Source organism: Misgurnus anguillicaudatus, chromosome 21 (genome assembly GCF_027580225.2).
Source record: "Misgurnus anguillicaudatus chromosome 21, ASM2758022v2, whole genome shotgun sequence".
Taxonomy (NCBI): domain Eukaryota; kingdom Metazoa; phylum Chordata; class Actinopteri; order Cypriniformes; family Cobitidae; genus Misgurnus; species Misgurnus anguillicaudatus.
In genome coordinates, this window is record NC_073357.2 from 1,158,474 (window position 1) to 1,412,504 (window position 254,031).

Consider the following 254,031-nt stretch of genomic DNA (forward strand, 5'->3'; position numbering starts at 1 on the left):
AGCTAACTATAGTAGGCATAGCGTATGCTTTTAATTTCAGTCTTTCTGAAAATTCTGCGTCAAATTGTGGCTTATCCCTTTAACTGCCTCTCAACCAAATGGTTAAGCACATTTTTAAGCTGATTGAGCTATCTCTACCATTTGATTGAGGTATGTTATGCCAAACCATCCACTAGATGTCAGAGTGTCAATCAACAGCACAACACTTCTTAGATGGATGTCAGAGACAAAGAAATCACTCGTGAACTGTTCTTGGTAAAATTTTACAAGGAAAGCATATTTTTGACATATTACACTGTAAGAGCCCTAACTTTACAAAATGAAGTTACTTGGTGCCATGAAAAAACTTTAGTATGTTTTTAATAATTTTTGAGTAATACACCTAAAAACCATGGTTCACTTTACTTTTACCACACAATAAAACATGATTACTTTTCGTAAGGTAAGTTTTTTTATCCAGTCTGGAACTTTCTTAACTCTTTCCCCAACACCGTTTTTTTTTTTAAGTTGCAAGCCAGCGCCAGCATTTTTATGATTTTCTCAAAAGTTTAACGCCTTCCAGATAATGTTATTTTTTAAATATATACATACAATATATTAAATGAAATAACAGACCCTTTGCTTTAAACAACAACATGTATGAACCCAATGGAGTCATTTAGATTAATTTGATGATGCATCTTTGTGATGTTTGAAGCTTCTGCATTTTGAGTCTAGTATATAAAGACAACATATTAGCATTTTATATAAAATGATTCATTTATGTTCATCTGAAGAGTTGAACACTCATATACATGTGTGAAGGAGTGGACCTACAGTAGATTGAATTATAAATGATCCACTAAAGGAAGAGTGATTATACACTGATGCTGCAGGCTGATAGGTGATAGGTGATCTACTGTATGTGGTGTTAACACACAGGGTGACATATTTTATATTCAATATGTAATTGATGTTGATTTGTGTTAATATTTTCTAAGACATGAGGCATATGTGTGTGTGTGGTATATTGAGTATGTAATATGAGTTTCAGGAGGATCACTTCTCCTTCCTGTCATGTGATCCTCCGTGTCCAGCGATCATTGGATTTATATCATATTGTGGAGTACTCTCACTTTCTTCTCTTTCGGGAAGTACTTACCTTTAAGGATTTATTACATTGGGCTGGATAAAGGATCTCGGGATGACCCTTTATACTGCAGGGAGCCATCCGGCTCTACTTACACTCATTCTTCTACAACAACACAAAGTAGGGCTGTCCAAAGATTAATCGTGATTAATTGCATACAAAATAAAAGTTTGTGATTGTATAAAATATACTGTATGTGTGTATGTGTGTGTGTGTGTGTGTAAATGTTTCTCAAAAACTTTTATTTGGTATGCGATTAATCATGATTAATCTTTTGACAGCCCTAACACAAAGACTTTAATATACCAACAAACTGAGTCTGTATTATGTACATGATGATATTGTTATATATAATCAGTACTGTTGGCCTGATAAGAAAGATGTGAGGCGATAGAGGTTAATATAAAATGAATGGATGTAAGGCCATATGTGAAGTCACTAAATGCGTGGGCTTCTCTTCCATTCTTCCATTTCTTTCAGTCTGTCTGTGACCTTGCTTTTCATCTTCTATACCCTGAGCTTCCTCCCTCCCTCTTCATGTATTTCATGTCGTCTTTCAGACACGTTTCAGCCCAAACACAGATTCAGCTGCTTCATGAATGTCTCTTCCGCTGTTTTGCTTTTAAATAGGAAGGAAAAAATGGCAAGTAAACTGCAGTCCCTTCAGGCAGAGGAGGTGCATTAGAGAGTTATTACTGCTTTACTGCAAATATCCATCCTACACTAACCGACTGCAATCACATGCTCTTACAGAAACGTTGTGCCGATGTTGTAGAGACGTTGATAAGGGTTGGCAACATCTAACACTGACTCAGAGATCTCTCTTGTTTTCTCTACATTTTGGTCCTTTATTATCCTTTGCAGAAATAATCGACTTGAGAAATAATAGACTTGGGCTTTTTTGCTTTTGATGATTTATTCACCTCAATATTCATGTATAAATCAGTACATAAAGGGTCATTAAAACATAAGAAAATAAATAGGTTGTTTTTCCAGTCAAAACAACCATCATTTTGTAAATCAGCATTTTTATCAGACTCTTAGTGGATTTTGCCAACAAACTGTTATTTTTGAATGACCTGAAGCCAGGATTAAGCGGATTTGAAGTGAAAGTATTTGATAACGTATAATACGTACACTGTAAAAAAATTATTTCAATTTTTAAAAAATGACCTGGTTGCCTTTAAATTAAAAATATTTGTTCATTTTTACCCGACTTTTTTGAGTTAACTGATATTTTTAAATTAAAGGGGAAATATCATGGAAATCTGACTTTTTCAATGTTTTAAGTGCAATAATTGTGTCCCCAGTGCTTCTATGAACTTAGAAAATGTGAAAAAGATCAACTTAGTTTTGGTAAACCATTCACTGCAAGTATGTGAAAATGAGGTCATTGAAATTTGTCTCCCCTTGTGATGTCAGAAAGGGATCTTATTATTATAATACGACGCCTTAATCTGCACTATCCAACCACCAAAGCCATTTTGAGCTAAAAATGTATTCTGGGAACACCAAAGATTTATTTGACATCTTTAAAAGTCTTGTGAAATGTCCCCTTTAACAAACCAGATAACTTACTTTTTTAAGTTGGACCAACAAATCTTTTTTACGATGGTGCCAAGAGCATTCGGATAATATCTTAGTCTCATTCTTTACATAGGTGGCATTTAGCGGCTTTTGCATCTCCTCAATTGATGAGTAGTGTTACAGATGGAACATTTTCAGTGAAATGTAACTTTTACTACACTGTAAAAACTTCATTGTGTAACACCTAAAAAATTCAACTTAATTTTTTACTAATTAAAGTAATTTTCTTTAAGTAGATCCAACTTTCACTTTTTAAATGTAAAGTTAATATTCAAAGTATATTGAGCTGTTATATTTTTACAATTCTAAATCAGATACACATTAATCTTGACTCATTTAATCTAATTAATCTAAGTTTTTATTGTTAGTTTGCATTATAGACAAGACAAAGACAGTTTGGGAGAGGATATGCTTTGAAGGAGTAGAAATGTTTTGACATAAATTGATCAGCAAATAATCAGCATTATGGATCTTACAGCTCTCTATTGTGTCCAGTAGGTTTTGACCTAAATATTTAAATATTTTTACATATACAGAATGAACCAGACAGGTGAACAGGTGAAATATTAAAGCTCCCATAATGCACGCTGTTTCTGCTCGTCTCATGTTAATCTTGAGTACCTATAGAGTAGTATTACATTCTTCATATCTTCCAAGAGTCTTTAGTTTTATCAGATTCATAAAAGACTGAACAACTGTAACGATTGTTTCCGGAAAAGCACAAAATCTAAGAGGCATCCAGCGGGAGGAGTGAGTCACGAGCAAGCAACACACAAAACATTATCCCACTATCTCTGGATAACTCATGATTTAATACATGTTTATGTTGTTTACATTATATGCACTTACACGCCAATTACAAACAAAACACAGAGATTTGATGCAGTTTTACTTACCGCCTGCGACTCATGACCCGGCTGGGACCGCCCCATTTCAACAAAATCCAGCGTTAAACAAACACACACGCATAACTACTCTGCTACCCTGGATAAACAAACTATATCCAGCGTTTCCATAAGGCTGGCTTACTTGGAAAGATGAACAAGGCTTTCAGTCCCTCCAGAAAAATGTGATTATGCAAACGCATAATCAGCCAAAGTCTGCATATTTGTGTGAGGGTTGCATTTTTCAAATACGCTGCACTTTCGCAGCATAATTGCAGATTTCCATGCACAAAATATGCGGGGCTTGCATGATTTCATAATCCCCGCATTTTTGTCGCAAAAATCACATATATCTTAGCAGAAAAGTTGAAAAATGTTGCATTTACCTCACACAAGGGCAACCATGTCCCATATTGCCATGGGAACCTTATGAAGTGACGTGATTATGTGACGTGAACCTCATTGTAAGCTGCAAAAGTTCATGCAATTTTTGCAAGTTCCCGCAATTTCATCCCATACAATTGCATTAATATCCCGCATATTCCATCGTATTTTTTAAGAAAATGTGCCGCAAGATCAAGGATTTTTGCTCGCAACAATCACCCAAAAACTCTGGAAGGACTGTGCTTTCTTTTCCTTACATCTAAAAACACACTTTTTCTTTCATGCCATTTGTTGGGTCTTGATATAAAACAAAGTTGTCGCGTGCAGTGATGTCTGTGACTTTTACTGGAAGAACTAATGCTAATGAGCGTCCTCGCTCTCACTCTGATTGACGTGTGGGTGTGTTTTTCCGGGGAAGTGCCCATAAAAGGAATAAGAGGTCACTGATATGTAACGGGTACCCATGTTTGAAAAAAAAATTTTCCGAAACTTGGCAGAAGTTTTCCCTAAAAATACTTTTTGCTTTTTTAACACTTTGCATTTGTTTAGCATAAGGATTGCAACTCTTTAACAGTGTTAATGTCAGAATGCATGAAATAGCACTAACCCCCCCCCCCATTTAAAGGGACAGATTATGGCTTTCTTTCTTCTATACAAAGATGAATAGCTTTTATCTTTAAGTGTTTCATAGAAAGTTATATTGGTTTAAAAATATGAGGCTGAGCAAATGATCAAATGATTTGAATTTCTATATACAGTAATATTACTGTATCTGCTAAATCTGATTCTAGTAAGACAAGGTCAGACTGAGCCGAATCCAACTAAGATTTTAAACTACAGTAATTGAACACTTTGTCTCCTGGCTGCTGTTCTACTCCTTCATCTCTATAAATCTGCCTCATGCTTAAGTAGAAATGTTAACTCACAACAAAGTTTGCTGTCTCAGAGTAATGTACAGAGTTATTTTCCTAACGAAGATCAAGAGACAACTTGTGTGAACAGGATCTTCAAACACTGAGTCTGTAGGATGTAATGTTTTTGTCAGGGTTGGATCTGTCAGCATGAACACAGAGCCTCTGTAGATTTAGTTTGTTTGGTTATTGATTGTATGTAAAAATGTTCTGCAGGTCAGACGGCTTTATCCAACACAGACATTGTTTGCTCTTCACATCTCAAACAAATGTGTGTTAATCACCAGTGTTTAATCTCACCAGTCTCTCTCTCTTTCTCTCTCTCTCTCTCTCTCTCTCTCTCTCTCTCTCTCTCTCTCTCTCTCAGCGAGGACACACAGGGGAACCCAACAGCAGCCAAGCACCCTCCACAGACAACAAAGGTCCGTCGGCCTCTCCACATACTCTACTGTACTTCATCTCTCTATGAATCACTCACACCTACACTCACAGTATGAATTAGTTATGCCACACAGTCACACCAGACTTTCAGCATGCAAAATGTCTATGCAGACCCCCACCGGATTTGGCACTAAAGTGATGTTGTTTTTTACACATCATGGATTTTGACGTGCTTGCACCGGTAGTTTTTCCTTTTTATTATTATTTGGCTAAAAATAGTTTTGTGGAATACTGTTCTCCGTGAAGTATCCCCTCAAGCAATAGACGTCATTTCACCGTCTAGGTTAACTATCGACCCGATATAGTCCAGCTAAACACTTCTACCCAATATAAACTGGTTACATGTGGTTTTACCAAAATAACTTGAGATGAGATGTTTGATATTTCATCATGTAAGTCAACAGTGATTACATTCGGTTTGTGTTCATTAGGGCCCGAGCATCGAGGAGCAGGCCAGAATGGCCTGCACCGAAAGGTGCGAAGCCCTATTGTTTTTGCTCGAATTTATTATTTTTTTTTATTTATTTTTTTCAACACTTGTGCTAATTTGGGAGCCTTAACATACTCGAAAAGTCTTGAAATTTGGCACACACGTCAGAGTCGCGTGCCACTAGGCTCATGCAAAGGCTGGAATACGGGCGTGGCAAGGGAGCTCTGTAGCGCCCCCTGTAATTCAAAAACAAACATTGGGGCACAGATTGGTCAAAAATGTACGCACATGTACGAGAGTTGGTACACATATAGATCTCATCGACCCGAACAACTTTCGCCCTCTAACATTTAAGCTCCGCCCAACAGGAAGTCGGCTATTTCGGATTGTTTAAAAAATGCATGCAGTGAACTTTTGAATACTCCTTCTAGGGGATTCATGGGATTGACACCAAACGTGGTGATCATGATGTCGAGACATTGTTCTTGCTAAATTGCGAAGGGATTTTTGATATCTCGAACGGTTCTGCCATGGCGAAGCGACAAAGTCATGGCGAAATCAGAGAAACAGGAAGTGTCTAATATCTAAGGCAAAAAATGTCTTATTGTGATGACACGCGGGGCGTTTGTTCGTCTGAAGATTCCGATCGCATTGATGTGCCTATTGTGAGTCTCGGGTATAGCGCCACCACCAGGCGCCAGGAAGTGTGTCAGTCACAAAGGTGGATTTTTTTGACAGTTCCATCCGATGTTCTTTTAAATACTCCTTCTAGGATATTCATTCGATTGACACCAAAAGTGGTCAACATGATGCTGAGACATTGTAGATGATAAATTGCGAAGGGATTTTTGATATCTCGAACGCTGTTCCCATGGCAACGCGTCAAACTTTACTTTTATTTAAGACTTTTTTAAGGCTCTTGGCGTGTTTGGATTAACTTTAAATTTGGCACACACATCAGAGTTGTTGGCAGTTAAGTGTTGACAAAAAGGTCAGATAAAGGCGTGTCTATTTAGTGGCTGACTAGACCCCCCCCCTCCCCCCCGTTTGTCTAAAATGTGGGGTTTCTTTTACCTACAGTCCCCAAATGGGTCAGTAACAACATTAAATAGCCCACTGATATTTACCCACTTGAGGCCCTTGCCCACCGTGCATCGTTTTCTCGGACGCACCGTGTAGCGGAAAAATAACGTGCGAGGGCCCGCCATCGCTGCTTGCAGCTATATTTTATTTATTAATTTCATTTATTTTTGAGTTATTGTTCGGGCTTGTTTTAACCTAGACCTTGTGTCTGATGGATATTAGACATATTTTAAGACGTCGCAAAATTGATTGCTGGGATTGATTATAATGGGATATGAATGATTTCTTTTTCCATTAACATGCGTTTCCGGTCTGCCATATTCACAAACGTATGAATGGAGGTGGAACGAAAGGTCTATTATAACCATGGTATTAGTCATCTAGTAGTTGGATTTTTTTACTCATAATAGGGGTTATTTAGGGTGAGCATCACTATTACTCTTGGTCATCTACATTAGTAATTTTTAACACCACTTGTCCTACAATATTTGTGCTGTGGACATGAATGATAGCTTGAGCAGTGTTAAGATGCGTTGTGTTACCTTTCTAAGCAAACTTTTAACTAAAACACACACTACCACCGAGACAGAGCAGAGCGGTGTATAGAGACCATAGACTGTAAAAAGATGGACGTAGTGTCCGTGACGTCACCCATAGGTTTCTGAAGATCGTTTTTGAAGTTTAAAGTAGGTGTTGCCTGCCGTCGCCATCTTAGCCACGCATCACTCGCGGATATCCGAAAAAGTGTACAAAGGCGGGATGTGGGTGAAGCTAGGGTGGCTGGATGCTGAAACCACGCCTGCCTTGCTCGATTCTAGTGACAGCAGTGGCTGTTCAACCATCACTCAAGTGGCCACGCCCTTAATTATGCATAACTTTAAGGCTTAATATAATTTAAACAGATGAGTTACAAAAAATGTCACCCCCCTCACAGTTGTCATGAAGGGCAAAATTAGCTATACAGACCAAAAACACTTTGTAGCAGGCTGTAAACGTATTATTTTCTACTGTAAAGTTCATTTTAACATGGAGGTCTATGGGAATTGACTCCCGTTTTGGAGCCTCAAGCCGCCAGTCGATGAATTGCAGTTTAAATCACTTCCGTATTGGCTTCATCAGAGAGATCGGAATGTTGCCCATTGGTAGAGACCAACAGATTATAAAGATCTGAGGACTTGAGTAACCAAACATCCAAAACCCACACGGCAATGCCCTCTTCACGGGAGTGTCTGGGCTGGCAACTACTCAAACTCTCCAACACACTAGAACTAAAACATCTAAATAGTTAAGCCCAACTCACATCAGCCCAAAATTTCCAATTCAAGTGTAATTAATGAATGATATGGTTGACTCGTTTTTTGGTTTGCTCGCTGTGTTTTAGAGAAACCGACTGACACTGCAGGAAAACCCGAACAGGAGGAGGAGGTCGATATCGACCTGGAGGCTCCGGAGACAGAGAAGGCGGCCCTGGCCATCCAGAACCAGTTCAGACGCTTTCAAAAAAAGAAGAAATAGAGATACCTCAACGACTAGGACATCTTACACATGCTTTAGGATGAAATTGGGAGGGGTATCAATAGAGAAAGAAGTCGATAGGCATAACTTTTAATCAAGCATGAAATGTATGTAGTCTCCCCTCCGCTCAACCTAAAGCCTAAACATATCTACACCCGTAACCTCTCGCTTTATCTACAGACCGTATAAAAGCCATTCTGAGAAGATCTCAATCTCTCACACATAGAGGAAAGCACAGCACCGTGATAGAAAATAACACAGCATTCATTAGGAAAGCACATAGCAATGTTTCCAGTTTACATCTTCTCCTTTTGATCTCCTTTTTGTCTCTCTTTTCATTTCTGTTTCTCACTATGGGGTTTGGGGTTTATGAACCTGATTCTAAGGTTCTTTTAGAAAGCAGTGAGATTAGATGATGTTTCTCCCCAATGATCAGGATGCAATAAGAGATGAGACGTCTAAAAACAAACTCATGCCGTTTCCAATACTTGATTCCCTGAGTGACCAACAGGACATCATTTACCATAAGCACAATAAAGTAGTTCAGGCAGATGTCTGGGTTTAGTCAAAATAACCTTAACCGTAAAGGTGTGCAATTTCCATACCATAGTGAATTATTGATGCACCTGTGGTCAAACCTAAGAGAGGACAGGAAACACACCATCAATACAAACGTAATGGAAGTTATGTCTCAATAAAATGGAGTCGCTGGCAAGAAGCGATGCCCCCTCAGCTAAATATCGAAAACAGTCGATCTGATCAAAATAGTAGCTGTCGAGTCAGCGCTGAAATAAAATCACCCGACCGGATCACAGCACAGGTCTCTTCTGTTACAACGCTGGTAATGTGAGATTCACTTCACAGCCCACTGTGAACACCTGATCGGATATTTTTTTAAAGTAATCCATATAATCAATTTATTAATTCCGTTGTTTTCCATGCAACCCAGACAGCTGACAACTCCAGGCCGGATCCGTGCCAAAGTCAGCAGCTCCAGTGCAGGTCCGGTCCAGAGTCGTCTGCTATCTGGAAATGTACTGAAAGAATAATTGACATGAGAATTGTTTTAGTTTTTTAAGAATCCAGCAAATCAAGCAATTTTTTCTGATGTTTATGCTTAAAACAGAAAAGTAGCCTAAAGCTAACAAAAGGACACAAAAAAAGTATTGTTTTGCTTGGTATGAAAGAGAGACACCAGAGAGATCAAACTCTTGAGAAATTGGGGTAAGGAAACAAAAAACGCACAAGGTATAAATCAGATATAAATAGTAATCACAGATTTAGACACAGATTTTAGGCATTCAGATGTGGATTGAGTTCAGATCTCATCCCTGCCTGTGACACACTGACCTGCTCCGAAAAACCAACCCTTTATCTCAAACTAATTAACGCTTCATTACTTATTATTAGAAACTAACCTCTTTCTCTATTTAAAGAAAAAAATCTCATTGCAAAACTGTAGCATGAAAGTTTCCTTATAACTCATCAGTGTTGCCAGAAGTACAATAATTATTGTATTTGTACCATAATTTTGACCTCTGTATGATCAATAATGAACAAATTCCATAATGTGTGATAATTTCCAAATTTTGTGACACTTCAAATGGGCGTTGCAATCATAGGGCTTCTATACTTATTGATCTAGCTGTGGATCCTCATAATTGTGAGGAGAACGCGAATGCGTGTAACACATGTCTTCTATCTCTTGGTTTTGGCTAGAAGGGAAACAGCTACGCCTAAATCTCACGAGATGTTGGGTTTAGAGTTAGGTTTACAGTTATGATTAGTATGAAAACAGCAGCCCTGGCTAGATGGAGTAGATCTTCAGACTATATATTACGAGATGATTTAATCCTAAATCACAAGGGTTTAGGATTAGGTTTGGATTAGGATGAAAACAGCAGCCCTGGCTAGATGGAGTACAGCTATGGCCTAAATCCCGAAAATGTTGGGTTTAGGGTTGGTTTGGGGTTAGGATTAGGATAAAATAGTGACCCTGGCTAGATGGAGTACAGGTATGGCCTAAATCTTGTGAAATGTTGGGTTAAGGGTTAGGATGAAAAATAGTGATCCTTGCAAAATGGAGTACAGCTATGGCCTAAATCCCGAAAAATGTTGGGTTTAGGGTTAGATTTGGGGTTAGGATGAAAACAGCAGCCCTGGCTAGATGGAGTACAGCTACGGCGTAAATCCCATGAAATGTTGGGTTTAGGGTTAAATTTGGGGTTAGGATTAGGATGAAAACAGTGGCCCTGGCTAGATGGAGTACAGCTACGACCTAAATCCCAAAAAAATGTTAGATTTGGGGGTAGGATAAAACAGCGCTCATTCTGCAAGATTTCATGTGATTGTGGCTGTTGCTCTTTCCCTTCTAGCCACAACTCCTTCTCATGTTATGTCTTCTCGGCGAATCATCGTTGAGACAAACTCTATCTTTCATGAATTACCGGTCCTGCCATGGTGCTTAGGTCAGTAGTATACTTTTCTTCCAAATACCATAATTTTGAGCTTCTGGTACGATCCTTGGACATTTCCAATCTGGCAACAATGGAGCTCATTTACAATCAAAATTGTTATAATGCAAAACCTGTTCTGTGCCCTGTTCTCATCTAATCGAATTTATTAGTGTAATGCAACGCAAAAGAGTCATCAAACCCGTATCATCGGTTTTAGCCAATTTCAACCCCTTCCCCGAGACGGATCATTCATACTAACAATTTAAAGTCTCATTGTGTTTCATTTTCTCATTAACACGTTATACCCACTTTCACGTGTCCCTTTATGGCCCATTTAAAGCATGGCCTCATTTTCCCTTCCCTCGAGGCATTTCAATCCTCAATCTCTCTTGTGTGACATGTCAAATACATTGGGATTTCAAAACCTGTTTTAGACAGAGAAGCTGTGGTCCATACTGATGTCATAGATCTTGCATTATATATTTCAATATTCGAAACAACATGTATATCAGTGACTGACAGCATGTAGCTGTATATGTCACTATAAAACACTACTGCATATAATATTTCTCAGATGTCCGTGTTTTAAGAAACCATCCAACAGCCGGATTCTGTGATCGATATCATTCCTGCTCAGATTCTTTAGCTGTCTGCTTTACACTCATGCACTTCATCCGAAGTTAATCTGGTTAAGGTCTCATAAATACGCACAAAAAGAAGAACCTCATCATTCAGTAAGCCTGTAGTAGTACTACGTCCAGTTGTCTGAAAGCTGAGGGTTCTCGACGAGAAGATCAAAACTGCTGGAACATTTAGCAATAACGGCAATGCTTGGAGAAGATACGAGCATCTCCAAAGTGCCAGACACCGACAGACCTCCACATTCACTGCAGGGAATTCACTCATCGGAGAAGAAAGATGCATCCGTGACCCACAGCCTCTTCTCATCCACTCACATCTTTGAACAAACCAGGTTGCATTATAATCTGTCTCTCTTTTATTGTTTATGTGACACATCTAAACCTAAATTATTTTTGATCTTCAGACATGTACACACTGCAGAGCTGACCGAATGTCAAGTATATTATTGATCTTACTGTAGTTCTGTACAAGTACACAACACATAGACCTGATGTAAACTAAACCAAACAAGGGTTTACTATCAGAGGAAGAGTGACAATCGTACTTACTTTACTGTAGCTGCAGTGTGTGTGACCTTTCTTAAAGTTAAACTCTACAGTCACAATATACGTTTTTCTTCTCAAACATCTGTCTCGGCTTCACAGCCAGCCAGGTAGAACAAAGGTACAGATTGGGACTCATCTGCTTATGGGATTTATGTAGCTGGTTTTACTGTATGTCCTTGACTGGAGAATTAATGAAGGAAGTGTTTGTGATGTGTCTGTATGTGTAGAGGAGTGAGAGACAGCAGTCAAACTATTAAAACTTGTGCAACTTGCTTAAGAAATCCTCTGCCAAGTTTGTTTTGTCTCTGTTTCTTTGAATTATGCCTTAAAGCTCCACTGTCACAGCATCTAGCGGTGAGATGGTAAATTGCAACCAACGGCTCAGTCCACAGCTCACCCCTCCCTTTTGAAACGCATACAGAAGCTACGATAGCCGCCACATGAAAAGCATGTCATCGTCTGAGACAAAGTAGTGACAAAATGCACCATTCTGTATATGTCTTTTTCAGTCCAAACCGAGTCTGTGTGGGATGGACGTCCAGAGCGTGTCTATAAACCTATTGTTTTCTATCAGGATGCTGGTCATTTAGCCATCAAAACACATCAGAAAATACATAATTTTACACATTTCTACAAGACATGTTAAACATGGCACCTCATGGCAAAAAATTCTCTTGAATTTGATCATTAAAATGGTTGCTTTCCACAAAGATGGCCAAGCTATAAGAAGATCAGTAACAACCTGAAACTAAGTTACAGTTCAGTGGCCAGGAAGTAACAGAAGTAAATAAACAGCGACCTTTGTTGGAGTTTCAGCTAACTCACTCCTCAACTTGGCCCAACTTTGTTCTCACTATCGCAAATGGAAATACCTATGACGCAATTTTTTTTACCTGATGGAAGGGGTTCTAGTGGACCAATCCCAGCGTTTGTGGTTCGCATAAAACTGACGCTCTGTTAAACATTTGGCAAGGTTCACATGAGGCTACGGATAACCTACAGCGTAGACCTTACGCACGACTATAAAGGGCTCATTAGGGTGTACTTACTTTTGTTGCCACTTATTTTGACATTAATGGCTGTATGTTAAGTTATTTTCAAAGGGCAGTAAATCTATACTGCTATACAAACAGCACTTTGACTACTTTATAATATATACAAATTTAATTTCTATTATATTGTTCTGTGAAAAGAGTATCATTGGAAAACAATGCATTTTCTGCGTCTTGATGGCTGAATGAGCAGCATCTTGATACAAAACAATTGGTTTAAAGCGCACGCTGGACGTCCATCACTCACAGCCTCGGTTTGGAATCAAATAAGGCGAATAGAACAGTTTGCTCACTTCTGTAGAAACTTCCATGTAAGGAGACCAGCAGTGTATGTAGATTAAAACGACTCATTCTAAGGTAAAAACAATACATTTCATTATGTAAGGTCCACTGAAAATATATTCATGTAGATAATATTGTGTTTCTGTCAAGAGATCCTTCTGAAATTCACACAATGCACCTTTAAAGGTTTGAGTAAATATGTGTAGTAAAGTGCAAACTATCTATAAGTCAGGGGAAATTACATTTATTCCCCATCGTGCTTATATAGTACAATGTTGCCCTCATTAATCCGTCATGACGTCACTCTGCTCAAATGTTCCCTTCCGTTTCATCTCTTTTATTCGTTCTTTTCCCTCTGATCTGAGGCCAGTCTTCTGGTAGCATTTCTCAGTACTGTTTCTGATTTGAACTCGTTCCAGGATCAGTTCTGAACGAAGCAGTTTGTGTAGTTATTCCCAGATGAGTCTTGTTTCCGTCTCTTCATCCCCTGAGTGGGACTGTTTGGCTTCACAGCTGATGAGTGTAGACTTTAGCTTCATTAGACGAGCTCTCGAGAGCCCAACATCCCATCAGTGACCGTCACGACTCTCTCTCTCTCGACAACAGCACATAAGAAGAGAAAGAACAGTACTGGTTCACTGTGTAAAGAGGCAGGAAGCAGAAGGTAAACAGAGCCATTACAGTTAGGCTATAATTTCCTTAACGTGAACAGCAAACTAAATAAAACAATAAACCCTTGTCCTGAGGCCTTCTGACTTTCTTCTCTGAGGTCAGTCAGTGGAGAATGAACTAAATATTTTCTGTCTGTAGCTTTCAACAGCTCACAATTGCACACAAACAGAGGAGTTTTTCTTAAACACGTGTTTTACATTTTTCACGCAGCCCTAAAAGGGAAAAATATTTGTCACAATGATGATGTCATAAAATGAGCCACAACTGAAATCAAATGTGCTATAACACTTCATCGTGTGATGTTCAGAAACGTCCCTGGAGCTTTTCTCCTGCAACATCCAACGTCAAGAGAGATTACAACTGAAATGGAAATTTTATTAACTCAGTGCTATGATGCCCTGGTGAAGAACAGCCTTGAAGAACAGTACAGATGACAAGTTTCGATGAACTTGGTCCGTCTCCTGTTAAGATGCATTTTGGGTGTCGGAGCCGATTGGTGTATTGGACAGTGCTCCAACATATGGTACGGGTGCACTTCAGGCGACCTGAGTTCGAGTCCCAGCACGTGGTCCTTTGCTGATCCTGTACCCTTCTTTCAACCCTGTACTTTCCTGTCATCTCTTAATAACTGTCTATCAAATAAAGGCAAAATGGCCCCAAACATATGCATTTGGGTCATCTTAAGTGCTAAATACAGGCATAAGTGATCACAGAAGACAACAGGTGTGATCACCAGAAACTCATCTTACACTACACAAAAACATGAATGCAGACACTTCTAGTTTTGTAGTTGTGTTCAGACCACAGTTTACAGTATAATGCAATACACACGTTGGAATGAAAGCGCTGTTAGTGGACACTATAGTGGACATAAGTTTAGATTAGATCAGTGCTTCTCAAACTGGGGGTGGGGGGCTCAAGATGGTGCCAGGGGGCCCCCAGTTTTATGAAGTTTTATAAAAAATACATTAATTCATCATAAATTCTGTGTAATTAAACTTCAAAAAATGTATAGCTACCAACCAATGGCACTAAATTTTATCATTTAATATGTTTTGTTTGATTCAAATTCTAAGTATGAGGTTGTTTTATGTCATACATTTTCAAAGGGATGCGCCCTACAAAGGGGGGAGCAAAACGTTTGAGAAACACTGGTGTAGATTGACCAGGACTTTTTTTTATAATTTTCTTGCCATTCATCCTAAGTTTAAAGAGATCCTATGCCGTAGATAAAAACGTTATTTTGTGTATTTGGTGATATGCAATATCTTTGTGTTGTTCAAAAAACTACATATCGTACATTATTGTTGCTCCTTCAACAAAGTTCATCATTCTGTAAATCACTGTGTGCTCCGATTGGCCAGCTATCCAGCCGAATACCTCAAGCGCGTTCCGGAAATGCTCCTTACCATATTTGGAAGATAAGCTCCCAACAGGAGTTAATATCATCTCAATACGAGCTGAATCTGATTCAGAAAATGCAGATGACCAAGTTGATCGATCAACTTTACCAGGGCTACTTAACAGATTGGTAAGGTAAGGATACTAAAACATTAAAGGGATAGTTTGGCCACAAATGATAATTACCGCATGATTTACTGACCCTGAAGCCACCCGAGTTACCAACCCATTCTCACTCCCCAGGCGTCCAAATCTAAAAGCATGTTCAAACGCCTTCAGCGTCAGTATGAAGACACGAAGGGTGCCCCTATGCGTCACTATATCGACGAAATGGGAACTCAGTTGCTTTCATGCTAATCCCTCAGCGTTGGATATAGACGAAAGGGCATCCTGGAAGGTGATGCCGTCACGTTATGTCATGCAACGATCGGCAGGATCATGCCGCTTCTGGATGGTAACTACTTAATTTTGTTCCAATTTTTTTTATCATTGTCGCTTGGGCTTAGAACAACTTTCTGTTACATAAAATTACATCCAAACCCAACTCTAACCCCAAGCGACAATGGTTTAAAAATCAGAAGACAAAAAGTAGAAACCAATACAGACATCCTAACCCAAAACCCGAATTCTAACCCCAACCCCAAGCGACAATGGTTTAAAAATAGGAAAAAAATTAAGTAGTATTGTCCAGAAGCACCATGAACCTGCCGATCGTCGCATACGTTGACGTCGCATAATGTGACGGCATCACCTTCCGGGATGCCCTTTCGTCTATATCTGATGCTGAGGGATTACATGAAAGCGACGCATAGGGGCACCCTTCGCGTCTTCATACTGACGCTGAAGGCGTTTGAACATGCTTCGAGTTACATATGTCCATCCTTTTTCATATGAACACATTCAGATTTTTTTTTAAATATGTCCTAGTTCTTCTGATGGGGTCCGCTGCTTCAAGTCCAAAGAATGTGCATCCATCCTTCACAAAAGTAATCCACACGGCTCCAGGGGGATAATAAAGGCCTTTTAAGGCTAATCAATGCAATTTTGCAAGAAAAATATACAAATGTAAAACGTTACAAACGTCATCTTAGACTCCGCATTCAGGAGAAAGTATCAGCGCAGTATATGCACTTTTTGTAGTGACGAATGTGGAGCGTTGTTTTGCTCCCTGCTTTGTGCCGTCGCCCTCCCCATATGAAAAGTGCGTACACCACGCTGATACTCTCTCCTGAATGCATAGGAGTCTGAGATGGTGGCGTTATTGTGTTATTAAAGGAATAGTCTACTCATTTTCAATGTTGAAATATGTTATTACCTTAACTAAGAATTGTTGATACATCCCTCTATCATCTATATGCGTGCACGTAAGCACTGGAGCGCGCTGTGACGCTTCGATAGCATTTAGCTTAGCCCCATTCATTCAATGGTACCATTTAGAGATAAAGTTAGAAGTGACCAAACACATCAACGTTTTTCCTATTTAAGACGAGTAGTTATACGAGCAAGTTTGGTGGTACAAAATAAAACGTAGCGCTTTTCTAAGCGGATTTAAAAGAGGAACTATATTTTATGGCGTAATAGCACTTTTGGGAGTACTTCGACTCGGCGCAGTAACACCCTCCCTCTCCCATTATGAGAGTGAGAAGGGGAGCGGACTTTTCAGGCGAGTCGAAGTACTCCCAAAAGTGCTATTACGCCATAAAATATAGTTCCTCTTTTAAATCCGTTAGAAAAGCGCTACGTTTTATTTTGTACCACCAAACTTGCTCGTGCACGCACACAGATGATAGAGGGATGTATCAACAGTTCTTAGTTAAGGTAATAACATATTTTAATATTGAAAATGAGTAGACTATTCCTTTAATGGTAAAAGCTAATGGTTCCTATTGGTATTTTAATGGAAACCATTAGAATTTTCTGTAATGGTTTTATTGTTTTTTTCATTTAAATTTAAATCATTGTGTTTAATGTATTTGATCTCTGACAGTGAGCAGATGAAGAGTACAGACATCATCCTCATCACACACCTCAAGACATCTCATGATTTCAACCTGTAGGTTTTCTGTACGATTGCAAGCGTGCGAAATCTCAACTCTACTTTCATTCTTTTCTTAGCTGATAGTGGGGGTGAGCGGAAATGAGAGAGAAACAGACAGACAGACACACACACACACACACACACACACACACACACACACACACACACACACACACATATATATATATATAAAGAAAGAAAAATGAAATGAGGTGACATAATGGGTTGTAAGTGTACACCTACAGAACATCAGCACAGGATGTGAAAAGGGAAAATGTGTGTGCGGCACAGAGCTATTACACAGGAGAGAGAGAGAGAGAGAGAGAGAGAGAGAGAGAGAGAGAGAGAGAGAGAGAAAGAGAGAGAGAGTTTCTATTAATAACTCTGAGAGGGAACACAATGATTGAGGTAGAGAACACCGACAGAACAGGAAAAACAGAGACAAAGTGGAGAATGAAAGTAAGAGCGGATTGAAAAGCTCAGCTGTATTGACTTTAAATGGATATGGTAATAAAAATGTCTGAGGATGTAATAGCTGGAGAAGAAGGTTTGATGTGCTAATCTCTTGAAAGCATCAGACACTCAATGTTATCTCGCCTATTAATCACAAATAACTATAAAATCATATTTCTTTAAAAAGAATATATTACTGTAGCTCAATTGGTAGAGCATTGCATTTGCATTTACACATTTAATCCAGACGCTTTAATCCAGAGCATTACAAATTATACATTTTTAATCAGCGTGGGTTCAAATCCATGACCTTTACGCTGCTAACGCAGTGCTGTACCACTGAGCTATACAGGAGCACAGAACATAGGTCAGGGGTTCGACTCCTAGGAAACACATATATTGATCAAATGTATAGCTTGATTAAAGCATGCTGAATGCATAAAAGTAATGACACCTGTATCTTTCTGTATTGATTAATACATTAAAATACCTCTCAAAATAGGGGATCAGGGGGTGTTTCACATAAGAGCTGAGCATTTATTAGGTATAAACACTGATCTGAAATCTGAAATATGTGATAATGTGAGGCAGTAAAACAGAACTGCGGCAGTAATAAAGACAGCTAAATGCTGCCCTCGTGTGTTGTGATGGAGGTAAAACATCTTCACAGTTTTTAATCTTCAGTATTCAAGAAACTGCAAGTCAAATCGCTGGATTTTAAAACGGTACTCACAATCTGTCTGGTAAACTTATATAGGATATCCTATTTTAATTTCCCCAGTTTAACAAATTCCGTTTAACTTTCGATTTATTTTACAATTTTAAAAACTGTAAGCTGCATTTTTAAAAAATAAAGCGGAATTTTTAAGCTCGGTACTACCTTCATGGACGGCACACCAAACCCGTTTTTTATAAGCGTATTCCGGTAAAAAAGTAAATCATCAATCGTGACAGACTGACGAATCCTGGAGGAGGAGCTCCGTGCAGAATGTTGTAAACCTTGGGCGCATGCGCAGTAGTTGGAGCAACCTGGAAAAGGTGTTTTGTAGATCTCAAGAAACAGATTTTATGCTATTACGTTAGTTGATGTAAGACTTAATTATTATAATTATTACTTAATTATTATTAATACAAAACAGTGTGACAATCACGGTGTGAACCTCCGACCTCAGGTGCTGGACACGCCCACAACGAGAGAGAGAGAGAGAGAGAGAGAGAGAGAGAGGGAGAGAGAGAGAGAGAGAGAGAGAGATGTAAAACAGGTTAGTTTTTATTTTCACACACACACCCATCACAAACTGCGACAGCTTCGAGAGAGTACGACAGGATACTTCATTATGCAGTGTAAGTAAAAGCATTTTATTATTCGACATTCGGTGTTCTATCAAAGTCTATCATTTGAAATACACGCTGAAAATACTAACCAGTTAAGAGTTTGTTTAGTAAATCATTGATCGTTTTAGACGTGATCGATATGATATGATTCAGTTAGTCTAGTGTCTGCTGTTATTATATTTTCATTCACTCAATGAAGAAACAAGATTTTAATAAGATTTGAAGTTTGTTGGTAGAGATTTTTGCAGGTGGGTGCTGTACGGTGAAGTTAAAAACAGTCAAACAGTAACAGGTGGATGTTTGGATTTGAATGTTCGTCCTGTTTTACTGCATTCTTTGGATAACGTGATGACGTCAGCGTGCATGACCTTCACACGCCTGATAAAAAGCTTGAGCTCGTGTTGATTGAATTGTTGCGTGTCAGTGAATCTTTATGATGTGTTTAAACTTCCCTGCTGAAATAAAACAATCGCAGAAAATCTGTTGGTTTGGTTTCCAATACAATACTGTGGGATTTAATGATCCCACCCAACACATATAAGTAGAGACCATTATAGTTTACGTTACAACCAATAAAAGTCTCATTAAAGGGATGGTTCACCCAAAAATGAAAATTCTGTCCTCATTTACTCACTCGCATGTCGCCACAAACCCCCACAAATGTCTTTGTTCTGATGATCACGACTGAGGATGTTTTGACGAATGTTTGTAGCCGAACCGTTCGTGGACCCCATTCACTTCCATAGTATACTTTTTTCCTACTTTGGCAGTGAGTGGGGTCCACAAATGGTTCGGTTAAAAACATTTCTTAAAATATTTTCCTTTGTGTTCATCAGATTAAAGACATTTGTACGGGTTTGTGGCGGCATGGGGGTGAGTAAATGATGACAGAAGTTCGATTTTTGGGTGAACTGTCCCTTTAAATCTAATAGGGTTTTTTTAAAGCATGGTTAGAAGAACCTCCAGTATTCAATCATGTTAAATACAGATAATCCATCACCTTTACCTGCAGACTAAACATGATGTAATATTTATGTTAATAAAGACCACACATACTGAACAACACCTGCACTAAGGCCCTGTCCACACGTACACGGCTATTTATTTATTTTTTTACCTTTTTCTATTTGGTTTGGCAGTTCGTCCACACGCAGACGCAGTATCAGGTGACTGAAACGGAACTTTTATGAAAACCCCTGACAGGCTTAATATTTTTTAAAAACATTTAGTGAAACTTTTTGGCTTGTGATGTGCTAAGGGGGAACTCTGCAATGGCTTCTGATTGGCCAACATGGCTTTACAGTTAGGGATATATTGCCATCTCAGGCCGGTTTGGTATGCTCCTGACATCGCTGTGTGGAAAAACTCTGTTTATAAAAAATCCCGTGTACATCTGGTCTAGGCCTAACTCTGAATTAAAGGTGCTGTGTGTAAATTTTAGCGGCATCTAGTGGTGAGATTGTGAATTGCAACCAACAGCTCAGTCCACTGCTCACCCCTCACTTTTGAAAAGCATTAAAGCTACGGTAGCCGCCACCGGAAAACATGTCATCATTAGAGACAACTTAGTAAAAAAGTTTGTCCGTTAAGGGCTTCTTTAGAAAAATGGTGGCACAAAATTGTGACTTTAACGTAAGGGGACCCTCGGTGTATGTAGATAAAACCTCCCATTCTAAGGTAATAAAAACATAATAGTTCATTATAAAAGGTCTTTATACAACACTGATAATATAGTTTTGTATGTGCATAAGTGATCCTTCTAAATTCTCACATTATCTTCTAATCTGGTCATATTTGACAGACGATCTCTGTCTGTGTATCCTGGTGTGTCATGTATGTTTTAGTTTGTGCATGTGTTTAATGTGAATGCTAACATGCTATGCTATTCTTTTGTAAGCTGTCCTTTCGCCTGTGTCAATGTTGACTCTAAAACTTAAATAGTAGATGTTAAACATGAAAAGGCCTGATCAAATAAGTTATATAAGCAAGTTATTTATTTACTTGTTAGTGTATGAACTGACAGTATGACCTCTATGTTGGCATCTATACGCGAGAATGAGCACCTTGCTAAATGTTTTACTCTAAAATACATCATAATAAAGCCTCACAACTCGTTCGTTGTTTACAGCATGGCTTTTATGTCTCCTTTTCTTTCGCTATCCTGCCATTCCTCTACTCAATTTTCTGTCCATCTTACAGGCCCACAATCTCCAGGGCGTCTCCTGTCAGAGGAGCAGTTCTCCTGTTCCATCTGTCTGGATGTGTTCGTGGAGCCCGTCTCCACTCCTTGCGGTCACACCTTCTGTAAGGCCTGTCTGCAGGGCTTCTGGAACCACAGCAAGAAGATTCTTTGCCCCATGTGCAAGAAGACGTTCTCCAGAAAACCCGAGCTCAGCGTCAACTGCGTGCTGGCCGAGATCGCCCAACAGTTTCAGGGTCTGAGCACGGCGTCCCCCGCCGGAGTGCCCGGAGCCGATAGCGCGCCGGCTGCACAGAGAGACGACGACGGCGGAGACTTTGCCAAACCGGGAGAAGTACCCTGTGACGCCTGCATCGGGAGGAAGATGAAGGCCTTGAAGTCCTGTCTGAACTGCCCGGGTTCCTTCTGCGAAGCTCACCTGCGTCACCATAAGAAGGGAAAGGCTTTGACCGGACACAAGCTGGTGGACCCCATACACAACCTGGAGGACAAGATGTGCAAGAAACACGAACGCCTGCTGGACGCCTACTGTCGAAACGAACACGTGTGCGTCTGTAAGGAATGCGTGGAGACCTCGCACAAATCTCACAACGTCGTCTCCACTGATCGAGAGTGGAAGAAAATAATGGTAGGTGTTACATCACTGAAGTAGATCTTCTCTTCAATCAGGAGATGTTTCTTGATGTTTCCTGACATGTGACTGTTGTCTTCTCAGAGTCAGCTGGGGAAAAAACGCTCAGAACTGAAACTTATCATCAAGGAGCGAGAGAAGAAGCTGGAGGACATAAAGCACTCCACAAAAGTCCTGAAAGTAAGTCTACACAAGTCTGATGAACATCTAGATAGATCTGCTTATAACTCATCTGTCTCTATCATTTGATATTCATTTTTATGAATTACTGATGATGTGATATCACAGAATAACAGTGAAGGGAAAGTGACAGGAGACAGACCAACAGGTTAAATATTTACAGTTGACGATTTAGTTGTAAATAAAATGTGTAATTTATGATATATTTATTTACATACAGTTAGCTTCATATTAGAGTAATATTTGCTTTATACACCAAAATAAAAAACCTCTACAGCTGCTCATTTAATGATATTGCTTTTGTATTATTATTAATAATAATAATAAATAATTGAATGAATAAATAATAATAAATAACCATTTTATAAATGATAATAAATAATTTATTACATAATAATAGCAATAATAATAATAATTAAATAAATAATTTATAAAAATAATTTTCTGTCATAATTTACTTAACCTCTGGCCTTCAGTCTTGACCCAGGGTCATGAAATTTCTGGAAAATTATGGAATTTTTAAAGGTCTATTCCAGACATTGAAAGTCAGAAGTCATTTTATGTCCAGGTCTAGAAATATCATGGATTTTGTTTGTTGCTTTAAATTTTAGTTTCCATGTATCCAAATGTAATCAGCTTGTTAAGTTGTGACGTTGTAACGATCAGCCTTATCGGCAGAGTTACAAAAATTTAAAATGGGGTCAGATTTGACTGAGTGAGATTAAAAGAGTTGGATGAGACAGACAAAAGAAATTAATTACATATTTGTATTTACAATCACATTGAACGTAAAACAACATTAAAACTGTTAAAAGAAGGGAATATAAAAAACAAACCTAAAACAATCTTAAAGTCCCAAGTGTGTTAAAAGTCCAAATGTGCAAAGTGTCTACCATGTATATATAATCCAAGAAAAGTGATAATTTAAAATCCGGAATAGTAAATCCAATAAAAGAAACTCCACAATCCTTTGGATAAGATAAAACTAAGATATCCATGTGATCTTTGCTGCCTCCTTTAATAATGGCACTTCCTGTTTCGTGTCATGTAATCACACATATAAAATACATACACACAAATTAAGTAAGTAAGAGATAAAATGGTTCAAACTACATGTAAACCTATTTAATACTCAAATATACATAAAATCACAATATATATATTTAGCGATTAAAACAGTGTCACCACATAAGAAATGCAGTTTCTGGGTCCTAAGCTCCACTGATGTCAAGTAATACTACAGTCTAAACAACCACTTATTAGTGTTGTTTATTTATTTCATGCATTTAAGCTAATTTTTATTAAACTCACACTGTACACCATTATTAGGCTCACATCATCTCAGACATAGGTCATGAAAATTCAGCTTTTTAGTCAGTGAAAGTTGGTCAGGGAATTTGACATTTGTCTTTGAGTGGAAACCCTGGAGCACATTTCAATATGGAGGTTCAACCAACTCTGTGTTTATTTACCATGAGATGGGGAAACTCAGTTCAAGCAACCCTGAGTAAACCGACCGGTCCCTTACTGCTCAAATAAACAATAAAAACTTCACAAATATTATATTGGCTTCTTTTACATTAACCATTACAAAATGTCTTTTTGTAGAATGTTTTGGGACACATTCCAGTAGGATTTAATGCTCCCACCAATAGAACCCAACACATACCAGTAGAGACCCACAGAGACCATTATAGTTTCCATTACAACCAATACAATTCACATTTAAACCATTAAATCCAATAGAATTACTTTGATTGCTCCTATTGTTTTTTGTTTGTTTGTTTGTTTGTTTTTTAACCAAGCTATAATGGTTATAACCCTCTACAGACACACCGGCCATCTGTCAACCTTACACTTGATTATATCTGTTTACCACGTGATCTAATGCAGACAATAGGAGCACTGCAAATATTTGCCATATTTTATATGTTGTCACACCCACTTTAACTGAGAGAAGTTTCCAGCAAACACACAGAGTACTAAACAACACAATTATTCCAAGAACCAAGACAAAAGCCTTTTGTTTGGGGACATCTGAACAAATTAAAGTGTTGTGCTTATTCATTTTTCATTTTCAGGAATTTATTAGAAACCTTAACTGAGCTGAAGTTATAAAAAATGCAGAAAATTAAATAAAAAACCAATAGAAAGGTTCATTTCTGTGAAATTTTGTCAGTTTAGGCCACCAAGCAAGTTCACGTGTAAAAACAGTTTTTATCCTCAGGCCATTAGGTCACTGAACTCTTAAAATTCTTAAAGCATGTGCAATTGTAGTATACATTGTTTGTTTCTCTTTTATCTTTCTTTTATATTGATTCTATCATTTTTTTTAATATAATTGTTATGCACAGGCCGTAGATGCATTGCAATTCATTGTATACTAGATTTACAATGACAATGAAGATTCTAATTCTTAACGACATCTAATATCCGTCCAAACACATGTATGCTAGACAAGGTAAAATTTGGGTTGTCAGTGAAAATGTAATAGATATCTAACCGTAGGACAAAAATAAAGGTATTAGATGTGTTATATTGGCACAGGGAGTGTAAACATGTTGACTCTGTCGTTCAGCTGGTCTGTCCGGTCTCTGTCTGTGTGTGTGTGTTTGCGTGCGACAGCAACATTCCTCTTGATATGGTAATAGCCTCTCTCACAGACATTTCAGGTAAATTATCATAAATATACAAGAATGACTTTACCAGTAAAGACTGTATGTGTGAAAGTAATGAGAGTAGTGTGTTAGAGTGGATTAGTTACTGTATGAGTTTGTTCATGTGTTTTCAGGAGAACAGTCAGAAGGAGATCGAGGAGAGCTGGGCGGTTTACGCTGAGCTCCAACGAATCCTGGAGCAATCTCAGGCCGAGCTTTTGGACGCTATCACAGCCAGACAAAAACAAGCCGAACAACAATGCAGAGATCTCACCAGCAGCATGGAGCAAGAGCTGGAGGCGCTCAGAAAAAGATCCAGTGAGCTGGACGCGCTGGCACAGACTCAAGACAAAGTCATGTTCCTACAGGTACACACACACACACACACACACACACACACACACACACACACACACACACACACACACACACACACACACACACACACAGATGTTTATGAAGTGAGGTGCAGAGTCAGGCTTTGATCTCGAGTTTGTGTTACTTGCAGTTTCTTCCGTCTCTACCTCCGCCACCCGAGCCGTCCGATTGGTCAGCTGTGTCCGTGAACACAGATCCGCACATCCACACCATCAGGAAGTCCGTCTGCTCCCTAATGGAGAAATTCCAGCATGAGGTCAAACGAGTTTATGGGAAAGGTGAAGAGCCAATCATATCAAGCCAATTCCCTTCAAAACCATGTTTATCGTTTCCATTTCAAAATGCATGATGTGTAAAAACTTTCTGATTTATGTTTATCTCTGCAGAACTCAGAAAGCTGCAAAACTATGCAAGTAAGTGTGTTTTATCAATTGCAATTAAAATACAAACTAGTCCTGCAATAACGCATAATTTTATTGGTTTTAATAATAGGATGATCAGGGGCGTAGCAAACATTTTAAAGGTGGGGGACAGGAGTGTCAATTGAAAAAATATATATCTACAGTACTGTGCAAAAGTTTTAGGCCACCATCACCAGCTTTGTTTTAGCAAAGTTTTAATGTCCATCCATATTTATTTTTCACCCTTTTTTTAGATCCAAACAGGAAATATGTACTCAAAATTAAAAACTTTTTCTTTCAGAACTTAATGTCTTCTTCAGACGCTTGTCAGTGTTTAATGTGATCTCTCTTGGCATTAAACACATCTTGAGCTTTTTTGAGTACACTGAAGTCATTAGATTAAAAATATAAATAATGATTTAATTTAATTTAGATTTAAGAGATCCTGCAGGTTACTGCTATTGCTCAAGTTAAAGGGGAGTTTACCCTAAATACTTGACACTTCAGCTTATACTTTTATACAGTTTTAAATACTACATACACATTTTCTGTATTTTCTGCTTTTATTCTAATAGAGAGACTGAGAAATAATTATATTTTTTCAATATGCAATTGCAAAAACAACAAATCTAATGGTAGCATGGTGGCCCAGTACTGTATATGTATGTTGCAACCCATTGTCATGAAGTGTGTATAAATAGCACGCATATATATAGTCAAAAATGAATTATTTAATAATATGAATCTAATGCACATGCCATTCATACATATTATGCGGTTAGCAGAATCTGTAAAAACGCCACAATGATTTAGTACCAAAATCGTTTAAGTACAAGGATGGTGAATATATTATGATTTTAATTAAATTTTTGAGCCTTTTACTTTTTTTTTAGAAAGGACAGTTACGTTTTTAACTACAGAGACTTAATAAAATAATTATGAATTTTGCGTAGTCTTATAATGTATAAATTAAATATAGTGATCTTTAGAATTATTCCGATAATTCAATCAAATAGGTCTAGACAAATAAATGATTTCTTTTCTTTGTCCGTTGTTGACATTAAAAATAAACAGCATAATTGTAAGTGACCAGATCAAAGTTGCTTACATTTGCCTTAGGGGAATATTCCATTTTCTTAAAAGAAAAATCCAGATAATTTACTCACCACCATGTCGTCCAAGATGTTGATGTCTTTCTTTGTTCGGTCGAGGGGAAGTTGTGTTTTTTGGGGAAAACATTGCAGGATTTTTCTCATTTTGATGGACTTTAATAGAGCCCAACACTTGATGCTTGACTCAACACTTGGCAGTTTTTTTCAACGGAGTATCAAAGGACTATCTCAAACGAGGCATAAGGGTCTTGTCTGGCGAAACGATTGTCATTTTTGACAAGAAGGATGAAAAATATGTACTTTTAAACCACAACTTTTTGTCTAGGTCCGGTCCAGCGCGAGCTAACGTAAATGCGTGGTGACGTAGGGAGGTCACGTGTTACATATATAAAACGCACATTTGTGGACCATTGTAAACAATAAACTGACACAAAGACATTAATTAGTATCAGTTGACATACAACAACGTAGGAACGGTCCTCTTTCTCAACACTTGTAAACACTGGGGCGGAGTTTCGCGTTCGTCCTCTGTGACCTCTTGACGTCATGACGTATTGCGTGGGGTCAGCTGGCGCATCATGACCGGATCTAGACAAGAAGTTGTGCTTTAAAAGTGTATATTTGTTATTGTTCTTGTCAAAAATGACAATCGTTTCGCTAGATAAGATCCTTATGCCTCGTTTGGGATCGTTTAGAGTCCGTTGAAACTCCGTTGAAAAAAACTGTTAAGTCTTGAGTTAAGTATTAAATGTTGGGTTCTATTAAAGTCCATTAAAATGAGAAAAATCCTGCAATGTTTTCCTCAAAAAACATAATTTCTTCTCGACTGAACAAAGAAAGACATCAACATTTTGGATGACATGGTGGTGAGTAAATTATCTGGATTTTTCTTTTAAGAAAATGGAATATTCCTTTAAATATATGAGTGTTTATGAGGGAAATCTGGCAGTTTTAGATATTTACACAAAACTATGTATGTTTAAGTGCAAGAACAAGAAAACAAGAACTCGGATAGCATTCTGAAGCAAAGAGAAAAAGCGTGGGAGTAAACCTGTTTCACATCGTCTTGTGCTTAAATGTTAAGATTGTCAATGCCTGAAAGCATGTGAAATGGTCGTTTAGTGACAGGTCTGCAGTGTTCCTGAATTTGGAAGCTCAATCAGAGGTGTATCCACGAAATATCATCACTTCATAACTCTCACTTGTGATTGGGTATATGTATTGGGTATATGTTATATGCCCAGGAATGCTGGCAGTGATTTAAAAAGTGTGGGGGACATGTCCCCCCGTGTCCCCCACATATGCTACACCCACGAGGATGATATTTATTTAAATCATTTTGTGAAGTGAGTGATCATCTTTCATGTCTTCCTTACAATATTTTTGAAAAAAGTTAATTTAATTCTTCATAATGGACACTAGGTGGCATTCTTGTGTACTTTATTTCTACATTGTAATATTATTGTGTAGGTTTAAAACTGAATAATATTTGCTCTTATGCAATGACACTGTATACAAATATTTAATGTTTTTGTGTTCAGACAAGCATCATTATTACCACTAATTATATTTATAATGTTTTATATTGTGCCATGTTATAAATAAAAAACAAAGATATCAAAATAATTCCTTTTTCTGTAGGTGAGGTGATCATGGATCCTTCCACAGCCCAGCGTGATTTGTGTCTTTCTGAAGACGGACGTCAGGTGCGCTATGAAGAGCAGCGCAAGAGCTCCTCGCATTCGGACACGCCGCGACGCTTCAGCCCGGCTCTGTTCGTCCTGGGACGCGAGGGGCTGTCGTCGGGCAGACACTACTGGGAGGTGGACGTGGGTCATAAGACAGCATGGACACTGGGCGTCGCACGGGGTTCAGCGCGGCGCAAAGGAGACATCCGGCTCAATCCTGAAGGAGGCTTCTGGTGCTTATGGCTGAAAAACGGCGAGGTGAAGGCCCTCGCCGGCAACAGGGTTCCTGTGAACGTCTCCACGCTGCCCCAGAAGGTGGGCATCTTTCTGGACTGTGAAGCCGGTCAGGTGTCCTTTTACGACGTGAGGGCTCGCTCTCATCTTTACACGTTCAGCGATACTTTCACCGAGAGTTTGTACCCCATCTTTAGTCCCTGCATCAACCAGGATGGAAAAAACCCCGGACCACTGATCATCACGTCGTTCAAACACACCTGAGGAGGACCGGCACCTGGATCTCTCATCTTGGCATCAATAGCACTGCTATTGAATCTACATGACGCTACTGAGTCTCACGAGTTCATGAAGGACACAAATCTTACTATAACTTTGTGCTGCGTGGTTGCACACATAACATACAAACTTACCCAGCATGATCAATACAGAGCCGGTTCTTTGTAATGAATCAGTTTAACAACTAATTGACTCACTGAATCAATCATACAATCTTGATTCATTACTGTCATCATGAAGTTTTATTGTATTTTGGGCTTGTGTAACTTCTGTTTAGTTATTTACTAGTTTTCACATTCAGTACAGCTTTTAAATGTTGTTATATATTTAAAATATATATTATTATGTATGTAGGCCCAGTTATTTTTTAGTACCATTGCTTTCTTAAAAATATCTAAAGAATGATTAATAAACATGAATGGTGAAGTAAAATATTGTACTGTATGTACAACAACACTTCAAACTTTGCAAATAAATCCTGAACAAATTCAAAACTTTTAAATCACACTGCAGGTGCCTAAATGTGTTCAGGTAAAACAAAACTTAATTTCAATAATGATGGCAGTTAAACAAATCTTGTGGCACTATGTGATAGTTTGTTTCAGTAACAGTGATTATGGATGCTGAAAGGTTTTTTTTTCTTTATATACTGGATGAATTTTATATTGAATGTGTTGTTTATTATTATTATGTTGTTCAGGGTATCTTAATGTTTTTCAAGGTTTTGTATGAACATTTTAATAAAAGTAATTAATAACATTCATTTGTAACTTTTTCACTAACACACAGACATAAAATGACAGTGGACCACTAAAGAGGGGAAGATAGGATGATTCTAAGGGACCATGTACTTTTGGGGCCCCCAGAGATCATTTGGTAATAGTAATAGTTGTAATGTAATGAAGTGTATTTAACTAAGTTCGGGAGGAGCATGGTCATGTGATCCAACCAATCAGTGCAAGGTGCCTATAAATGGCAGTCCCTCACCTCTGTCCCGTGACAGATTTTTTGCAGCATCCCTCCTCCACCCCATCACCTCACTCTCATCTGAGTACTTTGGGTTCAGGCTAAAATTCCGAGCTCGGAGCCCTCTCCTCGGACAGCACGCCAAATATGCTTTATCTCATTCCTTATCGATTACATGTTAAGTTACCAATAAAACAAAGTTATGGCTTGTTTCTGCATTTCCAGCAAAAAAACAAAAAACATTTCTGTGGCAACAATTATGTTTTAAATATAGGATAAATACATACTAGTAAAGCTTAATTAAATATATTTTTGAATTTTAAAATATATTTAGTTTTAATCTTCAGCTATTAACATATATTTCAAAATGTATTTCAGGGGCAACAAATACATTTCTAATTTTACAGCACATACAACAAAAATATATTTTTCCTTGCCAAAATATATAAGTTTGTATAAAATGTATGTATATTTATAATCTGTAAATATATTCTGCAGTTGAAAATATATTTAATTTTAATCTTTTCAAGCCTGCTATGTCTACAGGTTTGTAACATACAAAGTTTATCTTCCAATGCGATGTGAATATAAATGCTTTAATATATATTTATTTTAAAAATATATTTCAAAATATACAAAAAAAGATATTGGTGAAAAATTTCAAAATATTTTAGCAAATATATTTTTGGCCATTTTTGTATATTTGGAAATAAATTAAAATAATATTTGAAAAAAAAAAAAAATATATATATATATATATATATATATATATATATATATATATTTATATATATTTTTTGCCGTATGGCCCATTCACCACATGGTTTTGTCCAGTCTTACCTAACCTCGGACAGTCAGTGAGTGAGATCAGATGGTAAAATGCCAAATTAGAGATGTCTTTTTCGTCAAAAAATGGTATACCCTCCCCGTCACATATTGACGAATGGTCAAGTGTCGTCAAATATTGACGACATGGGGTGAGGATGTGTTGGTCTGGACACAAAAAGAGAGGCTACAGAGGTCAGATAGTGTGAAAATGTGCTGAAAATTACTAAGTGTTTTTTAAAAGAAAGTTATATATAATTTTTTCATGGAGCTTCCTTCTGCCGTATTATTACCAACCTTTACCTAGTCAATTCAGTAGTCGTAAGGTTAGGTTTATCACCGCTGAAAAGGAGAAGGATGTCATTTTTGTCCAAATTTAGATCTTGAATTTGTGAAAACTTGTCAGCATTCTCCTGTTAGCAAACTATGCTAGTGGACTTTTTGCTTATTATCTTGCTAGCTTACACATGAGAGACTCTGCCTGTGAAAACAAGACTTAAATCTAAGTTTGAGATAAAGAGCATCACAGTTTGATTTAAAACATATATTTCACTGTGATTTTACTCAATATTAAAGATATCAAGTTTAAATGTTCACAGAATGTTCTTATGTAGGATGAGTTTTTCTAGAAAACAGTAAACCACAAATATATCCTTCAGCTGGGTTTTTAGAGGCAGGGCCACAATAATCTAGTGTATGAAGCTAAAGGGTTTTGGGTTAAGGTTCATGCACACCATCATGCATTTTCTCAAAATGTTTGATTACTGTAATGTATTTTTCTATTAAATTTATATTTGCACAATAAATCATCGTATAGCTACAAACATGGTAAGTCTCTGACTAAAGACTTAGGGTCAGTTAATGGTTAAATTTTTTTATCTGAGGTCATAAGGGACCCCAGTCTTTGGTGTTAAAGGCTAAGAGGGAGGGTGAGGGATTATTTTTAGGGTGACGGAGACATCAGCTGTGCTACATGTCACTGCTGTCCAGAGCAGACGGTCAGTGTGTTCAGTGTCATTCAGCTACAACAGACCACTGGTGAGTGTTAAATGAAAAACACTGTAATAATAACAGCATGAAAATTATCTGAACTTAGTGAAGGATTAAAGAACTGCATGCTCTGCTTCATTGCCAGTGTATGAATTATTAAGTTGTGGTTCTTAATCTGTGTGGTAACAGATATAGATTATCCAAGCAAAACAGTAAATCACTTCTTTACTGTTCCCTTATGTCTTTAAAATTTGGCCTTTTGTCCAGCCAGCATGTGTAAAGGTAATGAAAGCATGCAAAAACAAACAAGCTTATCTATCGCTGAACAATCATTCAAATGTAAATCACCCATAACCCTTCTTTTAATGACAAAAATCCCCATGCACGTGTCATTTGAAGCAAGAGTCTGGTAAGCCTACAGTGGTATTTTTGGTGAGATGATAATCTTATCTTCTATGAATAGCCAGGCTTTACATATTCCTGAAATGTCCCTGTATTAAAAGCCACTGCAGGCCAGACTCTTGGTATATTTAGCACACAGCAAGGCTGACAATTGTACTAGCAGATCTGGTTTGAGAGATTTTTCTGTTTGATAATGTGTTAAGACATTCAATTAATGTACCTATTTTGGATGGAATTGATTCATTTCTTACTGTTAGAGCAATTGAAACTAATAGTGACAATGTCATGGTATTGCGAGAATGCTGTCAGCTTACAAAACAACAATTAATGTTTTCCAGTAAAAATCCTTAAAAGTAGGATGCAGTTACTTGGGAAGCAACACTGTGCAAGACATTTCACATTTTATTCTGTCAGACTTTGTTTGTTTTTATCTAACTAGACTGGCACAAGAGCTATTTGGTGGATCCACGATTGTCCCTCTGTCCATACAGGAATGGCATCACCCACCAGTATGTTAGCTGAAGAGCAGGTGCACTGTTCAATCTGTTTAGAGATGTTTACCAACCCCGTCTCCATTCCCTGTGGACACAACTTCTGCATGGCTTGCATCGGCAGCTACTGGAAGTCCAGTGCTCTCTTCATGTGTCCGATGTGCAAAAAGACCTTTCTCAAGCAGCCCGACATCAGCATAAACACAGTGCTGCGAGAGATCACAGAGAAGTTCAAAGAGATGAAAGCCTACCCAGTCCAGAACCTCCAGAGAACAATGCAGCTCGATCCCGGACGAGCCCCCGAAGAGCTCCCTGCAGACTTGCCCGAGCTGATTCCACCCGACGGTCCACCGGCACAGGGGGTTCCCTGCGACGTTTGCACAGAACACAGGCAACGGGCCGTGAAGTCGTGTTTGGTTTGTTTGACGTCTTATTGCGAGGAGCATTTGAAGAGCCACACTGCTCGCTTTACCAAACACAAACTGATAGAGCCGGTGCGAAACCTGGAGGAGCGCATGTGCAAGAAACATGAGAGATTATTGGAGCTCTTCTGTAAGAAAGATCAGACCATTGTGTGTGTGCTGTGCACAGAGATGGACCACAGGGCCCATTACACTGTGCCGGTCGAACGAGAGTGGACCGAGAAAAAGGTAGAGAAATTTGCATTTAAATATTTACATTTCCAAAAGTGGGATATTTTGCAATTGCTTCACAATGACATAAACCACAAGTATGAACAATAATCAAATCCTATAGTAACAACTAAATAAGACTGGCATTAAGTATCCCTTCCTGAGAAGCTGTCAACTTCATGAATCCCCTCTAAAAGCATGTAAATGAATGTGCAAAGTGAAAAAGATTTTTAAAGCTGCTTGTAGAGCTATTAGAAAATATTGAAAATTCACTGTAAATGTGGTGATTGTCAGGCTCTGCTGCGTAAGACTGAAGCTGAAGTTCAACATATGATCCACGAGCGTCTGAAGAAAGTTAAGGATTTCAAACACTCAATAGAGCTAAACAAAGTAAGTTCAATATATCAGAAACATATCATTTCACATTTGCACTGAAGCCTTTTTCTGTTTCTTTGACTCTTTTAGGATCCTTTGACTGAATGGTTCTTTGAGGAACCAATATAGTTTCTTCTAATGTCATCTTTCTCACCAATGCAATTTAAATGCTGGTTCAGAGCCTAATTTTAAATCAGTTCGCATGCCCTGCTTGCCCCGTTTGCACGCCAATGTAGGTACATTATTCCGTGACCATTAATAATAATGCATCATCCAACATTGTTGATGGTGTGTTTGTGTTTGGCTCTGCCGTCTAACATTGTTGGGAAAGACGAGACGTATACATTGACATAAGACTTGGCTCTGTGGTGGCTCTCTCATGGAAAGGCAATCCGGTTCTTAGAAGACTCGCCAGTCAAACCAACTTTGAACTAGGCCTGGCAAACTCGATTTCTTGCAAGGATCCGGGTTATTGTGAGTCACTCACTAAAGTGAGCCGGGTTGTGTGAGTCACTTGAGTCAGTATTGCTAAATTGCCAAAGAAACTCAGTACAGCCCACTTGTAACCGGCTGATCTATGCGACTCGAGATTCTCAGAGCCGGAAACATTGCAGACTCGCAGACCATGGGACTCATGAGATTTCACTCGATCTACAGATACACTAACCAGCCGATTCGTGCGAACTGACTCGAGAATCTCACCCAGTGCCGGAAACATTGCAGTCTGCAGTCTCAATATTTCCGGCAGATCTGCAAATCTGCAGTGTTTCTGGCTCTGACTCGAGAGACAGTTCACGCGGATCAGCCGGTTACGAGTTGAGAGATTCTTGAATCAGAGCCGGAAAAATTGCAGATTCACATGTCTCTCGAGTCCGCAATGCTACCGGCTCTGAGTGAGAATATCAGGTCAGTTCAGCAGGTCTCTTGAGTTTACAATGTTTCCGGCAAGCGAAGTCTCATCAATAGAGACTCGCGACTCATGAGTAAATTTAAAGATCCGGGTGAAAGATCTGAGTGAGTCACGACTCAAACAGGTCTAGTTTAAACTAAGAACAGGACTAGCTCTGAACCAGCACCTAGTTCTTTCTGGTGGAAATAGGGTATAAGGGATCACTGTAAGGAACCTTTTGTAGCACCTTAATTTTAAACACCTGTACACTCTTAATAATAAAGGTGTCTTGCTTATCCTTTTAGTCTATAAAACCTTTTTTTTACAAACAACCGTTTGTGCAAGAGAAAGCTAGGACCTGTGGTTGTTAAAGGTGTTTTATGGAACCATAGAGCCAGACAAAGAATCTTATTGGGACCTTAATTTTAAAGAGTGTAGCATCACTGTTAGTTTCTCTTCAATAGGACTGCTTCACACATATGCTGCATAAAGTATTTTCATCTTTTTTCCAGGCCAGTGCTCAGAGAGAGATCGAGGACAGCATGCAGGTGTTCACAGATCTGATCCGAGCGGTCCAGAAACTCCAGGCTGAGCTGGTGCTGGATGTTGAGGAGAAACAGAGGAAGACGGAGAACTGGGCCAACGATCAAATAAAGGAACTTGAGAGAGAAATCGATGTGCTAAAGATGAGAAACACAGAGTTAGAGTATCTCGCTCACACCGAAGATCACATCCATTTCTTACAGGTGCACATCACCTCATACAACACTGATCTGTATTTTTACTATAGTTAAATTAGTTGTTTAAACAGTGTCTTTAACAGGGGGTCTGTGGTGGTATTACTGGGGGTCCTCCAAATATTGTTTGAATTCAAAATAATTTCTTTGGAAAAATGAAATTAGGCATCAAACAAAAAATGCATTAATGGGCTAAAAACAGAAATGATAAAAAATAAAACGAACATTCCCATATATAATAATATGAAAGGTGAAGGTTTCCGAGTTAATATATTAAGAAGAGGAGCAAGGTACTTCATTGTATATTTACATTTTCCTGAGTAGATTTGAAGTGATCCTTGACTTGAAAAAGGTTGAAGACTGGTATACATTAATGGTTTTACTACTTTTCATACTATTTCTGAATTTATGATAAGGTTTTAATGTTTTTACAAAAACAGCTCAGGCTACTTTAGGCCGACTAGATCACCTGTGAACAAAGTAAGCAGAAGAGACACAACTTTTGAGAATTTGTTCGCCATCAGGTGGTTGTAAAACTGCTCAGTGGTGGCAATGATCAAGTTTAACCTTTAACACATTAAACCACACCCCAACGCCCAAGAGGAGCTGGATTTCTTTATAGATGAAAGAGAAGAAGGATCACATGTTAATCCTTAATGTTTCTTTAATGTCTATCTCTTGCAGAACTTTACATCATTAATGTCTCATCCACACACTAAAGACTGGTCTGAGATCTGTGTGCCTGCAGAACAGTGTGTGGGAACCATCAGAAGAGCTGTGCTTAAACTGGACCAGACGCTAACTGAAGAAACAGATAAACTTGTTGAACTAGGTAAGCCTGTATTCAATACACAAAACAGCATCATATGCCTATAAGACATTGAGCAAGTCTCACACTCAAAAGTTAAACCATCAACACAATATGTCAAAATGACAGATAGCTTTCAGATTTTTCCATCAATGCTCATAAGAGTTAACCCAACCTCGTTTGTCAACTATTGTCAATTATCAGCAGAACTGTAATCCCTTGTTTAGTCAGATTTAAAAAAAAACATTAAGCGCTTTGCTGTGTTGTTGGACCCTGTCTGAAACTGTAGAGTTGTTTTTGTGTTTTCTTGACATTTTAATTATAATCATCTTTTTTTGTAAACAGAGCTAAGGAGGATTCAAAAATATTCAGGTAATATTGCCTTCCTTGTGGAACGATTCATTGTTTGAAATTATTTGTCATCTACGATTAGTCGCTTTGCATTTCCATTCATTTATTTAGCAGACACTGTTATCCAAATCAAGTGACCTGTTTGATCAACCTGAACTCTAACGATGGTCTCTCTTTTGCATCCCTGTTAAGTTGACATCACCTTTGACCCGGACACTGCCAACCCTTGGCTCCAGCTGTCCGAGGACGGGCATCAATTGCGTCACCTGGGGGCGTGGCAGGATTTGCCCGACACCCCCGAGCGCTTCGATACAGTGGTCATCGTTCTCGGGCGCGAAGGTTTCTCGTCCGGACGGCGATACTGGGAGGTTCAGGTGGGCGAGAAGGACGACTGGTACCTGGGTGTGGCCCGGGCATCCGTGAACAGAAAGGGGAGAATTTCAGTGAGCACACCTCACGGTTACTGGGCTTTAGCAATGAAGAAAAGTCAAGAGTATCGAGTTTCCTCCTCACCGCCCCTCCTGCTCTCTATTGAACCCAAGTTGAAAAGAGTCGGCGTGTACGTCGATTATGAAGAAGGACAGGTGTCGTTTTATGACGTACAAGCCAAAAGTCATATCTACACTTTTATTGACTCGTTCAAAGAGAAACTCTATCCATTTTTTTACCTGTACTGTTGTGATAAGGCCTCTGACACCATGACTATCTGTCCTGTAGAGGAGAAATCACATGTGAAAGAGTGTTGAATTACCTTTGACAGAATTTCCTTTTGTGATTGAAAATTGATGGAATTAAAGGTAAAATTGAGAGCACCACTCATGATTAGTTTCAGATTACATATAGAGGTGGTTACCCGGACTGGGATTATCTTATGCCAGGACTAGGCCTTAGTTTAATTAGGAAATATAATTTTTTTAACGAACATGCCTTACTAAAAAGATATGTCAGTGGGGCTGCACAGTGCCTTACAGCAAGAAGGTCCCCGGTTTGAGCCCTTGCTAGGTCAGTTGGCTTTTCTGTGTGAAGTTTGCATGTTCTCCCTGTGTCAGCATGGGTTTACTCTGGGTACATTGTTTTTTTTCCCCACATGCCAAAAACAGGCAAGTTAGGCAAATTGGAGATGCCAAACTGTCCCTCCCCCAACCTGTGTATGGATTAGCTGGTTCCTGCCATGAATATAGCCATAGATGCTGGAATGGTGTAAAGAAATAAAGAAACAAGATATGTCAGTGCAAATTGTTTTCAGTTTGGACAGCTCTTACAATCCCTGTCCGGGAAACTGCTCCATAGTGCTCAAATTTTTATTTATAGTCATATTTTGTCAGTTTGTTTAAATTGAAATTGTGACATTTTTATAATCATTCATAACTTTGTTATATCTTTGTTATTGTTGACAAAATTAAAAAGCTTCAGTTAACATTTTTGTCAGTGACACTGTGAATGAGTAGGTTACTAGATTAAAAATGACATTGTTGTTTAGTGGGCTTTGTGCCCAGCTGCACTGCTTCCTGGGCTTCAGCCAGCTCCTTGTTTCCTTCTGCCACTGTTGGACGGGCTGATTAATCCAGGTGTGCCTGACCTCAGTAGTCACAACAACAATAATCAGACACACCTGGATTGATCGGTTTGTCCAGTGGTGGAGGACGGGAGGCGGGGAGCTGGCTGAAGTTCAGGAAGTAGTGCAGCTGGGCATAAAGCCTATTGAGAACGAGTTGTGATCGTGAGCTAACATCAAGTAGGACATAGAAAGACTCACTGCATCTGAAACTGCCTACTTACATACTATATAGTAAAAAGCAGTAGGCGAGGGACTCCTGTAATCTTTGACACTGACTGTCACAGTACCCCATTTTGGATGCAGGGACTGTTGTCAGAGTTAGTTAGACATCCCTGTCCTTGCTTAATTCCTTCAGTGTGTGGCACACTTTCAGATGAAAATCTGATAGATTTGTTTCTAGTTGTCTAGTTTTAATGAAAATCAGAGAACCTTAACAGAGTGCCGCTGAGGTGAAGTATTTTTGTAGGTGAAATCCTGAAGCGAGTTTTAGCTTTTTAACACATCTGGTTCCATCATCCCGAAGTAAGTTGGTTTTTGCATGGGCTCTTGTCTTAATGCCGGAAATAAGTTGTGGTTAAATATTGTCACTTTTTTCTACAGCGTAAAACACACCTGTTTTAAAGCTTTAACGTGTCTTTAAAAAGCCAGTTGCTACTTGCTAACAAGTTTCTAACTGAACTAAAGACATTGTCAGGGACATTAAACATCATCAAGCTGAACTCACACTCACTATTCTGCATTTACAGTCTCACGTTTGTGCAATTTGTAGCTTTAGATGGCAGACCTGAAACCTCCAGACAGGTGTGCTGATACAAGTTGGAGATAATCTCTGCTAACATCTACTTGTGCTATTATATAACTGGTTTCACTGCACAACATGAATACACAGCAAAAAAAATGTATACTGTATTTTCAAATTTGATTTTAAATGTACTTCAAAATATAAAAATAATATCAATTAAAATATGTGTGCTGAAATAAATATAAAAAATATGTTTACAATATTTATTTTTCACCTATATATTTTTTGGCATTTATATTCACGTCACATTGGAAGAAAATCTTTGTATGTATTTTTTAAAAAGGTTGAAAAAGGTTGCATACTGTGGAGTTTTCTTCTGTAACCAACCAACCCAACCGACCCATTAAAATTTAGTCAACCAATCCTCTGCTCTTTGACAAACTACTGTGTGGGGGGGATATAAACACATTTCATACAAACATCAGGTTTATATTCCTTTATTTGTATATGTAGGTATATTTGGTTTGCAGTGAATGAGGTCATAAATCTTGAAACATGCAAACAACACAACAGTGCTCAGCGTAATAAATATGAGAAGAGTGCTGTTGTTAATTCCCGTCACCGCTAAATTAATTGCATGAAATATAAATAAAATATAAACCATAACCTTTTAAATAAAATAAACAAATAGATATAGATAGATGATAGATTAACTGGGTTAACAAGTGCAGGAACAAAGTTGTATATATATTGCATTGTTCTGAACTGTGGGACTATAAATCTTCATCCAGATGGATGCTAAAAATCACCAAACAGAAAAAGCTCAAATTCATTGTACACTCCCTTACAAAAATTAACCATGGTTTTATTGTTGTAAAAGTGTAGTAACCATGGTTTTTTGGTGCATTGATTACTATCAGCAAAACCATCGTTTAACTACACTAACCATGGTTTTTTTTTGTTTTAACTGTAGTAAAACCATGGTTAATTTTCGTAAGGGCTATACAGTTATCTGTAACTGTCTGGTGTTAAACTGTGATTTTCAAACAAAAACGCTAGAGAAAAAGCATATGAACAAAGTATATTAATATAAATGTTTTAAGGATATTCCTTCAAGTATATTTAGATGAGAAGTTCAGTGTTTCCAAACTTTTAAATAGTACTGTGTCTTTACTTTTTGGCAAAAGCTATTTTAAAATCAAATGTATAAATATATAAAATGCATAATACCCCATCCACTGTGATATTTGATACTAAATAATTGTCATTATGTATAGCCTGATCTCAAGAATTTCCGCGGCATAGTCACGGAGTTTTTGCTGATTTTTCCGTGGATTCTCGCGGATTGGTTGCTCAACTGTATTTTCCTATTTTCTTGCCATTGTCGCTTGGTTTAGGGTTAGATTTACATAAAATGGCATCCTTACCCAAACCCAACTCTAACCCCAATGCCAGGTGACAATTGATTAAAGTTTAGAAAATATAAAAGAATACATCAGAAAGAATAGTATAAACCAATACTTAAAGTAACATACTAACGCAAACACCAAATCTAACCCTAAACCGAAGCGACAATGGTTTACAAATAGGAAAAAGCAGTTGAGTAACCAATCCGTGAGAATGCCATGGAAAAGAAAGTCTGTGGCAGGGCCACGGAAAAATGCAGAGATACATGAGAATGCCACGGAAAAATTAGCAAAAATTCCGTGACTATCCCACGGAACTTTGTGAGATCATGTTGATATATATATATGTATGTGTGTGTGTGTAGTGGGGTGTTTACTGTATATGTTATATTGATGGATTAAAAGAAGAAACTATCATTGGATCTGAATTTTTGACATTTTTGTTGGGATGAGGGTTAAAATACGGACGGATCGTTTCATTGAATCTACACTGAGTGAATGTGTAAATGTGTGACTGATCGTCCATATTGTAGAAGGAGATGAGATCGTTCTCATAGTCGACAAACACTCCCACCTTCTTAGGTTTGTTGGAGAGATGCAGGTGAACGGGACGATCTTCAAAAGCTCCATACGTGTTTGGATCACAGAACACAATGACCCAATAACCCTCACTGGGTTTGTAGGAGACTTTTCCTCTCCTGTTTGCATTTTCTCTCACTACGCCCAGTTCCCAGCCCGTTGTCTGTCCCACCTCCACTAACCAGAATGCTTTTCCAGATGTGATCTGAAGGTTTCCCAGGACACCATCCAACAGATTGGGGCCACTCGGGATGTCATGAGCGTTTGCTTTGCCTCTTACAGCTTTGCAGTCTTGAGACACTTCCAGAGTTGGATGTGCAGTTTTTTTATCCAGCATCAAGTCCACTGTGGAAAGAGAAGAATCTCACTTAAAGAAAAGTTTGAGAGCTTCATAAATCAACATAATAATTCAGGAATTCATTTTTTATATTCTTACCTAAAAACCTCTGAATCCTTATCATTTCTGCAACAAAATGTTAAGAGATTTTATTCTTACAAGAACTGTGACAGTGATATGACACAGTGATGATAATAATAATGATACATTTATCAGATATAATATTAAACCCAAATATACATTTACATTTATTCATGTAGCAGATGCTTTAAAAAACTTTAGTGTGTGTGTGTGTGTGTGTGTGTGAGAATGATTTTTGATTAGTTCATTAATGATAATAAACCCACATTATACTCAAATTAACAGATTCATAGTACATTTATTTCATGCTTTAACAGTTGACTTCAACTGTACCTAACTTTTTTAAACATTTTAGCTAAGCAGCAATGAAACATTGTCACCTTATAAATGGCTATTAACAGCCTGCATTACTACAGTAAAAGTTTGATTTTGAGTTTGTTTGCACCCCCCCTCCAATTTTTTTAGCAAAAGCTGCACTAAGTAAACCGCACTGAATACATCACTACTGTCAATCATCATCATCTCTCACCATAGTAGCAAAGATTCTCCAGCTGAGTCCTTATAGAAGTCAAAACAGGTGCAGTTATATTTCTCATGGAGCTAAAGTTTAGTTTAGTGTCAATAGAAACTCTCAAATCATCTATGAATTCAGCAGGCACAGATGGATGTGACTGAAAGAGAAACAAAAACATTACAACATTACATGGATATGTTATAATTTTCAATATATATATTATTCTCACTGCAGTTGACAAGTCGGGCTTCCAGGAAAGCAAAACTTGGATGTACCAGCACAGAATCCTGCTGAGGCTCCTTTGACCCCTTCTCATATATGAGGGACCCATGACGATGGTGGAAGCAATCAGTCAGTTTCTCTGGAGGTGGTTAGGGCTCCCACGGTCTCTAAGTAACATCGCCCTATATGGCCATTCCACCAACTGCAGCTTACCATCAGCAGCTTGTCTGAGGAGTTCAAGGTCACACAAAGTCTCCACAGCTGGAATTGGCATTAAGGCAGGAAGGAAGTGGAGGGCTCGGGCATGGCATCTTGGTTGGCAGCGTGGCGAGGGGGCGTGTAGGCCTGGGCAGTTTTCCTTAGTTATGATATGACAAAGCAAGAGGGAGAGAGAAACGTCTTTTGGTCCAGGACGAGGTGTGGGCAGAAGGGGAGGAAGATCGCCTGCCAAGATGGCTGATATGAAACAGCAAGGCACCTGGACCAGGTGGGAGAATGGCGAGCAGTGCAAGGTCACCTGGGCAGAGTTGTGGAGCTCTGAACCATGGTGCATCAAGTTCCTCATAAGTTCAGTGTACGATCTTCTACCCAGCCCATGCAACCTTCATGACTGGGGCTTAGTAGATTCACCAGCATGCCAGTTGTGCCAAAGGAGCAGTCCACTGGAGAATATCCCCAGCTGCTGTCCAAAGGCTTTGGGGGAAGGACAGTTTCGCTGGCGACATGACCAGGTCCTCAGGACTCTGGCAAATACAATCACCACAGCGATTCAGAGCAGTAAGGGCCAGCATCCCTCCAAGCATACCATATCCTTTGAACTAACTTATTTATGTTCATGTACAGAGTAAAACAACTTCTTAAGGCCATTAGTCAATTGGCCAAAAGTCATCCCACCAGTCAACCAACCAGAGCACAAACTGGATATCAATCCACCCAGGTGGATTGAGGTAGAACAAACCGTGCATAGAGCAAGGGCCTCCAGGTTGCCAAAAAGGAGGGAACAGATCTTTACATGGTGTTCCTGGATCTTGCAAATGCCTTTGGCTCAGTCCCTCACAACCTCCTCTGGACAGCCTTTGACTACTTTAAAGTCCCAGCAGCTCTCACAACCCTTGACAAGGCCTCTTTCAAGGACGTCCAACTCTGTGTGACAACAGCAAAGTACACAACAGCTTGGCAAAACCTGCAAGTGGGAATCATGGCCAGCTGCACCATCTCCCCACTGGCATTCACTCTGGCAATGGAGGTCATTATTCTGGCCTCTAGATGGACATTTGGTGGCAGCAAATAAGAATAGGGCTGAGGCTGCCGCCAGTCAGAACCTACATAGATGACCTTACACTTCTCACCACGACCAAGGTTTGCACTGTACACCTATTAAGTAAGCTCCAGGAAAAAATTGAGTGGGCTTGCATGATGATCAGTCCAGAAGTATCTCCATCATCAAGGGGAAGCTATCAGACCACCGCTTCCACATTGGCGAGGAACCCATCCCAACTGTCTCCGTGAAGCCAGTGAAGAGCCTAGGTCATTGGTATGATGCCTTCCTTAAAGACAAAGAGCAAGTAGAGCAGCTTAGGAAGGAGGTAGCCAGTGGTCTGGAGAACATCGACAGAACCCTGCGTCCGGGCAAGCTGAAGCTCTGGTGCATGCAGTATGGACTACTTTCACGTCTCCTGTGGCCACTAACCCTCTATAAAAGAACACATAAGCCAATGAGAAACCTAAGCCAATGGTATGCCGAGGACCCTGCATGCCCTCTATACCCAGGTTTAGCAACACTAAGCAACATCTTAGTGGGATGCAAGATCAGCCTCACCAGGCACAACCAGGTGCTGAAGTGTCTTGCTGTAGTGATGGAAAGTCGACGGACAAGTGTGAATGCCCTTCCTCCCCATCATCCCAGTGGCAGCCAACACCATTTGTTCGGGAGGGTGAGGGTCAAGCCAACCTCACCACCATAAGATCAGACTCTGATCAACTGGGCAGAGCACTGTTGGCAGACTTGAACAAGAAACTCTGCTTCTCAGCTGAAATTGCAGCTACCGACCTGTGACCAGACCTTGTCATGTGGTCAGCCTTGCTCAAGCTTGTCTACATCATCAAGCTCACCGTGCCCTGGAAGGGTGCAGTGGAGGAGGCCTATGAATGGAAAAGGCTGAGGTAAATGGTAAATGGACTGCATTTATATTGCGCTTTTTAAAAGACCTATGGCCATCCAAAGCGCTTTACAATTTTGCCTCACATTCACCCATTCACTCACACATTCATACACTGACGGCGGTGTCAGCCATGCAAGGCGCCATCCAGCTCGTCGAGAGCAGCTGGGGTTAGGTGTCTTGCTCAACCTACATGAACCACTGAGCCACTGCTGCATTAACTGAATTTGCAACCGATGTGCAACAACAAGGCTGGAATGGGAAGGTACGCCCAATGAAAGTAGGTTGCAGAGGGTTTTGTAGCCACCTCAACACCTGTGTGGAAGAGGGAAGCTAGTGGCTGAAGAGAGAAGACTCCACCTGGGTCTTCAAGTGAGTTGATGGCACCTAGGGAGTGAACCTGGGATGCTGGGATTCACTGCCGAACCCTCTGGAGTTGTAGTGGGCCTATCAGCGAAACACCCAGGAAGAAGGGCGCCCACTTGTCAACCCTAAGGGTGCCATCACTCAATTGACCATCCCACGGAGTCTCAACGATGGCTCAGGTAAGTATTAAGGGATATCAAGATCAAGTCCTATACAATAGACCAGTGTTATTGGGTAATTGCGGTAGATAGTTTGCCACCGTTTGCCACTGAACCTGTATTACAGACGACAGTGGGGTCTCTGGCCTTAGTCAAACGGGTTGGCATGCATGGTTGGGTTGCGGTGAGATCTTGGCGTTTTCTTATGGTCTTGTGTATTGCGGCAAATAGTATGCCTTACAGAACCATTTGCCACTGAACCTGCATTAATGACGACAGTGGGGCTTCTGGCCTTAGTCAAAAGAGGTTGGCGTTTATGGTAGGGGAGTTACGAGAAAGGAGCAACATCAGGAGATGGAAGGGCTGAGGAATAGTGTGGCAGAGGGTCAATGAATTGACCATCCCACAGAGTCTCATCTGTGCCTCAAGTATTCATTAAGGGATGTCAACATCAAGTCCTATACAACAGATCTTAGATGACATGGGGTATACCCATGTCTAAATTCTAATAATTAAAGAGATAGTTCACCCAAAACGAAAAATTCTGTCATCATTTGCTCACTCTCATGTTGTTGCAAGCCTGTATGGATGTCTTTGTTCTGATGAACACGAGGGAGGATGTTTTGGGGAATGTTTGTAACCAAACCGATCATAAGCCCCAAATGAGTCAAAATTTGTCTCAAATGTAACTCTCTGTATATGAACTCAAAGCTGTTTTGTGAATGAAACTCATAATCAAGCTGTAGTATGAATCACTGTCCTAATATTCAGTATAACAGCACTCTCTAGTAGTTATATAATGATCATTCTGTCAAAATATGATTTATGACCCCCTGTCATGTTTTGACAGGCAGTCCCAACCCCTATCAATCAAAAACTGTACACGTTGGACAGTTTTGAGTGATGTTTTTATGTTTTTATGGTGTCAATCAAAGTGTGGTTTTCCTTTTTGTGTCTGTTAGTTGTCATGCAATTGTTTGTCCTTTTTATTGATGTGTCAAGTGTTTCAAAAACCTTGATGATTAAAATAAATGTAATTCTGTCCACCTGTGAATCACTTTACGAGCTCCGCAGATCTTTTTACGCGTCACGCTCTATTGTTCACGTGCATTAAAGATTGCACACGCTGGTAGTGACAAAGAATGTGTGTCGGGTGCGTGTTCATATCTGCCGTTTTAAAAGAAACTTGTGGCACAGTTTTATCTCATCTTCTGGTTTGGCTTCATTAATGTCTCCTAAACCCAACTGTGTGTTACACACAAAGCCCCATGATGTGTAAAATAAATATAATTCTGTCCGCTTTGACAGAAATAAAGGTTTATTTTAGATTTAGGTATCATTACACAGACCTCACTCAGATCGTGATTAAAACACGTCCATGCATGTTTGTAGGTGAAGCACCCATACATATTTTCATATTTGCAACTAAACTTTTGTTTGTAACAAGTTTCTTTTAAGTCAAAGTGTATAAACGGTTTGCGTGCGCGGCCCCTTTAAGACCGTGCGCATCCCCTTTAAGCCCGTGCGCGTCATGAAGAGACTCAGGTAATTGTGAAGGGAGCTGTGAGGAAGCGCTACGAGCCGTTTCAAGTTCAAGTGTGTGCGTACATCAAAGAAAGTGAGTTATTAACAATATAAATATTATACAGAGCATGTTTATGTTGCAGTTTTGCGGGATATCACCGTTAGGTGATTTAAACTTGAGTTATTGAGCTTGTTTATCGAGTGTTAATGTATGCGCGATCCTCCGTGCATTTCCCGCCATATCGAGTTTATTGTTTGATTTATATTGCTATTTTGCTAAGTTTTAACACATTGTTAGTTGCTGTTTATATTAGTATGTGTATTTGTATTGCATATGATTGTAATAGAAATGTTTAAGTTGAGCATTTAGATAAGATTTGATATATTTTACAGTTATTACTTCACCCCCATATTGTTAATGCTACTGTGTGGATAATATAATTTATTCCTAACTACATTTATAAGTACTGGGCTGTATTATTCTGTATTATTGTGTTTTGTATAATTTATCATATCTTATGTATATCTGTTTTGTGTTTTATTTGTACAGACCACACATATACAAACCCTCCTTTCTTCAGTAAAGTTTAATAAATATCTGAATGGTGCTTGACTCAATTCTTGGACTCTAATCGGTTCACCAGGATAAAGTGTACCTATCCAACAATCCTTAAGTCAGTTTAATTTCCAATCCAACACAAAGAATCCTGCATTTAGGGTTGTCTGTGTGTGTGTGTGTCTGGTAATTATCACGGTAAAGATAGGAATACCAGTATTTTTCTGTCCTTGTGGGGACATTTTGAGGTCCCCATGAGGAAACAAGCTTATAAATCAAACAGAATGATGTTTATTGAAAATGTGAAGTAGCAGAAAGTTTTTTGTGATGGTTGAGGTTAGGGGAAGGGGTTGCCAACCATTTGATTTCAGGGGTGCTAGTGTATTGTCTACCCATCCAAAAGTCTGAATGACATAACCCTATGTGTTAACCCTTTGGGGTCTGACCTTTTTGGGACACTGGCAGAGGCACTTACATGCTCTTACATTTGGTCTTTTTCATTTGCTTTAAACATATTAATGGCATGTGTCTCACAACACTGCATTCAGCACAAACTGGGCTACAATATTATATGAGCTACATGTATCTACTTGTTTGTATTTTTGAGAGAATAATGTTTATGCGTGGTTTTTAGAAAAAGCTGAATTAAGTCACTGATATAAGTTCACCAAACCCATACTAAACATGTTTTTACAAGACTTTTCTAAACAGAATCTGAGTCTAGAGTTTTTTCTTTAAAATTATGTGAAAATCATTCTGCCTACTCATTCACATAAAACAATATATTGACTTAGAAATTGTAAGACACTTTTTGTTTAGAGGGGCTGTATGCGAGAGGGTTGATTGTCAGCTGAGCAAACAAAAGAGTGCATAAAAGAGTCAGGTTCAGTTCAACAGCCTTGGACACAAAGCACTGTGAAAATGCTGATCTCCGGGAAGTACTTCGACTCGCCTGAAAAATTCGTTCCCCTTCTCCCTCTCATAATGGTTCAGTTGCAAATATGAAAATGCGTGTGGGTGCTTCACCTACAAACATGCATGGACGTGTTTAAATCACGATCTGTGTAAGGCTGTGTAATAATACCTAAATTATAAAATAAACCTTTATTTCTGTCAAAGCGGACAGAATTAAATTTATTTTACACATCATGGGGCTTAAGTAACACACAGTTGGGTTTAGGAGACATTAATGAAGCCAAACCAGAAGATGAGAGAAAAAATGTACGACAAGTTTCTTTTAAAACGGCAGATATGAGCACGCCCCCGACGCACTATTCTCTGTCAATCTTTAATGCGCGTGAACAATAGAGCGTGACACATAAAAAGACTTGCGGAGCTCGTGAAGCGATTCACAGGTGGACAGAATTAGATTTATTTTAACCATCAAGGTTTTTGAAACACATCCACTGAAAACCCCTGCTGAGAAGGAATGCGGGGCTGTGGAGGAGAGAGACATTGTCCATAAATATGACAACCAGAAAAAATCTCTGCACAAACACAAAAAGAAAAAACACACTTTGACACATCGTAAAATTACGGTCATCCAGACTGTCGGCTAAAAACCATAAAAACGTCACTCAAAACTGTCCAACGTGTACAGTTTTTGATTGATAGGGGTTGGGACTACCTGTCAATACATGATTGACAGCGGGTCATAAATCATATTTTGACAGAAAGATCCTTATACAACTACACTTTCTTATGTGTAAAAATACTTTAATATACAATATTAGTGTCTGACCTGGAGAAAGAGGATGTCATCTTCTTCATTCTGAGTTTGATTCAGATGGTTAATGGTTTCTCTGTGCCGTAAATTTTTTCTTTGTATCTGCTGTGTCTTCTCTTCCATCTCTCTCTCCAGTCTCCTTCTTGCATCCTCTAGAGGAGCAATCAGCTCATTCTCAGCTGTCTTTACAGCATCCATCACTGCAGCAAACACTTTGTTTATCTGTTTCTGCTCTTTGCTCATCTCAGCCTGTGAAGAGTAGAGGAACAACTGATGATTCTGTGTGACCTATACATTCAGAAAGTCACATTGGAAATCTGTTTCTAATCGCACAACTAGTTTTTATTCCCCAAGCAGCTTTAATGGACATTGTCAGATTTGCAAGCATCATTAAAAAACACATCTGTGTAGCTTTATGTACTGTAAAGATGGCTGACAGGGAAAGATGGTGGGATTCTTCTTCATTAGCATCTTCATACTGTACAGTGAGATACGAATGGGAGCGTGAGTGTCTTTCGAGAGAATATTGTACAACATACAATACAATGCAAAATGTATTAACCACCTTTGGCACAGATACAGATATGGTGGCAGCCATGTTGGTAACAGAGACAGGAATGGTGGCAGCGAGAGAATCTATATGCAAGGAAGTTTATTAAAATCCCAAAAGGGCAGGCAAACACATCCAAAAGGGTAATCCAAAAGCGTAATCCAAAATACAGGCAAAGGGTCAAAATCCTAAACATTTAACATGTATACAACAGGAAACAAAACAATGAAACAGAATGCTCGGTAATGCAGCTACAACTAACAAAACTTCACAAGGTGTGATGGTGAATGAACAGGCTTTATACTAACAAACAGGAAGTAAACAGTGAAGTGTGACATGACATGATTTCAAATATTAAAGAGCCAGTAAGATGACAATTTTAAGCATCCTATCACTCTTTATAAGTCCCGGACAACAGGTTTAAATGCATGCAAGGTCAAAAAACACTGTAATTTTCTCAAAATATAAATTTAAAATTACCCCATATTAACGACGGCAGTGGGGCCTCTGGCCTTAGTCAAACGAGTTCTGTTTCCGTTTCTAAAATCATCAACTATATGTAATACACTTAACCAACAATAGTTAGCCTGTCCGGAACCGAGCTGACTAAAACCACATTACTGTGTGACACTTGTTTTCTATGTGAACGGCCCCTACGCTAATAAGATTTTGTTTCTCTCTCCCTGTCTCGTCCTTGATCCCGAGGACGAGACAAACAGATCCAGTTCCAGTACATGTGAAAGTCGGCACACAACTGATCTACTAGCTGTTCTTCAACGTGATGTCCAGCTGATGCCTGTCCAAAGACCACCGGCAGAACCCGCTTAATCTCCGCTTAATCTCCGCTTAATCTCCGCTTAATCTCCTTCCGTTTCAATGTGTATATATATATAACTCCCAAGGGTTTTTTCCTCCTATGACTTTTTTTACTTCCCCGGCTAAAATTCCGGGTTTTTTTTCTCCTAGGGGGTTTTTCAACCCGGGGAGGCAGCCTTTTTGGGCTTAACTTCTATACGTTACATTAGTAATACGTTTGCTTATAATGTTGATTTATAGCCGTAGCTAATTTAACTGCTTGTGCTACCGTTTATTATGTTGTGCTATCTGTCGATTTTCTGTGTTTTTCACTGCATCTATTATGTAAAGCTGCTTTGATACAATTACCAAATTGTGAAAAGCGCTATATAAATAAAATTGAATTGAATTGAATTGAATTTCTCAGAGATCCCCAAACGATTCGTGTGAAGCCATTCAACGACTCAGCCTGCCTAAACCCCACCTTTCAGTAGCCTACTCTGCTCTGATTGGTCAACTGACAGAGTGTCTTTGCACACAATGCACAGATCACAGATCAGTCTCACAGACCACAGATCGGTGGCACAGACCAACAACAGTGCAACATGTATTGACCTCGTGCTAACATGATTTACTGAGAAGACATTGTCAACATCAATACACATCATTCATCATTAATCCAAGCAATAAAAACGACGATTGAAACTAACATTTTACACTAATTTAAGCATTTATCTAAACTAACCGGGTCATAGCAAAACCGTAAATAAGCATGCATTAGCCGTTTGCTAACGTTACTCTCTGACAGTAAATCAACAGTTTAAACACACAACATCCTTCATCATTAATCCAAACAATACAAACGACGATTGAAACTAACAATTTTACACTCATTTAAGCATTTATCTAAACTAACCGGGTCATAGCAAAATCCGTAAATGAGCATGCATTAGCTGTTTGCTAACGTGACTCTCTGACAGTAAATTAACAGTTTAAACACACACCATCATTCATCATTAATCCAAACAATACAAACGACGATTGAAACTAACAATTTTACACTCATTTAAGCATTTATCTAAACTAACCGGGTCATAGCAAAACCGTAAATAAGCATGCGTTAGCCGTTTGCTAACGTGACTCTCTGACAGTAAATTAACAGTTTAAACACACAACATCATTCATCATTAATCCAAACAATACAAACGACGATTGAAACTAACAATTTTACACTCATTTAAGCATTTATCTAAACTAACCGGGTCATAGCAAAACCGTAAATAAGCATGCATTAGCCGTTTGCTAACGTGACTCTCTGACAGTAAATTAACAGTTTAAACACACAACATCATTCATCATTAATCCAAACAATACAAACGACGATTGAAACTAACAATTTTACACTAATTTAAGCATTTATCTAAACTAACCGGGTCATAGCAAAACTGCTTGCTATCGTGGCTCTGACAGTATATAAGTTAGAGTTTAAACAACGATATCATTCATCATTAATCCAAGCAATAAAAACGCCTATAGACATTTTACACTCATTTAAGCAAGTATGTAGCTATAATCATACTTACAGGTTGTGGTTAGGAGACGCATGTTGTTCCAAATAAAGTGGGTACTGAACCATCTTTCATTGCCAAACGTCTAAATCCCTCCGTTAAAAATTACCACTGATTCTTCACAGCCAGACACGTTTATAATATCCCTCCTTGAAAAAGTCTCCTTTGGTAGTGAAAACAACACAAGCTGAAAACACAGCGTGAGCTGATGTTTACACTCACACACTAGCTAGCTGTGGGCGGGTCATAGTTTTCGTTTCTACCGCAGGCAAGGCTGTAGGCAGAGATTAGTATCTCATGTGACGTGGATAAGTTCGTGTGACGTGGATAATATCAGGAAGAAGACTCACTCCCTATAACGACTCGTTTCAGCGATTCAGAGTCGACTCCCTGCTTTAGAAGCCAATAACTTTATTAATCGTGCACTTTTTGGTTCAACTACTTTACACGTTGTTTACATTGATGGACAGCTACACGACACACTGCAATAAAGGTTAGTTTCGATTTTGGATCTGTGTGGCTCTTTAAAGACCAGAAACTAGAACATGACTTCAAAATAAAAGACCTATCAACAGAACCCAAGACAAAACCATGACAGTAAGTTTCTATTAACTTTAACTATTCACTTAATATTTTTTGTGATTTTTTTTACATTGTATTATTTGAGTAAATGTTGGCAAAAAATTGGCAGAGTAATGTTTTTTGATTACCAGCAGAGGAAACTGCCCGTCCGAATAATTGGTTTTGCTTGATTTATCATTCTTTAATTGGAAGCAACCAATCAATTTTGTCAAAAGTGTTTGGCAGATGCTAAGTGTTAGCTGTATGGCCTGCCTAAATCTTGTGTTTATCATTTTGTTTGTGTGTGTGTGTGTGTGTGTGTGTGTGTGTGTGTGTGTGTGTGTGTGTGTGTGTGTGTGTGTGTATGCAGTGGCAGTTCTAGACAAATTTCACTAGGGGGGCCAAGGAGGGGCCAGTGTTTTACCAGAGGGGCACATAAAAAAACGGCAAGAAATTATATTTAAAGATTATAGGGGCGGTTACAAGAATTAGTTTAAGACAGGACTAGGCCTTAGTTTAATTAGGAAATATAACTAGTTTTAACAAACATGCCTTACTAAATACATTACTTGTGTGCATTTTGAAGCAAAACAAAGGGCACTGGTGTATTTTAAGATATGGCATTGCAAGTGGTTTTCAGTTTGGACAGCTCTTACATTTATTTTAGTCTAGGACTAGTCTAATCCCTTTCCGGGAAACTGCCCTGTAAACTTTATCTTACTTTACAATCATATAAATCTTTATTTAATACAAGAGTGAGTGCAGGTGCAAAAGGGGAGCTGGGCTCTTTTCTTAAGCCCCCCAACCGAAAATCATGCAAGCCTACTCAATAAACTTTATGAAATGCAAACTTTTATAAAGACAAACGTTTGTTTTAGTTTACATATAAACACACATTGCTAGACAGTTAGGGACCACAATCTAATCAGTATTTAAAATAATATTTATTTTAAATTGTAAACATTTTTATATGACACATTTAATTATATTCCTCCAATTTTATGCACGTATATGTAAGAGCATAATTACAGCGCTTTTTACAATGTGTAAACTTTAAAAAGTTAGCGAGATGTTGGTTTTGCCGGTTGTTGATGAGTAACAGCTGTGAATGATCACCGCGCTTAAGCAGCCACGTCACAGGAGAACAAGTGAACAGTGTCCCAATGTCAAGTGAGTTAGAGTCCTTACCAGTGCCCAAACCTGCATACACATTCTCAACATCGGGAAATTGGGAACGAATTAGGGTTGCCACCCATGTCTGATAAAAAACCTGGACATATCGATGACCCGGCCAATTGGTTTGCTCGTGTAGTCTGGTGTAAAATGTGTCTTATATTTTCGCTTTTGGGGCAATCTCCCTCTGCCATGGCGCTCCTGTTTCTAGATACACTGATTATTTTGGTTCGGGAGAAGAGATAAAAGCCCGCCCACACTGACAATTGATTGGTTGATGTCCTGAAACAGGCCAATCAGGAAGCTCTCTGTCTTACATGGGCTAAATGAGGCAAACACACACACAGACGCAAGGTCTCCCTCTCTGCCGTGCGCGCGTTAAATTTCATATTCACATAGCGTTTCAAAAACCGGGACATTCAGGGGTGGCCAGGGACTTGTCTACAGAGGCACGGGCCACCCTTGGCCTCCATGTAGAACCGCCACTGTGTGTGTGTGTGTGTGTGTGTGTGTGTGTGTGTGTGTGTGTGTGTGTGCGTGTGTGTGTGTGTGTGCGTGTGTGTGTGTGTGTGTTATAGGAGTTGCAGGCCTTTGAGAGCAGGGCTGAAGTCTTTATTTTGATGGTGGTGTGGTTTCCTCAGAGTGCTGTGACTAGTTGTTTGCACTGGAGTTTTTGGCTGGTGTGAGTGTGCAGTGCAACTAGCAGCTCATTCACACAGCACTTTGGTCCCAGAAAATACCCATAAAATCGGCAGACAAGCTTCTGTGTAAAAACAAACACGTCCCGTAAATGTTCTGGGATTGCTCACGGAAAGAGGACTTAGTTACTTTGCCGTAATACACCCGGAAAGCCCTCAGTGTGAACAAGAAGCAGAAACAATGCCGTAAGCGGCGTTTCATAGTGAGGACGAGTGTCATGACAACATGAAGTTATGGTTCAGCTCTTTAAAATTAGGGGTTTACATGCAGATTAACATTCACAACAAAAAAGTCTGCAAACTGGATTGAAGCAGATACCAGGTAGCTTGTCACTCTCCGTGCTGAAGCATATTACCAGCATATAAGCATCTATATCACCAGCATATAAGAATAGCACATCACGCACTCATATGAGTTTATAATAAACAAAAATGCATGCGCGTCATCACAACAAGATATATTGTTCAGCCCTTTACAACAGGGTTTACTGTACATTAACAATCACGATGAGAAATATCTGCAAACTGGACTGAAGCAGATATCAGCTAGCTTGTCACTCTCCACGCTGAAGCGGAGATCATTCAGCAACGTGACTTTCTGTAATGTCTGTGTGAAAAAGGCTTGGAAGTAATGGCCAATAAAGCCAGTCATTTAGCCCAGGCTGCAGCTCCTTGTTACCATCTGTGTACCATCAACAATCTCTGGACCATCTGTGTATTTGTGGTCCCACTTTTGCAGTGAATGCATCTTAAATCTATTTAGTGTCATTAAAAGTGAAATAAACATTTTTCTACTTTTATACCAGTACCTTTGTTTCCATGGTTTATTTTGCCACAAAGTGCTGATCTGCTTTTAGGTTATGGTCAAACAAACTGTATGTACTTGACGGTGAGATGCAGAAACTAACATACCTAACATAAACTGTGATGAATGTAAACATATGGGTTACTTACTACAGTGTTTCTGACCGTATTCTTAAGGTCTATGATTTTTTTCTCTCCCTTTTCAATCACGCTCTCCAACTCCACACTAGTCATTTTCTGTTTGGCCTGTAGAAACACACACAATTTAAATAGTTGATTATGTATACGCTGCCACACAATACACAATAAAAGTGAACTAAACTAAAGAGATACTTTCTTTTGACACAGTATAATCTTTTATATATGTAAAGGTAATTAAAAATTAGAAGAATTGTGGGTAGTAATCTAATCCTAAACTACTTTGCCCAGTACATGGTATAATGTAGGTGGTTCAAGTAAATGGTAAATGTCCCTTGAAAATTAAATCCAGGGGCAAATATTACCCACCGTGTAATTGGCTATAAAAGTTTAATACCTCTCTCCTCTTTCTCTCTGTCTCCACAGGTATGACATCTACACCAGGTGTCACACATAAAGCACAGATGCAGCGTTCGTCTTGGGTGGAGTAGAGCTCCAGAGGTCTGCCGTGGACACTGCATGCTCTCTCTTCCAATCTCTTCACTGGTTTTACCAGTTTATGACCCCTCAGCCTCTCCATAGTCTGATGCGGCTTCAGATGACACTCACAATATGAGAGTAAACAGGTCAAGCAGGACTTCACAGCTATGAATGGACAGAGGTTGCAAGGAATCTCACCTTTATTACTAGTGTAAGGGAGACTCAGGTCATCCATCTGTGCCTGCAGAATAGCCTCATGGCACAGAGGACACTCCCGATCACCCCGATTGTCTACCTGCTGATACAGACAGGTGTTGCAAAAGGTATGTCCACAGCTCTCGGTGACTGAATCTTCTTTCAGTTTTTTGCACATGGAGCACTGAAGTTGGTTGACGATTTCTGCAGCTTTTGTGACTTTAGCAGACTTTAGCTTTTGTGACTGCAGCTTTTCTGTGTTAGCAGTTAAACCTGAGGCTAATTATAATAATAACAACAACATTATCATATAATTATCATTTTAATAAAAAACATATGTAATGTGCAGTAGCAAAGATTTTCTATGTGGTTGTTAGTGTGTTTCTAGAACTTCACAGCTATGAATGGATGAATTCCTTCACAGATGTCCCAAGGGATCTCACCTCTTTCATCTGTGTTAAAGTGACTCGGGTCATCCATCTCCACCCTCCTAGGAGCCTGAGGGCAGTTAGGACACTGAGGATCGCTCATCTTTACGAGCTGATCCAGACAGCTTCTGCAAAAGGTGTGTCCACAACTCAGAGTGACTAAATCTTCTGTCAGGTTTTCACACATGGAGCACTGAAGCTGGCTGGCAGTATCTGCGGCTGTAGCCATCGTGATTGTGTCAGAAGTTAAATCTGAGGTAAAAAAAAAACATAATACAAGGTAATAAGAATAAAAATATAAATTTAGGGGCTGTACACACGGAGACGCGTATCACTGTATACGTACAGTCTTGTTCAAAATAATAGCAGTACAATGTGACTAACCAGAATAATCAAGGTTTTTAGTCTTTTTTTTATTGCTACGTGGCAAACAAGTTACCAGTAGGTTCAGTAGATTTTCAGAAAACAAATGAGACCCAGCATTCATGATATGCACGCTCTTAAGGCTGTGCAAATGGGCAATTAGTTGAAAGGGGAGTGTTCAAAAAAATAGCAGTGTGGCATTCAATCACTGAGGTTATCAATTTTCTCAAGAAACAGGTGTGAATCAGGTGGCCCCTATTTAAGGATGAAGCCAACACTTGTTGAACATGCATTTGAAAGCTGAGGAAAATGGGTCGTTCAAGACATTGTTCAGAAGTTCAGAAGAACAGCGTACTTTGATTAAAAAGTTGATTGGAGAGGGGAAAACCTATAAAGAGGTGCAAAAAATGATAGGCTGTTCAGCTAAAATGATCTCCAATGCCTTAAAATGGAGAGCAAAACCAGAGAGACGTGGAAGAAAACGGAAGACAACCATCAAAATGGATAGAAGAATAACCAGAATGGCAAAGACTCAGCCAATGATCACCTCCAGGATGATCAAAGACAGTCTGGAGTTACATGTAAGTACTGTGACAGTTAGAAGACGTCTGTGTGAAGCTAATCTATTTTCAAGAATCCCCCGCAAAGTCCCTCTATTAAAAAAAGGCATGTGCAGAAGAGGTTACAATTTGCCAAAGAACACATCAACTGGCCTAAAGAGAAATGGAGGAACATTTTGTGGACTGATGAGAGTAAAATTATTCTTTTTGGGTCCAATGACCCAAAACACACTAGTAAACGGGCAAAGTCTTGGTTCCAAACCAACAAAATTAATGTTATAGAGTGGCCAGCCCAATCTCCAGACCTTAATCCAATTGAGAACTTGTGGGGTGATATCAAAAATGCTGTTTCTGAAGCAAAACCAAGAAATGTGAATGAATTGTGGAATGTTGTTAAAGAATCATGGAGTGGAATAACAGCTGAGAGGTGCCACAAGTTGGTTGACTCCATGCCACACAGATGTCAAGCAGTTTTAAAAAACTGTGGTCATACAACTAAATATTAGTTTAGTGATTCACAGGATTGCTAAATCCCAGAAAAAAAAAGTTTGTACAAAATAGTTTTGAGTTTGTACAGTCAAAGGTAGACACTGCTATTTTTTTGAACACACCCCTTTCAACTAATTGCCCAATTGCACAGCCTTAAGAGCGTGCATATCATGAATGCTGGGTCTTGTTTGTTTTCTGAGAATCTACTGAACCTACTGGTAACTTGTTTGTCACATAGCAATAAAAAATATACTAAAAACCTTGATTATTCTGGTTAGTCACATTGTACTGCTATTATTTTGAACAATACTGTATAAATTTGTTATCGTATTGGCGTTTCTTCCACATGGATCTGGCATTTTGGGAGACTGAATCCGCTATTTTTTTAAACCGGGTCCTAAAGTGGATAAATCTGAAACCGATACCCTTGCGGTTTCGTCTGTACAGCCAATCCGTTTATTTTGTGAAGCGAAAACGTCATCACATCACGTGTCGGAAGCGTCGCACGTAACAGCAACAACAATAACAGCGGACTATGTGATTGTGTTCTTGCTACAGAAGCTAATAAAGCCTACTAGCTTTATTACAGCAAAATCTATTGCTTCTATGCAATTGTGGTGACCAACAAGCGATAATGGACAACACCATACATTGGTTATGCGCATGCTCAAAGTCTTCTTCTCCGTGTATAGTGTATATCTGTGGCAGAATTACAGTGCCCCATACTGGTCCAGCATATATACTACACCGCTTTCAGTCAGTTTCAGTGGTTTCGTGTTCGGATAGGGAATGCACCGGCTTTGTGTGGACATAGCCTTAAAGGGGTCATGAACTGGGAAATTTAATTTCTTCAGAACTTTTTCCCCAACACCAAATGTACTGGACATCAAACTGCAAGGACACAATTTTTATTCTAACGTTTTATACATAAGTGTTATCTCTGTGGCTCACTGGTTTAGTCTACAAATATTCACCATTCCTGACTCTCGGTAATGTGTAAAAATTTCCATCACGATGAATTATAACAAAACTAGACTTAAAAGGCCAATCTGGTTATTGAATAAAAAAATTCAAAAGTGCAGTTTGTGTGGTTTCTGTTTTTATTCAGAAAATGTAGCATAGGGTGAGGAAATTAATGAGTGAGGGACATCCCAGACAAACTTTAGTTTTCTCCCAAGGTTTAATTAGTCACTTACTTTATAAACCACTCTGGTTTCAGTTGTATTTGTCACGTTGGGAACCAGGAAGGAGACTGGTAAGTAGAAAAGTTCTTTATTTAAACACACACGGAGATAGAGAGTAAACAGGTGAGTATAGATTATAGGCAGTTCATATGAGCACTTAGCTGAGTGGATAATAATGTCTTTATTGTAGGTGAAGCTGAGCAGACGGGATCGGAAGAAGAGCATGCGATATTCCAGGTAAGTGAGGCAGGTAAGTCTAGCATACTGTGATGAGACCAGACGAGGACTGAGTGTGAAGGTGAGATATTTAAAGGGGTATGGTGATTTCACACAATTGACTTATCTGTATAGCGCTGTCTTCACTGTTCTAAAAACAGTCTGATATCTTCCTTGTTCTATGAAGTCCCTCCTTCAGAAATACGTATCGAGTTCTGATTGTGTAGTTTGTTTAGTGTGTTGTGATTCAATAGCAGCTTAGCTTGCCGTTAGCTTAGCTGGCGACTGACGTGTTCCTGTGGGCGGAGTTTAGTCAAAAACTCTTTTATTGACGTCATTAAATCAGGAAGTAGAGGAATGTAGTCCAAACTGGCTGTTTGCTGTAGGCTTAGAAAAGAAACTTCTGTTAAAGAAAATATATCGCCTGGCCGTGAACTTTGAGTTTTATCATTTTACAAGTATTACTTATGCTTTAACAGCAACATTACACACTAACTAAAGTTTGAGAAATGGGATCAGGAAGAACGTGACCTTTAATGTTTCATCTTGTGAATGGGAGAGGCACGTTACATTCTATTGTGATGGTCATGACCCCTGTATGTACTTACATTAGTCTAATGTAACCACTATACATATATACTGTAGCCTGGTTATATAGGGTGATTACAGTGGTACGCACTCGTTTTCTGAGAGTAATCAATGAGATTTTCTAAGAAAAGTATCCATATTTCAGACTATATAAAATGTAATAACTAGCTTCCGGTAATGAGTTTTAGCGTAGTGAGCATCAGTTGCCATGGGAATGTTGCCCAATGACTCACGTGAAACATTTGAGGAAGCTAGTTACTATTATTTATAAAGTTTAAACTATTATAAAGTACTCCGTCAGAGCACTTCTTCAGAACAGCGGCGAGCAGCCAGCACTTTAATGCGCAGCTTATTAATACCAACAAATGTGAACAAGTTGTTATTTCTGGCCAGAAACATCGAAATTTAAACATGGTCTGTGTAACGTTATATATGTGTGTATATACATATATATCTCTCAAGGGTTTTTCCCTCCTAGGACTTTTTTTTATTTCCTCGGCTAAACAGCCCGGGGTTTTTTTCTCCTAGGGGTTTTTTTACTGCGGGGAGGCAGCCTTCTTGGGCTTAACTTAGCTTCCTCTTCTAGACGTTACATTAGTAATACGCTGCCTTATAATGTTGAGTCATAGCCGTAGCAAATTTGACTGCTTATGCTATTGTGTATTATGTTGTGCTATCTGTCGTTTTTCTGTGCTTTTACTGCTTCTATTAATGTAAAGCTGCTTTGAAACAATTAAGTATTGTGAAAAGCGCTATATAAATAAAGTAAAATTGAACGTTATGTAAATCCTGTGTCTCGGTCTGATTGTTGTTTCCTTTTTCTTGTTCTTGACCTTTCCTGAATTCTGGGTTTATATTTTAAACTGCTGCTTCAGTGCAGTATAGCCACAGATCTATTTAATAAAGAGCACAATCTCCTGAGACAATAATTCATTCATTTTTGTACAAAATTTTAAGTTTAATGTAGAGTCTTAAAACATGAAAAAACACAAGATTCTAACAATGTCAAGATCAGATGCCTGACAGGGTATTGTGTGTGTGTTTATTTCCAAAATATTTTCAAAATAAAGAAAAACAAGACAAAGCTGTGCAGTTTGTTTTTGTGTAAGTGTCACAAGCCAGGGGCTGGCTGCTCGTGGTTAAGCCACGCCCCTTCTCAACTTCCACCTCAAGGAGGTCCCCAAAACCAACCCAATGACCAGACAACAACGAGGACAGGTAAGTATAAAAAATATTCTTTCTTTATTTAAATAGTTAAAATGTACGGGGACTTGGGGAAAGGGGAATTAAAACTAAAATCAGGCTCTGCCCTCCAGGGGGCCACGGCCGAATGAATGACAGAGGGTAGGGGGGGGGGGTTTGCGTCTGGGAACTGGCTCCCGCCTCTGGTTCCCTCTGCCCGTGGCGCGCTCCTCTTCCTTCCTGGAGGCAGAATAAATCACAATCAGTGTTGGTATGGACTTTTCTTGTCCGTGTACCTGTAGACAGCGCACGGCGGTTCGCCGCCTATTTCCCACAGCTCCTTGCTCGTTGACTCACTCTCCTTCCCTGTTTTCTCTCTCTCCACAGACTACAGCTGGGACACGGGGACACGGTGGATCGGTCTCAACGGGCTCGCTCACCTCTTCACCGACTGCAGCCTCTTGGTACATATGGTTCTCCTTCCTAGCTCATTCCTTTAACACTCACACTTGTTCTCTCTATTCCTTCGCAGGTGACAGCTGGGACACAAAAGGCACAGTGCATCGACTTTCAATGGTTCTCTCACCTCGTCGCTGACTACAGCTTCGGGATAGGTATGACTCTCTTCACAGCTCGGTATCTTAGCGTTCATACTAGCTCTCTTTCCCTGCACAGACGACTCTGCGCTGGTTACAGCTTCAGGGTAGGTATGGCTCTCTTCACAGCTCAGTATCTCGGCGTTCACGCTGGCTCTCTTTCTCTCCACAGACGACTGCTGGGACACAGGGACACAGTGAATCGTTTTCAAGGTTTTCTCTCACCTCTGCGCTGGTTACAGCTTCTGGGTAGGTATGGCTCTCTTCACAGCTCAGTATCTCAGCGTTCACGCTGGCTCTCTTTCTCTCCACAGACGACTGCTGGGACACAGGGGCACAGTGAATCGATTTCAAAGGTTTCTCTCACCTCTGCGCTGGTTACAGCTTCTGGGTAGGTATGGCTCTCTTCACAGCTCTCACGACACACTCCTCTTCCCTGTTAATCAGCAGACATAACAGGTTATATGGTATTTTACAGGGTGGCGGGCTTACGCTGGCTGGCTACGCAATACGTTGACTGGACAGTGGTTTCAATGGGACGCCGGGGACCAAGACCATCTCGGCGAGCTCGTTGGTTTACAGAGGGGCGAGAACGTCACGCCGGCACACCGGGTCGAGCGCTACCCTTTCCTCGAGACCCGTTGGTCAATCGAAAACTGGACCGGGACGCCCTTTCGTCGAGACCTCGGGGCGGCGGATCTCTTTCGCCTCTAACTCTGTGATAATGGAAAAGACACAGGTAAGGTAACAATATTATGTGTGATACTCACACACACCGCCAACCGCACAGTTCTTCACCGCCACTCCAAAACACAAGTCCGCCAAGCGTTGGCTGCGAGGAGTACTTCGAGATGCCACACCGTGATTTTTAAGACTGAAACACACTACAGCATAATCATATACAGGTTTTATCTAGGGCCGCTTTCCTCTTCGTCGTCCCGAGACGAGTGACTGGAGGCGGGGTTACGTCTGACAAGACACAGCAATCTCACTGCAATACACAGCATTACACAGCACCACTTCAAGTGAAAATTTCTACATCCAAAGACTCACCCACCACGCTCAGTGCACACAATAGACACCCGTCTTCCTTCACTTCGCTCTGGGCGAGAATATGGAGATGGTAACACGGCCTAGTGTTTGTTTTTCGTCACTGTAGCTGCTTCAACACAAGGACCCTTCGGCTCACCCACCACGCTGGTTCAGGGGTAGGGCCACTCACTCTCTCTTGAAAACACTCAAAACGACATACAGGTCAAGTACATGCAAAACACCTCCTTCACGGGATCTTGTTACTCACAATTACTGTACTTCCTTCGTCCTAGGTTGACTTCACACTGCAATAACTCCAGATGCATAGACAGGGCGTTTTCCAGCCACCAACACCACTTTTCCACAGGTGTATACTCACAATGGTAAGTTTCCTCTTCCTTCGTTTCTCTCATCCAGCGCCAGTATCCGTCTAATATTTAACCTATAAGGTCTTCGATATCTTCATCAATGTAGATCTACGATCCAAACGAGAGAGAGAGCAAGTACAACAATCCAAATAGCGTATCCGGCGAGCCCAACTCAGCGCTACGATACACACCAACAAACAGGGATAACATCAGCGATTTCGGGGTGCTCCTTTTAAAAGATCCACGGCTTGCCTTCCTTTCGCCTCCTGTGGCTCTGTCCTCTTTCCGCTCGCTTCAGCGATCCCCGGATCAACAGAGCCTTCGGGCTCTTCAAAAGGTGCGTGTCTTTGTTTGCCTTTGGCAAAGGAGCTTCCCCCGTGTCAATCGCCTCTCGTGTACATCGCTCCTTTACTTGTGTTCCTTTAGAGCTATTTATGTGTCTCATCAACCCCCAGCCTCCAATCACAGTTTGCTTTATTGATGATTCACACCTGTGGCTCGTAAAGCCCTGATAGCATTGCCCTGGAAACCAGGAAGTAAACTGGTGCAAAAAAAATGTCCGTGCGGAACCTCTCCTCTCCATTTTTGGTTCCGCCCGAAGTCACCCTGTGACATAAGTTTATGAAAAAAGTGATTGGAACACAATTGTCTGTGATTCTAGAGCAGGGCTACTCAAATCTTACCCTGGAGGGCCATAGCACTGCATACTTTAGCTCAAACCCTGATCAAACACACCTGAGCAAGGTCACTAGACAATTCAATACTTCAGACAGGCTTTAAAAAACGCCAGATGTACCTATCTCAGCTATGCGGATGATACCCAGCTTTACATCTCCTCTCATCCTAGCGAAACTCACCAGTTCTGTAAACTAACAGACTCTATTAGCGATAGTGACTGGATGGCAAATAACTTCCTTATGCTAAACTGCAATAAGACAGAGATACTTATTATTGAACCTAATTGCTCCAAACATAATATGTCAGATTATAAGTTGCCCATAGATGGTTGCACTGTGGTGCCATCCTCCACAGTCAAGAACTTAGGTGTGATGTTCAACAGCAATCTATCTTTCGATAGTCATATCTCCAACGTCTGCCCCACAGCATTCTTCCGTCTTAGAAATATCTCAAAAATACACCATATGCTGTCTGCATCAGACGCAGAGAAGCTTATTCACTCTTTTATGACCTCAAGAATAGATTATTGTAACTCATTACTCGGGGGATGTCACGCAAATCGGATAAACAAGCTTCAGCTGGTTCAAAACGCAGCTGCAAGTGCTTACTCAATCTAAGAAGTATGACCACATAAGCCCAATTTTGGCATCTTTACATTGGTTACCAGTCAAATATCGCATACAATTTAAAATATTGCTGAACACACATAAAGCCTTAAATGAGCTAGCACATTCGTATCATAGAGAATTACTTTTCAATCAAAAGTGATTTATTTTTAAGGATGTTTATACTTTTTTACATTCAGGACAATGCCAGTGGTATTTTGGAAATAGTTTTTGGTAAGTGAAAAATGCATAGATGAAATTCTAAAAAGAAAGTTAAACTCTGTATTTTATGCTATGCAAATGAGTTCCTCACAGTGACGAAAGGTGGACCACATTCTGTGGGGTTCCTCTGACATCAACAGCCAATCACAGTCCCGCAACAGGAAAGTGCCAATATGCAAACTCCTTATCTGAAAATGATAAAGGTACCTTTTCGTGAACAGTACTGAGTGAAGTGAAAAATTGTCCTACCTTTAAAAAATGTATCACGCTATTGTACTATATAACTCTTTGAAACCCTTAGAGACATTAGTAACTTGTATTATGCTGTATAACCTTGAAAACTACTAGTAACCTGTACTTTATTTTTTTACTATGTACACCAAGTATTATATATGAAAAAAGCATTGTAACCCCTGAGTTTGAAAAATATATGCATGATAAATTACATATTGCATGTTTAAAAATTACAACTACACAATATTGTATTAACGATTTATTGAGAGAGAAAAACATGTATTGGAAAGAATAATGCATTTAACATGTAAAAGATGAACAGAAGAAGAAACAAAGGGCAAGTTACCATCAGATGGGATGTTTTGCAAACACATTGAAGAAGAGGGCAGACACAGAATAAAGAAATAAAGGCATATTTATAGATCTCTCTTCAAGGCCTCCCCTAAGGACTGTGACGTCACCAGCGGGGAATTTGAACCTGGCAACTTGTCTATAAAAGGATGAATTTTTGACGAGTCTGACAGAAACACGTCCGCCATTTCTCTAGTTTTCATAGTCTGCAGCTTGATTACTTTGAATTAGGGTGTTAGACTTTATACTTTTTTTTACCTAATTGGAAAAAACTATTTTTGTACTATCACTAAATTGTATTGATAAAACTTATTATCAATACAATAAGAAACTTAGCTGTAATGAACGACCAAAGGAGGATGTCTCCTGACCGATTGTTGTGAGTATAACTTATTACTATTAGAAACGAAAACATTTAGCCATAAATTCAACTCTTCTATTCTCTATTCTTTGCACTTTAGTTTTCACCTTTACTATCCTTTAGTATTTTAGTATCCATTAGTAGTGTTTCTAGTTATTCTTGTTTATCTTTATATAATAGATTTATCATAATACAGTAAAAGGCTTTACAGGTTAGCCAAAATCACACAAAATCCCTCAAATACATTAGTTGACAAACTCCCTCCAATTGACATATTTTTGTATTTGTTGAATGATATATTTAGATCATACGTATTGTTAAAGTAAAATTCCTTAGCTGGTGCCTCAAGGTAAAGGAGGGAGGGACACACACACACACACACACACACACACACACACACACACACATAACCACATTCAAGGTGAAAGTCACCTCTAATGTCCTGTGTATGGCATATTACCAAATTGGTGCCCCGTGTGAAAATCACTACATTAATTGGTGCCAGTGTTAAGATCACAACATCAACATTTAAATGTTACATGTTCCTTTAACTTAATGAGAATATTAAACAAGTTTAAGGGTGGTTCTTAGAACAAATTTTTGTTAGCTTGGTGATCTTTCAGAACACCATCTAGAAATATTTGACATGCTTGAAAGTCAACAAATGCATACTGATATCTTAACATTTTAATAAATATAAATATGTACATTTTAAGGATATCTTTAAATGTTTTTGGGCAAATCACTGACACATTTAGAATGCCACTAAAGTGTGAGATTAACTGCCGTATGTACCATATTTGTACTTTAGTAATAGTGATGCATAAATAAGTCATATTTACCTTTTCAAATGTGTGTGTTCTCCTCTATAGGCTATGCGGTGTCTGCTTTCTTTATGATTCCTTTAGGTTTCATTTCTTTGCAGTATCCGCCCTCTCTAGTTTTCTAAAGATGAAAGCCACACCCTAATATTCACAGTCAGGGATGGTTCTAGGGTCAATGTAAATCCGGGGCTTAGCCCAGAGTCATCCATGCATGTGTCAAAAATACACTTTTACTAAAACATGATAAACATGTTTGTAAATGGTATTGTTTTTGCAAGATTAATTTTTTTATTGTGCTTTTTGAAATAACAATGTTCCACTGAGTTAAACTGAGAACACTTTACACTGATATTAATGAAAATCTGTTACTCACCTTCTTGTTATTTTAAACCTGTATGACTTCTGCAGAACACAAAAGAGGATATTTTGGAGAAAAAAAATTGGTAACCCTAAAATTACTCCCTCATGACTTTGACTAAAGCAAGTCAAAGGGGGACCAACAGTTTTTAATGAAATATATTGGCTCTTCTTTCTCTCTCTGTTATGACCTAGTTTCTTTCTCTCTCTTTCTCTTCATTCTTTTACACACACACACACACATTCACTCACTCTTTAGCCGCTCTCATTACCTACAGCCGCAGCTGTTTCCACTCTCTCCTCTCTCCACCTGTCTCTCATCATCTCTCATTAACTTTGGCTTTATCTATCGTGCTCTGTCTTTGTCTCATTGTCAGATTGTTAATTCAGTGTGAACTTGTTTTACAAGTCGAGCAGTTACGCTAAATATTGTCTTCAGTCCTATCGTGTCGTGTCGTGTCCTGTCTGGAGTATTTTGTCATCTGTGTTTGCTGCCAATTCATCTGGAGTATTTCGTCTTCTGTGTTTGCTGCCAATTCATTGGTATTACCTTGCATCCTCTATCGTGTGCTATTACAGAACTCTGGCGAGTGTGGTGTTTAAGAGGTACCTGTGAGAGGTGCTCGTTTGCCTCCTGCCTCGCCTTCACCTGTACCGGCTGCCCTGTGAAGCCTTGCTGCCACTTTCATTGTTACTCTGCCACAGAGGACCTTATGTGACCCCTTTGCCAGCCATCTGGATATTTTTCTGTTCGTCTGAGTTTGTGTTGATGCCGTTATTTTGCCTGTGGTCAGCTCCATTAAACTGAGAACTATTATTCTGCTATTTCCTGCATTTGAGTCCTTCATTTCCATAACAGAACAATCTGACCAAGCATGGACTCAGCGGGTAGCAGCCCCTTCCAAGCAGCCGGTCCTTTTCAGGTAGCCGTCGAGCATCAGGGTGCCCTTCTAGGACGGCACGAGGAGGACATCACCGCTGCCAGACATGCGGTTGAGACGCTTGCTGCCCAGATGTCTGACCTCTCGCAGCAGGTCCATCATATCCGCCAGCCGCGGGTCTCTTCACCGGACGCTCATGTTCCGCCAGAGCCGCGTATAAACAACCCTCCTGTCTATTCGGGTGAGCCCACTCAGTGTCGTGCCTTCCTGACCCAGTGTGAGGTGGTTTTCTCTCTTCAGCCAGTGACTTATGCCAGGGAGCAAGCGAGGGTCGCCTATGTCATCTCTCTCCTCGCTGGCCGCGCTCGTGAATGGGGTACGGCTAACTGGCAGGCGGATTCGGATTGCGTCCTCAGCTTTGCTCAGTTCAAGGAGGAGATGATCCGGGTTTTTGACCGTTCTGCTCACGGCGCCGAGGCATCGCGTCAGCTGTCCGTTCTTCGTCAGGGCAGGAGCTCTGTTTCGGATTTCTCCATAGAGTTCCGCACTCTCTCTACTACCAGTGGCTGGAATGAGCCAGCTCTCATCGCCCGATTCCTGGAGGGTCTTAATCCTGAGATCAGGGAGGAGATTTTCATTCGGGAGGTTCCCGCTTCGCTCGATGACCTCATTGCCCTGGCTATTCGGGTCGAGAAACGTTTCGATCTACGACGCAGTGCCCGTCGCATGGAAACTACTTTCCCCTCTACTTCTTCTGTCAGAACTCTCCCCGTTACTGCTGGAGCTGAGCCCGAGCCCATGCAGTCGGGAGGTCTACGCATCTCTCCTAAGGAGCGAGAGAGAAGGATCACTAACCGTTTGTGTATGTACTGTGCAGCTGATAATCATTATGTTTCTACCTGCCCAGTAAAAGCCAGCGCTCGTCGGTAGGTGGAGGGTTACTGGCGAGCGCCATCACACGGAAAGCCCCTTCCAGGTCTTGCACGTCACTTCCAGTCATGCTTCATTGGTCCGCTTCATCGGTTGCCAGTTCTGCCTTAATCGACTCTGGGGCAGAGGGAAATTTTATTGATGAGGATTGGGCTCTACAACAAGGTATTCCCCTCATGCATTTAAGTGACAGTACTCCTTTATTTGCCTTAGATGGCAGTTCACTACCCAAGGTACAGAAGGAGACTGTTCCATTGACTCTTACCGTATCTGGTAACCATAGAGAGACAATTTCTTTTTTGATTTTTCGTTCTCCTTTTACCCCCATTGTCCTGGGTCATCCTTGGCTTAAACGCCATAGTCCTCATATTGATTGGTCTAAGGGTTCTGTTGTGTCTTGGGGATTGTCTTGTCATGTTGAGTGTTTAGTATCTGCTGTCCCTCCTGTCTCTTCTGTTTCTGTGTTTCAGGAAGAGCCTGGTGATTTGTCTGGAGTCCCGGAGGAATATCACGATCTGCGGGAGGTTTTCAGTCGTTCACGGGCCACCTCTCTCCCTCCTCATCGTCCATATGACTGCGCCATCGATCTCTTGCCGGGGACCACGCCCCCTAGGGGTAGGCTCTATTCTCTGTCGGCTCCTGAACGGGAGGCGCTAGAGAATTATCTTTCTGATTCACTTAGTGCGGGTACCATTGTTCCGTCGTCTTCTCCCGCTGGTGCGGGGTTTTTCTTCGTAAAGAAGAAAGACGGATCGCTCCGTCCCTGCATAGATTATCGAGGGCTGAATGACATCACTGTTAAGAATCGGTATCCTTTGCCATTGATGTCTTCAGCCTTCGAGATCCTGCAGGGAGCTAAGATTTTTACCAAGCTCGATCTCCGCAACGCATACCATTTGGTGCGTATTAAAGAGGGAGACGAGTGGAAGACCGCCTTTAACACGCCCCTCGGTCATTTTGAATATCGGGTCCTCCCTTTCGGTCTAGTCAACGCCCCCTCCGTGTTTCAGGCTCTTGTCAATGATGTTCTCCGTGACATGCTTAACATTTTTGTGTTTGTCTATATTGACGACATACTAATCTTCTCCCCGTCTCTCCAGGTTCATGTCCAGCATGTACGCCGCGTTCTTCAACGCTTACGTGAGAACCGACTATTTGTCAAAGCAGAGAAGTGTTCGTTTCACGTATCTTCGGTCACGTTTCTGGGTTCAGTAATCTCGGCAGAGGGGATTAGTATGGATCCTTCAAAGGTTCAAGCGGTGGTAGATTGGCCGGCTCCCGATTCTCGCGTCTCGTTACAACGCTTCATTGGTTTTGCAAATTTTTATCGCCGCTTTATCCGAAACTTTAGTCAGGTAGCCGCCCCTCTCACCGCTCTAACATCTGTCAAGTCACGCTTTGAATGGTCAGAATCCGCTCAAAGGGCTTTTGATCATTTAAAGTCTCTTTTCACCACCGCACCGATTCTTATTACGCCTGATGTCACTAGACAGTTCATAGTCGAGGTTGATGCGTCTGAGGTAGGGGTGGGTGCTGTTCTATCACAGCGATCTGCAGCTGATGGAAAGATCCACCCGTGCGCCTATTATTCCCATCGTCTTTCGCCTGCAGAACGTAATTACGATGTCGGCAACCGGGAGTTGCTCGCCATACGCTTAGCGCTCGGCGAGTGGCGACATTGGTTGGAGGGTTCTTCTATTCCCTTTATTGTTTGGACCGACCATCGTAATTTAGAATATATCCGCTCCGCTAAGAGATTAAATGCGCGTCAGGCTCGTTGGGCTTTATTTTTTACGCGCTTTGATTTCTCTATCTCTTACCGCCCCGGTTCCAAGAACGTTAAGCCGGATGCATTGTCTCGGCTCTTTGATTCCTCGACCCCCTCCACGTCACAGAGGGAAATTATTTCTCCAGGTCTCGTGGTGGGGGCCGCAGGATGGGGTATTGAAGGACAGGTTAAGCGCTCATTGTCTCGCGTTGCCGTGCCACGAAATTGCCCTAAGGGCTTACTCTTTGTTCCAGTGCCCACACGCTTGGCGGTCCTCCAATGGGGACACGCTTCTAAATTATCTGCTCATCCCGGTGTTCGGGGCACACTTGCGGCGATCCGCCAGCGTTTTTGGTGGCCTACCTTAGATCGCGATGCTCGCCGTTTTATTGCTTCGTGTACCGTTTGTGCTCAGACCAAGGCTGGTAATGCCCCACCTGCGGGTCTGCTTCGTCCGTTACCCGTACCCACTCGCCCATGGTCTCACATTGCGCTCGACTTTATCACCGGTCTTCCCCCGTCAGATGGTAACACGGTCATTTTGACGGTGGTTGATCGGTTTTCTAAGTCTGCACACTTTATACCGCTCACTAAACTCCCCTCTGCCAAGGAGACCGCCCAGATTGTTGTCAATCATGTATTCAAATTACATGGTCTACCCTCTGAAGTAGTTTCTGACAGAGGACCACAATTTTCCTCTCTATTCTGGAGAGAGTTTTGTCGCCTCATTGGTGCTACTGCCAATCTCTCGTCGGGCTTTCACCCCCAAACTTGTGGCCAAGCTGAACGAGCCAACCAGATCATAGGCCGGCTCTTACGTAGTCTCGCATTTCGTAACCCATCATCTTGGTCAGAGCAGCTCCCGTGGGCAGAGTATGCCCATAATTCGCTCCCATCCTCTGCCACGGGACTGTCTCCATTTCAGTGCTGCCTCGGGTACCAGCCTCCTTTATTCTCATCTCAAGAGGTTGATTCTAGATGCCCGAGCGTGGAGACATTTATTTCTCGCTGTAGACGAACCTGGAGAAAGGTGAGATCCGCTCTTTGTCGCTCACGTAGACGCATGTGCATTACAGCCAATAAACGTCGGATTAAAAGCCCCCGCTATTTGCCGGGTCAGAAAGTGTGGTTATCCACAGCTAATTTACCTCTCCAGTTTGAATCTCGTAAATTGGCTCCTCGATTTATTGGACCTTTCCCCATCACTAAGATTATTAATCCTGTCGCTGTCAAGCTCCGTCTCCCATCTAATCTTCGCCGGGTACACCCCGTTTTTCACGTCTCGTGCATTAAGCCTGCCACCCGTTCGTCCCCTCGCTCTGCGCTTTCCGCTATTCGTATCGAGGGGTCGCCCGTTTACAAGGTCCGCAAGATTTTGGACATGCGTCGTCGGGGGCGTGGGCATCAGTACTTGGTCGATTGGGAGGGATATGGTCCTGAGGAGAGGAGTTGGGTTTCCCCCCGGGACGTCTTGGATCCTTCGCTCATTGATGATTTCCTCCGGTCTCGTCGGGCTTCCCCCTTGGGAGCGCCAGGGGGCGCTCTTTAGTGGGGGGGCACTGTTATGACCTAGTTTCTTTCTCTCTCTTTCTCTTCATTCTTTTACACACACACACACACATTCACTCACTCTTTAGCCGCTCTCATTACCTACAGCCGCAGCTGTTTCCACTCTCTCCTCTCTCCACCTGTCTCTCATCATCTCTCATTAACTTTGGCTTTATCTATCGTGCTCTGTCTTTGTCTCATTGTCAGATTGTTAATTCAGTGTGAACTTGTTTTACAAGTCGAGCAGTTACGCTAAATATTGTCTTCAGTCCTATCGTGTCGTGTCGTGTCCTGTCTGGAGTATTTTGTCATCTGTGTTTGCTGCCAATTCATCTGGAGTATTTCGTCTTCTGTGTTTGCTGCCAATTCATTGGTATTACCTTGCATCCTCTATCGTGTGCTATTACAGAACTCTGGCGAGTGTGGTGTTTAAGAGGTACCTGTGAGAGGTGCTCGTTTGCCTCCTGCCTCGCCTTCACCTGTACCGGCTGCCCTGTGAAGCCTTGCTGCCACTTTCATTGTTACTCTGCCACAGAGGACCTTATGTGACCCCTTTGCCAGCCATCTGGATATTTTTCTGTTCGTCTGAGTTTGTGTTGATGCCGTTATTTTGCCTGTGGTCAGCTCCATTAAACTGAGAACTATTATTCTGCTATTTCCTGCATTTGAGTCCTTCATTTCCATAACACTCTCCACTTTTATTCATAGTCCCTTTATTTTATCCACATCTGTTCTCTATTTAATATACATCTTCATTTTTCATGTTGGATTTCTTTTAATGTCATCTTTTCTCCCCCTTTTACACTCATCTTTTAATTCATCCAAGATAAATAAAAATTTCATCCAGTATTTTTTTCTGGATTAATTTTTTTTATCAACCAATCAGGGGTGTGTTTTCCAAACAATGACGTAACTCGCTGCTGAACCAACATAGTACAATGCATAGTTAGAGAAACTAACTACCTTGTCACGACTGTTTCCCAAAAGCATAGTAACTCTGTCGCACATTCGTCGTTTGAACCATGTTGGTTTAACAACATAGTGGATGATGTCATGTGCGGTGAAGTACTACTTAATCTGTGCAAATCGATTTAATGTCAGATTACTTCAGTAAATAACATGTATTGCACTGATTTTGTTATTGTGATTTAGTTATGTGTTGTTTATTTTTAAGATATTTAATTCATACGCACGTTCTCTCTAACGTCACTCCTCTCTTAGGGATTCCCCAGGGTCTGAAAGCTCGTAGTTCTGCGTACATGGGCAGTTTACAAATGCAGCGCTTTAATTCTGTTTACAAACTTAAAGATGTAAAATAAAATTTTAATATATTTAGAATGATGGATATAGACTGAACTACATGTTTTTGCTTATGTTTTTTGTTCAAAAGCATGATCAATGTAAGTCTACATATTATAATAACAAGGAACGATGCTTCTAATGACAGGTGAAGAGCTGTCGTTCAAACTTTGCCATGCAGCTTGCGAATGTTCGATTGAACTATGGTTTAGGGAAACACAAAATCATTGAACTTTGTCAGTAACGACAGAAGTTGTCTAACAATGCTTTTGGGAAACGCACCCCAGATTTATTTAGGACTGGGTTAGGGGCTTGTTACCCGAGCAAAAAAAACATTGTTGGCCCTGCAATGTATGTTAGTCACGTAAGGAATAATTGACGATGGGCCGTTAAATTATGAGAAAATCATGCACACCCAAGGTTGTAATGTGGCATGATGTGAAGCGGTAAAATATACCACGGTTACCACAAACATCTGGTGTCTATTATTAAAACATTGACACTCAAACAGAAGAAAAGAAGAAAAAATGCCTTCTTTTGGATCCCAATCCACCTGCTGCTCAAACTGCCACAGACTTTTACAAAAGATTGCAGTTCTCGAAACAAAGTTACTTGTGATGCTGCAGACCCTGCCAGAACATACAGCAGAGCTTTATCGTGGTCCTTCTCAACATAAAGCTGGTGAGTCCTGTGAACCTAATGCTTTTAAACAGGTAGTGAGCTCAGAGAAACCTAAAGTAATTGAGGACACAAACCGATGGCATAAACAGGGTGCGAGACCCAAAAGTGCTCAAGACATTGTATTCTAGACCAGCTCATTCGAGTCCGAGTCAAGACAGAGTCCACATAAAGTTGGGTCTTAAGCCCGGAATACACTGCACGATTTTTGTCCTCTTATAAGATCTTATCACACTGTGCGACGTGTATCGTTTAAACTCGGGTACGAGAGGCGTGTAGACTGTACGATGATGACACGGAAGCTTCGGCGGCTGCGTCACACGTTGCGCAACGTCACCAGCATGCGCTCGTGGTAAACAAATACCGGTGCGCAGGTCGTAGCAGCAAACACACTGTGCGGTGATCATGCCGAATTTCTGACACTGTCAGAAAACTATTGTAGGCTATCTTTGGACGCAAGACCGGGAAAACGGCCGTCTTTGAACCTCTCTCACTGTACGACATAGGACCACCGATGGAGAGCCACGATCACAGAAATCGCGACGATAGTTTCATGATGGCAATCTTTCGTCTGGGACAGCCAATTATCGTGCAGTGGATCCCGGCCTTTAGAAAAGAGTTTGTGCTATGACATTTCTGATCTCACTCAATTCTTGTTTTGTTAAAAATGTCAAAGTCACCCTCAGTTTAATGATTTTGAAATCCGCTCTATAGTATTAGGTCCTACAATATAGACAGGTCCACTGTAACACAAACCACAGCATACAAATTTACAAAATAAATGTATTATTTGTGAAACAAAATTATAATTTAGTTAAATAAAGATAATTGCTATAAGCTACAGTACTGTGCTTAAAAACGCCTTAGGCCACCACCACCAGACTTGTTGTTTTAGAAGTTTTAATGTCCATTCATATATATTTTTCAATCTATTTTATTAAGATAAAAACAGAAAATACGTAAAAAAAAAATTTTCAGGACTAAATGTCATCTTTAGGCATCGTCAGTGTTTAGTGTGACCTCTCCTGGCACTAAACACATCTTGAGCTTTTTTAAGCAGAATGAAGTTAAAAGACTAACTTCTTGACACATCAGTTTATATTTTTATACGGTTTTTAATACTATATAAACATTTCCTGTATTTTCTTGATGTATTCTATTACAGAGACTCAGAAACAATTATATATGATCACTATAACATTGCAAAATCTAATCAATGAATCTAATTCTGGCATGGTGGCCTAAGACTTTGCACAATACTGATACTGTATATTTGAAATTTTAAATTAATAAATAAATGTTATTATGGTATTGTGTAAATGATTGTCACCAACCACATAATAATTTCTCTTCTAAGATATAAATCAAGAATAAAATATAAATAATATTGTATTTGGAAATAAAGATAAAACGCTCAAAGTTAACACATATCTTTACTCTAGGGGTCTAAAGACACAAAATAAAGTCATAAATCTTGGTGTAATTTTAGAGTCTGACCTTAATTTCAGTAGTGAAAGCGATAAGCAAAGCAGCTTACTACCATCTCAGAAACATTGCCAGAATTTGTTGTTTTGCCTCAAGACAGGACTTAGAGAAACTTGTTCATGCTTTCATCACCAGCAGGGTGGATTACTGCAATGGACTTCTTACTGGGATCCCCAAAAAGACCATTAGACAGCTGCAGCTCATACAGAACACTGCTGCCAGAATTCTGACCAGAACCAAAAAATCTGAGCACATTACTCCAGTCCTCAGGTCCTTACACTGGCTTCCTGTTACATTTAGAATAGATTTTAAAGTATTGTTACTCGTTTATAAATCACTTCATGGCTTAGGACCCAAATACATGACAGATATGCTAACTGAATATAAACCTAAACGATTACTCAGATCATTAGGATCAGGTCAGTTAGAAATACCAAGGGTTTACTCAAAACAAGGTGCGTCAGCATTTAGTTATTATGCCACCTCTAGCTGGAATCAGCTTCCAGAAGAGATCAGATGTGCTTCAACAGTAAACACTTTTAAATCTAGATTAAAAACTCTGCATTTACTGAATGAGCACTGTGCTGCTTCACACTGACTGCACTTTTAACTCAAGTCACTTTTACTCCTGTTTTATTCTTTTTAACATATTCAAACAAAAAAACAAAACTGTTTTTATTAAAATCACATTTATGTTCTTTAATTGTTATTTTAAATTCTCATGCATCTTTATTTTTTATTGTGATTTTTATTGTGTGTCTATTATTTTTAATTTTTTCTCTTTTACTCTTTTTCTCTTTTCACAACTTAGAAATTCTTAAAATAGAGTAAAATATCTCTGAAGTATATTCCCATTCATATTCACAATTTTGAGCAGCATGATTGTAAACATAAAATCATTCAGCTCTGGCTTCTTGTTTCACAGAAATATAAGATATTTTATATAAAGTATACAAAAATAAAAATCTCTTTATCATCCATCACAATGAGAAAAATCAAAGAGTATATTTCTGATGTGCAGCAAAAGATAATTGAGCTTCACAAAATTGGTAAAGTGGCTTTAAGAAAAGAACAGTGAAAATTCCCATTTCCATCAGGGCAATAATTAAGAATTTCCAACCAACAGAAAATGTTACAAAACTGCCTGGAAGAGGACATGTATGCCTATATGTGCGGTAAGAAGGAGAGTTTGAGAGAGTTTTGCTAAAGACTCTCCTATGGTCACAGAATTGCAGAAAACCTTTAAAAAGTTGTCAAACAGAACCTACATCAACACACGTTGTTTGGGATGGTTACAATAAAAATTCTTCTAGCTCATTCAAAAACAAACTAAAGCATATTCAGTTATCAGCCATGACTGGACTTTTAAATGGGAATGGCTTCTTTGATCAGATGAAACTACAAAAGATTTTAGCAGCAAACCTTCAAGATGGGTTTGGTGAACACAGAGAAAAAGTTCTCCATGAGTACAATGAAATATACTGCTGTATTTTTGATGTAGTGGGCTTATATTTTTGCTGGAGGTTCTGGACATCTTGTAAAGATACATGGCATCATGGATTCTATCAAATACCAACAGATAAAAAATCTGTAAGTGACTGACTCTGTTAAAAATCTTATAATGGGTTTGGATCTTCCAACTATACAAAACCTCAAAAACAACACAGAAATGGGTCACTGAGCTCAAAACCAAGCTTCTGCTATAGCCATTCCAGTCCTCTGACCTGAAACCTACAGAAAATGAGAGGAGTAAACTGAAGAGGAGAAGCTGGGAATCTGAAGGGTCTGGAGTAATTCTGGATGAAGGAATGGTCTCTGATCTTTTGTCAGGTGTTTTCTAACCTCATCAGAAAATTCAAAATATATTGAATAAAAGGGTGCCAATAATCTCTGTCTCCTGTGTCTCTCCCTGGACTGCCCCGGCCAAGAGGTCCTTGGACTTTGTATTTGATGAGTGTTGGGCTCCAGGAGTCGCCCTTAAGAGGGGGGGGGGGTTCTGTAAGGGTTTTGTCTTGTGTTTTGCTCTGTTTTTTACTTTAATTTTGACACCCTGATCTGTTCTGGCTTTTATTTTGAAACTCATCATGCCATGCTTCACTTGCCACTTCCTGTTTGTATTGTATTAAGCCACTACAGATCTGTTACATCACTGCTGATTATTACCTAGTATGTCCAGCCTGTTTAAATTGCCTGTTTGTTACCCGTTATCTGTGATCCTGCATTTTTTGTTCTTTGTCTGCCAGTTTTTGACCTGTGCCTGTTCATTTGGATATTGTTTGTTTTGCTGCCTGCCCTGACCTATTGCCTGTTATTGGATTACATTTTGAATTGCCCCTTACTGGATGTGTTTGTCTGCCCTTTTGGGATTTACTTCAATAAACCTTTTTTGCACATGGATTCAACTCTCCTTTGCTTTCTTTAAAGCACCCTACGTTACAAAAGGTTACAACTAAATATACTTTCAAATAATAAAATATATTCAATTAAGCTTTACATTCTACAAAATGTATTTAACATAAAAAAAAACATATTTTTGAGAATATAACACAAGAAATGTATTTTCTTGCTGAATGGGTATTATTTACACTTAAAAATCTGTGTCACGGGTTACGGAGTTTTCATCTGCGACCGACCAACCAATCCACCCATTAAAATTTTGTCGACCAATTCTCCTCTCTTCGACAAACTACTGGAGGGGGGACAGCACGAATAATATAAACACATTTCATACAAACATCAGGTTTATATTCCTTTATTTGTATCTGTAGGTATATTTGGTTTGCAGTGAATGAGGTCATAAATCTTGACACATATTTTGCAAACAACACCAACAGTGCTCAGCATAATAAATATGGAAGAGTGCTCTTAATTACCATCAACACTAAAACTAATGCATGAAATATAAATAAAATACAAACCACAACTAAAATAAAATAAAATAAAATAAAATAAGGAATTGTCAATAAAATAAACGAACAAAAGATATAGATTAACTAGGTTAACATTTGCAGAAACAAAACTGTATTTATATTGCATTGTTCTGAACTGTGGGACTATAAACCTTCATCCAGATACTAAAATTCACTATACAATTATCTGTAATGTTAAACTGTGATTTTCAAACAAAAACTCTGGAAAAAAAATGATATTAATTTACTTAAAGCATATGAACCAAGTATATCAATAGAATAGAAAAGTTTTAAGGATATTCATTCAAGTATATTTAGATGAAAAGTTTAGTGTTTTCAAACTTTTAAATAGTACTTATACTATAGTGTCTTTGTTTTAAAATCAAATGTATGAATATATAAAATGAACAAAACCCCGTCCGCCGTGATATTTGATATTATGATATAACATATTTGTCATATATTTATGTAGTGAGGTGTTTACTGTATATGTTACATGGATGGATTAACAGAAAAAATTATCATTGGATCTGAATTTTTGACATTTTTGTTGGGGTGAGGGTTAAAATACGGACGGATCGTTCCATTGAATCTACACTGAGTGAATGTGTAAATGTGTGACTGATCGTCCATATTGTAGAAAGAGATGACGTCGCTCTCATAGTCTACAAACACTCCCACCTTCTGAGGTTTGGTGGAGAGATGCATCTGAATGGGTTTTTCTTCAAAAGCTCCATACGTGTTTGGACCAGAGAACACAATGACCCAATAACCTTCACTGGGTTTGCAGAAGACCGTTCCTCTCCTGTTTGCATTTTCTCTCACTACACCCAGTTCCCAGCCCGTTATCTGTCCCACCTCCACTAACCAGAATGCTTTTCCAGACTTGATCTGAAGATTTCCCAGGACTCCAACCACCAGATCGGACTGCTTTGGGACGCCCTGACTGTCATGAGCGTTGGCTTTGCCTCTTACTGCTTTGCCATCTTGAGACACTTCAAGAGCTGGATGTGCGGTTTTTTTATCCAGAATCACATCCACTGAAAAAAATAATCTAATTTAAGAAACGTTTGAGAGCTTCATAAATCAACATAATGATTCAGGAATTCATTCGTTTTTATCCTTACCTAAAAATGTCTGAATTCTTCTCATTTCTGCAACAAAACATTTAAAGTTTATTCTTACAAGAACTGTGACAGTGATGATAATAATAATAATGCATTTATCAGATGTAATATTACACAGATATATACATTTACATTTAGTCATTTAGCAGACGCCTTTACAAAGTGACTTACAAATTAGGTAAACAATAAAAGCAATTAGAACAACAGAAGAAGAGCATTACATAAGTGCACAAACTAGTCTCATCAAGTCTAACACAGTATAACGCAGGATTCTTAAATCATTCCCTGCCAGGCTTTTTTTTAAAGTTGCACGCCATCATTTTTTGTAAATATCTGACAAAAGTTTTACAAAATGCCTACCAGGAAAATTTTCTTCTATAAATATATAAACCCTCTGTATGTTGTCTGTTGTGAGGAAACATGTGCTTGTGCTTCGCTATTGAAGCAAAAAGGAATGCACTGGCCTGTGATTTGGCAACTTTAGTGTGTCTGTGTGTGTCATGGCCCCTGGATTGCACATCTAGTGCACACCCGCACGACTTTCCAACAATAACTGCCAGCGTTAATGCAGGGAAGTCTATTTCGACATGGTTGACTTTTGGCGACTACTTTTGCCAGTGTATTTGGATCTTGTGTTCTTCGTAATGTCTTTCAGATCTAAATAAAAGCAATCAAATGTGTGTGCTTGCGTGCATTTGTGTCAGAGCTCCGTTAACCGAAAATGTTTTCGTCTTTGATAATATATTTTTTAGCAGGAAAGAGGACTAATGTGAAAGTCATTTTGACAGACAGCACTTACAACTTGTCTAAATGTAATTTCTAGTCATGGTATTCAGAGGTGGGTAGTAACGAATTACATTTACTTCGTTACATTTACTTGAGTACATTTTTCGGGTAACTAGTACTTTTAGAGTATATTTAAGGATGGGTACTTTTACTCTTACTCAAGTACATTTCTAGTGAAAAAAACTGTACTTTTACTTCGCTACATTCGGCGGCGTTTCTGCGCTACTGTCAAATGGTAATAATTAATGAATATATATTTTTTTTTTAAGTTTATAGGGCGTGTTCGAAAGTTGCGCGAAAAAGGCTGCGTCACCCTTTAGCGCGCGACCGCGAGGTCACCCGTTTAGCGCGCGCGGCCGCGTAGGGGATAGGAGAAGCAGATGAGGGCGCGTGTGCGTTGTGCGAGTTATCGGAGGCAGATCATGCGTGGCTTCAAGTTCGGTCTATGTTTTCACTCCAAGAGGTCAAAAAGAATAGTTTCATAATGTGATGCATGCTTTGTTCAATAAACGAGCTGACATCTCAGCGAACAGGAATTCAAAATCCAGCCTGAAGTAAGTGTCACAGTATTGTCTATTTGAACAGTATTAATGGTCATTTCACACACTGTCCGAGTTTTTTTGCCATATGCACTCTTGTGCAAGCGATTACAAATCCTAATGTAAGTTAAACCATTCAAACAGCACGTTCACATCTGCACATTTCCATATAATTTCCCCACAACTAAACAAACTTAACAGCATAATGTAATGACTGCATTTATACACAAATCCGGACACCTCACTAATGTGTAGAAAATACATTCAAATAAAAACGGGATTGTATTTTATTTAAATCCTTCCTAAAGAATGAATGAATAAAAATAAAAGAATAAAGATTGATTTGAAAGAAACATGTATTATAAATTATAATAAATGTAGAGATGATTTGCAAAAACAGATACTGTAAGTTCCATATGAAATTCTAAAATGATCATTTTTATTAAGCTCCTGTTTATGTTCAGTAATTGCACTTTAATGGCAATGAAAATAACCTATTCATATAAAAACATGATAACAAACAGACACACACGTTCTTATTTGTTTACTGTTTGCATGTTTAAAGGCAGACGCTGACAAGTTTGTGTTGTGAACATGAAAATAAATACAGAGTTAACCGTCAGAAAAACATATCTGTGTGTGTTTGTGTGTGTGTGCGTGCGTGTGCATGTGTGCGTGTGTGTGTGTGTGTGTGTGTGTGTGTGTGTGTGTGTGTGTGTGTTTGAGATTTTTTCTCAAACGACACATTATGTGATGTCAATGTACCCATTGCAGGACTGAGATAGGCTGCTTACTTGTATATAAGCAGAACAATGAGACTCTTAAGGAGAGGTTTGTGAAAACCCTCCAAGTAGTCTGAAATTCAGTGCTTTTGCGCTACTTCTCTATCAGATCAGAAGTAACGAGTAACTAACTACTTGAGTAGTTTTTTCATCTAATACTTTTTTACTCTTACTCAAGTAAATAATTAGATTGATACTTTTACTTTTACTTGAGTACATTTTTGTATAAGTACTTGTACTTTTACTTGAGTACAGATTTTCGGTACTCTACCCACCTATTTGACCTAATGCAGATTATGCAGCACTGTGCAGCTGATTTAAGTGAAGTTCTGTGAGAGCTAAAATACTCAAGTACTCTCTAAACTCTCTCGAAATACTTTGATGTCATACGCTGATAGGTCTGCGCAGCGCTGCTGAAGTTAAATACTACAGTGTAATGTAGGAGTGCGAGATCAATCTCCAGAACAAAATTAAAACTGTAACAAGAGGTCGTCTGTCAGAGGAAAAACTGTCGCTAAATCTAATGACAAGAGTCTGCATTAATCTGCCTTCATTCATTTATTACACAAGATGGTTTCAGATGAGTTTAGTTCAATCAGATTTTTACACATTTATTGATATTTTAATAGCAATAGTATTTTGTGATTTGATTTCTTCATATTTGTCGGTTCAGCATAAAGTTTGCGTGTTTATCGCCTCCGCTGTCACTGTGAGAAAAAAACATTCATTAATCTGCTTCATGTCTTGTTAAACTTGTAAAGTGATGCCCGATCTCTGTTTATCTGTTCTCTTCACAAATAAGTAAACACATTTTGACTTGAATGCTCGCCTTGTAAGTTTATGATTAGAAATGGACATGTGAACGAAAACAATTATTATCATTAAAACATGAAATGACGGATAATAATTGACTATTACAGAATATTTACATCGCTGTTTGTCAAAATAAAGATATTGAAAAAGTCTAATGTGTCCTTTGGTGTGTGTGTGCGTGCGTGCGAAAGATTACCTTGATTTGTTCATAGCAGATTCATAGTATATTTATTTCATGCTTTAACAGTTGACTTCAACCGTAACTTGTTTAGCATTTTAGCTAAGCAGAAATGATACATTGTCATCTGATAAATGGCTATTAACAGTCCTGCATTACTACAGTAAAAGTTTGATTTTGAGTTTGTGTGCGCCCCCCAATTTTTTAGCAACAGCTGCAACTGAGTAAACCACTACTGTCAATCATCATCATCATTATTTCTCACCAAAAGAGCAAAGATTCTCCAGCTGAGTCCTTATAGAAGTCAAAACAAATGTGGTTATATTTCTCATCGAGCCAAAGTTTAGTTGAGTTTCAATAGAAACTCCCAGATCATCTCTGAATTCAGCAGGCACAGATGGATACGACTGAAAGAAGAACAAAAACATTACATGGATATGTTATAATTGTCATTATTTATGTTGTACCGAGTGTGAGGTTATGGTACACTCAAAGTGTGCTCATCATGGTCACTATGTGAAGTCATGGCACACTCATTGTGCACTCACACCATGAACTCAACATTCTGAATTCTCAATGAGCTCACACTGTGATTATCACAGTATGAGAATGGTGTGACGTCACTGTGATCCTCCAGTATCCCCCTTTTCCTAGTGACATTTTGAAATCACAATGAGCTCACATATAGCTCACACTGTGAATTATCACAGTATGAAATGGTGTGAATTCATTGTGATCTCGTGTGATCTCACGTGTTGACTGGCACTCCCAGGTGAAAAAGTAGTACACTTCCATTGTATACTTAAAGTGCTTTATTTTCGTACACTAATTTTGTACTTAATATACTAAAAATTCATCTTTAGTTTTTCTTAAGACAGGGGTGGCGAACGTCGGTCCTGGAGAGCCGCAGCCCTGCAAAGTTTAGCTCCAGCTCTAATCAAACACACCTGAACAGGTAATCAAGGTCTAAATAGTTACTAGAAACCTTCAGACAGGTGAGGTTTAATCAGGGTTGGAGCTAAAAACTGCAGGGCTGCAGCTCTTCAGGACCGACGTTCGCCACCCCTGTCTTAAGATGTTGTTAAGATCATCTAAGTGTACTTCACTGTGCTATTTTGAGACACCAAAAATATGAATTAAAATGTGTATTTAAACATGTATTTAGGTACCACTTGTAGTAAACTTGACCCTATCTTTGTAAGAAAGTTGAGTTCAAGTTTAATACAAGTGTTAACTAAATACATTTTTATACAGAGATAGTATTTTAAAAGTGCATTTTAGTTCATAGTGGAAGTGGATGGAAGTCCTGCCTACTCATCCCATGCCCCTACCTCACCAACTTCTTCAACCCTTGGTTCTGTCCCATCTGCCTTCAAAACTACTGCTATCACACCAATCCTAAAAAAACAGGCCTGAGCCCATCCTCCCTCAACAACTACTGCCCAATATCCAACCTCCCCTTTCTGTCCAAAACCTTGGATTGCATAGTTGCCTCACAACTTCAATACCATCTTCATGCCAATAACCAATTTGAACCCCTCCAATCTTGTTTTCGCCCCTTCCACAGCACAGAAACTGCTCCTGAAAGTCCTCAATGACCTCCTCACCTCGGCTGACACAGGTTTCCTAAACTGTCTCATCCTCCTCGATTTGAGTGCAGCTTTCGATACCGTGAACCATAACATCCTGCTCACTTGACTCAAAGACCTCAGTATCAAAGGTACTGCACTCAGCTGGCTCCACTTCTACCTTTCCAACAGATCCCACTTAATTTCTCTTCATAACTGCACCTCTGCCACCGCTTCAGTCACTCAAGGTGTTCCCCAAGGCCCCGTACTCGGCCCCCTTCTCTTCACTATCTACATCCTCCCCCTTGGTCAGCTACTCTGTCACTGCAACCTGGACTTCCACTGCTACGCTGATAACATGCATATCTACCTCAGCACCACAACCGCACACAATCCTCCCCTCTCCCACATCAACTCGTGTCTGTCGGCTATTAAAACTTGGATGCAACACATCTTCCTCAAACTCAACACAGATAAAACGGAATTTTTCCTCATAGGCTCCAAATCAACACTCAGCAAATCCAGTAACCCCACTCTCATCATAGACAGCACCACTGTCTTCCCTTCTTCCCGTGATTTTGGATCCCATCCTCTCCCTTGAGCTCCACACCCGCCATGTCTTCAAACCCTCCTTTTTTCACCTCTGCAACATCGCCAAAATTAGACCCTCTCTCACACCCCCCACTGCTGAAAGACTCATTCATGCCTTCATCTCCTCCCGACTGGATTACTGCAACTCACTTCTCATTGGCATCAGCTCCACCAACATCAACTGACTCCAACTGGTACAGAACGCGGCTGCTCAACTCATCACATGCTCCAAACGCAAGCGTCTCTTTTATCATAAACCCTTCAGAAGCGTCTGCAGTAGGCACTTATTTTGACAAGACACGTGATGCACATGGGTTCACTCGACGTGCCGAACACATATTTGAAATTACGAACCACACACATGATGTGCTACATACATGTTGTGACAAACTTTGCATTGTGTGCCTCGAAAAAAGAAGTCACCGGCCCCCACTGGAATAGGTTGGCCGATGTGTTGTCCTCTAAAAATAAATCAGTAAGCTTGGCACATTTGGCACCATCCTCCTCCAATGCCTTTCTTTTTTTCAACCGGACTTTTTCAGCCCCTCCTGGCCTCTTCCTCCCATCCTGCCTGGTATGGTAGGGCCGGCCCAGCTATCGGTAGGCGCCAGCAGTTGCCTACCTGAGAAAAGTTTCGGAAAAGATGGGCTATAGACCCAACCAACCCTATGGGAGGGGAGAACTCATTCACATGGTACAACCCATGCAGAGGCTGCGCGCTGCGGTGTCAGATTGCGGAACATATGTAGGGTTATTTAAGAGAAGATAGACTCACTAACGTAACAAATGTAAAAAAAAACTTGACCAGCCCAAAAGGAAGGCGGCCCACCAGGAATTCTCCTGGTTCTCCCGATTACCCACCTTGGGCCAACATGAGACAGAGAAAATGATGACAGAATTTTTAGTTTAGGTGAACTATTCCTTTAATAATATAAAATTCATCATGATCATTACACTGAGAAGTCAAGCAGCAAAGGTCAAGTAAAACACTGACCCATTTTGGAGTAAACTAAATATGCAAGACAGTCTACATGTCTCTGTTTATAACGAGTACTATAATGAGTATACTATAACGCTTTAATATACAGTATACAATATTAGTGTCTGACCTGGAGAAAGAGGATGCCGTCTTCTTCATTCTGAGTTTGATTCAGATGGTTAATGATGTTTTTATACTCTTCGAGGTCCTCCTGAATCTTCTGTGTCTTCTCTTCCATCTCTCTCTCCAGACTCCTTCTTCTATCCTCTAGAGGAGCAATCAGCTCTTCCTCAGCTCTCTTTACAGCATCCATCACTGCAGCAAACACCTTCTTTATCTCTGTCTGCTCTCGGTTTATCTCATCCTGTGAAGAGTAGAGGAACGACTGATCATTCTGTGTGACTTTATATCCAATCAAAAAGTCACACTGGAAATCTGTTTCCAATCGCACAACTAGTTTTAATTCCCCAATAAGCTTTAATGGACATTGTCAGATGTGCAAACATCATTAAAAACACATCTGTGTAGTTTTATGTACTGTAAACATGGCTGACAGGGTAAGACGGCAGGATTCTTCTTCATTAGCATCTTCATACTGTACAGTGAGATGCGGATGGGAGCATGAGTGTCTTCTGAGAGAATATTGTACAACATACAATAAAATGGCAAAATGTATTTATAAAGCACATTTAATAACAACAGAGATTGACAGAGTGCTGTGCAGAACAAAATGGACAGAATTGGTTAGTCAGGTATACAGCAGGTAAAATAAACATTGAACATGTCACCATTTTTCTCAGTCAACATATTTCTAAAGCTACTATTGACAAAATTTTCACCAGATGCAATCCACACATTCAAAGAAATCAAAGCACAGATGTCCATCTATTAAGTTATGTTTTCTTTTGTGTTAATTGTGTTTTCATATAAAATGACAAAGGACAAAGCATCGAACACGCTTACTGAAATGTATTTAATACTTTGTACCAAAGCCTGCTTGCATTGTGTGATTTTGACCCTCTCATTCTTCCACACAAACGTCTTCAAATCTTAAAGGTTCTGTCCCAGTCAAAACGTGAGATCACACCAGAACACAGTGACTTAACACCATTGTCATACTATGATAATCACTGTGTGAACTATATATGAGCTCATTGTGATTTCAAAATGTCGAGCAGCTTAAAAGGAGGCAATACAACACAAGGGGGGCATTCTACTTCTTATATCTCATTAGGAAAAAGTTGATACTGGAGGATCACAGTGCCGTTACACCATTCTCATACCATGATAATCACAGTGTGAGCTATATGTAAGCTCATTGTGAATTCAGAATGTTGAGTTCATGGTATGAGTGCACAACGAGTGTGCCATGACCTCACATAGTGACCATGATGAGCCAGGGGAGTATTTGGATCTTCATCTGGTTTTCTCTAAGTCTCGAGCCACGTATCTTCCTCATCATCGGCACTGTGCCATCGATCTCCTCCCAGGCATTTCTCCACCTAAGGGTTGTTTATTTTCCCTGTCTGGTCCTGAAAGAAAGGCTATGGAGAGATACATTCAAGAATCTCGACAGGCCCGCTGGGCACTCTTCTTTGCCTGGTTTACTGTTTCCCTCTCATACTGGCCGGGCCCCAAAAATGTTAAGCCTGATGCCCTCTCTTGTCTGTTTGAGCCTCTGGAGGGGGAGAGTCGAATTGGTTGGTTTAGAGGCATGTCAAAGAGGCTGGTCGAGAGGTTGATCATGTCGGTTGTTTGTGCCGGAGGTGCTGTGATCCAATTTCCTCTGGTGGAGTCATGAGTCCAAGCTGGCCTGTCACACAGGTGTTCGCAGGTTACGAGGTAACACTGACAATGGTGGATCATTTTTCCAAAGCAGTTAATTATATCCCACTTGCCAAACTCCCCACTGCTAAAGAGACTGCTGAAACCATTAATAACCATGTCTTCCGTATTCATTGTCTTCATGGTGACCTGGTTTAAAAAAGGGGTCCCCAGTTTGTCTCATGGTTTTGGAAGTTCTGTTGACAGATCGGTGTTGTCTCAAAGTCCGAACTCTTGGTGTCAACAGATACCCTGGATTGACTACGCCCACAACTCCTTACCTGTGGCGTTGATAGGTATGTCCCCATTTCAGACATCTTTAGGTTATCAACCTCCTCTGTTTCCTTCACTTCACAGGAACCCCAAAGCTGATGTCTGTTTGCCTTTGTCTTTGACCAAAGGTGTTGCCACACCTGGAGGAAGGCGGAGAAGGTCCTGGTCCAGACCTCAAGAATAAACAAAGCAGCTGCTGATAGACATCGGACCTAGCAACTCACCTATATATGTGTTCAATGAGTATGGCTTTCAACCAAGGACCTCCACCTCAGGGGCTAAGTTCATTGGGCCATACCGGGTCACTAAGGTGGTCAGTCCAGTGACTGTCAAGCTCAAGCTTCCTCCTGTTCTTGGTCAGGTTCACCCTGTTTTTCATGTGTCCAGGGTTAAACCTGTTTTGTCTTCTCCCCACAGCATTCCTATCTCTGCCCCTGCCCCTCCTCCCCCACTCATGGTGGATGGCTCTCTTGCCTATACTGTGTGGAGAATCCTGGATGTGTGACGTGGGCTTTCAGTACCGGTTGGAATGGGAGGGTTATGGTCCTGAGGAGAGGTCGTGGGTTCCAGGCCATGACATCTTGGACCAGTCTTTGATTGGGACTTCTGCCGGCATCATGGTGGCCCTCTTCCTGGGACGTCTGGTTGCCTCCCTGGGTGTATTGTTAGGAATTCAGTCAGTTCAGCTCAGTCATGAACCATGGCTGTGTGTTTTGTTGTTTGTGAAGCACATGGTCTTTGTTTTGACATGTGCTTGGTGTCTTGTTTGTTACCCTGCCCCTCCATTGATCTTAATTCCCTCACTCATTCACCACACCTGTTTCCAATAACAAAACCCCATTTATATACCCCTCATGTTTCCCTTTGTCAGACCGTGTTGTTCTCTTGTAACAGCATTGTTGATCTTTAAGTTAACTGTTTTCCAGTCCTATTGTTTTTTTTTCAGTTTAACCTTTTTCTTGTTACTTTGTTTTGGTTAGTTTAGTTTTATCCTTCAGATTCAAATTCACTTTATTAGCCATTTGTAGTGTAATTCACATTGGAAAAAAAGGTGGGTTCATTTAGACTCCTTGCCTTTTTGCTTTTGCTGTGCTTTTCTTCGTTTTAGTTTACCTACCAGTCTCATCCTCTCTCCTGTTCATCAGTCCAGTCGAGCCTCCATGCCTCTTCAGTCCAGTCAAGCCTCCCTGCCTCTTCAGTGCAGTCGAGCCTCTCTGCCTCTTCAGTCTCTCTCTTGTTGCTGACACTTTAATGATATCTACTAATTTTTTTTGGGACTTCAATAATCATGACTATTGCTTTTTATAGGATTTTTGATTACATCATCTCAATTTTACTTGTGACAGGTGTTGTGTTATTCAGGTTTTTTACCTTACCGGATTTCTTTTCTTAGATTAGAAAACACAGAACAGAATCTAACAATGTCTCTTGACAAAACACATATAGCACGAATAGTTACAAAACTAAACTTACTAAACTTCTGGTTTTTTTTTTATTTCTTTTGCCCCTTACTTACTTCCCAGCAAACATAGGTCGGACGGCAACGTCGTCTACCCGGCCAAAAGGGGTCGCCACAGGACAGTACAAATGTTGTACTATTGGCCCGAAATCAACGTCATCTCCCCATCCAAAATTAGTCGCGGCTGGACAGCACAAACGCACAACATGTCCTATAATGCATTTATATATGCTTGTATACATTTGTATATGTCTATATTTGTTTTCAGCCATGACGGGACGTTACGGAGGGATGTATTTTCAACGGTAATTGGACGTCCAAATGTTTGCTGGGTTTCTTTGCCTACTATGGCAGTTTAAGTTGTATAGTCTTTCAACCATATTGGCTTCCTTCTAGAATGTCCCTCTAATTGGTTTTTACCATCTCCATGTGGTGCAGTTAGAGTTGATTGTATAGAGTGTTCAGGAACCTGAGTGAATTCTGTGTGCAGTGGTGCCAACTGAGATGCGTGCCAAGTTCATCCATCACTCTGTTCAAAACTACGTGTCCCCTTAATTTTAACAATCTGCATAGGGTTGCTGAATTTTGATTTCCCTTTTCTCACATGCACAGGTTTCCTTGAGCCCCGGAATATTTGCTTTTGCTCTTGTATCCAGGTATGCTTTAATTTTCCTGTGGTTTTGCATTACTTTTGTTTTCAGCTTTTCAGAGCAGGATTCACATTAGACCTTGGAAGAACTGACAATTTTGTTCTTATTTTCCTTCCAAACATCAGCTTAAAAGGATAAATTCCAGTAGTAGCGTAAGGTGTGGCTCGCTAAGTTTGCAGAAAATCTGCAATAAACGATGTCCAAGGGCCTCTCTCTCTTTCTGAAGTCAGAATACCCTACTTCAGTACCCTATTCCAACACTCCACAGCTCCATTTCCTCCCGGGTGATATATAGAAGTATGGATGTGCTTTACATCTCTTTCTTGTAGAAATAGTTTGAACTCTGTTGACAGGAACTGAGGCCCATTGTCAGTAACAATCTCCAGAGGATTTGTTTTTTGGATGAACACTGACTTCAGAAAACAATTAATGGTAGACACAGTCACATGAGATGTAAAAGCATCCTCTGGTCATTTTGAATGGTATTTAATCAGTGTGATAGGGTATCTACAACTAACAGGACCAATGTCGAAAAGACTCACCACGTCGATGCCCAGTTTCTCCCATGGAGTAGTTTTGTCATTGAGTTGGCAGGTGATACAGGTTGCAATTGTGGAGTGTACCTGCAAATCCATCTTAGGCCACCAGTATAACTCCCTAAGCCCTGCAACTTTAGGTAGTTGATATGCCAATGCAGACGAGGGCCTGTTCACTGCCCCGACACTGCATTTCCACTGCACACCGCACCCCAGCCCAGTTGTCTGTGGTGACCAATGTACATCTTGAAACCCATTCCATAGGCACAACGGCCGTGAGGGACAAAGGCCCTTGCTGGGCGCTGAGAGTGCATTGGCCCCACAATGTCAAAAGAACACTGCAGATGCCTGTGCCACGCCCACCTTTTCTCTGTTTGCTTGCGAGGTGGGTGCCTTAAGAAAGTGAACCTTTTCTGCATTTCTCATCCACCAAAAGTTGAGCCAGAGATGTCTCTCTTGGACCAACATGGCGGACACCTCTTGACCCAGGGCTTGTGCTGTTGCCTTAGTTGCATGGAGAGCGTGGTCAGTGGCAGTGCAAAGTTCCTGCATTGCCTTGGATCGAACACACACTCGTGCAGATCATTTAACGCCTTGGCCTGGTGGACTTGCTGAATGGCCACAGCGTGCAGGGACGGAGGAAGCTTGGAAGGGAGCCTTGGTCAGTCCTGCCAGGTGGAAACTGTCTATATTTTTATTTAGTAACTAGTTACACCCAACACTGGTCATGACCGCAACGTTTTAAAAAGACGTGTGCTTTCAATGAGAATATGTCACCTCCACAATGTCACTTCAGCATGCTGGGACCCCAGACAGCCAAAAGAGCGATTGTTCTGCCAGCAGGGGAAAGAAACCTGCCACATACAAGAGCACAAAGACCATTCTTAAAAGGATTTTGTTCTGTGCAGAAATTGCTCTTTTAGACAAACTCGGCGCCCAAGGGATGGTGTTTGCAAGGCAAGTCCACTGCCCCACCATCATGCCAACAGTAAAGCTGATAAAACTTTGTGTTTACTGGAGAAAGAGAGATAGTCAAACCATTGAGCTCCAAAGAACAAAAGCTATTGAATGGTGCACTCTCCTTTTATCCCAGACCAGAAAGACTCTCAAGAGCACCCCCCTACTGTCGTCATCGACACAACGTCGAGTGGACAAGAGAAAGAGAACCAATTAAGAGTTTGGACTGTACCAGCTCTTAATAATTGCACTGACAAGGGACAGGATTGCTTTTTTATACTGACTGTCTTGGCTTTCCATGCATTTTATGACATCCTTTTCTTCAGTGGTCCAATACTTTTTCCTGTGTCATTTTACATGTTTACACATAACTTAATTTATGGACATTTATATTTGATTCTTTGTATGTGTGAATTGTATGGGATGTTACTTACATGTGTACAAGTTAATGCAAGTCTGTTAGGTAAAAGGAAATTACTATTTATGTTTTTAAATTTTAATTATTTATTTTTTTGCTGTTTGTGGAGCTGAGGAGAACGCTCATGCTCCTGGGAACAGTACAGATATATCAGACGCGTGCACAAAAGGAGCAGAAAACACTCACACGCACGCACGCACGCACACACACACACACACACACACATATATTTTATTTATTTTAGTGATACCTCTCATTTATGCTGTGATTTTGGCAAGGCGTACAATATAATTGCTGTAAAAATATATAAATGCTGCGGTGATCACCGTGTGTAATGCTGCATGATTTTAGGTTATGGTCAAACAAACAAAACTGTACTTACTTAACAGCGAGATGCAGAAACTAACATATCTAACATAAACTGTGATGAATGTAAACATATGGGTTACTTACTACAGTGTTTCTGACCGTATTCTTAAGGTCTATCATTTTTTTTTGTCCCTTTTCAATCACACTTTTCAACTTTACAATAGTCCTTTGATGTTCAGCCTGTAGAAACACACACGCACAAAATTTAAATAGTTGGTTATTTATACACTGCCACACAATACAGAATAAAAGTGAACTAAACTGAAGAGATATTTTCTTTTGACACAGTATCATCTTTTATATATGTAAAGGTAATTCACTGTGGTTGTTAAAAATCAGAGGAATCGTGGCTAGTAATCTAATCCTAAACTACTTTGCCCAGTACATGGTTTAATGTATGTGGTTCAAATAAATGTCCTTTGAAAATTAAATCCAGGGACCAAATATTCCCACTGTGTTATTTATTATGAAAGTTTAATACCTCTCTCCTCTTTCTCTCTGTCTCCACAGTTATGACATCTACACCAGGTGTCACACATAAAGCACAGATGCAGTGTTTGTCTTGGGTAGAGTAGAGATCCAGGGGTCTGCCATGGACACTGCATGCTCTCTCATGCAATTTCTCCACTGGTTTTACCAGCTTATGACCCTTCAGCCTCTCCATAGACTGATGCGGCTTCAGATGACGCTCACAGTATGAGAGTAAACAGGTCAAGCAAGACTTCACAGCTATGAATGGATGTATTCCCTCACAGATGTCGCAAGGGATCTCACCTCTTTCATCTGTGTTAAAGTGACTCAGATCATCCATCTCCACCCTCTTAGGAGCCTGGTGGCACTGAGGACACTGAGGATCGCTCATGTTTGCGACCTGATGCAGACAGCTTTCGCAAAAGGCGTGTCCACAACTCGTAGTGACTAAATCTTCTGCCAGGTTTTCACACTTGGAGCACTGAAGTTGGCTGGTGATATCTGCAGCTGTAGCCATCGTGATTGTGTCAGCAATTAAATCTGAGGCTAACAACAACAACAACATTATCATATCATTATCATTTTAATAAAAAAATATATGTGGTGTGCAATAGCAAAGATTTTCTGTGTGGTTGTTAGTGTGTTTCTAGGATTTCACAGCTATGAATTGCCGAATTCCCTCATAGATGTCGCAAGGGTTCTCACCTCTTTCATCTGTGTTAAAGTGAATCAGGTCATCCATCTCCACCCTCTTAGGAGCCTGGTGGCAGCGAGGACACTGAGGATCGCTCATGTTTGCGACCTGATGCAGACAGCTTTCGCAAAAGGCGAGTCCACAACTCGTAGTGACTAAATCTTCTGCCAGGTTTTTACACATGGAGCACTGAAGTTGGCTGGTGATATCTGCAGCTGTAGCCATCGTGATTGTGTCAGCAATTAAACCTGAGGCTTACAACAATGACAACATTATCATATCATTATCATTTTAATAAAAAAAGTGGTCTGAAATAGCAAAGATTTTCTGTGTGGTTGTTAGTGTGTTTCTAGAACTTCACAGCTATGAATGGATGAATTCCTTCACAGTTCACAAGTTCGCATTAACATGTAATCGATAGGGAATGAGATAAAGCATATATGGCGTGCTGTCCGAGGAGAGGGCTCCGAGTTTGGAATTTTAGCCCGAACCCAGAGTACTCCCCAAAATTGCCACATAAATGAAGGACAGCAGCCAGAGAAAACATCCCCAAAAAGTGTAAGCGAAAATACCTATAGAAAGCGGTGGGAAAACTAGTGGTTTGACTGGGAGGGCTCTCGCGGCATCCAACGGGGGCATTGTCTGAGATGCTCGCAACATTGAATGGGAAAGCCCCGCCGGCAGTCAAACGGGGAGCACATTTGTGAACTAGAAAACGAACTGCGGTATTAAACGAGTTAAGGCAAATTCACTGGGAGGCCACCGCAGTGTACAACGAGAGCTTTGGTTTAGATGATAGCAGCATCGAACGAGACGTCTCCACATGCAGTGGGGAAATGCTGGTGAGGACGGTCAGAAATTTAATAAGCAAAACAAGCAACATTCGAATTAAGCGTTTGACCGGGAAGATCCTCGCAGCATCTGACAGGGGCTTTGGCTGAGGTGCTCAAGGCATCAGACGGGTATGTCCTGCCAGCAATCAAACAGGAATGCTCGACGATAAAAAATTTAAATAAGCAAAATTAAGCGTCCAACCGGGAGGACCCTCGCAGCATCCGAAGGGAGCTTGAGCGAAGATGCTCGCTGCATCAGATGGGTAGGTCCCACTTGTAGTAAAAAAATGCTTGATATAAGGTTTAAAAATCTAAAATATTGGTGTCCGACCGGGAGGACCCTCGCAGCGTCCGAAGGGAGCTTTAACGGAGACGCTTGCAGCATCGGACGGGTAGGTCCCGCCTGCAGTCAAACAGGAAGGCTCTAGAATAGGGTTTAAAACAGTAGATTGAAACTGTGTAAAAAATACAGTGTACATACAGTCTATTCTCACAAGTATAAACGCATGCAGATAAATATACGTATAATGATTTATTCATTTTAATGAATGTGCAGGTGAAGTAAACAAAACAAAACTAGGGGTACGAGAGCTTTTCTGATATGCAAGTGGTTGAATCTAATGTAGGATTTGAATGATTCTGACAACCAGTGACTGAGGGCCTAAGTTTGTTGATTAGAGAGGCCTTTTGGAGCAGCAGTGGTTGCGGAACTGATGCTGAAGGAAAATTTAAATACTGGGATATCAGACTGTATTCAAATGGATTTAAAATATTTTTGGAACCAAAATCTCGTAGCCAATGGAATTCAGTTGTCGATGAAAGAGGATCGAAACAAGTTTTGACCAGGATAATCTGTACTGCAGGTACACAAGTAGTGAATTATATGATTGGATGGGGTTCGGTAAATTGAAAATAGACAAAGTGTCTCTTCTTAAATTTGAGAGTCTTACTTTGTTTGAAGAAAAACGATATTAAAACCTTGATACAAAACTTTTTAATCAGAAATTGTAGGGTAGATGATTGGAGTGAAATTTTAGATGAATGCAAATCCTGAACAGTGAAAAAAAGCAAAAATACAAAATGAACACTGCGTCCAGTGTGCGGGCAGTATGGATGGAATTGTAGAGGGAGTGCTGGCCGAGCCGAAAGGTGGAAAGGCACCTAGACATAAAGTCAATTGTAATGGGATGCGTGGAGTTTGGGCGAGTGGCCTTATTTATAAATATATAGTTTTGATGAGGGTGAGAGTTTTAGAGTTGTTTATAGATGAAGTTTTGCCGAAGATTAGTTTATAAAAATTAATGCCACTTAGGTAGCCTGAATGACTTAACTGTGTTGAATAAATGAGATGCCCAAAAAAGAAAAATCCGGAAACGGACCTGGAATGCCCATGGCATCGGAGAGGAAGGCCCCATATGCAGTCGAAAAAGAAACTTTGCATAGTTTCTGATTGGGGAAAACGTGCAGTAATGCAAATAGCAGAACTTAAAAAGAAAACTATCGTTATTAAATGACTGTGAAATTATGAGGTTTAGACAAGCAGCAAAAGCTGATAAAATTTACGTGAAATAAGAGCTGATATGCAAGCGCTGAGCAACTGGAAAAACACGATTGAATTGGCATGTACCTACTGGCGGCTTCATCACCACCAATGTAACATGAGAATGTGATTGGTAACAGTGGGAATGCTCAGGTGTTTGAAACGAGCAAATTAATTAGCTCCAGGTGTGGTTTCCTTAGAGATAAAAATAGTTCATGGTTAAATGATTTACAGTTGAATAATACCTTTGGAGGATAGGGCAAATGTCTCTGAGTATAAATCGAGGTATCTAGATTTTACCTGGCGGCTTAGGTACAAAACGGTTTTGTATGATGACTTACTAGGGATGGACTTGCTTCCAGTTCTGATGCCAGCTGGTTAACTACCGATGATGAGGGAAAAAATGATACGATTTTGTTGCCTGGCACATTTAAATGCGCGGCAGTTAAATTTGATTTCGCAGACCATGTTAAAAAGCATAGCGAGGGGGGCACAATGTTTCGTTGACAATTTTAGCAAATTTTAGCATTTATTTTATTTAGAATGCTACCAGAGCAGCATGTAGGGCAGAACAAAATTTAGATGAGAGAAGTTTACATTTAAAACAAAACTGGCTAAGGAGATTAAATGCGACAACCCTATATGACCGAAATAACAGCTTAAAACCCAGAAACCCAAAGGAGGTGGATGGGTCCCATGATTTGCACTCAGCGATGCCAAAATGCCAGGATCTTTTTGTACTGTGGGGAGATCTGCTGGAATAGCATCGGGTGATTAGATTGAGATAATTTTTTCAGCGAATAGAGGAATTCCATAGTTACATAATTAAAACCGAACACCCAACACGACACGAAATGTTGCGACTGATTTACCTCACAAGTTAAATAAACCAAGATGCGGAATTGAATGCGGTAGCCTTACGCCAGTGGGCGTTAAATAAATGCTGCGAATCAGGGTATTAGACTTAATGTCAACTTTGCCAGGTCTATACCTAGCAGGTTTTTTATTTTACGAGCTGGGTCGAAAAAAGATTAAGAGATTACCTGGTGTAGCATATGTTTTAGACAGCTCTGGATCTGCAGAAGCAGATAGGAATAAAATATTTCGAGTATGCAGGGATCCTGGGACAGAATTAAGCTTCAAAAAATTAATGATTAATGTCAGACATCAATTAAATGGTAAAATCAGTGTCATAGCTTCACCATTGACTAGAAAGAACGAATTGACTGGCAGGTGACGAATATTCTGCGTTAGATTTTGAAATAAATAATTAACCCCCTAACGTGAAGGAAACAAGCGGAGCGCGCTGCTGCGGGTGCTGAAAAACCCTGGTAATGCTGTATATCCATCAGTGTATGACGCAAACAGGGAACAGCTTTTAACGTCGGCGGCAAGGGATGGAGCTAGTTAGTGCACCTCTTAAGGAACAAACACCATCCTGTAGAAGGACATACGAGCCGACACTTTAAAACCGGGCACGATGGAGGCGCGGTGTCGGCAGTAAAAACATTAAAGTATGTTTGTATTGGGTGTCTGTGACGAGAAAACGCAATATATTCTAAAATAGTGTGTAATAAGCAAGTTAGGTCCGCCTAGTAGCGTATCACCAGCAGCTGGAGACGCTGCTTCTAGATAACATACAAAAATGGCAAATGTGAGATCGCGCGACTCAAATAACTACAGAACTGACTGATAGATTTATGATTTAAATTTATGATTCGGGCAGCTGGTGATAGCACAAAAGTCTGCCATTGTGATGAAAGCGTGAGCGGTTGCTTATAAGGTTTTCAACTAGAGGGAAAAGCAGAGCAAATTATTTCTGTACAGTAGCTAAATCAATACAAAACTCATCAAAACGAAGGATGTAAGTACAATACTTTTTAAGAACATGGAAAGAAAAATCAACACGGTCTACATTGAGATTGAGAAGTCTGAGTTGCGGAGGAAAATATCGATAAACGCGTAGCATATATTATGTCGATTCAAACCGATGACTGTTTTTGAGTCCCTGTGTTAATAATCCGTGCCTTTCAAAATGATTGCATGGGGATTGAATGAAAAAGAATCGGTGGTCTGCGGAGGCAATCCCCCGTTATATTTGGTGATATTACAACAGGTTGAACTAAAGACAGAGGAATATGAGAGATAATAGCATCAGGGTTTGAGCCCCTAGCGGAGGCAGCCTCACGCTAGGAAGCACCTGAAGTTAACATCCTAGTATGGACAATAATACAGATGAGGAAAACGGATCGCTACGCTGGCGGACATAATAGAAATATTTGGTGAAATGGAAGCGGGAGCCACTGTTATGCGGGCGAGGGAACTGATTGAAACCAGCGCTCTAGGACGCGGCCCGGACCTGCCGAGCGCCTGTCACCGGTGGTGAGAGGCATTAGGGAAAACCCGGCACTCTGCGGAGTAGGGTGGAAGCTGCAGGACGCAAAATTTGGGCCCGGTGGCCTTGCTTGCTCGATAAGGACTAGAGGCTCAATGGGAAATGGTTAGTAGACTGAAAGGAGAGATTTAGTCATTAAACCTGCGCGAAAGTTGTAGTTTAATAGTGATCAGTTTAAGCTTTTATCAGTCCCTGTTTGATGATTCGGCTCAATTGGGCCAGATAGGAACCGAGGCAAAAAATGGCGGATGTCTTGCCGGTGGGGGCGAAAGTAGGATTCGGCGTCCTTGCGTTAAGTGGAAAGTGTTGGTTAATATCCCCAAATTTTCAGGTAGAGAGAAATTAATCCTTGCTGGGTAAGTAGTGGCTGGCCGAGAAAGCGTGGTCAGGGCCAAATGCTGCAAAAAATCTGTCACGGGACATGGTGAGGGACTGCCATTTATAGGCACCTCTTTGCACTGATTGGTTGGATCACATGACCATGCTCCTCCCGAACTTAGTTAAATAAACTTCATATGTCGTAAGGGATCTCACCTCTTTCATCTGTGTTAAAGTGACTCAGGTCATCCATCTCCACCCTCCTAGGAGCCTGGTGGCACTGAGGACACTGAGGATCGCTCATGTTTACTAGCTGATCCAGACAGCTTCTGCAAAAGGTGTGTCCACAACTAATAGTGACTAAATCTTCTGTCAGGTTTTCACACATGGAGCACTGAAGTTGGCTGGCAGTATCTGCAGCTGTAGCCATTATGATTGTCACAGCAGTGAAATCTGAGGTAAAAAAAAACATAATACAAGGTAAAAAGAACAAAAATATTAATTTAAAGGGGTCATGAACTTGGAAATTGTATTTCTTCAGAACTTTTTCTCTAACACCAACCTGACCAATTGTACTGGACAACAAACTGCAAGTACACAATATTTACTCCAATGTTTTATACATTAATGTGATCTGTGGTTTAGTCTACAAATATTCTATTCCTGACTCTCAGTGATGTGTAAAAATTTCTGTCACGATGAATTATAACATATCTATACTTGAAAGGGCAAGCTGGTAATTGCACAAGCATTTCAAAAGTGCAGTTTGTGTGGTTTCTGTCTCTTTTTTGCAGTGGATGCTGGGATTTCTTTGTTATTCTAACTTGTCCTACTTGTTTGTATTTTTTTATTTAGAAAATTAAGCATAGGGAGAAGAAAATCAATTCTTGTGTCAATGTCTCAAGTCTGTTTTCTCCCAAGGTTTAATTTGTCACTTACTTTATATACACCACTGTAGTTTTAGTTGTATTTGAGTCAGTTTGACGTTAAACACTGCAGGACAGTGGCCTTAAGGGAGACTAGCTGATTTGTTCCTTAAACATTGCTAACATTTGCATTAAAATATGAAAACAATCAAAACGTCCAGTTTTTAATTCATTAACGTTTCATGTTGTGAATGGTATTGGCACATTACATTCTATTGTGACGGTCACGGCCCCTATATGTACTTACATTAGTCTAATGTAACCACTATACATATTTACCCCCATTATGCCCCATTCGACCTCCACGCCCGGCGGCAAGTTCTGTTCAAATACTCAATGGGCACTCAACCATACGTGTTTGAGTCTGTTCCATAAGGTGTGTTATGTAAGTTCCCTTTCAGTCGGTCACTACGACGTCACGTCGTGACCGACGAATTGGGAGCTCGCTTAGAGAGACCAATCTGCTTCGAATACTACTAAAACGCCAATGAACTTGGCATTGAGATATTTGCATAATGCTGGCGCCGCCCCGCCAGGTGCGTATATAAGGCGCACGTGCAAATAGGGAAATCAGCTTTTTATCGCTTCGAAAGCCGGCAGTATCTGCTACTGAGAAGCTACTTCACTCTGTTGGGATCGATTGCGGAAGTTGGTTGGACTGGTAGTACCACAGCGGACGCTTCGCAGTATTCCACAGGCTCTGCATCTTTTTTGTTTTGAGTTTAGTGTGTGCGTTGCCTTCCCTGTGCGCATCATCAACTGAGCATCTGAGTGAATTTCCCTAAAAGAGTGATACGAGAGAGCTTTGTGCCTTGTTAAAGGCAGCCACTCTCTCGTATATCCGGAGATTAGCGTCCTTTTCAGGATGGCTTTTCGTCCGTGCGATCTTGGATGCGGGAAGTATATGGGTCCGAAGGACGGTCACGAGCGTTGTCTTTCGTGCTTGGGCATCGAGCACGCTGAGGCAGCGTTCGCTGGGGGTAAGTGTTCTCACTGCGAGAACATGTCCCTTGTGGATTTGCGGAGACGGTTGTCTTTCCTCCGGGAAAAACGCAACCCACGTCCGACGAGCTCTGATCGCCGCCACGGTGCGGCTGTGAAGCTCTCGAAGGATGATCTCCGCATCACTGTGCTGAACCGGGCAGGGGATTCGTCCTCTGCCTCTCAGCCTCCTCATCCACAGCCGGTTGATGCGCCGATGGAAACTTCAGAGTCGTGTTCTACGATGTCTGTTGGATCTGTCGTGCCTCCCTCCGGGTCCACGGAGACCGCAGCATCCGAGGGTGGGCCCTCTACCTCTAAGGATCTGGATGTCCTCCCCCCTTCCGGACGGGTCGTGACGCCGGATTTCGATCCAGAGATGGTGGCCGTGCTCTCTCGAGCGGCGGAGACCGTCGGGTTGGAGTGGGTTCACCCCCCACAGCCCGAGCCGTCCCGCCTGGATGATTGGTTCTTTGGAGCTGCCCGGGTTTCACAACCCTCTCCGCCGGTACCTTTCTTCCCCGAGGTGCACGAGGAGCTGACCAGGACCTGGAGGTCGCCGTATTCTACCCGTTTACGGCCGTTTCAGCCCTCCCCCCTCACCTCCCTCACCGATGGAGCTGCTAAGGGCTATACGGGAATCCCCCCCGTGGAGCGGGCGGTTGTGATGCAATTGTGTCCGGCCACCGCTTCCACCTGGAAGGATCGCCCAGCCCTCCCCTCCCGTGCTTGCAGACAGTCTTCCGGTTTAACGGGGGCTGCCTATCATGCATGTGGAGAGGCGGCTTCAGCCCTGCACGCTATGGCGTTGCTGCAGGTCCACCAGGCCAAGGCCTTGAGAGATCTGCACGAGGGAGGACACGACTCGCCTGTGCTTTCGGAGCTCCGGGCCGCTACGGATCTGGCCCTCCGTGCTACGAAGGTCACGGCACAGGCGATCGGTTGTGCGATGTCCACGATGGTGGTCCAGGAACGCCATCTGTGGCTCTGTCTGGCTGACATGACGGATGCAGAAAAGAACAAGTTCTTGGATGCGCCCGTATCTCAGGCAGGCCTGTTCGGCGAGTCGGTGGAGTCGTTTGCCCAGCAGTTCTCCGCCGCCCAGAAGCAGACGGAAGCGATCGCTCAGATCATGCCCCGGCGCAAGCGACCTGCATCTCGCCCCCCAGCGCCGGCGGCCCCGTCTGCTCCTCGCCGAGGGCGCCCTCCGGCGGCTGCCTCCGCCCCCCCCGCTAGAACGTCTTCTAGACCTCGGAGAGGGTACAGCCGTCGGCAGCCCGCCCCGCCCGCACCTTCCGCTTCCCGTGGCAAACGGAAATCGAAGCGGCCCTGAGACGGGCGACCTGGAGTTGGATGGGATCACTCTACGGGAGACGGTGACGGCACCGCTCCTTCCACCGGTAGAGGGCCGGGTGGAAAATCTTTTGTTTCGTTTTGTTTCTGTTCCGCCGGCTTCTCAGCCGGCACCCACAAAACCACAAAAAGAGTGCATTCCTATTCCTTCTCCAGGTCTCCAGAGGATCGAGAGAGATGTGAGCGGGCAGTCAGATGCTCTTCCTCCCTCTCCTCTGTCGCCAGTGGGTGTTCTGAGGAGTTCGAGCTCTCCCCTTCGGAGACCGGACCACCAGCAACCCCTTCGGAGTCTGCGTCCTCAGCTGAGGAGACCGGACGACCGTTTACCTCAGCGGGCTCAGGTCAGTGTCACACACACACATACTGTAGATGCTTATGCTGTCACGGCAGACGCACCGGCAGTCCCGCCTGTCCCGCCTCGCTGCCCCGCCGCGGGTACACCGGTAGTGCCGTTAATTCCTCTCGTACGGTCCCTGGGGGCTTGGCTTCAGCTTCCCAGTCCGTCTCGTTGGGTTTTACGCACGATCCGCCTCGGTTACGAAATTCAATTCAATCGGCACACTCCCAAATTTGCGGGCATACGTTTCACCACGGTGAAAGCGTCCGTTGCACATGTACTGCGTGCAGAGGTCGAAGTCCTGCTGGCGAAGGACGCGATCGAGCCGATCCCTCTTACCGAGATGAGATCGGGTTTCTACAGCCCGTATTTCATAGTACCCAAGAAAGGCGGCGGGTTACGACCGATTTTGGATTTGCGTGTCCTGAACAAATCTCTTCAGAAGAGGTCTTTCAGGATGATTACACCGAAACAAATTTTCAGTGCAATACGCCCCCAAGATTGGTTTGCAGCGATAGACCTGAAAGACGCGTACTTTCATGTGTCCATTCTCCCTCGTCACCGACCGTTTCTCCGGTTTGCGTTCGAGGGGCGGGCATACCAATACAAAGTACTACCGTTCGGGCTGTCTCTCTCTCCCCGTGTGTTCACGAAAGTGGTAGAGGCGGCGTTAAAGCCCCTCAGAGAGAGCGGTGTTCGCATTCTGGCTTACCTCGACGATTGGCTTATAATAGCGCATTCTCGGCGGACGCTGTGCGAACACAGAGATCTAACACTTCAACATCTCGCCCGTTTGGGTCTTCGGGTCAACTGGGAAAAGAGCAAACTCTGCCCCACGCAGAGGATCTCTTTTCTCGGTATGGAACTGGACTCGATCGATTTATCGGCGCGTTTAACAGAAGAGCGCGTCCAATCAATTCTGACTTGCCTCGGTTCATTCCGAGGGAAGAATGCGGTCCCTCTGAAACAATTTCAGAGACTCCTGGGGCGTATGGCAGCAGCAGCGGCCGTGACACCGCTCGGGCTGCTCCATATGAGACCGCTTCAGCGTTGGCTTCACGATCGAGTCCCGAGGAGAGCGTGGCGCGCTGGCATTCATCGTGTAACCATTACACCTGCGTGTCGCCTAACATTCCCCCCGTGGTCAGACCCCGCGTTTCTCAGGGCCGGCGTGTCCATGAGACAGGTCTCCCGGCATGCTGTTGTGCACACAGATGCCTCCGACACGGGCTGGGGAGCCACGTACGACGAGCTCACGGCTTCGGGGGTGTGGACAGCACCCCAGTTGCATTGGCATATCAATTGCCGCGAGTTATGGGCAGTATATCTGGGACTCGTACGCTTCGCTCAGGAGCTGCGAGGGAAGGATGTACTAGTGCGCTCAGACAACACTGCGACCGTAGCGTATATCAACCGTCAAGGCGGTTTGCGCTCTCGTCACCTGTCGCATCTCGCTCGTCGTCTCCTCCTTTGGAGTCAGAAGCATCTGAGGTCCCTTCGTGCCAGTTACATACCGGGCTCGCTCAATACAGCGGCAGACGCGCTTTCCCGAGCGGCGCGCCCCGGCGAATGGCGACTCCACCCCCAGACGGTCCAGCTGATTTGGAGGAAATTCGGTCGAGCGCAGATAGACCTATTTGCGTCACCGAACAATACCCATTGTCGCCTGTTTTATTCACTAACCGAGGGCAGCCTCGGCGTGGATGCGTTGGCACACAGCTGGCCGCGGGGCATGCGCAAATATGCGTTCCCCCCAGTGAGTTTAATAGCACAGATACTGTGCAAAGTCAGGCAGGACGAGGAGAGCCTTTTAATGATCGCCCCATATTGGACGACCAGGAATTGGTTTCCGGAACTAATGCTCCTCGCGACAGCCCCTCCCTGGCGGATTCCCCTGAGGAAGGACCTTCTTTCTCAGGGAGGGGGCACATTATGGCACCCGCGCCCCGACCTGTGGAATCTCCACGTTTGGTCGTTGAGCGCGCGCAAGGTTTAAGTGATTTGCCCCAGGCGGTATCTAACACTATTGACGCGGCACGAGCTCCGTCCACGAGACGGGCTTACGCGTTAAAATGGAACCATTTCGTCACCTGGTGCTCTTCGCAACGCGAGGACCCCAGAGAATGCCCTATTAACATTGTGCTTTTATATCTTCAACAAAGGTTAGATGGTAGGCTGTCACCGTCCACTATTAAAGTTGATATCGCCGCTATATCTGCGCATCACTCACTTATTAACGGCAGATCAGTGGGCCAGCATGATTTGGTTATTAGATTCCTGAGAGGCGCTCGCAGGCTAAACCCCTCGCGCCCTCCTTCTATTCCTCCCTGGGACCTGTCCATGGTGCTGAAAGCGCTACAGAGTCCTCCGTTCGAGCCTTTGCAGTCTGCGAGTCTGAAGCTTCTATCCATGAAGGCTTTGACCCTACTAGCATTGGCCTCGGTGAAGAGAATAGGGGATTTACATGCATTCTCTGTTGACGATTCGTGCCTTCAGTTTGGTCCTTCTGTCTCGAGCGTGACCTTGAGACCCAGACCAGGCTACGTGCCCAAAGTTCCCACTACTCCCTTTAGAGATCAAGTGGTGAGCTTGCAAGCATTGCCTTTGGAGCAGGCAAACCCAACCGAGGCTTTGTTGTGCCCCGTACGTGCACTGCGATTCTACGTGGACCGCACGCAAAGCTTCAGGACCTCAGACCAGCTCTTTGTTTGTTATGGTGGCCAGCAGAAAGGGAAGCTGTCACTAAGCAGAGGATGTCTCATTGGATAGTTGATACTATCGCCCTGGCTTACAATTTGCAGGGCATTCCTTGCCCCTTTAATTTGAGAGCGCACTCCACTCGGAGTGTTGCCTCATCTTGGGCATTAGCTCGTGGTTCCTCGCTAACAGACATCTGTAGAGCTGCTGGTTATGCGACACCTAATACGTTCATTAGATTCTACAATGTTCGTATCGAGCCTGTATCCTCTCGTGTTCTGTCCTCACCAGGGAGGACACGGAGAGCAGACTCGCAAGTCGGCTTGCAGCCTCCGACTGAGGCTCCAAATTGAGTTTTCAGTATGGAAGGCTAACAGAGCAAAAATGCGTAATGGTTTGATTTGCTCTCTCCACTGCCTTAACAGCCTTTGTTGCGGAGCATTGGCTGTCAGCCTTTCACTAGTTGTATTCTTACGAACCTACGTGTTTGGCCAGGGCCCCACATTGTGTCCCAACGGGTTCCTTTGTGAGTATTATTCCGTGGGGTTAATCCTACCAGCCCACGTTTCCCTTAGCAGAGCACTGCTTTGCTTACACAGCCACGGCTGTCATTTATACCTCAACTACGGTTGACTTTCGTCCACCATTAGCCCTTAACGGGGCGGTGGCTTCCGCAGCGTCCCTATACCGCTCAGTTAGGGCGCTTCCCAGTCGCTGGCACTACTGTGGGGTTAAAGGAACATCTAGTGCCCGGCCTTCTGCCTTGAAACCTAATTCTCCTATCCTTTTAACCGACTGAAAGGGAACGTCTCGGTTACGGATGTAACCCTCGTTCCCTGAAGGAGGGAACGGAGACGTCACGTCCCGTCGCCACAGGTGCTGCCACCTGCTGTTTAGGCCGGTCACCTTCCGGCTTTCTCAGCGAACAGAAGCTGATTTCCCTATTTGCACGTGCGCCTTATATACGCACCTGGCGGGGCGGCGCCAGCATTATGCAAATATCTCAATGCCAAGTTCATTGGCGTTTTAGTAGTATTCGAAGCAGATTGGTCTCTCTAAGCGAGCTCCCAATTCGTCGGTCACGACGTGACGTCTCCGTTCCCTCCTTCAGGGAACGAGGGTTACATCCGTAACCGAGACGTTTTCTATTGTTTTGTTTATTTTAATTTGATGGGCTGTATACTTGTCATTAGTAGGTTTATTGATATTATGTTTGATGTCTTACATCTTTATTATTATTTGTGAGCCTGATTTCTTTATTGCATTGTTTGTAGTGACCAGAAAACCATCTTTACAATCCTGTGTATCCTAAGCATTCCGCTTATCCTGTGAAGTACTACATGTCCACTGAACCTTGGATACTTTTAAAATCTATTATCCAAGAACTCCCTAAAGTAGATGTTCTCAAACATACCACTGTACATCTGTTAACCTCCTGTGTTTGTGTCTCAGTGCAAGCCCTCACCGATTCCAGTTTAGCGGGCAACTTCATTTCAACACAACTCCTTCAAAAACGGAACATACGTAAGCTTTCCTGTCAACAGGATCTCCGAGTACAAACCATTCAAGGGAAACCGCTGGGTCGGGGTCGCATTCGTCCACCTGTCCAACACCAAGCGGAGATACCCACAGAGTACCGGGCTTTCCAGGATGTTTTTAATAACCAACTGGCTACGAAATAACCACCTCAACGGCCATGGGACTGCGCTATTGAGCTGTTACTTAGAGCCACACTACCCAAAGGTCGTATCTATCCTTTGTCCAAAATCACTTAATTTTTATGTTTTTTTTTTTCATAAAACAAGACAAAATTTCTCATCCCATTTTTCTTTTGCAGTTTAGTAAATGCATCTGCATTGCAAATTGTGTGACAGCTGTCCAGCTGTTATTAGAAGCACTAGAGCAGTGCCTGTTAATCTGTATTTGTGTGTGTTTTTAGTAATTGTTTAGTCATTGGTTTGGTGTGTTTTAAGTGCTCATTGTTACAATTACACTGCAAAAGTTCAGTGGCATTTTTATTTGTGCATGGTAGAAAGAAAATACTGATACTCGCATAATGACATATAATAAAAAAGGATAATTGAGCTACACGTTTACTTGTCTAAAAGAAAACATCCCATTTGCGTCCGAACATGCGGTACAGAAACTGCTGTGGTGTGTCATGATCATGCTGCATGGCATTCATAAGCTCCTGGAATAGTCGAGTACATTATTTACATCTGTGTGTGTGTGTGTGTGTGTGTGTGTGTGTGTGTACAGAGAGAGAGAGTGAGAGAGAGAGATAGATAGATAGTTTTATGACATGTAGACTGTCATTGATCATGCTTTAAAGAGCCAGTAAGATGACAATTTTAAGCATCCTATCACTATTTATAAGTCCCGGACAACAGGTTTAAATGCATGCAAGGTCAAAAAACACTGTAATTTTCTCAAAATATACATTTAAAATTACCCCATTTCTCAGATATCCCCAAACGATTCGTGTGAAGCCGTTCAACGACTCAGTCTGCCTAAACCCCACCTTTCAGTAGCCTACTCTGCTCTGATTGGTCAATTGACACAGTGTCTTTGCACAGATCACAGATCAGTCTCACAGACCACAGATCGGTGGCACAGACCAACAACAGTGCAACATGTATTGACCTCGTGCTAACATGATTTATTGAGAAGACATTATCAACATCAATACACATCATTAATCCAAGCAATAAAAACGACAATTGAAACTAACATTTTACACTCATTTAAGCATTTATCTAAACTAACCGGGTCATAGCAAAACCGCTTGCTATCGTGACTCTGACAGTATATAAGTTAGAGTTTAAACAACGATATCATTCATCATTAATCCAAGCAATAAAAACGAATATAGACATTTTACACTCATTTAAGCATTTATGTAAACTAACCGGGTCATAACAAAACCGTAAATGAGCATGCGTTAGCAGTTTACTAACGTGACTCTCTGACAGCAAATTAACAGTTTAAACACACAACATCATTCATCATTAATCCAAACAATACAAACGACGATTGAAGCTAACAATTTTACACTCATTTAAGCATTTATCTAAACTAACCGGGTCATAGCAAAACCGTAAATAAGCATGCGTTAGCAGTTTACTAACGTGACTCTCTGACAGCAAATTAACAGTTTAAACACACAACATCATTCATCATTAATCCAAACAATACAAACGACGATTGAAGCTAACAATTTTACACTCATTTAAGCATTTATGTAAACTAACCGGGTCATAGCAAAACCGCTTGCTATCGTGACTCTGACAGTATATAGCCTAAGTTAGAGTTTAAACAAAGATATCATTCATCATTAATCCAAGCAATAAAAACGAATATAGACATTTTACACTCTTTTAAGCAAGTATGTAGCTATAATCATACTTACAGTTTGTGGTTAGGAGACGCATGTTGTTCCAAATAAAGTGGGTACTGAACCATTTTCATTGCCAAACGTCTAAATCCCTCCGTTAAAAATTAATTTTAACCACTGATTCTTCACAGCCAGACAAGTTTAGTATATCCCTCCTTGAAAAAGTCTCCTTTGGTAGTGAAAACAACACAAGCTGAAACACAGCGTGAGCTGATGTTTACACTCACACACAAACTAGCTGTGGGTGGGTCATAGTTTTCGTTTCTCCCGGGCAAGGCTGTAGGCGGAGATTAGTATCTCATGTGACGTGGATAAGTTCGTGTGACGTGGATAATATCAGGAAGAAGACTCACTCCCTATAACGACTCGTTTCAGCGATTCAGAGTCGACTCCCTACTTTAGAAGACAATAACTTTATTAATCGTGCACTTTTTGGTTCAACTACTTTACACGTTGTTTACATTGATGGACAGCTACATGACACACTGCAATAAAGGTAAGTTTCGATTTTGGATCTGTGTGGCTTTTTAAAAAAAATAAACAAGCAACATGTAATGCATTCTATGTACGTCATTCTAAATATATACAAGTCCATTTTACATCTCTTAGTTTGAAACCGAATTAAAGCGCTGTTTTAGAAAAGTGCGCATGCAATACCTTACAGGCTTTCAGACCATGGGGAATCCCTGGCAGTGGTGGACTAGTGCTTGAATGAAATACCCAGATACAACAGAGAACACAGTGCACGAGACAGACCGAGTGGGTTCACTCCGCGCTGCATTAAACTCAACTTTTTTAATACTCAAAAATCTCTGTGTCGCGTGACACAACGAATCAATTATGAAATTCGTTGCCAACACTTTCAGTAATTGATTTTTAACGATTTAATCTATTCGTTGTTGCAGCCCTAAACACTTCCATCTATTTCTCTACGGTGCCGAATTCAACATGGTCACAGATCAAAAACCTCTTGAGTTAACCCCCTTGGGATCCAGAACTCGGCGCCGCGTTTTGACGTGTTTTCTCCTAATCATGGCAGAATCAACTTAAAATACTTCATCATTAATAATCATACACTTACATGTTTGACATCATTTAAAACTGTGAAGAGTCTTCTTTAATTTGTGTAAATTCACAATAACAACAAATCTTTGTGTTTTTGTCAAGCGTTTATCTTTAACGTTACCTAAGAAGAAGAACAATGGAAGACGCAATGGAGGAGGATATATTTCTGTAACAGTTAATTTATCCTCATTTATATTTGCTATCATGTAATATGCTTATGGCTTGTGCAGTCTAGCCTACATAAGCGACCTCAGCAGACTGCACACTTTGGATCAAAAAACGAGGACATGTGATCGTCACATAATGGCAGATGAGTGTTACATGTCGTACAGTGTTAGACACAGTTATTCACTTTCGTATCCTTTATGGCAACTTTGAGTAAGGCTGCACTGCAGGAAGTGTGTGCTGTAATATGACTCCATATATTGTTTACATGCAACGCAATTCCATAAATTGCACTTTACATGCGACACCATTTTTTTATGAGTGCCGCGTTGTTTACGCGGAGACGCGAGTACTCGCGCACATGACTGCCATAAGCGATGTGTTTTTAAAGTTCACATGCGCTTACAGAACAGCTGTTTATAACTCTCTTACAGGTCTGCATTCCTCTCATCAGTACAAAACTATGAAGCGGAAAAAACATATTCACACTTTTTGGACATTAAGTTATATGGTAACATGAGCCACATAGCTCTGTTGTGTATCAGTTTATACAAGTTAAGTTTTTAAATAGGGTTTGTTTCCAAATAAACTGAAAATGTCCCATTGACCTTCATTTCTATTTTGATTATATTGTTAACTTCTTAACACATTCACCGCCATTGACGAGTTATCTCGTCATTTATGAGTTCATATTTAACTAATAAATATGCCTTTTTGGACGAATTTAAAAGTGAAAGTGTAATACCGCTTTATCCACCAGATGGCGCCAAATCGAATTTATCAAAAACGGAAGTTAAAAAGAGATAATGATTTTTTTTAACTGCCTTTATGTTTGATAGTCATTCTGAGTCTGATCTCTAACATAAATTCCTTTAAAAAAACGCAAATATTTAAGCTTTTTGCTCAAAATGTTGTATTTTTGAAGAGAAATATCCATATTTCAGTGGTTAAATTAAGTAGAAAAAGTAAATATATAATGAAACGTTTTTTCCCCATTTTGTTTGTTTGTTTGTTGTTTGTTTGAAAGCAGAGGGTGTGTTCTTTAATTTGATATAATTTGTATGTTTATATATTTATAGAAAATGATTTTTCCTGCAAGGAATTTTGTGAAAATATTGTTAAAATCACAAAAATGCAGGTGGGCAACTTTTCTCAAAAAGGCTGGCGGTGAATGAGTTAATAAACCACAAACAAACATGTATATATTCCTTTGGTCCTCTACATTTTTTTACTGTAGTTCCCTCTCACATTCCTGCCTAGGCTCATTATGCAGCTCATTATGCAGCTCATTATGCAAGTCTTTTGTTGCTCTGCTGTCAATCAATCCTTCTTGCATACGGCCCCTCTAAACAAAAACTGTCTTACAATTTCTAAATCAATATATTGTTTTATGTGAATGAGTAGGCAGAATGATTTTCACATTATTTTAAAAAAATAACTCTAGACTACTAGATTCTGTTTAGAAAAGTCTTGTTAAAACATGTTTAGTATGGGTTTTGTGGACTTATATCAGTGACTTAAAAATCTAGCTTTTTTAAAGACCATGCATAACATTTTTCTCTCAAAAATACAAACAAGTACATACATGTAGCTCATATAATATTTAGCCCAGTTTGTGTTGAATGCAGTGTTATGAGACACTTGCCATTATTATGTTTAAAGCAACTGAAAACAGACCAAATGTAAGAGCATGTCAGAACCTCTGCCAGTGTCCCAAAATGGTTGGACCCCAGAGGGTTAATCTTCAACAACCCTAAGTCAAAACCCCCAGCAATAATTGAGAGATGGGTACTAAGATTACAACCCTACAAATACAAGATTATTTACAAAGCAGGAAAAACAAATCCGGCAGACTAAATGTCCCGTCATCCACAAAAACTGTACAAATCTACAATCACTGATGACATTGACACTAAGATACATGTCAAATTCATTGCTGACAATGTAGTCCCCAAAGCCATGACATTAGAAGAAGTTAAAGCAGAGACAGGTTTCTGTGGATTTTTGCGGTCCATTCCCATCGGGTGACCATCTTTTAATTATCTTGGATTAATACTCCAGATTTCCTTTTGTAGAGATAACACCATCAACAACAGCAAACAAAGTCATTCCATTGCTAGACAAAGTTTTCTGTATCGCAGGAATTCACAAAATTATGAAATCTGACAATGGCCCACCTTTTTTCAGCCAAGAAATGACTAACTTCACAACACACCTAGGTATACACCATCGCAAGATCACTTTGTACTGGCCTCAAGCCAATGGTAAAGTTGAAAGATTCATGAGAACGATAAAAAAGCCACATCAACAGCTTTTGCTGAAGAAAAACCTTGGAAACATGTACAAGTTTTTGAGGCACTACAGAGCAACCCAACATCAGATCACTGGAATATCCCCGGCCGAATTGTTATTCGGTAGATGTATAAACATAAAATTAACGACAGTGCACAGCCCAGTACATAATGATGCTTTAGGCAAGCTGATTGCCACAAAAAGGAGAAGATAAAACAATACTCGGACAAGAGGAAATGAGTTTCAACCTCTGAACTCAAAATAGGAAAACTCAAAACACCATATAATCCAAAACCATACAAAGTGATAAAAACTAAAGGCTCAATGATATCAGCACAAAGCGGACAACACATCATTACAAAAAAACACCTCATACTTTAAACCCCTGAGACAAAGAGTACATGTACCACTCAATGATCTCTCTGATGATGAAATGGATGAATTTGATTACGGAGACAGACCTCAAGAACAAAGAAGACCACCAAATATTTCTGAAAATCCCGAGCAACGAGAACGACGTTATCCTAGAAGAGAGAACAGGAAAAGACAGCGAAAGATAATGGATTACACTTGATGAACTAAAATTAAAGCACTCCCGTCTTCCAGTCTGACCAGCTAAGTCCAGCTAGATCAGCTTAAAAAGTGACCAAAACACAGCTTGACCAGCTTGCAATACCAGCTAAAACCAAGCTGGGAGACCAGCTAAAACCAGCTCACCAGCTTATGCTGGTCTTAGCTGGATTTTTCAGTAGGGCTACGAGGAACATTTATAGCATTTAAAAAGTAAGCTAATACGTTCTAAGTTTTAGATACAGTAAGTTATTGTGTTTAGAATGCTAAATTTAGACTACTATAATTGTTATTAAGGATTTAACATAATTTTGAGAAAATGCATTCCCAGTTCTCTCAAGTCTCATCAATAATATGTCCTAGGATAATGTGTTATTGTTGTCATGTTTTGGCATCTTTCTTCTAAAACAAAGGGAGGGATGTAGTGTTGCACTGCCTCTTTAAGAAATTACGTTTCCGTCATGCATTGCTGTTGTGTTTACGAACGGAGAGAGCATGTAGTGTTGCTATGTATGCAGTAAAAAAGCACACATTTCAGGTGTTGTCTCTGTCATTACAGTCACCTTATAAGGAAGAGAAAACATTCAACTCAGTCACTTCTATTCTTTATTCTTTGCACTTTAGTTTTCATCCTTACGATTGTTTAGTATTTTAGATTTATTTAGTGGTGTTTTAAGTCATTCTTGATTATCTTTGTATAATACACTAACCATAATACAGTAAAAGGTTCTTAAAAAGTCATATTTACCTTTCCAAATGTGTGTATTGTCCTCTATAGGCTATGCAGTATCTGCTCTGTCTCTCTTTATGATTCATTTAGGTTTCATTTGTTTGTAGTAACCACCCCGCTCTAGTTTTCCAAAAGCCACACCCTTATTATTTACAGTCGTGGTTCTAGGATCAGTGTAAATCCGGGGCTTAGCCCAGAGACATCCATGCATGTGTCAAAAAGACACTTTTAATAAAACATGATAAACATTTTCTAAGTAGTATTATTTTGCTAGATTATTTTTTAATTGTGCATTTTGAAATAACAATTTTCCACTGAGTTAAACTTTACACTGATATTAATGAAAATGTTGTCATCTGTTACTCAACTTCTTAACATCTTATTTTTAACATCTCTCAGATTTAATGCTGCTAATATTATACCCGACCCATGTCTGAGGCACACGTGAAACTTTAAAGGAATAGTCTACTCATTTTCAATATTAAAATATGTTATTACCTTAACTAAGAACTGTTGAATCATCCCTCTGTCATCTGTGTGTGTGCACGTAAGCGCTGGAGCGCGCTGCGACGCTACGATAGCATTTAGCTTAGCCCCATTCATTCAATGGTACCATTTAGAGATAAAGTTAGAAGTGACCAAACACATCAACGTTTTTCCTATTTAAGACGAGTAGTTATACGAGCAAGTTTGGTGGTACAAAATAAAACATAGCGCCCCTCCAAGCGGATTCAAAAGAGCAACTACACTCCATGGCGCAACAGCACCTTTGGGAGCACTTCGACTCGGCGCAGTAACACCCTCCCTCTCCCATTATGAGAGTGAGAAGGGGAGCAGACTTTTCAGGCGAGTCGAGGTACTCCCAAGAGTGCTGTTGCGCCGTGGGATATGGTTGCTCTTTTGAATCCGCTTGGAGGAGCGCTATGTTTTGTTTTGTACCACCAAACTTGCTCGTATAACTACTCGTCTTAAATAGGAAAAACGTTGATGTGTTTGGTCACTTCTAACTTTATCTCTAAATGGTACCATTGAATGAATGGGGCCAAGCCAAACGCCATCGCAGCGTCGCAGCGCGCTCCAGTGCCCACGCGCACACACACAGACGACAGAGGGACGACCCAACAGCTCCCAGTCAAGGCAACAACACACTTCAACATTGAAAATGAGTAGACTATTCCCTTAAGATCTGAACCCGGTCGTGTCAGACCTCTGGTTTTCAGATCTAAGTGGAAGAACTCTAAATTAAAGTTCTAGGACTGTTTTTGATGTTTACAAGAACTAAATGCTACTGTAAATATGTAATACAGCACCATTACTGTAAAAACTTGCCGTATACTACTTTAATTAATTTACTTTATTCATACATTCATTCATTTGTAAATTTAATACAGAATTCATTTTTATTTTAACCTAGAGAGGTACTGCTGGCTTGTTTAAGACATTTCAAGAAATTGTGTGGAAAATTACATTTAAAACATAGAATTTCTAAACTATTTGCAGTAATATATTTAAAATAACACAAAGCACATAAGCTTAAAATGCCGATGTTTTAAGTTTTTTAGACTGTGACCACCTCTCAGACTTCATAAGGATGCAAAAGCATTATAAAATAGCTCTACGTAGTAATACGTGCTTCAAGTGCCCTGAAGACATACAAATGGGTGTGGTGGTGAAAAAATTATTAAGTAAACAATTATACCTGTTGAATAGGCTGCTCGCAATCAAGTTTATTTTCAAGTCTGCAACAACCAGAATGTGCCTTATTCGCCTGTATATTGTAAAATTAGTTGTTGTCATAAAATATTGTATTGTTGCACTATATTTTCTTTACTTTAAAGACAAGTAAACATGCTTACAACATAAGAAATTAGCAATTAGCCAACAGGCTAATATCCAAAACGGATACTATGTACACAATGCACTACTCTCATCAAAAACAAGGTCATTGGCCCTTTAGCAATCTACATTCTCTGGGGTTCTTTGTCCTTTGGAAATTTGTAAAATGATGTATTTTCTGTGTTTTGGTGACAACATTCTGGTTCAAAACCATTGGCTTAAAGCTCTGGATGTCCATCCATCACAGTCTCGGTTTGAATCAACATGGTGGCGGACTGAATAATGTGTATACCAGCAAGATATACACACCACTATATGTCTTTAACATAGGTCAAGAACTTAATGGAGTGGATTATAAACACACCCACACATATACAGTATATGCCTTTAGAAAACTTAAAATATATGCCATAAGTTACATAGAGATATTGTCACAAGCCAAGGGCGGGCCGCTAATGTTTAGCCACGCCCCTTCTAAACTTCCACCTCGAGGAGGTCCCCAAAACCAACCCAATGACCAGACAACAACGAGGAACAGGTAAGTATAAAAATATTCTTTATTTAGTTAAATATTTAAAAAGTACTGGGGAATGGGGAAAAAGGGAAATTAAAACTAAAGTCCAGCTCTGCCCTCCAGGGGGCCACGAGCAAGTGAGTAACAGGGGGTGGGGGTTGCGTCGGGGAACGGGCTCCCGCCTCTAGTTCCCTCTGCCCGTGGCGCGCTCCTCTTCCTTCCTGGAGGCAGAAGAAATCAAAGTCAGTGTTTGTATGGACTTGTTCCTATTCCGTGTACCTGTAGCTCGCTCGAGGCGGTTCACCGCCTATCTCGTACAGCTCCTCGCTGGTCGACTCACTCTCCTTCCCTGTTCTCTCTTTCTCCACAGATGATTACTGGGACACCAAGACACAGTGAATCGGTTTCCAATGGTTTCTCTCACCTCGTCGCTGACTACAGCTTTGGGTAGGTATGGCTCTCTTCACAGTTCGTTATCTCGACCTTCACGCTGTCTCTCTCTTTCCACAGATGACTGCTGAGACACAAGGGCACAGTGAATCGGTTTCCAATGGTTTCTCTCACCTCGTCGCTGGCTACAGCTTTGGGTAGGTATGGCTCTCTTCACAGTTCGTTATCCCGACATTCACGCTGTCTCTCTCTTTCCACAGATGACTGCTGAGACACAAGGGCACAGTGAATCGGTTTCCAATGGTTTCTCTCACCTCGTCGCTGGCTACAGCTTTGGGTAGGTATAGCTCTCTTCACAGTTCGTTATCCCGACATTCACGCTGTCTCTCTCTTTCCACAGATGACTGCTGAGACACAAGGGCACAGTGAATCGGTTTCCAATGGTTTCTCTCACCTCGTCGCTGACTACAGCTTTGGGTAGGTATGGCTCTCTTCACAGTACGTTATCCCGACATCCACGCTGTCTCTCTCTTTCCACAGGTGACTGCTTGTCGCTGACTACAGCTTTGGGTAGGTATGGCTCTCTTCACAGTTCGTTATCTCGACATTCACGCTGTCTCTCTCTTTCCACAGATCTTCACGACACACTCCTCTTTCCTGTCGATCAGGCAGTTTTAACAGGTTATATTTCACTGAACAGGGGGGGGACTTACGGTGGCTGGTTATGCGGTGCGTCAACTAGACGGTGGTTTCCTAGGTGGCGCCGGGGGCCAAAACCCTCTCGGCGAGCTCGTTGGTCTATAGAGGGGCGAGAACCGTCACGCCGGCTCACCGGGTCGAGCGCTGCCCTTTCCTCGAGACCCGTTGGTCGATCGAAAACTGGACCGGGGCGCCCTTTCGTCGAGACCTCGGGCCGGCGGATCTCCTTCGCCTCAGGCTCTATGTTGATCAAAAAGACACAGGTAAGGGAACAATATCATGGATGATACTCACGCACCGTCAGTAGCACAGTTCTTCACCGCCACTCCTAAGCTCAAGTCCGCCGAGCGTTTAGCTGGGAAAATACTTTGAGACACACTCCGTGATTTGAAGACTGAAACACACTCACAGCATAATTATGTACAGGTCTTACTCTAGGACCGTTCTTTCCTCTTCGTCGTCTCAAGAGCGAGTGACTGGAGGCGGGGGTACGTCAGACAAGACAACAGCAATCCCACTGCAATACACAGCATTACACAGCACCACTTCAAGTGAAAATTTCTACATCCAAAACTCACCCACCACTCAGTGCACACATTAGACGCCCGTCTTCCTTGACTTTGCTCTGGACGAGAATGTAGCGATGGTGACACGGCCTAGTGTTGGTTTTCGTCGCTGGAGTTGGTTTCCTCACACAGACCCTTCGGCTCACCCACCACACTAGCTCAGGGGTAGGGCCTTCCACTCTCTTTCAGAAACACTCAGAGAAGCATACAGGTCACATATATATACAACACTCCCATAAGAAGGTTTCCGTTACTCGCAACTGCTGTAATTTCTCCGTCTTAGATTGCCTTCACACTGCAACAATTCCAGATACACAGACAGGGCGTTTTCCAGCCACCATCAACACTTTTCCGCAGACGTATACTCACAACGGTGCGTCTTGCCTTCGTTTCTTTCCTCCAAGACCAGCATTCGTTTAATCCTTTCACCTATAAGGTCTTCGGTATCTTCCTCAATGTAAGTCTAGAATCCAGACGAGAGAGAGAGAGCAATACAACAATCCAGCAGCGTACCCGGTGAGCCTAACTCAGCGCTCCATACACACCAACAGCGGGGATACTAAGCACACAAACTGTGGTTCAACCTGCTCTAAAATACTCTCCTGAGTGTCGTCCTCATCCAATCACCCGGCGCTACTCTCAATAACTCTCAGGTGTATGTAATTCAGCTGATTACAGCGTTCGCGGCGCTACCGGATGTCCGGTGTCTTCTCTTACCGGCCCGGGCGGAAACATCCGGGCGGAACCAAACTTGCCCAATTTTTGGTTCCGCCTAAAAGATCGTCACTCCTGTGACAATATAATGAGCTATAATGATTTGGTCTTATGCAATTTGCACTTTTCTTTTGAAGTTGGAAGTGGTCAAGGTCCAAAATCAGCATTATTGTTCTGGAGGTCAAACAAAGTCAAAATGGGTTTGAATGACATAAGGGTAAGTAAAATATTAAAATGACAATTTTCAGACAAATTAACAGTTTTCAGTACTTAAAATAGAACTGGTTTAAAATGAAACAATGACTGCCTGTGCTGACATCCATCTTTACATTTACATTTATGAAAAAAGGCAAACAATATAGAGACAGAGCGCAGTTATGCAAATTTGAAAACTACGCCCACCGGGGGGGAAGCAATTCAACCGTCTCCATTGACTTTGTATTGCGAGAAGCCGCCTCCTTTTCATTTCTGGCTTATAACAAAAAACTGAATAATGCCTAAAAGCTGCTTTGGGACAATATATACAGCTAACAAGCCAAATAACCCAGAAATAAGTTTTTATAAGCTGTCGAGCTGTAAAACCCAGTCTTTAAGGAGAATAAAGTGGATCGCCAACTACGTTTCCACCTAGTGGACGCAGTTCTACTAATAGAAGTACTATGAAAAGTTGCCTGTATCCATTTTTGTGTCTTTAAACGCTCGTTTTTTGGTGTCGAAAGCTTATAAAAACTTATTTACAGATTAAACTTAAAAACAGAATAATAACTAAAAGCTGCTGTGTGACAAGGTGTACATCTAACACGCCAAAAAATAAATAAATACGTTTTTATAAGCTGTCGACTTCAAAAAACGAGCGTTTAGACACAGACATGGAAACAGGCAACTTTTCATAGTAGTCCTATTAGTAACACTGCGTCCAATAGGGGGAAACGTAGTCGGCGATCCACTTTATTCTCCCTGGGTTTTACGGCTCGACAGCTTATAAAAACATATTTCTCGTTTCTTTGGCTTGTTAGCTGTACATATTGTCACAAAGCAGCTTTTAGGCATTATTCAGTTTTTTTGTTATAAGCCAGAAATGACAAGGAGGCGGCCTCTTGCAATACAAAGTCAATGGAGACCGTTGGATTGCTTTCCCCCCCCGGTGGGCGTGGTTTTCAGGTTATGACGCGCTGCGCTCTGTCTCTATACAGTGCAAACAAGTCAACCATGTTTAACAGCATGTGTAATCCCTGCTTCACTACATATTACGCTGCTAACACTATGATCTACCACTGAGCTATACAGGAGATATACTCTTTACCACTTACTTGCAGTAAATACACTTTAACAACTTATAGTACTAAATGCACATGAAATTAATTGTCATCAGAAATAACACAGTAGCTTAAAAAGAACATGCGTTCGGTATAAAATATTCAGTCTTGGTATAAAATAATCTTGTTACTCCTGTAGGTCCTAGCAAAAGAAAAACATGTTATGTTACCCATGTGTCTAACTGTTTTCAGCTGAAGTTACAATAATCAACTTTGTGAATATTTTTGTGTGGTGCTGTTGAACCTGAATGTGAAATACAGAGAGGTCTTTCTTTTCGGATTGTATTCAAAGTCTATATAAAAGAATATAAAAATCTCAACGAGGACCTCTGCTGGTGAAAGTTGGGGAAATAGTGTGTCTACAAATGTTTCATAAACATCTAAATAGCAGAAAATGTCTCTGTTCCATACTAAAGATTATTCATTGTGGATGTGAAAATTTTTCCTGTTTTTAACATATCAAGCACACATATAGAGGATGTAAACTGATATCTCGTGTGGTTCTGTGTGATTTGGACAACATCAAGTTACGTCCTGTTACGCCCCTGTCTTTCAGTCCGCAGACAGACTCATCTAGTTTTTTTTCAGCTGCGGCGGCAGGATGTGCCAAAGGTGTTTAAATGTACAGATTTTATTTTAAATGTACAAAATATAAAGTAACATGTATTTTATCATTTTCATGCTGTCATTCCTATATTTTCTTTTATGTGTACCTTATTGCTTATATATGTTCTAAAATGTATGTTCTAAAAAAATGTTTTATTACAGCTTCGTTTGCATCTTTTTCCATACAAACCTGAAAGAAAAACGAAGAAATGTAAATTAGGTGTGTTTTCATCAAGTTGTGAATGACAGTGGCATTGGTAATCAACAGTAAATAAAACAGTCCCCTCATCCCTAAGTAAGTGGGTTTTAAATGGGTTCTTGTTAAACCTGAAATGGGTGTGTTTTGGGCATAATGTGCAATAAACCAATGAGAGTCTCATCTTCCATCCCCTTTAAAAGCCAGTTGTGCTCACGCCATGCCAATTCATTACTTAAATAGGTTCTCATTTCGCCATATCCACACAGAGTCATTATATACAATAAATTCGTAGGGTAGCATTTAAAAAAACATTTAAAAGTAAATGCACTATTTGCATTTGTTTAAAGCAAAACATTCAATTACTTACCAGGCTACAGGTGAAGCAGCTCCTTACATCTTATAAATGGTCCTCATTTACGTCCAAGAGACTCAATCATAATCGTTTACATTTGAATCCTTTAATTTTTCATATTTAAAAAGTTTGTGCGCTGTCCATTTGTGTTATAAGCAGACGCACATTGTCTTCCCGTATAGGCTTATATTACTAACAAACTAAATAAATAACAAAAAACATATTGCGCTATTGACTTCAGACATTAGAGCAGGTTTTATTGATCAATGGCGTAGTCTATATTAGTTGCCTCAAAATAGCAACGCAACGTTTTCAGACCAGAACACCCATGAGCACAAAATTGGGCATAGATGCATTTTAAACAATGTGGCGTTAAACATGAAAATGATAATTGCGGCGGGTTGAAACTAGCAAGGGACACTTGCATTACACTGCATTGAGCCGATCGTATGATAGAGCCCATAATCTTTCTGTTCTTAAAGGGACACATACAATCAAAATGATCAGGAAATACCACAATATTTTTTTTCTAATTAAAACATTTGTTAATTTCTTAAGTGTATGTATAGATTGGAGTCAGAAACAAGGTCCGTGCTTGCCTTAAAGAGACAGTAACCTCAATTAACCTACTTAAGTGTGTCAAATCACTTCTGTAGCTCTAAATAAAATAATTAGATTTAATAAAGTGTTATTCATTTGATTCGATTTCGTGTTTAATGCTCATGATATGTCATTACCATATACAGAACTCTTATTATTCATCTATGCCTACATAAATACAGGTTTACATTCTACAGCACCTTTAAAATTAAGTTGACCAATCCTCTTCTCTTCAACAAATTTCTAGAGACAGCATAAATAATACAAATACATTTCAGACCCACATCAGGTTAGTTTTTCTTTATTTGTATCTGTAGGTATATAAGGTCATACATCTTGACACATATTTGGCAAACAACACAAACAGTGCTTAATTAGCATAATAAATAGAAGAGTGCTCTTAATTCCAATCACCACTAAAACAATTGAATTAACTAAAAATCAAATATAAACCTCAACCCCATTCATTAATAAAAGAAACAAATATATAAAGACAGATTATAGATTAACTGAGCAACAGGTGCAGGAACAAAGTTGTATTTATATTGCATTGTTCTGAAGTGTGGTACTATAAACCTTCACCAGATGGATGCTAAAATTCACCACACAGAAAGAGCTCAGATTCATCGTACACTACAAAATGATCTGTAACTTGTGTTAAACTGTGATTTTCAAATAAAAACTCTGGAGAAAAAGATAATATTAATTCACTAAAAGCATATGAACAAAGTATATCAATAATAGAAATGTTTTAGGGGTATTCCTTCAAGTATAAGAACTAAGAAATGCACCTACACTAGAATACATTCTAAAGCTATTACTACAAATATTACATACAGTGTTTCTTTGTTAAAAGTTTTTTAGTTGAAAGGCAAATGTTATTTTAAATCTAATGTAAATATATCAAATGGACAATACCCCGTTCACCATAATATAATGATATTTAAATTGTCATATATTCTGTATATATATATATAGTGAGATGTTTAATGTATGTTATATTGTTGGATTAAGAGTAGAAATTATCATTGGATCTGAATGATCTTTATTGAGAGGAGGATTAAAATATGGACGTATTGTTCCATTGAATCTACACTGAGTGAATGTGTAAATGTGTGACAGATCGTCCATATTATAGAAGGAGATGAGAGCGCTCTCATAGTCGACAAACACTCCTATCTTCTTAGGTTTGTTGGAGAGATGCAGCTGAACGGGACGATCTTCATTAGCTATGTATATGTTTGGATCACAGAACACAATGACCCAATAACCATCACTGGGTTTGTAGGAGACCGCTCCTGTCCTGTTTGCATTTTCTCTCACTACACCCAGTTTCCAGCCCGATTGTTGTCCCACCTCCACTAACCAGAATGCTTTTCCAGACTTGATCTGATACCTTCCCAGGACTCCATCTACCAGATTGGGGCCACTTGGGATGTCATGAGCGTTTCCTCTGACTCTTACTGCTTTGCCATCTTGAGACACTTCCAGAGCTGGATGTGCAGTTTCTTTATCCAGAATCACATCCACTGAAGAAAAGAATCTCTGTTAAGAAACTTTTGAGAGCTTCATAAATCAACATAAAGATTCAGGAATGTATTTGTTTTTATGTTCTTACCTAAACACCTCTGAATTCTTTTAATTTCTGCAACAAAACATTTAAAGAGTTTATTCTCTACACAGTAATGATAAATATGATGCATTTATCAGATTACACCAATATACTTTAATATTCTGATTTATACAACAGTTCTTTCTGGTTCTCGAATCTGATTGGCTAAGAGGCGTGCAATATTGTACTGATAACGGCACAGTAACCGCTTCACCTTTCGTATCATTCCGCCACATAGTGAATGGAGGTCCTATAAACAGGCTCCTCTCTGAATGGAAAAACTGCAGACACACACAACCGCGCTGTTTTGAATCACTCTCCGTGTGTCTCATTAGTTCACTAGCTCATAAATCAGTCTGTGAATTCCCAATCGGAAGTTATTATTCCGTCAAAGATCAGCGCTCTTGGATGTTACGTTAAAGTTAATGGGAGTAATGTCTTGTCACATCGTGTGGACGATTAACACTTGGAAAGAGGAATATAAACACTCATTTTTTTCTGGAGCTATATCTCTTATCAGAACGCGAAAACACCGTGGAACTGCAGGTAAGCACCGCAGCTTTTAAATGTGGACATTGATCATTTATTTAATCGCGACGTGACTATTAAAACATGTTATGAGATATCGCCACTGATATATTTATAAGCAGCATGCAAAAACATCTCTCTGACACTTATTAAAAACAGTTTTATATAGTACTGACAAGAACGAAGTCTAATAATAACCGAGTGCTCGTATCGCATTAAGATGAAATGGTAAACCAATAGTAACATTATAGAAGTATAGTTTAATTAACTTTTACCTAGCGCCAAAACAATAACAACACAAAAGACACTAAATATGAATAAAAAAAACAAGTAATAGTTTCATCATGACACCAAACACTGCTGATTTGATCTAATTTTTGACCATCAGGCCAACATGAGAGCCAGGGAATCCCTGTCAGAGATGTAGCCCAGAGAGGGCGGTGGTCAGCGGGGCGAGTGAACACTGACGTCCGCTCATGCTTTGGTTCTCATACGTACCGAATCTCACTAAGCAAACGTTCAAACACGCGCTATCTTTACTAATCGACTGTAGATTTAAATATAATACATATATATTCTCGACTGAACTAATCTTAAAACTACACTTTGTGACCAAGAAATTGTAATATTTAAAAACGGCTTTTCCGTCCATTGAGTTAATATGAGATTCAAAGCAGCCGAAAGTGTTACCTGTCATTCTGTCCGCCCTCAAATCCGTGGCGGAAGAAGTAGTTCTCAAACAAAGAGGCTTTTAAAATAACTCCGTTGTTGTTTTCTAGTTTTCGTTTTTCAAACGTGTGCCGTCGAACTGTTGTATAAAAGCAATATCGCTTAAATATACCACGACATGTAGTATGATGACTGTATTTACATACTATGGTACTTAAATGTTACTGCAAGTTACTTTGAAAAATGCCATGACCCCACTCAATACATCACTACTGTCAATCATCATCATCTCTCACCAAAAGAGCAAAGATTCTCCAGCTGAGTGTTAATAGAAGTCAAAACAGATGTGGTTATATTTCTCATGGAGCCAAAGTTTAGTTTAGTGTCAATAGAAACACTCGAATAATCTCTGAGTTCAGTAGGCACAGATGGATACGACTGAAAGAAAAACAAAAACATTACAACATAACATGTATGTTATATATGTATATTATGTATGTTTATGTATGGAGTATACCCTAACTTCTTTATTAGATGACATGAGGAATACCCACGTCTAAATTCTAAATATAAATAATACATTTCATAATGATCCTTATGCTGGAAGTCAAGCAGCCAAGGTCAAGTCAAAACACTGGCCCATTTTGGAGTGAACTAATTATGCAAGACTAGTCTTAAATGTTATAACACAGAGCGTTCAACCTAAGTTGGCACGCTTTAAAAATTGGGAGCACACATTAAGAGTATACCCACTTCTCCAGGTGACATGAAAACCTGATTGTTTGGAGCAAAAGGAAACCAACAGCACATTTTGTCTCAGATGTAACTCTCTGTATATGAATCTCATAATCAAGCTGTAGTATGAATCACTGTCCTGATATTCAGTATAACAGCACTCTCTCTTGTGTGAAAATACTTTAATATACAATATATAAGTTTATATTATAATATATTTCATATACATAATATTTTTAATCTACAATAATATTAATGTCTGACCTTGAGAAAGAGGATGTCGTCTTCTTCGTTCCGTGTTTGATTCAGATGATTGATGGTTTCTTTATGCTGTGCGTTGTTTCTTAGTATCTGCCGTGTCTTCTCTTCCTTCTCTGTCTCCAGACTTCTGTGTCCATTCTCTAGAGGAGCAAGCAGCTCCTTCTCAGCTCTCCTCACAGCATCAATCACTGCAGCAAACACCTTCTGTATCTCTGTTTCCTCTCTGTTTATATCAGCCTGTGAAGAGTAGAGGAACAACTGATCACTCTCTGTGACTTTATATACATTCAGAAAGTCACATTGGAAATCTGTTTCTTAAAGCACAACTAGTTGTATTCCCCCAGCAGCTTTAATTGACATTGTCAGCTTGTAATCATGTAAAATGACACAGGAAAAAGTATTGAACACGCTAAAACCTCATTCACTTTGGTCCCAGAACATTTCCGTTAAATTTGTCAGAGAGGTTTCTGTGTGAACACAAACACGTCCAGTAAATGTTCTGTGTGAACAAGAGGCAGAAACAATGTTGTAAGGGGTGTGCCTTCGCAACAAGAAGTTATGGTTCTGCTTTTTGACACAGGGACACGCAGATCAACATTCATGATGAGAAACGTCAGCAAACTGTACTGAAGCAGAAATCAGGGAGCTCGTCACTATCAGAGATCATTCACCAGCATGACAGAACAGCACATCACGATTAGGGAAAATCATTGGCAGTGTGAATAAACCAAAAAATCAAACAATCCTGGACAAATCCCGGACCCATTTCCGTGTATTTTCCGTAATCTCTGTTTGAAAAGGGCTTAACTGAAATGTATTTAATACTTTGTACAAAAGCCTGCATGCATTTCGCAGGTGTGATGCTAACCCTTTCATTTTTCCACACAAACACTCTTCAAATATTTTATTTTAGTTTTGGACAAAGGTGTCTGCTAAATGACACAATGTAGTTCTTTCCATAGATTTTAAAATGGATTTAAGTCAGGTGATTGACTGGGACATTCTAGCAGCCCTATTTCCTGTCTCTTCAACCAACTTAGAGTTTATCTGGCTGTGTGTTTGGGTTAGGATTTACCCATCATGAGATGTTTCTTACCTTGGTAATGAAACTTCATTTTATAGACAGAACCAGCTGTTAATATTTGCACTGACACTCACCAGCAGGATTGCTTTTTCATTACTGACTGTCTTGGCTTCCCATGCCTTTCACACCTTCAGGGGTCCAATACTTTTTCCCTGTTTCATATTACATGATAACACAGAACCTAATTTATGGACACCTAATGGTTGGATTTTTACTTATTTTACCCACTGTACAAAAATGTACAAATATTAAAATTTTAAAGTCAATTCCAAATTTGATAAATAAGCAGTGCAGTGCAGACTAAATATGAGTTGCCGGCTTAAAATACAATCATCTAAACGAAAGGGTTCACCATTTGGAAGGTAAAACAGTTTCACTTTAGAAAGTAGGCGAAGATAAAAAAGCAAGATTTTATAACAGTACTGAACTGTTTGTCAAATTTAAGTTATGGTCAAACAGACTGTATACATACTTGAAGAACTTAACATACCTAACATAAACTGTGATGAATGTAAACATATGGGTTACTTACTACATTGTTTCTGACTGTATTCTCAAGGTCTTTAATTTTGATTTCTCCCATTTCAATCACACCTTCCAACTCCACAATAGTCCTTTGCTGTTCGGCCTATAGAACACGCACACACGCACGCACGCACACGCGTTATTTGTGTGAGAAACAGTAACATATTTTATATATGTAAAGGTACTTCACCTCATTGCACAAACATGAGAGGAATTGTGAGTAGCAATCTATTCCTAAACTACTGTTGCCTAGTACATGGTTTAATGTATATGATTCAAATACAGTTTTTCTTGATTGCTTTGACCTGGTTAAAGAAACTAAGATCCACTCAGTTTTCGTCATCACTATCTCAGCAGAGCAGAAGACACGTCTTGCAAATGCGTTAATCCTTTCTTATTGGATTGACACATTTTTCCCACACTTTTGCAAAACAGTTAACACGGATGTCATTCAAACAGTCCAAACTCCATTGTTTTAGCCATGGCAAAGAACTTATATTGACAAGAAGTGAAAGTCAATAGAACGTTCCATTGCAACTCGGGAGTCAATTAGAAGTAATATCAATATCAACTACATTGTACATTAAAAGATCAAATTCAAACTGAATGATGATAACACAGAATAACATACAATCAGACCAGTGATCATTAATCCCTTTTTACACTGAGCATTTTGTATTTTGTTGTCCACTGTGTAATGATTGACTGAAAGAGCTCATATACTTGTGTGCAAGTTGTGTTTTTGGAAAGTAAATTTTGCTTTTGTTGCATATTTTAAATGTTTTTGCACCATTCGAGTCTTTTGCAAACAAAATGTGTCATTTCGACCATGAGTGCCACTGTTAAGATCTGTGTGTTAACTCTTTTGAAAATGTGGAGTTGGATTTGAAGACTGCATCAAAGCAATCAAGAAATCTGTAAATGTCTCCTGAAAATTAAATCCAGGGCCCATATATTACCCACTGTATTATTTCCTATGAAAGTTTAATACCTCTCTCATCTTTCTCTCCCTCTCCACAGGTATGACGTCTACTCCAGGTGTCACACATAAAGCACAGATGCAGCGTTTGTCTCGGGTAGAGTAGAGATCCAGGGGTCTGCCGTGAGAACTGCATGCTCTCTCATCCAATCTCTTCTCTGGTTTTACAAGTTTATGACCCCTTAGCCTCTCCACAGAGTAATGCGGCTTCAGATGATGTTCGCAGTAATGGAGTAAACAGGTCAAGCAGGACTTCACAGCATTTTCTTCACAGATGTTGCAAAGGATCTCATCACTTTCACTCAGGTTATCCACCTGTGCCCGCTGAAGAGCCTCATCCCACTCCCGATCATCCCGGTTGTCTACCAGTTGATCCTCAAAAGAGATGTGTCTCCTGCTCATGGTGACTGAATCTTCAGACAGGTTTTGACAGATGGAGCGGTGAAGTTGCTGGGAGATATCTGTGGCTGTTGCCGTTTTGATTGTGTCAGGAGTTAAACCTAGGGCTTATAATAATAACAACAACAACATTATCATGTAATTATCATCTTAATAAAAAATGTATGTGGTGTGCAGAAGCAAAGATTTTCTGTGTGGTGGTTAGTGTGTTTTTATGGCTTGCTTTGCAAAAACTTAGGATTTATTTAGTCAGATATTACATTTACACTACGATATACAATCCTTTATTCTCAGCGCAATATGAACAATAAGGTAATAAAAACAAATATTAATTTAAAGGGATCATGAACTAGTAAATAAATGTTTTTTCTGGACTTTCCCTTTAGACTAAGGGTGTTTTCACATATAGTTCATTTTAAAAGAACCAAACCCAATTGACCAAAGTGAACCAGAAAAGGAACTAGCCGAATGTGACACCAGTCCTTTTGGTGTTCACAATATAGTGGACTCAAAAGAGGACCCAGTTCTTTTTTGGTCATCTTCAGAACTGAAGTTATATCAGACCATTTCTTGTTCACATTAAACTTCAGGAGAACTCAGACCCCAGCTTTCTGTGCAGCAGTTGATTTTGATACAATGTCAAAACGAAACTCAAAGCAGACCGGGACCTCATTAATTTCACATATAAAAAAGAAATCGAACCACGAAAGAACCCAAAAGCAAACCGTACTCAGACCACCTACAGACCTGTACTGAGTTCGGGTTACTTTTGGGTCCTTTTAAGGGGGTCTGAGATCACTTGGTTTGTTCACATATACTCCATGCACTTTTCTGAGATCGTTTGGAGGGTTCATACGAACTTGGTGTGTAAACACCATAAAACAGCTTTTACACCACATTGACCAAATGTACTGAAAAACAAACTTCAAGATCACAATTTTGTTCTAATGTTTTATGATGTTTTATGATCTGTGTGGCCAGGCCCGATGCCACGAGGAGGCAAAAGGGGGCTTTGTCCTCTCACATCTAATTTGTGCCCCCTTTTTAAAGCGTTTAAAACGAGGCTTTACAAAAACATATAACTAATTAGAAATCTACTGTGTGATTACAAGACTAACTGAAAAAAAATAAAGACAATTTTTTAAGGTTTCATTATCTTCTATTTCTTTTAAACGTAACAGCGCTATGCGTCTCCGCCTGGCAATGAAGTATAGATGATTAATTATACTAAAAGATGATTGGAAAGGAAGAGATAAGCATGGATTTCTGTTGGCAGCATAACAATTTTTATTGGCTGCCTGTCGTGCTGGGTTCATCTCATGTAACGCAGCTCAGGCCATGTTTGCATTTATGTTTTAACTGACACGGGCAGCAATCAATGTAGTGATTTTCACACGGGGCAACAATTGGGTAGTATGCCATACACAGGATAATAGAAGTGAATTGCACCTCTAGTGCGTGTGTCAGATGACCCCTCCCTCATTTAACTCGGGGCACTTTAACAGTATAAGAATTATCTAAATAGATCATTTAACAAATAAGAAAATATGTAAATTGGAGGAAAGTTTTCATCTAATTTATCTGAAGGATTTTGTGAGATTCTGGCCAGCTTGTAGAACTTTTAATTGTATTATCAACACAAGGAAGACCCCATGGTAATACAATGGAATTTATTGACAAAAGATAAACAAGAATAACCAAAAACACTAGTAAATGATACTAACATACTAAAGAAAAGAAAAAGATGGAAAATAACATGCAAAGAATAGAGAGTAGAAGTGACTTAGTTGAATTTATGGCAGAATCTTCCCTTTCAGTCGGTCACTATGACGTCACATCGTGATGACGAATTGAGAACTCGCATAGAGAGACCAATCAGGTTCGTTTTGTTTGTAAGGAGCCAATAAATGTTGGCATGCAGTATTTGCATCTGCTGGCTCCACCCCGCCAGGTGTGTATAAATGCCAGCAGGTGAGCATCATTCGTTAGCTTTTCGCTTCGGACCCATCAGCACTGCTGTGTGTGTTAGAAGCAGCTTTTTGTAGGAACCTGTGCATGGATAGTTGGCATGATAGTGCTTGCAGTGACTTCCCTGCTTGTGTTCATTTATATTTTCTGGAGAGTGTGGTTACTATCTCCTGCGTGCTTCATTATCCATCTGCACAAAAAGAGTAGTTTCCTCACTAAAATAGCTACACATTATTAATCTGTATCTTTTTAAGACTACATTTCTCTATGTTTCACAGGTGGATTCACATCTTTCTAAATATGCTGTTCCGCCCGTGTGCTGCTGGATGCAGCAAATTTATGTGCCCCTCGGATGGTCACACTCACTGCCTCACGTGTCTGGGCATCTCACTTGCTGAGGCAGCACTTGTGGATGGTACATGTTCCTTCTTTGGGAAGATGACCATGGCAGATCTGAGGACTACTAAAGGGTACATGGCTGTCCCGATGGCGGAGCTGTCGGTTGCGATGCAGCTGTGTCCAGCCACCCCTGCCTTCTGGAGGGATAAGCCGTCCCTGCCCTCATGGGCTTGTAAGTACTCATCCGCACTGCTGGCCAGTGCTTATCGAGCCTGTGGGGAGGCAGCTTCAGCATTACATGCCATGTTGCTGCTACAGGTCCATCAGTCAAAAGCACTGAAGGATCTGCACAAGGGTGGTCACGACCAGACAGCCCTTAAGGAACTGCGTATGGCTACCGACCTGGAGCTGTGAACGACCAAGGTCACAGCGCAGGCTGTCGGAACGTGCCATGTCCACCTTGGTGGTCCAGGAGTGCCACCTCTGGCTGTGCCTGGCTGATATGAGCGAGGCGAACAAGACACGGTTCTTAAGCGCCCCTTATATTCTAGGCCGGCCTCTTTGGCGAGGGAGTCAAAAGCTTTGCCCAGCAGTTTTCGGCCGCCCAGAAGCAGACTGAGGCAATAAAACACATCCTCGCTGTTGATCTGCTGCTACCACCACTCTGTTGACGACAGTGTCTTAATTCCTTCCTGCCAAGGCAGTCTGCTGTCCAGCCTGACGCAAAGCATGGTGGAAAACACAAGAGTAAGCAGCCCTGAGACTGGCCACCTGGGGGTAGCGAGGACTGCTCTTTGAGAGACTGTGACTGCACCGCTCCCTTGCCCGCCGGAGGGCTGGGTGGAGAATCTTTTATTCCAGTTCATTTCTTTTCAGCCGGCTTTTCAGCCGGTAACCACAACCTCACCAAAAGAGCAGTTTCCTACTCCTTCTCCAGGTCTTCAGAGGATGGAGAACACAGTGGGCGGCTCAGAACCAGCCCACCTGCGTTCTCCTCTTTTGCCAGTGGACATGCACAGGCATCTGGGGAGTCTAACTCAACATCTTTTCGTACCGGCTGTTCGGTAGCAGAGCCGGGCCAACGTTCCCATATGATCACCTACCCCAGCTCGTGTGCTTACGCAATGCACTATGTAGGGCACATCTGCTTAGCCCAGATGGCCCACTGTGGGTACAACACCTTCAGTCCCGCTTGCACAATATCTGGGGGCCTGGATAGAGCTTCCCAGCCTGTCGCAATAGCTTTATGAGACTTGGCTACGTGATTCAGTTTGCCTGGCATTCCAAAAAGTTGGCAGGCGTCCTCTTCACTTCTGTGAGGGATGTAGATGCCCACATTTTGCGTTCAGAGAGCGCTGTCCTCCTGGCGAAGGATGTGATTGAGCAGTTTCCTCCAGCTGAGATGAGGTTGGGATTTTACAACCCTTACTTCATAGTACCCAAAAAAACCCACAACCAATCCTTGATCTGCACTCTTTGAATCATGCGCTTCAGAAGCTGCCATTCAAAACGCTTCAAAAGCATATCAGTACAAAGTCCCACCGTGTCTTCACAAAAGTCGCAGAGGGTGCCCTCATTCCCTTCAGGGAACACCGCGTTCATATCCTTGCTTACCTCGATGACTGGCTCATAGTAGCACAGTCTTGGGAGCAGCTTTGGGAACACAGGGACATGGTGCTCAGGCATCTCGTCCTTTTGGGTCTTTAGGTCAACTGGGACAAGAGCAAACTCCCCGTGCAGAGGATCTTGGTATGATATTGGATTCGGTCGAACATACGGCACGCCTCACAGAGGAGCGTGTAGAGTCAATGCTCAAATTCTTGAATTCGTTAGAACACAAGACGGCATTCCCACTGAAACTATTTCAGAGGCTCCTGAGGCATATGGCAGCAGCTGTAACACTGTTCGGACTGCTCCACATGAGAGCGCTTCAGCACCGGCGTCACGGCCGAATTCCAAGATGGGCATGGTGCAGCGGTATGCACCGGGTGCAAATCACACCGGTGTGCCGTTGTACCTTTCTCTTGTGGTCAGAACATTCCTTGCTCTGGGCAGACATGCTCTTGAAACAGGTCTCCAGACATACTGTTGTTTTCACAGATCCCTCGACCACGGGGGGGGGGGGGGGGGGGGCACGTACAATGGGTGTGCAGTTTCAGGGGTCTGGACGGGACCTCAACTGCACTGGCATGTCAACTGCCTCAAGTTCTGGACAGTATATCTTGCTCTTGTCCACCTCAAAGGCGAGTTGCAGGGCAAAAAGGTTCTAGTCCATACAGACAATACTGCGACCGTTGCTTAGATCAACCATCAGGGTGGTGTTTGCTCCCGTTGCATGTCACAATGTGCCACCATCTTCTCTTGTGGAGTTAGAAGCACCTGAGGTCCCTTCATGCCATTCACATCCTGGGCACACTCAATCGTGTGGCTGATGAGCTATCACAAGCAGTGACCCCCGGAAAGTGGCAACTTCACCCCCACACAGTTCGGATCCTCTGGATACAGTTCAGAGCAGCACAGGTGGACCTGTTAACATCTCCAGAGGTCTCTCATTGCGAGATATGCTTATGCTCTGAAGTGGAACCTGTTTGTTGAGTGGTGTTCCTCCCAGAGAGACAACCTCTGTGAGTGTCCGATCAGTGTAGTGCTTTTTATTTTACAAGACTGGTTGGAGAGGAGGCTGTCCCCCTCCACCATTAAGGTCTATGCTGCTGCTATCTCCACCCACCATGACCCCATAGCAGGGAAGTTGGTCGGACAGCACGACCTGATCATCAGGTTCCTTAGGGGAGCGGAGAGGCTAAATCCATCCCGTCCCCCCTCTATACCCTCTTGGGATCTGTCCATGGTGCATAATTGTCTCCAGGGCACCCCCTTTTGAGCTTCTGCAGTCAGTGCGCGTCAAGTTTCTTTCAATGAAAACTTTGACCCTGGTTGCATTGGCCTCAATCAGTTAGGTAGGGGACCTGCAAGCATTCTCTGTCGACAATTCGGGCCTACAGTTTGGACCTGGGGACTCCAGTGTTACACTGAGACCCAATCCCGGCTACGTGCCCAAGGTTCCCACCACTCCCTTTAGAGATTAGGTGGTGATCCTGCAAGTACTGCCCCCGGAGGAGCCAGACCCAGCCGTAGCTTTGCTTTGTCCCGTCAGCGCTTTGCGACTCTACTTGGACTGAACGGGAAGCTTTAGGACCTCAGACCAGCTCTTTGTCTGTTACAGAGGACAGCAGAAAGGCAAAGTTGTCTCCAAACTGAGAATGTCACACTGGATAGTGGACACCATTGCCTGGCGTATCAATTGCTAGGCCTCCTGTGCCTGCTCAGGTTACGGGTGCATGCCACTTGCCGCATTGCGTCTTCTTGGGCGTTGGCGCACGGCACCTCGCTGACAGACATTTGTAGGGCTGCGGGTCGGGCGACATCTAACATGTTCACAAGATTCTACAGTGTTCCTGTCGATCTGGTTTCCTTTCGTGTTCTCACCTCCAGCAGGTAGAAACACAGAGAGCCCCGGTCTCGTGTGTCGGCTTGCAGTGCCAGTATGGCGCTATATTGATACCATAAATCCCCTTTTTTGGTAGACTTTGGTACTTCCTCCAACGCCCGTGTCAGCTTTGCATCAGATGAATTCTTGAAATCCCATGTGTGCATTATCCGTAGTTAAAACTAGTCCTACGTTTTTTCCTCAGCAGACTAGCTCTAAGTGTAGTCTCACAGAGACCTCAATATGCAGAAAGCCCTTTATGGTTATTCCATATTGGATATGCCATCTAAGAAACTTTTATGGGGTGTGGCTTCCACACTGTTCTTTGCTACCGCCAGCGGGAACACTTCCCAGTGTTGCCTAGTGGTTACTGAGTGGGTTGGAACATTTCAGGGGCTGTGGCCTTCCAAGGTTGTATTTGAAGGCAAATTCACAGCCTTGGCTATCCCAAGATTCAATGCGCACCCATGACGTCTGAGAAAAATGGTGATGTCTTCAGTATTTACAATACAGTATGTGGATTAACAGATTAATCCAGGACTGCAATACACTACAGTATGTGATTTGAATGTTTTTGATCTGAAAACCAAGTTTGTATGTGATTTAAATATTTTTGATTAGAAAACTAAGGTTTTTGGGGTTACACTCTCAAGAACACTAACCTTTTTTTGGAGCTGCTTGGTTCCTTGAACATATGAAAGCATATTGGTAGTAATTTTCAATTTAGAATGTAATATGCAATATGGCAATGCATTTTTGTATTTAATTTTCCATGCTATATGTGCAATGTTTGGTGCAAAATTGTTGTTAACTACAATCCTTTTTGTAAATCCAGTTTTAATGCTTTGCAAGTTGCCAAATTAAATTGGAAATGTGTTATCTGAACTGATTAGATGTGTTTCATTTGGTCAAGCAAAACTGTAGCAAAATGATCATTTAAATGTAAATTTCCTTATGTCCATTTTTGTGCTTCACAACTAGATTTTTAAATAAATGTGATGATGCAATATGAGTTTAGGAGTTTACATTCTAATGTTTCTTAGAGACATAAGATTGTAGCTGTAGTATCACGACACACTTTTGATGAGTGGGTAAACAATGAGTCAAACTACAGATGATTTGACAAATCTCATTACCAGTCAATAACCAACATAACCTTATCACATTATCACTCAGCTTTTTTTGCTATAACAAATGTATTTTACAATCGTTCCACAGTGATTGTAAAATAAGGAGGCCATCTGAAGTAAACACTGAATATCATTATGGTGACTTTAAACAAAACAAGGAGTCAATGTCTAAACATTACGGGACAGTTTCCTGGACAGGGTTTAGATTAATCCAGGAGTAGGTCTTTGTTATATTACTATCAACTTGATCGTTTCGTGTGGTCATGAGCCGCAGGGTTTAATTTGGATTTGTCTGTGCATGTTCTTTTTCTCTATCAGAGTTTGTTACCATCAACTTTTATGACCGACAGTCTGAAACGGTTAGACTTTACATTTGTGTTATGTATTAGCACGGGTGCCAGATTAACACAGATAACTGTGAGGTATCTGAAAGTGTTGTCTAATTTTGATCAGTGTTCTTTTTCCAATATATGAATATATGCCTAAAACTATTTATAGCATGACATATGTATTTATATCTGTATGTCATATGTCACTCACTATATATGTGACATTAACTTTTAAGTTGTCATAGAGAGGGGAATATATTATAGTATTTCATTTTATATATATATTTTAAAATGTTTTAATGTTGTGTTTAAATGTAGTGTGTTATGGAAATGTGTTTTGGCAATGTTTTTGGAAACCCATGTTTAATAAATAACTTTTATAAACTCTAGTGATGGTCATTAATTATTAATTAATCATTAGCTAATGGTTTGCAAATATATCATTATGTTGTGACTTTACTTGTTGAGGCACATCATTATTAACTCATTATTTAGTAATTGTATTAATTACAACACTACTAATGCTGTAATTAATAATGTATTAATGCTATATTAGTTTACCTGTATTATAAGGCTTTGGCTCATTGTGGTAATTTACAAATTAACTTACACTATTAGTTAATAAAATAAGTGATGGTGGAATTAATCCACAATTACACATTTAATTAATAACAATTCATATATGAACTAATATATTAATCAGACATACTCTTCATTAGTTGCTAATGAGGCACTCATTAATGAATAGCTAATGAATAGCTTAGATAATCATTAATAATAAATTAATTCAGTATTATCTGTGCATTAATTAAGCATGAATTAATGCTTAGTAGTGCACCCTTATTGTAAAGTGTTACCACTTGGTTCAACTTAAAAAAATCTAATTTGGATAAATTCAACCTTCATTCATTTTACGGCAACCAGGTAACTTTTTAATTTGAATCAACAAATCAACAATATTAGTGTGCATCTCGACACAAAACAATGGCACTGATGTATAAAAAAGTGTTAGTGTATAATGTTTTTAAATTAAAGTATTTCAAACATGCATTTAAGTCAAGGACTAGGATAAACCCTGTCTGGGAAACTACCACAATATGTTCCTGTAATTTAATGAAAATATTAGCAATGTTTAAGCAACGTTCTTAAAACAAACTCTTTGTTAGCTGGGTGATCTTTCAAAACACCATCTTAAAATCAGTTTAAAAATTCTTTAGAGCAAATCAATGCATAGACCTATAGGAATTTGAATTGTGCTGAGTTATGCACATTTTGAGGATATTTTAATGTCATGTAAACAAAGCATTCAGAATGCCACTAAAGTGTTCAATCAATTTATTAAAGAGATTAACTGCAGTGCACAGGAAATCCAGACATATGTACCATATGTGTGTACTTAAGTAAAAGTGTTGCATTAATAATGATAAGTCATATTTACCTTTTTAAGGTGTGTATTCTCCTCCTCAGGCTTTGCAGTATCTGCTCTGGCTCTCTAAATGATTTGTTTAAGTTGTCATGTCTTTGCAGTACTTTTTTAACTTTCAATTTCAAAGAAAAAAGCCACACCTTTATTATTTGAATATATTTGTAAATGGTTTCTTTGCATTTTTATTGTTTGCTTGTGACCTCAATTGCTACAAGAAAGAATGTCAGGGTAAAGTAAATGTACTTATTGAATAAGATGCTTAATAAGAATAAGAACACATTGGCCGTGACATGAAATGTCAATGCATCGGCACAATGAACAATAGATACAGCTCATTTAAAGGTGCTGTAGAATGTAAAACTGTATTTACAAGGTATATATTGATAAATTGAGTTCTGTTTATGGTAATGACATATCATGAGCCTCAAACATGATTGTCTCCTTCTTCTTATGTAAACCTCATGCATGCAAAAGACCACTGGGAAACAGACCAATCTCAACATAACACTGGCTGTGACGTTGCAGTCCAGATGTAAGACCCCCAACATTAAATTAATTAAAATGTTTTAACAATGCTAAAAACAAATTTGTGACTGCTGAATTAGCGCTATATGCTAGTTAATGCTATATGCTATATGCTATATGCTCATGCTATATGCTAGCATTTAGCCTAAAGTTCTACTATTGCCGTTACAGTTTAGTTATGCAGGTCCATACTGAAAAAACACACCACTCAGAAACATCCATTAACAATCTCCAAACAATTGATTATTCCTCAAAATCTGTATCTTCATCTGATACAGACTCAAACATAAGATCTGTTTACACACAAACAGAGCTACTGAAGGAGAAACAGCCAATCAGAGCAGAGCTCAACATTATTATTCATGACCCTTTCAAATAAGATAATAATAGACCATTTCATTTTAAAGGTAAATCCTATAGTGTGTCATGACTTCTAGGTGATCGGTGGTTGTGGGTATGTGTTTGTTTATTTACCTGTTGGTGACGGTTTCTCATGTGTTCACTCTCCTCGCCCGCTCGTTCCGGTAATTGTTCACCGGTGGTGTCTCGTTAATGTTTCCCTTTATATAGCACGTCGTCCTGTCTCTCGTCGCACGCTCATTGTTTCTGGTCCCAGTCTTGCTGCCTTGCCTTGTCTTGTCAGAAGTTTCTGTGTTCTCTCTGTCATCTATCCCAGGATTGGTTTTCGGTGTCCAAAGGCTCGTCTTTGCCCGGAGTTCTCACGCTTACATGAACTTGAACTCTATTGAACTCAGACTGTTTCCCGAATCAGCTGGTTTGCCTCGCTTTTAGGCAGTACACCAGTTGAATCTGGGTTTCTACGACTACCATCATCTGCCGCGAGAGGATTTCTTCCCGGTCCGTGACCTGTGTGGATTATTTATTTTCCGTGAGTGGATTATTCCCGGTCTATGACCAAAGTGGATTATACATCTTCCAAGCCCACCTTTCGCCCACCTTCAGTCGAGTGTGAGTCATACCGTCTGTTGTGTGGTGTGATCGTGCTGTGTGCCATCGGCTGCGTTTGCAGATTACTCTCCCATCAAGATCAGAACGGATTACTTATCCTCAGTTTTCGGCTCACTCTTTCCTCCAGTTGTGTGTGCTTCATACCTGCTGGAGTGATACCATCTAGAGTCAGCTGGTGGTGGTCGTCGTGTGTGGTCTCCTGTGAACTGACTTTTTGCTCTGCCTTTTCTCCTCTCTCCAATTTTCTAAATAAACATTGTGAACTTGCAATTGACTCCGAGACTTTGTCTGACAGAATGAGCGTGCCACCTCATGGAGTCAGCGAGTTTGGAGGGTTCAGATCCGGTGCAGGACGTCCTCTATCAATAGGAGACGATCATTGAACAGCATTTTTCAATGTTGAAGATCAAATTTTATCTGTTAAAGGACTCGCAGTCGCCAGTCATTTCAGGACATGACTGGCTATCCAAACATAACCCTCACGTTGATTGGCAGAACAATGTTGTGTTATCTTGGAAGTCTTCGTGTTATGTTTCTTGTCTTGGTCCTGCTCCTTCTCCTGTCATTTGTTCTGTCTCTCAGGTTCCTGCTGCCGATCTCTCGGGGGTCCCGGCGGACTACTCTGATCTGCACCAGGTATTCAGTAAAGCTCGGGCCACTTCTCTGCCTCCTCACCGGTCATATGATTGTGAGATCAAACTCCTTCTTAACAATTCTCTGCCTAAGGGTCGTATTTTTTCCCTATCTAAACCAGAGAGAGAGGCTATGGATGAGTACATTAGTGAAGCTTTAAAAGCCGGTCTCATTTGCCGCTCCTCGTCTCCAGCTGGCACTGGATTTTTCTTTGTTAAAAAGAAAGACGGTCTCTTCGTCCGTGCATTGATTATCGAGGGCTGAATGACACTACGGTTAAAAACAAGTACCCCTTGCCTTTAATGTCATCAGCGTTTGAGTTGTTACAGGGAGCGAGCATTTTCACCAAGCTAGATCTGCGTAATGCTTATCACTTGGTACGTATTAGAGAGGGCGATGAGTGGAAGACAGCATTTAATACACCATCGGGACACTGGGAATATTCCGTTTTACTGTTCGGTCTTTGTAACGCTCCGGCTGTCTTCCAAACCATGGTTAATGAAGTGCTGGGTGACATGATTAACAAATTTGTCTTTGTGTATCTCGATGATATTCTCATCTTTTCTCCCTCCATGCAGATACACACTCAGCATGTTCACCTGGTTTTGCAACGGCTTTTAGAGAATCAGCTTTTCGTTAAGGCGGAGAGGTGTGAGTTCCACAAGGAGTCGGTTTCGTTTCTGGGTTTTGTTATTGCCGAGGGAGAGATTCGTCCCGATCCCGCTAAAGTTAAAACGGTTGCCGATTGGCCAGTACCCGACACTCGTAAGGAGCTTCAGCGATTTCTGGGTTTCGCTAATTTTTACCGGCGTTTCATCAGAAACTTTGGTCAGATCGCTAAACCTCTTACCGCTCTCACTTCCTCTAACGTGTGTTTCCATTGGAATAAGGAAGCTCAGGAAGCCTTTGATGATTTTAAGTCCCGTTTCATCTCTGCGCCTGTTCTTTCTATTCCCGATCCGGATAAACAATTTATAGTGGAGGTTAGGGCTGGGCGATTAATCGAAATCGAACCGCAATCGCGATGTGCAACGTTGCGGTTAGCAAATCGCGAAAGGATGCGATATGACGCGATTTGAGAAATATGCAGAGAGGCTTTGTGACAGTCTAACCAATTGAGCAAGTATGTCTGTGCTTTCTCCGTGAGAGACACGTCAACCAAAACAGCGCTTCTCCTAAAATGACGAAGGGTTTCAATTTAAAGCATGCGCGCAGCCTGTGTCTCTCAATGCTTGTTAAATACTCCCGCCTGTTTCCGCATTGCAAGACTTTGCGCGCACGTCTTCCACAACAGACAAGGTGTTTAAACTTGACGCACATGCGCAGCCTGTGTCTCTATGCTTATTAAATACTCACGCCTGTCTCCGCAAGTCCGCATCGCAAGACTTCACGCCCGCGTCTCTCAAAACGGATGATGTGTTTTACACACACACACGCCCAACAATGCTTACAAGCCTGGCTCCTTATTTAAAACAAACTGAAATACCATTTAACTTGGTTGCTAATGTCACTTGAATGAAATGACATGACATGCATTTGGATTTTATATTCATTTTAAAAATCCCGAATGTAGCTATTTAATATTTTGATAGTTATGAAGTTGAGTATTACAGTTCTTTGTTTACCAAAAAACAAACATGCATTCAAATCTTTCCAGTAAAACTCAGTCACCCATTTAAATATTTTAACTTGTTGTTAAAGTTGCAGCTATAGACCTTTTGCGAGTCGACGTCACAATTACGTCACGCGCGCATGTGGTGGCAGAAAAACAGTGGAAATGAATGAGGCACGAGTGAAACGAACAATATAACTCACTAGAAAATGTCTTGTTGTGCTGTTGAGTGTCAGAATAGGTATGCAAAAATAGATGACCTTCATTTTTATATTATACCGTCGTCGAAGACACCATTTGAAGATAAACGTAGGTGTTTATGGTTGCAATAAGCCCTCAACCGGACAAAGTGATGAAATCATCTGGAAATCTATTAATAATTAGAATAGAAAATAATAAGAGAAGATATCCGGTGTTTTGTCGAGGTCTGTTCCATCTATGTGTCTCTTATAGCGTTTTCAGCACGTTACGTGATTTAGAAAGATTAAAGATTTGAATGAGTTCATAATATAAATAATATTACCATTTATTAAAGTTTTCATACTTTTTCGTTTTCTATTACTTCTTTTTACCTTCTATCTTAGCCTATGTCTTCTTCCTGTTTGTTCTAAATTATGATGGTTACTAATAAATATATAAAACACACACACACACACACACACACACACACACACACACACACACACACACACACACGATGTAAAGTGTTAATAATATATAAACAGGCCTATACAAATTAATTTGTATGTAAACATAATATTTTTAGAACAAACACGTAGGCTATAAATATAAGGAAGAAATTGAAAACAGGAAATGATGAAATATTTAATAAATGATATTATACAGAATACATGATGGTATTGCTCTTATAAGTACTTCAGCGATTCATACTGTAAAAATAATTGATTTACCAATAAAGAACAATACATATACATTACATACATGCACACAATTAGTAGCCAAACCATTTAAACTTTTAATTTATTTAAAAAATAAACGTAACTTGGTGAAACGTTATAAGAAACATTACACTTAAGAGACATATAGGGGAAACAGACTTCTACAGAACACCGGAACCATAAAAATCACAGTTTAACGATAAAACACTTCACACAGCTATTGAGAAGCATTCACTTTCTGCCACCAGTTGGGCTCCGCCCACAAAAAACGTCATCCCTGTTTGCAAACACGCAAAAGGCCTATAATGAACCCACTTATTTAAATACTGTTACAGTGTTAGTCCAAGCTAAATACCATTTTACATTTCATACAATAAGAAGTGTTAATTATATTCTTAATTTCTTTGTTTTTGTTTCCTTATTTTCACAAAAAACAAACAAAACAAAAACAGAAGAATACAGTTAAATCACCAGACCCATAAGCACTATCAGTAAGATCTAACCATCTAAAGAGGCAGATGCACATTGCATCTGCTACAAAATTTAATCGCAAATCGAATCGCAATTCCTGGCAGAAAAAGCGCAATTAGATTTTTTCCCTGAATCGCACAGCCCTAGTGGAGGTGGATGCATCTGATGTCGGAGTAGGCGCCGTTTTATCTCAGCGATGGTCTGTTGATGGGAAAGTGCATCCATGCGCTTTTTTCTCTCACCGGTTAAATCCAGCTGAGCGAAATTACGACATAGGCAATCGGGAGCTGCTGGCGATTAGACTCGCACTGGGTGAGTGGCGTCACTGGCTGGAGGGAACCTCGGAACCCTTTCTGGTCTGGACGGATCATAAGAATCTGTTCGGCCAGAAGACTAACATCTAGACAGGCTCGTTGGGCACTTTTCTTTGATTGTTTTAACTTCACCCTCTCGTACCGGCCTGGCTCTAAGAATACGAAACCTGACGCTCTCTCCCATCTGTTCGAGAAATCTGAGTTGGAGCGGACCGAAACCATCCTTCCGGAGGGGAGGGTGGTCGGTGCCCTTGTGTGGGGAATCAAACAGCGGGTGAGAGAGGCCGGTCGGGAGGGGGAAGTTCCGGAGGGGTCTGTGGGTTCCTGAGCGGTTATGTTCCGATGTCATCCGGTGGGGTCACGAATCCAAATTTGTCGGCCATCCAGGAATTCGGAGAACGTTGGCTGCCGTCCGTCAACGCTTTTGGTGGTCTTCCATGACTACGGACATCAGACAGTTTGTATTAGCCTGTTCAGTCTGTGCTCGTAATAAAGCATCTAATTTGCCTCCCGCTGGTCTGCTTAAATCTTTGTCCGTGCCCTCCCGCCCCTGGTCTCATATAGCCCTTGATTTTGTCACCAGCTTACCGGCATCTAATGGTATCACTGTTATTCTGACTGTGGTGGATCGCTTCTCTAAAGCGGTTCATTTTATTCCCTTACCTAAACTTCCTTCTGCCCAAGAGATGGCTCAGGTGCTGATCAATCAGGTCTTTCGGTTACATGGTATTCCAACTGACGTAGTATCAGATAGGGGTCCTCAGTTCGTCTCTCCTTTTTGGCAGGAATTTTGTAGACAAATTGGTGCCACGGCCAGTTTGTCCTCTGGTTATCACCCGCAGACCAATGGGCAATGTGAACGGGCTAATCAGGATCTCGGTCGAACGCTTCGCTGTCTGTCGTCACAATATCCGAATTCTTGGTGTGAGCAGCTTCCGTGGGTTGAGTATTCTCATAATTCTCTTCCCGTAGCGTCTACTAATATGTCCCCGTTTGAATGATCTGTCGGTTATCAACCTCCTCTTTTCCCGTCACAGGAGCCCGATGCAGCGGTTCCGTCTGCTTTAGCTTTCGTGCGCAGGTGCAGACGCACTTGGAGGAGAGCTAAAACTCTGTTATTATCTAATTCCAGACGAACCAAAGCTGTGGCTGACCGTCACCTGTGACCTCCACCCCGTTATGTTTGTGAACAAAAGGTATGGCTTTCTACCAAGGATCTGTCTCTCCGTGAGCCCTCTCGTAAGCTGGCTCCGAGATTCATTGGGCCATACAGTATTTCTAAGGTCATTAATCCGGTAACGGTAAAGCTTAAGTTACCTCTGTCTCTTGGTCGGGTTCACCCTGTTTTTCATGTATCCAAGGTTAAGCCTGTGATTTTTGCCCGTAATAATTCCCCCGTCTCTGCCCCTAACCCCCCGCCCCTCGTCTAGTGGATGGTGCCCCTGTCTATACTGTTTGGAGGTTGCTAGACTCTCATCGCAGGGGCAGAGGTTTTCAGTATTTAGTGGATTGGGAAGGATACGGTCCGGATGAGAGGTGTTGGGTTCCGGCTCGGGAAATACTGGATCCTGGACTGATTGAGGACCTCCGTCGGCGACAGGGTGAGTCTCATGGTCTGTCTGGTGCCGGCCTTGGGGGGGAGGCTACTGTCATGACTACTGTCCCGGTCTATGACCAAAGTGGATTATACATCTTCCAAGCCTGCCTTTCGCCCACCTTCAGTCGTGTGTGAGTCATACCGTCTGTTGTGTGGTGTGATCGTGCTGTGTGCCATCGGCTGCGTTTGCGGATTACTCTCCCATCAAGATCAGAACGGATTACTTGTCCTCAGTTTTCGGCTCACTCTTTCCTCCAGTTGTGTGTGCTTCATACCTGCTGGAGTGATACCATCTAGAGTGAGCCGGCGGTGGTCTTTGTGTGTGGTCTCCTGTGAACTGACTTTTTGCTCTGCCTTTTCTCCTCTCTCCAATTTTCTAAATAAACATTGTGAACTTGCAATTGACTCCGAGACTTTGTCTGAAAGAGTGTTGTAAATGGACATGGAAAACTGACTCTGGATCATTTTTGCACTTAATAAAGACACAAACCTTCTGTGTAGATATCAGAGAACAATGTAACAGATTATTAACATGCATTCTTTGGCACCTTTGTAAGGGTGGATTCATTAAAGTGGTTCAGGCTGTAGGATATGGAGTAATTTTAGTCTCATGAATATTCATACGTACGACTAGCATAAAACATGCATAAAACCCAATTCACGTGCATAAATTGTATATATTCACAATGTGCATGACTTTTTGTTTAAATCAGAAATATATCATTCTGTCTGTAAATGAACATAGATTTATTATTTTATATTTTATATTTCATTTCAACTGCCAACCTTAACTATCTTCTAGAACTTGAGTTGCAGGCAAATCTTGACACAGATTTGTACATATTTGTTTACATTTGCACAGGGTACTTGACTTGTTTGTGTATGTGTTTTACAAAATTTGTGTACTCATGGCCGTAGCCATGTTCCAGGGTGGGGTGTTAAGAGTTAACAAATGCTATCCCAGGTGAAAAAAAGTGCACTTAAATAAAATACACTTTTTAAGTACACTTAGTAAATGTACTATTTTCGTGCACTCATTTTGTGGCTTAGCTATATATCACATTTGTTTTTGGTACTTCTTAAAATTAAGTTAAGAACATCTAAGTGTTATTTTGAGAGATCATTTATTTCAATAATTACCAATAATCTAGTTGGTACTGGTGTTTTTACTTTTTCAGGTAAACTGAAGTACTGCTCAAGTAGAACTTTACTTTTGATAAGTACATTTTAGCATAACTTACAAATGTACTTGCTAGTATTTAAGTGGTTTAAGATGGTTTACATTGAAGCATACTTTATTTTTACCTGGGATTTAAAATATTCTGTCTTAACCTTTTTACACTTCGGGTACACCCTCTCTGTTTTGGGGGATGGACTGAGACTGCTAGATTTATTTATTACTTTTTCATGCAAAAATGTTTATTTTTGTAATCATTTGAATAAGCAATATTATATTTATATAACAAAAACGTTACAAGATTTTAAACAAGAACTTGTTTAGTGCTCTTATTGTTTTCTGCATGACTTTGTTAAAGGTTAACTTCTAAATTAAATTAAATAACAGAATTCTTAATGCTTAAGTTTTGTTGAGATTAGCTTTACCGTTTTACGCTACGTGTTTTAACATATTCGACATATTTTATTTTAACCCAATTCTTCTTCATCTTTGTACCAGAGTTATTTTCTGTTTTTCGATAGTGTTGTTGATACAGTTGATACTCTTACAGACACAATTATGATGATTACTGCTTTTATCTTACCAAATGTAGTATCAGCTCGCGCTGAATGATGCGTCTTATTTGATAACTTTCAGTTTCCATGTTGCCAGATATTAGTACGAAAAACAAGCAAAAAACAAAGTTCGTCCAAACCTTGTATTTCAGAAATAAATCAGAGAAATTGCTAATACTAACCTACACCTAACAATCACTTTATATAATGTCAAAGTGTCACATTAATTGCTAAAACACTACGTCTAAAGAGGATTTTTAACAATGGGCAATCTGGCAACACTGCAAATTACCCGTGCCATCGCAGCTTAAGCCAATCTTCGTCATTTTACACTAAACTATACAGTAAACTGTCCAAACTTAATTATATATGCGGATTCGTTTTGAAAAACTAATTAGTCATTCAGAGAACTTCAAATTGTATTTTTTTATATGAACAAATTACAGAGGTCCAGACCTCTGTGACCTCATCGCTGGCTACGGCCATAAAGGCTCTCTACTATAGAGAGACAAAATTTCAGTTCAGCTGTATAATGACAAACGTCCCGTTTATAGGCGCATATTACTAATGCGCTCTTTAAATAACAAAACACATATTCTGCCATTGACTTTAGACTTTAGAGCAGGTTTAAGTTGGTCAATGGTGTAGTCTACTTTAGTTGCCTCAAAATAGCAATGCGCCAACAATGCGCCTGAACACACCTCGTTTTCAGACCAGAACGTCCATGGGCGCAAAAGGGGGTGCAAATGCATTTGCTATTTAAACAACGTGGCGCTAAACGTGAAAATGATAATTGTGCAGGGTGGAAACTAACAAAAGACACTTGCGTTGCGTCGGGTGTAAGATGCCCCTAAGTATGTTAATCCTGAAATGAGGGAAACTCTGGGTTTTCCGTTTCAGAATTGGAGGTATGTTAGTCCTCTGGGGCCGACCATTTTGGGACACTGGCAGAGGTTCTGACATGCTCTTACATTTGGTCTTTTTTCAGGTGCTTTGAACATATTAATGCCTTATATCACATAACACTGTATTCAGCACAAACTGTGCTAAAATAATATGCAAGTAACATGTGTGTACATGTTTGTAATGTAAGGATATTATTTTTATGCATGGTTAGTAAAAATAAAAACAATAAAAGTTGCTGAAATAAGGCCAAGGGACATATGCTAAACATTTGTTCATAAACAAAAAAGTACTGGATATTGTAGAGTTAAGAATTTGCTACAAAAAGATGTAAAAACATTTGACCCACTCAATACATTAATTTATCCTTTGTAAGACACTTTTTCTTGTATAAAGGCAATATGCAATGGAGGATCAATGGTCATTAAAATTGATGTCATTCACACCTGGATATAAAGATCCAACTCAATGAGTTGTACTAGAATGAATTTGAGGAGACTTAAAGAGAAAATGTTTTGTTTAGTTTTAGTTTAATTTTTATTTATATAGCACTATATTTCAACAGATGTTGACCATGGTGCTGAACATAGCCAATAAAAAAAATAAATACATAAAAAACCACACACAGAACATATAAAACATAACACCAAAAATTTACAAAGTCAGACAATAACACATTACGTGCTCATTGATTGTACGCTTTCTGTAGTAGGTATCGTTTTAGAGTTTTTTTAAAACAAGACACATGGGTAATTTCCCTTATATGTAGCGGTACACTGTTCCACAATTTGGGCCCGGCCACAGCAAAAGCTCGGTCTCCCTTTGTTTTTAGCCGCGTTCTGGGAACCCTCAACAGATTTAGGGTAGAAGATCTTAGGCATCTAGATGGTGCATTTATACATAAGAGCTCAGAGAGATATACAGGGGCTAGCCCATTAAGAGCTTTAAAGACAAAAAGCAAAACTTTGTACTCTATTCTGTATTTTACCGGTAACCAATTCAAGGAGAATAGGACAGGTGTAATGTTTTGCTTGTAGTTTAATAACCAAAAAGTGTACGATAAAATCTAAATAAGAAGTATCAAATGTAAAATTTTAGCAGACAACTTTGTGTCAGTTTGGAAACAGTTCCTGAAGAGTGAACATCACATGAGTAAGTAGGTAAGTTTATTTCTATAGCACCTTTCGAGAGCAGTGTCACAAAGTGCTTTACAGCATAAATACAGAAATATACACATACACAGTACCATTAGACTAAAACAAAAACAAACAACAACAACAAAAAAAAGGATAAAAAACCAAGCGATTACACGAATGCCACTTTAAATAGATATGTTTTTAACTGCATTTTAAAATTGACCACTGAATTTATTGATCTTAAGTCCAGCAGAAGAGTGTTCCATAGCTTAGGAGCCGCAACTTCAAATGCACAGTCACCTTTAGTCTTTAGTCTAGTACGTGGAACCGCTAGCCGGGCTGAATTGCTTGATCTCAGATTCCTGCTGGGAATATGAAGTTGCAACATGTCCTTTATATATGCAGGAGCTTGCCCATGTAAAGCCCTAAATACTAACACCAAGATTTTATATTGAATTTTGAACTTCACAGGGAGCCAGTGTAGCGTCATTAAAATTTGAGTTGCTGAAGACCTTTTCGGGGACTCTGTTAAGAGTCTAACAGCCGCATTTTGTACCCCTTGTAGATGTTTCAAGGATGAACTATTTAAACAAGTAAAAAGAAAGTTGCAATAGTCAATACGAGAGGAACTGAAAGTGTGAATAATTAATTCCAACTCCACAGTACCCAGCAAGCAATTTTGCGGCTAATAGACGTCTAGTAGGCGTCTAAACACCCCTCTGACGTCTACGCTAAAACAAGGCTAATTTTGGGCTGTCAGTGAAAATCTAGTAGACGTCTATCATAGCCCAAGAATAGACTAGTCATCAAATAGACGGCTACTAAACGTCTACATATATACGTCTAATAGACGGTGAATGTGGGTCTAGGCTAATAAAAGGCTAATTTTGGGCTGTCAGTGAAATTCTAATAGACGTCTATCATAGCCCAAGAATAGACTAGCCGTTAAATAGACGGCTATTAAATGACTACATGTGTGTGTCTAATAAACAGCAAAAGAATGGCTAAAGAATTATTTTTAATCCATTAAAAAAGGTTCTCATAAACATGCAATCATGCAATTTATTACAAAAAATATTGTTAATACAATAGAAATTCAGATAAGACAAAATGAAGAAAAACTACTGTTAACAAAAAGAATAAAAACAGTAACAAAATAAAAGCATATATAACAAAATACAATTTTAAAAATGAAATAACATCTAAACATTAACAAACTATCTTCAGTTCACTTCAACTTATTAATTGTACTAATTTCTATACACCACGTCCTCCCTGGTGCCTGTTTGAAATGCCCCCCATTGCATCCTTCACTTCCAGTTCTGTTGCTGGGACGTTGTTCAACACAGCATCTGCCAAATATGAAAAGAATGCATGAGACAAGTATTTTTGCTTTATGTTAAATGTGATCGTCATTCTCTTTTGAAAAAGTCATATATAAATATTGACAGCTCAACAGTAATCATACCATTATCATTACTACAAACACAAGTGCATGTTTCTCTGCGTGTGTTTAATTACATTTTGGAACTAGCAAAAGAGGCTTCAAGGCAGAGTATCTGATTTTGATCCAGAAACATTTTAGTTATGCTGGTTGAAAGTCTCCTCAAGTCTTGATAGCAATCACTATGTTAAGTATTTTTATATGTGTCATCTGTAAAAGGCGTAGGACCAAAAAACGTTTAACAAATTATTGAACCCCGACCGAATGCAATAATTGGGCGTGGGCATGGGCCAGTTACTGGTTTCAAGTTATACAGAGATTTTCAGAGTTAAGGTTTTAAAAACCACAAAAATTTTCTGTGATACCGTTTTCAATGTATGAACTGTGTTAACACAAAATGAATTAAATCATGTAATTGAATTCATGTTTACATTTACAATTGAAAGAATATTATCATTTAAAGGCTTTATTTTTACCTGGCATAAACGTTTTATGTTGGTTAAAAAATAAAATGTATTGTGTCCAGTTGAAAAGTTGATGTTTTAATACGCAGACATTTGAAAATAACACATTTCAGTGTCATAACGGCAATACCACAACACAGTGGTATTTTTGCTTACGGTTATCATACTGCCAGAATCTCATTCCGCCCCATGCCTAATTGGACGCATTAAATTTGTGCCCCTCTTCTTGTGAACGTGTTTTGCACCCTGTTCACGCTCTGTAAAAATAGGGAGAATCAAATAAAATTTCCTGCTGAATTGACACAGGAGCTACAAAACGAAAGACATTTTGAAACAACAAAAAAACATCTGGATGAGCAAAGAGCAAAAACCCAAATTAACATTGGTAACTTCACTGCTTTTCTGCAAGATGGAAACAGCTACAGGTCTGAAAGGGTCGTTGAAGTGTTTCTTTTGGAAAGGTAGGTATGCAGTGTGATTCTATTTTGATGGATTCAGATTGTATTTTAATGAAACGTGTTGCTTATGTAGTTTGTGTTCCTTTACGAATTAGTGTAATGATATTTATCTTTTCAAATTTCTAAACGTGCTGCATTTAATTCGAATTAAAACAGTTGTTCATGTTGGTTATTTTGGTAATGTTATTCACTTTGTCAGTCTTACTGGTGGTTAATGAGATAGGAGTGTGCTTCTGGTCGGTGCATGTAGGCTAAAGTTAGTATTTTTCAAAATCAAATACCCTGCCCTTTAAGATGCCAAGCATAAAATATTCACATTACAATCTTATGGACATAAAACCTGTCAAATGTCTAAAAATAAAACATCTAAACAATATCATATGGGTGAGTTAACTGTTGTATCGGCAAAGAGTAATTTAATCTGGGGCTTTTAATGATTAGAAAATATGAAGGCAGTACCGGACTGTCGTCAATTACTCCTCACATAGCCTAATGCCATATTAAAAGAATTATTTTGTGAAACACCATTCAGCCTAAAAACACATACAAACACACTTAAGGGCGATTTATAGTCGTGCGTAGGTCCTACGGCGTAGCAGCGACGGCGTAGGTTCCGCGTCGGTTTTCATTTATACTTGTATACGATGTGCAAACACACGCGAAACCGCTGGTTGGCAGTAATCACGCGTGTAACCACAGTAGCAGCAGAAGTCGTCACAGAAGAAGAAGCTAAGCAAGTAAACCCACAAACGAAGAAGAAATAGCAACTTGTTGTGTATAATTTGAGAAGACCAGCAATGATGGAAGTAAATAAACAGCGACTTATGTTTCAGTTTGAGTTAAATCACTCCTCAACTTGGCTCATCTTTGTTTTCACCGTCTCAAACGGAAATACCTACGACGCAGTTTTTTTACCTGACGGGAGGGGTTCTGGTGGACCAATCACAGTGCTTACGGTCCGCGTAGAGCCGACGCGCTGTTAGAAATTTTGTGAGGCCGTAGCTACGCCGTAGGACCTACGCACGATTATAAATCGCCCTTTACCTTTAATAACTGAGAACTGATGTTTTTTCAAATGCTTGCTTCTGCAGTGGAGTCGACCACCACCATTCATGTTGAACTTTGAAATTAATGAATTGTGAACTCTAAAATAGAAAAGATAATATTGTTAACAGTTGCACACTGACATATTTTCTGATTTTTTGTGACCACATGAAAGACTGTGTTGACACCACAATGTCTGATTAATATTGCATGTTTATAGAATTTACCTGTCCAGCATTCTTCCGGCACGGTCTCTCAAGTTTCTCCCTCCAGTTTCACACAGCTTTGACACCTGAGTAGCACATGCCTATGTCAGTAATTGTACAGTATTGTATGCTTCAGTGTACAAGTGTTTACCAACCTTAAAGCGTAACTAAACCCTAAACCAACTTTTTTTAGTTAATGACCTGTAAGAATGGGGCTTTATTAGTGCTGTTCATTGATTTTAGTAAGTTTTTTGACATTTTGATATAAAGTGTTTCAATACTGCAATATATGGGTTAAAAACGTCTGAGTGCTGCCCTCTTCAGGTTGCACGGTGGCTACTGCAGTTGAATTTTCCTATTGGATGGTGGGTCCAAAAAATGACTTGTGACGTAAGCAGGTTCAAGCTCACCACGCCCTTGTTACGATCTCACACCACACACTTAGTTCGTCCCCTATATCTCCTCAGCATCTGCCCACTTTTCTTGCATTTTTCAAATATTGCCAGTGGGTGGAGTCAGGCTCTGACCAGGGGTTTAGTTACGCTTTAAAGGTTAATGCCCGGTGACCTGCAAGTTTTCCCTCACTAACACAATAAAACTCTTTTTTCCAACAGACTGTAGGCCTGTAAGTTAAATCCATATGGAGAAATAGCTTTCCCCCACAATCTATCTCTGCATGCATAATTGTAAAGCGCAACTGCCTACATTACTATAGCAACACAGTAATAACTTAGCTAAGTTACTGCTGTTACTAAAAAGCAGCCTACAAATAACTCATGTTAATCTTCAGTGTAACGTTACATAGACTCATTTACCTCCACTTTATTACATTGTGTTCAGGTTGCACTGTTTAGGTTTTATAAAACATGGGTTACTTAATCCAATTTATAATCCAACAGTTATACTGTTAAGTTACCCGCAAGAATGTCACGATTCCTACAACAAATAAAGTAAATAAATTTTAAACACATGTAAAATAAAATAATCAAAACCACTTACAAGACCAAACGAGTATGGTAGATTGCTTTTCTCTTGGCTGCTCGCTGATGTTGTTGATTTTCAAACAGCGGAAATCTTTCTCGCGAGATTTGGCCTCGTGTTTGTGTACTGCTGCCATCTAGTTGTAACTGGATTTTGTTTATCTTTGAAATACGGTCAAATAATGAATGTTATGCGTGACAGCAGATATTCAGATAAGATAAATAAAACCAAACATCTTGAATTCACTGGTGTCTTTGCATGCCTGATGAAATATCATACATCTTGCAAGTTATTTTGGCAAATTTTTTTTATTACATTTCAAGGTTATTCTGGGCTAAACATGGTTTGTTCGTAGTCGGTCTATTTATGAGCTAAATAGTGGCTATGTACGACGGTGCATAAAACACTTTAAAGAAATTAAACAAACCTTGTAATCGCTGTTAACTTTGATTACACAATGAAATACCATACATCTCACAAGTTATTTGGCAAAAACCACATGTAATTAAATTAATGGTTATTTCTGGGCTAAACGTGGGTTATTCGTAGTCGGTCTATTTGTAAGCTAAATAGTGGCTAAGTACAGACGGTGCATAAAACACTTTAAAGAAATGAAACAAAATACCTTAATCGCTTTGAACTTTGTTTACATGATTAAATATCATACATCTCACAAATCATTTTGGCAAAACAACATGTAATTAAATTCATGGTTATTTCTGGGCTAAACGTGGTTTATTCGTAGTCGGTCTATTTATGAGCTAAATTGTGACTACGTACAGACGATGCATAAAACACTTTAAAGAAATGAAACAAAATACCTTGTAATCGCTGTTACTTGCTTACATGATGAAATAGCATACATCTCACAAATTATTTTGTCAAAAACCACATGTAACCAAATTAAAGTTTATTTGGGCTAGAAGTGGGCTAGGCACAGCCCGGCTATTTCCGGGTCGCGTGCACGCGCTGCAGATGTCAGTCAGTCAGCGTGAGGAGATCGCTTTTGAGTCTTGTCGCTCTTAATAACTCTTTAACATTAATCAGGTACCGAACTTTATCTCTCTTAATGACTCTTTTAACATCAAGCAAGTCCTGCAGTCTATTTTCTAAGTCATGCATAAAAGCGAAACCAAAATGAATTGAGACGCATTTTTGTATTAGATTAAGCATTAGGAGAACGGTAACGTTACACCTCTCAGACGTATAAATAAAGATAATTTCAGATGTCCAACGAGCATTTAGAGCATTGGATTTGCCAGACGTCCGATTTGCTTAATGTTCTTATTTCTATGAAAACCTTTTACTCATTTAGACAGGTTCACATTTGCCTGCGTCTCTGTTCATTCAACTATGGGCTGGACCAAGGGTCAAACAGAAATTGCGCGTTGCGTTAATCGCCGTTTATAAAATTAGTGGCGTTAAAATGAATTTGCGTTAACGCGTTATTAACCAATTTCCCGATACGATACGTATCTCGATACAAGAGTCCCAATACGATACGCATCACGATACAAGACTATTTTGAATTACATTTTTGTTCAGAATTTAGTAACATTGTTATTATTATTATTATTATCTGTTTATTGTACATTGAATAAGCAGTGTTGTAACAGTTCTGTTTTTGCCATTCATTTATTAGCTTTTGGGGTAACATAGAACATAGAGTTAGTGTTATGTTTTTTTAAAAGCAGTTTTATAAAGATAGTGCCTTACTCTAGGCATTATATTTGTCTCTCACTTAATTATTCTATATCTATGAATAATAATAGTTTGAAGTAGCTCTGTATCTCTTCTCTAGACGTACACTTTTCACATGCAAATCTTTGACGTGTATCTTCTCAAATGCGTTAGTACTGTTTTATAAGAGAGTGCTAATAATGCCCTTTGCAGTAGTATAGGCTAAGATATCTGCGCTTTCATACTGAAATCATTGATTTTAAATATACTAGCCGTGACATAACCCCTCCCTCTACGAGTGGCTACCAGACACTACACAGGAACAAACACGAAACAAAAATCTGGTAGGGAGGGTCCAAGGGAGGGATGGAGGGCTTGGGGACCCTGGCGAAGCCGGCAGCCGCCGTGACGAAACCAACGGGATGGTGGGCCGGAATGCGCCAGGAGGACCGGAGCGATCGCTCCAAGAACCGAGGCAGACGAATTACCCCCCTCCTGGGAATCGTCGAGGATCAGATGCCCCCCGGAAGTCATCTCCCATCCCCTCGCGGAAACGGAGACCCTCACTCGGTGGCCACCCCGGGGAAATGATCGGGCGTGGTCCGTTCCGGATCCCCCTACGAGCAGGACGGTGGACCTCCGAGGGACCGTCGACGACGACTCAACCATTGGGGGACCGCCTGGGCCGATCCTCCTCCCGCAGGAGTGAGCGATCGCTCACGGTGGTCCCCAAGAGACATCGGGGCTGATGGAGAATGAACCCCGATGTCACTACTCCCCCTCGACGAAATTCTTGGGGGAGCCGCCCTCCGCGAACTTGCTGCGTCCAATAGGGCCGGATTATTCTGTCATGACACAGTAGGAGAGACAGGACGCAAACGCAAAGTTCGAAAATAAATAACATTTAATGATAAAACACGAGGGATAACACGGTGAATACAGTGAACACAGGAACATCCAATACAGGGAACAGACAAGGTAGCAATGACAATAATCCGGCACAGGCTGACAGAACAAAGGCGTATAAATACAAACACAATCAAACATACAACAGGTGGGGTGTGTTGGTGTAATTAGTCCATGAGAGTCCAGGTGAAACGGATAAGTGCGACACACAAAACATGTCACGGACTAGCCGTGACAGAGAGAGAGAGAGGGAGAGAGAGAGAGTACGCGGCTCGTTATGCAGGCACGTGCGCCAGCGAGACAAACACGCAAAGTGAAAGTATACCCCGCTACCTTTAACTCTACGTACTCCACAGGACACATGCGTCCTTTCTATATGCATCACGGATCAACAGCGATTCGTCACGTTACTTTCAAAAGTGCATCCGAATCGATACGGAAGGTGCTGTATCGATGCGCGCATCGTCAGGCGTCCATGACGATGTATCGTCGTATCGATATTTTGAACACAGCACTAATATATATATATATATACACACAAAGTGCCCTGCATAAATATTGGGATATGTTATTATATATGTAAAAATGTATTTCAGTGTATTTCAGGTCCAAATGTAATGGGACAGTTAGCTTAAAAGCGGTTTTATGGACATGAATTGTGTAGATGATGTGTGTTCACAGCCACAGCGTCCAAATTATTTAACAAATACAAAATTAATGTCAATTACAGCTTTTAAATCAACTGTCCCATTACGTTTGGCCCATATAAACGACTGTAATTCCTAAATCCTAAAGACAAATTGGAATTTGTGAATACCCTCTAAATACAGCTCAGAGTATGCACTCTGTCCCAATATAAATGGAGGGATGTGAAAATCAAGACAGCATCTTTCATCCCTTCAAGGTCTGAACTGTCCGCCACGGGCGACTTGAACGCCAAGGTGGGTGTCGACAACACAGACAGGGAACTCATCATGGGCAGGCATGGCGTAGGTACCTGTAACGAGAACGGATATCTGCTTATAGACTTCTGCTCTTTCAACGACCTAGTAATAGGTGGCACTATTTACCCTCACAGAAGGATCCATAAGACCACTTGGACTTCACCTGATGGGAAGACAAAAAATCAGATTGACCACTTCACTATTGATCGAAAGTGGAGACGGAGTATGCTGGACGTCAGAGTAAGGCGCGGCGCTGACGCAGCCTCCGACCATCAGTTGCTGGTAGCAACATTGAGGACCAAGCTGAGATCCTTCCGCGACTCTGCAGGAAGAGCATTCTACAAGTTCAATATACAGCTTATAAAAGACAAAAAGATAGCGGAAGAGTTCAACTGTGAAGTCAGGAACAGGTTTGAGGTGCTGGCAGAGCTGGCCGAAGAGTCAGTAGAGAGTCACTGGACAGAGATAAAGAAGACCTGGAAAGATGCGTGCACCAAAGTTCTGGGGAAGAAAGTGAGGGAGCAGAAGGAGTGGATGTCGAAGGGAACATGGGAGAAGATAGAGAAGAGGAGGGAGCTGAAACAGAAAATCAACAGATGCTGTGATCAACAACAGAAGACAGACCTCAGAATACAGTATTGGGAGGTAAATGGGGAAGTGAAGAAGAGTGCAAGACAGGACAAAAGACAATTTGTACACAACTTGACAGAAGAGGCAGAAAGAGCAGTTAAGCAAAACAACATGAGGAGAGTATACGAAATTACCCGGGCTTTGTCAGGGAAGAGCTTCAACCTGAGCAAGTCAGTCAAAGACAAGCATGGGAGAACCATCACAAGTGATGAGGGGCAAAGAAAAAGATGGAAGGAACATTTTGAAGAAATTCTCAATAGACCACCACCGCAAATAGTTCCTGAAATACCACCAACAGAAGAACCCCTCTGTATCAACACAAATCCACCAACAAAGGGAGAGACCATCAAAGCCATCAAGTCCCTGAAGAATGGCAAGGCACCAGGCGCTGACGGCATCCCCCCAGAAGCCTTAAAGACAGATGCAGTGGCAGCAGCAGAAATGTTGCACCCCCTCCTGGTGAAGATTTGGGAACAGGAGCTAGTGCCGGCCGACTGGAAGCTCGGGTACTTGGTAAAGCTCCCCAAGAAAGGTGATCTTTCCCAGTGCTGCAACTGGCGAGGAATCATGCTGCTGTCCATCCCCAGTAAGGTGCTGACCAGAATCATCCTAGAGAGACTGAAGGAAGCTCTAGATAAGAGGCTCAGAGTAGAACAAGCAGGATTTAGACAAGATCGTTCATGTATAGACCATATCGCCACTTTGCGTATTATTATTGAGCAATCCATCGAATGGCAGACTCCTTTGTACATGACTTTCATAGACTTTGAGAAAGCTTTCGACAGTGTCGACAGGGAGACTATCTGGAAGTTGATGCAGCACTACGGAATCCCGCAAAAGCTCATAAACATCATTCAGCAGCTGTATGAGGACTCATCTTGCCAGATTATCCATAATGGGAGGTTGACAGACCCCTTCGCAGTAAAGACAGGAGTGAGAAAAGGTTGTATGCTCTCACCGACAATTTTTCTGATCGTCATAGATTGGATCATGAGAAGAACTACAGAGGGCAGCAACACCGGCATCCAGTGGACCTTTACCAAACATCTAGAGGACTTGGATTTTGTGGATGACATCGGCCTCCTGTCCCACAAACAGCTGCATGCACAGTCCAAGCTAACGCGGCTAGCGAACGAGGCAGAGAAGACTGGCCTGAAAATTAACATCAAGAAAACAATGGTGATGCGGATGAACAATCGATTACATCAGCCACTGCAACTACAGGGAGAAGCCCTGGTGGAGACCGATCGCTTAGTGTACTTAGGAAGCGTGGTCAACATTGATGGCGGAGCAGATGAAGATGTCAAGAGTCGGATAAGCAAAGCAAGAGTAGCGTTCAATATCCTGCGGCCCATCTGGAACTCCAAGGCCTAATCCCAGCGCAACAAAGTCCACATCTTTAACACCAACGTGAAAGCAGTCCTCCTCTATGGGTCTGAAACATGGCGGGTTTCAAACATCATCACCAACAAGATACAGACATTTGTCAATAAGTGCTTGCGCCACATCCTCAACATCAGGTGGTCTGAGAAGATTTCCAATACAGACCTATGGAACAGAACCAACCAGAACCCAGTCGGTAGGGACATCAAGGAAAGAAAATGGAGGTGGATAGGACACACACTTCGCAAACCAATAGATAACGTCACAAGGCAAGCACTAGACTGGAACCCACAAGGAAAAAGGAAAGTGGGACGGCCCAAACAGACGTGGAGAAGGTCAGTCGAGTGCGAAATAAAGGAGGCCGGGGGGTGACATGGACTCAGCTAAAGAAAACAGCCCAAAACAGAGTGCGTTGGCGTGGTGTTGTTGCAGCCCTATGCTCCATAAGGAGCCCACAGGAATAATGAATGACCTCAAATCAAATAAAAAATTAAGTTTACTTCAAACTCAAAAAGTCAAACTCAGCAACAAGAGAATCAGTTAAGGAGGTTTAGAGAAGTTAGAATGTGTAATGGAAAAACAGGCACACATGTGTACACCAACATTGCAGATGGACATGGGTGCACACTGCACACACACCAAATTCTGTAGTTTATACTGTGGGCTTGAAGTTTTATATGGACATACATTGTCATCTTTTTCTCAAGAGATGTGAAAATCAACACAGCATCTTGCATCCCTTCAAGGTCTGAACTGTCCGCCATCTCTTCAGCGTAATTTCAGTGCAAAGTGCTTTTATGTGGTGTTGCGTTAGATATTCTTTGTGCTGTATGTTTTGACTGCATAATGCCAACCATTTTTGACTAATTAATTACTTTTTTTTACACAAAATATGGACAATCCAATATGGTCGTCACTACCGAACATTTGATGTCACGACCGAAACAAATAATGTTCTGGAAAAATAAAATAGGTTTGGTTATCAGGAAAGATGACATAATTTTATTTAGTTAGATAAAAATTTAAACTAATGAATCCTTGAATTTGAAAACTGTATCAGTGCATGTATCGCAATTACAGAGAAATATTGCTTTCAAAATGCATTTAATTTGATGAACCACTCTTATAGTTTTGTTAAAATAATATTTCTAATCAATATAACCATGACACTGTCTTTAAAAAAAATTAAAAAATATATTTAGAAGGTTAATGTAAAGAAAATCAGAATAGGCTATTAAAAACCTAATTTTTATATCAAATGTTGTTGTGTTTCGGTAGTGACAAATTTTGGGAGAGAGAAAACATTTCGAAACTGTATAAAAACATGCTAGGAAACTAAAGTGTCCAATCAGTAGATTAGTGTTCTTTAGATGTTCTACTATGTTTATGACTACAAAGCTTGCAGGAAAAAACACACACACACACACACATATATATATATATATATATATATATATATATATATATATATATATATATATATATATATATATATATATATATATATATATATATATATATATGTATATATATATATATATATATATATATATAAAATTTTGTATAACAGGAAAATTTATCTTAAATAAAACTGCTCACATAAAACAGACAACACCCTGTTCACCCTGAAACTTTATATAATAATATAAAATTATTGTCATATATACGTAGTGAGGTATTTACTGTATATATTACACCTTTCACATTGTTGGATTAACAGAAGAAATTGTCATTGTATCTGAATTATTGATATCTCTGTTGACATGAGGATTAAAATATGGACGTATCGTTCCATTGAATCTACACTGAGTGAATGTGTAAATATGTGACAGATCGTCCATATTATAAAAGGAGATGAGATCACTCTCATAGTCGACAAACACTCCCACCTTCTGAGGTTTGGTGGAGAGACGCAGATGAACAGGTTTTTCTTCAAAAGCTCTATAAGTGTTTGGACCACAGAACGCAAGAACAAAGAAGACCACCAAATATTTCTGAAAATCCTGAGCAACGAGTATGACGTTATCCTAGAAGAGAGAACAGGAAAAGACAGCGAAAGATAATGGATTACACTTGATTAACTAAAATTAAAGCACTCCCTACCGAAAAATCCAGCTAAGACCAGCATAAGCTGGTAGCTGGTTTTTGCTGGTTTAAGGTGGCAGTAGCTGGTTTTAGCTGGTCCTCCCAGCTTGGCAAAGCTGGTCAAGCTGGAGAGTCAGCTGGTCTTCCAGTCTGACCAGGTAAGTCCAGCTAGACCAGCTTAAAAAGTGACCAAAACACAGCTTGACCAGCTTGCTACACCAGCAATACCAGCTAAAACCAAGCTGGGAGACTAGCTAAAACCAGCTCACCAGCTTATGCTGGTCTTAGCTGGATTTTTCAGTAGGGCTACGAGGAACATTTATAGCATTTAATAAAGTAAGCTAATACGTTCTAAGTTTTAGTTACAGTAAGTTAATGTGTTTAGAATGCTGCATTTAGACTACTATAATTGTTATTGAGGATTTAAGCTAACATAATTTTGAGAAAATGCATTCCCAGTTCTCTCAAGTCTCATCAATAATATGTCCTAGGATTAATCTAGGATAATGTGTTATTGTTGTCATGTTTTGGCATCTTTCTTCTAAAACAAAGGGAGGGATGTAGTGTTGCACTGAAAAGACAGAATGTGACTTTAGAGCACATTTGTATGAAAAACTACAACTCCCACTATGCACCACAATGCACAGCTCTGCAAGCCACTCCCATTAAACGGAACATCGCTCAGATATGCTATTGTGTACATAAATGCCACCACGTTAATAAAACAAAGAAAATAGCCACCACTGTGTCTGACAGACACCAATCATGATTTACTTTTAAGCGTGATGTTACACTGTGTTACACACAATAACACTCTGGCCTGGTGTGTAGCAAAGTCTTATTCGAACAGTAACGTGCGGTTTCAGATCCGCAGTACAAATGTCTTTCCAAGTACTTATAAAAGGGTATGCATATTAAATGTTTATTTAGTTTTACCAATTTTCTTTTTGTCTCTTGTTTACTGTAATTACATCTGCGTAATATCAGCCTCATTGCTTTCACAATATAGACATATAAAACACCGCTCAGATATCCTATTGTGTACATAAATGCCACCTTAGTATAACAAAGAAAATAGAAACACTCACTTTACAGTCAGACGTCCGTTTATCCCTGCATCCTCCACACAAACGCCTCCCCTGCACAATATCTCCACAGTCGCCCTGCCTTAGCTCTTGGAGCTTGTGCTCGTAAGCTGAAACACGTCTTTGAAACAAGCACGCGCCCAGAAACATTCACAAAACAAACGTTTATATCCTTATCTGAAATCAGAAATGTTAAACCGAAAGCACACAGCGAGAGTCCATCCAAGCTCATATACTCCGCAGCGCGTCTGCTCGTAAGCCGAAACACGTCTGTGAAATAAACCATGTCCAAACGCGCGCAAAGTTGCTCTCTTGCCTGAAAAACCTTCACCATACAAACGTCCATATCCTTATCTGATCCAGAAATGTTATAAAGCAAGCACACAGCGAGAGTACAGGCAGTAGTCTGTCCAAGCTTCTCTACGCAGCAGAGGCCGAGGGTTGCTGCGTCTTCCCCGGGCTCCTCTACTCAGCCGAAGCCCAGGCTCCGGCCTACTCCTCAGGCTTCTGTTCCTCCATCTGCCTCAACTCTTTGCTGTTTTGTGGCTCATAAAGGTGCAATGAACAGCGGATTACAACATTACGCTTGCGAAATCACCCTCTTCCATATCATATTGATTAACTTCCGCTGTTATTGTAACATGAAGTCTGGCTCGCTCCACAACTTCTGTTTAGCTTAGCTTAGCATAAAAATGGCGGCTGATCGTTTTTTTCCGTCTGTGTTTGTATATTTTCATAAGTCCCACCCAATGATCGGTAATAGGTCTTTAGCGTCAGTGGGTCCCACCCATAGCCCCCACCTTGGAAAAATGAGGAATGAGTGTCTTTCACCCTCAACAGAGATACAGGAATTCCTTCTTTCAATGACGCAAAATTACGATTTTTGCATCATTGAAAGAAGGAAGTGCCTCACTGAAATGAGTATTTCTCCCGTCTCAGGAGAAACTGAGGGAATGATGCAGTACTATTTAAAAAAACATGACTGGGATTCTAACGATACAAAGCTTAATGCAAATGGGTGAAGTTTCCCTTTAACAGCATGTGTAAACCCTGCTTCACTACATTTTACGCTGCTAACACTATGATCTACCACTGAGCTATACAGGAGATATCCTCTTTACCATTTACCTCAACAGTAAATACACTTAACAACTTAATACAGAGAGGTCTTTCTATTCGCCTTGAAGGATTCATATAAACAAAGTAGAAGAATATAAAACTCGATGAGGACCTCTGCTGGTGAAAGTTGGGGAAACACTGTGTCTACAAATGTTTCATAAACATCTTAATAGCAGAAAATGTATCTGTTCCATACTAAAGATTATTCATTGGTTGTTTGATTAGATAATTGCATTAATGAAAAATTGAAAAGGTGTTTCTAATAATCTTTTAGGTGAGTGTATATCATAATATTAGGGGCATTCCCCAGTAAATGTAAAATAAAAGGTGTTTCAAGGGGCCCTAGATATGATCAAAGAACTTGGACTTGAGACGTTGTCTATAAATTGATGCCGCTTGAGATCTTATTCTAAACTGGACGCCATATCTCCGTTGTCTGACAGCAGGGGCAGACTGGCAATCGGGAATGTCGGGAGCAATCCTGAACGCCTGGTCCATTTCAGGCCGAACCGGTGGTGGTCAAAAAGTTTTTTTACGATGCACTACCATACCGGACTGGCCGGCTGCTCACCCTGCTGTGTCTGTGTGTTTCAGATTGGGCCAAACCAATCTTACTTCCAATCTTGAGGGGGGATAAGAGTGGCCTCTCCCAACTTGGACTGATCCTCATTTTTCCTGACATCCGATTGGCTCAAAGGTACCGATCAAAGTTGACTTTTGGTTATGTTTGGTTTTGAGTAAATGCAACTGACAGTTAAAATAGCGAAAAAAGGAAAGAAGAAAAATAAATGGGTGGGGCCGAAAAAAAAGAATGAAAAAGAAAAATGTTGGCACAAGAGACAGCTAAATGTGCAAATTAACAGACCTTTTCTGCAGTCAAAAGTATGGTAAGCCAAACTCATCAAAAGAAGGACGAAACTGCGCCACTCGAGTGATCCGCGCTGCGCGAACCAATTATATGCGCGGCCCAATGGACAGAGCCGCACGACTGTCTGGATAGCGCAGAGATAAATTGTTTACTTGCGCCACCCGACGGATAGCGCAGCGCAGACCAGCTTCATCCGAGCAGCGCGGATCAATTTGGACAGCGCTGGTCGAACCACAAACCCACGACCCACTGGGAAGCGCAGCGCGACTCTGATGGAGTAATTTAACCACAAGTCTCTGCTAGTGGGACAAAACAGTGTTAGTGCTGTCAAAACATGATTAAATATTAAAGATTAAAAAATAAAAGTATCATTATTCGACTGTTTATTTATTGGCAGGCAACTTCTGCGAATTTCACTCCCCCTCTTATAGAAGCAACTTAAACCATTTTGCAAGATGTAAACAACGCTGGTCTAAAAAAACACTTCCTGTTTCAGTTTGAAACTGATTTCTTTATTTCACATATAGCTTAAAGATGTTTGTTTAACTTTTTTAATCAGTTCTATATGTTCTGTTGTATCTTATCCCAACGTTAGTGTTAAAAAACTGAAACATGAAGAGCTTCTGGACCAGTGTTGTTTACGACTTGCAAAATGGTCTATATAGCAGTGCTTGGTTATTGGAAACAGTTGAGATATTAACAAATACAGTTTCTGTCACTTTATTAGTGCGGGACTAACAAACCAAACTCACACACATTTCCTGATGTGTCAAGAAATGCAGCTGGCACTACCAGAAAAATATCTGCACAACAATTGCATAATGCTATAATGTAATTATTAAATAATTAAAAATTATTACAAAAACTAGAAAATGCACTTCCGGAGGAACCGCAAAAATGTGCTTGCTCTGGTGCGGTCACTAACGTGATTTGTGAAATGTAAAATTTTAGAATGTTTTTTATCTTGTGCATCCTCGCATTGGAGTCCCAAGTTCATGTACAAAGTTTGGTTTCAATACGTGAAAGCATTCCTGACACACACACACACACACACACACACACAGAAATGTATACAGGCTTGTAACCAGGGGTGCTTCCAGCATTTAAGGACATCCGGGGCTTAGCACAGACCATTTTATGTAAATACAGGGATAGCTAGCTAGCCTAGAACCAACTATAACGGCTGTGCTGCACATGTTCAGGGTTCGACATTAAGGCTTGTCCGCTTGTCCGGGACAAGTGGATTTTTTGTAGGACAAGTGTAAGAAAAAATTAGTTGTCCGACTCCTCTATGAAAAATCCCTTGCTCTGCCACTGATTAGCAAAACACAAAAAATACATTATATTATAAAACTTTACCCGGACAAGTGACTTTTGTGCATGGACAAGTGAAACACAAATTTACTTGTCCGAAGGACAAGTTCCTCAAAAAGTTAATGTCAAGCCCTCAGTGTTTTCTTATTAAATTTTTTTTAGAATTGTAATTTAAATAATTTTAATTTTTGAGTGAACAATCCCTTTAAAGTGCCCCATTTTCACACACTAGTTTTGTACATAATATACCAAAAATCCTTTAGTACTTAAGATAATCTTAAAAACATGAGACTTAAAGGTGCAGTGTGTAAATTTTAGCGGCATCTAGTGGTGAGGTTCCAAATTGCAACCAAAAGCTCAGTTCACAGCTCACCCCTCGCTTTTGAAATGCATTGAGAATCTACGGTAGGCACCACAGGACAAACCTGTCATGATTTTGTGCATTTAGTATGTAGAAACATGGTGGCACAAAATGCCGACTTCCATGTAAGGGGACCCTCTGTGTATGTAGATAAAAACTTCTAATTCTAAAGTAATAAAAACATAACGGCCATATAAGAGCCATATGAAAGGTCTTTATACACCCCTGATAATATAGTTTTGTATATTATTTTGCATTTCTGTCAAGAGATCCTTCTAAAAATTACACACTGCACCTTTAATGTAGGCCAGAGTTCACGTCACAAAAAGCAGCAGATATAAGCTGCATTTTATTGATCATAAGCTCATTTTTAAAATAAGCGATAGGAAAGAGCGACAGCAGCACTGATAGCCTAATATCGTTTCATTTCTTTACTATTTATGAATATGATTGTGTGTTGAGCGTCTACGACAGGGCTATTCAATTAGTTTGTCATGAGGGCCAGAGATATATCAGTGATGATGACGACATATACATTTAAACATACTCATGTTGTATTTTGAAACTGCATAACAACAAAATAAGTGCATTGTACAATATACTTTTTCTACAAACATGTATTTTCAAACTGCATACAACAAAACTTGTGCATTGTAATATGACCAAGTAGGCTTTATCTACATCCAGACATGTTTGTATTTTGTATTTTAAAACTGCATAACAACATAAGTGCATTGTAAGATACCCGAGTTCTATTCTTATTCTACATTTAAAGGTGTAAATAAGAGCCATATCTACTCACTTAAGTACACATAACCAAAAGTTTATAATATGGAACATAAAATTGTTTTATGCAGTTTTTTGTCAAAGCTTATTATTTCACAACCCTTTATTTAAACTACAACCGCCATCTTAATAACTGGCAAACATTAGGCTAGCTTCTAATAAGAGAAATTATACTTTTAGATTTCATCAGAGCAGTAAAATCACGTGTATGTTTGTCAGCGCGATATGCATACAGTGGTGCAGGACAGATGCTGGGCTGTGAGCGATGGCCGATTAACTTACTCGTTTAAATTGCATTCTTTTGTGAGAACGATGACTCGCATAATATTTGAGCCTTTGCTGTATGAGCAAGCACAGAGAAAACATTCGTTGTGGCGTTGACTAATGAATATGGATGATCTCTGTTCTTCTCTTCAATGGAGCGGGGCGTGGCTCTTTATAAATAATGCAGTAACATGAGAGACGGTACATCTCCCTCTTTTAATACAGTTAACAACGAAGTACAATATTTGTTTTCGATTTCACTTACACCATTTAAAAGCAGACATTCCAAGCATTATGTAGACATTTATCTTATGTTTCTATGAAAACAATTCGTTAAGTTACAGCTCATTTTTCTGACGTGTTTCTGAAAGGACGTCACTAAGAGAGAGAGCAAACCCGCATTATGTTTATTTTCTTAATTTTGCGAAAAGCACAACATTCTGTTTTTAATGGGAGTGGACAGAAAATACTAGACACTTTCAAGTTTTAAATGATGTATAAATCATATATGTAAGTCCAAAATCAGCAGAGTTATCTAAGTCTCTTTGCGGAGTGATTGAAAAATAAAGATTGTGCGGCGCCCGCGCCTCTGTCGACCCAGACTGTGAAATTAATGATAAAAGAAAATATTTCCCTCAGTGATTGACAGCATAATGCAATCAATCGTGTTCCCGTTCAACAGTAGCTAAGCATACGATTTAGATATATGTATCTTCTTACCTGAAGATCATGTAAATGGCATGTACGCAGTCTTCTGGCAAAAGCTGTGTTTTTAAATGTGTCATACATTTCTGAAAGTCATGACTGTTTAAATACACTTGGCGTCACATGCATGATTTAAGGTAAAGTGACACTTTTTCGCGTCAATTCACAATCATTTAAATCATGCAGCTGTCATAGAGCCGACGCCAAACGATCACGCGAGCGAGGACGCGATACTGACGCGAGCGAAACTAATACGTTTACAATGTATTACATTGATGAAAAAGGGAATTAAACTTGTCGTGCCATATATCACTGAAATAAAAGAAAGGGATTAAAATATGTCTGAATCATATAATTCCTACCTGTATGTGAAAATGCACGTTATCCAGAGAGCTCGCGTTGATTCAAGCATTCAGAATATAAAATCCATTTGCAGTTTTGCGTCCGAAACCGCATACTGTATAGTGAATAAGATGAAGTTTTAGGATTTTAAAAATATGTATCCAGGATTCCGCTGTCCATATACGATACGAAGCTTGGGTGCCAGCCGATGGTGCTGCGTGCCCCACGGGCTCTATGCAGCAGAGTCTCAGGCTGTGGCCTCTTCTCCGGGCTTCTCTGCTCTCCGTCTTTCTCAGCTCTTCGCTGTATTGTGGCTCTTAAAGGAACACTCGATTCTCTCAACAGCTCTTCTCTATTCCATTTTGCCATTTAAACCTTAAAACTACATCCCGCCATTGTTATTCAAACTTTTCCACGGAGCAATAGCCTGTTAGCTTAGCTTCTAAAGATGGCTGCCGCTATCTTTACATTCTGTCTAAAAAACACGTTTGAACGTAAAGGCTGCCCTCTACTGGTAAAGGCTAATGACATTTTTTATTTTTTACACAGGTTTTAATTGGACATTTTAAAGTGAAAATAACATAATATAGACATGTTACTGCAATGTTTTTTTATCTTGGGCATCTTCACATTGGAGTAAAGAGTTCATATAAAATTTTTGGTTAATAAATGTTACAGACATATTGAGATTTGAACTACTTCCTGTTTTGGCGGCGTTGACGCACATTTAGTTTGGGCTGTGGCGCGCAAACGCTTCCGAAAATCAAAAATCCTTCTAGTAACTTTTGTGAGGCTCGGTCCAAGGATCGCGTACGTGGAATTTCATGAAGTTTGGACAAAATTTGTGACCTGTGAAACTTTTTTAAGGTTTTGTGTTCTTTCCAATATGGCGGCCGAACGACATGGATCTGTGACTTCATCCTCTCAAGCAACTTACACCGGTACTGCCCGAACATTTTAAAGTTTGAACGGTGTCTCTGCGTCAAACGGTCTGGTCGCTAGAGCTGACACAAAAAATCTACCCGGGAATAATAATAATAATAATAATAATAACTAGAAAATGCACTTCCGGAGGAACCGCAAAAGTGTGCTTGCTCTGGTGCGGTCACTAACGTGATTTGTGAAATGTAAAATTTTAGAATGTTTTTTATCTTTTGCATCCTCGCATTGGAGTCCCAAGTTCATGTACAAAGTTTGGTTTCAATACGTGAAAGCATTCCTGACACACACACACACACACACACACACACACACACACACACACACACACACACACACACACACACACACACACACAGAAATGTATACAGGCTTGTAACCAGGGGTGTTTCCAGCATTTAAGGACATCCGGGGCTTAGCACAGACCATTTTATGTAAATACAGGGATCACAAGCCTAGAGAACCCGCTCTAGCTAGCCTAGAACCAACTATAACGGCTGTGCTGCACATGTTCAGGGTTCGACATTAAGGCTTGTCCGCTTGTCCGGGACAAGTGGATTTTTTGTAGGACAAGTGTAAGAAAAAATTAGTTGTCCGACTCCTCTATGAAAAATCCCTTGCTCTGCCACTGATTAGCAAAACACAAAAAATACATTATATTATAAAACTTTACCCGGACAAGTGACTTTTGTGCATGGACAAGTGAAACACAAATTTACTTGTCCGAAGGACAAGTTCCTCAAAAAGTTAATGTCAAGCCCTCAGTGTTTTCTTATTAATTTTTTTTTAGAATTGTAATTTAAATAATTTTAATTTTTAAGTGAACAATCCCTTTAAAGTGTCCTATTTTCACACACTAGTTTTGTACATAATATACCAAAAATCCTTTAGTACTTAAGATAATCTTAAAAACATGAGACTTAAAGGTGCAGTGTGTATATTTTAGCGGCATCTAGTGGTGAGGTTCCAAATTGCAACCAACAGCTCAGTTCACAGCTCACCCCTCGCTTTTGAAATGCATAGAGAAGCTACGGTAGCCACCACAGGACAAACATGTCATGATTGGAGACAACTTAATAAAAAAGTTTGTCCATTAAGAGCTTCTGTAGAAACATGGGAGCACAAAATGGCGACTTCCATGTAAGGGGACCCTCGGTGTATGTAGATAAAAACGTCTCATTCTAAAGTAATAAAAACATAACGGTTAATTATGAAAGGTGTTTATACACCACTGATAATATAGTTTTGTATATTATTTTGCATTTCTGTCAAGAGATCCTTCCAGAAATTACACACTGCACCTTTAATGTAGGCCAGAGTTCACGTCACCAAAAGCAGCAGATATAAGCTGCATTTTATTGATCATAAGCTCATTTTTAAAATAAGCGATAGGAGAGAGCGACAGCAGCACTGATAGCCTAATATCATTGCATTTCTTTACTATTTATGAATATGATTGTGTGTTGAGCATCTACGACAGGGCTATTCAATTAGTTTGTCATGAGGGCCAGAGATATATCAGTGATGATGACTACATATACATTTAAACATACTCATGTTGTATTTTGAAACTGCATAACAACAAAATCAGTGCATTGTACAATATACTTTTTCTACAAACATGTATTTTCAAACTGCATACAACAAAACTTGTGCATTGTAATATGACCAAGTAGGCTTTATCTACATCCAGACATGTTCGTATTTTGTATTTTAAAACTGCATAACAACATAAGTGCATTGTAAGATACCCGAGTAAGCTTTATTCTACATTTAAAGGGGTAAATAAGAGCCATATCACACTTATTGAGAATTTAACTTATTTACTCACTTAAGTACACATAACCAAAAGTTTATAATATGGAACATAACATTGTTTTATGCAGTTTTTTTGTCAATGCTAATTATTTCACGACCTCTATTTAAACTACAACCGCCATTTTAATAACTGGCAAACATTAGGCTAGCTTCTAATAAGAGAAATTATACTTTTAGATTTCGTCAGGGCAGTAAAATCAGGTGTATGTTTGTCAGCGCGATACGCATGCAGTGGTGCAGGTGCTGGGCTGTGAGCGATGGGCGATTAACTTACTATCTGTCTGATTATTTAGGCTTCAACGTGGCAAACTCAGCCTAGATTCATGAAGATTTTAACAGAGGTGGAAAGAGTAGCCAAAAACTTTACTTAAGTTAAAGTAAAAGTAACTAAATAAATAATTACTCAAGTAGAAGTAAAAAGTATGCAATGAAAATAATACTCAAGTAGCGAGTTACTAGTTACTCATGAAAAAATAAATCTAGATATATGCACACACACGCACACACACACACACGCACACACACAGTGCCCTCCATAAGTATCAGAACAATAAAGACAAGATTTTTCTGTTTGATGTGGAGACCAGAAATTGGTAAGATAAATATCAGTATACCAGAAGTTTAGAATGTCACATTTTATTAACCTTTGTTTATGTTTCAACACATACATGCTTTAACAACAAAGAACAACAGCATTAAATGCTGACTTATGTGTATTGTACACAAATGCACATAAGTGAATCAAACTGATCCTACATATTTTATGCTTTTCATGTGTAAACAATCAGGACACAGCTCAGTGCCCATTAAAAAAAATAATGCGACAGATTCTGTACTTTTGTCTCATGTTCATCTTTTAATGTTTAGACATTTCTTGACTCCACAGCAAACAGAAGAATACTTATGAAGGGCATTTCTACAGTATGTGTAAAACTGCAACATACACCAACAGTATACAGAAAAATGTAGCTTGTAGCTGAAATATCAGACAAGTAAACTGACAACAGTTTTGTTTTGTATATGTATAAAGTTGGAATCTCCTAAGATGGTCTGAGGACATTGACAGTTTACACTTAGACAAAACTCATGTTTTCTTACGTTGTCATGTCACGTGTGTTTTGTGAGAATCACTTACATCATACAGTACATTAAACAGCGAATCAGACGTCAATCATCGATGGATTTTCTTCAATCTGTGCTACAGTGTTTCTGGAGGTTGCACGCGTTTAACTGTGTCTGACGACGAACAGGTCGGCGGTCGCGCGTATGTAATGGCGGGTACATGTGTGAAGTTTTGCTTTTAGTTAAAAGATTGGTAAATACATTTCCACGTCACCCAACACTGGTTATATTCTGCGTGTTTCTACATAGGTTACGAGTAAAACAGCTTCGGACGATTCCGTGTTTGAAGCGATCTGAACAATTCATTCAAACTGATTCGCGAACCACTTTAAAACATTTGGCCCATTCGCTTTGTAAAGAGTCGACTCAAAAGACTCATTTATTTGCAACACTTTGTAATGAAAACGACTCAAATGAGTCATTAATCCGCGAATGCGCCAGAAACACAAGATAGCAATTTAAAAATAAAATACAAATTTCGTAATTAATTAAAATACCGATGCCAAACGATCACTGCTACCCGAGGACGCGAAACTGACGTCTTTACAAACTAATACGTTTACAATGTATTACATTGATGAAAAAGGGAATTAAACTTGTCGTGCCATATATCACTGAAATAAAAGAAAGGGATTAAAATATGTCTGAATCATATAATTCCTACCTGTATGTGAAAATGCACGTTCTCCAGAGAGCTCGCGTTGATTCAAGCATTCAGAATATAAAATCCATTTGCAGTTTTGCGTCCGAAACCGCATACTGTATAGTGAATAAGATGAAGTTTACGATTCTAAAAATATGTATCCAGGAATCTGTCCATATACGATACGAAGCTTGAGTGGCAGCCGAGGTTACTGAGTCCTCCACGGGCTCGCAGCAGAGTCTGAGGCTGTCGCCTCTTCCCCGGGCTTCTCTGCTTTCTCTTCCTCAGCTCTTCGCTGTATTGTGGCTCTTAAAGGAACACTCGATTCTCTCAAAAGCTCTTCTATATTCCATTTTGCCATTTAAACCTTAAAACTACATCCCGCCATTGTTATTCAAACTTTTCCACGGAGCAATAGCCTGTTAGCTTAGCTTCTAAAGATGGCTGCCGCTATCTTTACATTCTGTCTAAAAAACACGTTTGAACGTAAAGGCTGCCCTCTACTGGTAAAGGCTAATGACATTTTTTAATTTTACACAGGTTTTAATTGGACATTTTAAAGTGAAAATAACATAATATAGACATGTTTCTGCAATGTTTTTTTTATCTTGGGCATCTTCACATTGGAGTAAAGAGTTCATATAAACATTTTGGTTAATAAATGTTACAGACAAATTGAGATTTGAACTACTTCCTGTTTTGGCGGCGTTGACGCACATTTAGTTTGGGCTGTGGCGCGCATACGCTTCCGATAATCAAAAATCCTTCTGGTAACTTTTGTGAGGCTCGGTCCAAGGATCGCGTAGGTGGAATTTCATGATGTTTGGACAAAATTTGTGACCTGTGAAACTTTTTTAAGGTTTTGTGTTCTCTCCAATATGGCGGCCGAACGACATGGATCTGTGACTTCATCCTCTCAAGCAACTTGCACCGGTACTGCCCGAACATTTTAAAGTTTGAACGGTGTCTCTGCGTCAAACGGTCTGGTCGCTAGAGCTGGCCAAAAAAATCTACCCGGGAAAAATAATAATAACTAGAAAATGCACTTCCAGAGGAACCGCAAAAGTGTGCTTGCTCTGGTGCGGTCACTAACGTGATTTGTGAAATGTAAAATTTTAGAATGTTTTTTATCTTGTGCATCCTCGCATTGGAGTCCCAAGTTCATGTACAAAGTTTGGTTTCAATACGTGAAAGCATTCCTGACACACACACACACACACACACACACACACACACACACACACACACACACACACACACACACACACACACACACACACACACAGAAATGTATACAGGCTTGTAACCAGGGGTGTTTCCAGCATTTAAGGACATCCGGGGCTTAGCACAGACCATTTTATGTAAATACAGGGATCACAAGCCTAGAGAACCCGCTCTAGCTAGCCTAGAACCAACTATAACGGCTGTGCTGCACATGTTCAGGGTTCGACATTAAGGCTTGTCCGCTTGTCCGGGACAAGTAGATTTTTTGTAGGACAAGTGTAAGAAAAAATTAGTTGTCCGACTCCTCTATGAAAAATCCCTTGCTCTGCCACTGATTAGCAAAACACAAAAAATACATTATATTATAAAACTTTACCCGGACAAGTGACTTTTGTGCATGGACAAGTGAAACACAAATTTACTTGTCCGAAGGACAAGTTCCTCAAAAAGTTAATGTCAAGCCCTCAGTGTTTTCTTATTAATTTTTTTTTAGAATTGTAATTTAAATAATTTTAATTTTTGAGTGAACAATCCCTTTAAAGTGCCCTATTTTCACACACTAGTTTTGTACATAATATACCAAAAATCCTTTAGTACTTAAGATAATCTTAAAAACATGAGACTTAAAGGTGCAGTGTGTATATTTTAGCGGCATCTAGTGGTGAGGTTCCAAATTGCAACCAACAGCTCAGTTCACAGCTCACCCTTCGCTTTTGAAATGCATAGAGAAGCTACGGTAGCCACCACAGGACAAACATGTCATGATTGGAGACAACTTAATAAAAAAGTTTGTCCATTAAGAGCTTCTGTAGAAACATGGGAGCACAAAATGGCGACTTCCATGTAAGGGGACCCTCGGTGTATGTAGATAAAAACGTCTCATTCTAAAGTAATAAAAACATAACGGTTAATTATGAAAGGTGTTTATACACCACTGATAATATAGTTTTGTATATTATTTTGCATTTCTGTCAAGAGATCCTTCCAGAAATTACACACTGAACCTTTAATGTAGGCCAGAGTTCACGTCACCAAAAGCAGCAGATGTAAGCTGCATTTTATTGATCATAAGCTCATTTTTAAAATAAGCGATAGGAGAGAGCGACAGCAGCACTGATAGCATAATATCATTGCATTTCTTTACTATTTATGAATATGATTGTGTGTTGAGCATCTACGACAGGGCTATTCAATTAGTTTGTCATGAGGGCCAGAGATATATCAGTGATGATGACTACATATACATTTAAACATACTCATGTTGTATTTTGAAACTGCATAACAACAAAATCAGTGCATTGTACAATATACTTTTTCTACAAACATGTATTTTCAAACTGCATACAACAAAACTTGTGCATTGTAATATGACCAAGTAGGCTTTATCTACATCCAGACATGTTCGTATTTTGTATTTTAAAACTGCATAACAACATAAGTGCATTGTAAGATACCCGAGTAAGCTTTATTCTACATTTAAAGGGGTAAATAAGAGCCATATCTACTCACTTAAGTACACATAACCAAAAGTTTATAATATGGAATATAACATTGTTTTATGCAGTTTTTTGTCAATGCTAATTATTTCACGACCTCTATTTAAACTACAACCGCCATTTTAATAACTGGCAAACATTAGGCTAGCTTCTAATAAGAGAAATTATACTTTTAGATTTCGTCAGGGCAGTAAAATCAGGTGTATGTTTGTCAGCGCGATACGCATGCAGTGGTGCAGGTGCTGGGCTGTGAGCGATGGGCGATTAACTTACTATCTGTCTGATTATTTAGGCTTCAACGTGGCAAACTCAGCCTAGATTCATGAAGATTTTAACAGAGGTGGAAAGAGTAGCCAAAAACTTTACTTAAGTTAAAGTAAAAGTAACTAAATAAATAATTACTCAAGTAGAAGTAAAAAGTATGCAATGAAAATAATACTCAAGTAGCGAGTTACTAGTTACTCATGAAAAAATAAATCTAGATATATGCACACACACGCACACACACACACACGCACACACACAGTGCCCTCCATAAGTATCAGAACAATAAAGACAAGATTTTTCTGTTTGATGTGGAGACCAGAAATTGGTAAGATAAATATCAGTATACCAGAAGTTTAGAATGTCACATTTTATTAACCTTTGTTTATGTTTCAACACATACATGCTTTAACAACAAAGAACAACAGCATTAAATGCTGACTTATGTGTATTGTACACAAATGCACATAAGTGAATCAAACTGATCCTACATATTTTATGCTTTTCATGTGTAAACAATCAGGACACAGCTCAGTGCCCATTAAAAAAAATAATGCGACAGATTCTGTACTTTTGTCTCATGTTCATCTTTTAATGTTTAGACATTTCTTGACTCCACAGCAAACAGAAGAATACTTATGAAGGGCATTTCTACAGTATGTGTAAAACTGCAACATACACCAACAGTATACAGAAAAATGTAGCTTGTAGCTGAAATATCAGACAAGTAAACTGACAACAGTTTTGTTTTGTATATGTATAAAGTTGGAATCTCCTAAGATGGTCTGAGGACATTGACAGTTTACATTTAGACAAAACTCATGTTTTCTTACGTTGTCATGTCACGTGTGTTTTGTGAGAATCACTTACATCATACAGTACATTAAACAGCGAATCAGACGTCAATCATCGATGGATTTTCTTCAATCTGTGCTACAGTGTTTCTGGAGGTTGCACGCGTTTAACTGTGTCTGACGACGAACAGGTCGGCGGTCGCGCGTATGTAATGGCGGGTACATGTGTGAAGTTTTGCTTTTAGTTAAAAGATTGGTAAATACATTTCCACGTCACCCAACACTGGTTATATTCTGCGTGTTTCTACATAGGTTACGAGTAAAACAGCTTCGGACGATTCCGTGTTTGAAGCGATCTGAACAATTCATTCAAACTGATTCGCGAACCACTTTAAAACATTTGGCCCTTTCGCTTTGTAAAGAGTCGACTCAAAAGACTCATTTATTTGCAACACTTTGTAATGAAAACGACTCAAATGAGTCATTAATCCGCGAATGCGCCAGAAACACAAGATAGCAATTTAAAAATAAAATACAAATTTCGTAATTAATTAAAATACCGATGCCAAACGATCACTGCTACCCGAGGACGCGAAACTGACGTCTTTACAAACTAATACGTTTACAATGTATTACATTGATGAAAAAGGGAATTAAACTTGTCGTGCCATATATCACTGAAATAAAAGAAAGGGATTAAAATATGTCTGAATCATATAATTCCTACCTGTATGTGAAAATGCACGTTCTCCAGAGAGCTTGCGTTGATTCAAGCATTCAGAATATAAAATCCATTTGCAGTTTTGCGTCCGAAACCGCATACTGTATAGTGAATAAGATGAAGTTTACGATTCTAAAAATATGTATCCAGGAATCTGTCCATATACGATACGAAGCTTGAGTGGCAGCCGAGGTTACTGAGTCCTCCACAGGCTCGCAGCAGAGTCTGAGGGTGTCGCCTCTTCTCCGGGCTTCTCTGCTTTCTCTTCCTCAGCTCTTCGCTGTATTGTGGCTCTTAAAGGAACACCCAATTCTCTCAAAAGCTCTTCTATATTCCATTTTGCCATTTTAACATTAAAACTACATCCCGCCATTGTTATTCAAACTTTTCCACGGAGCAATAGCCTGTTAGCTTAGCTTCTAAAGATGGCTGCCGCTATCTTTACATTCTGTCTAAAAAACACGTTTGAACGTAAAGGCTGCCCTCTACTGGTAAAGGCTAATGACATTTTTTAATTTTACACAGGTTTTAATTGGACATTTTAAAGTGAAAATAACATAATATAGACATGTTTCTGCAATGTTTTTTTTATCTTGGGCATCTTCACATTGGAGTAAAGAGTTCATATAAAATTTTTGGTTAATAAATGTTACAGACATATTGAGATTTGAACTACTTCCTGTTTTGGCGGCGTTGACGCACATTTAGTTTGGGCTGTGGCGCGCAAACGCTTCCGAAAATCAAAAATCCTTCTAGTAACTTTTGTGAGGCTCGGTCCAAGGATCGCGTACGTGGAATTTCATGAGGTTTGGACAAAATTTGTGACCTGTGAAACTTTTTTAAGGTTTTGTGTTCTCTCCAATATGGCGGCCGAACGACATGGATCTGTGACTTCATCCTCTCAAGCAACTTGCACCGGTACTGCCCGAACATTTTAAAGTTTGAACGGTGTCTCTGCGTCAAACGGTCTGGTCGCTAGAGCTGGCCAAAAAAATCTACCCGGGAAAAATAATAATAACTAGAAAATGCACTTCCGGAGGAACCGCAAAAGTGTGCTTGCTCTGGTGCGGTCATTAACGTGATTTGTGAATAGCACCTTTGGGAGTACTTCGACTCGCCTGAAAAGTCCGCTCCCCTTCTCACTCTCATAATGGGAGAGGGAGGGTGTTACTGCGCCGAGTCGAAGTACTCCCAAAAGTGCTATTACGCTATAAAATATAGTTCCTGTTTTAAGTCCGCTTAGAAAAGCGCTATGTTTTATTTTGTACCACCAAACTTGCTCGTATAACTACTCGTCTTAAATAGGAAAAACGTTGATGTGTTTAGTCACTTCTAACTTTATCTCTGAGTGGTACAATTGAATGAATGGGGCTAAGCTAAATGCTATCGAAGCATCGCAGCACGCTCCAGCGCTTACGTGCACGCACACAGATGATAGAGGGATGTATCAACAGTTCTTAGTTAAGGTAATAACATATTTTAATATTGAAAATGAGTAGACTATTCCTTTAAGATTGTAGAAACATGGTGGCACAAAATGGCAACTTCCATGTAAGGGGACCCTCTGTGTATGTAGATAAAAACATCTCATTCTAAAGTAATGAAAACATAACGGTTCATTATATAAGGTCTTTATACACCCCTGATAATATAGTTTGTATATTATTTTGCATGTAGATAAAAACGTCTCATTCTAAAGTAATAAAAACATAACGGTTAATTATGAAAGGTGTTTATACACCCCTGATAATATAGTTTTGTATATTATTTTGCATTTCTGTCAAGAGATCCTTCTAAAAATTACACACTGCACCTTTAAAGTAGGCCAGAGTTCACGTCACCAAAAGCAGCAGATAAAAGCTGCATTTTATTGATCATAAGCTCATTTTTAAAATAAGCGATAGGAAAGAGCGACAGCAGCACTGATAGCCTAATATCATTGCATTTCTTTACTATTTATGAATATGATTGTGTGTTGAGCGTCTACGACAGGGCTATTCAATTAGTTTGTCATGAGGGCCAGAGATATATCAGTGATGATGACTACATATACATTTAAACATACTCATGTTGTATTTTGAAACTGCATAACAACAAAATCAGTGCATTGTACAATATACTTTTTCTACAAACATGTATTTTCAAACTGCATACAACAAAACTTGTGCATTGTAATATGACCAAGTAGGCTTTATCTACATCCAGACATGTTCGTATTTTGTATTTTAAATAGGGCTGCACGATAAATCGCATGCGATACCACGCGCATCACGTCAGTAATGCCGGTTCCTTGATTAGTATTAAATCGCCATCAGCTGTTTTCATATAGCGCGACATTAACTGCACAGAGCCGTAGTTCCCTGACAATTTGGCCCATATCGTAGGCGATACGTCCGCGATAATTAATGCGAAATTGCCCCGATTGTCAGGGAACTACGGCTCTGTGCAGTTAAAGCTGCTCCATCTGAAAAAAGCTGATGGCGATTTAATACTAATCAAGGAACCGGCATTACTGACGTGATGCGCGCGACAAACACATGCGATCCATCGCTCAGCCCTAATTTTAAAACTGCATAACAACATAAGTGCATTGTAAGATACCCGAGTAAGGTTTATTCTACATTTAAAGGGGTAAATAAGAGCCATATCACACTCATTGAGAATTTAACTTATTTACTCACTTAAGTACACATAACCAAAAGTTTATAATATGGAACATAACATTGTTTTATGCAGTTTTTTGTCAATGCTAATTATTTCACGACCTCTATTTAAACTACAACCGCCATCTTAATAACTGGCAAACATAAGGCTAGCTTCTAATAAGAGAAATTATACTTTTAGATTTCGTCAGGGCAGTAAAATCAGGTGTATGTTTGTCAGCGCGATACGCATACAGTGGTGCAGGTGCTGGGCTGTGAGCGATGGGCGATTGACTTACTCGTTTAAATTGCATTCTTGTTTGAGAACGATGACTCGCATAATATTTGAGCCTTTGTCTGCTTTGAACTTCGGAGAAACGCCAGGATCTTTTATCCAGTTCACAAAAATCGTTTCCTTTATTAAGACATCTAATGTCATTGTGATCATTGAGCCGACATATCAGACAACAACTGTCGGAAGAGGAGTTGTTGTAAGCTGGAAATACAATAAATAAAGTTAAAACAGCCATAGAGTCCGTGTTCTCTTAACGCACCACTGTCAGTCTTCGCATCTTGACGCGGGCAGACCAAAGCGCGAATACACGTGAAGGGGTGACTCGCGCTCTGCATCTCATGCAACATATGCACGCGCATCAAGATTGCGACCCTGTCCTCTTGCTTTCCATGTGAAATCAATGCTTCGCTGAGTGATTGACAGCATAATGATTGACAGCATAATGCAATCGATCGTGTTCCCGTTAGTCAAGCATACGATTTAGATATATAACTTTCTTATCTGAAGATTATGTAAATATACGCAGTCTTCTAGCTGTGGCAAGCTGTGTTTTAATGTGTCATACATTTCTCAAAGGCATGACTGTTTAAATACACTTGGCATAACATGCATGATTTAAGGTAAAGTGACACTTTTTCGCGTCAATTCACAATCATTTAAACCATGCAGCTGTTATAGAGCCGATGAAAAACGATCACTGCTAACGTTACGCGAGGACGCGAAACTGACGTCTTTACAAACTAATACGTTTACAATGTATTACATTGATGAAAAAGGGAATTAAACTTGTCGTGCCATATATCACTGAAATAAAAGAAAGGGATTAAAATATGTCTGAATCATATAATTCCTACCTGTATGTAAAAATGCACGTTCTCCAGAGAGCTCGCGTTGATTCAAGCATTCAGAATATAAAATCCATTTGCAGTTTTGCGTCCGAAACCGCATACTGTATAGTGAATAAGATGAAGTTTACGATTCTAAAAAATGTATCCAGGAATCTGTCCATATACGATACGAAGCTTGGGTGGCAGCCGAGGTTACCGAGTCCTCCATGGGCTCGCAGCAGAGTCTGAGGCTGCCGCCTCTTCTCCGGGCTTCTCTGCTTTCTCTTCCTCAGCTCTTCGCTGTATTATGGCTCTTAAAGGAACACTCGATTCTCTCAACAGCTCTTCTCTATTCCATTTTGCCATTTAAACCTTAAAACTACATCCCGCCATTGTTATTCAAACTTTTCCACGGAGCAATAGCCTGTTAGCTTAGCTTCTAAAGATGGCTGCCGCTATCTTTACATTCTGTCTAAAAAACACGTTTGAACGTAAAGGCTGCCCTCTACTGGTAAAGGCTAATGACATTTTTATTTTTACACAGGTTTTAATTGGACATTTTAAAGTGAAAATAACATAATATAGACATGTTACTGCAATGTTTTTTTATCTTGGGCATCTTCACATTGGAGTAAAGAGTTCATATAAAAATTTTGGTTAATAAATGTTACAGACATATTGAGATTTGAACTACTTCCTGTTTTGGCGGCGTTGACGCACATTTAGTTTGGGCTGTGGCGCGCAAACGCTTCCGAAAATCAAAAATCCTTCTAGTAACTTTTGTGAGGCTCGGTCCAAGGATCGCGTACGTGGAATTTCATGAAGTTTGGACAAAATTTGTGACCTGTGAAACTTTAAGGTTTCCAATATGGCGGAAGAACGACATGGATCTGTGACTTCATCTTCTCAAGCAACTTACACCGGAACTGCCCGAACATTTTAAAAACACACACACACACACACACACACACACACACACACACACACACACACACACACACACACAGAAATGTATACAGACTTGTAACAACTGTTTCTCTAAAATTTACCATAAAAAAATATTTCACTCAGTGATTGACAGCATAATGCAATCAATCGTGTTCCCGTTCAACAGTAACTAAGCATCAGGGACGTGCACAGGAATTTTAAGGGGCAGTTGCTCTAACCTAAAAAAAAGGGCACCTCCCTCCACAAAAAAATGCTACATCCAGACATGTTCGTATTTTGAATTTTAAAACTGCATAACAACATAAGTTATGCGTTACTGGAGAGCAGGGAGACAGTTCTGTCTTTAAACTGTCTCTCTGCTTTTATTACTCAAAACAAAACTGACTCGATGGCGAAAGGTCGGAAGACCAAATCATATCCACCGAGGAAATGTTTTTCGTGTTGTTACAGTAACACTTTGTTTACAGTTTTGCGCTGCTCAGCCTGGATTACAACACAATGCGTCCGATTCGCGAACTGACTCCTTTGAACGGATTCGTTTGAATGAACGGTTGAAACAACAGATCTGTCCCAACACTAAACTCACAAGACGTCACTGTCAGCACAATCAGTCACTTATAGCGCCTCAGAAAGGAGAATGTAAATCTGTTTAGAAAGATTTGCCCTAAATAACAGTCTCAACTAAAAAACATAGACATTTATTACTATGTTAACTTTATGATGAATAAATATTTTATCAGGTCTACCAAATAAGGATTTTATCCTACAAAGCAATAAAAGCCATGGTAAAAAACTGATCAAAGTTGATGACAGAAGAGTGTCAGGTAATATCTGTGTCTGATAAATGCATGGTGCAGAGGAGGTTGTAAAACTCTTCAGAAAGACCAGTCATAATTTTTTTAAAAGACTTTGACTTAAATAGTGACATTTTTACATTTAAAATATCTGCTAATGATGAGAACATTTTGATAATTATGTACATATAGAAAATCGGCCTAACATATCGGCCATCAGCTGCCCTGATTTCTAAATATCGGCATTGGCCAGAGAAAAAGCCATATCGGTCGACCTCTACGTGAAAGCATTCCTGACACACACACACACGCACGCACGCACACACGCACACAGAAATGTATACAGGCTTGTAACCAGGGGTGTTTCCAGCATTGAAGGACATCTGGGGTTTAGCACAGACCATTTTATGTAAATACAGGGATCACAAGCCTAGATAACCCGCTCTAGCTAGCCTAGAACCAACTATAACAGCTATGCTGCACATGTTCAGTGTTTTCTTATTAAATTTTTTTAGAATTGTAATTTAAATAATTTTAATTTTTGGGTAAACAATCCCTTTAAAGTGTCCTATTTTCACACACTAGTTTTGTACATAATATACCAAAAATTCTTCTTTAGTACTTAAGATAATCTTAAAAACATGAGACTTAATGTAGGCCAGAGTTCACGTCACCAAAAGCAGCAGATGTAAGCTGCATTTTATTGATCATACGCTCATTTTTAAAATAAGCGATAGGAAAGAGCGACAGCAGCACTGATAGCCTAATATCATTTCATTTCTTTACTATTTATGAATATGATTGTGTGTTGAGCGTCTACGACAGGGCTATTCAATTAGTTTGTCATGAGGGCCAGAGATATATCAGTGATGATGACTACATATACATTTAAACATTCTCATGTTGTATTTTGAAACTGCATAACAACAAAATCAGTGCATTGTACAATATACTTTTTCTACAAACATGTATTTTCAAACTGCATACAACAAAACTTGTGCATTGTAATATGACCAAGTAGGCTTTATCTACATCCAGACGTTCGTATTTTGTATTTTAAAACTGCATAACAACATAAGTGCATTGTAAGATACCCGAGTAAGCTTTATTAAAGGGGTAAATAAGAGCCATATCACACTCATTGAGAATTTAACTTATTTACTCACTTAAGTACACATAACCAAAAGTTTATAATATGGAACATAACATTGTTTTATGCACTTTTTGGCAATGCTAATTATTTCACGACCTCTATTTTAAACTACAACCGCCATCTTAATAACTGGCAAACATTAAGCTAGCTTCTAATAAGAGAAATTATACTTTTAGATTTCATCAGGGCAGTAAAATCACGTGTATGTTTGTCAGCGCGATACGCATGCAGTGGTGCAGGTGCTGGGCTGTGAGCGATGGCCGATTAACTTGCACGTTTAAATTGCATTCTTGTGTGAGAACGATGACTCGCATAATATTTGAGCCTTTGTCTGCTTTGAACTTCGGAGAAACGCCAGGATCTTTTATCTAGTTCACAAAAATCGTTTCCTTTATTAAGACATCTAATGTCATTGTGATCGTTGAGCCGACATATCAGACAACAACTGTCGGAAGAGGAGTTGTTGTAAGCTGGAAATACAATAAATAAAGTTAAAACAGCCATAGAGTCCGTGGTCTCTGCATCTCGACGCGGGCAGACCAAAGCGCGAATACACGTGAAGGGGTGACTCGCGCTCTGCATCTCATGCAACAACATATGCACGCGCATCAAGATTGCGACCCTGTCCTCTTGCTTTCCATGTGAAATCAATGCTTCGCTGAGTGATTGACAGCATAATGATTGACAGCATAATGCAATCGATCGTGTTCCCGTTAGTTAAGCATACGATGATATATAACTTTCTTATCTGAAGATTATGTAAATATACGCAGTCTTCTAGCTGTGGCAAGCTGTGTTTTAATGTCTCATACATTTCTCAAAGTCATGACTGTTTACGTTAAATACACTTGGCATAACATGCATGATTTAAGGTAAAGTGACACTTTTTCGCGTCAATTCACAATCATTTAAACCATGCAGCTGTTATAGAGCCGATGCCAAACGATCACTGCTACGCGAGGACGCGAAATTGACGTCTTTACAAACTAATACGTTTACAATGTATTACATTGATGAAAAACGGAATTAAACTTGTCATGTTATATATTACTGAAATAAAAGAAAGGGTTTTACGTCTGAATCCCCGAAACATTCCTACCTGTACTGCACGTTCTCCAGAGAGCTCGCGTTGATTCACGCCTTCAGAATATAACATCCATTTGCAGTTTTGTACACAAATGTATATGAGAAATATTAATATTCCATTGGATTTAGTATCAAATAATCCTCAGTATATATAGTTTTCAATAGGCACGGACTAAGTTTCGGTCTAGTCACGTGTGAAGGCAAGGCAATTAAACACGCTTGGGCTGCCCTCTAGTGGTAAAAGCTATATGACATTTTTATTTTTACATAGGATTTTATTGGACATTTTAAAGTGAAAATAACATAATATAGACATGTTACTGCAATGTTTTTTTTATCTTGGCCATGTTCACATTGGAGTTCCGAGTTCATATTAAAAAAATTATAAAGATATGTTACAGACAATCTGAGATATGAACTACTTCCTGTTTGGGGACTACGCCATAGGTATATTTTGACCTGTTTTGGGCAAATGCTTCCGAAAATCAAAAATCCTTCTAGTAACTTTTGTGAGGCTTGGTCCAAGGATCGTGTACGTGGAATTTCTTGAAGTTTGGACAAAATTTGTGACCTGTGAAACTTTTTAAAGGTTTTGTGTTCTATCCAATATGGTGGCCGAACGACATGGATCTGTGACTTCATCTTCTCAAGCAACTTACACCGGTACTGCCCGAACATTTTAAAGTTTGAACGGTGTCTCTGCGTCAAACGGTCTGGTCGCTAGAGCTGGCCAAAAAAATCTACCCGGGAAAAATAATAAAAATAATAATAATAAAACTTAAGAAGAACAATAAGTGTGCTTTTGCAAGCACACTTAATAATAAGAATAATAAAACTTAAGAAGAACAATAAGTGTGCTTTTGCAAGCACACTTAATAAAACTTAAGAAGAACAATAAGTGTGCTTTTGCAAGCACACTTAATAATAATAATAATAAAACTTAAGAAGAACAATAAGTGTGCTTTTGCAAGCACACTTAATAACTAGAAAATGCACTTCCAGAGGAACCGCAAAAGTGTGCTTGCTCTGGTGCGGTCACTAACGTGATTTGTGAAATGTAAAATTTTAGAATGTTTTTTATCTTGTGCATCCTCGCATTGGAGTCCCAAGTTCATTTACAAAGTTTGTTTTCAATACGTGAAAGCATTCCTGACACACACACACACACACACACACACACACACACACACACACACACACACACACACACACAGAAATGTATACAGGCTTGTAACCAGGGGTGTTTCCAGCATTTAAGGACATCCGGGGCTTAGCACAGACCATTTTATGTAAATACAGGGATCACAAGCCTAGAGAACCCGCTCTAGCTAGCCTAGAACCAACTATAACGGCTGTGCTGCACATGTTCAGGGTTCGACATTAAGGCTTGTCCGCTTGTCCGGGACAAGTGGATTTTTTGTAGGACAAGTGTAAGAAAAAATTAGTTGTCCGACTCCTCTATGAAAAATCCCTTGCTCTGCCACTGATTAGCAAAACACAAAAAATACATTATATTATAAAACTTTACCCGGACAAGTGACTTTTGTGCATGGACAAGTGAAACACAAATTTACTTGTCCGAAGGACAAGTTCCTCAAAAAGTTAATGTCAAGCCCTCAGTGTTTTCTTATTAATTTTTTTTTTAGAATTGTAATTTAAATAATTTTAATTTTTGAGTGAACAATCCATTTAAAGTGCCCTATTTTCACACACTAGTTTTGTACATAATATACCAAAAATCCTTTAGTACTTAAGATAATCTTAAAAACATGAGACTTAAAGGTGCAGTGTGTATATTTTAGCGGCATCTAGTGGTGAGGTTCCAAATTGCAACCAACAGCTCAGTTCACAGCTCACCCCTCGCTTTTGAAATGCATAGAGAAGCTACGGTAGCCACCACAGTGTATTATAATCTATGTGCTTTCTTAATAAACACGCAGTACACCGTCATGTCCAACTCACATGGTGAACAACTGTTTATTCTTCCGCTCCCTCCCACATACATCATCACACCGCGCTCTCCTGTGCATTATGGGTAATGCAGTCCCTATTGTTACACCTCCCCCTTTAAGCTAAGCAATGCAATTCTTTTATCAGCCACACATATTAACATATGAACATTTCTCTTTTAAACATATTATAACATTTTCCATTTCAACACATTTTTATAACATTTTCCTTCTTTATATTAAATCCTCATAAACATTACCATCTTATCCTTTTTTTTTTTTTCAGTCCACAGACTTAATGGATTGAACTATAAATTAAGTCTTTCTGGGGCCCTGTAAACCCTGCCTACTCTAGAAATGCCTCCAATGGGTCGAAGATGTTTTCTGTTTCTCCGCAACACCCCTTTGTCAGTTTCTACAATGTATGATCTTGGGGTCTGGGCTGGTCTGCGCACTAATCCATGAATCCTCTCCGTGACCAGCCACACCTTTTGATCCGTCTGCAAAGGAGGCACGTGACGTGACTTATGACGACAATTGTAGTACATAGCCTGACGTTGTCTTGTTTCCTCATCCTTTCTTCTGTATTCCTGTAGATCTGGCCACTCAGGATGTAGTTTTCTTGAAATTTGTGGTAGGGTGGTGCGGAGACATCTGCCCATGAGAAGTTGAGAAGGGGAGAACCCGTGCTCCAGAGGTGTTGCTCTGTATGTAAGCAAGGCTTTGTTGAAATCATTTTGTGTAGCCCACAGTCCTTTAATTGTGCGTACAGCTCGTTCAGCCTCTCCATTTGCTTGGGGATAATGAGGGCTGCTTGTGGTGTGTTTGAAATTGTATTCCTGTGCGAACTCTTGGAATGTATGTGATACAAACTGTGGTCCGTTGTCAGAGATTACCTCCTCTGGAATACCATGCCTAGCAAAGACCTCTTTAACAGCTTTGACTGTGACCTCAGCTGATGTGACATTAAGATGTGCAACTTCGATGTATCTGGAAAAATAGTCCACAATGAGTAAGTATGTTTTCTTCTTCCATTCGAACAGATCCATTCCGATTCTCTGCCATGGACGTGCTGGGAGTGAGGAAGGTAAGAGTGGTTCGCAATGAACTATTTTGTGGCGACTGCATGAGTGGCACTTTTCCACCATTTGAAGAATGTGTGATGAAATACATGGCCACCAGACGGAGTGTTTTGCTCTAGCACGGCACTTTGTTATCCCCTGGTGTCCCTCATGTATTCTTGTCAAGATGTCGCCCTGCAGTGTCTCTGGAATGACAAGTCTGTCACCTTTAAGCAAAATGTCATCAGGTACAGTCAATTCTGCTCTCACATGCCAGTACGGCATCAGCTCTTTATCCACTTGATGTTTCTCTGGCCATCCTGCAAGACAGTGTGCTTTTACCTTTTTGCAGGTGACGTCCTCTGCTTGAGCTAGTTTAATCATTTGCAGTTTGTTGTCCGTTACAGGGAAGGAAGACACAACTGTATCCACAAAGACATTTACATCCCTTTCTAGCTGCAAGTCAGTCTGTGATGGACCCACTTCTAGTGGTGCCCGTGAGAGTGTGTCTGCTGTGATTAGGTTCTTTCCTGGAACATGCCGGATATCAAAACTGAAGCGCAGCAAGCGAAGGCGGAATCTGAGAATTCTAGGTGGGAGTTCATCTAGTCCTCTGCTTCCCAGCAGTGGTATGAGAGGTTTATGGTCTGTAAGCATTGTGAAGTGCAGACCTTGTAGAAATGAAACCAGTCTCTCACATGCCCATGTCACTGCTAACGCTTCTTTTTCGATTTGCGCATAGCGCTTTTCTGTGTCGGTTAGACTCCTGGATATGTATGTGACTGGCTTCCATGTTCCATCGTTTTGTTTCTGCGACAACACAGCGCCAATGCCGTAAGATGATGCATCTGCAGCAACCTTTGTCTCTCTGTCTGGGGAATAAGCGGCCAGCACTTTTGGTGAACTCAATTCCTGTCTTAATCTGCAAAATGCTTGTCTCTGTGGCTCATCCCAGAGCCATTCATTTCTCTCCTTAAGCAGTTCTTTTAGCGGGACGGTGAATGAAGCAAGTTGAGGTAGGAATTTAGCAAGGAAATTTGCCATTCCAAGGACTCGGCGCACATCTGCCACACACCTAGGCTCTGGCATATGCAGAATAGCATTGACTTTGTTTGGGTCTGCCTCCAACCCTTTTGTTGTGATTTTGTGTCCGACGAAAAGCATTTCAGTCTTTGCAAACTCACATTTTTCATTTAGGGTAAGTCCCACTGATTGTAGTTTTGTCAAGACTTTGATCAGACGCTGGTCATGTTCAAGTTTGTCTCGGCCGAAGACAAGAATGTCATCTGCATGACATATGACACCACTGAAATCCTCCAGCAGCTGTGACATTCGCCTTTGAAAATGTTCCGGCGCCGATGCAATGCCAAATGGAAGTCTATTGAAAAAATATCTGCCAAATGGAGTAATGACTGTGGTGAGAGGTCTTGATTCTTCTGTGAGGGGGATCTGCCAGAAGCCTGATCTGGCATCCAGTTTTGTAAATACTGTAGCCTCTGACAACATGGCTAAAGACTGATCAACCGCTGGAAGAATGTGGCGCTCTCTCTTGACCCATTTGTTTAGATTTGTCAAGTCCACACATATACGTATTTTACCATTTGCTTTAGGAACCACAACCATTCCTGCGCACCATTCTGTGGGGCTGCTCACCTTTGAGATTACACCCATTGACTCCATTCTGTCAATCTCTTCTTTCACTTTCGTTCGGAGGGGTATGGGAACTCTGCGGGGTGTTGACAAAGCGTATGGTATTGCCTCTTGCTGCAGCTCTATGTGATATGGGTCTTTCAGCAATCCTAGGCCATTAAACACTGATGGAAATGCTTTAATGTAGTCGCAGTCCTGTTGCGTGACTGTTTCCATTCTGTGAATGAGATTTAAGGCCTCAATAGCGGGAAGACCGAGAAGAGATTTTGTGAGTTTGTTTACAACATACACTTCCTGAATGCTGTTTTGCCCTTTAGCACTCAGCACACACTGGAAGCATCCTTTAACATCTAGAATGTTGTGTCCTGGGCCATACAGTATTTTTGGGGGTGTTTTCAGCTCACCAAAATTATTAGCTTTGAAGATGTCCTCTGTCTTTTCATTTAATCCAGACGCTAGACGAAAGCGCTCGAACCGTCTGATCCATCTCGGGTACTCCGCCGAATTTGAGAAATCAAACGGTTCTGGATGCGATATCTGCACTGCTGCAACAGCCATCATGCAGTTTGCTTTATGCCCGCGGTTCTCTGTAACCTAGTCTTTAGGTTCACTTCTGACACCATGTATTATAATCTATGTGCTTTCTTAATAAACACGCAGTACACCGTCATGTCCAACTCACATGGTGAACAACTGTTTATTCTTCCGCTCCCTCCCACATACATCATCACACCGCGCTCTCCTGTGCATTATGGGTAATGCAGTCCCTATTGTTACACACAGGACAAACATGTCATGATTGGAGACAACTTAATAAAAAAGTTTGTCCATTAAGAGCTTCTGTAGAAACATGGGAGCACAAAATGGCGACTTCCATGTAAGGGGACCCTTGGTGTATGTAGATAAAAACGTCTCATTCTAAAGTAATAAAAACATAACGGTTAATTATGAAAGGTGTTTATACACCACTGATAATATAGTTTTGTATATTATTTTGCATTTCTGTCAAGAGATCCTTCCAGAAATTACACACTGTAGGCCAGAGTTCACGTCACCAAAAGCAGCAGATATAAGCTGCATTTTATTGATCATAAGCTCATTTTTAAAATAAGCGATAAGAGAGAGCGACAGCAGCACTGATAGCCTAATATAATTGCATTTCTTTACTATTTATGAATATGATTGTGTGTTGAGCATCTACGACAGGGCTATTCAATTAGTTTGTCATGAGGGCCAGAGATATATCAGTGATGATGACTACATATACATTTAAACATACTCATGTTGTATTTTGAAACTGCATAACAACAAAATCAGTGCATTGTACAATATACTTTTTCTACAAACATGTATTTTCAAACTGCATACAACAAAACTTGTGCATTGTAATATGACCAAGTAGGCTTTATCTACATCCAGACATGTTCGTATTTTGTATTTTAAAACTGCATAACAACATAAGTGCATTGTAAGATACCCGAGTAAGCTTTATTCTACATTTAAAGGGGTAAATAAGAGCCATATCACACTTATTGAGAATTTAACTTATTTACTCACTTAAGTACACATAACCAAAAGTTTATAATATGGAATATAACATTGTTTTATGCAGTTTTTTGTCAATGCTAATTATTTCACGACCTCTATTTAAACTACAACCGCCATTTTAATAACTGGCAAACATTAGGCTAGCTTCTAATAAGAGAAATTATACTTTTAGATTTCGTCAGGGCAGTAAAATCAGGTGTATGTTTGTCAGCGCGATACGCATGCAGTGGTGCAGGTGCTGGGCTGTGAGCGATGGGCGATTAACTTACTATCTGTCTGATTATTTAGGCTTCAACGTGGCAAACTCAGCCTAGATTCATGAAGATTTTAACAGAGGTGGAAAGAGTAGCCAAAAACTTTACTTAAGTTAAAGTAAAAGTAACTAAATAAATAATTACTCAAGTAGAAGTAAAAAGTATGCAATGAAAATAATACTCAAGTAGCGAGTTACTAGTTACTCATGAAAAAATAAATCTAGATATATGCACACACACGCACACACACACACACACACGCGCGCACACACACAGTGCCCTCCATAAGTATCAGAACAATAAAGACAAGATTTTTCTGTTTGATGTGGAGACCAGAAATTGGTAAGATAAATATCAGTATACCAGAAGTTTAGAATGTCACATTTTATTAACCTTTGTTTATGTTTCAACACATACATGCTTTAACAACAAAGAACAACAGCATTAAATGCTGACTTATGTGTATTGTACACAAATGCACATAAGTGAATCAAACTGATCCTACATATTTTATGCTTTTCATGTGTAAACAATCAGGACACAGCTCAGTGCCCATTAAAAAAAATAATGCGACAGATTCTGTACTTTTGTCTCATGTTCATCTTTTAATGTTTAGACATTTCTTGACTCCACAGCAAACAGAAGAATACTTATGAAGGGCATTTCTACAGTATGTGTAAAACTGCAACATACACCAACAGTATACAGAAAAATGTAGCTTGTAGCTGAAATATCAGACAAGTAAACTGACAACAGTTTTGTTTTGTATATGTATAAAGTTGGAATCTCCTAAGATGGTCTGAGGACATTGACAGTTTACACTATAACAAAACTCATGTTTTCTTACGTTGTCATGTCACGTGTGTTTTGTGAGAATCACTTACATCATACAGTACATTAAACAGCGAATCAGACGTCAATCATCGATGGATTTTCTTCAATCTGTGCTACAGTGTTTCTGGAGGTTGCACGCGTTTAACTGTGTCTGACGACGAACAGGTCGGCGGTCGCGCGTATGTAATGGCGGGTACATGTGTGAAGTTTTGCTTTTAGTTAAAAGATTGGTAAATACATTTCCACGTCACCCAACACTGGTTATATTCTGCGTGTTTCTACATAGGTTACGAGTAAAACAGCTTCGGACGATTCCGTGTTTGAAGCGATCTGAACAATTCATTCAAACTGATTCGCGAACCACTTTAAAACATTTGGCCCATTCGCTTTGTAAAGAGTCGACTCAAAAGACTCATTTATTTGCAACACTTTGTAATGAAAACGACTCAAATGAGTCATTAATCCGCGAATGCGCCAGAAACACAAGATAGCAATTTAAAATAAAATACAAATTTCGTAATTAATTAAAATACCGATGCCAAACGATCACTGCTACCCGAGGACGCGAAACTGACGTCTTTACAAACTAATACGTTTACAATGTATTACATTGATGAAAAAGGGAATTAAACTTGTCGTGCCATATATCACTGAAATAAAAGAAAGGGATTAAAATATGTCTGAATCATATAATTCCTACCTGTATGTGAAAATGCACGTTCTCCAGAGAGCTCGCGTTGATTCAAGCATTCAGAATATAAAATCCATTTGCAGTTTTGCGTCCGAAACCGCATACTGTATAGTGAATAAGATGAAGTTTACGATTCTAAAAATATGTATCCAGGAATCTGTCCATATACGATACGAAGCTTGAGTGGCAGCCGAGGTTACTGAGTCCTCCAGGGCTCGCAGCAGAGTCTGAGGCTGTCGCCTCTTCCCCGGGCTTCTCTGCTTTCTCTTCCTCAGCTCTTCGCTGTATTGTGGCTCTTAAAGGAACACCAGATTCTCTCAACAGCTCTTTTAAATTCCATTTTGCCATTTTAACATTAAAACTACATCCCGCCATTGTTATTCAAACTTTTCCACGGAGCAATAGCCTGTTAGCTTAGCTTCTAAAGATGGCTGCCGCTATCTTTACATTCTGTCTAAAAAACACGTTTGAACGTAAAGGCTGCCCTCTACTGGTAAAGGCTAATGACATTTTTTAATTTTACACAGGTTTTAATTGGACATTTTAAAGTGAAAATAACATAATATAGACATGTTTCTGCAATGTTTTTTTATCTTGGGCATCTTCACATTGGAGTAAAGAGTTCATATAAACATTTTGGTTAATAAATGTTACAGACATATTGAGATTTGAACTACTTCCTGTTTTGGCTGCGTTGACGCACATTTAGTTTGGGCTGTGGCGCGCAAACGCTTCCGAAAATCAAAAATCCTTCTAGTAACTTTTGTGAGGCTCGGTCCAAGGATCGTGTACGTGGAATTTCATGAGGTTTGGACAAAATTTGTGACCTGTGAAACTTTTTTAAGGTTTTGTGTTCTCTCCAATATGGCGGCCGAACGACATGGATCTGTGACTTCATCCTCTCAAGCAACTTACACCGGTACTGCCCGAACATTTTAAAGTTTGAACGGTGTCTTTGCGTCAAACGGTCTGGTCGCTAGAGCTGACACAAAAAATCTACCCGGGAATAATAATAATAACTAGAAAATGCACTTCCAGAGGAACCGCAAAAGTGTGCTTGCTCTGGTGCGGTCACTAACGTGATTTGTGAAATGTAAAATTTTAGAATGTTTTTTATCTTGTGCATCCTCGCATTGGAGTCCCAAGTTCATGTACAAAGTTTGGTTTCAATACGTGAAAGCATTCCTGACACACACACACACACACACACACACACACACACACACAGAAATGTATACAGGCTTGTAACCAGGGGTGTTTCCAGCATTTAAGGACATCCGGGGCTTAGCACAGACCATTTTATGTAAATACAGGGATCACAAGCCTAGAGAACCCGCTCTAGCTAGCCTAGAACCAACTATAACGGCTGTGCTGCACATGTTCAGGGTTCGACATTAAGGCTTGTCCGCTTGTCCGGGACAAGTGGATTTTTTGTAGGACAAGTGTAAGAAAAAATTAGTTGTCCGACTCCTCTATGAAAAATCCCTTGCTCTGCCACTGATTAGCAAAACACAAAAAATACATTATATTATAAAACTTTACCCGGACAAGTGACTTTTGTGCATGGACAAGTGAAACACAAATTTACTTGTCCGAAGGACAAGTTCCTCAAAAAGTTAATGTCAAGCCCTCAGTGTTTTCTTATTAATTTTTTTTTAGAATTGTAATTTAAATAATTTTAATTTTTGAGTGAACAATCCCTTTAAAGTGCTCTATTTTCACACACTAGTTTTGTACATAATATACCAAAAATCCTTTAGTACTTAAGATAATCTTAAAAACATGAGACTTAAAGGTGCAGTGTGTATATTTTAGCGGCATCTAGTGGTGAGGTTCCAAATTGCAACCAACAGCTCAGTTCACAGCTCACCCCTCGCTTTTGAAATGCATAGAGAAGCTACGGTAGCCACCACAGGACAAACATGTCATGATTGGAGACAACTTAATAAAAAAGTTTGTCCATTAAGAGCTTCTGTAGAAACATGGGAGCACAAAATGGCGACTTCCATGTAAGGGGACCCTCGGTGTATGTAGATAAAAACGTCTCATTCTAAAGTAATTAAAACCTAACGGTTAATTATGAAAGGTGTTTATACACCACTGATAATATAGTTTTGTATATTATTTTGCATTTCTGTCAAGAGATCCTTCCAGAAATTACACACTGCACCTTTAATGTAGGCCAGAGTTCACGTCACCAAAAGCAGCAGATATAAGCTGCATTTTATTGATCATAAGCTCATTTTTAAAATAAGCGATAGGAAAGAGCGACAGCAGCACTGATAGCCTAATATCATTGCATTTCTTTACTATTTATGAATATGATTGTGTGTTGAGCATCTACGACAGGGCTATTCAATTAGTTTGTCATGAGGGCCAGAGATATATCAGTGATGATGACTACATATACATTAAAACATACTCATGTTGTATTTTGAAACTGCATAACAACAAAATCAGTGCATTGTACAATATACTTTTTCTACAAACATGTATTTTCAAACTGCATACAACAAAACTTGTGCATTGTAATATGACCAAGTAGGCTTTATCTACATCCAGACATGTTCGTATTTTGTATTTTAAAACTGCAAAACAACATAAGTGCATTGTAAGATACCCGAGTAAGCTTTATTCTACATTTTAAGGGGTAAATAAGAGCCATATCACACTTATTGAGAATTTAACTTATTTACTCACTTAAGTACACATAACCAAAAGTTTATAATATGGAATATAACATTGTTTTATGCAGTTTTTTGTCAATGCTAATTATTTCACGACCTCTATTTAAACTACAACCGCCATTTTAATAACTGGCAAACATTAGGCTAGCTTCTAATAAGAGAAATTATACTTTTAGATTTCGTCAGGGCAGTAAAATCAGGTGTATGTTTGTCAGCGCGATACGCATGCAGTGGTGCAGGTGCTGGGCTGTGAGCGATGGGCGATTAACTTACTATCTGTCTGATTATTTAGGCTTCAACGTGGCAAACTCAGCCTAGATTCATGAAGATTTTAACAGAGGTGGAAAGAGTAGCCAAAAACTTTACTTAAGTTAAAGTAAAAGTAACTAAATAAATAATTACTCAAGTAGAAGTAAAAAGTATGCAATGAAAATAATACTCAAGTAGCGAGTTACTAGTTACTCATGAAAAAATAAATCTAGATATATGCACACACACGCACACACACACACACACACACACACACACGCACACACACAGTGCCCTCCATAAGTATCAGAACAATAAAGACAAGATTTTTCTGTTTGATGTGGAGACCAGAAATTGGTAAGATAAATATCAGTATACCAGAAGTTTAGAATGTCACATTTTATTAACCTTTGTTTATGTTTCAACTAGGGCTGTCAATAGATTAAAATATTTAATCGCAGTTAATCGCATGATTTCATGAGTTAACTCGCGATTAATCGCAAATTAATCGCACATTTTTATCTGTTCTAAATTTACCTAAATGTAACACTTTTTAAGATTTTAATGCTCTAATCAGCATGGATTTGGATAATATATATGCTATATGCAAATGTATGTCTACAACAGCCTGTTTACATTTTCAACAGAACCATCAGCCATAGTTTTATAAATGTTTTTGCCTTTAGAAGACCTTGTTCTTTCTCCATTTCTGTTTGCTGCTGCATCATTTGTGACCTGTGCTGGCAAATTGAGTTGGGATGAGCAAATTTTCAAAAATGTGTCATTTATATTTTAACATTCTCTATTAAAAAACTTCAAAACAATTGGACCAATTGTTGGGATCTGATAAAGCATGACAGAACTATACCTGTTAATGCAGAGCAAAAACAATATCAATATACATATATGTTTTTCTTTTATAGTTTAATTTTGACATTGAGACAGACCACTTTAAAAGACTGTAGGATAATGCAAGGGTTTAATATAAATGACACAACAGATACTTTTCCTTAACAGTTAACCAAACATTCACTTCAGATATAACAGATTATAGGTCATACCTGCGTGAATTCTTGTCAAAACAGATATTTTTAAAACTGTAATTTTGTTTTAGATGTCTATATATATCGGGGCCGCGCACTCGCGCGTTTGTATGCATGCGCTTCAGACGTCTGCTTCAGACATCGCTTTGAGTCTTGTCACTCTTAATAACTCTTTTAACATCAATCAGATCCCGAACTTTATCTCTCTTAATAATTATTTTAACATCAAGAAAGTCCTGCGGTCTATTTTCTATAATTTCTGAATGCTTTTTAAAACGAAACTAAAAAGTGAAAGAAGACGCATCTTAGCTTTATATGGATTTGGGACGGTACACCTCACAGAAAACGTGCAGATAAAGAAAACTGCACATGCAGAAAACGTGCATTTTAGATGTTTAATGACCATTTAGAGCATTGGATTCGCTAGACGAGAGCTAAATGTTCTTATTTTTATGAAAAGCTCCGACTCATCTAGACAGCGCCAGTCACTTGCTGCGTCTCAATTCATCCAGCTGTGTGTCAAACAGAAATTGCGTGTTGCGTTAATCGCGCGTTAATAAAATTAGTGCCATTAAAATGAATTTGCGTTAACGCGTTATTAATGCGTTTATTTTGACAGCCCTAGTTTCAACACATACATGCTTTAACAACAAAGAACAACAGCATTAAATGCTGACTTATGTGTATTGTACACAAATGCACATAAGTGAATCAAACTGATCCTACATATTTTATGCTTTTCATGTGTAAACAATCAGGACACAGCTCAGTGCCCATTAAAAAAAATAATGCGACAGATTCTGTACTTTTGTCTCATGTTCATCTTTTAATGTTTAGACATTTCTTGACTCCACAGCAAACAGAAGAATACTTATGAAGGGCATTTCTACAGTATGTGTAAAACTGCAACATACACCAACAGTATACAGAAAAATGTAGCTTGTAGCTGAAATATCAGACAAGTAAACTGACAACAGTTTTGTTTTGTATATGTATAAAGTTGGAATCTCCTAAGATGGTCTGAGGACATTGACAGTTTACACTTAGACAAAACTCATGTTTTCTTACGTTGTCATGTCACGTGTGTTTTGTGAGAATCACTTACATCATACAGTACATTAAACAGCGAATCAGACGTCAATCATCGATGGATTTTCTTCAATCTGTGCTACAGTGTTTCTGGAGGTTGCACGCGTTTAACTGTGTCTGACGACGAACAGGTCGGCGGTCGCGCGTATGTAATGGCGGGTACATGTGTGAAGTTTTGCTTTTAGTTAAAAGATTGGTAAATACATTTCCACGTCACCCAACACTGGTTATATTCTGCGTGTTTCTACATAGGTTACGAGTAAAACAGCTTCGGACGATTCCGTGTTTGAAGCGATCTGAACAATTCATTCAAACTGATTCGCGAACCACTTTAAAACATTTGGCCCATTCGCTTTGTAAAGAGTCGACTCAAAAGACTCATTTATTTGCAACACTTTGTAATGAAAACGACTCAAATGAGTCATTAATCCGCGAATGCGCCAGAAACACAAGATAGCAATTTAAAAATAAAATACAAATTTCGTAATTAATTAAAATACCGATGCCAAACGATCACTGCTACCCGAGGACGCGAAACTGACGTCTTTACAAACTAATACGTTTACAATGTATTACATTGATGAAAAAGGGAATTAAACTTGTTGTGCCATATATCACTGAAATAAAAGAAAGGGATTAAAATATGTCTGAATCATATAATTCCTACCTGTATGTGAAAATGCACGTTCTCCAGAGAGCTCGCGTTGATTCAAGCATTCAGAATATAAAATCCATTTGCAGTTTTGCGTCCGAAACCGCATACTGTATAGTGAATAAGATGAAGTTTACGATTCTAAAAATATGTATCCAGGAATCTGTCCATATACGATACGAAGCTTGAGTGGCAGCCGAGGTTACTGAGTCCTCCACGGGCTCGCAGCAGAGTCTGAGGCTGTCGCCTCTTCCCCGGGCTTCTCTGCTTTCTCTTCCTCAGCTCTTCGCTGTATTGTGGCTCTTAAAGGAACACTCGATTCTCTCAACAGCTCTTCTATATTCCATTTTGCCATTTTAACATTAAAACTACATCCCGCCATTGTTATTCAAACTTTTCCACGGAGCAATAGCCTGTTAGCTTAGCTTCTAAAGATGGCTGCCGCTATCTTTACATTCTGTCTAAAAAACACGTTTGAACGTAAAGGCTGCCCTCTACTGGTAAAGGCTAATGACATTTTACAGTGAAAATAACATAATATAGACATGTTTCTGCAATGTTTTTTTTATCTTGGGCATCTTCACATTGAAGTAAAGAGTTCATATAAACATTTTGGTTAATAAATGTTACAGACATATTGAGATTTGAACTACTTCCTGTTTTGGCGGCGTTGACGCACATTTAGTTTGGGCTGTGGCGCGCAAACGCTTCCGAAAATCAAAAATCCTTCTGGTAACTTTTGTGAGGCTCGGTCCAAGGATCGCGTACGTGGAATTTCATGAGGTTTGGACAAAATTTATGACCTGTGAAACTTTTTTAAGGTTTTGTGTTCTCTCCAATATGGCGGCCGAACGACATGGATCTGTGACTTCATCCTCTCAAGCAACTTGCACCGGTACTGCCCGAACATTTTAAAGTTTGAACGGTGTCTCTGCGTCAAACGGTCTGGTCGCTAGAGCTGGCCAAAAAAATCTACCCGGGAAAAATAATAATAATAAAACTTAAGAAGAACAATAAGTGTGCTTTTGCAAGCACACTTAACTAGAAAATGCACTTCCGGAGGAACCGCAAAAGTGTGCTTGCTCTGGTGCGGTCACTAACGTGATTTGTGAAATGTTACATTTTAGAATGTTTTTTATCTTGTGCATCCTCGCATTGGAGTCCCAAGTTCATGTACAAAGTTTGGTTTCAATACGTGAAAGCATTCCTGACACACACACACACACACACACACACACACACACACACACACACACACACACACACAGAAATGTATACAGGCTTGTAACCAGGGGTGCTTCCAGCATTTAAGGACATCCGGGGCTTAGCACAGACCATTTTATGTAAATACAGGGATAGCTAGCTAGCCTAGAACCAACTATAACGGCTGTGCTGCACATGTTCAGGGTTCGACATTAAGACTTGTCCGCTTGTCCGGGACAAGTGGATTTTTTGTAGGACAAGTGTAAGAAAAAATTAGTTGTCCGACTCCTCTATGAAAAATCCCTTGCTCTGCCACTGATTATCAAAACACAAAAAATACATTATATTATAAAACTTTACCCGGACAAGTGACTTTTGTGCATGGACAAGTGAAACACAAATTTACTTGTCCGAAGGACAAGTTCCTCAAAAAGTTAATGTCAAGCCCTCAGTGTTTTCTTATTACATTTTTTTTAGAATTGTAATTTAAATAATTTTAATTTTTGAGTGAACAATCCCTTTGAAGTGCCATATTTTCACACACTAATTTTGTACATAATATACCAAAAATCCTTTAGTACTTAAGATAATCTTAAAAACATGAGACTTAAAGGTGCAGTGTGTAAATTTTAGCGGCATCTAGTGGTGAGGTTCCAAATTGCAACCAAAAGCTCAGTTCACAGCTCACCCCTCGCTTTTGAAATGCATAGAGAAGCTACGGTAGCCACCACAGGACAAACATGTCATGATTTTGTCCATTAAGACTGTAGAAACATGGTGGCACAAAATGCCGACTTCCATGTAAGGGGACCCTCTGTGTATGTAGATAAAAACATCTCATTCTAAAGTAATAAAAACATAACGGCCATATAAGAGCCATATGAAAGGTCTTTATACACCCCTGATAATATAGTTTTGTATATTATTTTGCATTTCTGTCAAGAGATCCTTCTAAGAATTACACACTGCACCTTTAATGTAGGCCAGAGTTCACGTCACCAAAAGCAGCAGATATAAGCTGCATTTTATTGATCATAAGCTCATTTTTAAAATAAGCGATAGGAAAGAGCGACAGCAGCACTGATAGCCTAATATCGTTTCATTTCTTTACTATTTATGAATATGATTGTGTGTTGAGCGTCTACGACAGGGCTATTCAATTAGTTTGTCATGAGGGCCAGAGATATATCAGTGATGATGACGACATATACATTTAAACATACTCATGTTGTATTTTGAAACTGCATAACAACAAAATAAGTGCATTGTACAATATACTTTTTCTACAAACATGTATTTTCAAACTGCATACAACAAAACTTGTGCATTGTAATATGACCAAGTAGGCTTTATCTACATCCAGACATGTTTGTATTTTGTATTTTAAAACTGCATAACAACACAAGTGCATTGTAAGATACCCGAGTTCTATTCTTATTCTACATTTAAAGGTGTAAATAAGAGCCATATCTACTCACTTAAGTACACATAACCAAAAGTTTATAATATGGAACATAAAATTGTTTTATGCAGTTTTTTGTCAAAGCTTATTATTTCACAACCCTTTATTTAAACTACAACCGCCATCTTAATAACTGGCAAACATTAGGCTAGCTTCTAATAAGAGAAATTATACTTTTAGATTTCATCAGAGCAGTAAAATCACGTGTATGTTTGTCAGCGCGATATGCATACAGTGGTGCAGGACAGATGCTGGGCTGTGAGCGATGGCCGATTAACTTACTCGTTTAAATTGCATTCTTTTGTGAGAACGATGACTCGCATAATATTTGAGCCTTTGCTGTATGAGCAAGCACAGAGAAAACATTCGTTGTGGCGTTGACTAATGAATATGGATGATCTCTGTTCTTCTCTTCAATGGAGCGGGGCGTGGCTCTTTATAAATAATGCAGTAACATGAGAGACGGTACATCTCCCTCTTTTAATACAGTTAACAACGAAGTACAATATTTGTTTTCGATTTCACTTACACCATTTAAAAGCAGACATTCCAAGCATTATGTAGACATTTATCTTATGTTTCTATGAAAACAATTCGTTAAGTTACAGCTCATTTTTCTGACGTGTTTCTGAAAGGACGTCACTAAGAGAGAGAGCAAACCCGCATTATGTTTATTTTCTTAATTTTGCGAAAAGCACAACATTCTGTTTTTAATGGGAGTGGACAGAAAAAATACTAGACACTTTAAAGTTTTAAATGATGTATAAATCATATATGTAAGTCCAAAATCAGCAGTTATCTAAGTCTCTTTGCGGAGTGATTGAAAAATAAAGATTTTCCGGCGCCCGCGCCTCTGTCGACCCAGACTGTGAAATTAATGATAAAAGAAAATATTTCCCTCAGTGATTGACAGCATAATGCAATCAATCGTGTTCCCGTTCAACAGTAGCTAAGCATACGATTTAGATAAATGTATCTTCTTACCTGAAGATCATGTAAATGGCATATACGCAGTCTTCTGGCAAAAGCTGTGTTTTTAAATGTGTCATACATTTCTGAAAGTCATGACTGTTTAAATACACTTGGCATCACATGCATGATTTAAGGTAAAGTGACACTTTTTCGCGTCAATTCACAATCATTTAAATCATGCAGCTGTCATAGAGCCGACGCCAAACGATCACGCGAGCGAGGACGCGATACTGACGCGAGCGAAACTAATACGTTTACAATGTATTACATTGATGAAAAGGGGAATTAAACTTGTCGTGCCATATATCACTGAAATAAAAGAAAGGGATTAAAATATGTCTGAATCATATAATTCCTACCTGTATGTGAAAATGCACGTTCTCCAGAGAGCTCGCGTTGATTCAAGCATTCAGAATATAAAATCCATTTGCAGTTTTGCGTCCGAAACCGCATACTGTATAGTGAATAAGATGAAGTTTTAGGATTTTAAAAATATGTATCCAGGATTCCGCTGTCCATATACGATACGAAGCTTGGGTGCCAGCCGATGGTGCTGCGTGCCCCACGGGCTCTATGCAGCAGAGTCTCAGGCTGTGGCCTCTTCTCCGGGCTTCTCTGCTCTCCGTCTTTCTCAGCTCTTCGCTGTATTGTGGCTCTTAAAGGAACACCGATTCTCTGAAAAGCTCTTTTAAATTCCATTTTGCCATTTTAACATTAAAACTACATCCCGCCATTGTTATTCAAACTTTTCCACGGAGCAATAGCCTGTTAGCTTAGCTTCTAAAGATGGCTGCCGCTATCTTTACATTCTGTCTAAAAAACACGTTTGAACGTAAAGGCTGCCCTCTACTGGTAAAGGCTAATGACATTTTTTATTTTTTACACAGGTTTTAATTGGACATTTTAAAGTGAAAATAACATAATATAGACATGTTACTGCAATGTTTTTTTATCTTGGGCATCTTCACATTGGAGTAAAGAGTTCATATAAAATTTTTGGTTAATAAATGTTACAGACATATTGAGATTTGAACTACTTCCTGTTTTGGCGGCGTTGACGCACATTTAGTTTGGGCTGTGGCGCGCAAACGCTTCCGAAAATCAAAAATCCTTCTAGTAACTTTTGTGAGGCTCGGTCCAAGGATCGCGTACGTGGAATTTCATGAAGTTTGGACAAAATTTGTGACCTGTGAAACTTTTTTAAGGTTTTGTGTTCTTTCCAATATGGCGGCCGAACGACATGGATCTGTGACTTCATCCTCTCAAGCAACTTACACCGGTACTGGCCGAACATTTTAAAGTTTGAACGGTGTCTCTGCGTCAAACGGTCTGGTCGCTAGAGCTGACACAAAAAATCTACCCGGGAATAATAATAAGAATAATAAGAATAATAAGAATAATAAAACTTAAGAAGAACAATAAGTGTGCTTTTGCAAGCACACTTAATAATAATAAGAATAATAAAACTTAAGAAGAACAATAAGTGTGCTTTTGCAAGCACACTTAATAAAACTTAAGAAGAACAATAAGTGTGCTTTTGCAAGCACACTTAATAATAAAACTTAAGAAGAACAATAAGTGTGCTTTTGCAAGCACACTTAATAATAAGAATAATAAAACTTAAGAAGAACAATAAGTGTGCTTTTGCAAGCACACTTAATAAGAATAATAAAACTTAAGAAGAACAATAAGTGTGCTTTTGCAAGCACACTTAATAAGAATTTTGCAAGCACACTTAATAAAATAATAAAATAAATGTAATTGCAATGCACAAAGTATACAAATGACGAAGCAAAGCAGCATCAGAAGTGTCTTTTAATGGACGTGGCTCAGAACAACATATAAGATAGCCTATTATAAATATAAAACGAGCACTCAATTAATGTCAAATTGCAGAATAGTAGAATTCGTTCATATCTTTACAGACCAATCAAGCTGATAAGTGTTTAGATGTTGTTTTAACTTATGCATTAGTAGATTAAGTTGTCTTGTGGCAAAATAAACAAAATGGTTGTTTAAACTGGAAATAAATTGTATACTAGCGGAGAATTGTGGGTAAATGGAGTCTATTCCATCAGGGTCGCGGAAGTTTGTGGTCCAAGCAGCGTTGTCCACATTGATCCGCGCTGCTCGGATGAAACTGGTCCGCGCTGCGCTATCCATATGGCAGGGTTGAAACTAGCAAAGAATATTTGCATTGAGCTGCATTGAGCCGAGTGTATGATAGGGCCCATAATCTTTCTGTTCTTGAAAGGACACCATACAAACAAAATGATCTGTAAATACCACAGTATTCTTTTTCTAATAAAAACATTGTTTATTTCTTAAGTGTATGTATAGATTGGAGTCAGAAACAAGGTCCGTGCTTACCTTAAAGAGACAGTAACCTCAATTAACCTACTTAAGTGTCTCAAATCACTTCTGTAGCTTTAAAAAATAATTTGATTTAATTTATGCAATAAAGTGTTATTCATTTGATTCGATTTCGTGTTTAATGCTCATGATATGTCATTACCATATACAGAACTCTTATTATTCATCTATGCCTACATAAATACAGGTTTACATTCTACAGCACCTTTAAAATTAAGTTGACCAATCCTCTTCTCTTCAACAAATTTCTGGAGACAGCATAAATAATACAAATAAATTTCAGACCCACATCAGGTTAGTTTTTCTTTATTTGTATCTGTAGGTATATAAGGTCATACATCTTGACACATATTTAGCAAACAACACAAACAGTGCTTAATTAGCATAATAAATAGAAGAGTGCTCTTAATTACAATCACCACTAAAACAATTGAATTAAATGAAAATCAAATATAAACCTCAACCCTATTCATTAATAAAATAAACAAATATATAAAGACAGATGATAGATTAACTGAGCAACAGGTGCAGGAACAAAGTTGTATTTATATTGCATTGTTCTAAACTGTGGGACTATAAACCTTCATCCAGATGGATGCTAAAATTCGCCACACAGAAAGAGCTCAGATTCATCGTACACTACAAAATGATCTGTAACTTGTGTTAAACTGTGATTTTCAAATAAAAACTCTGGAGAAAAAAATCATATTAATTCACTAAAAGCATATGAACAAAGTATATCAATAATAGAAATGTTTTAGGGATATTCCTTCATGTATAAGAACTAAGAGATGCAGCTACACTAGAATACAATTCTAAAGCTATTACTACAAATATTACATACAGTGTTTCTTTGTTAAAAGTTTTTTAGTAGAAAGGCAAATGTTATTTTAAATCTAATGTAAATATATCAAATGGACAATACCCCGTTCACCATAATATAATGATATTTAAATTGTCATATATTCTGTATATATATATATAGTGAGATGTTTAATGTATGTTATATTGTTGGATTCAGAGTAGAAATTATCATTGGATCTGAATAATCTTTATTGAGAGGAGGATTAAAATACGGACGGATCGTTCCATTGAATCTACACTGAGTGAATGTGTAAATATGTGACAGATCGTCCATATTATAGAAGGAGATGAGATCGTTCTCATAGTCGACAAACACTCCTATCTTCTTAGGTTTGTTGGAGAGATGCAGCTGAACGGGACGATCTTCAAAAGCTCCATACGTGTTTGGATCACAGAACACAATGACCCAATAACCATCACTGGGTTTGTAGGAGACTTTTCCTGTCCTGTTTGCATTTTCTCTCACTACACCCAGTTTCCAGCCCGATTGTTGTCCCACCTCCACTAACCAGAATGCTTTTCCAGACTTGATCTGATACCTTCCCAGGACTCCATCTTCCAGATTGGGGCCACTTGAGATGCCAAGAGCGTTTCCTCTGACTCTTACGGTTTTGCCATCTTGTAACACTTCCAGAGCTGGATGTGCAGTTTCTTTATCTAGAATCACATCCACTGAAGAAAAGAATCTCTGTTAAGAAACTTTTGAGAGCTTCATAAATCAACATAATGATTCAAGAATTTATTTGTTTTTATGTTCTTACCTAAAAACCTCTGAACTCTTCTAATTTCTGCAACAAAACATTTAAAGAGTTTATTCTCTAAAACTGTGGCAGTGCTATGACACAGTGATAATAATGATGCATTTATCAGATTACACCAATATACTTTAATATTCTGATATATACCACGACATGTAGTATGATGACTGTATTTACATACTATGGTACTTAAACGTTACTGTAAGTTACATTGAAATATGCCATGACCCCACTCAATACATCACTAGTGTCAATCATCATCATCTCTCACCAAACGAGCAAAGATTCTCCAGCTGAGTGTTAATAGAAGTCAAAACAGATGTGGTTATATTTCTCATGGAGCCAAAGTTTAGTTTAGTGTCAATAGAAACACTCGAATCATCTCTGAGTTCAGCAGGCACAGATGGATACGACTGAAAGAAGAACAAAAACATTACAACACAACATGTTAAATGTCTCTGTTAATAACACAGAGCATTCAACCTTAGTTGGGAGCACACTTAAGAGTATACCCACTTCTCCAGGTAACATGAAATCCTGATTGTTTGAAACAGAAGAAAAAACAGCAAATTTTTGTCTCAAATGTAACTCTCTGTGTGACCTCAAAGCTGTTATGTGAATAAATTAGGGATGGGCATTTTCCAGTAATTTACTATTCGAATATTTAAGCTCATAAAGAACGAATATTCGAATATTCGTTTATTTAAATTATGTTAATTAAGACATGCGTCTTTTGTATTTTTCATTTTGTCATAATTTCACAGAAGGCTTATAATTAGGAAATATCCACGACAAACTAAACTTATATTCTGTATGTATATGTATGTATTTTTAAGTTGAAAACATTGTTAATTCTAATCCTACAGAAAAAAAGGCGTTAAAACCCCATGCGGAGCGAAGTCTGAGTCAGTCAAACCCTTAGTTTCAAGTCCGTCGTTAGTATGAATTCATTACTGTTTGATCTTACGTACATAATATTATACCAAATATTATACACTAACCCCAAATCTAAGCAAAGTTTGAGGACTTGACAAAGTAGGCTATCATCATTTAAACCCTTAAACAGACTCCAAATAAGAGCCCGGAGCAAACGAAAAAACACATCTACATAACCGACTGCTCAGTCGCCATATAAATATCTTCTCAGTTTAGTTTGACATGTATTTGTGAATAAAGAAAAACGTCTCGGGTTACGAATGTTACCATTGTTCCCCGAGAAGGGAACGAGACGCTGCGTCGCCGAAGCTACGCTATGGGAATGCCCTCTGCGTGATTGCGTCTGAAGCACGTGTGTCAAATCAGTCCAATGGTCAAGTGACACGTCATAGGCGGGTGACGTGGGAACCAGGAAGCTATAAAAAGAGCACCCGGCAAGCCAACTTCAGCTAGATTGTGCTGAAGCAAGGCGAGACAGGGATGCAGGGAGTATGGCAGGGAGACGCAGCGTCTCGTTCCCTTCTCGGGGAACAATGGTTACATTCGTAACCCGAGAGGTTCCCCTTCGAGGGAACTCGAGCTGCGTCGCCCAAGCTACGCTATGGGAACGATTGTACCAAAACACCATACTACCAAGTGCCTGTCTATGTTTAAAAACGTGCACAGCTTAAGACATGAGCACCTGGGCTCCAGGTGTAGCACCAACATCTAACTTGAAAACCGAACGAATGTGAGCGGAGAGGACCAGCCTGCCGCATCACAGACATCCTGCATTAAAGCCCCTAGCCACAAGGCCTTGGAGGCTGCCATACCCCGAGTAGAATGAGCCCTGACGGCGATAGGTGAAGGCCGTCCAGTGGTCTCATAAGCCAGAGAGATAGCCTCAACTATCCACTTACTGAGTGTCTGCTTGGTCGCCGGCAGGCCTTTCTTGGGCGAGCCAAAGCACACAAACAGTTGCTCAGACCTCCTCCACAAAGAAGATCTGTGAACATAGGCATCCAGTGCTCGCACTGCAAAGAATACTTCACGCCCTTTGTACAAATTGGCACGGCATGAACGCCGATATTGGTAAGCCACGCCCCCGAAGGCAAACCTCAGGAATCTCCTGTGTTGCGGGAGGATAGATATGTGAAAATACGCGTCTTTTAGATCTATCGTCACAAACCAGTCCTTGGATCTGATTTGTGTGACGATCTGCTTTATAGTTAACATCTTGAACTTTAGTTTTGCAACAGACCGGTTCAGATGACGTAGATCTAAAATCGGACGTAACCCCCCGTCTTTCTTTGGAACTATGAAATAGCAGCTGTAAAACCCTGACTCCCTGTCGTGAGGAGGAACACATTCTATAGCTTCCTTGCACAAGAGAGTTTCTACTTCTACCCACTATGGTAGATAACACGTCGTTGAATTGGGGTGGCTGGTTGCAAAACTGAATTTTGTAGCATTTTTCTATTATTTGCAGATCCCACTGAGACACGTTTGGCAGGAGTTTCCACGCTGCCAAATTTTCTATAAGGGGGACCAGCCCAGAGCTGAAGATCTTTGCCCGAACCCGACGGGACCCGTTGGGACCCGACAGGCTCGGGCGGGTTCGGGCTTCATTTCTAACATTTTATACAGGCTCGGGCCGGGTCGGGCTTACGCTCCGGCTTTGTGAGGTAAATGAGCGGTCAAGTTCAATGCTGCTGGATGCACTCAGTAGCGCAGGACCGCGCTGAATTCATTTACAGTGGATTTAATGATTTTCCTCATCAAAAACATGTAGCCTAATCTTGGTGAGTAGGTTTTTCAATGTATAACTAAATATGAATCGAGTCTTAAATACATAATTTAGACAGAGGATAGACTAATGTTGGCAGTAATGGAGAGAAGTGCCGACGCAAATCCCGCGGAGGCTTTCTCTTAATTTCGTTATTGCCAAATACCCATCTTCATTCAGAATGTATTATCTTAATTTAATTCGTTAGGAAATAATAATTTTATTGGCATATTTATAGTGTATTGCATAAGCCTATTTAGAATGAGATGTTACAATGTTACAGATGACTTATTTTATTTCTTTGCTTCAACTTCCAAGTGGCGTGTAGATTATTAGTCATAAATAAATAATGTTAAAACCTGTGTAAATTTCTCATTCTTGACAAAAGCTGTGTGTGTGTGCACATTTAAATAATGTCGGGCTGTAAACGGGTTCGGGCTTTTAAAAGCTGTCAATCTAAATGTACGTTCGGGTTCGGGCTGCATTCTGTCGGGCTCCGGACATTTCGGGCCTAACTTTTAAGGCCCGATTACAGCTCTAGACCAGCCTCTCGAGACTGGCTTTTGGTGTACTGCTTAAACTTTTCCCGGTGCCCTGAACCAAACTGGCAGGGTTCAACCTGGGTGATATTAATGCCTTCCTCCTCGGAGAGAGGTGTTGCATGCCCCGCGCACGAGGCACACAAGAATATGAAGCCGCTGTGCCCCGAAACACACACTGCGGCGGGGTTAACACACTGGCATCCCAAGGGCATCGAGGAGAGACGGGCACCGTGTTCTGAGGTGACTGCCGGCTCTCCCCGACTGGGGGCTGCCCTCGGAAATATGACACTACGTCCCTCAGGACTTCTTTTTAGCCGACGCCTTCCTCGCCATAATAACAGCCCTCAGGTCTGTTTTCTGCTTGGATGATGTCTGAGTGCGACCGCCCGAACCCCAGTTTTTTTGAGGGTGACCACGAGTGGCAACACTATGCTTTTGCGATGCTCTATACCAGGGGTCCCCAACCTTTTTTTCACTGCGGACCGGTTTCAGCTTTAAAAAAAATTCCGCGGACCGGGGGGTGAGATTGGGGGGGGGGGGGGGTTGGGGTCGCTGAGTTGCTGTTCAAACAAAGTGCTGAAAATCTTCCTTTTCGAAATGTATACGTTTTAAACAGAAGTAAAGATAATAACCATGTATTAGGAAAATTAATAATTGCTTTATGTAGGCTATAGTATATTTTCTATAGACGTGTAAAACCATATTTTGGCGGATTGTTTTTTTACTTTCATTGTTTTTACTAGTTTGCCTGCCCATTAAGTCTTAATAATTAATGGAACCTAAACGAACTTGGCTTGCTGTTCTCGAAGGCAGCTCAAATCTTGGTCGGGCTCGAGACCCACTTCCAATTAACAGAACAGAAGAAAAATGCAGTGAAGGAGGAGAGATGCCAGAAGAATTGCGGCTGGGCGCAGAGGCACGGAGACTCACGTTTACCATATGATTTTAATGACTGACAAGTTTAGGTTCCTTTCAAACCTACCTTAAAAGTGTAGCCATTAAAATATTTTTAGCCTAATAGTTTATTTTGATCATGGTGCTACGATCGATGGATAATTCTGAAGTTGTTTTAAAGAATAATAAAATAATTACTTTCCATTTGCGCTGTCACACAGTTGAACGTCTCCGCGTATGTACATCATTTGCGACGTACATTTGCAAATGATTCATAAAGTCACACCTCCGCAATTCTTTCATCGCTTGTGTTTTAGAAGTACTGTATGCTCAAACTCTAATGATAGCAATGTAATCGCTTATGCACTGGTAGAGAGAGAGAGGTGGAGAAAAAGAGAGAGAGCACGGTCCTGTAAAAAAGTAGAAATTATTTGTTATTGAAGTCGGCTCTTAAAGTACAAAATACCCGATTAAGCTATTACATTGCTATTATACAAATTTTTTTCGGGACGTTCTTGCGACCCGGTGGCAACTTGTCCACGACCCGGTACTGGGTCGCGACCCGGTGGTTGGGGACCTCTGCTCTATACGATGTCGATGGCTGCTCCCGCCCAGCAGCCCTAGAATCAAGAGCATGGCGGGGGAGATAGCGTTCGAACGCCACCGACTGCTTACGAGCCTCCGCAAATCTCTCGACGACAGTATTAACGGCATCGTCGAAGAGACCGGAGGGCGCAACGGGCGCGTCTAAGAGAAATGCCCTCTAGTCAGGGGGCCAATTCTGAAAAGGGCTTCCGTTAAGACTTTTGCGGACATGTTTCGGTACAAGCTGTCACCCTATTTTTTTTGTTAGAAGACACCTATAGGTAAGATATTAGGGTGGTTGTCAAGCTGAATTATTATTTTTTTTACTTGTGCAAGCGATTTCAGGACAATTTTTTTGGTTTCCAGCTCAACTCGACAATCCAACAATAAATGTTAAAATCTCCACAACCACAAGGCCCATATACATAAAAATGGTATCAAATGAAAGCAAACACTCATGCGATGTCTGCTGAAGTGTCAGAATGAACATTTATTGTACAATGTAAGAGAAAACAGAACTAGAACATGAAAAAAACAATCTCCGCCTAAAGAGAACCAGTTTTCAAAGTGAATATCAGCTTGGAAACATAACATAGTATCCCAAAAGTTCTATCTATCAGTACCCCTATCTATGGGAATAAGTCAGGCCAAGTTTAAAGCTTGTAGGGAGAGACAGTGCAATGATGCACAAGTTATAAAACTTTAATGTCAAGCCGAAATGTAGAACTGTAGATGGTGGTCTATGGTGCTATTTGACTTCATTAATGAACCAGGTTGTAACACATACTATATTTAATTGACATATCACTATAGTTAGTAATTCTATCCTAACATAACTGCTCTCTCATCTTTGGGGTTAGGGGTTAGTAACCAGTTAGTAGTAATACATGGTAATGAAGAGCAGCTCGAACATTAAAAAGTAAAGTTTGATTTAAGTTCAGATTTAAAGACTTTACTGCATGTCTGGATTTTAAACTTTATACATACACATGTGAGGAAGATCTTCATTTATGTCTGGACATCGAGGAAGCATTTATCTTTATCGTTACCTAAGAAGAACAATGGAGGACGCACTGGAGGAGGATATTGGACGTAAGTAACATTTAATTTATACTATTTATATTTGCTATCATGTAATATGCTCATGGCTTGTGCAGTTCAGCCTACGCACAGTAAGCATCAGCAGATGCTTCGGATTTAAAAAGTTTTGCATTGTTTACAAACGAGGACGCGATCTCACGTAATGGCGGATTTCACTGTTGTATGCTGTACAATGTTAAACATAGTTATTCACTTATATCCTTCATGGCAACTTTCAGTAAGCCTGCACTGCTGTATCTTTTAAGTGTGTGATGTAATATGATTCCATGTTTACATGCTTATTTACAAACGAGGACGCAATCTCACGTAATGGTGGATTTCACTGTTGCATGCTGTACTGTGTTAAACACAGTTATTCACTTATATCCTTCATGGCAACTTTCAGTAAGCCTGCAGTGCTGTATCTTTTAAGTGTGTGCTGTAATATGAATCCATGTTTACATGCTTATTTACAAACGAGTACGCGTGACCTCCCGTAATGGTGGATATCTGTTACATGTTGTACAGTGTTAGACACAGTTATACACTTTCGTATCCTTCATGGCAACTTTGAGTAATACTGCACTGCGGGATTTGCTGTAAAATGATTCCATATTGTTTACATGCAAGGCAATTCCATACATTGCGCTTTACACGCGTCACCGTTTTTATGAACGCCGCGTTACACGGAGACGCGAGCCCGCGCACATGGCCGCCATATGCAATGTGTTTTTAAAGTTCATACGCGCTTACAGAAACACGTTTAAAACAGTAACACCTAAACCTAAACAAACACGCCACTGTCAGGGACGAAAAACACACAGGGATCCCAGAGCAGATTAACAGAAATATTTATTAATCAAATAACGAGTCAGACGGCAAACTGGGCACACTCTGTACACGGCGTTCCGCACACGCTCGGGCTCCTGCCACACGAGCGGTGGGTGAGAGAGATAGGGCACACACACACACAACGGGGAGAAGGATCCTCCACTTAACTGGGTTCCACGCCCTCAAAACACTGGCGGAAGATGACTCCTGAGACGGGCAGAGAGAGAGAGAGTTAAAGGTGCGGGAGCACGCTGGACAGTACCAGCGAGGATGACCCGCTGCTGGACAGCGACAGAGCCGCTGAGAGTCTCACTCTAGAACTGGTAACACAGTCTCAAAGTCTTCAGTGAGCAGCCAGATCGACCACAGCAGCAGAGAGAGCAAAGTTGAGCACGGGCAAACTAACAAAACAACAAACTGGGCAAAACTGACAAACGAACGACAAGACAAGACTAGAATTAGCTGGTTAAGAACTTGTAGGTACAAACACAGCACAAACACTGGCGTACATAGACAAACGGATTTGCAAAGACACACTAGAGACACAGGGATTAAATACACAGACCAGAAGACGGGATAACAAGCAACAGGTGAGGAAGACAAGAGGAGGCAATCACACTAAACAGGAACACCTGTGAGGGAAGCACACGTGAACCTGTGAAACAAACACAAGACAACCATAACACTAAGAACACAAACCATAAATATATACATATATATATAAACATAAATAAATAAATATATATATATATATATATATATATATATATATACATATATATATATATATACATATATATATATACATACACATATACATACACATACATACACATATATATATATATATATATACATATATACATATACATATACACATATATATATACATATATACACACACATGAAAACAGTACACAAGGCTAAACAAGACATAAAAACAAAGACTAGATAATACAAGGGAGCGGGGGAAAAGTCACAAGACACGGGAAAAACGTGGCCTAATATAACAATACCAAAACCACGTTCTCCCACACAAAACATTGTACTGTTAGAACCCTGCCATACAAAACTAGATATAATTACCAACAAGATAAAGGCAGAGTCCTAACAGGACCCTCCCCTCAAGGGACGCCCCCTGGCGGCCCTCAAGGAGAGACACAGGACAAGACAGACTGAACACTGGACACCATCCACGAAAACATGACAAACACCAACAAAGGAAGACAAGACAGAACAACAAGAGGGTTAGGGTGGGACAACAAAAACAACAAACAAGGGAGGGGGGGCGGGGGAACAACAACGTTCACAGGAGGAGGGATGGGACTGGGTCCAGGACGAGCCTTCTGACCCCGGGGAATAGCTGAGGGTTGGGTGCGTGAAGGCCGGGCAGGCCTAGCAGGGTTCTTAGGGGAGGAAACATTGGGAAAAACAAAGTCTGGTCTTGAAGGCTGAGGGGAAACAGGAACAGTGACAGGGGGCGCTGCGGCCGGCAGCGGAGACGAGACAGGGACAATGACAGGGGGTGCAGCGGACGGCTGCGGAGACGACAATGGGACAGTGACAATGACAGGGGGCGCTGCGTCCAGCAGCGGAGATGACATGGAGACTATGACAGGGGGCGCAGCGGACGGCTGCGGAGGCGAGACAGGAATCACGACAGGGGAGACTGCGGACGGCAGCGACGAAGAGACAGGGGCACTGACAGGGGGCTGCACAGATGGCAGGGGCTGCAGCGGTGGCTGCGCATATGGCAGGGGCTGCAGCGGTGGCTGCGCAGATGGCAGGGGCTGCAGCGGTGGCTGCGCAGACGGCAGGGGCTGCAGCGGTGGCTGCGCAGACGGCAGGGGCTGCAGCGGTGGCTGCGCAGACGGCAGGGGCTGCAGCGGTGGCTGCGCAGACGGCAGGGGCTGCAGCGGTGGCTGCGCAGACGGCAGGGGCTGCAGCGGTGGCTGCTCAGACGGCTGGGGCTGCAGCGGTGGCTGCTCAGACGGCTGGGGCTGGAGCGGTGGCTTCGCAGACTGCAGGGGCTGCAGCGGTGGCTGCGCAGACGGCAGGGGCTGCAGCGGTGGCTGAAGAACGGAGGAGCCCCTCTTCCTCTTCTTCTTCTTTGGGCGCGGTGCAGTGAGAGCGATGGCATGAGGTGGTGTGGTGGGAACGATAGGCTCGGTAGATGACCCTTCCGATGCAGATTCCCAGGACACTCTACGCTCTCTTTTACCCCGAAGGCTGACTGGCGGGGCAGAGCTTACCGGACATGATGTGGAGGGCGCAGTGTTCTCCCGGGTCATCACCCCGACAACGCAACCCTCCGGGATGGACGGCAAAGGGACAGGAAGAGAGGTGTCAATAGAATCCCCTGGCTCTTCACGGTTCATCAGATACTCCACTGTTTCCGGGAAGGCCAGGGGTCTCAGGGTCCTTTGCTCTGCTGCAGTGAGAGGCTTGTCGAGGCAGCTGTTAAAAATGAGCTTCAACTCCGCCTCGCGGAAGCCGGAGTACTTAGCCGCCCTCAAAAAGTCAAACGCGAAGTCCTTCACATTAGCCCCCTTCTGCCGGAGGCCGAACAGGACATGCGCTTGGTGACCTCGGTAAGCAATCCAGGATGGGTCTATATCCGCGGGATCCATTCTTGGCAAATCCGTTCTGTCAGGGACGAAAAACACACAGGGATCCCAGAGCAGATTAACAGAAATATTTATTAATCAAATAACGAGTCAGACGGCAAACTGGGCACACTCTGTACACGGCGTTCCGCACACGCTCGGACTCCTGCCACACGAGCGGTGGGTGAGAGAGATAGGGCACACACACACACAACGGGGAGAAGGATCCTCCACTTAACTGGGTTCCACGCCCTCAAAACACTGGCGGATGATGACTCCTGAGACGGGCAGAGAGAGAGAGAGTTAAAGGTGCGGGAGCACGCTGGACAGTACCAGCGAGGATGACCCGCTGCTGGACAGCGACAGAGCCGCTGAGAGTCTCACTCTAGAACTGGTAACACAGTCTCAAAGTCTTCAGTGAGCAGCCAGATCGACCACAGCAGCAGAGAGAGCAAAGTTGAGCACGGGCAAACTAACAAAACAACAAACTGGGCAAAACTGACAAACGAACGACAAGACAAGACTAGAATTAGCTGGTTAAGAACTTGTAGGTACAAACACAGCACAAACACTGGCGTACATAGACAAACGGATTTGCAAAGACACACTAGAGACACAGGGATTAAATACACAGACCAGAAGACGGGATAACAAGCAACAGGTGAGGAAGACAAGAGGAGGCAATCACACTAAACAGGAACACCTGTGAGGGAAGCACACGTGAACCTGTGAAACAAACACAAGACAACCATAACACTAAGAACACAAACCATAAATATATACATATATATATATAAACATAAATAAATAAATATATATATATATATATATATATATACATATATATATATATATACATATATATATATACATACACATATACATACACATACATACACATATATATATATATATATATATATATATATACATATATACATATACATATACACACATATATATACATATATACACACACATGAAAACAGTACACAAGGCTAAACAAGACATAAAAACAAAGACTAGATAATACAAGGGAGCGGGGGAAAAGTCACAAGACACGGGAAAAACGTGGCCTAATATAACAATACCAAAACCACGTTCTCCCACACAAAACATTGTACTGTTAGAACCCTGCCATACAAAACTAGATATAATTACCAACAAGATAAAGGCAGAGTCCTAACACGCCACTACCCCAATAGAATCTGGACCTTCTGTTGATAGACCCGCCCCACACATACGCAACCCGGCATTTGATTTGATTTGATTGGCTATAAGTGTGTTTTGGTAGTCGGCCCGTCTTCTTTTCCAAACCGTTTTTCAAACATCGTGGACTCCGCCTTTAATTGCCCTGAGTGACACATCAGTGACTCGACGAAGCTCTTTAAATATATCAGACGTACCCCCCACCTCAGTATCTAAATCTTTAAGCAGTTCTGCTTGGTACGCCTGTAAGACAGCTAAGGTATGCAGTGAAGCCCCAGCCTGCCCTGCAGACTTATAAGCTTTACCCACTAAAGATGAAGTTAACCTAACGGGTTTCATGGGAAGCGAAGGCGATTTTAATGGGGCATCGTTAAATATCCGTGTTCACCCATCCCCACAATGTTGGAATACATGGTGGCGTGAGGGGTATGAACACGGGCTGAATACGGAGCTTTCCATGATCTCGACAGCTCGCTGTGGAGATCAGGAAAGAAAGGCATGTTGCGCCGCGAAGGTTGAGGTTTCTGTTTTAAAAAGCGCTCGTCTAACATGCTCTGAGGACGCGCGCTCTGTGTCTCCGCCGGCCAGTCTAATTTTAAGCGAGCCACGGCATTAGTGACAACCTCCATCAAATACACAGACATAATATCGACTTCCTCGGACGATGATAAATGCAAATCTGGGCTCCCGCCCTGGGCGGAAGAAACTGCAGCACGGGCTTCCGAATCCAGAGACGGGGCACTAGACCCCACGGGTGAAGGCTGAGAAAGGGGAAGACCCGTCTCAAGCTCGTTCGCGAGATCTAGTTGTGATCCCCACGATCACAGCTTCCGCTCTGCCTCGGCAGTAGCGAGGCCAGAACCGTGGGGAACACGCGGCTCACCACCTTCCTCGAAGAGTGCGAGACGCGAGCGCAACGTACGGAGCGGCATCCTATCACAATGTGCACAACCACCCTTCTCAAGAGATGATTGTGCGTGTTGTGCCCTGAGGCACATAACACAGAGACGATCCGAGTCCTCGCTCGTAATGAAACGAGGACACGGGGAAGCACACTCCTTAAAACTTTGTTTGGACTTAGACATGATAATTACACACACTCGCTTGCTGAGGCACAAAGAGCTGAGGTTGGCTTGCCGGGTCCTCTTTTTAAAGCTTCCTGGTTCCCACGTCACCCGCCTATGACGTGACCATTGGACTGATTTGACATACGTGCTTCAGACGCAATCACGCAGAGGGCGTTCCCATAGCGTAGCTTCGGCGACGCAGCTCGAGTTACCTCGAAGGGGAACCTATTTATCCTACCTGCTTCGGTGAAGGCCCGTTCTTCTGACTAGATACAATAATGCCGGTGCTGCGGAGAAAACTCTTCCTCGTGATGATGGTTATCCGATAAAAACAACAGACGGATTGAACAAGATTGAATATCTGTATTTAACATTATTTTACAAATAATGTAAGCTGGCTCGATAGATTATTGTTGACTGTGCAAAGTTACTAACGTTAGCTAAATTTAACAACATTTCACAAAGACGGAGCTTTGCTTTTAAACAGCCATGTGCAGTTATCCGGTTCATTTTCGAAAGAGCACTGCATATAATAAATGTTCTCCGTTTCATTTCGTTCTCCGTGTCTGTCTCGTTATTAACAAAATAAAGTAGACTTTATAACAGAAAGCTTACAAATCTCTCATGATGTGTTGACGCGGGCGGTGGAGAAGCACGTTTAATAACACGTGAGCCAGTGGCCAAATACGGCGCAGCCAAACCCGGAGATAAATGGAAAAACTAAAATTCGTCTGCAATCTGCAGTGCCAAACAATCAGACATACATACGAATTAATGTTCATGTATATCTTACATTTAAGTGTGTAAAAGACAGTATAGATGAAGTGAAAAAGCATTAAATAAGTCGTAACCCTTTGGTGGCAAATTAAAAACAAACGAACATTCGAATAGCATTTTTTAAATTCGAATTATTACTGCCGATCGAATATTCGAATATTCGTGCCCATCCCTAGAATAAATCTCATAATCAAGCTGTAGTATGAATCACTGTCCTGATATTCAGTATAACAGCACTCTCTCTTGTGTGAAAATACTTTAATATGCAATATGTAAGTTTATAGTATTAATATATTTCATATACATCATATTTTTAATATACAATAATATTAATGTCTGACCTGGAGAAAGAGGATGTCGTCTTCTTCGTTCCGTGTTTGAATCAGGTGATGAATGGTTTTTTTATGCTGTTCATTGTTTCTTAGTATCTGCCGTGTCTTCTCTTCCTTCTCTCTCTCCAGACTTCTGTGTCCATTCTCTAGAGGAGCAAGCAGCTCCTCCTCAGCTCTCCTCACAGCATCCATCACTGCAGCAAACACCTTCTGTATCTCTGTCTGCTCTCTGTTTATATCAGCCTGTGAAGAGTAGAGGAGCGACTGATCATTCTCTGTGACTTTTGTATACATTCAGAAAGTCACATTGGAAATCTGTTTCTAAAAGCACAACTAGTTGTATTCCCCCAGCAGCTTTAATTGACATTGTCACCTTGTAATCATGTAAAATGACACAGGAAAAAGTATTGAACACGCTAAAACCTCATTCACTTTGGTCCCAGAACATTTCCGTTAAATTTGTCAGAGAGGTTTCTGTGTGAACACAAACACGTCCTGTAAATGTTCTGTGTGAACAAGAGGCAGAAACAATGTCGTAAGGGGTGTGCCTTCGCAACAAGAAGTTATGGTTCCGCTTTTTGACACAGGGACATGCAGATCAACATTCATGATTAGAAACGTCACCAAACTGTACTGAAGCAGATATCAGGGAGCTCGTCACTATCAGAGATCATTCACCAGCATGACAGAACAGCACATCACGTGCTCCTTATCATGTTGTCATAAACTAAAATGCGTGGTTTCTAGAGAGAGAAATTACAAATAATTAGCAAACTTCAGACGCTGTGGAAGAAATGAAGAGTTTGGTTCCAAAACGCGATAAACGCCATTTTTGAAAAAAATGAGTTACTGCCAAAATTAGTATTATATCAGGTCAGTAGTTAAAAGTAAATTCTTAATTTTACGCAAAATCCAATACCCGCCGTAATATTCTGTCATCTTTATGCCTTTTTTCCCAAAATGCGACAAACGCCACTCCTCCTTTTTTACAGAACGCAATAAATCCATTCCTGATATTACAGCCCAACAGTCATGCAATGTAAACAAACAATGGCGGCGTGCTGAGTACACCGAGTCCTAGTTTTCATCATCTACTTTGTACTTCGTGATCAACAAACAAAACAAAATAATACTTAAATTGCATTGCTAAACCTGTGATGGTTTTCTGTGACGGGAAAGAAACGTAAGCCATCAACATCTAATCATTTCCGCGAGAGGCACTCGGTTGCTTGTTCTCCAGACAGTGTAACCCGGGTAATCCAGTTACTAGTTAAGATTAAGAATTATAAAATAATAATAAAGTGAAATATAATAAAATAATTAAGTGAAGAAAAGTGAGAAAAGTAAGAAAGGAGGAAAGTTCTAGAAGGAAAACTGTTTTGCCCAATCACAGCCCTTATTTCAGTGACTGACTCTCCAAAGAGCCAATGTTAGCAGCACTTTCATAAGCCCCGCCCACAACCTGCAGCGGCACTACTAGACTGTCAGTTTGAAAGACAGAGTGAGAGAGTGAAACGGAGCAGCTACACAGAGCGATATTCAGAGATCCTCTATAAGAAAGTTTTAAAATAGATCGCGAATAACTTTGGATGCAGTAAATAGTCATATTTCTGAACGGATTCGATTACGTGAAGTTGTCATTGGAGTGAGAGGACGACAAAGCAAAGATTTGTGAACTGAAAGTGGATGAAATCCAACGGAGAATTGGAGTGTTGCAAATGAGCTTATTTGAATATATATGAAGTTATTGCCTTGGTGAGTCACATTTTACGTAATACATTATCTGAGAAAAGTGTCATTAACTAAATAAGCTATTGATATGCAGTGTTTACATGGGCCACGTGAGCACAGCGTGAGCTGTAGTATTAGCATGAGGGCTAAAGCTAATTTCACGTGTAAAGATGCTGATGAAATGTGATTGTGAAATTTATGTTTATAAGTTCAATAAGTGTTGAAACATGATTTAATATCTTAATCGAAGTGTATACATGATTTTTGCTGTTAAGATATTTGCTGTTAAAAAGTTGAAATTGATATTGATTATCTTTCTGCCTTGTATTTCTTCAAGGCTGGGTTTTTGTTTTGTCTATGATTTATTCTACGTGATTTCCTGTGAGAGATTCCTGTTTTGTGCCATATTTAATCCTTCTGGAGAGGAATCTGTGTATCTGACGTGATTAAATATGCACAATGGCGAGCCATCAACGAACCTGTTTCCACTTTGAACTGTGCTAAGATTCACCAACTGGTAGGAAATTTCCAATTTTTTTTCTTGCTTTTGGACACAAAAAAAGACTCTCGTTCGTTGAACTCTTGATATTTTTTTTTCTTCTACCAAAAGGAGAGATTGCCTTTTGAACTTGAGCTCATTGAGAGAGTTTAATAACTCTTGTTACTGAACTGAATCATTTGATTCACGAACTGTGTTCAACTGAGTTGTTTGATCTCTATTGGAACTGAACTGAATCATTTGATTCACGAACTGTGTTCAACTGAGTCGTTTGATCATTATTCGAACTGAATTGAATCAATTTGATGCATTTGTGTATTTTCAGCTCATATTGTTGAGTATTCTGTTGAGTTTGAGAAGAAAAGTGATCTGTTCTGAGAAATTTGAATCACATTCAGTGTTCTGAGTTAAATTGAATGTCCATTCAATATTTTTTGGGGTTTTATTGAATGTAATATTTTGCTGAAGGTCATATTATTTGTAAAATACTTTCCCTGAAGTGAAAGAAAAACACACTACTGTTTTATTTTGAGAGTTTTATTTATTTTTATATTTTGTGAAGAGTGTGAAACTTCAAATTGAATTGAATCTGTCAAACTGTTGAATTCTTGATCCTATAAGAAATGAAAGAAGATTGTTAATTGTTGATCTTCACTGTTAGCAACTGAGTCTATATCTGTGAATTATTCATTGAACAAATAACAAAATAGAAATTTTCTATAATAATACAATTCACTGAATCAGAACAAAACTTTGTCAGTCACTTACTCACCTGCTGTACTGCCTCCACTCTCCAGTAGACGTTCCTTGCTTCTGATATTCATTGGCCCAGACTGAAAATTATTACTAGCTGTAGCGCAATCAGTTACGTTGCACGTTACATGTTACAACTTTGGCGAGCCAGCCAGGAGAGAGGACGCAGCAGAAATTAAGGTGAATAACCACTGAGATAGACGTATAGTGAATCAGAAAAACAGACAAAAATGGATGTTGTAGGACGAGAAAATGTCAATGTGCAAAATGCAGTCATCGTTAGTGGAGTAACACTGACTGAAGAGGACCAAGTTCTAGAAACATACCTTTCAAGATTTGGCTCTGTGCGACGCAATCTGCTAATTGATGATCCACAGTCAGAATTTCATCGCAATGCAATAGTAGAGTTCACACACAGGTCAGCCATGAGCAATCTCGAGCCCCAGCTGCCTCTAACCTTAGTGAGCCCCACTAATACAGACATTGTGTCCCGTGTGCGAGCCCTGGGTATGGTGCACACCCCCACCATTAGTACTGCCACTGTTGAGTGCTTGGAGAAACTACAGACAATAGCAAACGCCAACGGAGAGACTTTACAAAATGTCCTCCAACGAGAGTTGATGAAGGTTGGTGGGGCGAAAACTCCAGTTGACGTGCCACAAGAGACAAATCCCTTGACAAGCGCTACTAGCAGCCCCTCACGGTTGGAAGGATTCAAGTCACCCTCTGTCTTGAGATTGGAACCCGAAAACCCAGCCGCAACACAAAAATTAACCACAGAACGGGTAGCCCATCCCCCGTTAGAAAATCCACCCTTTCAAGAAATTCAACGTAGAGGATCACAAAACCTGGCCTCGGAGCAACGTAGTAGTGGGAACCGCAGTCCCTCCGTCACAGTGACATCCCATCCCTCACTCACAATGGACATGATTGACCCTCCCAGTGTGCAGAAGGTGGTTGTAGAACATATTGTTAGAACCAATGATGGAGCCCCATTGCACCAGGCCTCTTTCCGCCTCAGATCATTCTCAGGAAAAATCCCCAGGCCCATTAATGAGCCAGATTTTGATACTTGGCGTGCAAGCGTGGACTTCCTGTTGACAGATCCCTCATTCTCTGATCTACATCGAACAAGAAAAATTCTTGACAGCCTTCTCCCACCAGCCGCAGATATTGTTAAACATGTGTCCCCTAACAGCTTACCTGCAGTGTATTTGAAGTTGCTGGAGTCTGTGTATGGCTCTGTGGAAGATGGAGATGAGCTGCTAGCTAAGTTTATGGGTGCCCTCCAAAATCCGGGTGAGAAGCCTTCAACTTATCTACATAGGTTACAAGTTCTTCTGAGTACAACCATTAGACGAGGAGGCATATCTGAAAGTGAGAGAGACCGCTGTCTGCTGAAGCAATTTTGTCGCGGCTGTTGGGACAACAGTCTCATTGCAGATCTCCAGCTAGAGAGGAAGAAAACAGACCCTCCTTCCTTTGCAGAACTAGTGGTGCTTATACGCACAGAAGAGGACAAACATGCCTCTAAAGAAGAGAGGATGAGGAAGCACTTGGGGCTAACCAAGCATTGTCCTGCTACTTCGAAAATCAGACCATCGACACATCAGATATCTGCATACCCATGCGACACACAAGATAATGATTCTACTGATGTAAGTTTACAGCAAGTTTGCGCACTACAATCTCAAGCTGTTCCTGTGCAAAAACCCTCAGGTCATCAAAACAAAGCCGCCTCATCAAAATCCAATGAAGTGAGTGAGCTAAAAAGGGTTGTAGCAGAGTTGCAAGCACAAGTCACTGCCTTGAACACCGCAATTATTTCAAAAGAAAGTAAAGATGAGAAAGCAATTGAAATTTCTGACCTTAAAAGACAGATTGCTGCTTTGAGAGTTCAAGTCCCTACCTATGAAGTTCACAAAGAGCACCCTGAGAGATTTTTGCAGTCTAGAGGTCAGGTCAGGCGCAAGATACCAGAACAAGGTGCAACAGAGTGGGCCACCCATGACAAAATGCCTGAAAGCAGACCCCGTCCTGGGTACTGTTTTAGATGTGCGGAAAATGGTCATCTTGCCCGTGACTGTAATAATGCTCCTGATCCTGCTAAAGTTGCAGAAAAGAGACGCAAGCTAAGAGAACAACAAGCCCTGTGGGATTCCCAACACGAGGCCCTACAAAAATCTTTAAACTGGGAACCGTCTCTGTAGAGCGGCATACAGAGACTAGGCGAGACAAAGGCCCTAAGAAACCTACTTACTCTTTTAACCAAAACGCATGCAGCCAAACACCCTTGAATAACTTACCTAGAGGTCTAGTTGGAATAAAGTGTACTGCAGAGGTCACTGTTGGTGGGGAAAAAGTTTCATGTCTTCTAGATACGGGATCCCAAGTCACCACAATTCCCTGGTCATTTTATGAAGAACACTTGTCTGATTGTCCCCTGAAGTCACTGGATGACTTACTGGAAGTGGAAGGGGCAAATGGGCAAACTGTGCCTTACCTTGGTTATGTGGAGTTGACCTTGAAATTTCCAGCAGAGTTCCTTGGGTCAGAGACAGAAGTGCCTACTCTAGCCTTGGTAGTTCCCGATTTAATGAACATGCCGCAAATCCTGATTGGCACTAACTCATTAGACACCCTGTATGGTGAACATGTTCAAGGCTCATTGTCATTTCCCAGATCCAACTTGCATGGATACCACGCAGTGTTAAATGTTCTAAAAGCAAGACACAGGCAGGCATGTGCTGACACGGTAGGCTGTGTAAAATTTAAGGGACCAGGCCCCGAAGTGATACCTGCAGGATGTACAGTGGTCCTGGATGGACAGGTTCTGGTAAACCACCCTCATGTGGAGAGTTGTGTAGCAGTAGAATCACCAACCTTACCCACCCTGCCAGGTGGTCTGTTAGTAGCTAGCTGTTTGCATACTTTATCTTTAAAAAGGCACCAACAATTACCAGTCGTGCTAAGAAATGAAACCCAGAAAGATATTACCATCCAGCCCAGAACCAAAATTGCAGAGATACATGCAGTCCAAAGTGTCATGAAAGACAGACCATCAGATTCCAGTGGCGTGAATGAAAAGCCCTGCTGCTTGTTTCAATCTACAAGTTGATTTTGGTGATTCTCCTTTGACACCTGAGTGGAAAAAACGGATAACAGATCAGTTGAAGTCCATGCCTGAAGTTTTTGCTACGCATGATTTCGATTTTGGACACACTGACAAAGTAACCCACCATATAAAACTTAATGAAGAGACACCTTTCAAACATCGAGCTCGACCTATCCACCCCAAGGACATCGATGCGGTACGGAAACATCTGCAAGAACTGTTATCTGCTGGAGTCATTAGAGCGTCAGAATCTCCCTTTGCTTCGCCCATTGTAGTTGTAAGGAAGAAGGACAATTCTGTGCGCCTGTGTATTGATTTCAGGAAGCTAAATTCACAAACCATCAAAGATGCTTACGCCTTGCCAAATTTAGAAGAAGTTTTCTCTGTGTTGACGGGGTCGAAGTGGTTCTCTGTCCTTGACTTAAAGTCAGGATACTATCAAGTTGAGATGGAGGAAGCTGACAAGTGCAAGACGGCCTTTGTCTGTCCCCTGGGGTTCTGGGAATTTAATCGCATGCCTCAGGGGATTTCCAATGCCCCAAGCACGTTTCAAAGGTTGATGGAGCGATGTATGGGGAATCTAAACCGGAAGGAAGTATTGGTCTTCATTGACGACTTGATAGTTTTCTCAGAAAGCCTGGAAGAGCATGAGTCAAGGCTGTTGCATGTTTTAACACGGCTCAAAGAGTATGGATTAAAGTTGTCACCTGAGAAATGCAAATTTTTCCAGACTTCGGTCCGATACTTAGGTCATATTGTGTCTGAAAATGGAGTGGAGACAGATCCAGTGAAAATCGAAGCCCTTAAAACCTGGCCAAGGCCTAGAAATCTCAAGGAGTTAAGATCTTTCCTGGGTTTCTCAGGGTATTATAGAAGATTTGTACAGGATTTTTCAAAGATCGTCAAGCCACTTAATGACCTCACAGTAGGATATGCACCGCTTCGAAAAGTTCACAATCAAATGAAGAAGAGTGCACAGTACCGTGACCACAAAGAGCAGTTTGGAGACAGATGGGATCACTCATGCCAGCAAGCCTTTGACTTGATTATTGAAAAACTGACTACTTCTCCTGTCTTAGGATTTGCAGATCCAAAGCTTCCTTACATTCTGCATACCGACGCCAGCACCACCGGGCTCGGGGCAGCCTTGTACCAAAGACAAGAAGGACAGATGCGAGTAATTGCATTTGCAAGTCGAGGGTTGACAAAGAGTGAAACCAAGTATCCAGCTCACAAGTTGGAGTTCCTGGCTCTTAAATGGGCGGTAACCTCCAAATTCAATGATTACCTGTATGGAGCAGAGTTTGTGGTGGTAACAGATAGCAACCCATTGACTTACATTTTGACGTCTGCAAAACTGGATGCCACCAGTTACCGTTGGTTGTCGAGCCTGTCCACCTATAATTTTAAGCTTCAGTATAGAGCTGGAAGTCAGAATCGTGATGCTGATGGACTTTCTAGGCGTCCACATGGAGAGCCTTTAGATGATCTAGTGTCCCAAAAAGAGAGGGAGAGGATAAAACAGTTCACTCTTCATCGGTTGAGTGAAACAGGAGTAGAGGATTCTGTGATTCTACCAGAGGCAATAAACGCCATTTGTGAAAGACATCAACTCAGAGAGTCCCTAGATGATGTTGGCTTGTCGGATGCCTCTATTACTCTTGTCAAGTCTTTGGCTCTACATGCTGATGTCTTACCTGATGGGTTTGAACAGGAAGATGAACACGGGCTCCCTGTAATTCCTTATCTTTCTCGAGAGGAGCTGATAAAGCAACAAAAGATGGATCCCGACCTTAAAGTCATCATGGATTGGATGGAATGGAATGATAAGCCTCCAGACCCAAAGAGTCATCCCCATACAGTTGCTTTGTGGATAAGGGAATGGAATCGACTTAAACTGATTGAAGGAGTGCTCTACAGGGAGAGAACAGATCAAGGGGTCACACACTATCAACTAACCTTACCTGTTGCTTTGCGAGGAATGGTTCTGAAGAGCCTACATGATGACATGGGGCACATGGGTATGGAGAGAACTATTGACCTCATCAGAAATAGATTCTTTTGGCCCAAAATGGCACTAGCTGTGGAAGAAAAAATCAAGACATGTGAGAGGTGTGTACGTAGGAAGATGCCCCCAGAGAAAGCCGCTGCTTTGGTGAACATCAAGACCACGAGACCGTTGGAGTTAGTCTGTATGGACTTTTTGTCTCTGGAACCAGATAGGAGCAATACTAAGGACATACTAGTCATAACGGACCACTTCACCAAATATGCAGTGGCGATCCCTACGAGAAACCAAAAAGCCCAAACTGTGGCTAGGTGTTTATGGGACAACTTTTTTGTACATTATGGCTTTCCAGAGAGGTTGCACAGCGACCAAGGGCCAGACTTTGAATCTCGACTGATCAAAGAGTTGTGTGACATTGCCGGTGTCCGTAAAGTGAGAACTACCCCATACCACCCGAGGGGAAACCCGGTGGAGAGATTTAATAGGACCCTTCTTCAGATGTTGGGCACTCTTGAAAATAAGAAAAAGTCTTGCTGGAAGGATTTTGTGAGACCCATGGTGCATGCATACAACTGCACTCGAAGTGATGTGACTGGGTATACTCCCTATGAACTCATGTTTGGGAGGCAGCCCAGATTGCCTGTCGACTTGGCTTTTGGTCTGCCAGTAAATAAGCCTACCAAGACTCACTCTCAATATGTGAAGGACTTAAAAGAGTGTCTGAGAGAAAGCTATGAGATTGCCATGAAGACCGCAGCAAAAGTAGCTGACCGTAACAAGCGCAGATTTGACAAGCATGTGGTTGTTTCTACCCTTGAAGTGGGAGATAAAGTACTGGTACGGAATGTGAAGCTGAGAGGGAAGAACAAGCTGGCGGACAAATGGGAGCCAGATGTTTATGTTGTTCTTCGGAAAGTTGAAGATATCCCAGTGTATACAGTCCAGCCAGAGGGGAGAAATGGACCCGTTCGCACCCTACATCGTGACTTGCTTCGGCCTTGTGGTTTCATACCTGCGAGTGAAGATGAGGAATCTGTCCCTCCAAAGGCCTGTCATAGACCAAGAACCAGATTACAAACTGGCAATAAAGCAGCTTACCAAGAGCATGTGGCAAGCAGTCAGTCGGATTCAGACGATGACCTGATTTGTATTAGAAATCAGGAACAACAGCTGGAATTCACTACAACCAACATCTCACCTTCTTGCAGATGTCCAACGATTGTACCAAACTTACCTGAAGTAAAGTCCGGGGAAACGCCGTCCGCCACTGTGAACCCTGAAAAAGAAAACTTACCTGAGAGACTCGATGAAATCCTCATAGACAATCAAGCAAGGGATGATGATGGATATAACCTACCTGTGATGGATCAATTTAGTAATGACACAACTGCAATTGAACCTGAAAGAGAGAATTTGCAATTGAAATACCTTGTAGGAACTGATGCATTAAATAACTTACCTGTGCAGAACAAACAACAGGACCAGGGGTTTGTTGAGCCCCCATCTGAGACCCTCAATGAGGAGGATGAAAGGGGTGATGGCCTGATACAGGATGAATCTGTAAATTTGAGTACTCAAGACAGCCTAATTGAGACTGGCCAGAGGGTAGAAGATGTCCCCAGGCGCTCTCAGAGACATTGTGAGCCACCTAAGAGGCTGCAGTACCCTAAGTTGGGTAATCCCCTTTCATTAGTCGTACAGTCATTACTGCAAGGGCTCAGTACAGCCTTCACTGTGTCACTGGAAGAGCCTGATTCTCTTAAGAGTACGTCTGTGGAAATGTATGGTGGATATCCCTCTGCGATTGTTTCGCAGCCTAAAAGATGCAGCGGGACCTGCATATCTTCCAGAAGGGGAGAGTGTAACCCGGGTAATCCAGTTACTAGTTAAGATTAAGAATTATAAAATAATAATAAAGTGAAATATAATAAAATAATTAAGTGAAGAAAAGTGAGAAAAGTAAGAAAGGAGGAAAGTTCTAGAAGGAAAACTGTTTTGCCCAATCACAGCCCTTATTTCAGTGACTGACTCTCCAAAGAGCCAATGTTAGCAGCACTTTCATAAGCCCCGCCCACAACCTGCAGCGGCACTACTAGACTGTCAGTTTGAAAGACAGAGGGAGAGAGTGAAACGGAGCAGCTACACAGAGCGATATTCAGAGATCCTCTATAAGAAAGTTTTAAAATAGATCGCGAATAACTTTGGATGCAGTAAATAGTCATATTTCTGAATGGATTCGATTACGTGAAGTTGTCATTGGAGTGAGAGGACGACAAAGCAAAGATTTGTGAACTGAAAGTGGATGAAATCCAACGGAGAATTGGAGTGTTGCAAATGAGCTTATTTGAATATATATGAAGTTATTGCCTTGGTGAGTCACATTTTACGTAATACATTATCTGAGAAAAGTGTCATTAACTAAATAAGCTATTGATATGCAGTGTTTACATGGGCCACGTGAGCACAGCGTGAGCTGTAGTATTAGCATGAGGGCTAAAGCTAATTTCACGTGTAAAGATGCTGATGAAATGTGATTGTGAAATTTATGTTTATAAGTTCAATAAGTGTTGAAACATGATTTAATATCTTAATCGAAGTGTATACATGATTTTTGCTGTTAAGATATTTGCTGTTAAAAAGTTGAAATTGATATTGATTATCTTTCTGCCTTGTATTTCTTCAAGGCTGGGTTTTTGTTTTGTCTATGATTTATTCTACGTGATTTCCTGTGAGAGATTCCTGTTTTGTGCCATATTTAATCCTTCTGGAGAGGAATCTGTGTATCTGACGTGATTAAATATGCACAATGGCGAGCCATCAACGAACCTGTTTCCACTTTGAACTGTGCTAAGATTCACCAACTGGTAGGAAATTTCCAATTTTTTTCTTGCTTTTGGACACAAAAAAAGACTCTCGTTCGTTGAACTCTTGATATTTTTTTCTTCTACCAAAAGGAGAGATTGTCTTTTGAACTTGAGCTCATTGAGAGAGTTTAATAACTCTTGTTACTGAACTGACTCATTTGATTCACGAACTGTGTTCAACTGAGTTGTTTGATCTCTATTGGAACTGAACTGAATCATTTGATTCACGAACTGTGTTCAACTGAGTCGTTTGATCATTATTCGAACTGAATTGAATCAATTTGATGCATTTGTGTATTTACAGCTCATATTGTTGAGTATTCTGTTGAGTTTGAAAAGAAAAGTGATCTGTTCTGAGAAATTTGAATCACATTCAGTGTTCTGAGTTAAATTGAATGTCCATTCAATATTTTTTGGGGTTTTATTGAATGTAATATTTTGCTGAAGGTCATATTATTTGTAAAATACTTTCCCTGAAGTGAAAGAAAAACACACTACTGTTTTATTTTGAGAGTTTTATTTATTTTTATATTTTGTGAAGAGTGTGAAACTTCAAATTGAATTGAATCTGTCAAACTGTTGAATTCTTGATCCTATAAGAAATGAAAGAAGATTGTTAATTGTTGATCTTCACTGTTAGCAACTGAGTCTATATCTGTGAATTATTCATTGAACAAATAACAAAATAGAAATTTTCTATAATAATACAATTCACTGAATCAGAACAAAACTTTGTCAGTCACTTACTCACCTGCTGTACTGCCTCCACTCTCCAGTAGACGTTCCTTGCTTCTGATATTCATTGGCCCAGACTGAAAATTATTACTAGCTGTAGCGCAATCAGTTACGTTGCACGTTACACGTTACAACAGCATCAAGCTTCTCATGCTAAAACATTGACCCCAGAGGATCTTATGAAAACTTTACATTGTTTTACTCAAAGTCAACAAAAATCGAGCAGAACCAAAACATTTTACAGCTGATCGCTGTGAAAATTTAAAGAGACGACGTCAAGTACGCTGCAATGACAGTGTTCTTAATATAACAAAGTAAGTGTTTTGGTTAATGCCATTAATGTTTATTTTTAATCATTGTATACCACTAGTCAACTAAATAAATATAAAATGGCAAAGATGAATGCACATTTATACATTGATTTAATAGATTTATAGCATTTTGAAATAAAAAACTGTCATGGATTTATTGCATTTTGTGGAAAAATAATCCGTTTTTATAATAAATCTTTGAAAATCAAGTTATGGATTTGAATTTTTTATGTTTTTATAACCTAAAGATGCTATGTGAAAGTTTGTAACAGAAAATAGTGGTTTTCATCTTGTCCCTTCCTTGGTATAGAAAACACGTTTTTACCGAAATTTGTCCAAATGGATTTATTGCGTTTTGGAACCAAACTCTTCAAATACTTCACGTGTCTTAACGTTATGTGTGTGTGAATGCACACAGAGATTAGGGAAAATCATTGGCAGTGTGAATAAACCAAAAACCAAACAATCCTGGACAAATCCTTGCTTCCCATGCCTTTGACACATCCTTTTCTTCAGGGGTCCAATACTTTTTCCCTGTTTCATTTACATGAATACACAGAACCTAATTTATGGACATCTAATGGTTGGATTTTTTGTATGTGTTAATCACCAACATCTGGTGAAAATTTCATATCAATAACACCTTTTGATATTTACACAACATATGGTGACATGTTCAATACTTATTTTACCTGCTGTATAAAAATGTACAAATATTAGAGTTTTAAAATCAATTCTAAATTTGATAAGTACTTACTTGCGAGATGGAGTAAGAAGTCAAGCATGTGCATTTTAGACTAGCTGTAGACCGGATAAGGAAGACTGAGAAACACCATGATGATGTAAAATACAATCATCTAAACAAAAGGGTTCACCATTTGGAAGGTAAAACAGTTTTACTTTAGAAAGTAGCGCGAAGATTAAAAAAGCAAGATTTTATAACACTACAGATCTGTTTGTCAAATTTTAGGTTATGGTCAAACAGACTGCATACATACTTGAAGAACTTAACATACCTAACATAAACTGTGATGAATGTAAACACATGTGTTACTTACTACATTGTTTCTGACTGTTTTCTCAAGGTCTTTTATTTTGATTCCTCCCATTTCAATCACTCTTTCCAACTTCACAATAGTCCTTTGCTGTTCTGTCTGTAGAACGAACACACACAAACACGTGCACACGCGCACACACACACCTTTTATATATGTAAAGGTACTTCACCTCATTGCACAAACATGAGAGGAATTGTGAGTAGCAATCTAATCCTAAACTACTTTTGCCCAGTACATGGTTTAATGTATATGATTCAAATACAGTTTTTCTTGATTGCTTTGACCTGGTTAAAGAAACTACAAGTAACCAAGGTGGTATTGGAGACGTTACAATTATTGGAGCAAATACTTTCGTATCTAACCCAGTTTAATTATTCCATTTTTTAATTTTCCATGCAAAACCTTTACCTGGTGTATTCATAGTTTCCCAACTTTCCTTAAGTACTTCTTTTACAGGATGATCATTACTTTGTCCATTTAGATTAATCCAATATGCCGTAGCTAGTTTTTCCCTTCTTATATACAGAGGCATTTCGGATGTTTCCACCTGCAATGCTGCATTTGGGGTTGTTTTAACTGCTCTTAAAATTATTCTTAAAGCTTTGGCTTGTATGATATCTAACTTTTTTAACATAGATACAGATGCTGATTCATACACAATACATCCATAATCTAGGACCACTCAGTTTTCGTCATCACTGTGGCTGTTTCTCAATTCCAAGAACGCAAAGAACGGACTTGCGTCCTCGTGGAGATCGGTCTTGCCAGGCGACCTTGGAAGAACGAACTCGGAAGTTTTGCCGCAATGACTTCTGGGGCGTAAAGCGATTTCAGCAAGTCTGCACTCGATGCATCCTCGATATCAAGAACACATCCGGGTATTTTCATGCGTCCTCTGTCCTTGCGTTCTTGAGAATTGGAATGAACTTCGACCGTTAATGATGACGTAGAGCGAGGACACGAGGACGCAAGATCGCTGAAGAACGCATATTGAGAAACAGCCTATCTCATCAGTGTCACGGTTGATTCGTGTCATGTCTTGTTTCTGTTCTGATTGTCATCACCTGGACTCTTGTTAATTAATTGCCTGCCTCATCACAGCTGTGTATCGTTAGTCTGTTTGTATATATACCCCTGCCTGTTGTATGTGCACTTGCTGGATCATTGTCATTACTTCCCTGTCTGTTCCTGTGTTGGATGTTCCTGTTTTACCTGCTGTTGTATGTTACTAGTAGTGGGCCGAGCGAGGCTTCGTGAAACACTGAAACAGTTTAATCAATTGTGCCGTATGTTTCGAGGCTTCGAAACATTAATCCGAAACCGCCTCCACAGTGACACCTAGCGGTCATTTGGATGTCTTCACATGAAGCATCCTTGACAAGATTTTAGACGAGCGCTGACAAATTGTATCTCACATGTTGTTTGATTGACACAACTGATAGAATAGGAGCGTGGATAGTGTTCTTGAGTCTCATGCAAAGATCTTAGGATCGAACCCAGGAAATACATGCGCTACATCATCTTAATAAAATGCATTTTTTGTTGTTGTTGTTGTTGTTGTTGTTGTTTTAACATCTGTTTGACAACTACATAAGCTTTTAGGCTCACAATTGTCAATAACTATAGGCTATTCGGGTCTATTTAATTTAAAAAATGGAATAGAGATACACCAAATAAATAATTGAAATTCATAAAATATATCAAGCCATAATATTCCACGTTGTTTACATATAAAGAAATATAAATTGTTTTGTGTTGATGGACTCAGCCAGCTTTTTTACATATAATTTCTCCTTTGAAAAAATTCTCACACAAGGGACACTTGTTGCTGACATGCAATTTTTTGTAAGTAGCCTAACTGTTACATACAAATGAGGAAAATTTACTTGACTATGATGTATTGTCAGATTTGTTTCCTACCCTGTCAGTTTAAGATTTGACGCAGGTACGCCACCTTTCGAAACACTTGTGAAATGCACCGCTTTGTTAAGCCATTGTCACGTGACTTTGGTGTTTCGAATCACTTCATCACGTGACATGGGTGTTTCGAATCACATTGGAAGCAGTAGGTGTGTTCGACTTCATGCGGCGCTGCGCAGACCGATCGGCGGCTGACTTGAAGCAGTGCATTCCGGTTAGTATTTTTGTCCGACTTCAGCTGGCGCTGCAGGCACGTGATTGTGTCATATGGCTTTTAAGTACCGCGAGAGCGGTTCGAGATCAGCAGCCTGAGTTAGCCAGCGCAGTTCCCGAAGAGGAGCTGCACGGGCTGTAATGACGACATAGCTGTTTCACGATTGGTCGGATTCACCACATGACAACAATCACGTGTATTTCGTGTGTATTTTCACGCCGTCAGTTCCACAAATGCTCACAAATCTGTATTTTTATAACAGTTAAAGCTCTTTTCATGTAGTCGCGATGTTATATTGTGTCATGTTCATCAAAATAAAATGGATAAAAAACGTAGACCCCACAACATTGGTATTTAAATAATATATGCTTATGTTAAACTTTATTCTTGTAAAAACAGATGCTGTAAGCCTCTTCAGTTCCCCTCATGCTCATACACGGACATTTAAAACAGTATAATTCACTTTTTATGTAGTTTACATCTTACAAATCATGTTTAATGCGATTAAGCAAGCAAACAGCACGTGATCAGCCATGCCTGACGTAAATGCAGCAAACTACGGGAACCACATGCAGCGCGTCCGACTTCACGTCTCCGTTTTCAGCTCCTCTCCGCCTGCACGCGGCTAATCTCGCTGATCGGTTACATCCAGCCACAGCCGATGTCGAACACACCTAGTGTTTCGAAACATCTACGCTTCGGGATCTCGACACAGTGTCGTAACGTCAGTTTCGCGGCAGCCATTCCTATATGTAACTTGTTTTTTGTTTCCTGTTTTATATAAAATTTTATTTATTTCATGTGAACCCTGCTTATGCGTCCTGATTCATGTTCCCGGTCAACCGGTAAACAAGAGTACGTCATTTTAGATTAGAGAAGTCGTCCAGCTGTACTTCGCTACATTAACAATAAGTTAGTTGTGCTATGGCCAATCGAAGTAATAAACAGAGTATGTCATTTAAAGATTTGAGAAGAAGACCAGCTGTACTTTGCTATATTAATAATAAGGTATCTGTGCAAGCTAGGCCAATGCCATGAGAACCAATAAGCAGAATATATTTTAGATATATAGGATACATTTTAGATATGAGGAAGGAGTCAGCTGCACTTTTGCTATATTAAACAAATAAATTAATTGTGGCAGGCCGAGACCAATGAAAAGAGTATACGTCATCTCAGATAAGAAGTGTTTGATCTTATACTGTATAAAAATGGAGTCAGATGTTGGGAGGGCAGATGACCTTTGAGCACCTCTTTGAGGGGTGTTGATTGTCTCACTTTGTTGGCTAGAGCGAATAAAGTAAATTTTGTTTGGTACCTGGAACCTTTGTCTCCTGAGTATTTTTTCTTATGAAGATAAAGACTTTTTGCCACTACACTGGTTACACAGCATTAATGCCAGCTGCCTCAAACAAACATAATATAGGGACTGGGTTTCAGTATAAAATGTAAGTTTTACAGTTTGTATTTGATGTTAATATGAATTAATGAACAAACTCCATCGCATACCTGTAGTGAATAGGTGTGTAGGAAAAAAAGACCAACAATTAGGTCGTATCAGAAAGGAAAAAAAACTCTTTTTAATTAATTACAGTCATTAAAAGCACAATCCACATGTCATCAAACAGTCTCAAGTTATAATTCTAAACAGTTACAGTGGTCGAAAAAACTCAATAATCACCAAACCTCATAAGGAAGAGTAATATATAAAGCACATTGTTTCAAACAGTTCCTACAAAAGATATTATAAAAGACACATTGTTCCAAACCGTTATTATAACATCACATTGAATAATGCCTCATCATTCATACCCATAGGTGATAAAGTCTGAAGGGTATAAATCCAGAAAAGTTCACGTCTCTGTAAAAGCAATTAAAGGTCACCCCCTCTAGGTGGCAAATTTACTTTCTCAATTCCACAAAAACGTAAAGAGGTAACATCATGATTAAAAGACAAAAAGTGTGCTGCAACTGGATAATTTAAATCTTTTCTTCTTATAGAACTCTTATGTTCACTAATTCTCTGTTTCAATTGACGTGACGTCTTCCCCACATATCCTTAACCACAAGGACATCGGATCAAATATACAACATGAGTAGAAACACAAGTAATTACAGATTTAATTTGATATTTTTTACCAGTTCTTGGGTGACAAAAAAATGATGTTTTACACGTATTGTTGCATTGAGCACAGTTCCCACAACGATAATTGCCATTTTGTATAGGGCTAAGTAGACTCTGAGAGACGCGAGGATTCTCAGTCAGAAAACGCGCATGTACAAGTCTATCTTTTAGATTCCTAGCACGCTTGTATACAAACAAAGGAGGGTGACAATAAATATCTCTCAACTCTGGATCAGAAGACAAGAAATGCCAATGTTTTTTAAAAATTGATTTTATCATATGTGATTTGGGTGAATAAGTTGTAATACATGTAAAAGAATACTTCCTTTCTCGTTTTTTCTTCTTTTTTAGTAATTCAGACCGCGTTTTTTTAAAAGCTGCATTAAACGCTTCATCCACCCATTCTAAAGGGTAACCTCTGTGCAAAAATTTATTCTTCATAGTATTCGCTTTCACGATAAAATCGGAATCAGAGTAGCAGATCCTTCTCAGTCTATAGAATTGACTTTTAGGCAGTCCTTTTTTTAAAAAAGTTGGATGAAAACTATTAGCAAATAAAAGTGTGTTTCGATCAGTCTCTTTTGTGAACAAAGTTGTATGCAGACTACCTTCATTTTTTTGTACCTACATGTCGAGGAAGTGTACTCGACATGAATCAATTTCAGAAGTAAATTCCAAGTCGTCAACCAGGTTATTCAAAAATGAAACAAATTTTCGAGCCTCATCTTGATTACCTACAAAAATACAGAAAACATCATCGATGTATCTATACCATTTAATAATCTGTGAGGTAATCAAGATGAGTATAAATTTTTGCACAGAGGTTACCCTTTAGAATGGGTGGATGAAGCGTTTAATGCAGCTTTTAAAAAAACGCGGTCCGAATTACTTAAAAATAAGAAAAAACGAGAAAGGAAGTATTCTTTTACATGTATTACAACTTATTCACCCAAATCACATATGATAAAATCAATTTTTAAAAAACATTGGCATTTCTTGTCTTCTGATCCAGAGTTGAGAGATATTTATTGTCACCCTCCTTTGTTTGTATACAAGCGTGCTAGGAATCTAAAAGATAGACTTGTACATGCGCGTTTTCTGACTGAGAATCCTCGCGTCTCTCAGAGTCTACTTAGCCCTATACAAAATGGCAATTATCGTTGTGGGAACTGTGCTCAATGCAACAATACGTGTAAAACATCATTTTTTTTTGTCACCCAAGAACTGGTAAAAAATATCAAATTAAATCTGTAATTACTTGTGTTTCTACTCATGTTGTATATTTGATCCGATGTCCTTGTGGTTAAGGATATGTGGGGAAGACGTCACGTCAATTGAAACAGAGAATTAGTGAACATAAGAGTTCTATAAGAAGAAAAGATTTAAATTATCCAGTTGCAGCACACTTTTTGTCTTTTAATCATGATGTTACCTCTTTACGTTTTTGTGGAATTGAGAAAGTAAATTTGCCACCTAGAGGGGGTGACCTTTAATTGCTTTTACAGAGACGTGAACTTTTCTGGATTTATACCCTTCAGACTTTATCACCTATGGGTATGAATGATGAGGCATTATTCAATGTGATGTTATAATAACGGTTTGGAACAACGTGTCTTTTATAATATCTTTTGTAGGAACTGTTTGAAACAATGTGCTTTATATATTACTCTTCCTTATGAGGTTTGGTGATTATTGAGTTTTGTCGACCACTGTAACTGTTTAGAATTATAACTTGAGACTGTTTGATGACATGTGGATTGTGCTTTTAATGACTGTAATTAATTAAAAAACAGGAGTGTGTTTTCTCTGTTATATTTCAACCTGTAATTGTTTATGAGAGGTGTCTAGGTATGCCTAATGAGCTTGAGTGAGCGCAGATGAGATTCTGTTGATTAGTCATGTGATATTTTTTAAATGAGACGAATGTGAAGTTTTTTGTATACCTGATGAAGGTCGTGAGACCGAAACGTTGTTGTGAATAATTTTTTTTAAATTGCAAGTATATGATAGTGTGCCGGAGTTTTTTTCCTTTATGTTAATATGAATTAAAACTTACCCTGAATTCTTTAAAGAGCTTTCAAGAGCTTTGCCAAATTCTATGTTTGATAGCGACAAGTTAGAATGTATTCCCCATAGACAGTAAAAGCAATAGACACAGCGACCCCATTGGATTCAACAGAGACAAGTGAAGTCAATTAGAAGCCTGCACTTCCTGGGGGTCGGCGTACTGCGCAGACTCAAATTGAGCTTGATGAAGTATGGGCTTCCCTATGGGCCTCTCCCTTGACTTTATGCCTCCACCTCCATCCGATTGCCTAATGGACAGTAAAAGATTGCCTGCAAGCTTCTCTTCCTGTCCATACGGTAATTTTTTCTACTGCGCGACAGAGAGTCGCAGGTTATGACGCAATCGTTAGCCTGTTTTGCAACCTCAGTACCTCCGGTACCAGAGAAAGCAAGTACCGTCATGTTTAAAAAATTTTGGTATCGACTTGGTACCAAACTATCGGTTCTTGTGACATCCCTAGAGGCTATGTCTTATACTCCAATAGATTTGACTGTGTTTTGGTTTATATGTATTCCCTGTAATATTCACAGTATTTCAGTTTTTTAGATATGATTTGGCAAAAATGTATTTCATGGAATCAATAAAAAATGCATCAAAGCATTTCTTATTCTGGATATTTTTTTTTGCACAAAGATAAATTTGACACAGCCTACTCTATGGCACTAGCAATAGGCTACATGGACAGGCAATGGTGCACTGATTCGCACTGAGCATTTTGTATTTTGTTGTCCACTGTGTAATGATTGATTAAAAGAGCTCATATATTTTTATGCAAGTTGTGTTGTTTGAAGGGAAATTTTGCTTTTTTCCATTTTGTTCCATATTTTAAATGTTTAAATGGCTCGATTAGAGTCTTTTGCAAACAAAATGTCTCATTTTGACCATGTGTGCCACTGTTTAGACCTGTGTGTTATCTGTTTTGAAAAAGCAGAGCTTGATTTGAAGGCTGCATCAAAGCAATCAAGAAATCTGTAAATGTCACCTGAAAATTAAATCCAGGGGCCATATATTACCCACTATTATTTCCTATGAAAGTTTAATACCTCTCTCATCTTTCTCTCCCTCTCCACAGGTATGACGTCTACTCCAGGTGTCACACATAAAGCACAGATGCAGCATTTGTCTCGGGTAGAGTAGAGATCCAGGGGTCTGCCGTGAGCACTGCACGCTCTCTCATCCAATCTCTTCTCTGGTTTTACTAGTTTATGACCCTTCAGCCTCTCCATAGAGTGATTCTGCTTCAGATGACGCTTACAGTATGACAGTAAACAGGTCGAGCAGGACTTCTCTGCTTTGAAAGGACGGTTTTCCTCACAGATGTCGCAAGGGATCTCACCATTTTTACCAGTGTAAAAGAGACTCAGGTCATCCATCTGTGCCTGCGTAAGAGTCTCGTCGCACAGAGGACATTCCCGATCATCCCGGTTGTCCACCTGGTGATTCAGACAAAAGTTGTGTCCACAGCTCCTGGTGACTGAATCTTCACATGGGTTTTTACAGATGGAGCAATGACGTTGCTGTGAGATATCTGCAGCTGTAGCCATTTTGATTGTGTCAGCAGTTAAACCTAGGGCTTATAATAATAACAACAACAACATTGTTATGTAATTATCATCTTGATAAAAAATGTATGTGGTCTGCAGAAGCAAAGATTTTCTGTGTGGTGGTTAGTGTGTTTTTATGGCTTGCTTTGCAAAAACTTGGGATTTATTTAGTCAGATATTACAATTATGCTACGATATACAATCCTTTATTGTCAGCGCAATATGAACAAGAAGGTAATAAGAACAAATTAAAAATGCAAGCAGTGATGGAAGGGCCCTCGCACACATGACACCGCCACGCCGTGGCATAAGAATTATAGGGAACAGTAGTAAATAGGTATTTAAGCATGTAAACATATGTGAACCATTTAAAAGTGTAGTATAATGTGCCACATTTCCTGTTGCTAATTACAAATGACAGCGAGGAAGCATCGTGTAAGATAGCATGAGAGAAAGAGAGAGTGGGTGGGTGTGTGAGTGAGTGAGTGAGTGAGTGAGTGAGTGAGTGGGTGAGTGTGAGAGATTATATGTAAATATTGGCACGTAGATTTGTTCAGTCCAGAACTTTTATTAATCATGTAAAATGTAGGGCAGATCTGACATTGAATAATCAATGTAAAACATGTCACTTCTTGTTGCCAGCAGGTGACGCTATGGCCATAAGTGAATATTGAAATGTAGGTGTTATGATTTGCAAGAGGGAACCCAAGTGCAGACAGAGGGATAAACACTAAAGACTTTATTTGTACAATAAACAGAAAACAAAACCCACGAGGGGGCAAAACAATATAAACAGGATAACTAAGGACTGAAGGAGTGAACACTAAACTGGACAAGATACAAGACTACACACTATAACACTAAACTAGACAGAACACTAAATATACAATAAACTTGACTTAGACTTGACTTTAACTAGACAATGTACTCACAGGAATGATTCACAATGCACAAGCACAGGACAACAAACACAAGGATCTTAAATAGAGGACAACTATTGAGGGCAACAGGTGACAGGAATTAAACAATAATGAGGAGGATGACAAGGGAGCGGGGTAAAAGAGACAAGACACTGGGAACACGTGGTCCAGTAAATCAATACTAAGACCACGTGAACCCACACAAAACATGGGTCTGTCATGATTCTGCCACAAGACTAGATTAAACAAAGGACAAGATGGCAGAACCATGACAGTAGGTGTTTCCAGTCTAGGAGATCAGAAATTGCATAATCATTGTAAATATGTCACTTCCTGTTGCCAGCTGGTGGCACTATGGCCATAATTGACTATTGGCATGTACATGTGTTCAGTCCAGGACTCTTGTCAATTATGTAAAGTTTGGGACAGATCAGACATTGCATAATCATTGTAAACATGTCACTTCCTGGTGCCAGCTGGTGGCGCTATGGGCATAAGTGACTATTGGCATGTAGATGTGTCCAGTCTAGGAGAGATCGGAAATTGCATAATCATTGTAAATATGTCACTTCCTCTTGCCAGCTGGTGGCGCTATGGCCATAAGCGACTATTGGCATGTAGATGTGTTGAGTCCAGGAATCTTGTCAATCATGTAAAGTTTGGGACAGATGGGACATTGCATAATCATTGTAAATGTAATTTCCTGTTGCCAGCTGGTGGCGCTATGGCCATAAGTGACTATTGGCATGTAGATGTGTCCAGTCTAGGAGAGATCGGAAATTGCATAATCATTGTAAATATGTCACTTCCTCTTGCCAGCTGGTGGCGCTATGGCCATAAGTGACTATTGGCATGTAGATGTGTTCAGTCCAGGACTCTTGTCAATTATGTAAAGTTTGGGACAGATCAGACATTGCATAATCATTGTAAACATGTCACTTCCTGTTGCCAGCTGGTGGCGCTATGGCCATAAGTGACTATTGGTATATAGATTTGTCCAGTCTAGGAGAGATTGGAAATTGCATAATCATTGTAAATATGTCACTTCCTGTTGCCAGCTGGTGGCGCTATGTCCATAAGTGACTATTGGCGTGTAGATATGTTCAGTCCAGGATTTTTGTCAATTATGTAAAGTTTGGGACAGATCAGACATTGCATAATCATTGTAAACATGTCACTTCCTGTTGCCAGCTGGTGGCGCCATGACGATAAGTGACTATCGGCATCTAGATGTGTTCAGTCCAGGACTCTTATTAATCATGAAATGTTTGGGACAGATTGGATTGCATAATCAGTGTAAACATGTATCTTCTCGTTGCCAGCTGGTGACGCTATAACCATAAGTGACTATTGGCATGTAGATGTGTTCAGTCCAGGACTCTTAGCAATCATGTGAAATTAGGGACAGATTGGACATTGCATAATCAGTTTAAACATGTCACTTCCTTTTGCCAGCTGGTGGCGCTATAACCATAAGTGACTATTGACATGTAGATGTGTTCAGTCCACGACTCTTAGCAATCATGTGAAGTTTGGGACAGATCGGACACTGTATGCCTGAGTTCCAGCAACCTGTTTCATAGCAAAACATCAAATTTTGGCAGGCCAGAACAGACACAAATTGTAATGTAGAATCAAATCCTTCGCAATTTAGCATCACAAAGGCCTTAAGATGATCCGATAAAAACTCTAGGAGGAGTTTGTTAAAGTATGACTGCTGGAAATGACAAAAACTCAGCCAAAATCTGAGAAATAATTGAAAATAGCTGACTTCCTGTTTGGTTTAGGGCATTGCTCCAAGAGACTTTTTGTAGGTCTTGTCATGATACAGAAGCATACCGAAACTCGTATACGTATGTTAAACACCTTCCGAGGGCTGCTTCGTTGAATATTTAAAAGTGGCGCTAAAACATGCCCCTTTAGGTTGCCAGCTGGTGGCGCTATGACTATAAATGAAAATTGTTATGTAGATGTGTTTAGGTCAGGACTCTTAGCAATCATGTAAAATTTGGGACAGATCGTTCCAGCAACTTCCTGTTTCATAGGAAAACATCAAAATTTGTCGGGCCAGAACCGACACAAATTTTTACGTAGAGTCAAATCCTTTGCAATTTAGCATCACAAAGGCCTTAAGAAGACACTCACCAAATATGAAGAGGATCTGACAAAAACTGTAGGAGGAGTTCATTAAAGTATGACGCCTAGAAATGAAAAAAACTGAGCCAAATTCACAGAAATAACTAATAATAGCTGACTTCCTGTTTGGTTTACGGCTTCGCTCCAAGATACTTTTTTGTAGGTCTTGCCATGATACAGAAGCGTACCGAATTTCATATATGTAGGTCAAACGCAGTCCGAGGGCTGCTTCGTTGAATATTTGTTGGTGGCGCTATAGAGCCATTTTCCCACGCCTAATTCCAAAGCCTACACCACATGTAAATTTTCATTCTTGACATCTGTGCAAAGTTTCATGAGTTTCCAAGCATGTTTAGGCCCTCTAAAGTCCCGCTGAATTTGGAACGGAATAATAATAATAACTCCTTGAAGAACAATAGGGTCCTGACACCCCGGTGTGCTCGGGCCCTAAAAATATTAATTTAAAGCGATCATGAACTAGGAAAAAAAATTTCTGGACTTTCCCTTTTAGACTAAAACAGCTTTTAAACAACGCCACACTGACCAAATGTACTGAAAAACAAACTTCAAGATTACAATTTTATTCTTATGTTTTATACCTTAATGTGATCTGTGTGGCCAGGCCCGGCGCCACGAGGAGGCAAAAGGGGGCTTTGTCCCCTCACATCTAATTTGTGCCCCCTTTGATTTAAAACAAGGCTTTACAAAAACATATAACTAATTAGAACTCTACTGTGTGATTACAAGACTAACTGAAATAAACAAAAAATATAAAGAAAATTTCTTTGGGTTTCATCATCTTCTATTTCTTTTAAAGTAACACGGCTATCCGTCTCCGACTGGCAATGAGGTATAGATGATTAATCATACTAAAAGATGATTGGACAGGAAGGGATAAGCGTGGATTTCTGTGGCAGCATACTAATTTTTATTGGCTGCCTGTCGTGCTGGGTGCATCTCATGTAACGCAGCTCAGATTATGTTTGCATTTATGTTTTAACTGACAGGGGCACCAATTAATGTAGTGATTTTCACACGGGGCAACAATTGGGTAGTATGCCATACACAGGATACTAGAGGTGAATTGCACCTCTAGTGTGTGTGTCGAGTGACCCCTCCATCATTTAACTTGAGGCACTTCAACAGTATAAGAATTATCTAAATAGATCATTTAACAAATAAGAAAATATGTAAATTGGAGGAAAGTTTTCATCTTATTTATCTGAAGGATTTTGTGAGATTCTGGCCAGCTTGTAGAACTTTTAACTGTATTATCAACACAAGGAAGACACCATGGTAATACAATGGAATTTAATGACAAAAGATAAAAAAGAATAACTAAAAACACTAGTAAATGATACCAACATACTAAAGAAAAAATGGAAAATATCTGTGTTTCATAGGTGGTTTCACATCTTTCTAAATATGCCGTTCCGCCGGTGTGCTGCTGGATCTGCACAAGGGTGGTCACGACCAGACAGCCCTCAAGGAACTGCGTATGGGTACCAACCTGGAGCTGTGAACGACCAAGGATACTGCGCAGGCTGTCGGAACGTGCCATGTCCACCTTGGTGGTCCAGGAGTGCCATCTCTGGCTGTGCCTGGCTGATATGAGCGAGGCGAACAAGACAGTTCTTAAACGCCCCATATATCCTAGGCCGGCCTCTTCGGCGAGGCAGTCAAAAGCTTTGCCCAGCAGTTTTTGGCTGCCCAGAAGCAGAGTGAGGCAATAAAACACATCCTGCCTCGCTGTTGACCTGCTGCTACCACCACTCTGTCGACGGCACAAGAGTAAGCAGCCCTGAGACAGGCCACATGGAGGTAGCAAGGACTGCTCTTTGGGAGACTGTGACTGCACCGTTCCCTTTCCCGGAGAAGGGCTGGAGAATCTTTTGTTCCAGTTAATTTCTGTTCAGCCAGCTTTTTAGCCGGTACCCAGAACTTCACCAAAAGAGCAGTTTCCTACTCCTTCTCCTGGTCTTCAGAGGATGAAGAACATGGTGGGCGGCTCAGAAACGGCACACCTGCTTTCTCCTCTTTCGCCAGCGAACATGCACAGGCATATGGGGAGTCTAACCCGACATCTTTTCGTCCCGGCTGTTCGGTAGCGGAGCAGGGCCAACGTTCCCATACGATCACCTGCCCCCTCTCGTGCGTTTACACAACGCACTATGGAGGGCACATCTGCTTCATCCAGATGGCCCACTGTGGGTACAACACCTTCAGTCCCGCTTGCACAATATCTGTGGGCCTCGCTAGAGCTTCCCTGCCTGTCGCGATGGCTTATTTACATTATCAGACTTAGCTACATGATTTAGTTTGCCTGGCATCCTCAAAAGTTGGCAGGCGTCCTGAGAGCGCTGTCCTCCTGGCGAAGGATGCGATTGAGCAGTTCCCTCCAGCTGAGATGAGGTCCGGGTTTTACAGCCCTTACTTCATAGTACCCAAAAAAAGGCGGTGGGTTATAACCAATCCTTGATCTGCACTCTTTGAATCGTGCGCTTCACAAGCTGCCATTCAAAGCGCTTCAAAAGCATATCAGTACAAAGTCCCCCCGTGTCTTCACGAAAGTCGCAGAGGGTGCCCTCGTTCCCTTCAGGAAACACTGCGTTCGTATCCTTGTTTACCTCAATGACTGGCTCATAGTAGCACAGTCTTGGGAGCAGCTTTGGGAACAGGGACATGGTGCTCAGGCATCTCCTCCTTTTGGGTCTTCAGGTCAACTGGGACAAGAGCAAACTCCCCGTGCAGAGGATCTCTTTTCTTGGTATGATATTGGAGTTGGTCGAACATATGGCACGCCTCATGGAGGAGCGTGTACAGTCAATGCTCGAATTCTTGAGTTTGTTAGAACACAAGACGGCATTCCCACTGAAACTATTTCAGAGGCTCCTGAAGCATATGGCAGCAGCTGCGGCTGTAACACTGCTCGGACTGCTCCACATGAGAGCGCTTCAGCACTGGCTTCACGGCCGAATTCCAAGATGGGCATGGTGCAGCGGTATGCACCGGGTGCAAATCACACCGGCGTGCCGTTGTACCTTTCTCTTGTGGTCAGAACCTTCCTTGCCATTCAGGCAGAGGTGTTCTTGAAACAGGTCTCCAGACAGGCTGTTGTTTTCACAGATGCCTCGACCACGGGGTGGGGCGCCACGTACAATGGGTGTGCAGTTTCAGGGATCTGGACGGGACCTGAGAGTTGCAGGGCAAAGATGTTCTAGTCCATACAGACAATACTGCGACTGTTGCTTACATAAACCATCAGGGTGGTGTTTGCTCCCGATGCATGTCGCAACGTGCCGCCATCTCCTCTTGTGGAGTTAGAAGCACCTGAGGTCACTTCATGCCATTCACCTCCTGGGCACACTCAATCGTGTGGCCGACGAGCTATCACAAGCAGTGACCCCTGGCAAGTGGCGACTTCACCCCCACACAGTTCAGCTCATCTGGATACAGTTCAGAGCAGCACAGGTCTCTCATTGCGAGACATGCTTATGCGCTGAAGTGGAACCTGTTCGTTGAGTGGTGTTCCTCCCAGGGAGAGAACCGATCAGTGTAGTGCTTTCTATTTTACAAGACTGGTTGGAGAGGAGGCTGTCCCCCTCCACCATTAAGGTCTATGCTGCTGCCATCTCCACCCACCATGACCCCATAGCAGGGAAGTTGGTCGGACAGCACGACCTGATCATCAGGTTCCTTAGGGGAGCGGAGAGGCTAAATCCATCCCGTCCCCCCTCTATAACCTCTTGGGATCTGTCCATGGTGCTTAATTGTCTCCAGGTCACCCCCTTTGAGCTTTGGGCCTTTGGACTCTGGTGTTACACTGAGACCCAATCCCAGCTACATGCCCAAGGTTCCCACTACTCCCTTTAGAGATTAGGTGTTGATCCTGCAAGTACTGCCCCCGGAGGAGCCAGACCCAACCGTAGCTTTGCTTTGTCCCGTCAGCGCTTTGTGACTGTACTTGGACCGAACGCAAAGCTTTAGGACCTCAGACTAACTCTCTGTCTGTTACGGAGGACAGCAGAAAGGCAAAGTTGGCTTCAAACAGAGGATGTCACACTGGATAGTGGACACCATTGCCAGTGCGTATCAATTGCTAGGCCTCCCATGCCTGGTCAGGTTATGGGTGCATGCCACTTGCAGCATTGCGTCTTCTTGGGCGTTGGCGCACGGGACCTCGCTGACAGACATTTGTAGGCCTGCGGGCTGGGCGACATCTAACATGTTCACAAGATTCTACAGTGTTCCTGTCGATCCAGTTTCCTTCCATGTTCTCACCTCCAGCAGGTAGAGACACAGAGACCCCCGTTCTCGTGTGTCAGCTTGCAGTGCCAGTATGGCGCTATATTGGTACCATAAATCCCCTTTTTTGGTAGAGTTTGGTACTTCCTCCAATGCCTGCTCAGCGGTCTCTGTACAGGTGTAGTCTCACAGAGACCTCAATATGCTGAAAGCCCTTTATGGTTATTCCATATTGGATATGCCATCTAAGAAACCTTTAAGGGATGTGGCTTCCACAGTGTTCTTTGCTACCCCCAGCGGGAACGCTTCCCAGTGTTGCCTAGTGGTTACTGAGTGGGTTGGAACATTTCAGGGGCTGTGGCCTTCCAAGGTTGTATTTGAAGTTTTTTGGGTTACACTCTCTTTTTGTGCTTCACAACTAGATTTTTAAATAAATGTGATGATGCAATATGAGTTTAGGAATTTACATTCTAATGTCTCTTAGATACTTAGGTTGTAGCTGTAGTATCATGACACACTTTTGATGAGTGGGTAAACAATGAGTCAAACTACTGATGAATTGATAAATCTCATCACCAGTAAGTAACCAACATAACCTTATCACATTAACACTCAGCTTTTTTGCTATAACAAATGTATTTTACAATCGTGCACAGTGATTGTAAAATAAGGAGGCCATCCGAAGTAAACACTGAATATCATTATGGTGACTTTAAACAAGACAAGGAGTCAATGTCTAAACATTACAGGACAGTTTCCTGGACAGGGTTAAGATTTATCCAGGAGTAGGTCTCTAACTTAACTTTAAACAGTTGGTTCAACTTAAAAAATCTAATTTGGATAAATCCAGACTTTTACGGCAACCAGGTAACTTTTTTAATTTGAATCAACAAATCAACAATATTAGTGTGCATCTTGACACAAAACAATGGCACTGAAGTATAACAATATGTTAGTGTATGATGTTTTTTAATTAAGGTATTTCAAACAGGCATTTAAGTCAAGGACTAGGATAAACCCTGTCTGGGAAACTACCACAATATGTCCCTGTAACTTAATGAAAATATAAGCAATGTTTAAACAATGTTCTAAAAACTAAATTTTTGTTAGCTGGGTGATTTTTCAAAACACCATCTTAAAATAAGTTTTAAATTCTTTAAAGCAAATCATTAGACCTATAGGAATTTGAATTGTGCTGAGTTAGACACCTTTTGAAGATATTTTTAAATGTTTTTAGAAAAAACAGTCAGGTCAACAAAGCATTCAGAATGTCACTAAAGTGTTCAATCAATCTATTAAAGAGATTAACTGCAGTGCGCAGGAAATCCAGACCTATGTACCATATGTGTGTACTTAAGTAAAAGTGATGCATTTATAATGATAAGTCAGATTTACCTTTTTAAAGGTGTGTATTCTCCTCTTCAGGCTTTGCAGTATCTGCTCTGGCTCTCTAAATGATTTGTTTAAGTTGTCATTTCTTTGCAGTACTTTTTTTACTCTCAATTCCAAAGAAAAAAAGCCACACCTTTATTATTTGAATATATTTGTAAATGGTTTCTTTGCATTTTTATTGTTTGCTTGTGACCTCAATTGCTAGAACAAAGAATGTCAGGGCAAAGTAAATGTACTTGTTATCGAATAAGATGCTTAATAAGAATAAGAACACATGGGCCGTGATATGAAATGTCAATGCATCAGCACAATGAACAATAGATACAGCTCATTTAAAGGTGCTGTAGAATGTAAAACTGTATTTACTAGGTATATATTGATATATTGAGTTTTGGTTATCTGTTTATGGTAATGACATATCATGAGCCTCAAACACGATTGTCTCCTTCTTCTTATGTAAACCTCATGCATGCAAAAGACCGCTGGGAAACAGACCAATCTCAACATAACACTGGCTGTGACGTTGCAGTCCAGATGTAAGACCCCCAACATTAAATGAATTAAAATGTTTTAACAATGTTAAAAACAAAGTTGTGACTGCTGAATTAGCGCTATATGCTAGTTGATGCTATATGCTAGTTAATGCTATATGCTAGTTGATGCTATATGCTAGTTAATGCTACATGCTAGCATTTAGCCTGAAGTTCTACTATTGACGTTACATTTACGTTTTGCAGGTCCATGCTGAAAAAAACACAAATTTACCATTCAGAAACGTCCATTAACAATCAATTGATTATCCTCAAAATCTGTCTCTTCTGCCGATACAAACCTTCTGTGTAGATATCAGAGAACAATGTAACAGATTATTAACATGCATTCTTTGCACCTTTGTAAGGGTTGATTCATTAAAGTGGTTCAGGCTGTAGGATATGGAGTAATTTTAGTCTCATGAATTATTCATACTTATAAAACGGTTAGTTCCAATCCTTGTTTCTGATTGGTCAATAGGTGTGCTTTATTCACGATAAAACACGGCTATATGTCCGCTTCACCCAACGGTTCTGTTTATCACTGCGCCCTTAACAACACCCTTAGCAACCACACTTTTTTTTTTTTTTTTTTTTTTTTGAGCTTTCATGCATATTACACATTGGAACACATTTTTGTTCATGGTCAGGGACTATTTTTTCTAGCGGAAGGAATGCTTTTTATTGATTTAACTTCATGAAAGTTGCACTTTCACTTTAATATTGTGTGGTAACCGTTTTATTAAAGCAATAAGGTACTTGAGGCAAGTGCTGTATCGTGAATAAGTAACGGCTGAAGGGGTTGCATAACAACGCCCTTCAGCCGTTACTTATTCACGATACAGCACAGCCTCTCGTACCTTATTGCGTACGACATGATGCACACATGCGTAGCATAAAACATGCATGAAACCCAATTCATAAATTGGATAGTGCATAAATTGTATACATTCACAATGTGCATGAATTTAAGTTATATTCTCACAAAATGTGTTTCACAAACGTACAACTATGCAAAAAATACGAAATTTTTACATTTACAAGTTTGTCAATTAAGTCACAGTTATTAATGAAACTGTATATTCAGTCAAACTTTTTGTTTAAATTAGAAATATATAACATGCTGTCTGTAAATGAACATAGATATATTATTTTAAATAATTTAGGAATCATACACCATCAGATGGATATGGAGGAGGTATCCATCACAGTGGAGTTGGAACTGGGACATGGATGTCCAAAAATTTTCATTTCAACTGCCAACCTTAAACATCTTCTAGAACTTGAGTTGCCAGGCAAATCTTGACAAAGATTTGCACATATTTGTTTACATTTGCACAGTGTACTTGACGTGTTTGTGTATGTGTTTTAATAAATTTGTGTACAACTCTTAAAGGCTCTCTACTATAGAGAGACAAAATCTCAAAGTTCAGCTGTATAATGACAATAACATATTCTGTAAATATAGTACAACAGTATAGTATAAAATATATAACTGATACAGTAATTGTCATGTCAAATACAGAAATTATATTATGTCATTTAATGACATTGTTACATAATATTGCAAAGCAAAACCAAATTTACATGCATTAATAGTTATTTGTCCATATAAAATTACCACCATGTCAAAAAATGGGCTCAGTGTTGTTTCAAGGACCTCTTAAAGGAACAGTATGTAGGATTGTGGCCAAAACTGATACTGCAATCACACAACTGGTGGCCAATACACAACATGACAAAATAAACATCAGCTTAGGGCTGCAACTCCACTTTTTAAATGACAATATCCTGGCCATACTTTTAATCAAACTTTTATTGTATTGCACTTTTTGGACATAAATACATCTGATCCCTTCGAATACTTTATAAAATTTAGATCACAGTGATTCCTTTGTGTGAATATATTTTTGAATTTGGAAATGTATTTAGTTTTAACCTTCATGTACCATCATATATTTTGAAATGTATTTCAAGGGCAAGAAATACATTTTTAATTTTACATCCCACATGGCCAAAATTTATTCTTTGCCAATTTTTTAAAAATATATGCTAAATACGAGTTAATTTTGAAGTATATTTTTGAAGTTGAAAATATATTTAATTTTAACCTTTTAAAAACGTATGTTTACACCAGGGGCCCATTGTATGTTAATCCTGAAATGAGGGAAACTCTGGAGGTATGTTAGTCCTCTGGGGTCCGACCATTTTGAGACACTGGCAGAGGTTCTGTCATGCTCTTACATTTGGTCTTTTTTCACTTGCTTTAAACGTATTACATGCTTTATATCACATAACACTGTATTCAGCACAAACTGTGCTAAAATACTATGTAAGTAACATGTGTGTACATGTTTGTAATGTAAGGATATTATGTTTATGCGTTGTTAGTAAAAATAAAAACATTAAAAGTTGCTGAAATAAGGCCAAGAGACATATGCTAAACATTTGTTCACAAACAAAAAAGTACTGGATATTGTAGAGTTGAGAATTTGCTGCAAAAAGATGTAAAAACATTTCACCCACTCATTACATTGATTTATCTTTTGTAAGACACTTTTTCTTGTTTAAAGGCAATATGCAATGGAGGATCAATGGTCATTAAAATTGATGTCAATGAGTTGTGCTAGAATGAATTTGAGGAGACTTAAAGAGAAAATTTTTTGCTTGTAGTTTAATAACCAAACAGTGTACGATAAAATCTAAATAAGAAGCCTCTGTGGGCTACATAAGCAGGACACAGGTTTTTTCTATATTATTATGCTATTATTAGGCATATATTTTTTTAAATGGTCGACCATACACACCAAACCTAAAACCTATAAGCATGTTATCTCAGAAGTGAAAGGCTTTTGTTGTGGATTTGCTTTTGAGGAGACTTCAGTCACTCTATAGATCAACTAACCGGCTCCGGCTGATCCACGCGAATCAGCCGGTTAGTGGATCTGTAGAGCGAGTCCCATGGTCTGCGAGTCTGCAATGTTTCCGGCTCTGAGAATCTCGAGTCGCGTGGATCAGCCGGTTACAAGTGGGTCTGTACTGAGTTTCCTTGGCGATTTAGCAATACTGACTCAAGTGATTCAAGTGACTCACACAACCCGGATCACTTTAGTGAGTGACTCACAATAACCCGGATCCTTAAAAGAAGTTGAGTTTGCCAGGCCTAATTCAGAACATCTCAGATAAACATCTGTTTGTCTATAGCTTCTGTTTTTAACCGTGTTTTAAGAAAGCAATAAGGTACGAGAGGCTGTGCTGTGTCGTGGATAAGTGACGGCTGAGGGGCGTTGTTAGGCACGAAGCGAAGCGGAGTGCCTGCAACCCCTTCAGCCGTTGCTTATTCACGATACAGCGCTTGCCTCGAGTACCTTATTGCTTTTATAAAACGGTTACCACACAATATTAAAGTAAAAAAAATATTAGTGCAACTTTCATGAAGTTAAATTAATAAAAGCATTCCTTCCGCTAGAAAAAATAGTCCCTGACTGCAAACAACAACATGAAAGCTCAAATAAAAACAACAAACTGTTCTCAGACTTTGTCTCATTATATGTTTATGTGTTGCTAAGGGTGTTGCTAAGGGCGCAGTGATATTAAATAGAACCGTTGGGTGAAGCGGTCATAGCAGTGTTTTATTGCGAATAAAGCACACCTATTGACCAATCAGAATCAAGGATTGGAACTAACCGTTTTATAATGTGTGTGTTTCTATAAGTGTGTATAAACTGTTTAAAATATGGCATCGCGTCCAAGTGCGCAAGTACTCGCGTCTCCTCGTGCGTGCCTTGCATGTAAACAATAGCGCAATGTATGGAATCATATTACAGTACACACTTAAAATATCCTTTAGTGCAGTGGTCTCAAACTCCCGGCCCGCGGGCCATTTGCGGCCCGCCCTCCCCCTCTCTGCGGCCCGCGTCACCTTTCAAAAATATAACATAATCTGGCCCGCAGAAAAAATTCCATTCACTTTGTTTTATATTCGTTTGATTTTTGATTTAAACGTTCTAGTGTTCGTTCACATGTCGCGTCTAACAACGCGTTAAAACGAGTCAAAGCATTTACTTTCCAAAGTGCTCGGGAGCGGAAGTTGCGCTCCGTGGCGTGGGTCGCGTCACCCGTTGCTACGCAGCCATGAACCACGCGCTCCGTGATGTCGAGGTTAACGAAATGCGTGATCGGATTTTAATTCCTCAACTGAACCTCGCGTCAATCATATCATTGTAACCATGCGATCAGTTAATCTGGTCGGGACTTTGTAGTGTTTGTCCAGAGAAGATTTGTTACTTCCGGGTGGATACTCAGCTGTTACTCAGAGAAGATCGAGCTGCGGTGGGGTTAGTTCACCTCACGTCACAGCATCTAATGGAAACACCGCATATGGAGGCAGAGCGGTAGATGTAATGCAACACATTTTAAACTACAGATAAGAAAAGAGCCATCAAAGTGCCCAGGTTAAGAAAAGAGAAAAGATGAGGAGAAATGTACAGAAGATAAAAGTATGTACACTGATATAATGAAGTATAATATATTATCATGTAGCTTACTATTCAATTACACATAGAGCAGTATTATTATAATTTTTTTATCCAACTAGCTTATATAACATGGACTACCCATTCAAAAGTTATGGGATCACTTTCACTTATTAATATTTTCCCACATATAATAGAAAATTAATTAAAACTGAAATAACAAAGAACATAATGAAGTCAATACTATGACCGAAAACAATCCAAAATAAATCAAAACAGAAACACTTACTGGTGGTAATTTTTTATAATAGTTTATAAATGTATACAGAAATTTAATTTGTTAGTTTAGTGCAAGGTTATAATAGGTCTTAGTTAAGATAAGGTCAAGAAAAGATTTACTTACTTTTATAAAGTAATGTATATTAAAAAGATAAAACCACTGCTTATATATTTTCAAGTATTATTATACATTAAATAATAGAAATTAAACATGACATTTACAGAAATATTGTACTTTGAACGTTAAAATAGCACTGCGGCCCCCCGATGAAATTTCTGACTTAGAAATGGCCCCAAGCCAGTTTGAGTTTGAGTATACTGCTATATATAATGAATTATAATATATTATTATGTAGCTTACTATTCAATTACACACAGAGCAGTATTATTATTTTTTTCTGTCCAACTAGCTTATATAACATGGACTACCCATTCAAAAGTTATGGGATCACTTTCACTTATTAATATTTTCCCACATATAATAGAAAATTAATTAAAACTGAAATAACAAAGAACATAATGAAGTCAATACTATGACCGAAAACAATCCAAAATAAATCAAAACAGAAACACTTACTGGTGGTAATTTTTTATAATAGTTTATAAATGTATACAGAAATTTAATTTGTTAGTTTAGTGCAAGGTTATAATAGGTCTTAGTTAAGATAAGGTCAAGAAAAGATTTACTTACTTTTATAAAGTAATGTATATTAAAAAGATAAAACCACTGCTTATATATTTTCAAGTATTATTATACATTAAATAATAGAAATTAAACATGACATTTACAGAAATATTGTACTTTGAACGTTAAAATAGCACTGCGGCCCCCCGATGAAATTTCTGACTTAGAAATGGCCCCAAGCCAGTTTGAGTTTGAGACCCCTGCTTTAGTGCATTCTCACTGAAAGTTGCCATGAAGGATACCAAAGTGAATTACTGTATCTAACACTGTACAGCATGTAGAGAATTATACGTCATTACGTGAGTACACGTGTCCTCTTTTGTAAACAATGCCAAAGTTTCTCTATCTGAAGCGTGCAGTCTAATGGCGCTTTTCCATTGCATAGTACTCTACGGTTTGGTTTAGTTTGGGTGGGGTCAGCTTACTTTTGGGAGCTTTTCCATTGGGTGCAGTACGTAGTACCCAATACTTTTTTTGTACCAATTACACTGTAATTCTTTTATGTTTTTTTTTTTCTAAAAAATGATGCATGGATTCAACCCCTCACACCTGTATCAATATCTAAAAACAATTTAAGTAAGCAATAAGGTATGAGAGGCTGTGCTGTATCGTGAATAAGTAACGGCTGAAGGGTGTTGTTAGGTACGACGCGAAGCGGAGTGCCTGCAACCCCTTCAGCCGTTACCCATTCACGACACAGCACTTGCCTCGAGTACCTCACCGCTTTTATAAAACGGTTACTACACAATATTAAAGTAAAAAAAAATTAGTGCAACTTTCATGAAGTCAAATCAATAAAAGCATTCCTGACTGTGAACAATAACATGAAAGCTCAAATAAAAACAACCAACTGTTCTCAGACTTTGTCTCATTATATGTTTATGTGTTGCTAAGGGTGTTGCTAAGGGCGCAGTGATATTAAATAGAACCGTTGGGTGAAGCGGTCATAACAGTGTTTTATCGTGAATAAAGCACACCTACTGACCAATCAGAATCAAGGATTGGAACTAACAGTTTTATAAATCAAATTTAGATAATAATTTATGTGAATTTTCATAAAAATGTGATAGTTTTCAGGCCAGCCAATGGTGTAGTTGAGGATTTTAGTGGTAAACAGGTACAAAAGTACTTCAAATCTCTCAAAGCACAGCTTTATTGTATAGATGAGAGGTAAACAACAACAAAAAAATATATTATTTGTAGTATTGAAAATGTTATATTTTTCTTACAATTATGCTTTCAATTTTGGGGTCATATAGACACCAAGGGCCAGACGTGTAAACAGAAAACGAGGAGCGTTTGAGGGTTAAACAAACCACGTAAATTCACTACTTAGTAAATGGAGGCAGCGGTTTCTTTAGTGAATATCAACCTATAGTCCTTCTGCTTTCCACTTCATGCTCTTGCCATTGCAGATGCTGTGTCCTGGTTGCTTTTGTCACAGCATCTGTGAAAAAGTACATAGTCAAAATGCTAACAATAAAAAACGATGGTTGGCTTAATAAAACTTAAATCACAATTAATCAAAGTATCTATACTAATATTAAAAGGAATGTTTTTATTTTAACCTTGATTTATCTTTAGTCCCAATTACTTGATGCCCAACTAAAATAAAGTCCCAAAGTCTTAAATGTAGGGATATCTTTCATTGCAGGATAACATTTTTTAAAGTATTAAAGTAAAACGTACTAAGTTGCATATACTTTTATCCAAAGGGACTTTATGAAGTGAAAAAAACAAATAAGCATTTTATTCTACGAAGACAATATGAGAAGTGCTAAGATATCACAATTTATATGTATACTGCACTGTATTTTTCTTACCATATAATTATATATCTTTTTAAATGTTCAAAGGTGAAGACAAGTAAATTAAGATCACTACTAATAGCGTTATACAGGCTCCGCCATGAGCTTGTGAAGCGGTCAAACTGCCAGCGCTCGAGCTACACCAAATCAACTGATAACATTAAAGTTTATCATATATTTGTCATATCAAATTATACTAACAACTTAATTTACATCACTGTAAATTAATTTCAATAAATTAACAAAGAATTTAGGGAAACTTACCTCAGAATCTACCACAGTAACCTCTCGCCTGAAGAGAAATTCCGTTATCCAGAACGCGCGTCTCACGTGATGATGATGCAACACTCACGGACGCGCGCTTTCGCGAGAAAGCACTGCTCCACGAGGCAGACATTTATTGTTATCATGTGTTCGTACAACTGAATGGACAAAACCTTAGGATAATTAATTATAGTTGTATTACTTTTAATTGAATTGATCACTGTTTGTAAAACTGAATAGACAGACCCTCATGAAAAATATATATATATATTTTCATAAATGTTTTCAATATTTGTATAACCATGATTTGAGGAATACATGTTTCTAACAGGTAATTTAACATACTACCACACAAAACAACAGAAACACCACATATGGCATTTAATGGTAAATTTGTGT

General features: G+C 40.0%; 7 protein-coding genes and 1 pseudogene across 10 annotated transcripts; 4 read left to right on the top strand and 4 right to left on the bottom strand.

Annotated features, from left to right (window-relative positions):
- The first annotated feature begins 18,554 nt into the window (after nucleotides 1-18,554).
- On the top strand, nucleotides 18,555-29,759 carry LOC141352992 (E3 ubiquitin-protein ligase TRIM39-like). The gene is made up of 7 exons (XM_073859300.1): nucleotides 18,555-19,249; nucleotides 21,440-22,068; nucleotides 22,156-22,251; nucleotides 25,043-25,276; nucleotides 25,417-25,564; nucleotides 25,673-25,699; nucleotides 28,441-29,759. Exons 1-7 carry the CDS (start codon nucleotides 19,243-19,245, stop codon nucleotides 28,983-28,985), a joined length of 1,686 nt encoding a protein of 561 aa, XP_073715401.1. The 5' UTR covers nucleotides 18,555-19,242; the 3' UTR covers nucleotides 28,986-29,759.
- Nucleotides 29,760-31,747: 1,988 nt separating this feature from the next.
- Nucleotides 31,748-37,883, top strand: LOC129450858 (E3 ubiquitin-protein ligase TRIM39). 2 transcript variants are annotated; one of them, XM_073859648.1, is made up of 7 exons: nucleotides 31,748-31,829; nucleotides 32,675-33,324; nucleotides 33,601-33,696; nucleotides 35,083-35,316; nucleotides 35,992-36,139; nucleotides 36,461-36,487; nucleotides 36,659-37,883. In XM_073859648.1, the coding sequence occupies exons 2-7, from the start codon at nucleotides 32,677-32,679 to the stop codon at nucleotides 37,210-37,212; spliced, it is 1,707 nt and encodes a 568-aa protein (XP_073715749.1). In that variant the 5' UTR covers nucleotides 31,748-31,829; nucleotides 32,675-32,676; the 3' UTR covers nucleotides 37,213-37,883. The 2 variants fall into 2 exon arrangements, with proteins under 2 accessions (XP_073715749.1, XP_073715748.1); XM_073859647.1 differs by having other exon boundaries at nucleotides 31,757-31,829; nucleotides 32,623-33,324.
- Nucleotides 37,884-40,162: 2,279 nt separating this feature from the next.
- On the bottom strand, nucleotides 40,163-65,745 carry LOC129455418 (E3 ubiquitin-protein ligase TRIM39-like). Of its 2 annotated transcripts, XM_055220177.2 has the most exons (9): nucleotides 65,656-65,745; nucleotides 63,959-64,055; nucleotides 55,800-56,036; nucleotides 55,079-55,635; nucleotides 54,694-54,789; nucleotides 48,410-48,643; nucleotides 41,699-41,840; nucleotides 41,188-41,214; nucleotides 40,163-41,096 (listed from the first exon to the last, which is right to left on the bottom strand). In XM_055220177.2, the coding sequence occupies exons 2-9, from the start codon at nucleotides 63,999-64,001 to the stop codon at nucleotides 40,558-40,560; spliced, it is 1,875 nt and encodes a 624-aa protein (XP_055076152.2). In that variant the 5' UTR covers nucleotides 64,002-64,055; nucleotides 65,656-65,745; the 3' UTR covers nucleotides 40,163-40,557. The 2 variants fall into 2 exon arrangements, with proteins under 2 accessions (XP_055076152.2, XP_055076222.2); XM_055220247.2 differs by lacking the exon at nucleotides 63,959-64,055 and having other exon boundaries at nucleotides 65,656-65,728.
- An 11,585-nt stretch (nucleotides 65,746-77,330) lies between these two features.
- On the bottom strand, nucleotides 77,331-111,328 carry LOC129451006 (E3 ubiquitin-protein ligase TRIM21-like). The gene is made up of 10 exons (XM_073859733.1): nucleotides 111,210-111,328; nucleotides 97,809-98,045; nucleotides 95,923-96,000; nucleotides 92,518-92,760; nucleotides 91,823-92,358; nucleotides 91,426-91,521; nucleotides 84,986-85,219; nucleotides 81,983-82,124; nucleotides 78,620-78,646; nucleotides 77,331-78,532 (listed from the first exon to the last, which is right to left on the bottom strand). Exons 2-10 carry the CDS (start codon nucleotides 98,020-98,022, stop codon nucleotides 77,985-77,987), a joined length of 2,118 nt encoding a protein of 705 aa, XP_073715834.1. The 5' UTR covers nucleotides 98,023-98,045; nucleotides 111,210-111,328; the 3' UTR covers nucleotides 77,331-77,984.
- Nucleotides 111,329-120,189: 8,861 nt separating this feature from the next.
- Nucleotides 120,190-135,455, bottom strand: LOC129450926 (E3 ubiquitin-protein ligase TRIM21-like). 2 transcript variants are annotated; one of them, XM_073859894.1, is made up of 7 exons: nucleotides 135,378-135,455; nucleotides 126,300-126,787; nucleotides 125,316-125,411; nucleotides 123,703-123,936; nucleotides 123,000-123,141; nucleotides 121,513-121,539; nucleotides 120,190-121,423 (listed from the first exon to the last, which is right to left on the bottom strand). In XM_073859894.1, exons 2-7 carry the CDS (start codon nucleotides 126,687-126,689, stop codon nucleotides 120,891-120,893), a joined length of 1,422 nt encoding a protein of 473 aa, XP_073715995.1. In that variant the 5' UTR covers nucleotides 126,690-126,787; nucleotides 135,378-135,455; the 3' UTR covers nucleotides 120,190-120,890. The 2 variants fall into 2 exon arrangements, with proteins under 2 accessions (XP_073715995.1, XP_073715994.1); XM_073859893.1 differs by having other exon boundaries at nucleotides 126,300-126,793; nucleotides 135,378-135,436.
- A 2,528-nt stretch (nucleotides 135,456-137,983) lies between these two features.
- Nucleotides 137,984-156,759, top strand: LOC141353264 (uncharacterized; annotated as a pseudogene).
- Nucleotides 156,760-202,003: 45,244 nt separating this feature from the next.
- On the bottom strand, nucleotides 202,004-245,664 carry LOC141353266 (E3 ubiquitin-protein ligase TRIM21-like). Its single transcript, XM_073859734.1, has 7 exons — nucleotides 245,595-245,664; nucleotides 236,398-236,927; nucleotides 229,028-229,123; nucleotides 215,963-216,196; nucleotides 203,601-203,742; nucleotides 203,333-203,359; nucleotides 202,004-203,243 (listed from the first exon to the last, which is right to left on the bottom strand). Exons 2-7 carry the CDS (start codon nucleotides 236,896-236,898, stop codon nucleotides 202,711-202,713), a joined length of 1,533 nt encoding a protein of 510 aa, XP_073715835.1. The 5' UTR covers nucleotides 236,899-236,927; nucleotides 245,595-245,664; the 3' UTR covers nucleotides 202,004-202,710.
- Nucleotides 217,201-221,156, top strand: LOC129435996 (uncharacterized). Its single transcript, XM_055193795.2, has 2 exons — nucleotides 217,201-217,708; nucleotides 218,022-221,156. The coding sequence occupies exon 2, from the start codon at nucleotides 219,167-219,169 to the stop codon at nucleotides 221,144-221,146; it is 1,980 nt and encodes a 659-aa protein (XP_055049770.2). The 5' UTR covers nucleotides 217,201-217,708; nucleotides 218,022-219,166; the 3' UTR covers nucleotides 221,147-221,156.
- Nucleotides 245,665-254,031: the final 8,367 nt, after the last annotated feature.

Coding starts and splice junctions, on each gene's coding strand:
- LOC141352992 (XM_073859300.1), top strand. Junction 25,565..25,672: donor CAAACGAGTTTATGGGAAAG/GTGAAGAGCCAA, acceptor TTATCTCTGCAG/AACTCAGAAAGCTGCAAAAC. Junction 25,700..28,440: donor AAAGCTGCAAAACTATGCAA/GTAAGTGTGTTT, acceptor CTTTTTCTGTAG/GTGAGGTGATCATGGATCCT.
- LOC129450858 (XM_073859648.1), top strand. CDS start 32,677: ATGGCATCACCCACCAGTATGTTAGCTGAAGAGCAGGTGCACTGTTCA. Junction 33,325..33,600: donor GAGAGTGGACCGAGAAAAAG/GTAGAGAAATTT, acceptor GGTGATTGTCAG/GCTCTGCTGCGTAAGACTGA. Junction 36,488..36,658: donor GAGGATTCAAAAATATTCAG/GTAATATTGCCT, acceptor ATCCCTGTTAAG/TTGACATCACCTTTGACCCG.
- LOC129455418 (XM_055220177.2), bottom strand. CDS start 64,001: ATGTCAGAGGAACCCCACAGAATGTGGTCCACCTTTCGTCACT. Junction 56,037..63,958: donor GTGGTCCACCTTTCGTCACT/GTGAGGAACTCA, acceptor TTTTTACCTCAG/ATTTAACTTCTGACACAATC. Junction 48,644..54,693: donor ATACGGTCAGAAACACTGTA/GTAAGTAACCCA, acceptor TACTCTTCACAG/GCTGAGATGAGCAAAGAGCA.
- LOC129451006 (XM_073859733.1), bottom strand. CDS start 98,022: ATGGCTACAGCTGCAGATACTGCCAGCCAACTTCAGTGCTCCATGTGT. Junction 85,220..91,425: donor ATACGGTCAGAAACACTGTA/GTAAGTAACCCA, acceptor TACTCTTCACAG/GATGAGATAAACCGAGAGCA. Junction 82,125..84,985: donor ACGGCATCCTCTTTCTCCAG/GTCAGACACTAA, acceptor TTCTTCTTTCAG/TCGTATCCATCTGTGCCTGC.
- LOC129450926 (XM_073859894.1), bottom strand. CDS start 126,689: ATGAGCAGGAGACACATCTCTTTTGAGGATCAACTGGTAGACAACCGG. Junction 123,142..123,702: donor ACGACATCCTCTTTCTCAAG/GTCAGACATTAA, acceptor TTTTTCTTTCAG/TCGTATCCATCTGTGCCTAC. Junction 121,540..122,999: donor GGAGAATCTTTGCTCTTTTG/GTGAGAGATGAT, acceptor GTTTTGTTGCAG/AAATTAAAAGAATTCAGAGG.
- LOC129435996 (XM_055193795.2), top strand. CDS start 219,167: ATGGATGTTGTAGGACGAGAAAATGTCAATGTGCAAAATGCAGTCATC.
- LOC141353266 (XM_073859734.1), bottom strand. CDS start 236,898: ATGGCTACAGCTGCAGATATCTCACAGCAACGTCATTGCTCCATCTGT. Junction 229,124..236,397: donor GGGAGAGAAAGATGAGAGAG/GTATTAAACTTT, acceptor TTCGTTCTACAG/ACAGAACAGCAAAGGACTAT. Junction 203,360..203,600: donor GGAGAATCTTTGCTCGTTTG/GTGAGAGATGAT, acceptor GTTTTGTTGCAG/AAATTAGAAGAGTTCAGAGG.